Below are 223,596 nucleotides of genomic sequence, written 5' to 3'. Positions count from 1 at the left end.
TGGAAGGGTGAGTTCATACCTATCCATCTGAATGGGGTTTTAATTCAACCTATAATGAGGTTTCACCTAGCTCATAACAATACCTTTGTGGATATGTCTACATTGTGATGCAGGCTCACACGCATGCTCACAAGGCTATAAAATGGAAGTATCCAGGCTCAGCTGGAACCTGGACTCTGAGACCCTGTTCCCTCGCACAGTCTCAGAGCCCAGGCTCCAGACCAAGCCTGAACATCTACACTGCAATTTTTAGCCTTGCAGACTGAGCTCCATGAGCCCAGATCAGCTGAGCCCTCTCTGAGACTTGGTGCCATGGGATTTTCATCACACTGTGGGCAGCATGTTTATTTCTATGTGAACAAAGAGATCATTAACAGATTTAACAGATTCATTCATCTGATGCTGTAGATTAACAAACACATTTCAAGATTTAACTAACACATCTGTGTGCTTTTGCAAATTGCTACATATATTAATGTTTCCACCATATAAAAAAGTTTCAAGGCCCTTTTCACAGCATTTGTGCTGGGCAACCATGTCTAGTTAGTTTATGCAGTTGCTGTTCTGGTTGCTAGTGGAAAAGACTCCACTCATTCTGAATAGAAATCTGTTGCTAGGAAAACATACTTGCAGGTAGGTTTTGATTTCTGGCACTGAGTGGTCCACTTAGATCTAGTCTCATGCTTTTGTAAGTGTTTGTATCCTGCTTTCTCATGAAATTTAGGGTAATCCCTGCTTCAGCTCTGGTCTTTAGCACAGAACTTCAGTGCTTCTGAGAGCACTCCTAGGTACAGGCATCTGTAATAAAAGATACTTGCTTTGTCTCCCCCAAGTCTCAAGTCACTTTAGAAAGGATGATAAGTATCACTAGCCCTATTTTACAAACAGGAAAACTGAGGCATGAAGGAGCTATGTGATTTTCCCAAGGCACACAGCAAGCAAGTGGCAGAGGCAGAAGGATCCATTTCCTTATGCCAAGGTTTCTGCCCTAGCTTCTGGCGCACTCACTCACCAGGAGCTGAAAACCATCTTTGTTTTGGTTTGGTTTTAAGGCACAGCACTTAGGTGCTATAAAATATACGTGCTGTCAGAACCACACATTTTAGGAACTCTGCCAGCATTTACTCAAATATAATTGTAACTCACTGGCTTGCGTGTGTTGTGTCCAGTCCACAGACAAGGCGAGTCTGTAGCCACTGCAGAGCCTGTCTGTTCAATTCAAGCTGCAGAGACAAGTGCCTGGTTTTTGATGACCCTTGGTTCCAGCCCCAGAGGTGGCAGTCATGTAATATTGAGAACAATTAATAGAAAGACACAAAACGCAAGTTATTTCTGGTGAAAAAAATATTCATTCTTTACAACCCCAGAAGTTAAAATGGATTATTTTCACAAACTGCTCTGCCCCGACTGTCTGGTGTCACTCCAGCCACACCAGCCTTTTGAGCAGATCAACATGGGAGTAGTAATCATCCCACAAAGGGTGTGGTGTATAAGAGTGGTGAATTCTGTGGTGAATTCCTCTTGCTCCAGGGAATTCAGTCAAAGAGACCCCAAACTGCCCCTTAATCTGGGATGTGTTGTGATCTAGCCTGCGTTGGTTTCTGTCCACATTTCTAATCTTTCTAGGATGCTTAGTGTCATCTGTGTCAGCAATCCCCTGTTGTCTTATATGTCTATGAACAGCACCTAGCGCAATGGGTCACCCATCTCCATTGCGGTCTCTAGCTGCCTCTTGAGTATATGTTATAACTGTGCTGTGGTAAAGTAATTTAAAAATCATCCCACCAGGTTTCAGTTACATGCTGTTGTTCACCATCATTTAATAATAGCTGTGATTTTTGATTGTCTCCCCTCTGCCTTGCATGTATGCATGCTCTATTCTCTCCCAACCCAATGGCTGATGTTGCTGACAAACCATATGGTGCAGGAATAAAAATGAACAAAGACACAGCCAGACACTGTCACAGGATGCTACTTCAGCTACTCTATGAGCAGCAGTGCCTCATCTGTTTTCATAGTTTCTTATTCACAAAACACACAGTCTGTTTCTGCTCACCATATGTACCTTTAATCCTCGCTTTCCAAACATGTCACGATGTCGGACAGGGAACACAGCAGTTGGAGCCTTTCACACAGCTTTTTCTCCTCCATCCTGTTCACCCTCCGTGCTCCTGCCTCGGTGTGTCTTTCATTCCGGGCCTTGACCATGGCTAGCTCCACCTGGGAGCAGTCTGAGCCTCTGCCCTCCCCCTCCACTAAGGGCTCTGATCTATCACTCCTGGATTCACCCACTCCCTTCTTGAGTGCTTCTCCCCTCCTCTTCCCTTCCCCTCTCCCCACCCCCCACCTCTGAAGTCCTCCAGTGTGTCAATTCTCTGAGCTTGCTATATCATTAAACAGTGCCTCTGAAGGGTTACCTGGAGGGTCTACCATCAGTATTTCTTGGCACAGACCCCACAGTTGAGGTCTCCCTCTCTGTCCTCCATTCCTTGTACATAAGGGAAACTTCGTCCAAGTCAGTTCCTATCATCACTGTACAGAGCAACAACTTTACCACACCTACGCTCTGACACAAATTTTCCTTACTTCCAATGGAACGACTGCTACGGGGTAAATATGCTTTTCCTTCATGTAGACAGTGGGCTAGCACTCTCTCCCCCTTCTATCATCACTCTAATCTAACCAAGGGAACACACAGCTGCTGAAACCACCACACCCCTTCTGGTTCTCCAGTCTACGTTGATGGGAATTGTTTTTATCCTAGATCTGCCTTTTACACTTGCCCACCCACAGAACTCTCCCAACCCATAGTCTTCACAGTATTGGAGCCACTTCAGCATCCTGGTCACTAAAGATGCACCCTATCACAGACACCAACCGCAGGAAAGAGTCACAGTCAAGGTATATGCTTCCTAAAGAGATCACTATTACTCTTAGTACCAAGTGTATAATGTTCCTTTAATAAAAAATGGGGGAGAGGGGAATAATCCCCTCTGTTAAAGACTCTACCAGCTCAAACTCTGTGAATGCAGATCTGGGGAGCCATACCCTTAAAAAGATATAAAAGAAAGAATTGGAGCTGCTATCCAGTCTTGAATCTCATTAAGTTGTATACTTTCTGGAGAGTCATAATAGAATGCTCATGACAGAATCAAGTCCTTAAGCTTTGTGTTTTTGTTACGTGGCAAAAACCATAGTGATTCACTCTATTGATATAATTAGATTAGAACAAAAAACAAACAAAACAAAACAAACAAACCTGAAATGCAGAAACAAAGTGACTAGTTTTGTACGAATTTCAAAAGTAAGAAGGTCAACAACTTTTCCCCTTACTAGACTAAACATAGGCCAAAATTCAGCAAATATGCATCAAAATTCAATTACAACAATGGATGTCAATACTAAACATCTATTTGCAGGGTGAGGAACCACATTTCATGATCTGGGTACAGTAAAAGGCTACCAGTTGCATTTACATAGATGAGAGAGTCAGTCACATTGTAGCCTAAAAACACTGAAAAGTTCTCTTTCATGTCAAAAAACTAGTTGAAGGCATTACAAAAAGCTTAGCTCCTGATCCTGCAAAACACTTACCAGCAACCACACACCACACAACAGATAGTTATGCATGTGTGTGAGTATTTGCTTCAGGTTGGGGGGCTGTCTGTAAGCAAGGACTGGCCTGTCTCCCAAGATGCGTGAGAGTGATGGGTCGTCCTTCAGGATAGGTTGTAGATCCTTGATGATGCGTTGAAGAGGTTTTAGTTGGGGGGTGAAGGTGATGGCTAGTGGTGTTCTGTTATTTTCTTTGTTGGGCCTGTCCTGTAGTCCCACCTGGTGAAGTGAAGAAACAGACTGACAGAGCCAGAAGAGTACCTGGAAGTTACCTACTACAGGACAGGCCCAACAAAGAAAATAACAGAACTCCACTAGCCATCACCTTCAACCCCTCTGCCATGTACATTGGCCAAACTGGACAGTCTCTACATAAAAGAATCTATGGACACAAATCAGACATCAAGAATTATAACATTCAAAAACCAGTCGGAGAACACTTCAAACTCTTTGGTCACTCGATTACAGACCTAAAAGTGGCAATTCTTCAACAAAAAAACTTCAAAAACAGACTCCAAGGAGAGACTGCTGAATTGGAATTAATTTGCAAACTGGATACAATTAACTTAGGCTTGAATAAAGCCTGGGAGTGGATGGGTCATTACACAAAGTAAAACTATTTCCCCATGTTTATTCCCCCTTCCCCCCCCCACCCCCTCCTGCTGTTCCTCAGACGTTCTTGTCAACTGCTGGAAATGGCCCACCTTGATTATCACTACAAAAGGTTTCCCCCCACCCCTGCTCTCCTGCTGGTAATAGCTCACCTTACCTGATCACTCTCCTTACAGTGTGTATGGTAATACCCATTGTTTCATGTTCTCTGTGTATATAGATCTCCCCATTGTATTTTCCACTGAATGCATCCGATGAAGTGAGCTGTAGCTCACAAAAGCTTATGCTCAAATAAATTTGTTAGTCTAAGGTGCCACAAGTCCTCCTTTTCTTTTTGCAGATACAGACTAACATGGCTGCTACTCTGAAACCTGTCAATAATGTGTTGCTGTCTTAGAACCCAGTCCTGCAAAGCAGTTAAGAACATGCATAAATGTGTCTACCATGAGACTCCTGCAAAGCACCACTCAACTCAAAGTTATGCATGTGCTTAAACACTTTGTGAGGTTGGAGACTAAGGGTTTGTCTACACTACCAAATTAAGTTGAGCTAAGTTAGGTCGACGTACAGTCACCACAGTAATTATTACTGAGGTTCATGTCCACACTATGCCCCCTCTGTCAGTGGTGTACGTCCTCAACAGGAGCACTTCCACCAACTTAACTGCGTGGAGCATTGTGGGGCACTGACAGCCAGAACTTCCCCCCTCCCCTCACCCTAGGACTCACAGCTGGATCACAGCTTCCCCAGGGCTGACAGCCCATGGCAAGGTGATATAAGTAACAGTGTCTACACAGACACTGCGTTGCCTTAACTACATCACCCTAAGCGCTATGCCTCTCGGGGAGGTGGAGTTATTAGGTCAGTGTAGTGGACGACTTACATCAGCGGGAGCAATGTTGTAGTGTAGACACTTACAGAGTTAAGTCAATGTAAGCTGCCTTATGTCAACCAAACTATAGTATAGGCCGAGCTTGAGAAAGCAAGACTGTATTGAGCACTTACAGGAGTTTATCCCATGTGTAACTACAGCCATAGTAGCCCTCAAAGCACAAGATAACAAAAGGCAATTCTCCTCAGCCAAAATATGGAAAATAAACAAAACTATCATATTTTACCATCTCTGGAGGTTGTGACACAGTGCCTTCATTGTGCTACATAACTCTCAAAAGAGTACCTTGACAAGGGTTACCTTCAGAAGGATTAGATCCTGACTCCAGATACATCACTGCATTTTCCACTCAGGTTACCATTCAAAAATCAAGGTCAGATCATTGTCTAGTAACCACTGACAGCACAACTTGTGTGGAGTCACAATGTATAGATGATTTTGCTGCCATGAGAAAAACAAAGAAAAAGATGAAGCAAGAATAAAGATTGAAATAAAAGAGAGCAAGAATAAAAGTTGCAAACTGCTTGATCGTAAAGAATAAAAATGTAAGCTAGTTTAAGCATAACCCTAGACTAAATGAAGGTGGATGATTCATCATCTGCAATAAGAGTCTTGGCAGTCAGATCAAAAGGCTTTTTTCTGTTCTCTTCCCTTTCTTGTAATAAAAACAATGTATCCCTGTTCTCTCTATATATTTGGTGAATTGCAGAAGCATACTGTACTTGTGCCATTTGACCTTTTCAGAATTTTATAACTTGCCTGGCTTTCCATTACATGTCTGCAGCGGTTTTTAGCCAGTGTAGAAGAAATAATTTGGAAGACCTATCAAAATAAAGTAGACTTAAAAGGTCAGGATAATAGGGCACACCTCTACAGTTCACAAAGTGTACTTGACATTAAAAAAAGAAACCAAAAATGGCAAAGCTTTAATCCATTTGTCCACTAGGAGGAATTGAGGAGCAGTGCAAAACAAACCTCTTCCCTCTTAATGAGATCTTGTCCTAACCCATCTGGGAGGTTGGATAGAACATTTTTCTTATTTCCTAGAGGAAACCATTTCCCAGTATTAAAAAGGATTACACTTTCAGAGTGGTGGCTGTGCACTGGAAAAGCACACAGAGCACAATTTCCTTCAGGCTCTACTGCATCTAAAACCTGTATCAAAACTTCACTCCTGCCCTAGGGTGATTCGTTAAGGGCCTGATAATTCCCATGGACTTAAACAGCCTTTGGATCGGGCACTAAAAGAGGAGTGCTTTATTAGCATTGATGAACCTACCATCAAAACATGGATTTCCCCATGGGGGCGGGGATAAGGCACAGAGATATTAAGTCACTCACAGTCACCCAGAAAGCCTGTGGCAAACTGAATTTAAAATATACACCTTGGAGTTCTGTGCATCATGTACAAGATCATCCTTTTCTGGAAGCACCTTCTGAAAAAGAAAAAACCCTGTAAGAATCCGTCTTGAATGCATGCTGAAAGAGAACTCATGGGAATTTGCCTGCCTTTGCCTTTATTTGAAAGTGAGCCTATCACAGATGTTTAAGGGCATGAACCTGAAAAGTTCCCACTCATAAGTGCGCTCAGCACATAACAGGCTTGTCCCTCTAAAGACAAAATGAATGGAATTAGCTTTAAGAAAACACACACACATACTTTTCAACTACAGATGAGCAAATGACAGATGTATTTGCTTTAAGTATTTTTAGAGATTTTTGCTAAATAATCTAACACCTGAGGTTCCTTTCTGGGCTTTTTTTTTTTTTTTTTTTTTTGGTCAGTGTTATGCAATAATTTATGCAATGAGGGAGCAAGAAGGCTTTTGAAAATCCCACTAGGTGCCTGTCGGCATCTTAGGTGCCTAAATGCCTTTAAAGTCAGATCCAAGCTGACTACCCAAGGATTCAAGGACACTCCACCAAAACTCCTCCACACACTAGATTTGACCCACTGAACCATGACCAAAGTTTCTCATCTAGAGGTGGAGCTGTGGTGCCACATTGAGTAGTTGGGGATGCTTGAGCACCTAGCTCATCCCACTGCTCTCAATTAGTCCCTATTTTCTGCCTCTGATTTTTCCATTTAATCAAATGTTCCTCTTGATTTCATATTTGCCCCATTGCAGGATCTTAAGATCCTATGCAGCAAGAGCTATTCTCCCTTCCCCAGGAGTGACGGGTTCTGCATGTGGGAAGACAAGGGATGGGGTGCAGCAGTTGGCAGCTTAGTAATCCCGCATTCCTCCCACCTAGGGATCAAAGAGATCTCTTCTCAGAGGCATAACTTTCATTGTGACCTTATGTGGGAGGCTTCAGCGAATGCTGTCATTCCTCAGACAAAACAAGAACTGGTCCATAGCGAGCAGGTTTCTTACTGCTTGAACCACCGCAGTCTATTGCTCTACATATTTTGTTTTCACCTCAATGTTTATGTAGCTCTGGGAGGTCATTATTCTGTGATCATTTTTTAACCAACAAAATAGAAGGCCCTAGCTACAGTGAAGCCACTCTGGTTCCAGTGTGCAAAGGGAAAAGACACCAGGGCTTTGTGTTGGGAACCTATAACCCCTCTGCATAATGGAATTGGGCTCCACAGTAACTTGCTGCATCCCACTGTGTAGGGTGGTTTAGGTTTTGTGGGTGAAGAGGACCAATGGGCCAGAGAAGGTAAATCTGCGACCATTCCCTCTATACCATTCATTGGGGTACTCAGGGTGTATGGCAAACTAATGACTACAGTATGGCAACAGTAGCAACTCTTAGTGGAGACACTCTATGCCCTGGTGTACACTATTGCTTTGCTGCCTGGGAGAGAGGATTCCTTACCCACCACCCACACAGACTCCTCAGATACTAGGACTTACCATTTGCCTCATTAACTCCTAAATAAATCAGTTCCTGGCTTGAAAAGATCTGATAAAGCCAATTTAATACATTTTGTGAATTTCATGCAAGAAAAATCCACTCATCACTCTAACTTCTTTGGAACTGAATTCTGGATTACCATTTAATGAGACCAACATAAATTACTCTGCATAAAAGAAAGATGTATTGATTACAGAAAAATAAATTTGCTTTTGATTGGAATAAATAAATCTCCCATTTTCTCCCCAGATATTCAGCAGGATCAAATCATCTTGTCCTGTAAAGTACTATACAGAAAGAACAGGGCTGTATAGAAATGAGAGCTGGAGAGAGAGAGATTGTGAAATTGGAGCAGCAGAACAAAATTAATAATTCTTAGAACCTTGAGAAGTAAGTGGAGTTGAGGGCTAAAATAACCGGGAGCAGTGGTCTCTCTCCTTCACTGAAAGCTGGGGGTGGGCGGGGGGGTGGAGAAGGGGAATGGATCGTGCTCTCCACCCGCTCTCCCTGTCTTAGAGAAACCCTGTTCCCCTTCCTTCTGCTTCTTCACTAGCTTGTGAAGTAATATTTCACCAGACAGGAAAATCTGAAGTAGAAGCAGTAGGAGGAGCTGGTTCTTAAATGGGCATCACTGCTTTGCTGCCAGTAGGTGGAGTAGCAGCAGCACCTGGTGGGAGAAAAAGAGACCTCCCATCTGGAAGTCCTCTATCCTCGTCCTCTCTTCTATATGAAGGAGATGTCCAGAGCACTAGCTTCCCCTGCTGGGGGGCAAGGGGAAAACAACACCATCCAGCCTCACAGAAAATATATTTGGCCCAAAGGATGCAATACAGACCTATTGGTTAAGCCTCACCAGCAGCTCACCAGCTTAGTAAAATAGTTGGATTAATATACTGGACTACAGCATGTAGTAATGATTTCCAGTGTAACTGATCTCACTCAGGCAAACTCAAACGACTGAGAAAGCAGTCCCTTGATGCCTCCTAACAAAGGTGAGGAGGCAATCAAGGAGCAGTTATTTCTCACTGATAACAATATAAGAGTATTACTAACAGACTGAAGTTTAAATCACATTTACACAATCTGAATGGAATGTTAGCAATGGTGGAATATTCCTTCCTCCTTTCTCCACTCTGCTCCCACCTTTATTTCAGAAACTTTATTTCAGAACAAATAAATAAATCATGCATACTGAATGCCAGTTCTTACACAGCTAATTAATGAATGTGTTCTGCTCATCCTCATACACCCTGGTCGCATGTATAAAGACAAGATCTGGATCTGTTAATAATCTGCCTGAAGTTTCAGTCTTTAAATGTAGTTTAAGTCTCTATCTGCAAAGATAGCTTCTGCTAATATGGTATTTTCATTGAGACTAGAAGGATTAACACTAGACCATCTGTTCAGTAAATTGGGCACCATGTGATTGATAAATATCATTGACCTAAATTGAACTCTCCCATTTAATGGGGCATGCAAAGCAGAACTGCGTCACTCCATGTCTAATTCCTTCTTTCTTCAAGAAATCAAACCCATTACTTGTACAATGCAGTTGTATTCAAGGTTTATGAAGAAGGCCTGCATCTCCTGTAAGGTACTCTGTATGCCCTTCTTCCTTTTGAATCCTGCCTCAACATACCAAGACATACATAATAGTAAATCTAATCTCTAAACTGCAAGGAGCCATGAGTTAATGCTCTGTGGATAAGGCACTGGATCTTAGAGAGCAGATTAGCATGTCTGTCTGCACAACTGTCAAAACTGCAGTAAAGACCCAGCAAACTGCAAGAGGTCCAGACATTTGCTCATGTATGTAAGGGAAAAGTTAACTCTTCTGATGCTGTTGCCATTCAGCCGAATGTTTGGGATTTGGTTTTGTTTCCTAGTTAAAGGATAGTGCTTTTCCAAGAGCGCTCATTGTGGAATCAGATCCAGGGACAGCTCTTTATACAATCAATGTGGAGGCAATATTTGCTCCCCTTTTGGGCACACAGCAATAATGCAGACAGTTACAAGGCAAAGGAAACCCTAAAGAATGAAAATGAGGAAGACTCCAAGGAAGCTTGGCAGCTTTTTAAGGTAAGAACAAGCCCAGAGTTATCCAAATGTCTTGGTGGAGTAGGAAAAGGGGGTGTCTGAAAAGAGTAAGAAAGCACTGGTATATTCACACCAATAATTGGACTTGTCACTTAGAATTCTCTAAAGTTCTATTTATTTAGCCTTTCCTTTTTACGAAATCTAGTCAGCTGCAATCTCATCTCCAGCATATGTTGTAATTGCAATGAAAATGGAACCGATCAGGTTTCCCCCAAATTTTCCTGGGTTGCTTTCAAACAAATTAAACAGAACGGTTTAATTCAGAAAAAGGGATTACGCTTGCATGAGCTAATTTATAGTAATCAATTGAGGGGAATAAGACAGTTGCATGGTGGTCTAGGAGAATATATAGTAAGATGAAGAGATCCAGATTTTTACTGACATTACCCCCAGATGTGTTCTGTTCATACGTGTCAGGAATATACCCTGGAGAGAATGTATGAAGATGGGTATGTGGGATGTGTTCAGATATAGGGCAATACAGAAATCACTCAAGGGTGCAACATTAACCACCCTTTTGTAAAACTGTGGAGCTAAAGTATTTTTCTTTCGTTAAAAACCAATTCCCAGAGGTGATAACTGTCTGCCGTAGGTTTGAAAGCTGACTGAGGGTGTGAAACAACATTATCTATGTGGAGCGTGGGTGTGAGTGCAGTTGCAAAGGAAAGAGGTCAAATCGTTCTAGAGCTCTGGACTTTTTAGAATTGGTGCAGCTCCACTGTGTTGTGGGGCAGACAACTTGATTCCTGAAACACATGCAGGGGATCCATACCTTCTCTGCACTGCAAAGCCCAGCTCCATTAGACTCACTAAGCACTAGTGAGGCAGGAGGGAGAGAGTTTGGAGACAAACTGTAACAGGGTACAGCCAATAGAGCAAGGATGAACCAGCTGTTTCCGGAACCAATGCATGTCATAGAATCATAGAAGTTAGGGTATGTCTACACTACGGAATAAGGTCGAATTTATAGAAGTCGGTTTTTTAGAAATCGGTTTTATATATTCGAGTGTGTGTGTCCCCACAGAAAATGCTCTAAGTGCATTAAGTGCATTAACTCGGCGGAGCGCTTCCACAGTACCGAGGCTAGAGTCGACTTCCGGAGCGTTGCACTGTGGGTAGCTATCCCACAGTTCCCGCAGTCTCCGCTGCTCATTGGAATTCTGGGTTGAGATCCCAATGCCTGATGGGGCTAAAACATTGTCGCGGGTGGTTCTGGGTACATATCGTCAGGCCCCCGTTCCCTCCCTCCCTCCGTGAAAGCAAGGGCAGACAATCATTTCGCGCCTTTTTTCCTGAGTTACCTGTGCAGACGCCATACCACGGCAAGCATGGAGCCCGCTCAGGTAACCGTCACCCTATGTCTCCTGGGTGCTGGCAGACGCGGTACGGCTTTGCTGCACAGTAGCAGCAACCCATTGCCTTCTGGCAGCAGACGGTGCAATACGACTGGTACTTGTCCTCGTCGTGTCCGAGGTGCTCCTGGCCACGTCAGCTGGGAGCACCTGGGCAGACATGGGCGCAGGGACTAAATTTGGAGTGACTTGACCAGGTCATTCTCTTTAGTCCTGCAGTCAGTCCTATTGAACCGTCTTATGGTGAGCGGGCAGGTGATACGGACTACTAGCAGTCGTACTGTACCATCTTCTGCCAGGCAGGCAAGAGATGAGGATGGCTAGCAGTCGTACTGTACCATCTTCTGCCAGGCAGGCAAGAGATGAGGATAGCTAGCAGTCGTATTGTACCATCTTCTGCCAGGCAGGCAAGAGATGAGGATGGCTAGCAGTCATACTGTACCATCTTCTGCCAAGCAGCCATGAAATGTGGATGGCATGCAGTCCTTCTGCACCGTCTGCTGCCAGCCAAAGATGTAAAAGATAGATGGAGTGGGTCAAAACAAGAAATAGACCAGATTTGTTTTGTACTCATTTGCCTCCTCCCCTGTCTAGGGGACTCATTCCTCTAGGTCACACTGCAGTCACTCACAGAGAAGGTGCAGCGAGGTAAATCTAGCCATGTATCAATCAGAGGCCAGGCTAACCTCCTTGTTCCAATAAGAACGATAACTTAGGTGCACCATTTCTTATTGGAACACTCCGTGAAGTCCTGCCTGAAATACTCCTTGATGTACAGGCACTCCCTTTGTTGATTTTAGCTCCCTGAAGCCAACCCTGTAAGCCATGTCGTCAGTCGCCCCTCCCTCCGTCAGAGCAACGGCAGGCAATCGTTCTGCGTCTTTTTTCTGTGCGGACGCCATACCAAGGTAAGCATGGAGGCCGCTCAGCTCACTTTGGCAATTAGGAGCACATTAAACACCACACGCATTATCCAGCAGTATATGCAGCACCAGAACCTGGCAAAGCGATACCGGGCGAGGAGGCGACGTCAGTGCGGTCACGTGAGTGATCAGGACATGGACACAGATTTCTCTGAAAGCATGGGCCCTCCCAATGCATGCATCATGGTGCTAATGGGGCAGGTTCATGCTGTGGAACGCCGATTCTGAGCTCGGGAAACAAGCACAGACTGGTGGGACCGCATAGTGTTGCAGGTCTGGGACGATTCCCAGTAGCTGTGAAACTTTCGCATGCGTAAGGGCACTTTCATGGAACTTTGTGACTTGCTTTCCCCTGCCCTGAGGCGCAAGAATACCAAGATGAGAGCAGCCCTCACAGTTGAGAAGCGAGTGGCAATAGCCCTGTGGAAGCTTGCAACGCCAGACAGCTACCGGTCAGTTGGGAATCAATTTGGAGTGGGCAAATCTACTGTGGGGGCTGCTGTGATGCAAGTAGCCCACGCAATCAAAGATCTGCTGATATCAAGGGTAGTGACCCTGGGAAATGTGCAGGTCATAGTGGATGGCTTTGCTGCAATGGGATTCCCTAACTGTGGTGGGGCTATAGACGGAACCCATATCCCTATCTTGGCACCGGAGCACCAAGCCGCCGAGTACATAAACCGCAAGGGGTACTTTTCGATAGTGCTGCAAGCTCTGGTGGATCACAAGGGACGTTTCACCAACATCAACCTGGGATGGCTAGGAAAGGTGCATGATGCTCGCATCTTCAGGAACTCTGGTCTGTTTCAAAAGCTGCAGGAAGGGACTTTATTCCCAGACCAGAAAATAACTGTTGGGGATGTTGAAATGCCTATATGTATCCTTGGGGACCCAGCCTACCCCTTAATGCCATGGCTCATGAAGCCGTACACAGGCAGCCTGGACAGTAGTCAGGAGCTGTTCAACTACAGGCTGAGCAAGTGCAGAATGGTGGTAGAATGTGCATTTGGACGTTTAAAGTCGCGCTGGCGCAGTTTACTGACTCACTTAGACCTCAGCGAAACCAATATTCCCACTGTTATTACTGCTTGCTGTGTGCTCCACAATATCTGTGAGAGTAAGGGGGAGACGTTTATGGCGTGGTGGTAGGTTGAGGCAAATCGCCTGGCTGCTGGTTACGCGCAGCCAGACACCAGGGCGGTTAGAAGAGCACAGGAGGGCGCGGTACGCATCAGAGAAGCTTTGAAAACCAGTTTCATGACTGGCCAGGCTACAGTGTGAAAGTTCTGTTTGTTTCTCCTTGATGAAACCCCCCGCCCCTTGGTTCACTCTACTTCCCTGTAAGCTAACCATCCGCCCCTCCTCCCTTCAATCACAATTGCTTGCAGAGGCAATAAAGTCATTGTTGCTTCACATTCATGCATTCTTTATTCATTCATCACACAAATAGGGGGATGACTACCAAGGTAGCCCAGGAGGGGTGGTGGAGGAGGGAAGGAAAATGCCACACAGCACTTTAAAAGTTTACAACTTTAAAATTTATTGAATGACAGCCTTCTTTTTTTTGGGCAATCCTCTGTGGTGGAGTGGCTGGTTGGCCGGAGGCCCCCCCACCGCGTTCTTGGGCGTCTGGGTGTGGAGGCTATGGAACTTGGGGAGGAGGATGGTTGGTTACAGAGGGGCTGCAGTGGCAGTCTGTGCTCCAGCTGCCTTTGCTGCAGCTCAACCATACACTGGAGCATACTGGTTTGGTCCTGCAGCAGCCTCAGCATTGAATCCTGCCTCCTCTCATCACGCTGCCGCCACATTTGAGCTTCAGCCCTGTCTTCAGCCCGCCACTTACTCTCTTCAGCCCGCCACTCACTCTCTTCAGCCCGCTACCTCTCCTCCCAGTCATTTTGTGCTTTCCTGCACTCTGACATTATTTGCCTCCACGCATTCGTCTGTGCTCTGTCAGTGTGGGAGGACAGCATGAGCTCGGAGAACATTTAATCGCGAGTGCATTTTTTTTTTTTCTTTCTAAGCTTCACTAGCCTCTGGGAAGGAGAAGATCCTGTGATCATTGAAACACATACAGCTGGTGGAGAAAAAAAAAAGGGACAGCGGTATTTAAAAAGACATTTTATAAAACAGTGGCTACACTCTTTCAGGGTAAACCTTGCTGTTAACATTACATACATAGCACATGTGCTTTCGTTACAAGGTCGCATTTTGCCTCCTCCCACCGCGTGACTACCCCCTCAACCTTCCCCCCTCCCTGTGGCTAACAGCGGGGAACATTTCTGTTTAGCCACAGGCAAACAGCCCAGCAGGAATGGACTCCTCTGAGTGTCCCCTGAAGAAAACCATTCTATTTCAACCAGGTGACCATGAATTAGATCTCACTTTCCTGAGGATAACACAGAGAGATAAAGAACGGATGTTGTTTGAATGCCAGCAAACATACACTGCAATGCTTTGTTCTACAATGATTCCCGAGTACGTGTTACTGGCCTGGAGTGGTAAAGTGTCCTACCATGAAGGACGCAATAAGGCTGCCCTCCCCAGAAACCTTTTGCAAAGGCTTTAGGACTACATCTAGGAGAACCGCAAATGCCAGGGCAAAGTAATCCTTTCACATGCTTGCTTTTAAACCATGTATAGTATTTTAAAAAGTACACTCACCAGAGGTCCCTTCTCCGCCTGCTGGGTCCAGGAGGCAGCCTTGGGTGGGTTCGGGGGGTACTGGCTCCAGGTCTAGGGTGAGAAACAGTTCCTGGCTGTCGGGAAAACCGGTTTCTCCACTTGCTTGCTGTGAGCTATCTACAACCTCCTCCTCATCATCATCTTCTTCGTCCCCAAAACCTGCTTCCATATTGCCTCCATCTCCATTGAAGGAGTCAAACAACACGGCTGGGGTAGTGGTGGCTGAACCCCCTAAAATGGCATGCAGCTCATCATAGAAGCGGCATGTTTGGGGCTCTGACCCGGAGCGGCTGTTCGCCTCTCTGGTTTTCTGGTAGGCTTGCCTCAGCTCCTTCAGTTTCACGCGGCACTGCTTCGGGTCCCTGTTATGGCCTCTGTCCTTCATGCCCTGGGAGATTTTGACAAAGGTTTTGGCATTTTGAAAACTGGAACGGAGTTCTGATAGCACGGATTCCTCTCCCCAAACAGCAATCAGATCCCGTACCTCCCGTTCGGTCCATGCTGGAGCTCTTTTGCGATTCTGGGACTCCATCATGGTCACCTGTGCTGATGAGCTCTGCATGGTCACCTGCATCTTGCCACGCTGGCCAAACAGGAAATGAGATTCAAAAGTTCGCGGGTCTTTTCCTGTCTACCTTGCCAGTGCATCTGAGTTGAGAGTGCTGTCCAGAGCGGTCATAATGGAGCACTCTGGGATAGCTCCCGGAGGCCAATACCATCGAATTGTGTCCACAGTACCCCAAATTCAAGCCGGCAACGTCGATTTAAGCGCTAATCCACTTGTCAGGGGTGGAGTAAGGAAATCGATTTTAAGAGCCCTTTAAGTCGAAATAAAGGGCTTCATTGTGTGGACGGGTGCAGGTTTACATCGATTTAATGCTGCTAAATTCGACCTAAAGTCCTAGTGTAGACCAGGGCTTAGAGATGGAAATGGCTATTAGATATCCATTCCATTTCCCTGGGGCCAGGGCAGGGTTGTTCCCTAGAGTACATTTTCCTGTGTGTTATCCAGACCATGGCCCAAGACCTACACGGCCTCAGTTCTGCTGCTGTATTTTCTTGTAAAATTGAGGCCCTCACTATTACTGGTTATGTAAGAAGATGACTTGTGCTATCCGCAGTTTCATTTACCTACAGTACAAACATATAGTAACTAAACATCCCAAATGGCAGCACTTCTACCACTTTTCTGAGGAGGCTACTCCACAGCCTATTAAATCAATGCGAGGAAGCTTTTCCTGGTACTCAGAATAAAACTTTCCTTTCATAATTTCATGTCGTTATTCCCAGTTATATGCCCACAAACCACAATCTATTGATTATTACTGTCATGCCCAGGAACCCCATCATGGACCAAGACTCCCTTGTTTATTCTGGTACCATGTCACATAAGGAAAATAAAGCATGCTTGTGAGCTACTGAAGCTTGGAGGCCACAGTAGCAATCAGAGCCATTCCAAGGCCTTTTATGCCCTGGAGAGAGGAGAATGCCTTCTCTGTAAGCCTACAGAGAACCCCCCTGTACTAAGCCAATGTACTCTAGTAGGGCACAGAGTTTTAGGTTTAAGTCTTCATATGCGATAACAGAAGTATTACCGTTAGTTAAAATATGTTTTTCATGTTAACCTGCCTCAGGTTAGCTAAGTGATGTGTCCAAGGTGACATACCAGATCAATAGCTATGCTAGAAATGGAACCCAAGTGTTTTGACCTCAGCTCTAACCACTTGGTTGCAATCCCCATACAGATAGTTTTCCAACACAGGGCTTGTCTCAGTGTGCTTTGTATCTCAACGTATTCCTGTCAAGTGAAACAGTTTAATTTTAGCTCCTTTAAGAGGGATGAGGAGCTTTGATCTTTCGCACTTCTGTCTGAATGCAAGAGCTGATGTTTAGCTTTGTACAGGGATGATTCTGCAGAAACAAAGAGAGAGCTCATCGCAGCTTCTTTTTTCAAAGCTATTCTGCAATTGCACGAACATAAAAAAAATTAAACAAAAGACGTTTTGATTCACAAAGGCTTTTACTTTAGCATCAAGAAGAACTGCTGAGATTTTATGACTATATGTACTGTTCAGTGTTGCCTGAGAGCCTGTAATAATTCTACAGGCTATAATTAAAGGGTAATCTCTGCATAAATAGAGTAATAATTTATGCACATTAATGGCAGACTACTTGCATATTAATTAAGTGTAAGCTATCCAGTCTTCAGGACCATTTTGTACAAATTTGCAGTCTTGCTATTTTCACAGTTGTGTGATTGATGTACTTTATCTTTGAAATAGCCCCCAAATTCTCTCCTCTTGCCATGTACCTTTGAAATGCAAATATGCTAAATCCTGGGTTAATTAGGGTAATACTGTCAAAGACTATAACCCTCTTTCACATTAATTCAGACTCCTGAACATGGTTCCATAAATTGTTCAGCAAACCAATCCTAGACTGCCCTGTATCAAAGGGGTTTATGTTTTAATGACTATAAGCAGGCCTATTTAAGTGAAACAAAATATCATGTCAGTTACTAAATTGCTCATTCAGCCTGAGTTCTGAACAGACTAACTATGCGGATATGGAAAATCTAAACACTCCTCTCCACTAACATAGAAAGAGGGAAGCAGGAGCCAGTAACACTGAATTGATGGTACAGGGGAGAAATCAGCAGCTCTGCTACTTCCTCCCATCTTCCCCCTGGAAGGAACTATTGAAGTCACTCCTACCTAAGTCTGCCTGGGTTGAGTCCAGGGCAAGCTGGGGGATAAGCCATACTGTGGGGCATGCTCCTCATGTCTGGGTGGATGACTACATTGAAGCAAGTGGCATTCAAGAAAAATATTGAATTAAAATGTAGTACCTTTATGTGTCCTCAGTCCTAGAGCCACAGCCAGAGCATCTTCAGAGCTGCTCTGACTTATGGTGCCAGCATGCTGTCAGGGCTCACCAGCACCCACTGTGCTCCGGTCATGCCCATTCCATCCCCAACACACCTCTTGGGACCAGGAGCAGGAGGCATAAGGCTGGTCATGTCAGCTGTACACCAACCAGGAATTTCTCAGTGCCAGGGAAATTCCAATCTGCCTTGGCAGGGTAGCTTTCCAGGCCCTTTGCACTGCCAATGCAGTGCCATAGTAGAGTAGAGACCAAAGATATGGGCCATCCTGCTCTACTTAATGAATCCTTTCAAGAGCCAAAGCAAAGATACATTACTTGTAAATGCCCTTTGCCTGATAAGTGCTTTCCATGAGCCTTATAAATACCCTGTAGTCATGGATTGCATTTTCATTGGCAGATTCTTTCCACAAGAACTAGGGGAATATAACTGTAGAGTTCAAGCATTATAAGCTCAATCGGAACAGCTCAGCACTGCTCACTCATTTAGTTTAATAATATGGTGGCTCTTCCATCCCATTTATTTACAGTAGCTTAAAAAAATGCATCTCCATTTGCTTACTCAAAAGAAAAGATGCAATGAGGGACAAGAAATTCTAATAACAAAAATCTTCATTTCAAAAGCTGTTAAACCTTGCTTAGTGTGGTTGGGCAGCTGCCCCACACAGGTAGATGAAGGGTTAAAGCAGACCTCAGGGAGGTGGTGCAAAACCCAACCAATGGGAGGAGGGCTTGTAGAGAGCCAATCAGGAGAAGGTTTGTTGGAGCAGCCAATCAGGGTCAGAGAGGGCTATATAAGAAGGGCTGCTCAACAGAGATGGGGCAGTCTCTTCCTGGAGTGCAAGAGAGAAGAACTGGCTGCCTTAGAGAAACACTTTGGATAGAGTAGTGCTGGATAAGGTCAGGGGAGTAATAGAGAACTCTACCCTGAAGACCGCCAGATGGAGGCTCCTGAGACAAAGGGCTAGGAAGGGACTAGGGCTCCAGGGAAGTGGTCTAGGAAAATAGCTGGTGGGAGCTGGAGGAGTGGCACTATGTGGCTGCCAACTATGGGGTCCCTGGGTTGGGGCCTGGAGTAGTGGGGGGGCTGGCCCCCTCATTTTCCCCCACTTGCCACAGTTTACCCCTTGAGGTGAGGGGCTAGACCGAATATTTGGCCTGCAGTTTACCCCTTGAGGTGAGGGGCTAGACCGAAGGCTGCAGCAAGCCACAGTGGCAAGTGGATGGACTAGAGATTGCCGGTTCCCCTAGAAGGGGGGAGAAAGTGGAGTGGGGCATAGCTGGATAGCCATGCCCAGAAGAGGGCAACACAGGTCTTAGAGGCGGAGCAGTGATGGCGGTGAGACACCACTATGGGAAGGTGCACTGACAACCAAGAGCTAGTTCTGAGCACTGCCAGCAGGAGGCACTGAGGTAGTGAGTCCTACCCCGAGGACCGGCTCTAGGCACCAACAAAGCAAGCATGTGCTTGGGGCAGCTCATTTCAAGGGGTGGCATTCTGGCTTTTTTTTTTCCTTGGGTAGTTACACTCTGAGCTTGGGGTGGCAAAAAACCTAGAGCTGGCCCTACCTGCCCCGTTACACTTAGTGACTGCTACGTATGTACCGATCACATCAAGTACAAGGTCAGAGCCCTGAAAAGTCAGGAAAAGAAGAGTTAAGGTCACCATAAATCCCACACTAAGTGAAAACGCATTTAGATCAAGTATATGGAAATACACCTGTCTTCACAATTGAAGAACCTTATCTCCTGAGTCAAACTGAATACTATCCTTTCATCAATAGTCACAGAAACACAGCACAGAACATTTCTGAACAAAGTAAAACTTAAAGAAACATGACAATTTAAACAATCAGCCTCAGCTGCAAGTATAGATACCTATCAAATTGCACTATTTTATATATATATAAAATATCCTAAAGAAAGAACCATTGTAAGTACAACTTTTCCACTGTCAGTTGAGATATATATTAACTGACTACAACAGACAAGCAATGCTTGCCTGACAACTCTACCCAGTTAAAAGGTGGTGATCTGGCTAGAAAATGTTACATTTGTTTTGCTCACTCAGTGTTGCAAGTGGTTCGTAAACCCATTCACATCTTAGGAAGGTGGGAGTGCCTCTCCAGAGGCTGAAGTTCTAGGGTGTGGGCTAACTAGTTCACATGGAGAAATGTTAGGACCAACCAAGTCTAAGGGGAAGGCTTGGGGTGGATTGTCTCATTTACTTTTCAGGTCCTTCTGTAAATAAAATAAATCCCCAAGTTTGGGCCTGCTGTAACCTGTGTGCATTGTGGTTTTGGAGCAATGGGTGGGGAAGTCACTTGCTCACAGTGATATGTTCTACCAAAATGTATTCTTTAAAGAAAAAATATTTAGATATCAAAATCAAGAACAAAAATCTATGGATCAGAGTTAGGTTGTTGTGTTGTGAGGAAATATAGCTTATTTTATATGTGAATAACTTGTAGGCATTTACTGTGATCCAGGTCATGTTTATAATATCCTTAACTATTCATTTACTTGTTTTCAGAGCTTGGTTTTTGTACATGATGTGATCGGTTCTTGTCTCTTATTAACCTTAACTGATCTTTTTTAAGCAAGACCCCAGATCATACTTCTGCTATGGGAGAACCCACAGGAAGGACCTCTGGGAAAGGGAATCTCTGTGGATTCTCTTATTGAGTTCCTCCATAAAGGTACAGATAAGAGGATGGTTTTTATACCTTTCAGACCTCCAAAGAAATAGGCTGTAAGACTCTGTGACAAGTAACTCTCACCATTAGAGCCACAGGGAGTTTCAAGTGGTCCCCCTCCCTGACATCTCCCCTTTCTGCTACTGTAGGATCAGTCCCTTCTATTGCAGCTCAGCCCTCTGTCTGGGTCCCACATTCCAATCCACTCCTTTTATCACATACAAAAGGGAATACAATAGTAGAAAAGCTTTTGGTGCCCACAAGGGCTTCCAGGGTTTCTCCTTAGCTTTGGGCACAGGGCCTTCGCCATCTGGATTCCCCGCTGAGGGGTAGACTTCTATTTTTACCCCACCTCTAGGGGTTGATACAGGGAGCCCAGGTCCACCCTCTATACCAGCTCCAATCCAGGGCCTGATGATGGACAGCCAAGTTCTGCACCTTCGAGTGCTAAATAGCTGCCTCCCTAGATCACTCCCTAGCCGAGTCCCTTTTTCACCCCACAGAGTAAATTAAAGAACTGAATAAAAATAAAGTTTCTAATCTTCCCTAACAGTCACCAGTCTCTCCTTTGCAAGCTTGGTCTCAAGCAACAGGCACTTCAGAGCAATGATTTCCTCAGGACAGAGTTCTGTTCCCTTCCACTGCTTCTTTTCTTTTGACCTGCTCCGCTCCCCCTTTTAAGCTCTACCTCCAGCTTATGCAGGCTCTGCAGGTGTGGCCAAGCAGGGTTACCTGGGCCCAGAGCTGCTCCTTAATCCCTCATTTTCCAGTGTGAGGTTTGTACGTCCCATCACAGACTCGCCTCCAGTCCTGGTGGATTTTTATTTCCAATGACATCAGTGATATAAACCAGGGAAAAGGCCAATATAGATTACTGTCATGCTCCTCTCTCTCCTTTTTATACCTGCCAACTCCTGTTGTGTTAAACAGTTGAAGTTAATTGCTTGAAAGGCCTCACCTCAATAAACTGAGTTTCTGTAGCATGTGACTTGGGCCCTAAACAAGAGGGCAAAAAGTGTATCTCAGTTTATATCCAGAATCTCTAAGCATGGATTAGGCTGGCTCATTCTCCAGTTGAAAAATTAATATGTGAGTCATGGCCCTGAATGCCAAGGATGTTTCTTCAAAGTGAAGTTTCCACCTGTTAGTTGGAATATTTGATTCTGCAAATTGGTTGTCAACTGATATAACTGACTACCCTTCCTGGAGGTCCTGATTAAATAAATCACATAAGCATGTGCTTAATATTAAGTCCATGAGTAGTGCATGCTTCAGTGCTTCACCTGATCAGCACCAGTGTGCTTATGTAGTACGCTGAGTCATCAAAATCTTACAACCTCAAATCACCACATTTGCTCAGTGTCTAGAGTCTCTCAATGTCTGGTTTAAATACAATACTTGGTTGTAAACAGCTACATTTAAACAAAAGCCAAACTCTACTGGGTTCTCTCCAGCCCTTTGGGAGAAGTAAGTATAAGCTACTGCAAATAGGTTCATTCTAGACTCACCCTGGCTCCTTTACGCTATTCTGACCGAATATTGGGGCTAAAATGAACCACAAGGGGCTGGGGAGAATTCAGTAGTTCAGGAAAGCATAGTGGCAATGTAAGTGACCCTCCCCATCTCACCCCCACACAGACACATGCACACACACAAGCCCTGGTATGAGTGAGGCAGAAACCATACTTAGTGCCCAGGGTTATGGAGATTTGGGGCTTCAGTGCAGCTCAGGAAAGGAGACCAGAATTTTGCTCATGTTGGACATATTTCAGCTCCTACTGTAGCCCAGAACCCAGATGAAGTAAAGCTACCTTTGCTCCCAATTCCCAATGGTCAGCCCTTCTGTCCTGTGTCTCTCAAGAGCCGCCCAGAATTTGGCCTAGAATATGTAGTGATGTACGTTGTTTGTTCCTTCATGGTTAGGGAAATATTTAAGGGTATTCTAGTGGCAGCCACGGAGACAGCAGCATGTTCTAGCCTGTTCAAAGATATGTGTCTCTGAGCAGCTGTGGGGAAGCAAGGGACCTCTTGATTCCAAAGGATCCCTTAAAATACACATGGATTTCAAAGGAGACATCAAAGACACTGCCCCTCATTGAAAACTAAGAGAAGATCCTCAACTGGCGAAACTTGTCATAGCTCTGTTGACATCAGTGGACCCCTGGCTATTTATAACAGCTGAGGATCTCCCCCAAAGTCAATGACAGGCATGAAACTAACCTGTGCTGCCTCCAATACAAAACACTCTTTTCTACTTCTGCATAATGCAAACATGGTTTAGATGCAATGAATTCCCAGCTTGAGTGTGCATAGGGAAGGGCGGGGGAGACATGCACTGCCAACCTATCTCTAACAAAAACTCAAGGAGCTTCCCCTCTCCTAGGCAGGAGTAATCCACAAAGAGGAGAACTTGGCCCATAATCCTCGGTGTTGTTAGGTACAGTCCTTCTCTTTCTACCCCAGGAGATTTATCGGCAGTGCTCACTTTTCCCGGTATTATTTTAGCTGCTCTTTATCATTATCCTGATCTTGATCTTTACTTCCTGCAGGAATCATTCAAACTTCTCTTAAACATGTTAAAGACACAATGCAAGGCAGAGTTCAGAATCAGCCTGCGCTTTGTGTGTTTGTTGTGCTCTGTGGGGCTGGAGGAAGAGTGGTATGGCTTGGCTTTGCTCTTCCTACCACATTTTACCAATTCTGAGTAAGTATTCCTGTTTGTTTGCCTTCTACTTTTTACTTTCTGGTACTGATTTTAACCTCAAATCTTTAAGCACTCCCTCATTGGCTACTGCTCATCCTATCAATCTTCTTTTTCAAGTAAACTAGTATATTTCACTGTAGTTATGGTCTTTTACTGCTCTCCAGCCACCTCCTACATGAGTAAATTATACTTCCTCCCATTGCACCCACCTTGCTAAACTGATTGATTTCAGAAATTTTGGGAAATGGGCCTGGTTTTGCTCTCACTTAAGTCATTGGCAAAACTGCCACTGGCTTCTGTGGAACAGCATCAGGCTGTAATACCCTTGTATTGCCAAGTTCTGCAATCGTGTCTTCAACTGATCCTCTCCTGTGCTAACTTCAAGAGCTCAAGAGCACTGGTTCCAAATTTCTCTATTATTTTCATTTTCTGAAAATGTTCCTCACGATCAGGAGTAGAGCTGGGCCAGCTTCTGCTTTGGTTGGAGTCTGTCCTTTCTGGATCCACAAGTTACCATCACATTAATTTAGGAAACTTATTTAATAATATGGTTGGCTGTATTTATTACTTACCAGCTTTCTGTGTAGTTAAAATAGTTTATTAAGGCCTAGAGAGCCCAGAGAATTGGTCTAGAAAATTTCTCCTCCCTCTCTTTCTCGCTTGGTGATCTTAAGCAGATACTCATCATTTCTTTTTGTTTTTCATTCCTTGTATGCTCTACCAATGAATTTCACCATCATGCTCTTTGTTCCCATTGTCACTATAAATAGTTTTGAAATGTAGCTCTTCTGAGTTTCTGCCTCTACTCTCTCATCTGTATAGATTATACCCATACAAATTGATGTTTGGTTGAGATTAATCATTGAAGGTATGCCCAGTAGAACACAATAGGATATATCCGATGTATCTACTTGTTCAGATTTGACTATATGAATATATTTTAATTTTTTTTCCAATTAACGATGAAAAGAGAGAGTGCTCTGTTCTCCCCTCACTTAGCAGATATAACACCCATGGTATGCAGAGGAAAAGAGGGCCCCTAGCAACACAAGGAGGAATAGTACCATGGCATGTAATGTCATTAATCCTCAACTGATTTTTCTTTAGAATTTAAATTGTAGACCAATAGTGACACCTGCTGGAATTTTGTAAAAAGGGTTATTTAAATTAATAACATAATATTCCACAATCCATTCTCTAACAGTCTTCTGTTAATTGTGGGATTTTAAAGTAAAATAAAAGGAGTACTTGTGGCACCTTAGAGACTAACCAATTTATTTGAGCATAAGCTTTCGTGAGCTACAGCTCACTTCATCGGATGCATCCGATGAAGTGAGCTGTAGCTCACGAAAGCTTATGCTCAAATAAATTGGTTAGTCTCTAAGGTGCCACAAGTACTTCTTTTATTTTTGCAAATACAGACTAATGCAGCTGTTACTCTGAAACCTAAAGTAAAATAGGCATTTTCTGACCATTTTTTGTCAAGTCTTTACTTAATATTTGATGCCATCAGGGCCTGCTAACAAAACTTTGCAATAATAGGAGAATGTGTTTTAAATAATTTTGACTTAATCTACAAGGTTTTTTAATGGTCCCCCCAAAAAATCCAAAAATAAAAATAAAAAGGATTTGGGCCACACATGAATATAATGATTTTTTAAATGTAACTGCATTACATATTTTAAAAATATGTATTTATTGAAATGAATATGCAAAAAATGTTGTATAGATTCTACTAAATCTAGCAGGGCTTCTATTTTACAAACATAGGAAATGCAGTGAAAGTAATGAGAAATTTTATGCCATTGTACCTAGTCAAAAATTCAATTTTGTAAAAAGTGTCTGGGTGCAATTTCTCTGTAGAAGATTGTCTCCTGAGTAATCTAAGCTACAGACCTCAGGGTTCTTCTGTCAGTCTGCCAGATGCCTGGATTCAACAATGTATTAAGCACATGAGCAGTCCCACTGACCTGAGTAGGACTAGTCACTGGCTTAAAATTATCTGCGTGCTTAATTGCTCTGGACTGGGGCCAGAACAAGTAGCACAACAATCATCATCATAGATCGAATTAACTCTTCTGTTCTAAAACCCTACATTCACTACGCATAACATTCTGAAACATTTGTCTTTTGAGGTGATGTTTCTAATAGTTGTTGCTCAGAGTTTTGTTTTGTAAGTTTCGTAATCCATTTGTGTTATGCAGAAGTGGCAAAGACACTGTTTTGTGACTGAAAATAGCAGAGGTTACTTGTCAAACTTCGCACTTGCCATAGGCTCTGGGCTGGGTCCCCAGCTAATATAAATTGTCAGAGATCCATTGAAGTCAATGGAGCTATGACAGTTTACACCAGCTGCAGATACGCACTTAGTTTTTAGTGAGGGCTCATGTTTTTGATGTATCTTAAGACATTTGTTTTACAGGTGACAGTTAAAGATGACTGAAGATGCACTATTATAATTACTGTGTTGAATGTATGATGTGTCCAGAGTTGCATCTTCCCATACCGATTTCTAGATTTCAGCAAAGGCAAAATACTATGTAAAAAGACATCTGGTAAGCATAACAGAGATCACTAACTTTGGAAGAATGTTCATTTAGTGATTGTCAACACTTGGAAAGTACCACATGCTAGAACACAACTTGGAGAAGTCATGACAACTAATCCTGTGTTAAACACTCAGGGTTAAATCTTGGCCCCATTGAAGCCAGTGGCAGAAAGCCCCTGTCTACATTGAGTGCTAAATCATGTTTAACGCCGTATTAGTTACCATGACTGCTCAAGGTCATGTGCTAACACAATGTAATTTCCCAGTGCAGACAAGCCCTTAGGGTGAAATTAACCCTGGACAAAGTCCTAACGCAAGGACGATGTATCACATTAGTCCCACTTAAGCCTTATTTTGAGAACCAATTGGCCTTGCACTGGACTTTGGCACAGGGGTGAATTTCACCCTTTGAAAACAAAAGGACTTTGTTTGAAATAAGTCCTTATTCCAGAAGTAATGCATTGGTTCTGGTTGTTTTTCTATGTCATTACAGTGCTTATGAAAATAAAGTACTAACAGGCAGTCCTCAGACATAGTGCAATGCAATCCCTTGATGTGCAGATGACCCCACATAGCTCTACTGTTAGATTGTATAGGCTGGATCATTCAGTCCATTTACAAGATTCCTGTTGATTTTAATGGGAACTTGGGAGTTCCACTCTACTACAATACAGATTTTATTATGATCCCTCACTCAGGGTTTTGTGCTGCCACCCATCAGTATTGTATCCAAGTGCCTTCCATGTAAAATCAGTTAGCAATAGGTTCATTAAGGAAAGACAGTACACTCTGAATGTTACTAGCTTTGATGTAATGCAAATGTTAAATATGCTCAAAGCGTTTCTTGTAATATCTCATGCAATTATGGTAACTTAAAATATACTCTTTAAAATGTACCCATTTTATGTATTTATGAGTTCACTCATGAACTAAATAACACATTTAAGAAAGAATTGCTGGCACTTAGACATTAAAATACCTTTGAAATAGATTTTAATTCTGAAAGCTCTCATTTCCCATTTGAAAGCTCATGTCAATCATTACAGTGATTTGTATTAAGGGCATTTTAATGTCTACATAAATGGACAAAATAATGGCTCCCTTAGTTTATGTCAAAATAGTTACATAAATTCACTATGAATCATCTTAATCATAGAATATCAGGGTTGGAAGGGACCTCAGGAGGTCATCTAGTCTAACCCCCTGCTCAATGCAGGACCAATCCCCCATTTTTGCCCCAGATCCTTAAATGGCCCCCTCAAGGATTGAGCTCACAACCCTGGGTTTAGCAGGCCAATGCTCAAACCACTGAGCTATCCCTCTCTAAATTAACTTATCTAACCAAATAAGAAATATTGAGAACTGGCTAATTCCTGCAAAGACCCATTCTTGCACTCTTCATTCAGGCACAGGCTAATAGGAATCTGTTTAGGCAAGGGAGAAGTCAAGTACTGTATGAGCCCCAGGTAGCTATACTAACACTATTAAAAATGGCTGCTATGCTGTGTCTTGAAGTGTGATGGACTGAACATTAAAATACGTCAGAAAGTAACACAGTAATTAGAATGATAGGTTCAACTTCTATATTAGCCTATTTATGATCCTTCTGATCTTAAGATTTTCAGCTACAAACACCCAAGGGATTGCATTTATACCTTGGAATAATAACTATTTTCTGCACTTCAACCCAGGAGGACCTAATGATGAAAATATATTGACAGTTCCACCCTTTGGAGACTGAGTCAACTAGGCCGAGTACCAGGAAAACATAAAACAACAATCTGATATACTGGTGTGGCTTTCAGTAACGTCCATTCCTAACTATTCCAAAATGGAAGAAAAGGGCTGTATCCTAAAATTAAATTAAATTCCAAGTTATTTTCTCTGTGTGTTATCACTAGCTTTGTATGGGTTTAGTTGCAAATATTCAGCAAAGTTTTACAGGGAGATTTTCTAATACTCTTATAGAGCTGTTCTTTATTATTCATTAATACTGATGTTGAAATTGAGTCCTGATCTAATATTTACCTTGAATGGTGCACAAGGAACTGTCAATATTGGATTTTGATGATGTTTCGTTTAAAATACAATCCATGTGTGATGACTCCATTCCTAAATCTTAACAATCTAATAATGCAAACGTTTGCAGTAGGTTACTAGATATTGCATTACATGTAGAGTGTCACCAAAGACCCACCATTGCTTCATTGAACAGCTCAAACTTGAAGACAGTAAGGGTCTGTCTACAATAGGAGAATGGGTAGCCTTTCAGGACATATTAACTAACATATTTTGATGTAGTAAATATAATGTTGATAAATATAGTCCTGTTTCAAAATGTGTTAACTGGTGATGGTCCACCCTAGGGGGAAGCCCAGGATGATGTGTGACGAGCAAACACATTTTAAAGGTGTTAAACCCTTTCTACACAAGTATAAGTAAAAGTAGGTTAGCTAACATTTAAAAACACAACCTAGTTTCTTAGTCTGGATGGGCTTTAAGTGAAATACTTCAGCTAAGTCCTAAATGTCACTGTCCATGATTGGTTCCCACAGCTGAGTCGGCTCTGATTCAGAGTCCAGTGATGATGTCAGTGGGAGTCTTTCCATTGATCTGAAGATTCACCACAGAATAATCTCTAGGGCATAATTGCTAAACCTTTCCCTATTTTTTCCCACCCTCTCGTCATAGAGACAGTGTCATTTAATCATAGACTTTAAGGCCAGAAGGGACTATCGTGATCATTCTAGTCTGACCTCCAGCACATTGCAGGCCACAGATCCTGACCCACCCACACCTGTAATAGACCTCATAACCTCATAAATTTAATCACAATTTAAAGACTTCAAATTACAGAGACTCTGCCATTTACTCTCGTTCAAACCAGCACATGATGTGTGCCCCCATGCTGCAGAGGAATGCAAAAAAACAAAACAAAACAAAAAAAATGGGTCCCTGACAATCTGACAGGGGAGAAAATCCCTTCCCCACCCCAAATATGCTGATCAGTTAGACCCTGAGCATGTTAATGAGATCCATCAGCCAGACACCTGGGAAAGAATTCACTATTGTAACTGAGAGCCCTCCACATCTAGCATCCCTCTCCAACTGTTGGGGATATTTGCTACTAGCCATCACAGATGGGCCACATGCCACTGTAGGCAATCTTATCATACTATAGCCACCATACACTTATCAAGTTCTGTTATCATTGTTGTCAAGCAAACCTCAGAGCCACTGAAAACTCTACATGTGGGGTCACCTAGGTGGCAAGTAGGATTTAATAACTATGCAGAGTGGCATAATTAACATCACAATGGTGAGCTGTGCTCCATATGAAATGGACACTTTGCAGGGGTTTTACAGCGGAGTTTCATACACAGCAGTGATTCTTTGGGTTCATGAAGGAGAAATATTAACATGGTAAAAATCAAGCTATATTATTTTCTCCTGGAAATATAGTCCAGCCCATTCTCCCAAACCCTTTGATAAAATATATTTTGGATTGTTCATGGTAATGCCCAACCAGAAAGGTATGGCCAATACATTGATGCAACCCTACCACCATTCTCTCACACAGAAAGAACTCAGATCTCCTTTAGTTTCTTCACAAGACATGCACAGCAGTACCTCTGGAGAAGCATTTGGGGCTTTGACACACAGATGAGTTCACCCACCAGCCCTCTTCTGTTCCTGCCTTTTCCTAACTACTCCAGCCTGACAAAAAGAGATTCACTACAATAATCAACAGGAGTTTGCAGATTTAGGGATATTAGAAGGTCTCTCCCTTCCACCAGCGCAGGAGTCCCTACGGAGAGTTCCTCTCCTTTGCTAACAGATTGGGTAGAAATCAATGGCTTAACTTGCTCCAGCCTTCTGCAGGCTGCTTCCTGTTCTCGGACACAGCGGGCGCCACTTAACCTGCCCATTTGGAGTTCTTCCACATAAGGCTAATTCGTGTTCGGCCTCATCTGGGCTCGTCAAGACGGAGCTTATTATGGCTGATTCACCAGCGTGTTTGGGTTTTCCCCCAAGCTTAGCCTTTCCTATGATCATACCTAGAAGAAAAGCTTTGCTGCTAAGCAACCACACGGTTCCTGTGAGTGTAAGGAATAGCAGCTTTCTCTACAGTTCTCAGATCTGACAAGTAGCTTAACCTTGTAATAACAACGCCGTAGCCGTGTTCTCCTGCCTCATTAATGCATGGCGAGGCTTTCGATGATGCCTGAGTTCTGAAAGAGTGTCACCCTCCGCACATATCGGGGTGTGTGGGGAGCTTAAAGTTCTGACTTCACACCCTGGGGAAGCAAGTGTCTGTCTGTCTCCTGGAGCGCTCTTGGGCTTTGCTTGGAGCTTGGACTGGGAAAACACAAGAACTCTGTTAGGAAATCTGGAGAAGCTCTGATGTCACCTCAAGAGGCAGCTGCACACACAAAAAAGCCATTATAGAAAAGCCCCATCCTCTGCCCTACAGCATGAGGCTCAGTTAGCTTGGTGGTCCAGTGCCATGTCAAGGCTCCCAACAGCCGGATATAACTGCTGTGTGTTTGTTCAAGTTGCAACCCTGAAGCAATAGCATAAATAGGAGTTTTCAGCAAAGGGCAAACGCAATTTGCCACGCGTAAGCTTCAGAACCCTGGATAGCAATTCTGCTATTGCGATCAGCATTCAGAGCTGGCTAGATTCCTTAACTCTGGCTGCTTCCCCCTCGGCTTTTTATTCGCCTTTCACTTGTTTCCTTTTCGCGGCGTTAGTCCCCATTTCTCTTTCCTTTTCACTGCTGCTTAGCATCGGCTGCATAGTGTCAGGGAAGGGATTGCACCAGTGTTGGCCGCCCATGAGGCATACGGGTGGGTGGGTGTCTTAGTCCACTCAATTCTAGAACAAGAATGAGGCTGACTTCTTCGGATGGTTTTGCAAAGTTTATTATTCTGCAAAGTTTATCGTTTCTTGATATCTTGAGCTGTCCTGAAGGGGAAAGGGGTGTCTTAAAAAACTTCAGCCAGGAAAATGCAGAATTAATTATATTGTAAGCTCTATGTGTTTGCCCGGTGCCTAGCACAGAGGACGGATGCTGAAGGCGGCCTGGAGCGCAAAGAAAACAATAGTGATTAATAGCTAGAATAAAACTTAAGAAAAAGGCGAGGCCATATTTCAAAGTGCCAGACATGTAAAGGGCATGAAACTCCTTAATTTAGCCCTAACATAGAATGGAAACCAAAAAAAGGAAAGCTCCTCTGCTTACGATTCCTCGGACTGTTCCTGGGGGGTTGGAGCAGCTTGGGGCACCAGGAGAACCACAGCTGTGTGTCCTGTCTCACCTAGAATTCGCCCCCAAAAGCCGGACACTTGGAGTCGGGGAAAAGGCAGCGGAGGCTGAGGACTGAGACGCCTGCAATTCTACAAAAGTGGGAGTTAATATGCGAACGACCCAGCCCTCTCCAGTGTCTCAGCGTTGGAAACGTGGGGTTGCACTGAAGTAACAAATCATAGAATATCAGGGTTGGAAGGGACCTCAGGAGGTCATCTAGTCCAACCCCCTGCTCAAAGCAGGACCAATCCCCAATTTTTGACCCAGATCCCTAAATGGCCCCTTCAAGGATTGAACTCACAACCCTGGGTTTAGCAGGCCAATGCTCAAACCACTGAGATATCCCTCCCCCCAAAAGTGGAGAGGCGGGGTGTTTGCCCCTTCAAATAAGTCAACTGCAGAGGTGGTGGGGGCAGAATTAACCCGAAATCGTCTGACTCCGAGCTTGTCTTTTCGGATGTGGCTGATTGATCCCCTTAGTAATGTTTATTTTGTGTCTCTCTCTCTCTTCCCCCTCCCACCCACCCACCCACCCCTCCCTGCTCTAGTCTCCAAAGGCTTCCAGGCTGTCCCTCTCACTGCTTCCAGGCTTTTCTCTCTTCCCTAACTCCTTCTTTCACCCTTGGCTTTCAGCTCCCAGGCTCTACCCTAACTTTGCCACCACCCTTCTTCCAGCTTTGCCAGCTGCCCCTCTGTCAAACATCAGCCCCTTCCCAATAGGGACTCTGGTCTCCTGGGGGCAGGCTGCAGCCCCCGGCCAGCTGTGTGCCTTACTAAAAGGCCGCTTGGCCTGCCCCGCGTTACACAGCTGCGTCTTCTGGGAACGCCTGCGGTGCCAAAAATGCGAAGGAGCCGCGTTCAGGAAACACGGGACTTTCCCAAATCCGTTCAGTGCTGTGAGTACCACTTCCTCAGACAGGCTCCCCTCCCTCTCTTCCTCCTCCTCCTCCTGGGGATGCCTTATTGCATGGTGAGACCTTTGTCTACATCGAGAGAAACCCCTGGCAGCTAATATTAACGAGATTTTAACACTACGATCCTGGCTGTAATTGGAAGATTGAGGTGTGTGGGTGTGTGGAGAGGGAATGGCATAAATATTCAAGGATAAGAGCAATGACAGCTTAAATCATTCAACTCCCCTTGCTCGCGAATGGCAGAAGCAGGGCTGTTGTGATCTGTGGTAGCAGCATTCCCCATAGTTCTGTGTTTGTGGGTACAGACATGAAGCTGTTTACGATGGTGCTTTTCGGTCACTATCTTGCCTCCTTGTGCCAATGAAAACGGAAAGAGAGCTGTCATAATTACCAGGGCTGTTTGTGATCTCTCTCTTTCTCTCTCTGTAACCAGGGAGCCCTGACTTCAGCTCCTGAGAAGTCGGAGGAAGTGACGTGAATGTTATTTATGTATCAGGTCAATTTCAGTTCCAGGGAAATATTGCGTCGTCCTCCCAACTCCTGTCCCGACAGAGTGGTCACAAAGTAGCAACACATTTGCAAGTCCTGAGCAGTCCGTTGCAGAAGGCGCTCCATGGCGAGCCTTTAAATCTGTGTCCTGTTGACAGGAGTGTGGTTTCCTTTGGAACGGTGTCTGAATGCAATACGTTATGTACCTATGTTTCCCGGAGACGAATACAGTATAGAGCAGGAAAGATCCATTGATTTCCACTTTGGTGCATGGTTTACCGGTTGCCATTTATGCACAAAACAGTTTTGCACATTCTGGCAAATAGATCCGATTTATTTCAAGCTTCCTGCTACGCGGTAATTTATTCGAATAGAGGCGTTTTGCCATACAACAAGGAACCAGATAAGGGGGAAACACGTCCCTGCAATTACCTAAAAGCGCCTATCCCTACCCATATAAAGACGATCGAGATTTAAGGGAGCCTATTAAAATGAAATCCAAATATCGAACACGCAGTCTTCGCCTCCCCGTGCAGCCCCTCCCTCCTGCCCCCAGCACACCCGCTTGTTTATCCCAGAAAATCTCCTCCCGCCCCGGGGAGGGAACAGAAGTTGGATCCATGGAACTCTCCACCCATTTCCCCTCCCCAGTCTGTTGACACAATGTGTTTGTTGCAGATGTGGCCCCAGGTGTAGCCTGCCTGAGATTCACACAAACACGCGTGTGTGTCACCATCTGGGAACTGATTGGGTTTAGGGGAAGGGGAAGGTCGCCTGCCAAGGCAAGGTGTTGTGCGGGGACTGAGCGAGGGAGAGAAGCTGTTTCCAGAGGCGTCTGCTGTTCAGCCTCTGGCATTCACGGTTCATTTCTCATTTACTCCGGTCTAGTCCCTTCCCCCCTTCACGTGCTGGGCTGTTGCTCTTCCCTACCCATAACAAGAGCACGGGAAGGCCGGGTGGACACACATTGCGGGCATTCTGGTGGTGGCTAAAAGGAGGAGGGGGAATCAAGCCAGAGGAATATACAGTAAAATAAGCATCCTATAAAAGCTCGGGACGCATGCGCATGGCTGGCGAGCCGCCGTCCCTGGGTGAGGAGCCCACTGCTAACGGATGTGATCAAGGCAAAGATTTCCACCTAGCTCCCGGGACTGATGGTGAAATTGTAAGTACTCTCCAGCGCTGAGCCTGGACTGCCCAGGGGCTCGGCACGTGGGGAAGCGCCCGGGGCTTTGCCTTTCCCTGGCTCGGTTTGTAAAGTGTATTTGGGAGCATGAGAATAACAATCGGCTGTTTCCTGGTCTGGGGCAGCGAGAGGAGCTTCTGGGTGGCACTTGCTGTCCCTAAACACGGGGGAGGGAGGGTGTCTCTTTGGATCGCTTCTCTCCTCCCCCCACCCCCATTGTAGTTTGCGGGGTTTCCACGCGTTTCTTCCATTGTGTGCCCAGGGAAGCCTCCTTCGGTTAAAGAGCAGGATCCCTCGCTGCGGCAGATCGTTGCATTGTCCCTGGCAGGGAGAGGGGGATCCGGGGGTGTTTACACGCAGAGCACAGGTGCGGCGCTGGCTTAGGTGTGATCTCACGCGGGCGGCGAGGGCCGGGGGCCAGCATGGAAGCAAGGGCTGCCCTGGTTCCTGGGGCTAGACCTGGCGGGCCAGGGGAGCTCGCTTCAGCCTCTGCAGGTGGCGGTGGGTGGCTGCACTGGCCAGGGTGTGAGGGCCAGGGGCCGTGTCCGCCGCGCGCAGGGCTGGCCTGTGGCGCGGAGCTCGTAGACCAGGGCGGCGGGCTGCAAGTTCGCTGCGGGGAGGCGGCGAGGCTCGGGCGGGCGGGCGAGGGCCACCCGGACGGTTTCCACAGGCGGGGGGCGCAAGGCGCCTTCCTTGGGCAGCCCTCCCTCGGCGGCTGGGGAGGGAGCCGCTGGGGAGCAGGCGCCCGCTGCACCCCGGAGCCCGCTTGCTGCGAGGGCAGCGGGACCTAGGGAGGCTCCCGCCTAGTGCAGGCGCTGCCCGTCCAGGGGCTGCCTCGGCGGCTCCCAGCGCCGGGAGTGCAGGGAAAGTCCCGCCTGGCGCAGCCCTGGAGCGGGGATGGTCCCTCCGGTGGGGGAGGCGGGGGTGAGAGCGCGGCGAAGGGGACTCCGAGAGCGCAGCCGCGGTGCCCATGAGGCGCCGGAGCGAGCCCCGCCGTGGGCCGGGGCCCACCCGCCCGGAGGGAGGGACCGTGCCCCCGGCGCGCGCTAGGAGGGAGGCGAGCCCCGCGGCGGGAGCGGTGCGCGCTCTGTCTGGCAGGCGGCGTCCCGCAGGGCGGCTTTGCCCGCCCGCCGTTCCGGCGCCGAGCTGGGTCTTCGCGCCTCACCCAGCTGGAAGCTGCCGGGCCGGGGCAGCCCCGCGCCGCCGCCGCAGCGTTTGCCTGCCCCCGCGCTCCTCCTGGTCCCGAGCGCCAGGCGGCGCCGTTTGGCCCCAGCAAAGCAGCCAGGGAAGGAGGCTCCCGGACGGTCCACTAACCCCCCCGTGTCTGTAGCTGAGGTAAGGGGGGGAGGAGGTCACCCCCCATGGTGCTGTTTTGCCTTGAGTTTTCCAGGGACGAGGGAACTGGTTGAATGACACCTCGAGAATCCTACAAAGCCCAGAGAGTCCTTAGCCTCCTCTCTCCAGCAGCAGTCCCATGGAGTTCAGTGACAGTCACTAGGGTCTCTGCCCCGGAAGGACAGCAAGGCCTGGCCCTTTACCTAAGTGCCCACCCACCGCCTGAGCCCCAGACTAACGCAGTTCGTACTAGGGATGTCACAAAACAATCAAGTGATAAAACAAAACAAAAACATTTGTTCCAGGGCGAACAAGTGTTCCCATGTTTCCACCGTCACAGACCCTTTAAATGAGGTTTACATTCTGCGGGCAAGAAAACAGACCTTTTTGCTGAAATCGGTCGTTTCTGTGTCATTAAATAGAGGGGAACGGGTAATGAAAATTAGACGACTGCAGAAGTTAAATATGATTATCTTTGCACATGCCAGTAGAAATTACAGTAATTTAATATAGAGGTAATTTCATCTATACAGTTACTCCATTATTTCATTTTTGTTGTTGCAAAAAAATGCAAGACAAAACTGTATGCTAGATGGTCATTTGTACAACTCAAAGACATTTAGGCTACTTGCATATCACTCACTTTTCTGTACCCAGTGTATCCACAACACACTTCCACTGGCTTCAGGAGTCAATAGGGCTAAATACTGCTAGTGTCAATACACTACATTACTACTATACAGTATGATGGAAGCCAGTACAACCCACCACCCAAATGTTACGATGCTTGTCAATTTAAAATGAGGAATGAGGGTGTGTTTCTAAACTCAGAATGAAATCCCAACTGAGAAGTATGTTCAAGCCTCCTGGATGGTTTGAGGAAAACCATATAGCTATACTACCCTCAAATATTATAACATGCTACAGAAATAAGATATGGGCAATCCTATTTATCCTTGATTCTACTTACCCATATCAATATCTCTATGCATATTACCACCTGCATTTGAAATCATTATGCATGGAAGCACTACTTTTTTCTAAGTCTGTAGTTTCACTTCAAAAATGTCATTTCACACACACATACTCTTGAAGCAAATGGTCTAATTTTCAGAAATAACTAGTGATTTTGGGTGTCTCAGTTTTTGGCTGCCCAACTTGAAACACCTTCAGTGGAGTTTAATTTTCAGAGCATGGAATGCTCAGCACATCTGAAAATCAAGCCTCCTTAAGATATCTCAAGATGGGCAGTCAAAAAAATGAAACAGCTGAAAAATCACTAGATGCTTCTGAAAATTCACACCAATCTTTCAGGCACTAAGGAAATTTTATCCTCTGGAAGCAGTGCTTCTGGGAATTATGGCTGAAATATGGTAGGACTAGTGGATAAGCAAAGTCACAGTTATCAAAATACTCTATCCAAGGATTGGTGGACCCTAAATTTCTGTTTAGGGGCTGGATTTTGAACTCTTTAGAGTGTTGCAAGCCATTTGTTTGTATGAAGTCCACAAGCTATTATCACTTGATTTATTTTCTTATGTTACACAAACAACAATTCTGGACCTGATTCTGATCACATATCAGGTTTACACTGGTAACTTAGTGGACTTCAGTGATGTTACTCCTGTGTTTCCCCGGTGCAAGCGAGATTAGACTCAGGCTTTCTGTGTCCAATGTAGCTACATATATGCAGGAATTTTATAGTGTGGTCAGATTCCATTATGGTACAATCTGAAGTGGATTGCAACGATCAGATCCAATAGGGAATGCTGTGTGAATCAATATTTAATGCACTACAAGATGAGTCACCCTGATGCAAACCAGCTTTCAGACCAGTACAGTGTCAGTCAGTTCCTAACACAGTTCAATATGAGTCAGATCCAAGCACCTAGTACAATATATGACTCACTGACTAAAACAGCACCCTGTGATTCCAATACCCAGTATGAGCTGTCAAAGCTTCTGTGTGAAATGAGTCAGTTCATAGTACAGTAGAATGGGATTTTTGGGAGGCCATTCATAATTATGCATGATGTGACTGAGCACTCAGTAGGATATGGTATGATGGGAGTCAGAAGAGTATATCAGGTTGAATAGTAATCTACAATGTGCAAGAGTTCCATCGTTTGTATAGTAAAGTGGCTTGTAAAATATCAAGCTGAATGAACATTTTTTAGCCAACTGTATTAAAAAAATTGAGGCAAATGTTTTCATTGGATATGAAAGCCAGAAGTAGGAGACTTGGCAAATTTCCTTGCTGTTTTACATGTCACGTGGTAGATCCTCAGCTACTGTAAATTGTCAGAGCTCCATTAAAGTCAACTCCAGTTGTCCCATGAAATAAGTCAATGGAGCTATGACAATGTATACCAGCTGAGGATCTGCCCTGTGGTGTATAAAAGGGGGCCGACTATGATTTACACTGCTCTGGTATTGTGAAGAGGCATTGAAGTGGGAGGAAATTATAAAATTACTCTAAAGCCCCTTTGCACTCCCAGAAGGGTCTAAAGTAGCCTGAGTGTTAAATGAGAATCAGGCCATAGATATTTATCACCTACCTTATCCACGGGTATATCTGTGTATGTTGTTTTTTCTATATGCACAATATATTTAAGATTCTATCTCCAAAGGCTAACATAATTTCTATTCATTCTAGCTGAACTGTCACATAGATATGTGTTATAATAACATACTTTCACTCACGTCTCATGCAACAGCTGAAGCCCAGAGAGAAGTTTTGAGTTTACACAAAACTGGTGCAGTATGTGTGGGGCATCCTCTCAAAACAGAAACACTGAGACATGGAGAAAACCTGGTCTACATAGGATAACATATTTCTTAGAAAGAATGGCAGGTTTTATGTAGAGGACAGTTTCAGTGAGAGGATTGTTATGAGAATATCAGGCTGATCGTGCAAGGTGCCTCTTGTAATGAAAGCATATCACACTCAGTCCCTTGCTAGGATCAGGCCCTAAACTGTAAGTGAAATGTGTACAGTTCCCTGTTACTGTGTGGGTGTGTTACATTTCTAAGTGTTCTCTTTGAAATGTAAAGCAACACTTTAATCTGTATAAATGAATAGAGCTCTTCATAAGGGGCTGCTACTCTGAAAAAATAAGCCACAGATGAAGGCACCCAACCTAGTTTCTCTCCATCTATAAATCACTTTATATAATACTTCTGAGTTTCCCCTGAATCCCATATAAAGGGAGACTATTTTCTTTTGTAATCACACTCACTGATCTCCTCTTGGTCACTGATCCAATTCTATTCCAAAACCCTCTTTAATGCAGCATCCTTGGTGGCTGCTAATATCACCTATACAGAAAGCTGATGTTGTTTTCTTCCATTCCCACCACCTCAAGCCACCTAATTATCACTGCTGTGCACCATAACTCCAGTTGTACAAAAACAGAAGTCCCAAGTTTTTTTCCATCTCTAGCTCATCAGAGTGACTCAAGGTGTGTGTTTATTAACATACATGATAACTACTCTTAATTTAAAACATTGCCCTTTTTGATGCAGAAAGCTTATTTGTCACATTAATCAATGGAGAGGAAGTGGAGTCAACATCAAGCTTTCTAAGGGCCCAGTCCTGCTCCCGTTATGATCAATTACAATCTTACACTGACTTCAGTGAGAATATGTTCCAGCCTTAAACACTCCCACATTGCAAGTATATAAAGCAAGGCTTTTGAAAGCAAGATTTACCTTGAACCTACACCCACTCATAACTTTCTTGTGACAAAGGTAAACAATCACAGAATCACTTTCTTCTAACTCATTGATGAGCACCATAGAAAAGCCTATGAATAAAAATAGTGAATGACAATATTCATAGTGGGCCTGATCCAAAGCCCATTGAAGTCAATGGGAGGTTTTCCACTGTCTTGATAGGCTTTGGATCAGGTCCAGTACAATTATTGAAAAGTTATTGTACTGTGATTATGGAAATCTATGCACTCTGATTGGCTGTCAGCCATTATTAGACACACAAAATGCAGAGAACTCACATACTGTATAATTATTATAAAACAATGCAAATCAGATCCCCAGAACCAATCAGAGTTCAAGGAATGGCATAATTAGGGAAGGAGCGGGGGAGGAATATTGTACTGAATGCTTCAGTAACTGTACAACATCTTTGCATTGTGGCTAGCTGAGAAAATTCCATTTTGTTGCAATATGAAACAAGGGAAGGATTATGTAATATAAAAGCCTCAATCATTTTTTTCAGTGCGATTTTGATTTTAAAAATCTGACCTCTGACTATTTATACTGCATTTATTCCTCCTTTGGGTGGTGTAGGGAGCTCACATTCCTGTTACAGAGATTAGTAAATACTATAAATGTAATAACTCTCTCAACCAAACATCATTTAAGCAGCTTTTAACCAAAGATACAACTTTCATTCCTGATCTTTGTACTCATTTACTCTATGTCCAAAAGGTTAAACATAGAAGTGCCCACATAATCTGAATGTCATAGAGGCATGCAATAGGGGTGGAGAGAGGATCATATCCAGTATCTCAGCATTAGTGCTAAGGGCTTACATTTTAGCTTTATTTTCAGATATGTATTTGGCTCATTTTAACCCTTGACTGATTTTTAGTAACAATGAGCAGCCAGCAGTTGATTATTGTTAGTTGCATTTATACATACTACCTATCTTGATAGGAAACATGGATATATCAGATGATTTTTCTTTATACAGTAGACGCTTGTTTGCAGAACACCTTGTAAAAGCAACTACCACTTATGAGCAACATTTCCCTTGGGAACACTTTCCCTACTGTGCATTGTCCACTCGATAACAGCAATATAACCATCGCATAAGAGCAACATATGTGGCATTGTGACATCACATCCAGGGGTGGAGATTGGGTGGGGGACTCCATTGTCATTGCTGGTTGTTTAACATCTGCCTCTGGACTTAGCTGCTCGCCCTGATTCCACTGTGTGGGACCAGAAGCACCAGCCAACCAAACAGGACTCTCTGGACAAGCTTACGGTGGTTCATGTGCCCCCCTGCTGAACTGCCCATCCCACAGCCTGTCCCTTTTTACCTGCCCCCAACTCCTGTTAACCACCTGCCACCGCCCCCGCTGGGGCATCGGCAATGGAGGGCACCGGGGTGACCTCTGCTGCTGCCATGCCCACCGCCTCCCCAGACTCTAGGGGAGCCCCCCCAGCCGGTGGGAAAGGCCAGGGCAAGAAGAAGGGGAAGGGCCCCGCTAAAACCACTAGGCCCTCCGTGGCAGGGGCCACCCCCACTGCTGCGGCCCCGCCACCGACCACGGCATCCTTCCCCTCTGCCCCCTCCACCGGCTCTGCGGGTGTCCCTCTCTCACCCCCCAGGATGTATGCCCGGGCAGTGGCAGCCCCCCCGCCTACCGCCTCATCATCTCTCCCACCCACCGCCTCCCCCACCATCAACAGTGGCTGGGGCCCCTTCCCCACCATGACAAGGAAGCACCGTGTCTGATGCCTCCTGTTGCCCGCCTCGCCCCACGTGGAGACCTATGTGCGGGTGTTGGCGAGGGTGGTGGGGCCCTCGGCCATTGTGGCGGCCTCCAAAATGTATGGGAAGGTCGTCTTCTTCTTAGCATCGGAGGCTGCCACCCAGGAGGCGGTGGAGAGGGGCCTGGAGGTGCGGGGGTGGGTCTTTGTCCCCCTAGAGCCGCTGGAGGACCTGGGCGTCTGCCTGGTCCTGATCTCTGTCCCTGCTTTTCTTCCCAATGCTTTCCACCCTGGGGAAACCTGTTTCTGTCATCAGCCCTCTCCCTTTGGGCTGCAAGGACCCCACCCTCTGTCACATCTTTTCCTTCCGCGGCAAGTACAGCTTCTACTGCCGTCGGCAGCGCGTGACGGAGAGGCGCTCGAGCAGTCCTTCCTAGTCCCCCACCAGGGGGCCCGTTACCGGGTGTATTTCTCCACGGGGGAAGCCCGGTGCTACCTCTGCTGGGCGTCAGGGCATGTCCGGAGGGACTGCCCCTTAGCCCGGCAAGGAGGGGCACCTGGGATCCCCAAGACCCGGCAGGACATCGGCCCCATCATTGCAGATGCCCCTGGCCGCTCGATACCTGAACCCACCCCCCCTCCTCTTCGGACCACCACTTCTCCCGCTCAGGCCCAAGGAGCACCTCCCCTACAACGCCCAGACGAGCGTGAGAGCCCCACCCTCGCTGCTGACAATCTGGCGGGGCCTATGGAGGAGGGTGTGGCAGAGATACCACCAAGCATGGGAGAGAGCCTGCCCCAGGGAGAATCCTCCCTCCCTTATGCCGCCCCATCCCCCCCCCCAAGTACCTGAGCCATTGCCTTTACCCCCTGATATGAACCCTGCTAACCAGCCCCCAGATGATGCTGTGGAGGGCTGGGCCCTAGTCCAGGGGAAGCGAGGCAAGCGGAAGGCTTGAGCTCCGCCTCATTTACCCGAGGCGGAGGCCCCCAGAAGACCAGGAAGGGGGGCACTGATGCCGAACCTTCCGGTTTGCCCATGAGTGCGTCCCATCTACCGGTGTTAGCTGGGAAAGACGTGGTAGCACCGGAAGGTAGTGTCTCCCCTCCACAGGAGACCCTCGCCTCTGAGACCCTCGAGGAAGCCCCTTCTGTCCTGACACTACCCGAAGCCCCCGTGACCCCCAGGTAACTGTCGTGGCGGGTGCCAGCGGGAAGAACCCCGGGGCGACGAAAAGTGTCCTCTCCTCCATGTTCAAGGAGATTGAGGCCCTAGATCTGACCCCGGTCGCCCAGGGGGAGGATGACCTTTTGCCAGCAAACCTCAATTTGGGCAACCTCACTCTACCCCTCTTTTCCCCATGCTCCCTCCCCCTAACTGCTGCTTCTGCTCCCACCTCCGAGGAGCCCCTGGACTCCTCCATCGACCCGGCCGCTGATGGCACCCTGCTGACGACCACCGAGCCTGCTCAGGTGACAGCTGGAGCCACGCGGCCAGGACACGAGCTGCCAGGGGCACCCCCCGTTGGTGCGGAGCAATTGATTTCCTTCCCGGGCGGCAGCCCAACAGAAGATAATCCATCTCCTGATGCTGTAGCCGCTAAATCCACCATAGAGCCCGTGCCCGGTATCACTGAGAGCTCCCTCCCCACCCCCTTAACCCTCAAACGTGATCGGGAGGTGCCACCATCCAGCTGCTTGCCTCCCGAAACCCAGAACCTCGCCTCTGCCCCTGCCCCAACCCCTACCCCTATCCAATCTACCTCCTGCGATGTTATCGCCGCCCCCGGGGCTGTCTCCTTCCCTTGTCCAACCGATGACCCCCAGGGAGCGGCCTTTGCGTTCTCTTGCCCCGACCCATTAGGGGCTGTTATTTTCCCTCCACCACCCCCTATCGCCCCAGGGCTTGAGGTGGGCCTAGAAGCTCCAGCCCATCAGGCACCCCGTTGGGGGTCCGCACCCTGCTTGCCTGTTTTAGTGGGCCACAGGGCTGCACCAAGGGCTCAGCCGGCGAACAACCACGCCCCCCATGAGCTGCGAGGAGAGCTGCGGAAGTTTTTAGAGGATGTCTGTGGCCCCCGCAACAAGGTACAGCTTGCTCTCCAGCGATGGGGGGATTTTTTTCAAATCCTCCGGGCCACAAGGGCCCTCATGGGGGAAGGTAAAGGGATAGGGAAGCAGGATGCCACAGCCTACTGGTGGGTCCGCGTCTTCCGTGACCAATTACTCACCTACAGGATGTGTCAAGGACTGTTGCGTGTCCCACTGGGGAATGCGAGCCTCCCTGCCAGTGAGGATCCCCCCCCGGCCCTCCCCATGACACCTCTCACCATCGCAATGTTGAACACCCAGGGCTGTAGGATGGCTCTCCGCAGGTCCCAGGTGCTCTCCTTCCTTCGGGAGGGAGGGTATTCTGTGATTTTCCTGCAGGAGACCCATACGGATCCGACTGCCGAAGATAGTTGGCGGCTGGAGTGGTGGGACAGGGTCTACTTTAGCCATTCCACGATTCGGCAGGCTGGAGTGGCAACCCTGTTCTCCCCCGACCTACGGCCCAAGGTGCTAGGGGTCACCGAGGCTGTGCAGGGTCGCTTGCTGCATCTCCGGGTCCGTATAGAGGGGCTCGTGGTTAACCTCATTAATGTCTATGCCCCGACATTGGGCCTGGAGTGGCTGCAATTCTATCAGCAGGCGTCTGCCTTCCTCAGCGCCTTAGATTCTCACGAGTGCCTGGTCCTGGGAGGGGATTTTAATACCACCCTTGAGGAGCAAGACCGCTCGGGGACCGAGCAGTGACCCGCTACCGCGGACACCCTCCGGGAGATAGTTGAACATCACTCCCTAGTGGACATCTGGCGTGACCACCACCCAGATGACACTTCCAAGTTCACCTTTGTCCGGGTGGAAACCCATCGGTCAAGCCATTCCTGGTTGGACCGCATTTATTTATCAGGCTTCCATCTCTCACGAGCCCACTCCTCCAGCATTCGGCTGGCCCCATTTTCTGACCATCACCTAGCCACCGTGACAGCCTCCCTCTGTGCGGAGAGGCTGGGGCCGGCCTATTGGCATTTTAACAACAGCCTGTTGGAGGATGAGGGCTTCATGACATCCTTCTGGGAATTCTGGCTGGCCTGGCGAGGGCAGCGGCATGCCTTTCCCTCGGCACGGCGATGGTGGGACCTGGGGAAGGTGCGCGCCCGGCTTTTCTGCTGCAACTACACCCGGGGCACCAGCCAACGGAGAAATGTGGCGATAGAGCAGTTGGAACGGGAGGTCTTAGAGCTGGAGAGGTGTCTGGCCGCCAGCCCCGAAGACCCACTCCTCTGCGGAGCGTGCTGGGAGAAGCGGGAGGAGCTTCGGGCCCTCGAGGACCATCGGGCCAGGGGCGCCTTTGTTCGATCCCACATCCACCTCCTTCGGGAGATGGATCGCGGCTCCCACTTCTTCTATGCCCTGGAGAAAACGAGGAGGGCCAAGAAACACGTCACCTGCCTCCTGGCAGAAGACGGCACCCCCCTCACGGAACTGGCGGAGATGTGTGGGAGGGCCCGAGCCTTCTACGCAAGTCTTTTCTCTCCGGATCCAACCGACCCTAGCGCTTGCAGAGTGCTTTGGGAGCAGCTCCCTATGGTCAGCACGAGCGACCAAGACCGGCTAGAGTTACCTCTCACTCTGGCCGAGTTCTCAGAAGCCCTCCGTTGTATGCCCACTAATAAGTCTCCAGGCATGGACGGGCTGACCGTGGAGTTCTACCGTGTGTTTTGGGATGTCCTCGGCCCAGACCTAGTCACCGTCTGGGCCGAGTCTCTGCAGAGCAGGGTCCTCCCTCTTCAATGCAGGCGAGCTGTGCTCGCCTTATTGCCGAAGAAAGGGGACCTCCGCGATTTACGAAATTGGCGTTCAGTCTCACTCCTCAGCACGGACTACAAAATCGTAGCAAAACCAATCTCGCTGCGGCTAGGGTCTGTGCTGGTGGACGTGATCCACCCAGACCAGACCTACACCGTCCCGGACCGCAGTATTTTTGATAACCTATTTATGGTTCGGGACCTTTTGGAACTCAGGCGTAGAGACCGTCTGTCGTTCGCCTTCCTGTCCCTAGATCTCCTACTACGTTCCATAGGGTGGACCACGGGTACCTCCTGAGCACTCTGCAGGCATTTGGCTTCAGACCCCAGTTTCTGGGTTTTCTCCGCGTGCTGTACACTTCTGCAGAGTGTCTGGTTAAGCTCAACTGGACCTTGACCGAACCGGTTAGCTTCAGGTGAGGAGTACAGCAGGGGTGCCTCCTCTCGGGCCAGCTGTACGCTCTGGCAATCGAGCCCTTCCTCTGTCTCCTACACAGGAGGTTGACAGGGTTGGTGCTGCGGGAGCCGGAGCTGCAGCTGGTCCTGTCGGCGTACGACGATGACATGCTCCTTATGATCCAGGACCCCGGCGACTTGGTGCGGGTGGAGGCTTGCCAGGCCATCTATTTGGCAGCCTCCTCCGCCCGGATCAACTGGGTCAAGAGCTCTGGCTTGGCGGTAGGAGACTGGTGGCAGGCAAGCTCCCTCCCATCCGCGCTTCAGACCATCCGGTGGAGCACGGGTCCGCTGCTCTACCTCGGCGTTTACCTTTCTGCCACGCATCCCTCTCCGCCGGAAAACTGGGAAAATTTAGAGGGCGGGGTGATAGAGTGGCTCTGGAAATGGACGGGACTACTCCGATGTCTCTCCCTCCGAGGGAGAGCGCTGGTGCTTAATCAACTAGTCCTGTGCATGCTCTGGTACCGGTTCAACACCCTGGTCCCGGCCCTGGGTTTTCTGACCAACCTCCAGACATCGATTCTGGGGTTCTTTTGGTCAGGAATACACTAGGCCCCTGTAGGTGTTCTTCGTCTACCCCTGAAGGAAGGAGGACAGGGCCTGAAGTGTCTACACACTCAGGTCCGTGTCTTCCGCCTCCAGGCCCTACAGAGGCTCCTCTATGGTGCAGGCAGTTCGGCGTGGAGCACACTGGTGCACGCCATCCTGCACTGCATCCGAGGGCTCCGATATGACTGGCAGCTCTTTTATCTCCATCCAGGAGGTCTTCCGCGAGACCTCTCTGGGCTGCCAGTCTTCTACCAGGACCTCCTCCGGACTTGGAAACTGTTTTTAACGACCAGATCCATAGCGGCCACCGAGGGGGTAGATCTCCTCGCGGAGCCCCTGCTACACAACCCCCATCTCTGTGTGCAGGTGGCGGAGTCCCACTCAGTGCACCAGAGCTTGATCCTGGCAGAAGTCACGAGAGTCGGAGACCTCCTGGACTACAACTAGGGAGACTGGCTGGATCCCCTGACACTCGCCCGGCGCATGGGGCTCTCCAGACCTCGCACACCCCGGCACGAACTTCAGGAGGCGAAGGCTGCTTTGCCGCCCACTGCTCGAGCTTACCTCAACCGGGTCCTGCTCTAAGGCACGCCCCGCCCACCCTCTACCCCAGGCCCGCCAGACCTTTTAATTGGACCCCTGCCCTGCAGACCCAATCGACCCTCTCACCCCTTCACTGCGAGCTGGCTGCATGAACTGCAGCCGGTACGCTTCCAAACCGTGCCAAGGAAACATCTATACACGCTCGTGCTCCACACCCTTCACGCCCTCACCCTAGTGTCCCGCCCCGACACAAAGTGGTGAGACCTTCTGCCACCTTTGGAGGGTGAGCAGCCCCGGTAGGCCAGCCTATATTCCACCTTGGTTCCGAGGCCCGTTGGGGACATCAGTTGGCGGCTCCTTCATGGAGCTGTAAGCACGTGCATGTACTTGGTGCGGTTCATCCCCATCCCAGATACTTGTCCCTTTTGTGGTGTGAGGGAAACCCTGGCGCACGTATATTTGGAGTGTGCCAGGCTGCAGCCCCTGTTCCACCTCCTCACAAATCTCCTATTACGTTTTTGGTTGCATTTTTCCCCTCACCTTTTTATTTATGTACTCCCCATCCGTGGCCTCACAAAGTCATGGGATCTCCTAGTTAACCTCCTCCTGGCCCTGGCTAAAACGTCCATCTATAAAACCAGAGAGAGGAGGTTGGCCGATGGAGTTTCCTGTGACTGTGGGGCCGTTTTCCGATCCTCGGTCCATTCATGTATCCAGGCGGAGTTCCTCTGGGCGGTGTCCACCGACTCCCTTGATGCTTTTGAGGAGCGGTGTGCGCTGTCCGGGGCTCTCTGCTTGGTGTCCCCGTCCGGGTCCCTTTGTTTTGACCCTTTGATTGGGGGAGAGAGTAAGGGACCCCAGCCCCAGCCATTGCTGCTGCGGACACCACCACCTTAGAGGGGTCCTTTCACATGTGGGTTCATGTGCCCCCCCCGGATTGTCCACCCCACAGCCTGCCCCTCTTGTTGGGCGCTTTCAGAGGAGGGAATTGTTGGTGATACTGGGCGTGGCACCAGGTAACTCGAGGGGGTGGCAGACCTTGAGAGTCGATGAAGCCCCCTCGTTCTGGGCCACCAGGTAACTCGGAAGGGTGGAAGACCATGCGAGTCGAGGAAGTCCCCCGCTCTGGCCCAGGCAAGCTTGAACACTTCCCTCCCCTGAAGCTAATGAGAAAACAATTGTGACTGGTTGCTGTGTTACACATTGCATATGCTGCTGTTTTTACTTTGTACGTGTGTTATGCAAATAAAAACATCTTTTGCTTCAAAAAAAAAAATTAGTCTCCGATAGCCATCTGGCCCGACCTTGTCACATATCCCCCCCTCTGCTCAATACTACGGGGTTAGGTAACTTGGATGTCAGGCAGTGTACTCATGACAAGCCATCTGCATTGCCATGGTGGCTTCCAGCCCGGTGTTGTATGGTGAATTGAAAAGGTTGTTGGGACAGGAACCATCTGGTCACCCTTGTGTTCTTCTCTTTATTTCGCTGCATCCACTGGAGGGGTGCATGGTCGGTCACAAGGGTAAACCGTTGTCCCAGAAGGTAATAACGTAGTGTTTCCATGGCCCATTTCACAGGTAGGCATTCTCTTTCAACCACGGCATACTTCTGTTCTCTCAGGAGGAGATTCCTGCTGAGGTAGAGGATTGGGTGTTCTTCATCTCCAACCATCTGCGATAGGACCGCCCCCAATCCTACTTCAGATGCATCTGTTTGTAAAATGAATTCTTTGTTGAAGTCTGGGGCTATAAGCACGGGGTTACTGCAGACGGCTGTCTGTAGATCCATGAATGCTTTCTCTGTGGCATCTGTCCACTTCACCATGTCTGGACCCCGGGCTTTTATCAGGTCTGTCAGGGGACTCGCTCTGGTAGCAAAATGGGGAATAAATCATCGGTAGTACCCCACCACACCCAGAAATGCCCGGACTTGCTTTTTCTGATTCGGCTGAGGCCAATTTTGGATAGCCTCTAGTTTCTTTAGTTGGGGCTTGACCATGCCCCTTCCTACAATGTAGCCAAGGTATTTAGCCTCAGCTAGCCCTATAGCACACTTGGCTGGGTTGGCTGTGAGGCCAGCCTGTCTTAGTGTGTCCAGAACTGCTTCCACCTTTCCTAAGTGAGTTTCCGAGTCGGGGGTGTGAATAATCACATCATCCAGGTATGCCACTGCATAACTAGTATGGGGCCGTAGGAGCTTGTCCATAAGAGCTGGAAGGTGGCAGGTGCCCGTGCAGTCCAAAAGGAAGAACAGTATATTGAAACAGACCCTCTGGTGTAGAAAATGCCGTCTTTTCTTTCGCATCTTTGGCAAGGGGAATCTGCCAGTATCCCTTTGTTAAATCAATGGTGGTCAAAAATCGAGCATTGCCCAGGTGGTCAACTAACTCATCGATATGGGGTATGCATCGAATTTGGATATCTCATTCAGCCAGCAAAAGTCATTACAAAACCTAGTGGTGCCATCGGGTTTGGGCACCAACACAATTGGGCTTGACCACTGACTGTGGGACTCTTCGATGACTCCCAGCTCCAACATCCTTTTTACCTCTGACTTGATTTCCTCCCTTTTTGCTGCTGGGACCCGATAGGGCCCTAACGTTACCTTTGCCCCAGGGTCTGTGATAATGTGGTGATATGCTTCGGTGGTCCGGCCTGGTTTGATTGAAAACACGTCCTGGTATCGGTTGATCATCTCAGTTACCTCCTTCTTCTGGTTTGGTGTCAGATCAGTGGATATCCTGATCTGCTCCTGCATATTATTTCCCTGGATTGGGGTCTCTTGGGCCACTACACACACCTCTCGTTGGTGCCAAGGCTTTAAGAGGTTAATGTGATAAATTTGTTCTTGTTTCCAGCGTCCTGGCTGCCGCACCTTGTAGGTTACTTCCCCCACGGGTTCAGCCACCTCAGAGGGCCCCTGCCATTGGGTCAAAAGCTTGCTTTCTGCCATGGGTACTAACACCATCACCCGATCTCCTGGTTGGAACTGCCGGATTTTTGCCTGGCGATTGTAATGGGTTTGCTGGGCCTCCTGCGCCTTTTCCAAATGTTCCCGTACAATAGGGGTGACCCAGGCTATATGTTCTCGCATCTGCAACACATGGTCAATTCACAAATCTTGGGAGACAGGCCAGTCCTTGCCTACAGACAGCCCCCCAACCTGAAGCAAATACTCACCAGCAACCACACACCACACCACAAAACCACTAACCCAGGAACCTATCCTTGCAACAAAGCCCGTTGCCAACTGTGTCCACATCTCTATTCAGGGAACACCATCATAGGGCCTAATCACATCAGCCACACTATCAGAGGCTCGTTCACCTGCATATCTACCAATGTGATTATATGCCATCATGTGCCAGCAATGCCCCTCTGCCATGTACATTGGTCAAACTGGACAGTCTCTACGTAGAAGAATAAATGGACACAAATCAGTTGTCAAGAATTATAACATTCATAAACCAGTCAGAGAACACTTCAATCTTTCTGGTCACTCGATCTCTGACCTAAAAGTCACAATATTACAACAAAAAGACTTCAAAAACAGACTCCAGTGAGAGACTGCTGAATTGGAATTAATTTGCAAACTGGATACAATTAACTCAGGCTTGAATAGAGACTGGGAGTGGATGAGTCATTACACAAAGTAAAACTGTTCCCCCCCGGCCCCCCCACTGTTCCTCAGACATTCTTGTTAACTGCTGGAAATGGCCCACCTTGATTATCACTACAAAAGGTTTTCTTTCTCTCTCCTCCCCCCGCCCCCCGCTCTCCTGCTGGTAATAGCTCATCTTAAGCGATCACTCTCCTTACAGTGTGTATGATAACACCCATTTTTTCGTGTTCTGTGTGCATATATATTTCCTCACTATATTTCCCACTGAATGCATCCGATGAAGTGAGCTGTAGCTCACGAAAGCTTATGCTCAAATAAATTGGTTAATCTCTAAGGTGCCACAAGTACTCCTTTTCTTTTTGCAAATACAGACTAACACGGCTGCTACTCTGAATGGTCAGTTATATTTCTCCTCCCATTGGGTTCCTCTTCCCAGATTTCTTTTGCAATATCTAGTATGCCACGGGGGTGGCGTCCGTATAATAATTCAAAGGGGGAAAACCCAGTTGAGGCCTGAGGTGTCTCCCAGATTGCAAACATAAGGTAGGGTAGTAGGGTGTCCCAATCCTTCCCGTCTCGACTTTACCATTTTCCTTATCATTGCCTTGAGGGTTCGGTTAAACCTTTCTACCAGCCCATCAGTCTGCGGATGACAGACTGAAGTTCTCAGGGTATGTATATGGAGCAGCGTACAGAGGTCCTTCATTAGCTTTGACATAAATGGGGTACCTTGGTCTGTTAATATCTCCTTTGGTAGCCCCACTCAGGCAAAGATCCCCACCAACTCTTTAGCTATCATTTTAGAGGCCGTGTTCCGCAGGGGGTGGCTTCTGGGTAGCGAGTAGGATAATCCAGAATGACAAGTATATATTGGTGGCCCCGGGCTGTCTTCTCCAGGGGTCCCACTAGATCCATGGCTGTTCGCTCGAAGGGGACCTCTATGATGGGAAGGGGTACTAAAGGTGCCCTCAAGTGGGGACGGGGACTGTGCAGTTGACACTCCAGGCAGGATGCACAGTACCTCCGCACTTCTTCATGTACTCCGAGCCAGAAGAATTGTTGCAGGACCTGAGCCAGGGTCTTCTCTACCCCCAAATGGCCCCCCAAAAAGATGACTATGGGCCAGACTTAATACAGCATTCTGGTGTTTTTGAGGTACTAGGATCTGCTGTACCTTCTGCCCCTGGACTGGTACAACGCGGTATAAGACATTTGTCTTCATTATGAAGTAGGGTCCTCGTCCCTGGGTTTTCCCATCCACGGGGACCCCATCTATTTCAGTCACCTCCTTCCTAATGTTGTTGCATCTTGGGTCTTCTGCCTGGTCCCATCCAAAATTTCGTCTCCCGGGGCTAATCTGCCCGAGATCTAGGGGGCCAGTCTCTGTTGCCTCTACTGGTTCAGAGGCATTTGGGTGTGGGTCTGACTCAGGTGCTTCTCCCTCCTGGGTGGCCTCCTTTTCAGCTGCTCTGGTCCGCCTACCTACAGGAGTGACCCTCTGGCTTTGGGCCAGTATTCAGATTCCCAAGGCCTTAGCTGCCCTTCTTTCCCTTTTCACCTTTCTACGCTGTCTGGGAGTGGAAAACAAATCTGGGGATATTTCAGAGAAGATTGGGGGTTGACAGTCTACTGTGGATGCCTCACTACTTTCAGGGCTTCCCCCTTTCTCCAATTCCCCTACTGGGAGTAAGTCTCCAAACCCTGGGAAGTCCCTCCCTATGAGCACTGGGTATGGGAGTTTAGGGACTACACCTGCTGCTACCTCAATAGTGTTCCCCTAAATCTCAATTTTAACTGGGATGGTGGGGTAATAACCAACTGTCCCATGGACGCATGTTATCCCCGTACGCTTAGCCCACAGCAGCTGACTACGCTTCACGAGCTTCCCTGAGACAAGCGTAATAGCACTCCCCGAATCAACCAATGCTGTGGTCTCTACCCCATTTAGCTTCACTGGTCTAATGTACATATATGGGGTTAGTGAGACCCCTGCAAGGTGGATTAGGGAGCATGGGTCTGCCCAGTTCTCCAGGTTACACTGCATAGGCTCCTCGGCATTGGGACACTGTGCAGCTGTGTGTCCCCACTCCCTGCAGGTGTAACATCTGTATGGAGCCGTAGGCATTCCCCGGTCTCTTGGTTTGGGTAGTCTAACATCACGATCCTCTTCCCCCTCAGTGCTCCGACTCTTTTTCCACCTGGGTTCTCCTGGTGGTCCAGTCACCCGAGCTCTAGGGCTTGGTGCTGCTAGTTTAACCCGGGATGCTTCTTCCTTAACTGGTTGAGTCAGCTCCCTCGCCGTCCTTCGCCTTTCTACCAGCGCAACAACCTCGTCGTAGGTGGAGGGTACGTTCTGGCTTACCCAGGCGTGAAGGTCTGGCGGTAGTCCTCTCATGTACCGGTCGATGACCAGAACCTCTAGTATCTCCTTCGGACTCCGGGACTTAGTTTGTAACCACTTTCGTGCAAGATGGATGAGGTCATATAATTGGGACTGCGGGGTTTTGTTTTCCTGGTACCTCCACTCATGATATCGCTGGGCCTGCACTGCGATCGTTACCCCAGATCTGGCGAGGATCTCTGCTTTCAGCTGGGGGTAGTCTGCCGCAGCCTCTTCAGGCAAATCATAATAGGCCTTCTGGGCCTCCCCACACAGGAATGGAGCGAGGATGCCAGACCACTGTTCTTGGGGGCAAGCCTCCCGCAGGGCTGTCCTCTCAAAGGCCAGGAGGTATGCCTCTACATCATCCTCCCGTGTCATTTTCTGCAGCCAGTTGCTGGCCTGCATGATCTGCGTTCTATCATGGCCATGGTTCAGCTCTGTAAGGGCCTTTACCTGGTTTACCAGTTCCTGCAACATAGCCCGGTCTTGAGTAGCCTGGTCCATCAGCAGGCAGTTAGTCTTTTGCTGCAGCCGCACTGCCTCCTGTTGGGCGCCTGCCTGGACATGAGTAGCCTCCTGCTGGGCAGCCATGGCTTATATCAGTGCCCACACTGCCTCCTCCACTGTGGTGAAAAAAATAATAGACCTTCTTCACCCCCTTTTTTTTGTCCTTCCAAACACCCTCCTTCTTTCGCCGCACTGTAGACACCAGATCCCACTTCCGACACCAGTTGTGACAAAGTTCCCGCTCTACCTTGGTGGATCTTGCGCTTATTGGTGGATTTGCTCACCTTGGAGCTTCACGGCAGCCCTCAGCTTGGCTGTTTTTCTGAACCCACAGTCCAGGTCAATGACTCCTGTGTCTGACCAGGAGTTGGGAGGATTTGGGGGGAACCTGGGCCTGCCCTCTACTCCAGGTTCCAGCCCAGGGCCCTGTGGAATGCAGGCGTCTAGAGTGCCTCCTGGAACAGCTGTGCATCAGCTACAACTCCCTGGGCTACTTCTCCATGGTCTCCTCCCAACACCTTCTTTATCCTCACCACAGAACCTTCCTCCTGGTGTCTGATAATGCTTGTACACCTCAGTCCTCCAACAGTCCACGTTCTCACTCTCAGCTCCTAGTGCCTCTTGCTCCCAGCTCCTCACATCCACAATCAGTGGCCTGATTTTTCAACAGTACTGAGCATCCAGAAAGGGAAGCATTTGGAATTCGTGCCATACACTTTAGCAAATCCAGCCATTTACTTACTAGCCTAAACATGGATTTTAGGAGCCTAGTGTTGGGCTCTTGCTTTTGAAAATCTCGATCCATGGCATTGGAAGCACAAGCTTCTCAATTCTGCCAGTCAATCTACCTCAGCCCCAACCTGAGTTCTGACCTCTCAGGCCTAAGACTGGCTAATTGGAGGTTGGGATTTGTGATGTGGACACCTCTCTACCAGAAGAATTTGGTGGCCCAGTTCAGTTTCCCATTGGCTATTGAACAGCTATCAGATAGTAAAAAAATTTTGGTCATGCCCAACCTATATTGGATTTGAACTAGAAAGCTAGAAGGTAAATGGATATTGAGCCCATTATCAGTTGCCTGAGTGATCCAATCCCTCCAAGCAAACATAACATGCTGGATTAAATGATAACTATTTTGATAGTTTATATTGGTAAAATTGAATATAGGTATTTGTTTTGTTATTAAGCTTAGAAATCAAGATGTTTAGAGTTTTTGCCTTGACATTTCAAAGCTGATTGTTTGGATGAAGAACAGCTGGCTGAAGCTGAACCCAAGAAAGACAAAGGTGATGCTGGTGGGCAAAGGAAAGCATTTTGAAGAGTTTGCAGCCATGATGCAGTCTCCTTTGCTGAAAGGTATATCTCCACGATTGGTCAGTTTGGTCCATTGTTTAGGAATACTATTGGATTTCTTGCTGATGCTAAGCTTTCACGTGGCATCATCAGTGAGTAGCGCTTTCTATCCTCTCCAGCGGTCCAGGAGACTTTGTCCCATCGTGGCAGATGATGACCTGGCCCCACACATGTGTCACTTCTCAGCTGGACTACAGCAATGTGATATATCTGGGCAGCAAGCCTTAAGCATTTAGGAAACTCCAACTAGTACAAAATACCACAGCACATCTTCTTAGCAGCACATGCTACCACAAGCCTGTCCTCCATTCTCTACATCGGTTTCCCAGAGAGTGTCAAATCAAGTTCAAGGTCTTGGTCCTTATCCTCAAGATATTCCATGAACTGGGCCCAGGATACCTCAAAGACTGCCAAAAACTTCAGGATGAAGACCGTGGTTGACATCTTACATTGCACCAGAGGAGTGAACTCTCTGCAGTAAGGGTAATGTTCATCTGTGTAGGAGAAAAGACTTTCTTGGGAGGTAGGGGGACATTTTGAGACTGTGGAATGAACTCCCCAAGGAACTAAGGACCATCCCAAACTTCACCACCTTCAGCTCCAAGTGCAAGGAACATTTCTTTGACCTTGCCTTCTCTACTATAAATACATAGCAACATGTATATTGGGGGAAAAAACACAAGTTCCAAAACAAGACACTCCACTGCACACACTTCTCCCCCTGGGGAGTGGATGAGAAAGCAAACAACATGTGACAGTTGTTAGTCATGTCTCTTAATGCACTGCTGGAAGGCACTCAGACATTATGGTGACAAGCATGGAATAAGAACCTATACAAAATAGACTCGTTTTCCCCTTTTCTTTTCAGATTTATTTTGTTGGGTTGTATCTATTTGATTGTTCAACATATAAACTTCCATTTAGTGAAGAGAAAACCTATTTTGTTCAACAGTAACCAATGCCCTCAGAGCACTGCTGGGTTTCCTTTTGCCCTTAAACTGCAGAGTGAGAAGATCTATTCTTTTCAGGTTACTTTACTTTCTTTCAAAGAAAGTCTTACAGGTCTTATTACCTTGAAACTCTTTTTGAGGAATATTCCACCCTGATTGTGTAGTAATCATCCTTTCATCCTCAAATGAAAAGTGTTAATATAGTGTTTGGTTGTTTTCCATATTTTTTAGAAGTGGCCCCAGGTTCACAGGCACTCTCTAGATGTTCTGCGTTGCTTTGTTGATGCAAAGCAACTAAAGCCAGCTTAATTGGCCAGTTAATATGGGTTTACAGCACTTTGGTGTTGCAAGAGTATCACAAAGCAGTCATGGTGTACCAGTAAATCTGGCCCATTATGTTCAGTGCCACTGTGAAGAGAGTGCTGCTGTTGTGTTGCATTTCATTCTGTAATTTACTGGCACAGAACTTCATTCTGTTATTTGCAGTATTCCCAAAAGGGATTATATGCAAGGGAAGATTTGGTGGATTCCAGGAATAGTTCTGTAGGGCTTGTTTACATTTTACCCTGTAGGTGTTGCACAATACTCCCATTGACTTTGTGACATCTTCCCTGTCATCCGTTCATCCTCACCAAATCTGTTCACTTTAAAAACATGAACAAACTCTGGGGTGAGGAATACTGCCCCACAGATCCAAGTGTAGTGTATGAATGGCCCCCTTTCCTATGGAAGGAAGTCTCATCCATCTTTGCTACACTATTCCCTCCTTCTTTCAGAATTTTCTGACAGCTCTCCACTCGTTTGGAGATCTGTGTGGAAGAATAGGACAGGGACTAGGCAGAATGGGGACATGGCAGTGAGGCAGTGTTGCCACGTTAACCCAGTGGAGATTAACTGAGGAAATTTGTAGAAATTGAGATTATATTACTTTTCCCACAGAACCTCCTTTGAGATTACTGTGTCCAGATAACAAGGAATATGTTCAGACAAAATAAGGGGATTTTATAAAACAGCTAACTGAATTTCAAAGAAAGGTGATCCACAGACTTGGACTAAGAGGCAATAAGACAAGAAAGAATCCATAATCCCTCAGTTTAACAATTTTTTATATTAAATCTGGCCTATGAGACAGATTCACTTTTATTTGCAGCGTTAACACAGGCACTGGGTCAGATCCTTAGGAGGTGTAAATCCCCATAGCCCCATAGTCACTGACTTTCAATGAAGCTACATTGCTTGCCACCATCTGAAGATTTGGCCCACAAGCAAGTGTAATCATTGTTAATATTTCATGTATGAAACATAGGATGGGTTTTTCTCTAATCACAAAAAGAAAAGGAGTACTTGGGGCATCTTAGAGACTAACAAATTTATTTGAGCATAAGCTTTCGTGAGCTACAGCTCACTTCATCGGATGCATTTAGTGGATTCTCCTTACAGTGTGTATGATAACACCCATTGTTTCATGTTCTCTGTGTATATAAATCTCCCCAGTGTATTTTCCACTGAATGCATCCGATGAAGTGAGCTGTAGCTAACGAAAGCTTATGCTCAAATAAATTTGTTGGTCTCTAAGATGCCACAAGTACTCCTTTTCTTTTTGCGAATACAGACTAAAACAGCTGCTACTCTGAAACATCTCTAATCACACAGGATACAAATATTCATGAAGGAAAAACACCTTTTTTGTTGATGGACACGTTCTACTTCCATCTGTCAGAAAAACAAAAAAAAAGACAACATTGCTATAAACCAGGACTACATCCATGTAAAAGCAGCTATTAATAATAAGTAGCATCAGGTGTAAGTCTTGTAGATGAACACCTCACCTTTTAGCTCTAACAAGTGTCTGAGTCTCAAATGAATGTTTATTCTTGGTGTGCTTATGTCACAGAAAGCTGTATTTACTTGCTGCTATTTTCAGAGCATGCACCTGGGAGTAAGTAGCCAGAATACTTTAGCTGAGGGAGCCACATTTGCACTGATATTTAAAGAAGCATGAATGTGGTTTATTCGTCTGCTAACTTCATTGTATGACTTTTGCTGGATTCTTGCTCATACAAATGTTGATTACTGATTCTTTCCAATTTCAATGGAAAACTGACTAAAAAATACATTCTTCTGTCAGGTTATGTGTGAGCCATCCTTTGACAGGACCAGGTGCATAAGGATATATGTAAATGTTATTTTCGCAGGAACGTGCCCTATGTATCCAAGCTGTAGCATTTAAGATGCCCTCCACCACCCTTACATTCTCTCTCTCATGTCCCAAAGCTCAAGGCCATTCCTGCTTAAAAATGAGCAAGTCTTAAAAGTTCCCAAATTGACTGTTCAGCAATACAACTCCATTACTCACCCCCTGCACTCTGAGCACTTGTCTGTAGCACCTCAATTCTGGATGGTTCAATTAATCAGAGATCATAACACAAACCTGGATCTGCAACAGAATGCAGAGTATAGCAACCAGGCTGGCTGGGCTGTGGGGGCCGAATTTAAGCCATCATTTGTGCAGATGTATGAAGAGAGGCAGCCAGGAACAGAGCAACATTTGTGACCCGCTCCCTCTCTCCCCCTTTTGCCATCTGTGGAATCTACACATTCTGAGCTGAGCTGGGCTGGAGGGGAGCAGTATTTGTGCATGTTAATGATCCTTGCCTTGTTGGGATTAGTCATGTCTGTGGTAGAAGTAATAGCCACAGGAGACTTACGCAAAGGTTGTGTGCCCACTTTTGAATACAGGCCCTGTCAGCACTAATGAACACTAGCTGCACGGATGTATCACTTAGGGGGTTGAACTTCATGACCTTTCATTTAGTTTTAGTTCAGGAGCTTAATAATACAATTGATTTCCATGCTTGTTGCTCAATGGAAGGCACTTTGATCATTCTGTTCAATGGAGGGCACTTAGACCATTTGTTTTACTGGTACTGTTCATACATTGTCTAACAGCAAAAACTTGACATGAAATTGTGAGGTATTTTTATTAGGATTTGTTTGGGATAGTCAGGGCTGGATTAAGGCAGGGGCGTTAGGGGCTGCAGCCCAGGGCCCCAGCTCAAGGGGGGGCCTGCAAAAATCAATCACAAGGCAGCGATCTCCAACTCCGGGCTGCTAAAAGTCCCGTGGCGCAGCGGGGCGCTCAGGCAGGCTCCTGGAAATAGCCGGCTGCTGGCACGTCTCTGCAGCCCCTGGCTGGGGGGAGGTAGCTCCGCACGCTGCCCCCTCCCCAAGCACTATCACCCCAGCTCCCATTGGCCAGTTCCCAGCCAATGGGAGCTACGGGGGCATTGCTTGCGGGCACGGGCAGCACACAGAGACATGCTGTCCTCCTCCCCTCAGGGGACGCCAGAGGTGTGCCAGCAGCAGGCCGCAGAGGCTTCTGGGAGCAGCTTGGGGCCACAGCATGCAGGCAACCTGCCTGAGTGCCCCAATGTGCTGCCGGCCAGGAGCCACCTGTGGTAAGTGCCTCCTGCCTGGAGCCTGCACCTCCCCCCGCCTCCTGCCCCAGATCAGAATCCTCCTCTTGCACCCAAAATAAAAACAGTTTATGCTCAGTTTCACTCTGTACCTAGTTTTGGTCATTCACCTGATCTGAATTTGAACAGGTGATCTTCAGGTGACAGACTCCAAAGCCTATTGCTAAGAGACCAAATTCTGAGAAGCCTTCTATAGCTGGTGATAGTTTGTGTGAGTTTCCAACACCTCCACTGCACACTGCAAAACAGAGCTCTGGCTTGGAGTGCTACAGTATGAAGGGAGTAACAAGCAATTTGGAGACATGGATAGGGACATATCCAGCGGGTCTGGGTAGAGTGCTGGTCCGTAAGTACCAGACCCTGTGAAGGGCGTGAAGGGGCACCACTACTCCGGATCGCCCACAATAGCAATTGTAGCCGAGATGAGCACAAGTTATTTCATTACTGGAAGTCAGGAGTCTGAATTCGGTCTCTCTGCTTTCCACTTCTTATGCACATGGTAATTTTCCTTGACATATAATCCATTCACTTGGTTTGTATGCTGATCGCCAGGGCTTAACTTTTTACACCTCTAGCAAACACGTGTGCTTTCCCTCTGAGAGCTATAAAGTTTTCAAAAGTCCATCAAGCATCACACATTTTTAACTGAATGCATCCAATGAAGTGAACTGTAGCTCACGAAAGCTTATGCTCAAATAAATTTGTTAGTCTCTAAGGTGCCACAAGTACTCCTTTTCTTTTTGCAAATACAGACTAACACAGCTGCTACTCTGAAACCATTTAACAATCTTGGTAATAGTGCTGAATTTTCATAGACTTTCATTTTAAAACATTTTTAGCTTTGCTGTAAACACTTTTACACAGAGAAAGTTGGCATTTCCACAGTGCTGCAGGGGCAAGAAAGACATCAGGCAGACTCTTGAAACTGTTATGGGTAGAGGTGATGTTTCCTGCTGCTTTCCCCGCTTAGGTGTTACAGTTGTGTATGAAATTCTGAGGGTAGAGTCACACACTGCTATATTGGAAACACTTTCTGAACAATGCAAAACACTGTGAATTCTCTATTCCACTGCATTCCCCTTTCATCTCTAGATCATATTGAAGTTGCATATTTTGCTACTTGTATGTAATGTCAGTTTTCTGTAAACTATTCAAAGACAAAAATTTCCACAAAATGCAATTTCTAATGGAAATTGTTCATTGTTCAGAAGATCTGAGGTTAGAAAATAAGTAGTAAGGCCCAATCCATCCAGCAGTCAGTGGCAAAGTTTCTCTTGACTTAAATAACAGCAGAATTGGGTCCATCGCCCAAACTATTTTTTCCCCCCAGAATACCCTTGTGGAAAAATAATCTTTACAGAATACCAGCCATTGATTCTGTGTACTGTAGCAACAGGATCACAAATGAATAATTCTTCCTGATTAACATCTATTGCTAGTCTCATCACTGATTAAAAGATCATATACAGTAGCTTATCTGCAGATAAATTTAAACCATTTCACACCAACTGCATAATCCAATCAACATTATCTCACCATACCCTAATTAGCAACTGCAGCATTACACATAAATATAACAAAACTGCATGATTTAACAGCAGGAAACACAAACTTTCCATATTGTCTAGACCATCTTTGTTTATGAAGTTAAAATATGAACTGTCTCAAAGTGGTAGATCTGTAACTTGTAATTGGAACATGGAATGAAAATATATCTGAACACAAAGAATATATACATTAATTCTAGACAGTGTTCAAAATCTTCTTCCAGCCAGGCATTCTATCATAGAAACTATGTTTTTATAGGCCTGGAACAAATCACCTATTCCCCTGGTGAAGCCAACAGAGCAGGGTTATGGGGAGGAAAACACTGAAATTCTCTGTGCTGAGCCACTCCCAGATTGTTTAATTGTTCCTGTGGGAGTAGCTGTGGGTCCCCAGAGCCTCTGGGTTCTGCATAGATCTTTAGGGATCTGATGCAGGCCATCCATGCTTTTGTACTGGCTTTGGAATGCCAGTATCCCCTCTCACCCCCACGCTACCAGGGACTCCCCAGCCTTCCAGAAACTTCCTTTAAAGGATTTTTCCCTACAGCAGATGTGGGGCCCTAGGAAAGGTAATACTGTCCCTGCATTGCATTGGCTGGATAAATGGTGACAATTTATTTTTTAAATTTAGTCACACTGTCACTGGGTAGTGATAGGTCTTCCAACAAACTGCCAGAGGAACGTCAAGGCCAAAGAAATCTGGACCAAGTAGTTAGGACCCCCATCTCCTGGTTGAAATTATTGTATATGTAAGCAGTGTCAGGATGAGCTCCACCCTGACATCTGGTGGTGAGGTGTGGCAAGTTGTGGAAAAGAACTTCAGGGGCCGATCTCATTTGCATAGGCACACCCACCATGCCTAGAATGAGACCATAGCTGCCCAAATGGTCACTTTGGCTGCTGTGGGATCCCCAGTGTCTCTGTTATTGGGGCAGGAAGAATAAATTGTTATTACCCTGATTATGGGAACTGTGCTTGGAACTGTATGTGGCCTTTTGTTATGATGGAGGGATTCACCATCATCTAAGTAGCACTTGCTAGGCAAGGGTCATGGGTTCCAAAACTGTGTGAATGGAGAGAGGCTGGGGACAAGTATTAATACTTGGTGGCATGGGCCCCTTGGTGAGGGCCTTACATGCTGATTGCACTTCCTCCTCTCTCCACTGTGGAATATCAGAGCTAATTTTGATTTCATTAGAAGTCTAGTTATAGGCTGCTGAGCTCACTTTGGGCTGACAGTGCACCAGCACTGGGGCTCCCCTACTATAAGCTGAATTCACCTAAGAGCTGAAATCACTGAGTGTTGTGTTAAGTAGTGGGGGAGCCTGAAGATATATTGTGGAGCAGTTTGCGGGATGGCTGGTGAAGCAGTTCGACGCGGAGCAGTGTGTGGATGGCAGGAGCTGCTTGTGGGCCGTGGAGCTGAGTGAAGGAGTTCGTGGGGCGGCTGGCAGAGCGGAGCGCAGCTGAGCGAAGGAGTTCGTGGGGCAGCTGGTGGAGCGGAGTGCAGCTGCGCGAAGGAGTTTTATGGGGCGGCTGGCGGAGCGGAGCGCCGCTATGGAGCTATGGGGCGGTCAGCTTCAGATCACGTAAGGTGCCTCTTACCCCCGTCCCATTTCCACCCAGGTTGGGAGGTAAAGCTCCGCCGATAAACTTTCGAACTCTGGGGCTGCCCTGACCAGGGACAGAGACTTTGGGGGCATTGGACTTTTGGGACTTTGGGTGATTTGGGGTTGCTGGACTCAAGAACCAAAGGGAAAAGGGCATGCCCCAATTTGCCTGGGGTGGGGTTGTTTTTGCTCATGGGTTGTGTTATGAATCCTGTTGGTGGTGTTTCCCCAACATAATGCCACATTGTTTCTCTCTGTTATTAAAAGACTTTTGCTACACTCAGACTATGTGCTTGCGAGAGGAGAAGTATTGCCTCTTGGAGGCGCCCAGCGGGGGTGGTATATATTTGTCCCAGGTCACTGGGTGGGGGCTCGAGCCGGTTTGCATTGTGTTATTGGAATGGAACCCCTAGATATTGAACCCGGCCCTTGTTGCTGCCAACTCTGACGGGCAGAAGGGTTACATATAATTATTGTGATCAGAACAGCACCATAGTGAATATAATATTGTTTGTCCCTAGGCAGCAGCTTTCGCAGGTCATCTTCAAGGAAGCTTCCCTCTTCTTGATCCTGTAGGTACATGGTAACTTTCTCTTGCACACACAAGACCTGTATTTTCAGTCTAGAAACCCTGAGTCAATTAAAGTCAGTAGGAATTTTGCCATTGAGTTCACTGTGACCAGGCTTTCACCCTACATAACAGTGATGAAAGCCTAATCAAGTGCCATTGTATATGAACTGCAGTGTGAAAAACTCTCCACTCTACCATCCCTGTAAAGTCCCTGTGGTAATTATCAGGCATCATGTCACATCTTTGAATGGTGAAAAGCTACCAGCCACATCCTTAGGTATGTGAATTAGAAGAACTGATCAACTTGGTCGCTTACCTGAAAAATTGGAGAAATTGAGGACAACTGTTACATCAGCAATGAAGGAAAATCTCTCAGAACAGTATTTGAACTGACATTCCTTTAAAAATTTTATTTCCTAATTTATGCTTTTGGAAAATATCAACCATAATATTGCATTTATTTAGTTGTTCCTTTCTTTAAACAAAACAGTGACTGAGCCCAGCTGAATTTATCTCAGCTGCTAAATTTGATAGAGGTACATTTACCCAGCAGTATAGCATATCACCATACCTAGTTACAAAATTAGAAAAGATTGTTCTGTGTATGCACACTTTGTGATTTTCAAACACTTGAGGCCAGCTCTCCATTCCGGATGAGTTCTGGTCAGTGCAGAAACTTGGACGATCAGCTGTGGCTTCAACAATGCTCTAGTTTAATTATAAGTTAGATGTAGGAATCATTGAGTGGAATTCTATGGGTTCCATTACACTAGAGGAGCATAACTGTCCCTTCTCACTTTAAAATCTATATCAAGGGCCATCCAGGGAGTGATTCTGTCCCCAGCATAGGCTTATCTAATTTAGACTGCTGCAACAGAAAATAGGTGGAATGCAGTGAACTCTTGCTACATACCCTCTCCCTGGCCATGCTGAGGGTGAGCGAGTGGAGACCGCAGTCTACCAGCTCTACACCAAATCACCAGGGACTATTTTAACCCATTTATGTTTTATCCTGCCAAAAAGCCAGGCTGGAACTGAGAATTGCCCCCTTATCTTATTTGTCAAAATAACTTCAAATATGTCAGAGACTCTTATGCTCAGTGATGACTAAGGCCATGGAAAGCATGATGTTGGCATTAAATAAGCATTTTTGAACACTAGGAGCACAAGAGAGTTACCCCACCCCTTAAATAAACTAAAAAAAGACCACAGAGAATTTTAAAACACCATTCCAGCTACCTCTGCACTTTTGGCATGAATTTCAACCCAAAGTGTAACTCTTTCGAAAAGCAATAACTGCTTGTAAATAAGGTCATTTACTAATGCTGCCCTCTCGGTAATGGATACCACATCTCTCAGTAATCACATCAGTGATCCTTTAGCATGAGTGAGTCAGATTCTTAACTGATGTAAGTCAGAACAGCTCCACCAGAGTCAGCTGAGGAGCTAACAGCATTTGTTTGATGTGAAATACGTATACATTTTATATGGCTGATCATTGAGCTTTGAAGATGGAGTGTAGTGGAGCACACATTTTCCCCCCTCCCTAAAGTGAGATACCTGCTCTTTTGAATCAGCAGAGCAGAAAAGTTTGAAGAAGAAATGAAGGACCTGACTCTCCTCTGCCTTGCACTTCATGTGGTCATTTACTCCAGTGCAAACTGGGTCTAAAATGCTACCAAATCAGATTAGAGATAGGCTTGAGCTTCTGCATTCAGATTCAAAGTTCTTCAAAATGTAAGGTGTCCATATGTAAAACTGGTTTCAGAGTAGCAGGCGTGTTAGTCTGTATCCGCAAAAAGAAAAGGAGTACTTGTGGCACCTTAGAGACTAAACCAATTTATTTGAGCATAAGCTTTCGTGAGCTACAACTCACTTCATCGGTGAATGCATCCGATGAAGTGAGCTGTAGCTCATGAAAGCTTATGCTCAAATAAATTTGTTAGTCTCTAAGGTGCCACAAGTACTCCTTTTCTTTATATGTAAATTTGTCTCTGGCCCATTGCTAATATTGACATTTACACATAGAATAGAAAGTTTGACTTTCTTTTGTAGATTCCTACATACAATACTTGGTGGAACAACTGATATATCTATCTTGGCCCTATCACCATGGTAGCTGAGAATCTATATAAAATCAACTTTTCTCTGAAAATAATACAGCAAATGGCCACAGACATGATCCAGACATTCTGAGGTTGATGTGGCTTGGAATCATAACTGTTGCTCTATCTCAAAAGGGTCAAATTGTCACTGTGACAGTAGTCAGAATCAGCATGGTCCAGTATATAGGGTGAAATCCTGGCTCCATTGAAATCAATCATAAAACTTCCATTGACAATGGAGCCAGGATTTCATCCCTGGAGTCTATTCCTAGCTCTCCCATTTACTTGCTGTGTGTCTTTGGACAAGTCACATCATCTCTCTGCCTCAGTTTCCCCTTCAGCCTCCCTCCCCCGACCATAGATTGTAAGCTCTTTGGGGGACAGGGACAGTCTTTTATTGTGTTTGTATAGCCCTGAGCACAATGGGGACTAATCTCAGTTTAAGTCTCTAAGCGCTACTGTAACACAGATTAATAATAATAAATGTTGTGATAATGGAGAGGTTGGCATTTTGTTTTACAGTGAGGATCTGGTCAGAAATGTGACTATGCAAACCAGCAGCTTTAATTTAAGAGATCTTCTCCCTGCGGGTATTTAGAATGCTTTAGTGACCAAAGTAAGTGTGAATGAAGTGATGTATAATAGCACCTGCTTTACTGCAGTTCAGTTCATTTCTAAAACCAAAGCAGTGTTAAAAATTAAGAGGCTCAATCATCTTGTCATTTGCATGCACACAACTGCTGTTGATTCACAAAAGAGCTGCAGGTGCACTAAGCATTGGGCTTTCCTTAAAACAAAGTAACTGCTTTGGACTAATCCTCTTTAAACCAATAGATACATTCTTGCAGGAACTTCTGCCTTTGGTCTCCACATATTTTTTTAACCCTTTTGTGCCATCTTAAAAAGAGGTGTTGTCGTTTAGAAATATTTACAAAAATCATCATTTAACTCCAAGCAAGAAAATTACTTCATATTTAAAGGGTAAGCTAATGTTTCAGTGTGTACATCTGCTAATGAAACGTAGAGTTTAAATGAGATGCCAAATTGTGCCTTTATTTTTTTTCTCCTCAACCCTTCATAATCTATAAACTGGGATATAAATCACATAGGATGAATATTGATTTTACATTCATAAAGCTCTATAGCTTCCAAATATTCTTTGTTAGAGTGAGCGCTTCACAAGCTACATTATAAACAAAACACTATTTCGGGGGGTGGGGAGGGAGGCGTTTGCTACAGAGATGGTTACGTGCTCCTCCCTCACATGAAGTATACCAGAGAATATCTTGCAAAAGAAATCAGTCTGAAAGGATAATAAATCTAAAATAGTAACAATCTACAATTATAATTTTATAAATATAATAATGGATCTAAATAAGGATTCTTTGAAATAGGAGATATTTGGGGTGGGTGAATGGGTACGCTGACTTATCCACCTCTTTCTCCTATGCCCTTCTTTCTCCTCCAAACAAACAAACAAACAAAAAACTAGCTCTCTGAATCAGATCATATCTCAATTCAGTTGTAAAGTGGGTTAGAGGTATTTATGTGCACAGAAGCCACATAAAACATCTACTGAAGGAAGCAGGATGAATTATATAAATAGCACTCATTTGATTCCAATTATATATTAAACTTTTCTAATTGATAATAAGAAAATGTTTACTCCTACCAGGAGCTGTGAATACGCCAGATATACTATTGTCTCCTGTAATGTTTTGTTTATAATTACTTTTTATTGTAAGCACAAACATGCTTTATTTTTCAAATATAGGTACCAGGAAGAAAGCAAAAAATATTCAGTACTTCCTTCTACTGTAATGAACTTGAAATCTAAGCAATAAAGAAATAAGAATGTACAGATGTATTTTCCTTTTCATATTTATTCTTTCATACTTTAAAATGATTAAGCTGGTATTTTGGGAAGTAATGTTCTTGCTTACATTTTAGATTTTGGTCATTTAGGGACTGGTTGTCAAAGGGAGCAAAGCCATAATGGGGCATCATTTTCTGTGTTTTCTCCCTATTATAGTATAGCTAAGCTGGTCTGATGTTTCCTGCAAAATAGGTGCCTCTTCTGCTGTGCATGACATACATATTTTCCTTTGGACGAGGGGATGATTCTAGCGAACACAAAACAAAAAGAATACTAACCGACCAGTAAGTAATACCATCAGTAAAAGGAAAATCAGAAAAAGCATTGAAAATGAATTAATGCTGCGTTGAGCTGGAATAACCTGCACTCTTTTACATACATGATTTTGTAGTTTTTGTAGCAATGCCTGCTGCATATGGATTGAGCATCTTTCTTGCCATCATACTCCTGCATAAATATAGCTGAACACATACAGAGATGATTTTAACATGATGCTCTCCAGCTCATCAGATAATGTCTCATACCTGTTATTGAATCACAATGAACAACTCCCCAGAATCTGCCGTTGTTAAGGGTATTTAAACTCCTCTGCACTTGTGATGGACTCAAGGAGGTTTAGCAACCTACAATGAACAATACCAAAAGTATCACTTTGCACAGGAAGAAGAATAGCTAAGTATCCAAAATTCATCTAAAATCACAGTGAAGTAAGGTGCAATTGTCCTTTAGGATTTGATATTTCATCAGTGTAATGAAGTCAACCTGTAGGGTACAGGTCAATAGGCAGCAAGTTATTCACAGGGAGCACACACCAAATTCGGTCAACCATAAATTCAGGCTCACTGAAAGGGCTCACAGAAAGTTACATACTTACATGAGAAATTGCAGTGACTCCAGCTGGACTAGTTACATGTTTAAAATTGCTCATGTACATACATGTTTGCAGGCTTAGGGAACCAAACAAACAATCTAGAGGCATCCCGGGCTGTCCCCACTATGAACTATGACATGTAGTCTATTGTTATGATGGGAATAGACTGCTTAAATCTTAATGTTGCCTGGCCCATGTCTGTATCTCCTCAGCAGAAAAGTAATTTTCTCCCCAAACCAGAAGACTCTGAATCTCGCTTGAAAGAAAATGTATGTTAAAGGAACATAGAGTCAGACCCATGATAGTCCATCAGATCCTAGGCTTTCCCCTTTACGGTGGCCTAAGGAACAGATTTTTTCAGCACCCACAATGGAGCCCAAATTCATCTCCCATTTACACACCTCTAAGCCAGTGCACAGACTCACCAACCTGGGAAAGAAAGGAGGAAGAACCAAAGTCCCAACTACAGGTCACTTCACCCTTTTTTCCTTAGAGGTGGCTTTATTTCCAAAAACAGAACTCAAAAGCACAACAAATTAGCAACACTACTGGAAAATAACCACTCGGAGCTTTCCAGCTACAGCGAGCTGAGAGAAGAGAGAACATAAACATCCCCATGATAACCTTCTTTGAACCCACTTCCACTTTCCACCCAAAACAGCCACGTTATAGGGAGGAATCTATTAACCCCTTACACGCTGGAGTGCCTTTACACCTTGTCACAGAACCTCAGTCAACTGGCGGATTTTCCCAGCAGCTTCCAAGAAGAATAGCGGGAGCCATCAGGTTCTGAGTTCTTTTGAAAATCTGGCCTTAATGAGAAAAGTGAGTCTTTTGTTCAGAGGTTAATTTTTTCCCCTTATTTTGGTTTTTGCAGCCCATGGGATCGGAGCGGATGGAGATGCGCAAAAGGCAGATGTCTGTGGCCCAGGAGACACCAAGTTCCACACAGGCACAGCATGGCATTGGGAATCGAGCTTCCAATGCCTGCTGCTTTTGTTGGTGCTGTTGTTGTAGCTGTTCATGGTATGTCTTTCGGTGTCTCAACTCAAACCTGCAGGGGTGAGTGATGGCCAGTAATCAGGACAACATAAACAGCACAGCACTTGGGGTAATAATACAAGTCTGGAACGATAGGAAAAAGGTGGCTATGTTGCAATTCTGGATGCAGTTTTCAGCTCCAGTTCTTGTGGGTTTTCCATTGAAATAATTAAGGATGTAAAAAGAGTTCTGTATACCAGCATCAGCTGGGTGTGTGTGGCAGGGGGGAAGGCGGGGGCTAAAATGGCGCTTTAAATAAAAAGGTATGTTATTCTTTTCTTAGCACTGCTCTAGGCTGCACGCACATCATGGTAACAATTTCCTTGTTACTAAAGAACTGCTCATGTGCTTGATGTTGTACAAGACAGAACAGTCCAGTCCCAGCACCAAAAAAAGCTTACATTCTAAGGCCTTGTCTACACTAATGGGAAAAGTTGGTCTAAACTATGCAATTTGAGTTACATGAATAGTGTAACTCAAATCAACGTACCTTAGATCTACTTACCGCAGGGTCCACACTACACAATATCGACGGGGGACGCTGTCCCGTCATCTCCCCTTACTCCTGATTTTGTGCTTTAACTTTGAGAAACAAAAAGGGAAATTGTTCATAAGGAATAGAGATAGATGTGAATTAGTGCAGGGTCTCTTTCTATGAGAATGATTATGGCCATGTTTAGTAGTATCGTAAAGAATGAGATTCTGGCAACTGCAGAAAGCTTTTTAAGCCACCAGATCTTCATATGCTTTGCCCATTAAAGGCATTACATATTAATGCTAAACAACAGTAATAACCAACTGCAGGTAGTTGTAACATTGAACTACTTTCACCCATGGCTTTCTGGGTTGCTAGAAATGGCCAAATTAAAATTATTCCTCTAGAATAGAGAAGACGGAAAGAGGTGCAATGAAAGAGTGTAAGGTAGGTTCAAAACTATCAGTCAATGAGGTTCTTATTTACTATGAGAAATCTCATTGGCTGTTAGAGTATCTACCTGACAGAATATCCAGATTTGCATTTAAGGTCCAGGCCCACTAAAATAGAATAACTATATAGAGAGGATCACTACAGAGCTTTGGGACATTTGGTTCCTGGAAGATGTCATAAGAACAGGTTAAAAATTAACTTGTATAGGGACAGTTCCTGCAAGATGGAGAACTCCCAGTGGGAGCTGAGCACCTAGCAGGCAGAAGACAGCACTACCTATATTTAGTTTTTCACTTACTACAGCCTTTTGCTTTCTTGACTAAACATGAGGCTGCCATCCCCTTATTCATTCCAGGAATTCATATTTTAGTAGTGTGTCAGTCAGTCTTATCACAAACTAAAATAGCCATCCCTTTTCTCCTTGATAAGTCATTTGTCACACTATAGTGGTATCTTACCATACCTTTAGTGATGATGATAGTTTTTCCTGAGTGAATCTGCAACACTGTACCAAATTGATGGAACTGCATGTGGCCATGATCCCACTCCACCCATTCACTTTTAAGATCCACTCTTTGTGGACAGAATAAATCTCTCTTGCTGTGCAGATTTGCAAGACTGAAGACTGCATCCTTGAAGCTTCTTTACCTCCACATTCAGATAAAAGTAGGCAAACTTCTGGGTCCAAAAATAAAGTGGCCAACCTGTATAGAAAATGGTTAGTTACTGTAACTGTGATTTTTTGATATGTGATGCAGACATGTATTCCACGTAAGTGTGTGCATGCCCAGAGAATTTTGCCTAGCAATACCCATAGAGGAGCAATGTTTGTGCCTCATGGCCATAGCCCCTCCCTTGGCTATATGAGGTGGTACCGCCCCGACCCCCCTCAGTTTCTTCGCATCAAATGCCCAGAGACTAGACTCTGATGCAGAGGGCATGGAGGGTGGGTCATGGAATACACATCTGCATCACATCTTGAAGAACCACAGTTACAGTAGGTAGCCATTTCTTCTTCTTTGAGTAGATGCAGCTGTGTATTTCACTTAGGTGACTCACAGACAGAACTCTGGGTGGCTGGGCTCAGTCTACCTAAACACGGTTTGCAAGACCTCCCTACCAAAACCTGCATCCACCCTGGAAGCTGTGGTGATGACATATTAGTTCATAAATGTATGTATGGACAACCATATGGCAGCCCTGCATATGTCCAATATTGAGATGTCACTCAGGAACTCTACTGACGTAGCTTGTGCTCTCTTAGAATGAGCTCATACCTATTGAGGAGGCATAGCTGAAGTTGTTTCATATGCAGTCTTGGTACAGGATCTTACCCATTTAGAGATAGTCTGTGAAGAGACTGCTTGCTTCTTCATAGGATCTGCATATGACACAAACAGGCAAGGCAAAACATGAAACACCTTAGTCCTGTCCAGATAGGCGGCTAGACATCGCTTGACATCTAATGAGATGAATGTGGAATAGGAAATAACAGAGGTAAATATACTGCCTGGTTCAAATGAAACTGAGAGACCACTTTAAACAAAAATTTGGGATGTGGTCATAAAGTCACTTTGTCTTCAGATAATTGTGTATAAGGAGGCTCTGCCATCAGAACCTGCAACTCTCACACTCACCTTGCAGATGTTATTACTCCACTTTCCACAACAGCGGAAAGGGACAAAATGCCAGAGGCTCAAATGGAGGTCCCATTAAATCTGCTAGGACTGTGTTAAAGTCTCACAGAGGAACTGGCTGTCAGACCGGAGGATGAAGAAACCATTTTAAGAATCTTGTTACCATGGCAATGGAGAAGACTGATCTTCCCTGAATGCTCCAGCATGTTGATATGCAGTGAGCACTCCTGCTCTGACCACAGACCTTCAACTTTCAGCAACCCCACATGTGCTCCCCAAGCCATCAGAGAAGCATCAGTGACAAGAGATCTGGTTGGTAACCACTGGACACCCTGGCAAACCTTCTCTGGATACATCCACCACTGCAAGGAGTCCAGGACCAGTTGAGAAAGATGGCGGCGAAGAGTCAGATGGTAAATAGTCCTGAGTCACATTTGGAGAGGCCGAAGGCACAGCCTTGCAAACTGGACCACCTGCATGCAAACTGACATGTGGCCCAAGAGCCTCAGGCACATTTGAACTGTCATGGAAAGCTGAGACCGGAGACTGAGGTAAAGATGGTGAATTACCTGAAAATGGCCAGTTGGCAGAAATGTTCTCAAACTCGTAGAATGTACTAGGGCCCTAGTGAACTCTATTTTCTGAGTGAGAACCATGCTTGACTTCCCAATGTTTAGGATGAGACCCAGACGGCTGAGGGAGTGCAGTATAATGTCAATGTGAGAAAGAACTTCCTCTCTGGACCTGTCACTCAGTAACCAGTCATCCAGGTATGGGAAGATATGGATTTCTTTCTTTCTGAGATATGCTGTCATGACAACCATGCATTTGGACAGAAGAGAATCCGAATGGAAGCACTGTATACTGAAAATGGTGCTCTGCTGTGACAAATCAAAGAAATTTTCTGTGGCCTGGCAAAATCGCCACATGAAAGTAGGCATCCTGAAGGTTCAGAGCAACAAACCAATTGTTCTGAGACAACGTGGGGATGATAGTCAATAGAGTGATCATTTGGAACCTCATGTATCTGATATTTTTGTTGACACCGTAAAGGTTGAGAATGGGTCTTAACCCTCCCCTGGGTTTGGGCACCAGAAAGTATCAGGAATAGCACCTATGATTCCAGTGTTCTGGTGGAACTCCTCCCCCACTCCCAAAGCCAGTAGACCACAAACCTGCTTGAGGAGCAATATCTTGTGAGAGGGGTCCCTGAAGAGGGGCAGGAAGGGATGGTGGGAAACTGGATTGCATAGCTTGATCTGACAGTGCTTAGGACCCAGCTGCCTGTGATCAAGCCCCAAGTATTGTAGAAATGGGCCAGCCTGTCCCCAAACGGAGGGAATGGGGAGAACAGAGCAATGACTGGAACACTGTTCTGAGCCAAGGAGTCAAAATGGGTACTTGCAGGACTCGTGTGGACCGACCAAACCCCAGACCTGACTTTCTCCTCCTATGGGAGCTATGCCCTTTTCTGGGATAGTCCCACCGTCTTGTGGGGAAGGAAAGGCTGCCCAAATGTGCACCGTGGACAGCTGCTGCTACTGTTGATCACCGTAGTGGTACCTCTGCACTGCTGATGTATACACCCCCAAGGACCAGAAGGTAGCCCTAGAGCCCTTGAAGTAGTTCAGAGTCTCATCCATCTTGGCTGAAAATAGTGCTTGGTCATCGAAGGGTAAATTCTCTATGGCCTGCTGCACATGGGGAGCAATGCCTGAATTCCGCAGCCAGGAAATCCTTCTCATGGTTATCACCGAGGCCATCACTCTGGCCAAAAGTATCTGCAATGTCCAGCATGGACTGCAACAGTGTCTTAGCCACCAAGCAGCCTCTAGTGACAAATGACTGACATTCCTCGCTCGCGGCTTCGGGCAGCTGATCTGCAAACTTAGACATAGCCACCCAGTTCACAAAGTTGTACTGGGACAGCAATGTCTGCTGGTTAGCAATCCACAAGGAAGAGGAGGTGTAAATATTCTTGCCCATCAGGTCCACTCATTCAGAGTCCTTATCCTCGGGATGGGTCTTAAAGCTGCCCTGCTGGGCTCTTATTCTCTACGGTTATGACCCCGGAATCTGGGCACAGATGTGAGTAAAAACGTTCACACCCCTGCACCAGAATGAAGTAGCAGGTTCTCCATGTGCTTTGCTGCAGGTGGTGCCAAAGCCAGTGTGCTCCAGAGGACCTCAGCAGGCTCAAGGACTACATTATTAATAGAGAGGGCTACTCTCCCAGGGACAGATGGCTGCAGAATATCCACTAACCTATGGGCGTTCTCCTGCAGGAACGCCACTTGAATTCCAGGGATGCAACCAAGTGCTGCAAAAGGTCTTGGTATGCCTGAAATCCTCCTGTACTAAAGGAGAGGAAGAGCCAGGCACTGTGGAATTGTCCAAGGATGAAGATGAAGCAGTTAACTGTGCCAGAGCTGGATCCTGTCCCAGGACTGATGAACCTACACGGGACAACTCTGGAGGCTCTTTCAGGGGAAAGATCACCAGTGCCTGGGCCTGTGACAGATCGACAGTCACCACCACAGACTTGCTCGGTGAGCTCACCTTCAAGCGAGATGAGGAGTGGGCCTCCACGACTGAGGATTGTCCTGTGGATTCCATGGAAGTCACTGGTACATATAAGGCATTGATGGCCTGTAGACACTAGGCCAGGGGCTGCCGTCCCAACAGTGAGATGAGTGCCAATCCTGGTACCCATAGCGCTCCATGAACAGCCCCCTATGAGGGTCAAGCAATGGAAAGTGAGAGGAGGAAGATCCCAACCTGGACGCTGAAGAGTTCCAGGCTACAGGCAATAAAGGTGGAGCCAGCCCTGAGGGTGCAAGCAACCGGTCCAACTTGTGTATAACCCAGACTAAAGAGGGAAAGCTTGGCTGACAGTGGAAACCGTATTGGCAGCATGGAGCCAGAAGCGGTGCCAGAAGCGGCACTGACCCCAAAGTTGGCAGTGGTACTGAGGTAACTGATGGTGCCGAAGTGGAGGGTGGTGAGTGCCACCACAGTAACATCAGCAGCACCAGTTGCAGCGGTGCCAAAGACAGTCCTGGTGTCAGGCAGGTCCCTGGTGCTGAGCCCAGCAACAGCCCCACTTCCACTGACTGTGAAAGGGAAACAGCAGGGTATGGTGCAGACAGACCCACAGGGTCAGCAGCCCGCCCATCCAATGGGGCTATAAAGGATGCAGCCTGGACCAAGGGTGACGTTGGGACAGAAAGTTAGAGGTCTGTTGCTGCCTGATATGCCGCTGACACAGAAACACCCAGTGCCGGCATTGCCCTCATTGATCCTGGTTTCAGTGGATGCCCCAGGGCTGGAACCAGAGTCAACAAGATGGTATCTTTGCCCTCCTTGCACAAGAGCAGTTGGGGAGCGGTTGATAGGACCTGCTCTGTCCCGTGCGCCAGCATTTGACCCATGCTGATCTGTGCTCCTTCTGGAGGAAGGAGACAAGTCCCCATGTGACCTGAAGCAGCTTCAGTCGGTCCTGTCAACCTTTTCCTCAAGGCACTCGACAGGGAATAACTCCTTTGGACAAGTTGCCAGCTCCAGGAAACAAAGTGGCAGCTCTCTCAGAACTCAAAGGTGACCTCCAATTTGACAAGGGCCTTGGTGCCAAAGCAGGCCACATGGCCTGTTAGAGCAAGTGCTGCTTCAGATGAAGATCCCTCACCACCCTCGTCCATTTGGTGAACAATCTGCAAATCAACCACTGCTCCTTGATGTGGGCTTCACCTGGACACAACAAGCACCAGCTGGGGGGATCATTATTGGCGATCGCTCCCCCACATGATGGAATGTTTGAACCCTGGCGAGGGCGTCACCAGGGAAATATTTAAACTACAGCTAACACTAAATCTAACTAACACTGCCCCAACTATATACAACTAGAAAAGTCACTAAAAATAGAGGGATGATGAGGTGAAAACCACACAGAACTCTGACTCCAGCCATGGGGCAGTAAGAAGGAACTGAGGGGGTCAGGGCAGAACCACCTCATATAGCCAGAGAAGGGGCTATGGCCACGAGGCGCAAGCATCGCCCTGCTACTGATACTACTAGGCAAAATGCTCTGGCTCGTGTGTTCTGGACACACACACACCTAAGCAGAATACATGGCTGCATCTAGTGAAGAAGTAATTCTCTGTTGCACCAATTTACTTCAACCTACAAAAGGACTTTGGTGCATGTATAAAGCATTAACTGAGCAACTCTAATTATTATAAATGGGAATTGTGCTGTTAATATTTTATGTCAAACTGAGAAAATAACCTATAAAAATCATTTTTTGTGTTTGCACAGCACCTGACTTCAGAACATAAGTATATTGGCTATCAAATCAATCCACCTGCAATCAGCGAAAAGGAGTCCAGAAATTATATCAAGTTATCAGAGGATATGGAAATATTTTAACACTTACTTTTTATACTTAATATTTTTTCAACTTTTACATCGTGGTAGTGCCTAGAGGCCAACCAGGTTGGGGATCCATTGGGCGAGGTCCTTTATAGCATAGTATAATAAATGACAGCAAAAGGAAGTTTCAATACAATCCCCCTGTTCAACTGGTCGCAGGGTGCTTTGGGAAGGATTTTCAATGCCTCATGGGGCAGGCACAGCATCACACGATGCAGGTTTCCCAATCCCAATTCCATGGGCATCCTACTACATTGCCATCTGCTTTTCAACTTAAGTGGGGGAGGTGCAGGTGAGGGCAGAGTGCGTGACAGGGTGTGTGTGAGGAGGGGGGAAAGAGTGTGTTTCGTGGGACAGAGAGTGTCAGCATACTGTCTTGTAACTTCAGACAGTGGCAGGAAGCAATCAGCCCTGAGGCATGGGGAGTGGGAAACCCCGCCACCAGCCCCAGCTCTCTGCACAGCAATCTCTCTGAAGGGGAAGGGTGCATGCCTTCAGGGCAGCCAGCTGAGTTCAAAACAATGAGCAGAGCGGACACTTGAGGGATTATGGGATACTTCCGGAGGCCAATTGATTGCTTTCTGCCCTGTAATGTGTTTACACTGCTAATACAGCACGGAGCCTCTGGGCTGTAAGGCTTACGACTCTTGTCTAGGTGGTTTTTTTGCAATGCTGCAACTGAGGAGTTTCAGAGCACAAAGTGGCTTGGCAGTGTGTATACCTCAGGAGTTACACCACAGAAAGCTGCTTTACTGTGCAGTAACTTGCCAGCGTAGACAATTTCACAAGGAAGACCCTTTTGAGAGACATTTGGATCTGGTCCTAAGAAAACTCTACCAACTGAATAATTTCCACAGCCCACTGACTAAATGAGCCTCCAACTTCCAGTGTATGACAGCTGTGAAACACTGGTAAGATCAAAGACTCAAGGATGGTTTTAACCCATAGATGAATACATAATAAGATACACCCATAACTATAGCTTGCCCAAGAAAAAGGAAATAAAAGCACTTCTTGAACACTGACTTAATGGATTAATATAAACTTCACTTCCCATTATTTCCTTTGAATTGTTGATAACTACTCCTCCTCCGCTCTTTTATCTGATACTCTGTCAGGCACCGGAAAAAGCAGCATAAGTGTTAAAATGCTACAAAGCAAGCTATTTACTCAATGGGGTGTTGAAATTACTCAATTTTGATGACACTTAAAATTCCTATTGGCATTTAAGAATAGCCTGGGAACTGGGTGCAGGCTACAAACAAAGCAGATTTTCTCTGCCTTAAAATCACTTATAATTTTCTGAGAACTGTTTTATAGTAACAAGGAAGGGGAAACAAACTGCAATTAAATGTTCTATTTATAATCCCTATTCACAAAATGTCTTTCCTCAAAATAGCTCAAGTGCTTTCCACTGAAAAATTATGAATAGAAACAAAAATAACAGTCCACATGAGTCATGTGGCTGAGAAGCAGAGACTTCACTATTCATGGCCCTTTGAATACTAGAATGAGAATGAACCATTATGGGACCAGGAAATGAGTCCCAATGCCTGGATGCCCAAAGTGTGTGATGCAGTTATAACTTAAGTCACAGACTTGTTATCCTTTTGGAGCCTGCGATAGATGGAGCTATGTAAATAGTTTGTTCTCTCTGCTTTGCACTTTTACATTTTTTGGGAGTCTTCTTATCTGCAGGCATAACTACCATTTTGTGAGGCGTAGTAAATATTGCATATTACGAAGGAGGCAGAATGTTAGCCTATGGAGACATTTATTCTTGTGTCTCCTTCCGTCTAAAATATGTCACGCTGAAGCATATTCTGTTTATGGAAAACATAACTTTAAAAAAAAAACAGGGTCAATGGTCACTATTAGGTCCTCTGTCCCCCCCCCCCCCCAGACTCCTCTTTAAATCATCTTGAGACAGGGGATAAGGTGATATTATAGTTCTTTTATAATTATGCTGCTCGCTTCCTTTATAGCTCAGTGATTTGAAGGCATTACACAAAATGAGCTGCAGTGAGTAGTGTGACCAACTGTACTTGACTTGATTCAAGCAAAGGTTCTCCACTTTTCACTGTGTGGACTACTTTGTAGGAGACAAAGCATCTCTCCTCCTTCCCAATCTTCACCTGCACTGCTTGGTCTTTAACATTTTTAAATTCTACAGACCTGCAGGGAGGTGTCCCCACACTATAGACAAATGCTTGAGGGAGGAAAAGGTTAGAACTAATTCAGGTAGCAAAGTTGGAGGTAAGATACGTCATAAGTTTAAAAGGAAGTGAGCAAATGAAATAGGTGAACCTAAGTGATAACCATACCTTTCTTTCATATAATGGAGCTAAAGATAAACCAAGAAAATTATTTCAATTTTTTCTCCAGAAATTCTATGAAGCTCCCTGGTTTGTCAGGTGTAGTAAGAGCCTGGAAATCCAGTTACACTATGGATAGTACCTTACAATTTATTTGGTGCTGTTTTCTCCTGACAAATCCAAAAGTGCTTTTTACAGACAAAGAGAGAATGAGATCAGTTTATTCCCCTCCCCTATAAGACAGAATAGGAAAATACACAAGCTTTGGAAGTTTTAGGTCTAGAAACAAGGATAGGTTCTCTAACTGAATGCACTGGGGAATTTAAGTGAGCTACTACACTGGAATTTGACCAGGAACAGGACTTGCCACCTGCTTCCACTGAAAGGTGCTGAGAGAGCTTTTAATGAGCCTAGGTGGGGAGACTTTGGCATGTATTTAAGCCTCATATTAATCCTGCAAATACTGAGTTTAATGCTTATTACCATGAACAGTCCCAGTTACAATGCTGGCCACACTATGTCAAGACTTTTAAGCATAGTCTTTATTACCATGAGTAGCCCCACTCAGAGAGCTGCTCCACAATGCTAGAGCTACTCAGTGTTTTCTGGATTGCACCTTACATTTTGAAGCATTATACCAAACTCCCTCTTTTGTGCTGAGAAACTACACTGGATAACCAAATTCTCCAGGCAACTGGAGTAGCTTTGTTAAGGTGGCTGGATTTACACCAATGTAAAACTAGTGCACTAGGGGAATCATGAAATAAAAGGGTACAGGTAATTTCTATCCATTTTAGGTAAGGTAAACCAAGTGTGTGTAAAATATTAAATATCAACAATTTGATGTTGTTTCAAGCTCTTCCTTGTATAAACTTGACTGAGTTATCTTTTTGCTACCTTGCAGTCTTACTGTTAGGAATCAAGATGAAGAGAGAACAAGGAGGACTTCCCATGAACTCAGAGCAGAGAGTATTCCAAACTGTGAGGAAAGGTATCCTTTCTTTGAGCATTTATATATGTAACAGCTAAATCTGCAAGACAAATGGTTTGAAATGCACAAATGACTCCCCTGCTGCCATCCATGCACCTTCTGTTTAAATTCAATTCTCAGCCATCTCTAGCTGAATGTTACTAACATTCTCACTCTAACCTTTCATTAATTCATGGCCTGATCCAAAGCCCATTCTTTAAAAAAATTCTATATCGGGATAGCTTACACTGTATGGTGGTACAATAGCAACAACATAGTAAAGACGGAATCTCCCATTCTCCTACAAGTCTAATTTTTTCCTCCCTTATTTCCATAACTTTTATGAAAAACTTAACCAACCCAATTGGTAGTTCCCAGCTTTAAATAAGGAGGAATAAACAAGGGAGAATATAGATCCTATCACTAGTCAGGCAACTAATTAACTTTTACTATCCTTTCCTGGGTGCTCAGATGCTATGATAAGGGCCTATACAAACCAGCACAGGAGAGTAGCTTTGATGGTAACAGCTATAAACGTATTAATGTCTTGGCCTTCACTGTATGCATATTTCTACCATAATGGTGACACTGACTAACCAAAAAGACAACTGTGCATTTGAAACCTAGAAAACATGTTCAGGGGTTGCATAAAGGTTTTTTGTTGTACGTTAACTTCACGCATTTCTTTAAAATAAAGCTAGTGTAAGTCATCAGAACATTTTCACATGTGATCATTTTCATTGATCACATTTTATCTTCCACAATCCTCTGATCCTTAAGTTTACTAGAGCTTCACAGCAGGGTGATAATATTGAGTATCAGTTAACAGTTCAACCTACCATGCATTAGACTCATGTAAAGCTCACTTTTTTCTTTCAGTGAGAGCAAATGCCTTGTCTAGTGACTGAATGTTGAGTAACTAGCATCAATATCTCCTTTTCCATTCTCTCATTCAAGTCCCACTCCTACTCTTGAAGAAGTAAATGCCTGGGCTCAGTCATTTGACAAGTTAATGATCACTCCAGCGGGCAGAAATGCTTTCCGGGAGTTCCTCCGAACAGAATTCAGTGAAGAGAACATGCTTTTCTGGATGGCCTGTGAGGAGTTAAAGCAGGAATCCAACAAGAGTGTCATAGAAGAAAAAGCAAGGTTAATCTATGAAGATTATATTTCTATCCTTTCTCCAAAAGAGGTGTGTGTCCCTCCACAGCTCATTCTTTAATTCTGCATTGCACAGTGGGTTGTAACATAAATAAAGACAAAGACAGCTAAACCAAGGGATACAGGTCTTATGACATTCATTGCTAATAATTAGGCTTGGCAGAATTTGATTTTTGTTTATAACTGAGATAATATCTATTTTAAACTTAATTTTTCTTTACATTTTCACATTTATGCAACATTATGGGTTTTAAGCATTTTTTCAATTTTTATCCATTTACAATTTCACAGTTGCAGGAAATTATGTCAGGGTCAGACAATTATTTAATGATGGCAGACCCTGGGGTTCAAAAAGCTAAAGCTTTAGAACTATTAAAATACACAATGTCAACATACACATCAAAATAGACAAAGTACATTTCCTTAAATGACAGATTTCAGAGTAGCAGCCGTGTTAGTCTGTATTCGCAAAAAGAAAAGGAGTACTTGTGGCACCTTAGAGACTAACCAATGTATTTGAGCATAAGCTTTCGTGAGCTACAGCTCACTTCATTCCCCACTGTATTTTCCCACTGAATGCATCCGATGAAGTGAGCTGTAGCTCACGAAAGCTTATGCTCAAATAATTTCCTTAAATACAGCTCTAAATTGTCAAGCAGCATTTTTCTTACTTTGCCTATCTGTAACTTTAGATCATCAGATGGAAATTTTGGTTTGTGTGAACAGTGAAATTGATGCTTATCTACATTTACTGATAAAAATCTAATCCTTCCAAGCCTACCTATAATGGAGACTTAGAAAGTGAAGGCATCAAGGTGCCATGGTTGAAACTATCCTCCATCTTTCCAGTTAACAGACAAAGAAGCAGATGTAGTATTATAAAGCACGGATGTTAGACACCTGTAATTCTTAGGCATAATAGGGCAAAGAGCATTGTCCTTGCTTAAATAACCAAACAAGCTAGGTTTTTAATCTTAGCATAAAAAAAGAAATGGGAGACCTTAAAATGTTTAAAACCTTTCGCTGTAATTTGCTATGAAATATAAAGGAATTGCTCAAATATAATCTGTTTTAAGAACTACTGCTATACAGCAAAAATTAACAAAGCTATCTACCAGTCTGATATTGGCAAATATTTCATACACTGAACATTACACTACAACAAGGTTGAGTTTGTTTAGTTGGTTTCTTGTTATAAAGGACTATAAACTCAAATATCAGTCAAAAGCTTATTAGCCACAGTGGTGGAAAAAGCACTACTTGTGTACAGACACAAGCACTACTGAAATCTAGTAGCTGTTAACACAATATCTTTGAGACTGCCACCTCACTGAAATTTAACTTTTCACAATATTGCTCACATATGGAACCATTATACAACTATTTGCAATTCATGTCTAATTCTGCCTGCTCTTTAGTAAAGGGATTTGCTTAAACAACATTTCTACAGGTTGCAGCTTCCTTCTGGTTAATTCTGCTGCTATGAATTCAGCCTCAGACAACACTTATTCCCAAGAAAACAAAAGCGAGTCACACAAAATTAAAAATTCACTGCACTATGAAGCAGAAAGAGCAAAAATTCCAGCTGTATCATCAGAATTTAGCACAAATATGATTTCAGACTGTATGGTTTAAAGTAAGGCTGTCTTTGAGAGAGGATTCCACTACTCAAGGAGATAATTGCATCCGAAGTTGGAAGTGATAATTCTCTCTGCCTGTGTATATCTGAGACCCTTTACACTTTGTCTGAGGGGTGAAGATTGAAATGAAAAACCAAAAAATCCACTTTTTTAAGTGGGTAGAGCTGGAAAAGTGTGCACGCTATTACCAATGTCAACGAATGCTTTTTTAATACACAGGTCAGCCTGGACTCCAGAGTAAGGGAAGTTATCAACCGAAATATGCTGGAACCATCACAACATACTTTTGATGATGCACAGCTCCAGATTTACACCTTAATGCATAGAGACTCCTACCCACGGTTTATGAACTCTGCTATTTATAAGGATTTGCTTCAGTCCTTATCTGAGAAATCCATCAAAGCATAGTATTTTTTATTAATGTATTTATTTTAAAAAAGCAGAAATGGAACTCTGGGCTACATCAACCAACAGGGAATTTAGAGTTAATAGGATATCTACCTGAAAATAACTCAGGCATATTTTAATATGGACTGTCAACGTTTTAACCTGCAGAGGGCTCTGACACCACAAGCTAACTGCAGCCTCTGATCAACTTAAGTGACACTTTGCAAAGGAGAATGTGGAGATAGTTAGATGTTAAAAAAGTCATATTTTTACAATAGCAGAATGTAGTTGGACATGAACTTATAGGAGAAGTTAAAGTTACCACTCTGGAAAGAAAGAACTCTCCAATTTATTTTTTTAAACAGTTAGTTATGACTGCTCTCACCCCTCCCTCCCCCGCCCCCCATTGTGCAGCCACAGTAGAAATAGTTGTGCTGTTGATACTTGGGCTACACTAGACTGAAGCCTCACATTTTCTAATAGTACAGCCTGGCCACTACGGACGAAGTAGAGATAGCGTTTGTCTTGGAGTGGCTACCTGATACATATAAGCAATGTGCTCATGGCAATGAAATAGAACCACCTCAAGTTTATGGAAGCTAGTGGGCTGGAATAATACTGCCTATAAAATTCTCTTATTGAGAAGTGTTATTGTACTATCAGAGTCTGCTGAAAACATTTTTAAGTTCATACTGTTCATGTTTATAAAAGCTGAAGAATTTAGGAGAGGGAAGCTTCTGGGCATTTATAATTGTAAATAAAGCACAAGAATTCTCATGTGGTGTTCTCTTCACTGCAAAGGCAGATGCAAATAATGGTAATTAGTATTTCAGTATTTAGTCCCTAGAGCTCTGCAGTAGCAGCCATTTGATGTGTTCACAGACATTGAAAATCCTAAATTACAGGCCAGATTGTTTGGGGGTTGCTTACTTCTGAGGTGATATTCATATACTTCATACAAAAGCAAGTTAAAACAAGCTTCCAGGGATATGGCATTAATTCAGGCTCAGAAAGTCTCAAAGCAAAGCAGTATTCTTCCACAAGCTTCCTACATGCATTTCTGGTATTCCTAATATATTGCACTTGTATGTGCAGACTAGTGCTTTTTGCCAAGCCTCATACCTATTACCATATGGCATTTCAGTACGCCCCCAAATTAGTTATCATAGCTAAAGCTAGGAAGAAGTTAAAACAAATTTCCTTTAAGTACCGATTTATAGATCCATTTTTACGGAGTTGCTTAATCTATAGTAATTAAGCCAAAATACACTGTAGTTTAATGTAATTCCACTACATACATTTTAGTTTACTGTAGAATTCCCTTCAGTGATAGTTTCCTATGTATTGATTTGAATGAATGCAGACAGATATGAAGCAGAAGGGTGGTGAGTGAAAAATCACCTCTTTAAAAGGGATTCATACAGGTAGTTTTGCATTGCTTTTTCTATGAAAGCTATTGTATTCTTTCTCCAGCCTATCAGCAGTTCTCCCATCTGGGCACTATGATACAAACACTAAACGCCTTCTCACTGGGGGAAAATTCAGGCATGTGCTAATTTCCTTGCTTGTTCAATGCACCATGCAGGAGATATGTTTTGCTCTTTCAGTGTTAATCCCATTAAAAATGAGTTTTGCTGCTACTCAGTAGCGAGGGAGAAGACCTGATATAAGGTAAGTTGTAAGCAACAGCTGTGGCTAAATAGTTTCCATCATCTATTTCTATAAAAAACACAACATTTAGCATGTCAGTTTGAAAAAAAAATGATTTAAGCAACATTTAACAAGTAACACTGCAAAACAGTGCTGCCAGCTGACTCAGTTAAAAAGAAAAGAGCTCTTCTAGGTCACTGGTTAAAATCTGGTCCAAGTCAAAATCTGGTGACTGCCAGTTGTTACTAAAATACATTTGGAAGCTGGTTATGTCAAATTAGAGATCTCAGTCCAGTTCATTGACATATCCAGAGCACAAGACAACAGTCACATTAATAGTTTCAGTTTACACTGCATATTAACTGGCATGCTGGCTAGTAGTCTCAGCGCTTGCCAAAGATCAAAATAGGCATGTTGGTGAGGTAGCACTAGGAGAACTTGGACTATCAGTGACTATGCTGTACTTATGTATTAATTTGGTTGTGTCAGGCCTTTGAGAAGCACCAAGCTGACAAAAGAAGTTAAACTAGATCACTTTCAGCTTGCTAGAGAGATCAGATATATTCATCAGAAAAAGTTCAAAACTGTGTATTTCACTTGGACAATTAAGCTAGACTGGTCAGTTTCCTGGGAAATTAAAAGTTAATGGAAACTTTCCATTCGTTTCAGGTGTGATTAAAACAAACCCTCCTGTCGCATTTCTTCATTTTAACTGAATTTTATATATGATTAGATAAGATTAATTAAATCACACATAAAAGACAGCTTATTCCCTGTATTTTGTTTCACTATTCATAACTATGCATAAACTCATCTCTAGTGAAATATACTAACCTTTTCCAAGGGCCAAGTTTTGGTCCCATTGAATTAGGACATACTAATTAGATTGTTATAGTAGGCAATAATTGTTTCAGAAATACCAGGACAAAGTATATCTATATCTACACAAGTTATATAGAACAAATGAAGTCAAAACCATTATCACAGGATCAATATATCCTGGCTTGAAAGTAAACATTGCTGGTTTGCATTGGCATTTATCTAGCAGCAGGACATCATTAAGCTGCACTAACCTTCTATTCCACTGGTACTAGCTTTTAAATGTCTGCACTTTATATACCAATAACTCCCACAAAACATTCATACTGTTCGAGTGTTCTTTTCATGAACCTGCTAAGCAATATTAAAATTGCATGGACCCCTTCAGCCAACACATCAATTGATGCTATCCACATTGTGCTTTAGACTGAACTTTAAATTCCAAATTCATTAGTACAATCTAATGAAGTACAATATAGCAAATGTCTGTAGGTTACACATTTTAAATCACATAAAAAATTGTTCCAGTAGCATGGTATATCTAAGTGTCCTTTCTAATAAGAGAGGGCACTTTGATACACAAAGAATGACCATTAATATGAAATTTAAAAACTAATAATTCACCCTGAGAAATTGTGTTTAACTTCTTCACCTAAAGACACAGCCAAGTTTGAAACTATTAGTGAGCATCAGTATCAAACTTGTTAAAGAGAACATTTTTTATACTAACACACACTACAATAACTTTATGGGGACTGGATGATTCAATTTAATTCAGAAACCTATCTCGGTCCTTAACTTGTCCCATTGTGGTCAATGGGAGTTTTGCCCAAGTAGCTGCAGGATCTAGTCCCAGAAACTGTTACTACCTACTGGCTGTGGCTTTAGATGAAGAATATCTCATTCCAGTTCTTACAAGAGTCTGAACTGTGATACTGGCTTTAGTGATTTGCAGATTTCCTGTGGGAAGTTTCACAAAACTGAGCATGCATAGAAAGTGAATTATTATTGTATCTTCTTATCAAGGGACGCTATCCTTTCATGTAAGGGTAGAGATAGGTTGAGTGTAGACAGAACATGAGGAACTTCGTACACACGATGCTGTGCCTGTTCTGTAACTAACTGAGATTTCCACTGCTGTCAAAGTCCAGCTGGCACCCAAGTCACAAGGACTACATTTGCTTAATACAATTTGTTAGACTTGTCCTTTCAGAAGTGCCCAAAAACAAAGGACAGACACACGGACACTAAAGATCTATAATTAAAGTCATTTTGTTGTTGTATAAGGCAACTTAAAAGATTTCAAGATATTTTCAAAGATACATAAATAAAACAGTCCTGCTAAGTTTTCATTGTAGATTATTCTGTTCACTTTTCAAGTCAGTTTAATTTTAAAAATATCTTTCTGAATTAGAGCAGAAATATCAAGCAAGCAGAATCCAAATTCTTTCCATAAAATTATGCAATAACCTTTGAAACATTTGAATAATTTCCTCCGTTTTTTTAAAAGCAGGTGTGTCTATAACAAACTAAATTCTTAGCCACGTTTATTTTCCCTTCCACAAGGATAGACTATTTTTCTTTTTCAACAGGAAAGAGCTTGATTTGTAATGTAAGATTAAAGTATTTAACAAACTCTTTTTTGGGTCTCACAGCTTAAGTGTTTTCAGAATTTAACGCTGCCTCATTTGAAACCATGTCTCCACCATTACAGAGCAAATTAGCAAAAGAAAAATTCTGCCTGCCCAGTCCAGTTAAGGAGTTTATTCTCCAGAAACTAAATGGATTTACATACTGCAACTACCCACAAATTCCACACGCACTGATTGGACAGACCTTCCCCACCCCAGAGCTTAAATAAATATAAATATAGAGGTTGTCAAAACATAAGAATCTTATGTCCTCTAACCATGCTGGCTCTTTGCTAAATAGCATTTGCAAAGTGTTTTAAAAGGTGCACTGTCAAAAACCAGATTCTAATAAAACAAATCTTTCTATCATCCTGGATGGTGAAAGACCATAACTTTAATGATTTATTCTGGTCTCTGGTTTGATCACTGGCATCAATGATTCTAAATATCAAAATAAAGTTCATTAGCAGTTCACAGGGAACTAATGCCATTTATATGAATTGATGTAAAGTAATATTACTTGCCCAACCAGTTTATCCTTTTATCAACTAGTTTACTGACTGCCATTTAAACAGCCTGCTACAAAATGTCTTTGCTCATTTACAAAGTCTAAAATAAACTCTGGTATCAAACACATAAGCAAAACAAACCAATTAGATCAAATTTAAACAAACTATTTAAGTCATTTCTCCAGAAATAAAATCTAGTGGTAGTAATATACAGGCTTTAGGGCAGTACAATAAATTGGACTGATCAATGCTGGTTACATAAGCAAATTTATCCAAGCATTGTAACAGAAGAGGTCAATAGATCCATTAACAAAGTTCCAAACTTCATGATCTGAATTTAAGCATTAATTCATAAATGGTATGTACAAACCAGACAGAGCCAACAAGTTGCAATTTAGATACCACAGCAGATTTGGTATAATTAAAATGAAGTTAGTTGTCCTTCCTCCCCACAAAATTAGTGGGGATATGCTGGTGAGAAACAAACACAAATTTCATTCACACATTTTTAACATAATTGAGAGGTAAAATATGTCTGGTGGGTATGGTTCAGACTGTAAAAAAATATACAGTACGTTGTTCACACAGTTAAGAAAACAATTCAGTTACCAAAAGTTTATTGATAAAAGTTTAATGTCAACTTACTTATAAAAATGAAAAAATATTTTAAACATACACCGTACAATTGAGCATCTGGGCCCTACTGACTATTAACTATAGGAAAGCATTTAAGGAAGTTGTGTCAAAAACCAAAGGTTAAACTCCAGGGATGTATTCTGCTTAAAAAAAAAAAAAAAAAAAAAAGTTTCTTGTTTGCAGGAACCTACATGCCTGGCCTAGTTCTTAAAGCTAATTACAAAATCCTCTTTCTGGTCCTGGTGTCTTGACAGTTGTTTCTTCTAACAGAACTGTCAAAAGAAAAGAAATATTTTATGAGGTATCTGCATACAGCTTATTTCTAGTTCTTTGCAAGAAAGAAGAGAAGTCGGCATTGCTCTAGAATGTGGTAATTTGCTTACAGTCACAGCATTTGCTTACATTCAAGAATCTCTACAGGGATTGAAAAATCTTTTTCTGTTCACTTGCCCACAGTGAGTGCAGAAAAAAGTGTATTTGGTCCTGAAGCCATTTGTATTGGTATGAAATAATTTCTAGATGTGGCAAGTTATTAAATACCTTTAAGTGTAGGTTTGACCTAACATTAAATAAAAGGGAAAAAATACATGTTAAGTTTATAAAACTTCAGAAAGGGGCACAAAACAAAGGAAGCTTTTCCCTGGCATTTTTCCCAATTTTCTTCTGCTGACATTTTTAGCAGGGAAACAATATACACTTCTGGGGTGGTACAACAGCCTAACAGGGTGAAGAAAATATAAGAATTAAGGGAAAAGCAGAAGTCTAATATTCACAATTCACTGTACAATGGCCCAATTAAGTAAAGAAAGATCTTTTTTCCTCCTAATTATAGTATTGTCTTCACTACACTGGGCCATTGTAGCTCACCAGAAACTTTTGAAATAAGCTTCCAAAATACAATAATTTGTGTAAGTCAATTCCAGGGCTCTCTCACAACCCTTCCCCCATTACCCACCAGCGATCTGGCAGTAGCAGGCCCTCTTGCCCTCTCCATTGAAAGGGAGAAGAAGCTGAAAGGTGATCAAGTCTCTTTACAGGAATGCAAATAAAGGGATCTCCTGGCTATGTCTCTCCTATTCCTCTTTCAGCAGCTCCATCTGCTGCTAGGAAGTTGGGGAGCTTTGCAACACTCCCCATTGGTGAGCACCAGCTCCTCCGACTGTTCCCCTTTCATATCCATCTGCTTAGCGTACTTTTACGGCCCTCGTGACTGTAGTATCTGGCTGCCTCACAATCTTTAATGAATTTATCTTCACAACACCTCTTGTGAGGTAGGGAAGTGCTGTTATCTCCATTTTGCAGAAGGGGAACTGAAGCACAGAGAGACTAAGTGACTTGCCAAAGATCACACAGGAAGTCTGTGGCAGAGGAAAGTATTGAACCTTGGTCTCCAGAGACCCAAGATAATGCCCTAAGCTCTGGACCATTTTTTTTTCTTGCATTACCTCGTGCAAGCCCTCATGTGGCCAGCCAAGGAAGAGGGGAAATCCTATGGGTATGGGGCTCCCACAAGCCATTTTAGAGGATACTAGGCAGAGGAAAAGGAGCTGTGCTCCCCAACACTCTCCACTCCTACAGATCAACTTTAGTTTTGCAATTTTGTAGTCAGTGTGGATCTCTAAGTGACCATGTGTCTCATGTACATAAGACTAGAGGTTTTTTGAATAGCAGTGTCCATCAGGGCCATGTATGCACTCTTGGCTTCCCTGGGCTCTTATGAGGGCTGTCAAGGTTCCTTCCCCACTCTGAACTCTAGGGTACAGATGTGGGGACCTGCATGAAAGACCCTCTAAGCTTATTCTTAGCAAATTAGGTTAAAAACTTCCCCAAGGTACAAACTTTGCCTTGTCCTTGAACCGTATGCCACCACCAAGCGTCTTACACAAAGACCAGGGAAAGAGCCCACTTAGAGACATCTTCCCCCAAAATATCCCCCCAAGCCCTACACCCCCTTTTCTGGGGAAGGCTTAATAAGAATCCTCACCAATTTGTACAGGTGAACACAGACCCAAACCCTTGGATCTTAAGAACAATGAAAAATCAATCAGGTTTTTAAAAGAAGAATTTTAATTAAAGAAATGGTAAAAGAATCACCTCTGTAAAATCAGGATGGTAAATACCTTACAGGGTAATTAGATTCAAAACATAGAGAATCCCTCTAGGCAAAACCTTAAGTTACAAAAAGACACAACAACAGGAATATACATTCCCTCCAGCACAGCTTATTTTACCAGCCATTAAACAAAAGGAAATCTAACGCATTTCTAGCTAGATTACTTACTGACAGTTGTAAAGCTGCATTCCTGATCTGTTCCCGGCAAAAGCATTACACAAACAGACCCACCATTTGTTCCCCCCCTCCAGCTTTGAAAGTATCTTGTCTCCTCATTGGTCATTTTGGTTAGGTGCCAGCGAGGTTATCCTAGCTTCTTAACCCTTTACACATGAAAGCGTTTTGCCTGTGGCCAGGAGGGATTTTATAGCACTGTATACAGAAAGGTGGTTACCTTCCCTTTATATTTATGACAAGGGCATAGAGAACAGGGAGGCCATGACCCTTCTTCATTCCCCTCACAATTCGAAGTTTGTGTAGCTGAGGACTCTGAAAAATTGGTGATAAAGGGTGGGATGTGGGATCCACATTGGCTACAGCAGAGGTGGCCAACCTGTGGCTCCGGAGCCACATGCAGCTCTTCAGAAGTTAATATGCAGCTCCTGGTATAGGCACCGACTCCAGGGCTGGAGCTACAGGTGCCAACTTTCCAATGTGCAAGGGGGTGCTCACTGCTCAACCCCTGGCTCTGCCACAGGCCCTGCCCCCCACTCCACTCCACCCATCCCCGCCCCCTCCCCTGAGCCTGCCATGCCCTCGCTCCTCCCCTCTCCCTCCCCAGAGCCTCCTGCATGCCATGAAACAGCTGATCGGGAGGTGCAGGGATGGAGAAGGTGCCAATCGGCAGGGCTGTTGGTGGGTGGCAGGTGCTGGGGGGTGGGGAGAGAGCTAATGAGGGGCTGCTGACACATTACTGTGGCTCTTTGGCAATGTACATTGGTAAATTCTGGCTCCTTCTCAGGCTCAGTTTGGCCACCCCTGGGCTACAACTTCTTAAAGAACTACACAGTTACTATAGGGTCAGTAAACCTGCTTTCTTCTTTGAGTATATTTCTTCTTTGAGTTGATCCCACTGTAGGTGACTGGGAGCAGTATCTTCTCCAGATTTTGCAAGTGAAGAATCTCGGCTGTATCAGTGAAACATGGATTGGAGTACTGCTGTTCTGAACTTGGAATCTGCCCTGGCAGCCATGTCAAGTGCATAGTGTTTCAAAAACGGTCAGCGGGCTTGCTCCACAAGGCTGTCTGACAGATCTCAGAGATCAGTATATTTCTGAAGCAGGCCAGAGACATTGGTTGGATCTTAATGGAGTATGCATTTATGTTCAGAGGGCAAGGCTTGCCAACCAACTGATTACAGACAAATAAATTGGGTAATCCACCTTGAGATTCTCATAGAAGAGATGGCTTGGCCTTTTGACATGCTGGATATGACCACAAAGATTCTGACAGCCTTGGTCCTGTTGATTTAATAAAGCAGAACCCTAGACACATCCAGAGTATAAAGGGCGTATAAGGCAGTTTAGTCATGACAGCCTGCATTTGGCGGACTCTAGACACTGATGTGATGGCTACAAGAAAGACCAAACTTCATGGCTAGATGGTACAACAATTCAAATGAGAAATGGTCTAAGAGCGATAAGTAGGGCCCTACCAAATTCATGGTCAATTTTCATCAATTTCACAGTCATAGGATTTTAAAGATCATAAATTTCATGATTTCAGCTATTTAAATCTGAAATTTCTCGGTGTTGTAATTGTAGGGGTCCTGACCCAAAAAGGATATATATGTGTGTGTGTGTGTGTGTGGTGGGGGAGGGGGGGGTTGCAAGGTTATAGTGGTACAGCTACCCTTACTTCTGCACTGCTGCTGGCAGCGGTGCTGCCTTCAGAGCTGGGCAGCTGGAGAGCAGCGGCGGCTGGCCGGGAGCCCAGCTCTGAAGGCAGAAGCAGCGCAGAAGTCAAGATGGCATAGTATGGTATGGCCACCCTTACTTCTGTGCTGTTGCCTGCAGAGCTGAGCCCTCAGGCAGCAACCGCCACTCTTCGGCTGCCCAGTTCTGAAGGCATCAGCGCAGAAGTAAGGGTGGAATGGTACAGCGTTGCCACCCTTACGTCTGCGCTGGTGCTGGTGGGGCAGTGCCTTCAGAACTGGGCACCCGGCCAGCAGCTGCTGCTCTCCAGTCACTCAGCTCTGAAGGCAGTGCAGAAGTATGGGTGGCAACATTGTGACCCCCCCTAAAATAACCCTGTGACCACCCTGAAACTTCCTTTTGGGTTAGGACCCCTAATTTGAAAAACACTGGTCTCCCCTACGAAATCTGTATAGTATAGGGTAAAAGCACACAAAACACCAGATTTCATGGGGGGAGTCCAGATTTCATGGTCCATGATGTGTTTTTCATGGCTGTGTATTTGGTAGGGCCCTAGCTATAAGAGAACCTCATTAAGCTTCCACATGGGAGCAGGGTCTCTAACTGGAGGGCAAGTATGGAGAAGGTTCTTGAGAGATCTCAATCCCAAAGGATGTGAAAACACCAAGTGTGCCTGCATCTGAGTGCAGCACACAAATATTGCTACAAGATGGACTTTGAAGGCACTACTGGCTAGTCCTGCTTTCTTCAGGAGGAGCACTTAGGCCAGAATCCTTGGTCTTAAGGCCTCAACTGCCTTAAGCTGCCCATAAGAAAAACCTTTTCCACATCAAGGAGTAAGTCTTCCTGTTGGAGAGTTTCTGACTCTGTAAAAGGAACTCTCGGGCCTGCAGGAAGCAGTCTGTCAGTCCTTTTTCAAACAGCCTACATCCAGACCATCAGATGCAGTGACTGTGGGTTTAAGTTTGACCCTGGTTCTGTGATAGCATGTCCAAACCCATGGGAAGATGTGTATGTTGCGTGGGGGAAGGGAAAAGGAGCGGGGGAGTGGCTGACTGGACATCTGCAGATCAGATGGCCAAAACTGCCTTGTCCAGTAGGTACATGAATGTAGCTTTATCTTGCAAATGAATGTAGCTTTATCTTGCCTAATCTGGACATGATCCTGGGGATTGGTGCAAAGACATGCAAAAGTCCTTGAGACCCACCAAGCAGAAAGGTGTCCAGATGGGACCCGGAGTCTGTACCTCTACTGGAGCAGACATCCTCACACTTAACACCGTCTGCTATGCCAAACAGATGAGAATACCACACTGGTGAAATATTGGGTCTAGGATGGATTTCCAATGACCACTTGTGATTGGTTACCATCTTCCTGCTTAAAAAAGTCTACCAGGTTGTTCCTGACCGCAAGGAGGCATTTAGCTATTGGAGTCACTTGGTGGTGATGGCACCATTCCCAGGTCTTAACCACCTCTAGGCAGAGTGGGGATGATCAAGCATCTCAATCTCCAAAGCGTCCATGACCTGCACCCAGCTCTCGAAAGGTCTTGAAGTTGTCCAGTGCCTGTATCAGCAGCAAAGCTACTGTCTTTCCCGGGACAAAGATAAGGCACCTTTAGATAGCGAAAGGGGTCATTTGGCCTCCTGCTGTCATGTCTCTCTGCATTCCAGTGACCAAGGTCTTGCTAGTGAAGCTGCAAGAGAAAGGCTCCTCCTCCTTCTTCTGCAAAGACAGTAACTGACTCCTTTAGGCCTAGAAGGTGAGCCCCAAAAGCCCCAGTAAGGCCACAGTAATATTCTGTATTCAGCACAGAGGGCTGGCTAGTTGTTGGCTGTACTAGTGCCAATCCCAGCGTGCCTGTTATTGGGGTCTGTAGAGATTCTCTGGTTTCTAAATGGTGATACTGCTCATAGATCTCAGCAACAAATTGTTTCTGCCAGATGTCAGAGAAAAGGCAAGGTCTGGGGATGTTGAGGAGTACACTTCCACAAACAGCACTGGTTCATAAAGCGGTTTCTGCTCTGAGGACTATGTCAGTGCAAATGTCTTTCTCAATGCTGTGTGTGGCTCGGGTGTGCTCTACGTCTGTATTACTGGTGCTAGAAAGAATATCGGGGGGTGGGGGGAGGGGAGGAGTGATGTCTGGTACCAGAGCCATACTGCACCACAGTCAGCTCCTTTCTCCGCATCTTTGATGCTAGGTGTGACTTGCCTTCTGACATCTTCCTGTGTTCCTCTTTATGAGAGAGCAGAGCTCCTTCCCCACCATTCAGGGTGGCATCTTTCAGCACTGTTTCAACCTCTGAGGTGTCATGTTTGATGTTGGGCCTGCTGACAGGCTTCAGTGCCAGACATGCTACTAGTGCTGATGTTGATGCCAGGCCTGGCTTTGGCACCACTTTCTCTGCTGAGGTCTTCAGCGTCACCTGCCTGTCAGTTAGATGTCGGCTTGACCATTAAAGGGATCTTCAAATTCAGCTTTTCTGAGTGTGATGGCACTTTCACACATTGCTCCGGAATATGAAGCTTCAGCCTTGCGTTCCTTGATTTGTGAGTTCTTTCAGAGAAGGAGAGGCAGACTGAGCACCTGCTTAGACTGCAAGACTCTCCCAAGTAGAACACACATCCGCTGGGCCAAACTTTCAGAGGAATTAGACCGTCACAGGATGGACCAGGCTTGAAGACTGTGGGGTTTGAGTCCACTTTGCCAAGTTACTGTCCAGTGGGAGTCAGGGAGTGTGCATTCACACGTGCAGGTGTGGGGAAAGGGGCTGCAAGCAGCTTTCTATTTGACGAGCACTGAAAACAGACTAGCATAAGAAAATAAAGAATGAAGATGGTTCTGAAGAATCTCAGAAGATCTAATGGAGTGTTCTGAGAAGTCTAGCAGGTTGAACACTGGCTAGGTTCCATCTTGTTGCCAGAGGTGGCAATAGGTAATTGAAGGAGGGTCGCAGACACCTCACCTTTTATGCCCTCATACGGTAACATGAGGAGCCACAGAGTGTATTGTGCAACCCTGAGGGACATGGATATTCAGAAAAATCCAGTCTAACGTGCAGAGATTCATGCACACCCAGAGCGGGATCCACACCGACACATACTTGAAAAATGAATGCTACACACTGTTGGAAAGCTTGGGACTTTTGCTTTCCAGTTATTTATTTCTAATTCTATTTGTTCATAATGTGTTTGACCTGAACAGTCACCAACTCCTAAGACCAGCAGTGCTTTTTTGGCACTGATCCAGGACATGATAGTATATTGCAGAGCTTGGTCCACTGTAATTTTTTTATATTAAATATTAAAAAATTAAAATAAATGAAGAACGGTATTCATTTCACAGCACAGCAACACTTTGCACTCCATCTGAACTTCTGGCTTAGAAGTGTTATTACTGAATCCTATTTAAGGATCTATCCTGAGTCACACAAGTGACTGTCTAAGTCAAATAGTTTCATCTTGCTTTCTTCCACATCTTTCTGGATTAAAATTCTAGCTGTTTTAAGTGTTTACAAATCCTGTACACTTTATTTTACACTACAGTAAGCCTTAACAGAACTTGAAAGACAAAACAAGACTACAGGGAAATATGAAAACTGAGTTAATGGACGTAGGTAACTGAATGGCTCGAAAATTGCAAACTATAAAAGTTTCTCTTCCAAATATATTTCTTGGTTAAAGGTATTTGGCAGTATTTACAATTTATCAAACTGGTTTGAGAAGAAAAATAAAAGATTAACAACTCAAACAGGTTTTCTGTAATCCAGAAAGTAAATTGGAAATTTGACCATCTGCTACACAATATACAGAAGAGAACAAAAGCTTTACCTTCCATCTGTTTCCACATTCATTACAGACAACAAATGTTGTCATAGGTTCATCAGCACTGCGGGTTTGAACCTACAGCAAAGGGAATGGGGAGGAAAGAGAAAGGAAAGAAAAGTGTTATCACCATGATCCTGGTCAACTATGTCACTTCGGTTCAATGTAAAGTTACTCAATGATAAAATAAAATCCGTATATCCTAAATAAAATTACCACAAGAGCTATCCAAATATGTGATTTTAAAAGTTACTATATTTGAAATCCATTGTATAAGAGTGCTTCAACATTCCATTTTAAGTGTCTTTATACAGATTAAAAATGCAGATTCTCAACCCCACAACCTACTCCAGCCCACAAAATGGTTACACCCTCACAGGTGAAATGAAACTAGATAAATTAAAATCTAAGCACCAAGTCAATTGTGAACACATGAGAGTACAAACTAGGCAAACAGCTAACAAATTGGAATTACCAGATTTTTTACAAAATAATCATGACTATTTCATTTCGTGTATACAGAAAGAAGGTAGTAAAACTTTTTTGTGCCAAACACATCCATAGGGAACCCCTTTTGTTTGGCTGATTTAAGTACTAAAAGTATCCATTTCAATAATGAAGATCAATGTAGAACTGTGCAAATATTTTTGAGTTTTGTTTTTTGTGGAAGTAACAAATGCACATTCTGCATAGATTTACATAAATATACTTATGATGAGGTGGCGTAAAAGCATAAAGACTCAGACAGATTTTTACTGCATTTGTTTACATCAAAACATTTTAGATACTAGAAGCATAAACTTAGCTTATTAAGTTCAAAGCTATGCACTGCAGCATTACTGAAATCAATATGGACTTGATTTTGGAAGCTTTTTGCACACAACTCCTAATTAAATTAGTGGGAGTTGCATTGACAGGAGGCTTGTAAATAGACCCTAGTATAATTAAGTCATAATTAATGTTAATATTCATATTAATATTCAGAGGTTTTCTACATATTACATTTGCCATTGTCACCCAAATACACAGATAGTTCAAAGACACTGAAACACTAGTTATATCAGTTAATCTCCCACACATCACAATTTTATAAATAGCGAAAAAAAGGAAGTCTAGCAAAGAATTGCTGAAATGGGGAAAAAAAATACTTGTCAGTGTTAAGAAATTTCGAACGCATCCTTGGAAAGAGTTTAATTAGTGTTGGGCTAAACTGCTGATTTCTAGGAAGAGTATTTCTAGTTACATCAAGTTGAAGGATAGAGGAAAGAGTAGCAAAGTAATAAGATGAGTATTTTCTCCAAAGAAGCAGATACAAATCTATGAAATACCAACAGAAATAAGAATATTTGGAAATACAAATTCACTGTTCATAATTGGTTGTAAAAAGAGGCTTTTTTGCACCAATGTTTAACTGCTATTTATCTAAGAGGAGAATATTAATTTGCTTTAGGCTAACTGGAACCAAGAAACATTTGAAAGCCACTCAAATACTGCTATATTATAAATGACAATTTTCTTCAGCTATCAAGTTACAAGATGCTGAAACAAAAATTCTTTAAAAAAAAGAGAAAATTTCCTTAAAATTGAGATTCAACCTTGATCAAACAAAAGAGAACAACAAGAATGATTATGTACCTGTGTGTAAGTGCAATTCTTCTTTTTACATTTGCCACATGTAAACAGGTCAGTCTGGGTGCCTCCTGTCTTAGCCATCTGGTGCTCTCTGATAGCTTCTTTGGTCAGATTTTTGCGCATCTCTTTCAGCTCATCACTTGCCATCTCCTGTTATGGATAAAGAGACTGTCTACCATAACATTCTCAATTTGCTGTTGGGTCATCTCTTCTTACAGTTTTGATACACTACTGCTAGTATGACTACTGTATATATCAGCCTAGCAAAGTTCATTTTTAAAATGTATACAATCGTATTGAAATAGGGTTTTGTTTTTAAATCCAGGAATATCTATCCTATCAAGCAACAAAATCATTCTATAACTCTTGGCCCTTTTATCTTTGCTAAATTCAAACTGAATAAGCTTCAACTTTAGTTATCACAAATTCCACTAAGTTGGCCAAATATGCTACCTAAAGTTAAAACATTTCTTTACTCCTTTATACTGTTGTTGAAATGGCAGAAGTTACATAACCACCAAACTTACAAAAATGTTTGCATTCAAAATATGTCTGACCAGTGACTATCAGAAAGGCTAAGTGAAGACACTAGTTAGTGTAGGGGTAAAGAAGAAAAGGCAGTAGAGAAAGGTCCCCAGGAATGAAACCTTGTGCAATTTTCTGGTTGTGCAAAATTTAAATTCACTGTTTTTGTTTTTGCATAACCAAAAGTTTATTTCCACCATGAAACACTCACAGTGCAAACAGTTTGCACAGCTGTCCTCTCTTAACAAGAAATGAATATCTGCATAATTCTAATTTAACCTTATAACATAGTATTGTTTGATAATGAGAACTGAAACCTACTGCCTCTAGTTCATGATTCAAATTTAGCTTAGTATTGTAATGATCAAAAATTATCTGATGCTTGTTCATTGGCCTAGGAGATGAGAATTTACACTAAATTTATCAACATTTAAAACTGCATCCAAAACTCATGCATTCTTGTTATAGATAGAATGGGTATGGAGAATGAGCTTCCCCATCGAAGGATTTCTCCCAGAGTGGCCACTCCAAATCAAGATTGAGGCCATTTTCTCCAATGCCTGTGCTGTAACTCTCCTGTGGATAAACACAAACTTCAGTCTTCATTGCTGACTATCCAGCATGCCTCATGTTAAAAAAAATCTGGAATTCTGAAGTGCTTTATCCAAGCTTCTCCATCATTCAAGGTGTAGTTACTAAGCTGAGAATAACATGTAAAGATTTTAGTCTAAAACCAAAAACATTTAAGTCAATAGCCAAGTGACTGGCCTCCATGGTAACTTGTTACACAAAACAGTGTAGAATTACAGTTAGTAGCTTTCATATCTAACTTCTGTTAATTTTTTTAAAGCCTTTTCAGGGTTCCAGACACCAGATAGGGTTTTTAAACTGTAACAGCCTAAGTGAGGTGGCTCTCTCTATGAAAGCTCTCTTCAGATATTGCACAACAGGGCTTCAAAATCAGTTTTAATTATGTATGTTCCTATTCTATACAAACTGCCCTTTATATAATGCATTTTGTAAAATAATAAGTCCAAAATTTCACACTTGTTAGTTCAAGCTTTAAAAGATGAGGTGTTAAAATTTTTAAGCGTGTAATTTATAGCCAGTTTCTTTAAAAATATTCAACTTTCGATACCTGTTAATTGTTTTCACTTCAGTTTACTTGGTCAGTTGGGTGCTCCATACTTAATGTTTTGTATGTAGGAATTAGCATTCCCAATTTTTCCCACTGTCTCAGTATCTGCATGAGATTTAGCAGTTCAACTAACACAGCTCCAGATTAAATACCTATCTCCTCTATGTCAGTTCTCTTTTAAGTGGCTAAATATCTGTACTCAAAATCTTTTTAGTCTGAAATGAATTTAAAATCCAAATAATGATTGACCCTGAAGCACAACTTTTATATAAATACAACAATCACAACAAAATACAACCCCACAGAATCAAAATGCCATTTGATTCTCCTTATACAAATGTAGTGGTCTGCCACCCACAGTTTACTTATCTATACGCGCAGACCATTTTTCTCTTGAAGAACAAAGCTCACCATTACTTATGACCTGTCTGAATAGCTTAGCTTCTGTTCTAGTTCTAATCTTTTTTTCTTTGCCTGTTTGAGCACAATAAGAATTTAAAAATGCCGACACAATTACAAAGCACATCTAAGCTCTTATTAATTCTGTTTCTGTTTTTATCGTAACCTCTAAATTTATGTAATCAAGTTAATTGTTGCGATCTCTGTAGAAACTACACAAAGGCACTGATCCTAGGAAATTTCATTTCACGTTCCTCAGGCACAAGTCCCATATTCTCCTCTCCAATTATTTTCATATTGATTTCCTAAAACCACTTTGGAGCACCAACATTTTTCCTAAAGCCCTGTGCTATATAACTCAAATATTTTAAGACAGCATAAATAGTTGCATCAACTTCGATGGTCATTTCCCTGAACCTTACTCAAAAAGACACAAAATATGGCGGCTAAGTAGGATTGTTTAAGCTACTGCACTTAGCAATTATTAGACTGGACAGGAGTACACTTTGCTTTGTGTGAGTTTTCAGTCAAATTTCCAATGCAAGTTTCCCATTTTAAGCCTTTCAGTATCAAAAGTTAACTTGGGAAGTTAGCTAGAGAGGTTCTGTCCTTCATATTAACAATTCTGCAGTAAATTCCACTTTTACCAAGTTTTAACTTTCTTCTTGGGTGGTAACCCATCCCAATTCCTTTTTCTAATAAGATTTTTAGTGTTTTGTCAAATACAAATACTAATTTAGTCAGTTTTAAAACTTTTCCCTATATATTGTGCCAGTGACATTTTAGTGATCTGTACGTCCTGCGTTCCTCTTTCTTTGTAGAGAAACACACATCATCTAGTCAAGTTTCTTACAAAGGCATTTTTAAAAAACAATGTTTAAAAACAATCAGTGCTTAATCCTTGTTTTAAATATCCATTGTTATAGTTTAAATTTAGTTTGCTTTTCTTTAATAGTAGGATCTCACTTTATTATCTTAATTAGTCCATTTACCTAGCTTACTCTTTCCCTATTAATTTGTCTTTTTGTTAAAAAAAATTAATATACTTGGGAACTACAAAGTGTTTGCAGTGAGATAAACTAACCACAAATTTTAAAATTAACAGAAATTTTAAACAGTACTAAAAATAGCTCCAAAGGGTCTCACGGCCACAAAGAAAGGAGACTGACCTGTAAAAATCAGGATGATATATCTACCTTAGAAGTAGTCAAAATGCTGAAGCTAGCACTTGCCAAATACAAAGGCGGTACTGTTTAATGATGATGATGATGACGACACAACGCACCCAAAAGGGGCACAAGTTGGTAGCCTGGGGTCACTGGCAGAACCCCAGTCCACCTCCCCTAATTTGAAGGTTGTTGCTGGTACAGGCTGCATTTTTTTTTTTTTTTTAAATGCAGTACATTCTATTTCTCAGCTTTCTCCCTGAAGCACCCTCAGGGACATTCTACCTGCTTCTTGCCTTATTCAGGCATCACAACTTTTGGAACTACCCCACTATCTCTACAAATCTTCAAGCCATTATACTGCTGATAATTGTGGTTTGTCTTAAGTGCCTATACTTATGAGAGTGTGAAGATAAAGTATAAGAATGTTGATGGTTTGTATAGTTAAGTCAAATAGAGTAACAAAAGTTAGAAGATCTAATATTTACTTACCTCTGCTGTCATTTTGGCAAACCTGTCTGGAGGTATGTTCCCACATAATACATTTTTTCTTAGATTAGGGTTCTTTGTGTCCTTTAGATTTGCTATTCTACTTCGTACCCTATTTTTGTATTTCATGTCCGTGTTTTTCAATTCTTGATATATAGGTGCTTAGGACTTAAGGAACACATCTTCAACAAGTAATACGCAGAACACAATATAGTACTTCATTGCTTTGCAAACGTTTACCCAGGTTTACACAGGATTAGATTTTTATCAGTAAGTGTCAGTAAACGTCAATTTTACCATATACAGACAGACAGACGAAAAATATTTCCATCAATATTAACAGAAATTTAAGATCAGCACAGTGATAAAAAATGCTGCTTGAGACTTTATTAGTTTTATTTAAAGATATTTACTTCGTATATTTTAATATGTGATGTTGATCATTTGTATTTTAATTGCTATAAAACTCAAGTTTGAATCTTTATGTCTACAGTCATTAAATAATTGTCTGACCTTCCCCAATTTCCCACAACTGTGAAAATTTAAGTAGGTATTTTTTACAAGCAAACATAAGTAGACATACTTAGACGTAAAAATACCTACAAGCAAACATCTGTACTATCTACCAAAATTTTTAAGAAATAGAAATAAAATTCTGCTAAACCTACTCTTTACATAGTTGATCAGTACCTTTCTTAGCAATGGCTGCCAGTGCTTGTATTACATGATTTTCTCAATTTTTTCTGCTCAACACGTGGCAATTAAGTAATGGAACTGCAGATCTCTCAAGATCTCTCTTTGACTTGTGGAAGCCTCCCACAAGAGCACAACAGGCATCTTTAATTCATTCTGCTGAGGAACGGATTAGTTTCCAAAATAACGCAGTGTTGATATCTGAGCATCAATAATACCTAAATCAAATTTCCAATGAAAAATGAAGCTTCCAAAGTTTTCAACATAGCTACCCGATGTCTTTACAGAAGACACTCTCACATTTTATGCTAAATGTACGCTGGCTGGGTAGCATCAGGAAGCTCGCATTGTTACTACCTATATAGCAATGGTCCCCAACCTTTCTTGTGGGAATAGCATATTGCTATTCCCAGAAGACTGTGGCGGGCGCCAGACACCCCACCACCGAAATGCAGTAGCGGGAAGAAGTGTCGCTGCTGAAATGCCGCCGAGAAACAGCAACACTTCTCAGCAGCATTTCGGCGGCGGGGCATCCTGCGGGCACACAAAAATGCCCCAGCGGGCGCCATGTCGCCTGTGGGCACAGCACTGGGGACCCCTGCTATATAGTATTTGGTCTATTGCTAAGTAATAGATGATGTCTGTTGCCAGTTTGGCTCCTTTGAAAACACTAAATTTACTTTAAAATGAAGTTGGGGTGGGTGGGTGGAGGAAAGAGTCCTGATTTGTGTAAGCATTAACCACATTAGACTTAAAAACAAAACAACAAAAACTACGCACTTAAAGAAAAAGAAGATTAAGCATTTTGAGAGTCACAATTTTTTTTGGCATTAAGATTCATCCAAGATTATAGGAACACAATCACAACACCTAGCTCTTATATAGCACTTGTCATCAGTAGATTTCAAAGCTAAGGCATAGAGAGAAGTAGCTTGCCCAAGGTCATCCAGCAAGTCAGAGGTGGGAGGACTAGAACCCAGTTCTGCCAAGAACCTGTCCAGAGCTTTATCTGCTAGGCCACACTTTCTCTAGAGTTTCACCACCGGTCACTTCAGTAAGATATCTATGATAGCTGCTGCTAGCAGCAGCAACCTTGGAACTATAACTTAAGTAAAAAGACTTCTGTATGTAATTTAATGGTCATAAATTGTGAGAATCGCTTCTCACACTAAAAACTTTCACATGGCTGCACTGAACAAAAGGAGTACTTTCCTACTGAATAAAAATCAATGTTCATTATATAGACCAAACCATTTTTTTTTAAACAAACAGCAATATAAATCCATCAGCAAATACTAATTCTAGAGCACTTAGATATATCACAAAGGATATCTTCTTCAATCTGAGATCCCAGCTCTTCCTCATCAGCACCAATAGCAATGTAGTCATCTGAGCAAAAGAGAAGTTTGATTATTAAAATTAAGTGGACATCAGATTTCCTTAGCAGCTCAAGTACCCATTGGGAATCCTGGAAAGCGTAAGTTATGCCACAACCATAGTATGCATTTTCAGAAAAAATAGTGCACTATATACTTTTATGGTAGCAAAACCCTGTTAGCTCATTATTTTGCAGAGAACACAAAAGGTAAAGAAGACAAGATTGGTAGAAAATCAATGGCCCAAAACAGGGGTCGGCAACCGATGGCACACGAGCCGATTTTTAATGGCACGCTGCTGCCTGCCAGGTCCCAGGCACTGGCCCCACTCAGCCCACTGCCGGTCTGGGGTTCTGGCTGCCGGCCCCTTGCCAGCCGGGATCCCGGCCGCAGGCCCCGCTCAGCCTGCTGCCGACCTAGGTGAAAGGAACCCCAGGCTGGCAGTGGGCTGAGCAGGCCGCTGGCACAAGATCAGCATTTTAATTTAATTTTAAATGAAGTTTCTTAAACATTTTGAAAACCTTGTTTACTTTACATATGACAATAGTTTAGTTATATAATATATAGACTTATAGAGAGAGATCTTCTAAAAAACGTTAAAATGTATTACTGGCACGGAAAACCTTAAATTAAAGTGAATAAATGAAGACTTGGCACACCATTTCTGAAAGGTTGCCGACCCTTGGCCTAAAATCTTATTTAATCAGGAGCTAAAACTGTAGATGTAGGTACTGTACAAAGAGCTTTTGTGTTATCAGTTAAGTCTTAAAGATTCTACTCAGTTTGACAACTGCCAATCTCTGCTCTGACAGAAAAGACTGAATATCACTTCAACATCTGTGATAAAATTCACTCTCAGGATAGCGTGGGTACATTCAGTTAGTGTTAGATGACAGCAGAATCAGTAATTAAGTTGTAGAAAGGAGCTTAATGGACATTACAAATATAAGGAAAGCAGACAAACTGAAGTGTAATAAAACAGGAAAGTTAAAGTGGTAAATAAAATAGGTAAAATACTTAAACTCTAAAGACAGCATGAAAAAGTTTGACCTGAAATGCTCAATCTTAGACATCTCTGAGTAGAGATTTTGGAGAGAAAAAGTAAAAAAAAACATTTACTTTCTAATTTAACATTTCCTTCCGAATTTGACAGAGGACAGGCTAGACAGTGCAAGCACACTATCAACATTTTTCACCTTCCTTCCCCTCACCTTCATTTGCATTTTAAAAAGCTCAATGAACACCATCAACTAGAAATTAAGTCAACTTCATAAAATAAGTAAAAAAATAGTTTCAGGTACCACATCTACCAAATGCCCATGTCAATTTTTTTTTCAATCACATATTTCTACTAAAAAAAAAAAATTCTCCCCTTTTGCTGTGTAAAAGGCCAACAAAAACAGCAGAACATGACTGATTACTGATGGGAAAAAACAGTGAAAATGCCTACAATCAAAATGCTCTCAAAATGCACAACGTAAGAAAACTGAAGAGAAGAAATAACTCACTAGTCTGTTAGTGTAGCAATAATTTTAGGTAAGTTTCCAAAGACAAGTGTGATTTAAATTGACATTGCATAAAATTTGCAAAGTTACCTAAGTGATTTAGGAGACTAAATTACATTTACCCAAGCATTTAAGTCAGTTAGGCATCTTAACTTTCATTAACTGCCAGCTGGACTTAGACAAGGAGTAATGTCTTTCATAAGTGTCTAACTGCTTCTGGCAGCTCTCTGCAAGTGAGTCTGTATAAAAAGTGGATGACTCAGTATTTAGAAAGTGAGCCCCACTATGGGAGAGATAGTGTTAACCTGAGGGCAGGACTTGGACCTACATATAACACTGCTTTTGGGCTCAAAGAAAAGGGGACCCAGGCTCCATTTTATGAAGGGAGAGAGAAAGTAGCAGGGAGGATCCACGCTGCCTGTATGTACATTGCTTTGAGCACCCTGATCTTTTTGTACATATTCTCAATATTATCCCATTTGCTATTTTCACTCACTTACACTTTGTAACAAACTTCATACAAAAACTGTGTCATGCTCAAAAGTCCCTAAAAAATTTTTTTTAAATTGCCCTTTTCACTACACAAGCCAGTTTGAACCAAAGAGAAGGTTAATAATGAACAGATTTGGTTCCCACTGATAAGGGACTATGTACATTTCTGGAATAAGTTTTGATTTAGTTTAAAACAGAGTTAAATATATATAATTTGGCCAAAGGATAGCTTTAGAAGGATGGGAGCATGAAACTGTACAGTAATTTGAAGGGTATAAACAAGAACAGTAATAGGAGAAGCTTTTTTGTACATGGAAATGTACAGATTAATGTGCACGAAATGTATAGGTTATCTCTGTATTTTGAAAATAAAAAATAAAAAGGAGCAATAGGATGAGGTTCAGGGTAAATGTAGGAACAGCAGGAAAACAAAAGCCTTGACAGAGAGATCTACTAGATTACAGAATAATCTCCCAAAGGAAATAGTGAAAATCTTATTTTTCAGTATAAAACACAAAGGTGTAAGAAAACTCCTGGCACTGAAAACAAGATGGAATAGATCATTTCATAGGTCTTGTCCACCTCCAAATATTATAACTCTCAAAAGACATAGAAGTTAACACCTGAAACTGGACGAGAATAGAATACGGCTGTCATAAATTGGATACTTAAAAGAATTTGACATATTTAAAATTATCAAAACACCAGTGCCAGATGTACTGTAACAAAATTAAGCTGCAACTGAAATGGAAACGGAGCTTCTGGCTACCAGAATTTGAAAGGTCACAGGACCCCAAGGGACAATGTGGTACCCCCCAAAAAAACAAACACTGAAACGATACCTTTCTTGGAAACAGATTAAATTGATGATACCAAGGAGGTAATGGCTAGCATGTACCATGAAGAGGATTCTCTGCTATTGGAAAGTAGTTGTCAGATGGGCTGGAGCATGAAATGCACCTCATCATGTTTCCAGGTTGCCAGGATTACTGGGTTATGCTAATCTGGATGAACCTATACCTGACTAGCTGGCCTGGTTGTACAGAATTCAGACTGGTCTGACAACCAGTGCTAGGATACATGGGAAGAAGAAACAGAACAAAATCCAATACCGTAAATAAGTTCTACAAAGCTCACCTCCTGTTTTGAGAGCAGCAGCCAACATTTCTCTACATTTCACTCGTACAGAGTCTGAAGTACTTGGAGCCCGAGGAAAAGAAGGGATGAAGGAATCTGACGAAGCATTAGCCTCCTCTTTCCTGATGCTGGAGTTGCTACTGGAACTACTGAAGTAGGTGAAAACAGAAAAGTGGTATGAAATGTCTTTTTTCCAACATGTTTCACCAAAGATCAAAACAAACTTTTTGTTTGATCTTTACATCTCATTAACAATATTCCCATAACAGAACAAAGATAACATTTATGCAATTATTTAGAGCTACAGTTATTGTTAATCTTCAGTAAAAAGGATCTTTGAAATACTTGCTTCTATGTGACATGGGGTACAACAAGAATTTTACTAAAGAGGGGGGCCCAGATCCAGTGATCCTCTGGGCTCCCTTGTGCTGTAGTAGCCACTCCAGCCCCTCCAGGTCCCACTTACGCCTCCAGCCCCCAAACATATACAGTTTACAAGGAATGACATGTGGGGGCAGAAACACAGATCAGTCCCGCACAATATTTGCATTGTAAGGGCACTAGCCCCCACCACGATGTTTTCCCCCGCCCCAAAGTGGTGGCCCCTCAGCATGTCCAAGTCCAGCAAAGCATAAGGAGTGGCCATAGTCTATAGGGTATGGAGTCTCCCCCAGGGCCCCAAGCCCAGCTACAGCCCAACTTGGGGTGCCAAGGGAGACCTTTGGTGAGGTGGTATGTCAATGCAATGGTGCCCCTCCTGGCCAAGCAGAGTGTGGCTATCACTGGCTCACTCAGCTCAGCGGGACTGTCAGTCTATTCCTGGTACTCCAGAATCTGGAAAATCCTCTCTGATCTCAGGTCCGTCAAGTGATTGGTAGGGGAACCCTGGCCCACCCACTTAACTGGGTTCCAGCTCAGGGCCCTCAAGATAGACAAGCAAGATCAAAGTTCGCCAACTCTGTCAGTGCCCTGAGCTGCTTCCTACCTTTTCCTGGGCCTCTGCAGGCTCTTCAGTCTGTTGGTCCGTTCATCCCTTTTTGGGGTGTTGTCCTTGGGCAGCTCTTTAGCACTTTACTGACAGGAGTTCCTTTCTCCGGCCTGTTCACTCTCCGGGTAGCTGCCACTCCCCTCTACTTCTCAGCCCTTTTTTCCTCCCAGCTGCTGTGAGGATGCCGATCAGCAGCAGCCAGCAATGCCTGTATTACCCCTTTTGCTGCTGGGCCAAGGTGGGGTACATACACCCCACGACACCCTGCTCCACACTAACAGCAAAGAGTCTGCTGAATCTGTTAGCACATTCTGGTTTTGTGGGAGGTAGACTCCCAACAGGGTAATCTGATGGCTGATGCCATCAGTTCCACAAACTGACTGCTTCTGCACACAAGGGGAAGGATCTCGCTCCTCCCTGTCTATTGATGCAAAAGACAGTTTTGATGTTGTCCAACATTACGAGGGCATAGTGACTTTGAATGAATGGGAGAAAGGCTTCGCAAGCCCTTCAAACTGCTTACGGCTCTAGAAAATTAATGTGCATCCTGGATTCTTGTTATATCCAGGTGCCTTGTACTGTATGGTTGTCCACATGGGCTCCTCAACCCAACAGGGATGCGTTGGTAACAATCACCCTGTCCGGTACATAGGCAAGGAAGGGAATGCTCACACATACCTGGCAGGGATTCTTCCACCATAACAGGGACAATATCACTTTGGTGGGAACAGTCACTATGATGCTTAAGGACTGTAAATATGGAGAGTTTACGATTTGAAGCCATGCTTATAGGCAACAAAGGTGGAGCCTTGCAAATGACATGACATAAGTACATGAGGCCACATGGCCTCCGAGAGAGACAGAGGTCTTGACAGGCACTTGGGGGTTGCTTATGACCTGTTCTATGATATTGTTCATAGCTTGAAACCTGTCCCTCTGCAGGGAAGCCCTTGCCATGACTGAATTTAACAATGCCTCCAGTGAAGTCTAAAGTCTGCATAAGGGTGAGGATGGATTTTTCAGCATTTATACTGATTCCCAAAGAGGAGAGAAGTTGCAGCATTGTCAAAGTTGACACATGGTCCTCTTAGTGTAACCTGGTGACAAGGAGCCAAACGCTGACATAGGGGAAGACTGTGAAACCACAACATTGCACAATTATATGACCTGATACTACAGAGCACACCTTGGTAAAAACACTGGAGATGGTAAGAGCAATACCAAAAGTGAACATTCTTTATTGAAAATAGTCAGAGCCCAGGAATCTGAGAAAGCGTCTGTGAGCGGGGTGGATGCCCAAGTGAAAGCAGGTGTCCATGTTGAGAGCTGTAAACCACATACCCTTTTTCAGGGATGGAATTATAGTTACCAACATGGCCATGTGAAACTTGAGTTTGCGAATAAAAAAGTTCAGATGGCAGAAGTCGAGAATGGGTCTCCAACAGCCCTTTTTAGGTACTAGGAAGTATGTCAAGTAAAAACTTCTCCCTTGGTACTGAAGAGGAACCTGTTCTGTTGCTCCCCACTGTAAGAGGGATTTCACTTCTTCTTTGAAAATGTTCTCATGAGAGTGGCCCCTAAGAGGGTGCTGGGGAAGCAAGTAAGGATGCAAACTCTGTTGAATAGCTAGAATGGATGACATTCTGAACCCATTTGTCCATTGTTTTTGCACTCCAGGTGTTGAAAAACGGTGCTAGATGACCCTCAAAGGGTGCATGGGGTTCGGGAGGCATTAGACTTAAGATATGTCGACACTGCAATGAAAAACCCACATCTGGCCTGTGCCAGCTGACCCAGGCTCACAGGGCTCAGGATGCAGGGCTGTTTCAGTGCAGTGTAGACTTCTAGGCTTGAAGTCTACACTGCAATGAAACAACCCCGCAGCCCAAGCTGACTGACATGGGCCAGCTGCGAGCATCCAGTTGCTACGTAGACATACCCTTAGTGGTTTGTAGCTCTCAAGTTCCTGTCATCAGGTGATGAAGTGGAGGTTGGTGCCAAGCTGGTCAAAGGTTCTCCGACCAGAAAGGTGTGTTGTGGAAGAGGGAACAACAGTTCATTGCACAGCTCAGAATGTACCGATGGGAAGAAAGCCACATCTGGTTTCAACAGCAGTACCAACTATGCTATTCGAAGTCAAAGCCCAAAGATGGAATGGGGGAGACACTTCTCCCAAAGGCCAGTTCCCCTAGCCGAGTTATATATTCTCTCAAGGAAGGACTTGATGGAGACTGAGACTGGAAAGCAAAGATATCCGCAGGAGGAGCACAGATCTCAACTCTTTCCCAAGCAAGAGGGGTCTTGTCCACCCAAACCAAAAGAGTCGCAGTAAAGAATCTGCGCCACAGCAGTTGAAGGCAAAGACAGTACAGAAGGTAACCAGTGCTCTCAGTGACCAGTTTTTGTCGGTCAGGTGCACCACAGGATTGTGTTTGGGACTACCAGAGGCCCCAGTGCCAGCAGATCACAATCTGGTGCTGATGGAGCCCTCGACTTGTCACATGCCCCTGAGACTTAAGATGTTTTAAGTTCTCTTGAGTTGAAGCTTATAGACTTGCCTGGTTTAGGCAGGGCTATATCAGATGTCTTCAAAGTGGATTTAGAGGACGACAACCTCATGCTTATGAGAATGCTCCTTGCTCTCCTGACAAGGCCCACTGACGTATCTGTAGGGCAGGAAACTTCTTCACTCTTGAATCGGGCCTTGTGGCAGGAGGCGCACTGCTTGCTGAGTAAGGCTGATCTATGGAGCAGAGGTTCCCTGGGCCCAGGTCCAATTGCGGTTTCATAGCTCTTCCATTAGGTGCTTCCTAAGTTCCCACCCTTCCCAGGTATGGTGGGGGAACAAAGGGCAGGTATTGCGCTGTCATAAATATAAAGGGAAGGGTAAACACCTTTAAAATCCCTCCTGGCCAGAGGAAGAATCCTTTCACCTGTAAAGGGTTAAGAAGCTAGGATAACCTCGCTGGAACCTGACCAAAATGACCAATGAGGAGACAAGATAATTTCAAAAGCTGGGGGGGAGAGAGAAACAAAGCATCTCTGTCTGTCTGTGTGATGCTTTTGCCAGGGACAGAACAGGAATGGAGTCTTAGAACTTAGTAAGTAATCTAGCTAGATATGCGTTAGATTTTGATTTCTTTAAATGGCTGAGGAAATAAGCTGTGCTGAATGGGATGGATATTCCTGTCTTTGTGTCTTTTTGTAACTTAAGGTTTTGCCTAGAGGGATCCTCTATGTTTTGAATCTAATTACCCTGTAAGGTATTTACCATCCTGATTTTACAGAGGTGATTCTTTTTTACCTTTTCTTCTATTAAAATTCTTCTTGTAAGAAACTGAATGCTTCTTTTCATTGTTCTTAAGATCCAAGGGTTTGGGTCTCTGGTCACCTATGCAAATTGGTGAGTATTTTTATCAAAGCTTCTCCAGGAAGGGGGGTGCAAGGTTTTGGTGAGGATTTTGGGGGGAAAGACGTTTCCAAACGGCTCTTTCCCAATAATAAACCCGGTTAGACTTTTGGTGGTGGCAGCGGAAGTCCAAGGGCAAAAGGTAAAATAGTTTGTACCTTGGGGAAGTTTTAACCTAAGCTGGTAAAAGTAAGCTTAGGAGGTTTTCATGCAGGTCCCCACAACTGTACCCTAGAGTTCAGAGTGGGGAAGGAACTTTGACATGCACCTTGCTACAATGTGGGCTTTCCCCGAGATAGTATAAACAGCATAGGTGGTTATCACTGACCAAGAAGGAATGCAGGCAAGAACCACAAACTTTGAAGCCCGGAGTCCAGGGCATAGTCCAATACCCAAACAGGGTGTGCACTTTCACAATAAAGAGACTGCACTACAGTACTTGTATGACATGAATTGAAAAATACTATTTCTTTTTATCATTTTTACAGTGCAAATATTTGTAATAAAAAAAAATATAAAGTGAGCACTGTTCACTTTGTATTCTGTGTTGGAACAGAAATCAATATATTTGAAAATGTAGAAAACATCCAAAAATATTTAAATAAATGGTATTCTATTATTGTTGAAACAGTGCGATTAACAGCACGATTAATTGTGCAATTAATTTTTTTAATAGCTTATCAGCCCTAGTTTCTACCTAAAATGTAAGATACTGATTAAAAAAGGCTGGTTATTGTTAAGACTCCTAGTATTGTAGAGTAAGAATGTTAAATAGATGACATCAGCAGGCAGGATGGATATTTTGACTACCTGACCCATATTGTGGCTAATCACCTGCCATTTTTTCATATTATTAACAGCAGAATTGACTTACCTTCATCCCCACCACAAAAGACCTGGATGACTATTCTGATCTACACTGATTGTCCAACCTTGATGACAGTGCAGGCATCACCACTTTTTAGACATTGATTACGTGTTTGATATAAGAACATGGCAGACCTCCTTAGTCCCAGAGATACTTGTACAAAAATTAAATATTTAGGAAAGCATCTATGAAGAAACTGATTCTTCACATTAATAATTCATCTGTTGTGCTAGTTCATTTTATATTACACACACACACAGACAGGTTCAAATACCTTTCTTCTCTTGCTTCAGGACTATTTTGTGATGAAGATGCAGGTTCCTTTTTCTTGTCTTCAGAGTCTTTATCAGTTGACGGTCCATCTGGAAATGTACAAACCATGAAATAAACATTACCTCTTATAGGACAGAAATAGCAGCCAAGTATAAGTTAAATGCAATGTAGTTTATTTCCATAAGATGGAATTTGAGTGTGCTCAATACCTGTGAAAATCAAGCCACTTATTGAGGCATCTAAGTTTGAAAACTCTGTCCTGATGATTAGAATGAAACTACCACATATTCAGTGCTTTTTTTTTTTAAAAGCACCATACAGTTCTATAGTTAAGTCCACACAGACAAGACCAAACAAAAAACTAGGGGATCAAAGGTTTAAGAGACTATCAAATAAAAAAATGAATTAACTTAGTTAAAACTCATCACCGTGAATGAAGACAAAACAGAAATGAAAACATAAAATTATCCAAATACAATAGATGCTGCATTAAAATAGAAGAAGTGGTATTTTAAAAGTCCTGAAGATTAAAATAAAAGAAAACCCACAATATATATTTATCAAGAAAACTAAAACCATAAAAAGTTGAAAACTAGTCATTATTCAAGCACACTGTTAAAACACAACATTTGCATTTCTCATATAGAAGGAAAACTGACCCTTCCCCTTTTTTATGTATGAAGAGATAAGTAATCACCATAGCAACTAAAGAACACTTATCTGATGTATAAACAGGAAATATTCTATATATTCAGACAACCTCACCCATTCTTACATTCTCTACCATCAACTGCATGAATATTTTCACCAGGAATTTTAGAGTTGTATTAGCACTTTGTCATCTTTTTCCACCAACTGGCCTACAATTTCACTGGATGAATCTCATGTTATATTGATATGGAATAAACTGCCTAGGGAAGTTGTGGAAGCTCCTTCACTGCCAGTTTTCAAGAAGAGGTTGGACAGCCATCTGTCATGGATGGTTTAGACACAACAAATCCTGCTCGTTGGCCAGAGACTAGACTAGACGACCCTTACGGTTCCTTCTAATGCTTTGGTTCTATAATATCACAGGGCATGGCTACACTTGCAGATGTAGGGCACTTTGAGTTAAACCAGCCCTCGGAGAGCGCAGTAGGAAAAGCGCTGCAGTGTGTTCACACTGTCAGCTGCAAATGCAGTGGCGTAGCCACATTTGTGGCACTTGCAGCGGCATTGGGAGTGGTGCATTATGGGCAGCTATCCCACAGAGCACCTCTTCCCATTCTGGCGCTGTGGCTTGTGGGAAGGGGGTGGGAGGGTGCAGGGCATTCTGGGTCCTGTCCCAACGCCCCATGATGCATCGGTTCGCATCCCAGCAATTCCTCTGCTTCTGTGCATATTTGGCACCATCTTTCAACATTTTTTGTGCTGCGCGCTCTGCCTTCCCTTTCAGTCTGCAGGAATGGAGCCCGAACTGCTGAGGAATATGCTGACGAGTCTCACCAGAACATCATGTTTGGAAGTTGAGTTACTCCTTAAGATCCAAACTGACAGTGAGGACTCCGACGATATCGACTCAAGTAAGGCATACGACACAAGATTGCTTGTCGCGTTCATGGACATACTCATCACCGTGGAACACTGCTTTTGGACTCTGGAAACAAGCACTGAGTGGTGGGATAGCATCGTCATGCAAGTCTGGGATGACAAGCAGTGGCTCCAGAATTTTCGGATGAGAAAAGCCACTTTCATGGGACTGTGTGATGAGCTCATCCCCACCCTGCAGCGCAAAAAAACGAGATTGAGAGCTGCCCTGACAGTGGAGAAGTGGGTGGCTACTGAAATCTGGAAGTTGGCAACTCCAGACAGCTACCGATCAGTCGCTAACCAGTTTGGAGTAGGGATGTTGACCGCTGGAATTGTGTTGATGCAAGTTTGCAGGGCCATTAATCGCATTCTGCTCAGAAAAACTGTGACTCTGGGTAACGTGCATGACATTGTGGCTGGCTTTCCACAAAAGGGTTTCCCTAACTGCAGAGGGGCGATAGATGGGATGCATATTCCAATTCTGGCAGCAGCCCACCTAGCCTCCGAGTACATTAATCTGAAGGGGTATTTCTCTATGGTTCTCTAAGCGCTTGTGGATCACCGGGGGTGTTTCACGGACATTAACGCAGGCTGGCCCGGAAAGGTGCATGATGCACGCATCTTTTGGAACACTGGCCTGTACAGGAAGCTGCAAGCCGGGACTTTTTTCCCAGAAGTCAAAATGTCCATTGTGATCCTTGGAGACCCTGCTTACCCTTTAACGCCTTGGCTCATGAAACCCTACATAGGGAGCCTTGACAGCAGCAAGGAACAGTTCAACAGCAGGCTGAGCCGGTGCAGAATGACCGTGGAGTGTGCTTTTGGCCGTTTAAAGGACCGCTGGCGTTCTCTGTATGGGAAGCTGGACCTGGCAGATTGCAGCATCCCCACAGTTATATCCGCTTGCTGTATCCTCCATAACACTTGTGAAGGGAAGGGTGAACGATTCACTCAGGCATGGACCTCGTCGGTTCAACACCTGGAGGTTGAATTTGAACAGCTAGAGAGCAGGGCTATTAGAGGGGCCCAGCACAGGGCTGCAAGGATTAGGGATGCCTTGAGGGAGCAATTTGAGGCTGAAAGCCACCAATAAGGTTTGGTGCCTTGCACAGGAGTGAAGTGCAGTGGTTCCAATGTTAGTAGGAATCCGTGTTTGCTACGCTTACTTGCAGTGCCTGTTGCTTTCCTAGGCTAAGGTAGCTTTTACTTTATGCAATAATAAAGAATGTTTTCAAAGCCAAAAAATCCATTTATTGAAAAGAAACACAACTGCTTTGCAAACAGAGAGGGCAAGGGGGTGGGGTGAAGAACAGTACAATTACAGATTTGTGTATGTCCTGTTATTATACTCAGCCTTCCTGTCTGGAGTGCTGTGCAATGAGTGCTGCACTTCAGGATGGCTATACTGCATGGTGATGGGGGTTGAGTGCAGTGGGTAAGGGTCGTAGTTTTCAGGGCTGGGTGGTGAAGCTACAGGTGTTGGAGACAGCTGGTGGCGATAAGAACCCGGCTGTTGGGGAAAGTGGGTTGGAAGTGACATGGGGGCACAGGGGAAAGAGTCTTGGGACACGGGCTGCAGGGGTGGGGCAGGCATGGTAGTGCTCTGCCTGCATGGCTATGAGCACCTGGATCGAGTCCACCTGGAGCTCCAGGATGCTTATCAGCCGATCCGTGCTTTGCTGCCGGAGCTCCGTGCTTTTGTGCCAGCAATCCGCATTCTGCTGGTGGATCCTCCTTTCACTCTCCCTCCACTCCTGCGCTTTTAGATTCTCATTGACTGCTGCATTACTTCATGCAGCATGTCTTCTTTCCTTCTATGTAGCCTCTTCCTGAGTCTTTGCAGCCTCTCGGCCGGTGATAACACGGACGGCTGAGATCTCAAGGTTGCATCCGTAAAGGCAAAATGCAACACTTAACAGAGGCAGCATTGTTCACACCAGACAGACCAATGATTCCCCCATACTTAAGGACGAACACAGTGTACACAATAGCAGAATTTGCCCGTCCCAAAGCGAGCACACACAACCCACGGGAGCCCCAAAATGGTGAGTAAGGACAGGGTCCAGGGGGAATGATTCTTTCATGGCTGTACTGTCCTCTGGGTTTCTGTGCCTTGGGGAGAGCCAACAGTTGCAGGGGGCCCCTATACTGAACGCTGTCCCCACATTTTCCACAGGAGTTTGTCCTGGAAGATATCTCGCTGCTGAGGGCGATCTGGGAAGCAAGGGAGGGTCTTCTACTACAATATGGCTTCTGCCCCAGGCCCATATGCAATGCCCTGTGTGCAGCAATGGTCCCCCAGCCCCTCATAGCACAGCGGCGCAGACATGTTAGCCTGACTGGGACAAGGACCACAGTGGTTCTCCCAAGAAACCGGAGCAAGCGCATTGCCCAAGTTCTGGCTGAGACCTTTGAAGAGATCACTGAGGCCAATTACCATGATGTGAGACAGCACATCAACGCCCTATTCCGCATCTAGGCATGCATGCAGCCCTAACCCTCCTCGCCCCAAGAGCCTGAACTGAACAATTTCCTTCCCAAAATAAAAGCCACTTACCAGGCACCACCTCTGGTGTTTGTCCTTCCCCAAGCACCAGCCGCTGCGACTGGCTACCTTCCTCCTGGCTTGATAACAGCTCCTGGCTACATGCTTCTAGGGATTCCGGGGTAGCTTCCTCCGCCTCAGCACCCTTGCTCCCGCTTTGCTCCTCCAGCCTTGTTGAACTGGGCTCTGAAGTGTCCACAGTGGTACTGAGTGCAGGTGGGGTCGCCTCCAAGTATCGCGTCCAGCTCTTTGTGGAAACGGCAGGTCACAGGGGCAGCACCGGAGTGGCTGTTTGCCTCGCGGGCTTTGCGGTAGGCATTCCGCAGCTCCTTCACTTTAACCCTGCATGGCAGTGCGTCCCGGTCATGGCCCCTTTCCATCATGTCCCTTGATATCTGCCCGAAGACATCGTAATTCCTAGGCTGGAGCGCAGCTGGGACTGGACAGCTTCCTCCCCGCAAACACTGATGAGGTCCAGCACCTCGCCATTGCTCCATACTGGGGATCGGCAGGTGTGTGGAGGCATGGTGACCTGGAAAGATGCGCTGAGAGCACTCCACGCCTGGCTGAGCAAACAGGAAGGGGATTTTCAAAATTCCCAGAGAATTTAAAGGGCAGGTCTGATGGTTGGTCACCTGATGGCAGGGCAGTAGAGTTCAAACTGATGACCAGAGTGGCTAGAACAGGCATTGTGGGACACTTCTGGAGGCCAATCAGAGAGCATTAACAGACCAGGGTGTCCACACTGGCGCTGCAACGCTCCAGTGGGGGCGCATCAAACGTTATTCCACTCGCCGAGGTGGAGTACCAGGAGCACTCTACCGCGGAGTCAGAGCGCTCTACGTGCCTTGCCAGTGTGGACAGGTCATGAGTTAGAGCACACTGGGCTTCTTTAATGCGCTCTAACTCACAAGGATAGCCATGCCCACAGGTTAGTGATTCACACATAATTCTCTGATACATCAGCAGCAGACTGGGAAACTTTCTTAACTGTCACTTTACATAAGGAAGGTGGGTGGAGGTGAGAGTGGTGGCTGACAATTTAAAAAATGCCCTCCATATTTTAATATTCCCGCAAGCACTAATGAAATAATCTTGAAACAGACAATATACAAGTAATTTCATTTGTCAGCAATTTACATCCAAGGAGAAAAGATATTGTAGTGGCACTTTGAGAAATAAGAAGCTATGAGAGAAGAACATCATAGAAAAGCAGGAATAGAGCAAGAAATTCCAGATGATGAAGTATGAGAGTCAGGAAAGTCTGTCTGGTATGGTTTATAAGATTTCCTTATAAAAAGACAAAACCAGGAGAGATGTTTTGACACAAGAGTAGAAGGACTGGTTTTCATCGTACATATTACCTCCCTTTTTCTGTGGTGCAGATATCAGTAGCTACATTGGGTATGTCTACACAGCAAAGAAAACATCTGCCATGTGGAAAGGTCCCAGAGCTCAGGCTCCAGTCTGAGGCCAGAAGTCTACACAGCAATATAACAACCCTGCCGCCCCAGTCCCGTGAGCCTGAATTGGCTGGCATGGGCCAGCTGCAGGTTTTTCTTTGCTGTGTAGACATACCCATTGTCTGCAGGAATATAAACTATGCTTCCTCACTGGAAATCCAGGCTGTATTATTGAATGATTCTTTTTGTAATTACACATTTTAATTTACACAGGGTAGTTTGCAGATGTAATATGCGGTGTGAAAAAGGACTCAAGAATGCTGGGGAGAAAAAACAAATTAACTATTTGTCATGTATGCAGCGTTGTTGTAGCCATGCTGGTCCAAGGATATTAGAGAGACAAGGTGAGTGAGGTAATACCTTTTATAGGACCAACTTCTGTTGGAGAGAGAGAGAAAAAAAACTTTCAAGATTACACAGAGCTCTTCTTCAGGACTGGGAAATTAAGGCCAGGTCTACACTACAGGACAAGGTGAAAAATCCACACACCGGAGCAACACATTTATACTGACCAAACCCTCACTGCAGACAGTGCTATGTCAACAGGAGAGCTTCTCCCATTGACACAGCTACCGCCTCTCAGGGAGGTTAAGTACGCCGACGGGAGAAGCTCTCCCATCGGTGTAGGAGCATCTTCTCTTAAGCACGACAGCAGCACAGCTGCACTGATGCAGCATTTTAAGCGTAGACCTGCCCTGTCACTGCTAAATACAAGGTTTGAACAGATTGTTTAGTATAAGTAGTTAACACATATTTCAAGGGACCATTCAAGCTGAAGTGGCTCATTAACAACTCTCCAGTAAGAGGGAGGAAAGGGAGGGAGGGAAGAGCTGCAGGGGCGGTTAGTAGGTTATAGATTGTTGTAATAAGCCATAAATCCAGTGTCTTTATTAACACCATGATTTTTAGTGTCTAGCAAAATTATGAATTTAAGCTCCAAGGCTCGTCTTTTGAAAGTGTTGTGCAGGTTTCCTTTGAAGATGAGGACAGAGGTTTGAGAGTGATCACTCTATGAAAAGCGTTTACTCACAACTGATAGGGTGTTTTTGTCTTTTATCATTTTCCCGTGTAAATTCATTCAAGAGTATAGTGGTTGTTTGGTTTCACTCACATAGTTGCTATTGTTGTGATAGGCATGTATAGGAGGTCGGGGGTTGTTTTAAGGCCAGAAGAGGGGATTAGGGAAAGATTTCTTTCAGGATGGGATCTCCATTGAGTATGAGCTGTAGTTTGATGATACCTCATATGGGCTCCAGTTTCGGTGGTAGGTGACAACTGCAGGTGTGCAGTCAGAGGGGGTTTTATTTCTGATTTTGAAGCAGGTTCTCTTGGGGTATTTGGGAAGCCCACTCCATGATGCAATCTACTTCTCTTGTGGAGTGTCTTTGTTTGGTGAAGATGGTTGTGTGTGTATTAAGGTATATATACACCTACAACTTTCTCCCCTTCTGGCCTTCAAACAACCCTCCAACCTCTCCAAGCTCCCTGCAGATCAGGACAACTCAAAGCAGCATCAAACCCTGCCAGAACAGATACAAAACTTGCAGACATATCTCCACTGCTACAATGATCAACACCTCCCTCCCAAACATTCAAGATCCAGGAGTCCTGCACATGCCTATCACAATGTGTGGTGTACCTCATCCAGTGCAATAAAAGCCTCAATAGTAACTATGTGGGTGAAATCAGACAACCACTACACTCTTGAATGAACTTATACAGGGAAACGATAGACGACAAAAACACCCTATCACCTGTCAGTAAACGTTTTTCACAAAATGAACACTCTGTATCTGACCTCTCAGACCTCTTCATCAAAGGAAACCTCTACAATCCTTTTAAAAGACGAGCCTGGGAGCTTAAATTCATAACTTCACTAGACACTAAAAATCATGAATTGAATAGAGAGACTGAATTTATGACTTATTACAACAATCTCTAATCCACTAACAACCCCAACCCCGCAGCAGTTCCCCCCTCTTCTTTTCCTTTTTATGAGTGGAGGGGTGTTAGCCGGCCACTTCAACTTGAATGGTCACTTGAAATGTCTGTTAACTACTTATGCTAAACAATCTGTTCAAACATTAGCTTGTGACACTCTGATTAAGTTTCCCAGACCCGAAGAACTCTCTGAAAGCTCAAAAGCTTGTCTTTCTCACCCACAGAAATTGGTCCAAGAAAAGATATTACCTCACCTACCTTGTCTATTTGTTATGTAATTATTCACTTGAGCAATAGTCACAACAGGCCCTTCCCTCCAAAGGTCAAACTTTCTATGGGAATTCAGAAGCTTTTCAGAAGTTTTTATTCTATTTGATGTCTATATATACACACACACACACACACTAGTATTGCCGATAGTAAAAAAGTTACAAACACAAGGATATATAATTGGCATTTGGTTTTGTTCAAAATAAAGTTACTGGAGAAAATTGGTAAGTGTCGTCCTTTACATAATCTAGTCCGATTCATTACATAAGGAAAGGATCTTATATACAGAATGCTTTGGAATCACTCAACTTACGTGTGATTTGGCTAGTACTACAATTATTCTTCTGTTTGCACTCCTGAAGAAAAACTCAGAAGAAACAAAACTGCTAGTTCATAAACATTTAAACTTTTATTCTGCATTCATTTCAAAAAACTTTTTCTCCCCCCATTCTTAGTTTCATTAAGGGCAATAAAATGTATCTTACAATTATCCAATAATGTGCACCTCCAGCCCAGTAAATAATTAAACAGAGCCCCTATAAATGTATTCTAAAAGTTCCTGCATTTTTTTTCCAGATAGGTACCTTCAGGATTCAATAAAAATAACTCTGGAATTTCAAGCTGCATTGTAGAATATTTAGATTTTACACATTCTTAAAAGAAATTGTCTGGATCAAAGAAAGTAAAACACATCCTGAAATCTAACCTGACATTTGCAGGTTAGGATACTTCATGGTATTTGCTATAAAATAATATCAATTAAGTGTCATTACTTGCAAAGAATTTTTTCCTCTCATCACATGGCTGAAAGATTTTTATGACCTCCAGTAATACAGTTTGCATGTTCATCTGAACTGTATCCACTTGGCCTGTGTAGCTTCTAAGGTCTTCCAACCATTATCTGCACTTTGTAAAGACTGATCTTGTCCTGATCTTGCATCAAGTCTCCTTTCAGAAGATGCTCGGAAGCCACCACCTGAGAGTCTACTAACCAAGCTTCAAAAATATTGTAACCATTCTTTCTTTTCACACTTCATGTGGTTCTCATCAAGAGAAATTTTGATTATTCTTTGAGGTTCAGAACCTCACCTGATTTCTTTTAGGTTCTCTCTTCATTCCAAAAGAAGTTCTAAAAGTTCCAAAAAAATGTTTAATTTACAAAGTATACACACCCTGTCAAGTAAAAAGATGTTTATAACAGAATTTTTGAACTTAACAACTCTCAAAAGATTTCAGCGCTCAGAACAGTTAACAGCTGTCCACCTGTGTTGCCATCTTTGACGATACCCTATTTTACAAGCACTACAAACAGCATAATTGAAATAATTTGTACAACAGCCTGACATACAGTATTCTGAATTCTTCTGTGAAAATCAAAACCAATGCCAACACAAAATGAAGTCCCTAACTTTTCCACCCTCTTGGCCAAGTAACACAACTCTACAGTGCACAACAATGTAATTAATTTTAAATTCCAATATTGAGTTGGAGTTTATAGCAGTGAACCAACATTTGCCCTGGTATGCCTGAGAAACAAGATTTTCACACTATGATCAAGGAAATCGGTGATCAAGTCAGTTCTGTGCATGATCAATGCTATGTTTTCACATACAGAAGTGATTTTAATAGACCCGACAGGATACATGGGTGCAATTACACACATTACTCTTGAAATAATAATAATTGGGGTTCTGGATACAGTGTGGTCACATCTCTCCATCTCAGAAAAAAAAATTCAGTTTTAATTACCACCAGTACAAACTCTTGCTATCAGTTTTCAAATTCTTCAAAACTTTAGTGTCATTTGATATCAGTACAGTTACATGCCAGAATTGTAGCCAGCTAGCATTTTTAATGGTAGTAAAAATGATCTTTTATTGAACTTACAGTAGAACCTCAGAGTTATGAACACCTTGGGAGTGGAGGTTGTTCATAACTCTGAAAAAAATGTTATGGCTGTTCTTTCAAAAGTTTACAACTGAACACTGACTTAATACAGCTTTGAAACTTTACTATGCAGAAGAAAAATGCTGCTTTTAACCATCTTAATTTAAATGACACAAGCACAGAAACAGTTTCCTCACCTTGTCAAATCTTTTTTTTTTTTTTTAAACTTTCCCTTTTTTAGTAGTTTACATTTAACACAGTACTGGTACTGCATTTGCATTTGGGGGGGGGGGAAGAGGGGGGTCTCTGCTGCTGCCTGATTGCGTTCTTCCAGTTCCAAATGAGGGGTGTGGTTAACTGGTCAGTTTGTAACTCTGGTATTCGTAACTCTGAGATTCTACTGTATTCAAAGTGCACATAGAAATAGGTTAATTCTTCCTCTAAAGAGAAACACTTTCATATGTCTCAATATATTCTAATGTTTAAAAATCAGTCACTGTCAAGGTAAGGATTGGTAAAGACAAGCAGAACAAATACACTGAATCCAAAGGAACATTTGTTATGTTCTAGAAATTATTTCTGCTTTGATTTAATCAAGAAGCTCTTTGCCAAACTTTAAAGCCTGGCATGTCGTTACTCTGAAATCTACACTACTCAGTCTTTCTGTGGGTCAGATTTAGGCAAAAGTAGCTAGTCTCACAGCTACAAAGTAGATGCCAAAAGTTGCAATGTTTGCTTACTATGGAGAGTCTGAAATTACCAGTGCTCCAGTCAGCTGACTTTTTCTTATCCTTATTGCTACTATTTTTGAATATTTTCTTCAATTTATGAGAATTTTTAATCTTCCATTTATGTCTTTTGTCACATCAAGAAATGACAACATAGATGTCCTCTGAACTATTTATCTATATTAGGGGTACTCTTAAATATATGGGACAAAAATGTAAGGTATATTACATTCAGACAAGGCCGGGGGAATTAGAAGTTTGGTGCAAAATTTGAAATTCAAATACATTTTATCGTCACTTTCTGCATTGTAATTTGAAATCTCATCCTATTTACTGTTAAAATCTTTGCTTCACTGTCAGAATTGCAATGTATTAGTTTATTTTTAAAGCTATATTCATCAGACTATGAACTGGTGATTAATCAGCATTTTTATTATCTATCTAAGATCTTCCCCCAATTTCTAAAGTATGTCCAAGACCTTCCCATTTCTTCAAAAAACCTCATTAACAAAAGAGATCTACTACACCTACTTGTTAGTGGACATTAGACAATATACTCCTGGAGTAGTCAATCTGATCTCTAGTAATTAAAAATCTCAACATAATTTAAAATTTAGGAGAAATAAGAACAACTCTAGCTTATCTATGGTTTGTTTTTAAAAATATTTCTCCAGCTTTGTGATCCTGAGGAAAATCCCAGTGGAAGCTATCAGTTCTTTCAGAATATTTTCCAATTAATTATTTGTATTAGATGGGGGAAAACATCTTCACAATAATTGAAAAATATTTCTCTCCTCAAAAAAGTTTGGTTTTCCAGGATATTTTGAGATTGTTGAAAAAGGAGGAACATGTCACTGGAAAAGTAGATTAAAGTTAAGATGGTTGAAATGAAAAAAATATTAGCACATTCTGTAGGTTTGCACTGAAAATGATAAAGAAAATATAATTTGTTGCCTAGTGATTGGGATAATTTACTAATAATTTGTAACAAATTTTGGAAGGAAGAGTATATTTTTAATTTATGTATATCAGAACAGCAGGAATTTACATTTTGAATAAGAAACAAAACCATTTTGTATTGTTCTCTTAGTATTTACCAGCATTTTGCTCAGTTGTTTTTTTTACGGAATCAAATTCCAGTTTTACATAACAAGTAGACAAAATACATGGAAGACTTCACTAAGTTTCATATTGACATAAAGGCATACAAAAATATATGCATTTGAGTTTATTAGGTTACATTTACCAGTGACATCAGATCAAATTATTGGTAAAGTACATCTCTTGGTAATAACAAAACAGGACATGATTTTAGAAGCTTGTTCACCAGAACACTTGCTGTACTTCTGCCTTCACAAAATGCCTGCTCAACCAGATATTAGAGTCCTATATATTGTTTCATGTTTTAATTCAGCATATATAAGCCTTTACTTTAGAACCACCCCCATTAAGAAGACTCCCATAATTTGTCATTTTTTATTGAAACACTTTTCTAAAACGGATGCCAAACCATTCCTGCAAGCATTTAGAAAAAAGCGAAGGTGATGAGATTAGATTTCCTTGAAATGTATAGCTAGCTAACTTGGATGACAGCTGGCATAGCACACTTGTTTAAACTGAAAAGACTTCTATTAATCCAGCAGCTCTTGTAATTTCTGTAAAACAAAAGCAGACCTCACATTTTAAATATTAAGCTACCAGAAGAAACTCCCTAAACTTAAGTTTATGTGAATGTGAGATGAAGCCACGAATAAGTTATATGTATTATCAGCAATGTTCCAAATAAACACGGTTCATGAGTTTCAGGTGTTTAAAACTGCACTAAGATGACAGTGATGTGATTTGTCCTGGCATAAAAAATGTTGCAAGAATAATTTCCTTAGACGTGTTAATAATTAGTACACAATATTTAAAGGAATACTATTTAAGTTCCATTCACTTTATTCAAGTGCCTTTAATGAATATTGAGGTTTCAGAGAGTGAGCACAAGGCACACAGAACTAGTTAGACTTCAGTTTTCTTATGATAAGATTGGAGCTATGTACTAGTCATAATACTAATAGCATTAAGTCAACTTTTGATTTTTGTCTTTTCCTTTCCTATAGTTTATGACCCACAGACAGTTAAGATTAAAACCCTTTAACACCTTGATGTACAAGTACTGTAAAGACTTTGGAAGGCAGAGAATAGTTGATCCAGACAAACAAAAGGTCAGTAGGTTTTAATGCTGCAATAAGGCCACTCTGGCATTTAGTTCAGTAGCAAGCAGTGAGACTGTCCAATAGATATTAGTCATGTCACAGAGCCATGCTTCATGCTGCTCTGTTCTTAGTTACTCATTATCCCAATGAAGCTACACTGACTATGGCCCTTAAGGGGACCCATGAGTAATGCAGTGATAGAGGGCACAGGGAAAATGAAAATGATACAGAAAAAACTTCAGTACTGAATGTGAGAACTGGTGAGCCAAGAATCAAAATGGTGGCAATAGTTTATAATGCCCACAATACAAATGATTAAATGCCTGAGGGAGAAGGAAGATTGTTAAAAAGCTTTTTGCAGTCATACCTAACAGCTTCTTCCAAGACTTGATGAGAGATTTTGCTAAAGATGTAACCTCTTCATCTGTGCTTTGCTTGCGTATTGCATTCACTGACATTCCAATTCTTGTGGACTGCAACAGAAAAGGATATACATCACAATTTGTGAAAGACATTTAACAGATACAAAAAGCTAAGCTGCATTTTGACAATGCATGGTAAAAATCTAAGCATCAAGTCAGTTGTATCCCTATGAAGTTGACTGAAATTACTTTATTAAGTTGCAAATCCTTACTGAATTGATTTTCACAAGACATCCTGCACATTGATACTGATAAAACACATTAATAAACTTTTCTTGATAGGAGCATGCAATCAAGAAAAAAAAGCTCACTTGGAACAAAACGTATGTTTTATGGTTTAAGTGGTGGGGGGGATCATTCAATATATTAGATAGAGGTCCATTCTAAAACAGGAAAATAGAAATTGCGTCACTTGACGTTATCCTATAGAATGACTTTTTTTTTTTTTTTTTTAACTGCTATGTTGCCCGATACACTTAAAGCTCCTTTGAGGCAATGTTAGTGTATTAGAAATCTGCTCTCACAGCACAGGATCCTATAATATTTCAGTACCCTTATTATTCACAAGAGTGATAAAGGCAGAGTACAAGAGATGGGACAACATGCATAGACATATCTATGAACATAAAGAAATCCACCTTTTCTATGAGGCTGTATGATGACTGATGTTCTCATTTTAGGGAGCCAAGAAACTTCTCAGGAACAAGTAATTTAAGAAACGTACATTTAAAATGTCAATAGTGTCCCCAAGTTTCAATATTTATACTTGTTAGTAATCAATGGCATATTGTAGCTGCCAACAGATAATTCCCACTGTTTTCCATTTTGACTGGAAAACTGTTTTTAAAAGGCCATGTTTATTGTCTGTTTCCTTGCCCTCAAAGACAGCTTAAGAACTATTGCTCAAATTTCCCGGAACAATTCATCTTCAGACAGACTACTGAGTATTTCAGCCTGAAAAGAGGAAAGTTAAAAAATTCTATAAGAGAGGTGTTTACAATGAAAGCTATTATGCAACCGAAATTACAGAAATGGCTTGTCAAAAATTAAAAATATTAAAATGATTTATAGATGTTTGAATAGTGTTAGAAATTATGAATTTCATAAATTTGATCAATTTAGTTCAGTAGATCTTGGGTGGGATTTTCACAAGCAATTAAGTAACTTCAAAGCACAAATCCCATTTACTTCCCATGAGATGTGCTCCTAAGTCACTTAGACTCCTTAGAACAGTTGCTTTCAACCTGTGGTCCGTGGACCACTGCGGGTCTGCAGGCTACGTCTAAGGGGTCCATGAAAGGTGACTAATGAAAATAAAGTTTCATGTCCCAGAAAAGGCATTCCATTTTTCTGATCAACCAAAAGCATGTTAATACCCCCACCTACAGGTCAAAGCCCAGAAGTGTTGTCATTATCACAGATGCCCAGTTTAGTGCCCTTTCTCAGGCTGCATCAAATGCCGTGCCAAGAACCTGCAACATTTGAATTCTGCTCAGTCACTTTTCAATCTAAGACTACTATGGTAGGGGTCTGCAGACCACACGTTGACTTTCCAAAGGGGTCCGCACCTCTATTTGACATTTTTTAGGGTCTGCAAATGAAAAACGGTTGAAAACCACTGCCTTACAAAATCCCACCCTTCGGCAAATAGCTTGGAGAAAAGCTAAAATATTGATGGAGAGGATCCTAAAATATGACAACAAAGAATTTTACAAACATTCTGTCCTTTGTGACTTATATATTGTATACACAATAAACTAGTTTACTAAAACTCCAAGGGCAACTGCCACCTACAGTGTTAGGAAGAGATTCTTCTACAATCCATTCCTTTTATAACTTAGTGGGTGGGGTATAATCTCAATTTAGCACAATAATTTGGTATTTCTTACTTTAATATACTCCCAAGTTATTCAGGGATCTATCGATGTAGAGGGATATTTTTCCAATTTCCCCTCTTCCTCCTGCTCCAAAACTGAAACATCTGCCAAAAAAAATTTAATACAGTTTTCTAATTTGATCTCAGATTACTTTCTGCTAAAAAAAAAAAAAATACCAACCTTGCTTATATAATGCTATCCTGTCTTTATTGCCAAATTTTCAGTTACTCTTACTTCGAGTCATTTAAGCCATTAATGCAATGTATATTTCTCATACTGCTTTTAATAGGCTTACTTTTTTTTGCATTCCTTTTTGTATTCTTGTCAAAGAAAAGAGACCTTCAAATATCTTAGGATCTAGCTGCTATGACTGTTTATTCTATTTAACCTTGTAATGGCCTGGTATTACTATTTTTCTTCTTTAAAGAGAAAATTAAGAGGTTTTTTTTTTATTTATATTGGAAGTGTTATATATTTGTTCCTCTACCCCAGGCCTTCCACCCAATCAAAATCCCAGTACCACATTTTTGTAAGCAACAAGGAATAGGACAACTGCTCAAGTTCCTAAGCAGGTGGTTCCTGCAAGGTTTTAGTAAAGGCAAGTCATCAAATAACCTCAGGCCTCAGAACTGGGAAATCTCTGACTTAAAAAAAAAAAGTAATTATTAAATTTTAGACTAAAGGAAATGAGAGGCATATTTGGCAGAGAAATGCGTTGGTCAAAATGTAGCATGATATGGCTTATACACAGCAGTGATCAAAATCTTAACCTATCTGGCTTGTTTCCTCAAAGTCTTAACAAATTAAGCACTTTATTACTTAACCAATGAAGTAAACTATCCACCGTGATTTTTTCCAAAGATATTCCAATCTTTATACTTCTTTGGAGGGAGTGGGGGGGGGAGAGAAATGTGGTGAGGAGGAGTTTCTTTCTTTTATAGATCCCATAAATGTCTCAGAAGGAGTCTACACTGCTACAAGCATCAGGCAAGATAGGAGAGGCAGAATCCATTGGACAGTGATAGTGCCATCCTTCCCTAAGAGGGAGCTACCTATCAGCTCAGAGAGCAAAGAACACTATATTATTTTGTTTGGCGGGTTTTTCCAGTATCTTAACCTTATATGTAAACCATAAGAAAAATCCATGATTAAGTAAAATCTGAAATGTTAGCTTAATATAAAGTTACAAGCAACAAGAAACTGAGAATTATAAATTATGTTTTGGCACAACAGATTGGCATTTTTGGCCTTAAAGTATGGCATTTCCTTCTTTGATAATTTAAGCCAATTTACCGCAATAGAGAGGTAAAGGAGATAGGTTAGCAATGTCCGTATCAGGTATGAAATCGATATTTCTTTGGAACTATGAATTGGAATCCCAGTCATCAATTTGTTTCATCAATTTTGATGCAGTTAAAAACAAAGACCATGCTTAATCCACATGGACCCTGAAGGTCTCTTGCACTAAGCGACGAATTTGTCCTGCTGGTTTTGGTCAAAGTTTCTCCATCCTACCTCAGGCTTTCAATCATGGCACTGTGCACCAGTTTATCTATATGGCCACCATCTTCCCACCTCATAGATGGGTGGACTCTGGCAGTAGAGGAATTTATACATAGTTTGTAAAGCACTTTTGGATCCTTCATACACTTCCATAGCTAATAAAATTCTTTGCATTTAGTATGTTAAGTGGCAAATATAAAACTTTTTAAAAATGGATGGTATTTTTCTGCAATGTTAACTCATCCACATTGGACGCATGTGGACATTTCAAATCCCTTTTCTGTAAAGAGTAACAATATAATTGATAAGTGTAGTCCACAAAATATACAGGATGTACAACGTGACAAGGCTAGAGCTGCCACTGAAACCTTAAAATTAATCAGGAAATGCAATTATCATCTGTGCAACCATAATGATAAAGTGTCATTTGGAGAGACTGCATTTTACGTACAACGCCTCTAACTCAAATTGTCACAGCGGCAGTGTGCACTGCAATGTCACAAAGGAGACAGGCCTTCATTAGACTCTGGTAAAAATCTTAGCTGCCTATTGAGTTTTTCACAATTATTATACATCCAACTATTTTAGCCCAAGAGCTTATTCACTGCTGAGTAACATGCAAGTTTCATAGTCCATCTGCTTTTAATCATACAAATAACGTGTGGAAATTCTTCTCTTAACAGAATAGGGAAAAAAAATTCAGCTTCATAACTCAGACACAGCTAGTAGGGTTTACTTTAAACTTACAACCAAGAAAAATTCATTTTTTGGCTGAAACTAGATTATCGAAAGCATTCTATTAAAGTTATAAGCAAGTAAAACTGAGTTGTACTTGAAACAATCCTCCAACCTTAATTATAGCACTTGTTACCAAGAGCTACAATTATTAAGTACAATGCCATTACTTTAAAAGTGTTGCTTCCTCATGGGACAATGCCAAGAGCTTTGCAGATTCTGGAAAATTTCATCATCAAAGATTTTTTTCCCCTCTCGATGAAAGATTACTTGTGGCCCAATTAAAGCCTAGTTTTCAATTAAAGGCATACCGGAAAATAGGTAAACCTCAAAAAGAGAGCTAGATTGTACACCACTCTCACCTCACCCAGATGCAAGGGGGAGCAAGGGAATATTAGGCTCCCTCACACTTTCCTGCATAGCTGTATAAGACTTACCCTATTCACAGACTTAGATACAGGGAAAGCAGGAAGGGGCTGCGTACCCGACATATTCCCCCTGTGAACAAATGCAGGGCAGGGCAAAACCGTGGCTCCACTCACTTATGATCTGATCGGTGGAGCTGACTAGATCCAAGAGGGAGAGAGCATGCTACACCTATAAAGGGTTGTAATAGGTTTCTCTCCTTCTTTAGTGCAAGAGCACAGCAGATTTGTGCCTCCAATATACATCTCTGAGACACCCTACTAACAGGCCGACATAGTTGATAAGCTGCCTTTTGCTTGGGCTGTGCCTCAATGCACAATCTTTCTAGCCCATATAACTGAAACAGAAAAGTTTTAAAAGCATCTGCAAGGGCTTGCTTCTGGACAAGAGCTAATCTAAAAGAGTTGCCATAAGTTCGTGTGGAGGAAAAGACCACATAGTAACTGTGCTTCCTTGAGATGGTTTGTCTGTGTGTATTCCAGTTATGGTGGTGCATGCAAACTGACAGAGTCAGTCTAGGTAAATGGGCAATATATTGTTTTATTATTTGCAAAGCAGCACAGGTGTACAGTACTTGACAGGCAAAGAGGCAGTTCCCTACCCCCAAGGTCTTGTAATCTAAATGAAACCTTTTCAACTGTACACTGATGCAAGGAACAGAGAATATTCTGGTGGACCTCAGATCTGAATCTAAGAATCTCTTAGGTTTTATTTTTGCCATTTAAAAGCTCATATTTAAAATATAACAGCAATGTAAAAGGTTTACCTGTAACAACTCAAGGGTCATAGGTATATTCTTAAGCTCCTTTAGCAAATCCAGTGCCCCAGCCTGTAAAACATGCATAAAAGTATTATTCAAAATATATTTTATTTCCTACACAGTTAACTTCTAAAATGTTTAGCAGAACACAAGTGATCTCTCTTTAAACTCCCACAGTATAAGTTTTAGTTTTGTGAAAGGTTCCAGATTGATAACTCTGAAGACTTAAATCCTATTTATCCACAGAACAAGCTTAGCACAAGAAGTGACACTGCAAGTTTCTCCGGACTCTTAACATCAATGTGCCTCGACCCCAATTCGGAGATGCTATCTTGGGGGTGAGAGCAGTTTAGTCCCACACCATTTAGTTTTTGGTCTCTCTATTAAGATTACCATGTACCACCATTTATGGGAGTGGTTAAAGTCACATCAATACTTATACCTTGGGAAGTGGATTTACAGCAGACTCATTTCACTCAAGTTCCCCAGACAGACATCACACAGCAGCACGTTTCAGTCTGTAATGAACTGGGCTAGATTAGAATAAGCAACCTGAAGATGAAGGCTCTATACATCCCATTACCAATCCTTAGGTAACCAGTTCCTCTACTAGAAATATTTCTAACTGGAATTATGTTGGCATGGGTAGACTATATTTCTTTAAAGGTATCAAACACGGGTAACCAGATTACAGTATTTTACTACACACAAGTGTAGTTTTCCCCTTGGGATAGTGTTTATTTTTCTAAATCACTCAAAAATTCTGCAAGTGAAAAAAGTTGAATAAGGGCTTTCTTTCAAGCTATAGCTATCTGCAACCACTCTTATCACTACATTCATCTCCAATCTAATACCCAGAATCCCATGCATGTACTGCAAGTGGATCTTTCAGACAAAACCTTAAAATGAGGTTCTGCTCCTAAAAGTTATAAATTGCAGAGCATGGATCCATACTTGTCTTAATCCCACTAAATCAAATCTCATCAGTTTACATGTGAAAACTCTCTCTCTCTCCAATGGACAACACTGCAAACTCAACCTGGAATCTGAGTTCTTTCTGGTTCATGTATCACTAATGTAGATTCATCACCTAGTTCATTTTGTAGTTGATGCATGCTCCAGAACAGAATCTAATTCACTCAGCTATGCTGCACTGAGGTTAGACCTACTAACAGTTTAAAAAAAAATACCCCTAAACTTTAGTCAATACTGTAAGCAGCTATTATTCTGAATACACTGAGGAAGCAAGACTGACTGAATAAACTGTCACTTTTAGTCACACTCCAGGGGAGGGGGAAAAAAAAAGTTCTCTCTGAGATGCATGGACATTAAGGATCCCATTGCAGTTTTATCAAGGTTGGGTGTTTGCCCGCACATCTTGGACAAAATCTTCCCCTCTCACCTTAATGCAGTGTACTGTGCTGGTGGCTCCCATCCCAGAATGGCTACATTTGACTTGTATTCTATATACAGGCAAACTTCAGCTAACAAAATTGTGGTTAACTAAAGTCATTTATATTACCCAGTGATACTATATGCTTATGAGCTCTTAATTGGTGCTACAAAGGAACAGCATGCAAGGTGGATCCTGAGCAAATATCTCTGCCTAGTCTCCCCTGGTTCCTAACAAAGGAGAACTCCAGTCCTGTGAAGTTTAGAAGCTCTGTATTGTTGAAAAGAAGGTTTACAGAAATAGATCTCCCAATATATAACCTGCCAAATATCTGAATGCTTCCATAAAGTCTAGTGTTTTCCTAAGGATGAAAAAGGCTAAATACTTGTAAAGTATGATAATCAGCTGCCAACATTCATTAACAAATCCTCTAACAAACTTCTCGTGATACAGATTTTATATTATACTAAATTCCATGTGTTTCATTTTTTGAGGGGGAAGGGAAAGGGAGCACAAGGAAAGGAAAGAAGGGGAGGGAAGGCCCAACTGTATCTCACCTCTATATTCACGATTCAGAAGCTTTAAAGAAGCAGCCTTCTGATTCTGTACACCTATACACTTAACCACCATCTCCAAGCAATGCACTGTTTTAAAATGAACTCTTTGCTGCTAAGAAATGTCAGACTGCCTGGCTTGGAGGCCAAAAGACTTTTTCTGCGGATATAATACAGCAGAGGTAGCGACAGTGCAGTCTGTCTCCCACACCTTCTCATTGTACCTCCTTCTTGAACCTGAAGTATCTCCAGGAATTTAAGAGTACTTGAGTTTTCCTGTATAGTTCAGGGTCTATTCAGTTTTGTTTTCTGCTAACAAACAGCCAAATAGTGCAATCTGTAGTTTGTGATACAGACACCTGTCCACTAGGTACTAGACAAATCAATTAATTTCAAAGACTGAACAGTTATCAGATTCTAAAAATTGTCACTAATAACCTGGATGTACAGCTACCCAGTCCCTATAACAATTCAACTTTTTACATTATACTCTCGTTATTTCTCATCCTCTTTGGATTATGGGCCATTTTATTTTAACCACTGATCCTATATATTTCTGCAAGTCTCCTCCTTTCTAGACACCACAAAAATAAATAAAGAAACAAACGTAGGGCTTGTCTACCTGTACAGTGCTGTAGCGAAGACACCACTATATCCATGGAAGAGCTTCTCCTGTCAGTGTAGTTGTAATGTCTACACCCGGAGTTAGATCGGTATAATGTCGCTCAGGGAGTGTGGATTTTTCACACCCCTGAGCACCATAGTTGTACTGATGTAAGTTTGTAGCATAAGCCTTAGACTGTTTAGATCTCCTCCCTGTATTTAAGCAAACCTCTATCAAGCATAGCTTACTCTGCTCCTGTGTGGTGTGGTTAGACAGTGGCTGTTCTACAAGGCCAAGTACATCACCTTCCCATTGCTCCCAGACCATAGCCGTCCAGAGCTGTATCCCACAGCATTCTCTCCTCCTAGCTCATTAGCACAATCCCACTCTCTCAGCCTCACTCTCCCTTTCCCACTTTGATTTTGTTTATATTTATTACACAATGATGCCTGCAAAAAAATAATACTGACATGTTTAATTGAACATTTAACTTTTTACACCTCATCTCTTAGCTGACAAAAGTAAAAGTTTACTTCTTAGTGCAGCACAACCGATGTAACTATAGAAGAGTAAGTTGGGTTTTATTTTGCATCTACCTATTATCAACAAAATGGTCAGCTAAGTTCTGACTGCAGATTCATTTAGTGGTGATGATTAAGACTTTGTGTTTGTCACAGATTCTGTGACTTTCTGTAACTTCTGCAGCAGCCGGTGCACCTGGCCTGGGGGCTGCCTGAGCAGCTCGGGCAGCCCCTTGGCTAGGTGCACCAGCCGCTGCTGGGGCAGTCTCAGCCCCCCATCCCGCAGTAGCAGGAGTTGGGGGGAGGACCTCAGGGCTGTGGTGCAGTGTTTACCAGAGGGGGGCTCCCCAGAAGAGCCACAGCAACTCCAGTCCCTCAACTCCTAGCTCCATGTGCTGCCTCCCCCTGCAGGCACCGCCCCCGCAGCTCCCATTGGCCACGTTTCCCAGCCAATGGGAGCTGCAGAAACAGGGCTTGGGGTGGAGTGGAAGCAGCACGTAGAGCTAGAATCCCCGCTTCCCAGGAGCCAGGTAGGGAGCCTATCTCCAGCCCCACCAACCCCCCCTCCCCAGCACCCACAGCACCCCCTGGGCTGCAACCCCTCCACTCCAAACACCCACAGCACCCCCTACAGGGCATGGCCCCCCTCCCGAGCACCCACAGTGCCCCCATCCCAGACCACACCCCCGAGCCACACCTCCAAGTTTTAGTCAGGCGTATATAGTAAAAGTAATGGACAGATCACCGGCCGTAAATTTTTGTTTACTGCCCGTGACCTGTCCATGACTTTTACTAAAAATACCATGACTAAAACGTAGTCTTAGTGATGATGCAATAGGCAAAAATAATTCAGGTAGTCTTTCAGCTACCAAGTTTAATCTAAAGCCCTTACAGAAAAATATTTTGACATGTAAATGCAGAAGTAAAACACAGTACTCCATGAAGTAACTGGCATGGTCGCTTTTCTGACTATAACCATGAGAGAGCAGTATTGAAAGAGGCACCCAATCCAGTGAATACTGTGTAGAGAAAGTGTTTGCCTAAGATGGCTTGATGCAGTTTACCAATTTCCTACTCATCCCATCTACATCCTGAAGCACTTACATGAGAGGAAAGTGATCAGGAACAGTCAGCATGGATTCACCAAGGGAAGGTCATGCTTGACTAATCTAATCGCCTTCTATGATGAGATTACTGGTTCTGTGGATTAAGGGAAAGCAGTGGATGTATTGTTTCTTGACTTTAGCAAAGCTTTTGACACGGTCTCCCACAGTATTCTTGTCAGCAAGTTAAAGAAGTATGGGCTAGATGAATGCACTATAAGGTGGGTAGAAAGTTGGCTAGATTGTCGGGCTCAACGGGTAGTGATCAATGGCTCCATGTCTAGTTGGCAGCCGGTGTCAAGTGGAGTGCCCCAGGGGTTGGTCCTGGGGCCGGTTTTGTTCAATATCTTCATAAATGATCTGGAGGATGGTGTGGATTGCACTCTCAGCAAATTTGCGGAGGATACTAAACTGGGAGGAATGGTTGATACGCTGGAGGGCAGGGATAGGATACAGAGGGACCTAGACAAATTGGAGGATTGGGCCAAAAGAAATCTGATGAGGTTCAATAAGGATAAGTGCAGGGTCCTGCACTTAGGACGGAAGAACCCAATGCACAGCTACAGACTAGGGACCAAATGGCTAGGCAGCAGTTCTACAGAAAAGGACCTAGGGGTGACAGTGGACGAGAAGCTGGATATGAGTCAGCAGTGTGCCCTTGATGCCAAGAAGGCCAATGGCATTTTGGGATGTATAAGTAGGGGCAGAGCGAGCAGATCGAGGGACGTGATCATTCCCCTCTATTCGACATTGGTGAGGCCTCATCTGGAGTACTGTGTCCAGTTTTGGGCCCCGCACTAGAAGAAGGATGTGGATAAATTGGAGAGAGTCCAGCAAAGGGCAACAAAAATGATTAGGGGTCTGGAACACATGACTTATGAGGAGAGGCTGAGGGAACTGGGATTGTTTAGTCTGCAGAAGAGAAGAATGAGAGGAGATTTGATAGCTGCTTTCAACTACCTGAGAGGTGGTTCCAGAGAGGATGGTTCTAGACTATTCTCAGTGGTAGAAGAGGACAGGACAAGGAGTAATGGTCTCAAGTTGCAGTGGGGGAGGTTTAGGTTGGATATTAGGAAAAACTTCTTCACTAGGAGGATGGTGAAACACTGGAATGCATTACCTAGGGAAGTGGTAGAATCTCCTTCCTTAGAAGTTTTTAAGGTCAGGCTTGACAAAACCATGGCTGGGATGATTTAATTGGGGATTGGTCCTGCTTTGAGCAGGGGGTTGGACTAGATGACCTCCTGAGGTCCCTTCCAACCCTGATATTCTATGATTCTATGATTGATTCTACTTTGTGATGTTATCGAAATACTATTGGTAACTATGTTGTTTATACCTGTTATGATTCATCCCCTCCCATATGTGTCTATCTCTGAATCTTTACTAAATTATCCAAAAAATTAACTGATTTAAATACTGGTACCTAGTACTCTGCATTTCCATAATGCCTTCCACTCTGTGGTCTCAAACTGTTTTACCAACATTAATGAATTAAGAAGTCTACAACCCCCAGAGGTAAGGAAATATTATTCCCATTTTACAGATGTGGAAACAAGCAGAAACTTCCTAAAGTGTCACAAGACATATGTGTCTTGACTCTACCCTACCATCCTCTGCTTTAATCAGAAAGCCTTCTTCCCCTCTATTAATTTTCTAATATTAGTTAATTGCAATGAAGCTACATTCTACTTGCCACAAAAGGCAAACCTGTTCTGAGCTTCAGTCATTTAGAAGCCAGCACACCAAACAGGTATAGTTTAGTTTAATTATAGAAAAGGGAGCAGCAAAGAATAGACAATGTAAAGAGAATTCCATAATAAATACTAAAGTTATATAAAACATAGAAGAAAAGAGTAGTACTGCATGTAAAATTATTAACAAATTGTTTGGAAACTGAAACTTCTTGGAAAATGCACTTTCCTGAAATACTGTAGGTATGGGGAAAAGTTCCACTAGCCATTCTTAAATAGTGGGGTCTAGAATGATTTCTAAACAAACACTAAAATAAGTGTGACAATATTTAATATTAAAAGTCCTGTCGAAAGACATAACTTGGACAATTATTAAATATTTGCTAAAGACTGTATTTTTGAGACTGAATGTATCCATACCTTAAAGCATTATTTGCATAAAATGTTGACCACAGACTATCCAAAGAGGCCTGTTAAAAAGAGCCTATTTCCCAATTAAACAGGGTTTCATCAAAAAATTCCACAAAACATTTCAGCTTCAAAGAACTTTTGTTGAACCAAAGGTCGGACTTCAATGGAACCCTGCCTGCCAGACAGTTTCCACTAGAAACTTGCAGGACAGGCTACTGCGAACCTGGGGTTTCCAAAGTCCATTGCTCTGGGATAGTCCCTCTATACCGGCTGCCCCAGAGCCTCCAATTTCCCACCTCCTATGGAGCCAGAAGCCCAGAAGTTTTTGCTCCACAGTAGGGAGCCTGGAAGCCCTGGGACAGGCTTCCAGGTCCATAGCTCTCAGGCAGCTCCACCATATGGACTCCCTCAGAGTTGGGGACCCTGGAAGCCTTGGCAACTGCTACTGAAACTGACATAGGACCCCTGACAGTTTCACCACTGTTAAGCAGTGGTGGGCAGTAGTGAACCTGATAACCATGTCAATTTCAGTTAGCAGCAGCTGAATTCCCAGGAGGCACACTTCCTTTCAGAAACCCCATATGCTGGTTTTTCTAAAACTCATTATATATATAAAATTCCCAGTTGCAGGAAAGTCAAAATCTCCCATGAAACTGAATTACCAAATTTTGGCTAGCTCTGTTGATAAATATACAACACATTTCAGGAGCTTCTAATAAAGTGGCTGATGCACTCTCCCTTGAAAGTTTCCCAGAATCAACTGGTTAAAATTGTCCTTAAGATGTGGAAAATATTGTTAGTCTTTATACAGTTAGTAGTATATTTTAGAGGTGCATGTGTCTTATTAACTCTGTTTTCTCCTAGAGCTCCAGGAAGAAATCACAGCCAATGTTTCACCCTATCTGTGATTTGGGGGGCATGTCATAAATATAAAGGAAAGGGTAACTACCTTTCTGTATACAGTGCTATAAAATCCCTCCTGGCCAAAGGCAAAACCCTTTCACCTGTAAAGGGTTAAGAAGCTAAGGTAACCTCGCCGACACCTGACCCAAAATGACCAATGAGGGGACAAGATACTTTCAAATCTAGAGGGGGGCGGGGAACAAAGGGTTCTGTCTGTCTCTGTAATGCTTTTGCTGGGAACAGATCAGAAATGCAAGCCTTCCAACTCCTGTTAAGTTAGTAAGTAATCTAGCTAGAAAATGCGTTAGATTTTCTTTTGTTTAATGGCTGGTAAAATAAGCTGTGCTGGAGGGATTGTATATTCCTGTTTTGTATCTTTTTGTAACTTAAGGTTTTGCCTAGAGGGATTGTCTATGTTTTGAATCTGATTACCCTGTAAGGTATTTACCATTCTGATTTTACAGAGGTGATTCTTTTACCTTTTCTTTAATTAAAATTCTTCTTTTAAGAACCTGATTGATTTTTCATTGTTCTTAAGATCCAAGGGTTTGGTTCTATGTTCACCTGTACCAATTGGTGAGGATTATTATCAAGCCTTCCCAAGGAAAGGGGGTGTAGGGCTTGGGGGAATATTTTGGGGGAAGACATCTCCAAGTGGTCTCTTTCCCTGTTCTTTGTTTAAAACGCTTGGTGGTGGCAGCATACTGTTCAAGAACAAGGCAAAGTTTCTACCTTGGGGAAGTTTTTAACCTAAGCTGGTAAGAATAAGCTCAGGGAGTCTTTCATGCAGGTCCCCACATCTGTACCCTAGAGTTCAGAGTGGGGAAAGAACCTTGACATGCCCAATGGCCTGTGATGGGATGCTAGATAGGGTGGGATCTGAGTTACTACAGAGAATTCTTTCCTGGGTGTCTAGCTGGTGAGTCTTGCCCACATGCTCAGCGTTTAGCTGATGGCCATATTTGGGGTCGGGAAGGAATTTCCTCCAGGGCAGATTGGCAGAGGCCCTGGGGGTGTTTTGCCTTCCTCTGCAGCGTGGGGCACGGGTCACTTCCTGGAGGATTCTCTGCTCCTTGAAGTCTTTAAGCCACAGTTTGAGGTCTTCAATAGCTCAGGCATAGGTCAGGGGTTTGTTACAGGAGTGGGTGGGTGAGATTCTGTGGCCTGCGTTGTGCAGGAGGTCAGACTAGATGATCATAATGGTCCCTTCTGACCTTAAAGTCTATGATTCTATGATTCAGTAAGAGACCACAACACTAAGGAATGTTTGTAATTGTACTGCATGCAAAGACTTTTCATTAGGTAAGTCTGATCCTTGATTTCCTAAATTTTGGTACGTCAAATATCTATTTGTCATGGGTTCACGCTACACAAAAGATAGGGACTTGCTAGTTGTGAGTGGTGATCTGTTTATTTTAGATCTATATATCAAAGACAAAAGCAGAACCCATGAGGATAGGAATACTCTCAGATCCTCTTTGTACAAATACTGATTGTGGATACCAGTGGAATACAACTAACAATGTGCTAGGGAATGTGCACACAAACTAAAGAATTTGCAATTAACATTTCTACCAAATCCAATTTTCAGTTTTAAAAATAGTTTTCCTGTTTTTTTGGCTGAAGGTCTCAGTTGAAGGGACTACAAATATCAATTGAGAACTTTCTCAGACTCTTGCTTGAAAGGGCAGGGATGGTGAATCTTTAATTGAGAAAGCTTCTCTCTCCCCCACCCTCGCCCCTTTTATTAGAATTAAGTGTTAACAAAAGAAAACAAAAATCGAAGTCTTTTGAGAATTGAATAAAAAATTGTCAGGTTTCGCTGCCTTGGTATCTCTTCAGTAACAGAGCTGGCTGCTCAGCCACCCATAGGACTGGTCTTCCAAGAAATACAGGGTAAAGTATAAATCCTTGAACTTTTAATTTTTTTATTTTTATTTTTTGTAATCTTTACAGGCCTTCTTTTCTCTGATTTGAAGTACAATGGAGGGTCACAACTCAACTCTGCCCCTCCTGCCCAAAAGTATGGCACCTGGGAAACCTCTGGCCAACTTTAGACATTTTCCATACGCTGGGGATGAGCAAAACAGGAGGTTAAGTTCTACACTGAACTGTTGGTATTTCAGATATCATTGAAAGGTCTAGCTTCAGACATGTTTTCGTAATCTGCTGAATTATGCTTGAGGTGAAAGTCTAAGTAAGAGTCATCAGCATCTTCTCCTGGTGTTAAGATGTATGTTAGTGCTGTGCTGTTAGAGTTATTCATTAAGTCATTACGACCCTTCCTTTCTTTATGGCTAGACTGGAGGTGGGGGAAAAAGAGGGGATTGTAACACTGTACCTCAAAGTAGCACTGTGGAACCCCCATATTCAGCACTATCATATAATTATGATTGTTTTGAACAAAGTATACTTTGTGAGGTAACATTTTAAGTCTTGATCAGTTGACCATTAATATCCTGTTGACTTGTAGATACTACCATTGTATGTGAAGTTATGAAGTATTGCTATACATGCTGCTGAAATATGTTGTGAGGTTGGGAGATACCCACAGCAAACCTTTCAGTTGCAACAAAGGAGGGCCAGACAGGGGTTGGTGGCCCATGAAAAAGAATCCACTATCCCAGAGGTTTCTCAGAGAAGGCACATACGCAAGGCCGCATTAACACAGGGGCTTTAGGGACTGCAGCCCAGGGCCCCGAGCTGAGGAGGGCCCCAGCACAGCAGGGTTCAGGCAGACTGCCTGCATGCCGTGTCCCCATGCAGCTCCCGGAAATGGCCGGCTGCTGGCATGTCTCTGTGGCCCCTGGTGGTGGGGGAGGCATCTCCACGCATTATCCCCACCCCCAGCACCATCCCCGCAGCCCCCATTGGCCAGGATCTGGCCAACGGAAGCTGCAGGGGCAGCGCTTGCTGGTAGCACACATAGACACGCTGTCCCCCTCCCCTGAGGGGTGCACAGAGACGTGCCAGCAGTCGGCCACTTCCGGGAGTGGCAGGGGCCACGGCATGCAGCCTACCTGCACCCTGCTGCGCCACCGGCTGGGAGCTGCCTGTGGTAAGCACCTCCCGGCCAGAGCCAATATCTCGTACCCCCTCCTGCACCCCAACCCCGTGCCCCCGGTCAGAATTCCCTCCTGCACCAAACTCCCTCCCAGAGCTTGTATCCCTCATCCTCTCCTACACCCCAACACTCTGCCCCAGCCTGGAGCCCCCTCCTGCACCCAAACTCCCTCCCAGAAAGAAACTAACTTGACAGCTGTTCTAAGGTAAGAAGTAGGTTATTTTGAATTAACTATATTCTACAGGTTTTAAGACTGAAATGTAACCACAGAACGTCTTTATGTTAATTAAAAGGCAAATTTAGTACAGCATTAATAGCCTTGATGCCATAATTGTGATCGTTTTGTTTTAAATTTGAAAAAAGACTTGCATACAGGGACCCAACAAAATCTAATAGCCCCAAGCCCACAGGAGAGTTAATCCGGTCCCGCACATATGCCATGGGGGTGGATTAACCCATGTCACAGCAAGGATCTTTCTAGCAGCTAGAAGAAAGTATAAAAGAGCGACAGTGACATAATCACTTGGCCTCTCTTCTCCTTGCTCCCATCTCAACCCCTGGAAGGTCGCCTGGAAGGAAGTCTAGTCTGTGTATTGAGGAACTATAAAGTGCCTGTAACATCTGTTAGGATTCAAATCTTACTTAGTCTGTTAAAAGTCAGAATTTAGATTGCATTTTTATTTCTTAGGTAACCAACTTTGATCTCCATGCCTGCTACTTATAAACACTTCAAATCTGTTTTGTATTTTACCTAAAACAGTGCGTTTTTGGTTGAAGTGTTTGAGGAAGCTTAGTTCAAATTACAATGGCTGGTGCAGGTCCACTTTCCTATGAAAAACTGGTGAACTAAGTAATGAGCAGGCTTCTGAGCAGTTCAAGACAGCACAGTTCTGGGGTGTAGGGCTGGAGCTGGGTGGAAATTAGCTGAAGCCTCTCTACTGATGGTTCATGAGTGGCTGGGAGATCATTCATATAACTCAGTTGGATGCGTCCCTGCTGTGGATGGCTGTGTAAGTGGAGTACCCGACAGAGGGTTGGAGCTTATCACAGCATCACAGTGTGATAGGGACACCGCATGTTGTTGGATTTGGAGGGCTGAGGTGCCACAGTCCAGGTTACACCCCGGGGACTCTGTGACAGGAATAACCCAACACTATTTCTGTTTTAACATAGAGCTAATGTATGAAAGAGGTCAAAAACCGCTGTGTCACAGCAACTATTTCGTGAAGTAGCGACACAATTTTCTGCACAAAAAAACCAGGAGTTCAAAATTTCAGTTGAATCTGCTAACTGGTGAAAGGACCTATGCTTACAGTCTCATCTTGGTCATGCACAGCCATCCACCTGAAAAGGCAATTAAACTTTTAAAGTAACTTTATTCCCATGTAAAATCCTTAAAAACCATACTCCCTTTTCACAATTGATTTGTTGACACCCTCAATAACTGAGGAACAAGTCTCAATATGAAGCTAGTACAGTTTACAAACAAAACAAAAAAATATCCCCACACAACTCACCCAGATTAATCAAATGACAATCAGAGGAAAAATGTCTGCATCGACTGGTTTAAAACCTATAACTTTTTAAAATTAAAGTAACTTTTTTAAAGAATACCTTTGTCAAGTTAGTTACACAGTAATGGTTGGTTCTATTAAAGGGAGCTGCCATTTAAATCTAGTAAGAATACTTCCTCTTATCTTTTCTTCTCTAAACTTACTGAACTGTCCTTGAATTTTGAAAATTCGTATGTGCAACATTACCTCTGCCCACCTGCTCTTATGCATTTCAATAAGTTCATTCATTACACTTATATAAAAATAAATGGTACACATTTTTAACTAAGGCTACAGGTAAGGTGCAACCGAATAATGAATAGCACACATTTCAATTACAATCTTATTGGAGGAATAATATAACGTATCTGAGATGTGTGTCAAGTGTTGCATGTTATAAAGTGTAGTATATCAATACAATCTTGTATGATTGCCAGTTGAAAAAACTACATATTACTACTGTTGATTAAGCTGAGCCCTGGTCTACACTACGAGTTTAGGTCGAATTTAGCAGCGTTAGATCAATTTAACCCTGCACCCCTCCACACGACGAAGCCATATTTTTTGACTTAAAGGGCTCTTAAAAATCGATTTCTGTACTCCTCCCCCGATGAGGGGATTAGCACTGAAATCAACCTTGCCGGGTCGAATTTGGGGTAGTGTGGTGGCAATTCGACGGTATTGGCCTCCAAGAGCTATCCCAGACTGCGCCATTGTGACCACTCTGGACAGCGCTCTCAACTCAGATGCATTGGCCAGGTAGACAGGAAAAGGCCCCTGAACTTCTGAATCTCATTTCCTGTTTGGCCAGCGTGGCAAGCTGCAGGTGAGTGCAGATCTCATCAGCAGAGGTGACCATGATGGAGTCCCAGAATTGCAAAAGAGCTCCTGCATGGACTGAACGGGAGGTACGGGATCTGATCGCTGTATGGGGAGACGAATCCGTGCTATCAGAACTCCGTTCCAAAAGACGAAATGCCCAAACATTTTAAAACCATCTCCAAGGGCATGAAGGACAGAGGCTATAACAGGGACCCGCAGCAGTGCCATGTGAAACTTAAGGAGCTCAGGCAAGGCTACCAAAAACCAGAGAGGCAAATGGCTGCTCGGGGTCAGAGCCCCAGACATGCTGCTTCTATGATGACCTGCATGCCATTCTAGGGGGTGCAGCCACCACTACACCACCCCTCTACTTTGACTACATCAATGGATTATCACGCAACAGGGATGAGCATTTTGGAGACGAGGAAGATGAGGAGGAAGCTGAAGATAGCACACTGCAAGCAAGTGGAGAAACCATTTTCCCCAAGAGCCAGGAACTGTTTCTCACCCTGGGCCTGGAGCCAGTACCCCCCGAACCCACCCAAGGTGGGCTCCCGGACCCGTCAGGCAGAGAAGGGACCTCTGGTGAGTGTACCTTTGTAAATATAATACATGGTTTGAAAGCAAGCATGTTTAATGATTAATTTGCCCTGAAGACTTGGGATGCATTCGCAGCCAGTACAGCTACTGGAAAAGTCTGTTAATGTGTCTGGGGATGGAGCGGAAATCCTCCAGGGACATCTCCATAAAGCTCTCCTGGATGGTCACTCCTCATGGTCACCTGGTTGAAATAGGGTAATTTTATTAAGGGGACATTCAGAGGTGGTCGTTCCTGCTGAGCTGCATGCCTGTAGCTGAACAGAAATCTTCTCCGCTATTAGCCACGCGGTGTGGGGAGGGGTGAAGCCATCATCCCATGGAATTGGGTGTATGGGGGCGGGGGGTTAGTTGGGTTTGTGCTGCACGTTAGCCCGAAAACCACAGCCCCTCCTTTTAAATTGCCAACCCATTTTAAATGGCCAGCCTAATGGCTGCTTGGTGTGGGAAATGAGGGCACTGCTGTTTGAAACCATTCCCACATGTTATGAAGGGGAAAGAAGCCAAAAGACTGTGGCTTACCATGGCTGCCTGCAAGCCAAATTCTGTTGCCCAGCCCTGCGTGTGTGATCTCTCACACCAAACCGGCAGACCCTCAATATAAGAGGCAAAATATGATCTTGTACCGAAAGCACATATGCTATGTAACGTTAACAACAAGGTTCACCATGAAAGAGAGTCTACCCATTGTTCTCTAAAATGAGTCTTTTTAAACTACTACTCTCCCTTTTTTCCCCCCTCCCGCAGCTGCAAATGTTTCAACACTCACACTGTCATCTCTGTCCCAGAGGCTAGCGAAAATTAGAAGGCGAAAAAAACACACTCGCAATGAAATGTTCTGAGTTCATGCAGTCCTCCCACACTGAAAGATCCCAGCAGAATGTGTGGAGGCAAGCAATGTCAGAGTTCAGGAAAGCACAATATGAACGCAAGGACAGGTGGTGGGCTGAAGATGATAGGTGGTGTCAGCTTGCTGACAGAGGACAGGAGGCAATGCTGAGGCTGCTGGAGGATCAAACTGATGTGCTCCAGCATATGGTTGAGCTGCAGGAAAGGCAAGAGCACAGACCGCCACTACAGCCCCTGTGTAACCAACTGCCCTCCTCCCCAACTTCCATAGCCTCCTCACCCAGACACCCAAGAATGCGATGAGGGGGCCTCCGGGCACCCAACCACTCCACCCCAGAGTACTGCACAAGCAACAGAAAGCTGGCATTCAATAAGTTTTAAAGTGCAGTATGGCCTTGTCCTTCCCTCCTCCCCCACCCCACCCGGTGCTTCCCTCCTCCCCGACCCATCCCGGGCTACCTTGGCAGTGATGAATAAATAAAGAATGTATTAATTTGAAACAATAATGACTTTATTGCCTCTGCAAGCGGTGATTGAAGGAGGGAGGGGAGAGCGGTTGGCTTACAGGGAAAGAGAGTGAACCAAGGGGGTGGGTTTTCATCAAGGAGAAACAAACAACTTTTACACCGTAGCCTGGCCATTCCTGAAACTGGCTTTCAAAGCTTCTCTGATGCATACCACGCCCTCCTGTACTCTTCTAACTGCCCTGGTGTCTGGCTGTGCGTAATCAGCGGCCAGGCAATTTGCCTCAACCTCCCACCCCACCATAAACATCTCCCCCTTAATTCTCACAGATATTGTGGAGCGCACAGCAAGCAGTAATAACAATGGGAATATTCGTTTCGCTGAGGTCTAAGCGAGTCAGTAAACTGTGCCAGCAGGCTTTTAAACGTCCAAATGCACATTCTACCACCATTCTGCACTTGCTCAACCTATAGTTGAACAGCTCCTGACTACTGTCCAGGCTGCTTGTGTATGGCTTCATAAGCCATGGGAGCAAGGGGTAGGCTAGGTCCCCAAGGATAACTATAGGCATTTCAACATCCCCATTGGTTATTTTCTGGTCTGGGAAGAAAGTCCCTTGCTGCAGCTGTTGAAACAGACCAGAATTCCTGAAGATGCGAGCGTCATGTACCTTTCCCGGCCATCCCACGTTGATGTTGGTGAAACGTCCTTTGTGATCCACCAGTGCTTGCAGTACCATTGAAAAGTACCCCTTTTGGTTTGTGTACTTGCTGCCTTGGTGGTCCAGTGCCAAGATAGGGATATGGGTTCCGTCTATGACCCCACCACAGTTAGGGAATCCCATTGCAGCAAAGCCATCCACTATGACCTGCACATTTCCCAGAGTTACTACTCTTGATAGCAGCAGCTCAGTGATTGCGTTGGCTACTTGGATCACAGCAGCCCCCATAGTAGATTTGCCCACTCCAAATTGATGCCCGACTGACCTGTAGCTGTATGGAGTTGCAAGCTTCCACAGGGCTATCGCCACTCGCTTGTAAACTGTGAGGGCTGCTCTCATCTTGGTATTCTTGCATTTCAGGGCAGGGGAAAGCAAGTCACAAAGTTCTATGGAAGTGCCCTTACGCAAGCGAAAGTTTCGCAGCCACTGGGAATCGTCCCAGACCTGCAGCACTATGTGGTCCCACCAGTCTGTGCTTGTTTTCCGGGCCCAGAATCGGCATTCCACGGCATGAACCTGCCCCATTACCACCATGATGTCCAAATTGCCAGGGCCTGTACTTTGAGAGAAGTCTGTGTCCATGTCCTCATGACTCTCGTCACTGCGCTGCCGTTGCCTCCTTTTGCAGGTTCTGCATATACTGCTGAATAACGTGCGTGGTCTTTACAACGCTCATGACTGGCATGGTGATCTGAGCGGGCTCCATGCTTGCTGTGGTATGGCATCTGCAGGAGAGCAGAGTGGCAGCAGCGGGTGATGACAATGCTGACAGCAATATGGCACCCACACAGAAAAAGGCGCAAAATTATTGTCGGCCGTTGCTTTCAGAGGGAGGGAGAGGAGAGCAAGGGGTAGGCTGGCAGCAGATGGTGCAGTACGACTGCTAGCCATCGTCATCTCCTGGGTGCTCACCAGCAGACGGTGCAGTACGACTGTAGCCATCATCGTTTCCAGGCAGACTGAATCTCCATGAGACCAAACTTAAGAAGAGAATGACCTGGAATCACTCCCATTTATGTCCAGGCGCCCCTGACAGACCTCACCAAAGTCTGCCAGGAGCACCCATGTCTGCCCAGGCGCCCCCAACCAACCTCACCGAGGTCGGCCAAGAGCACCGAGCATCTAGCAGGAGCATCAAGGTCGGCCAAGAGCACCAGCATCTAGCAGGAGATGATGACGATGGTCACCAGTCACAGAATCATAGAATATCAGGATTGGAAGGGACCTCAGGAGGTCATCTAGTCCAACCCCCTGCTCAGAGCAGGACCAATCCCCAACTAAATCACCATACTGCAGCGTCTGCTGCCACAAGGCAATGAGCTGCTGCTGTGTAGCAATGCAATACCACGTCTGCCAGCACCCAGGACACATACGGTGACAGTGAACTGAGGGGGCTCCATGCTTGCCATGGTATGGCGTCTGCACAGGTAACCCGTTGCTTTCACGCGGGGGGGAGCCTGACAACATGTACCCAGAACCACCTGCGACAATGTTTTTGCTCCATCAGGCATTGGGATCTCAACCCAGAATTCCAATGGGCGGCGGAGACTGCAAGAACTGTGGGATAGCTACCCACAGTGCAACACTCCAGAAGTCGATGGTAGCCTCAGTACTGTGGATACACTCTGCTGACTTAATGCTCTTAAGTGGGAACACACACAATCAACTGTATAAAATCAATTTCTAAAAAAACTGACTTCTATAAATTCAACCTAATTTCGTAGTGTAGACATACCGTGAATATATTAGTTCAGCACTGCAGCAATTTAACAAGCCAATTTATTGTTAACAGAGTACCAATAGTCTACCCATGAAAAGTGGATGTCCATGTTGATGTTATACTTCTCAATTCATCACAAGTTACATTCCAGACAACTGGGATACTACAGCTCAATGTTCTGTATAAGCCATAGAGAAAGATTTTCAATGATAGGTTAAATAAAATCATCCCTTCCTGACAGTGTAGACTAGGAAAGGATAGTTACAATAATACCCTCAATTACAGGAAGAGCACCTGGATTCAATTAAATGGGTTTTTCTTTTCTATGTTTTCTGTAATTTTTTTTGCAAATTGTAAGGTCTCTCTAGCAGGTTTTACTGTACCTTACAATTTGCAAAAAAAAAATTACAGAAAACATAGAAAAGAAAAACCCATTGAATTGAATCCAGGTGCTCTTCCTGTAATTGAGGGTATTATTGTAACTATCTGTGCTTATTGCCCTTGACACCCACATGTGCATGTGGAATGAAATAAGCAGGGAGCAGAAAAAAAGAAATCATCAAATGAATAAACCAAGGGGAAGAGAGAGAGAGAAAAACTGAGAATATTCATCCTGTTAGAAAAATGTCAGTCAAACCCAAGAACCTTGTGTAGACTAGGAAAGCTACCTGTTGCCACCAATGGGTGTCAGCAACAAGTCTAGCTACACTGGTGCTGAACCTGGTTTAACTGATAGGGTTGATTAAGATACATCAAGGTTACTGAAACAGTACTGAACATAGTTTGTCCTGGTCTACAGTCACAATTAGACTGGATTCAGCACCAGTCAAACCGTAATACGTTCCCTGCAACAAGTAATATTTCTAACACAGATAAGTCTAGGAAGAGCAACCGTGGAAAGGATACACCTTAGACAGAAAACAAAATTTTCCACACTGCATCTAGTTAAGAAAAATTCTTTAGAGAGGATGCCCAGTCAGCTCATTGCTGAAGACTCAATGAGATTTAGGATTTAACAACCTCGTTAAACACAAAAATCTAACTTTAAATACTGTTGTCTGAATTACTAGTCCATACAGAAAATACCAGTAAATGATACAGTAAGGATGGTATTATTTCTCAAAGCTTGATAATTCACCTGAACTGTCCCTGGACTCTTGCAGTGACATGGGATAAGCATTCCGTGTTAACTGCCCAAGTTACGCGTTGCTTCACATCAACAAACTGAGGTCTTTAACCCTAGAGAACCTCGCTTTCTATTTGAGCTAACCACTGGGATCCAAGCGTTCTGTGAAACTCCACCTCCATTCATCCGGCACCAGCTGCTACTTGTGTTTATTAACACAGTAAATACGTCTAGCTTTAGCATTTGCATAGAGTAAAAAAATATGAACTGGCTCAGCTGCCAGCCTATGCTGTGCTGGGGGCCGTGTCAGAGGGTTGGTACAGCTAATCCCCAGCGTCACAGCTACTCTCTCCGTTGTTCAGTTCGGGTTTTAACGCCTCACGTGACATGCTCGTGATGGAAGGCAACGTGTGCCATCCGACCTGTCTGCCAGCCGGGGCTGCGAGGCCTCACCGGGGCTCCCCGGCGAACCCGCCACTTGCTGAGCGCCCCCTCCCCAAGCCCATCGAGCCTGCTGCTTCGCTCCCGGGCCGGTCACGGCGGCGGCGGGCAGAGAGCGGCTCTGGCTGGCTCACTGGGGAGCTAGCGGGGGGCTGGTATTCCCTGAGCCCAGCCGCGCCCGGTGACCCGGCCCGGACACAGCCCACGCGGGGCAGGGGGGTTTCTCTGGGAGAGGAGAAGAGTCCCCGGCCCGCACACACTGGAACAAGCCCCTCAGCAGCACAGGAGGCGCGCGGGGCTGGCCAGAGGAGACCCGGTGCCGGAGCGCTGCAGCGCCCGGCTCAGCGGCGGGGCTTACGGACCCATCCGGCTCTCAACTCTCCGAACGGGCACCGGGAGCAGACCGAGTTCGCCCAGACGGGAGACTGGGGGGGGGGGGGGGGTGGGGAGGGGGGAAGAGCGCGAGGCACCTTCGGGGGACGGCTGGGGGCGTGCGCGAGCGCGGGGCCTCACAATTGGGCGCGAGGCACCGTGCGAGGGGGGGAGGAGACAGAGAGTGGCGCGCGCCGAGCGCCGGGGCCCCGAGCTCTGGCCAGGAACAGGGCGGAGGCCGCGCGCGGGAGGAGAGCGGGGGGCTGTTCCCCCCTCCCGGCCGCTCACCGCGTTCTTCTTCTGCACCATCTTGTCCATCTTCTTGGCGATGCGGATGATCTCGTCTTCGGTATTCATGGCTGCGGAGGCCCGAGCGGGGCCCGGCCGTCGCGGCGAGGGCTGGGCCTGCTGCGGGACGCACCCGAGAGACGAGAGGGGACCCGGCCACGGACGCAGCCGCTCAGGGCCGTCAGTGCAGAAATGGAGCCGGGCCGCCGGATAACAAATGAACCCAGCAGCCCGAGCGGCGGCGCCGGCGCCAGGCAGCGCTCATCAAGCACCAGCCAGGGGAGGCAGACCTCACTGAGGCAACCCGAGAGCATCCACCCGCGCGGGCGGAGGGGGGGGGGAAGCTGGGGAAAGGCGGGGTTAGCGGCGCGGGCCCTGCCCCCACAGCGGCGACCGAGGGCTGCCGCCGCCGCCGCCCAGACTCCGGCTCGCTCGGTGCGTCCGCCGGGCGGCGCCGCGCGCAGAGGTGGCTCAGGCACCGTGGCCCGCGCTACCCAGCGGCAGCTCCGCACCCGACTCCTCAGAGCCGTGGGGAGCCAGTTCCCCCGCCGCCTGCGGTGCGCTGATTGCTGGGCCCGGGCAGGTGCGGGAGCTGCAGTCTCCAGCCCCGGGTGCCCGGACGGCTGGTCACAACGATCGCTTGTAAGGACAAACGGCAGCTCCGCCTTTCTGCCCTGAAGCGCTGTTACTGCCCGGAAGAGAAGGAGGCTCCCCACAGGCCCCACACCGCCTTGCTTGTTGATTGGTCGGGAGCAGGATTCCCAGCAAGCCACTGTCAGCTCCCCTTGTTGGTTTTACTTCACCAAGGGCGTCTCGACGCTACAAACTGAAGTCCACCTACAGCCACTGTAGTAAATGCGGTCCTGTCCGCACTACCCTCCTTCTGTCCGTCCTTGCCAGGAGTGCTTTCACAGACTTTAAAAGGGTAGTGTGGAGGCAACAGCCTGGCTTGGAGTGGGGAGCCAGGAGCAGCAACGCTCTAGCTGGAGGCCCCAGTCACCTCAGGGTGACACCAGAGCTGTGAGCCTGTTTGGTTTTTTTGGTCAATTTCATGGCTCCCTGCTGGAGTCATGAAATTCACAAGAATGACAGCGAACAGCTGAGGTAAGTAACCCTTAGCGTATACATGGACACTGGCTTGTCCTAATTACACTAACGTAAGCCCTATGCCTCTTGTGGAGGTGGAGTTATTTTGTCATTTTGTTAGTGGAGTAGGGCACTTACATCAGGGGGAGCACAACCTAACTAGTATAGACCAAACCTGAGATTGGAGCTTGTGTCCACACTAGTCTGGAAATTGCCAACCTTAGCTCTTGTGTAGACTGGCCACACTGTGTTTTAACTCTCCTCTTGTCAGCTACACAGAGGCCTGTTCTACACTACAAAGTTAGGTCGATTCAAGGCAGCTTACGTCAATCTAGTTGCACATGTACACTTAAATTGGTCTCCCAACCACATAAGTGCCCCCTTACTCCGACATAGTAACACCATCTCCCCAAGCAGCTTAAAGCCACAATCAATGTACTCAGGTGAATGTAATGCAAGCATAGAACCTGTGTTACTTATTTTGACCTTAACTGTCCTCTAGCAGCTGTCCTACAGTGCCTCACATGGACTGCTCTGGTCATCAATGTGAATTCCATTGCTCAGGGGTCATGGAGACCAGAATTCCCCCTGCCTCTTTAAGGCCCCACAAATTTTTGAAACTCCTTTTTCCTGATTGCCCAACTTGGCAAACACACCTATCAGCTCTCCATTGTTGAGTGCAACTACCCAGCTGATTATGCTGGCTCCATGCTCTAGCACACTCATGTCTGGAGTAGACAGGTGATACTGGATTTTCTGGTCATATGGGGAGAGGAGGCTATGAAGGCACAGCTCCAAACCAGCCTAGAAATATCAACATCTATGAGTGGATTGTTCAGCAGATGCAGGAGAAGGAGTACAACAAGGACTAGCAGCAGTGTCGCCAAGGAGCTGCAGCAGGCATACCAGAAGGCCAGGGAGGACAACGAATGGATGTGATACTAAGCTGCAGACCTGCAACTTTTACTACGTGTGTCATGCTGCATGCTATACTCAACAGAGACACCGCCCCCAATCCCCACAGCAGCATGGATACCTGCAAGGAGCCTGAGTCACAGACGCCTGCTGTGAACACGGAGGAGGAGGAGGAGGTGGTAGTGGTTGAGGAGGAGGATAATGGGCGACAGGTGCCCAGGGGATCCAGGTACACAGCAAGCCAGGACCTGTTTTTGACCCCACTGCAGTCTAGTCAGTTCACCAGTCGAGCCCAATGTAAGGGAAGGGTAAGTAGATAGATAGATTTTCAATTACAGAGGTGGCATTCCTAAAGTAGCAGGATACATGTTTTGACTTTTCATTAATTAACTCATGCTAGAAAAGGTAGTGGTACAACCAAGGGAGGTAGAGTTGCTATCTGCTTCTCATTCCCTTATAGGTTTAGGCAGGGGGTGGCCACGTGGAGCAGTTTGTTTACGTACGCTGGGCACATGATGCCCTTGAATCCTCCTGAGAGGTCACAATGAAACTTTCATAGAGGTACTCTGAAATCCTCTGCCAACAGTTTGTAGGGAGGGCTGTCTTATTTCTTCCTCTGTGGTAAGATGCTTTCCCAAACCGTTCAGCAATAAGTTCAGCAGGCACCGCTGCAGTACACAGACTAACAGCATACAGGTCTGTACTCTCTCTGCCTTTGTTACCCTCAGATGTGAAATAAATCATCACCACCTGTGGAAAATAGTGCCAACTTTCAGTGTCAGTGCCCTTTTCTACTAGAATGTAACTGAACAATTCCCCTGTCATTTCCCCAACTCCAGGCAGGCCACAGTCACTGGCTGCTGCTGTGACTGGCACAGTGCACAAACAATCCCAAGAAGAAGTGAGAATGTAGTGCTTAAAACTTCAGGGGAGCAAGAGAAGTGAGATCAGCATCTTAAGTTTTGCTTTCTTTAATGTATACACTGACAATGGTACCTCTGTGTGTTTTATCTTCAACAGCTGCCATTGCCTAGCCTTTAGGGTTCCCCCTTCACACCCACAGAACACCCGAGTCAGATAAGGAGGAGAAAGAAGAGGACTTGGGATGACAAGTTCAGTGAGATCTGAAAGCCAGTGCAGCGTTGGACCATGAGCACATCAAGGGATGAACATTGCAGAATGAACATTGTAGGCAGCTTGGAGAAGGAAAAAGTGGAGAGGAGAAAGGCTCAAGAGTCCCAGCAAGAAAAGGAGGGAGATGCACCGAGACATAGTGAGGCTTCTCAGGCAGCAAACACGGATGCTATAGATCCTGGGCTTGCTTCCCTCTGCAGCCCATTGAGAACTCAATATCAGGACCTCCCAAAATCCCCCCCCCCCCCACACACACACATATTTTGTGGGGCATCAGGGATTGTTGCACTACCCCTAACCGTCCACCCCAGGGGAAATTAAAGACAAACAGAGCTTCAGGTACACTAAATGTGGCTTTCACAGGTTAGTGTATGTGTAGCTGAAATAGAGATGAATGTTTTCCCCTTCATAATTTCTGTTTTCTTAATAAAATTTACTAAATTACATTTTTTATATCTGTTTTCAAATTGCACTGATTTTGTTGCAGAATAAAGTTCTATTATTTGGAACATAATTCATTTTTATTAGGTCACAACATACACCATGGGATACCTATCCCTGGTGTACAACACTATGCTGATACAAGCACTCCTGGTGAGTGCACGCACCACTGATGCAAGGAGCCAAGTATTCACACACACAAGCAATGTACTGAGGCGGGTGTATCTGACGTAACTTGCATTGACATAAGTTTGTAGTGTAGACATGGCTAAGACAGGTGAAATGATACATTGGTTCAAATGACAGCAGCTAGGCTAGAGTGGGGCTAGTGCCTGTGCGGTTACAGGGGCAGGAAATAGTTTTGAGGCTGTGCCTATAGCTGACTTTGTTTTTCCACCAGTGGTAGCAAAGGTGGGAATTTTTAAGAAAAACAGTCAAGTGGCCTGTCTGAGAAAAGGGCCAGATTTTGAAAAGTTTTTGGGGAGGGAGGGATAGCTCAGTGGTTTGAGCATTGGCCTGCTAAACCCGGGGTTACAAGTTCAATCCTTGAGGGGGCCATTTAGGGATCTGGGGCAAAAATTGGGGATTGGCCCTGCTTTGAGCAGGGGGTTGGACTAGATGACCTCCTGAGGTCCCTTCCAACCCTGATATTCTCTGATTCTAAGTAAGCAAGCCTGGCTGAGGCTTACACCATGTTTGATGAAACCCTTTAAAACATTGTTTTGGACTGATTCAGGCTTAACTCAGCTTTGAATGTGGATGGGGCCAAACCTTTTGGGAAACTATGCCCTAGTCTAGGTAGCAACCACTTCCTGTCTTAATGAGCTGTGTCTATTCTAGACTTATTACTTAAAATTTCTCTCTCCCCCCCTCCCCCTGCAGTTCCACCAGCAGCAGCTCTAGTGTAGACAGGCTGCTGGCAGCTGCCATTTTCCCAACCAGCATTAGATGAGCCAGTTAAAATGTTGGCAGCCAGTCTATGCCGGGGCAATAGACAAGCTACATGAATGGCAGCACTAGTGCGAAACAAAAAATAAAACTAGTGTAAACATAGCCATTGTGTTTAATCAGAGTTAGCCTGAACAAGTTTAAAAAGTGAATAGAATGAAATGAAAGTCTTCAGGCCTAGTGAACCATTTTCAAATAGCTTTTGCTTATTGGAAATGTCTTCTCCCCCCCCCCAAAAAAAAAACCCACCCTGCATGCCTCAGCAGCTGCAAATGCAACCTTACTAATGTCCATCCTGTAATAGGTAAGGAAATGATAGCAAGGTAACTTAAATGCTACCCAGTGCCAATGACAAGCCAGCTGCTTTGGAGTATTACATGCATACACCTTACAACCAGACTGGTGGACTGAAGAAAATTCCAGAAAATAATTCAAAAGACAATGGGAAGAGTGACTAGTGACCAGAATGCTGATGGCTGTAGCAATGCTTCTGCTCATACACCTTCCTTTTCAGAAGATGAAAACAAATAATAATCTAGACAAGCTCAGCATAGTCACAGCTCCCATTACTTGTGCAATCTGCTGCAAAGATTTCTGGATGATTTTCATGTATCTGTACAATTGCTAAATCAATGTTTGTTGTGAATTGGCTATTATCTGCTTTGTATTTAGCCAGTAACTTTGTATTGCTGACAAACACGTGTCCAACACTAATTTTTTTAGTCTGTTTCAGCTGCTGTTGGAACAGGCTGTTGTTTTGCACCAGCATCCGCATCCTAAGGTAGAACAAGCTGCCAAGGAACACAGCTGAAGTGACAACACGTTTTGCATACAGCAAGCACATTTTTCACATTTTTTTGTTTTTTCTAGGAGGACACTAGATGCTACCTTAAGATAACGTATCAACAGGGTGAGAGAAGAAAATAAAGACAAGAGGCTGGGGCGTTACTAAGGCTATGGCTACACTACGAGGTTTTTAGCGACACAGCTGTGCCGCTAAAAGGCATGCAGTGTAGCTGCTGTTTGTCAGCAGGAGAGAGCTGTCGTGCCAACAAAAAACTTCCATTCCCATGAGCGGCAGTGGCTTTGTCAGCAGGAGAGTGCTGTTCACACTGGTGCGTTTTGTCGGTTAAACTTTTGTCGTTCAGGTGTGTGTTTTTTTTAACACCCCCGAACTACAAAAGTTTTGCTGATGAAATGCAGCGTAGACAAACTCCCCTACTTAGCAGATCCAAATCCTGCTGATAGGAGACGACTTACTAAGGATCAAGTAGGATAGAATTCCCTACTCGGGCTGGGCTTGGTACAGCATGGCTGCGTGTCATTTAATAGCCTGTAGGAGGTTATCTAATGCATATCTGGCTAGATTACTTACTAAGTTCTAAGACTCCATTCCTCTTCTGTTCCCGGCAAAAGCAACACAGACAGAGAGAACCTTTGTTTCTCCCCCCCTCCAGCTTTGAAAGTGTCTTGTCTCCTCATTGGTCATTTTGGTCAGGTTCCAGCGAGGTTATCCTAGCTTCTTAACCCTTTGCATGTGAAAGGGTTTTTCCCTCTGGCCAGGAGGGATTTTAAAGGTGTTTACCCTTCCCTTTATATTTATGACAACCCCAAAGTAGGATGCAACCCCATTTTAATGGAATAACCAGGGACGACACCCAAACCCTACCGCCCGAGGCTGAAGCAGAAGCCCTTGGGTGGCAGGGCTCTAAACTAGTGTACCTTTGAGTGAAGTGTCTATGGGAAAATCTCAGCTCCATGAGCAAAGGCTGTTGCATATTCCTCTCCACATCAAAAGCAGGTGAACTGAATAATAAATTCATACTGGTTGGGGTTTTGACCAGGTGGGATGGTACAACTCTGGGGTCTTACACTAGGGAACTGGGGGTTATTTTGGCTGTAGCCTCTCTATTGCTGGTTCATGCGGTGGCTGGCCAGAGCCTGCATGCAAGTGCAGCTGGGTGTGTAAAACTGGGAGCGGGCTGCAACTTGTCACAGCAACACCGTGTGAGAGGAAACCCAGGCTGATGAGTTGGAGGGCTGAGTGGTACCCCAGTTTCAGGTGAAACCCTGGTTGGAACCCGTCACACATGTAAAAAGGCACTTTCCAAGATCGTAAATCTTAATCTTGTCCAAGAAAAAGAGAAAAAGTTTGCATGGTGATATATTCCATGATCTGGGAACATATAGCTAGTTACAAGCAGACAACCCTCTCTCGTTCACCTACAGAGGGTGCAGGATAGAGACCTTCTTTAAATCTCAGAAACAGCAGCAATTTAGGTTCATCAAACCAAAGACTAACAGTCTACCTTGAATCAACTCTGGGACTTGCCCCAGGAGCCACAGTCCTCCCATGGGGGAAGGTGGGGTGAGAAGGTAGCTTGCTAATTTTTTACCTGCTGCACTTTCTCAGTAATTTCTGAAGTAGTATGCTGTTTGTTAGTGGCCATATCTATTATACCTCAGGAGAGGCATGTCTAGTTTTATGTAAATCAAACACACCATACAAGAGAGGGTTCTGCTGAGCATGTGTCCCTTTCAATCTGTTTATACTTCATTAGCTAGTTCATTCAACAAAATTTAGGTTCTGTTTGTACAATACCACTTTATAATCTGTAAGAGTGCTGCTAATAAATATATTTTCATTTGAAATCTCCAGTAGTAGCTGTAACTAATTTGGAAATGTATTTTTAATAGAAAAATATATAAATAGCTCTGGAGGGGTAACAATAATCATTACTTGTCACTCCATGATCATGTGTCCCACCCTTCCCTACTGCAGCAGCTAGTGTCATGGATTCTCTATTGCAATAAATCCCCTGTGGGTGATGCAGCTGCTTTAGCATTTGAAAGCTAGTTTAAATTTAAACAGGGAATGTGTGTATAATCTTCTTGGCAAGTATATAAAATAAATCAATAAATGAAGTCTTACTATTTGCTTTGATATGCTTGTAAATGACACAGCAGATTCACTTGTAAAGCTGAAGTACTGAGCAAGTTACCTGGTCATGTAGCTAACGTTATTAAGCTTTGTTCCAGAGTATCTTTCCCTGCTCTTTATTTTGAAATATTGGCTTCATATGCAGTTACTATATTATTTATTTTAAACATTATTTTGTACCCTTCTAAAACGGTTAAGAACGGAGCACAATAAATGAGCAAGAATGGTGGAAATAGAATGTGTTTTATGAAAGATTATTTAAGAAAACAGCTGCAAATAGTTATATTATTTTAGATTTGATAAAAGGCCAATGTTAAAGTTTAATGAAAACCTGCATTGAAATATCAGACGGTGTAGTCAAAAATTACAGTATACTCTTGTTAGTACCTGTTAGTAAATATTAATACTTTTAGTTCTTTGTTTTTATCTATCTATCTATATATATAATCTCACAATCAAACTATTCTTTAGAATCTTTAACCTCAACAAAGAGTATGTCTGAATTCTAGGGCCCAGAATACTGGTCCTTGACCGATAACTAACCCTATTCAGGAATTTATCTATATTTTAACAATCTCCGATGCCTTCATGTCTATACAAATCCAGATATTCTTGGAAATCATCTCCTTAACTTATATATATACATACACACACATATAATGCTGACGTAAGTATGTATAGACTAATAAGGGATGATTGTTATAGCAGATGTTTCCTGTTGGGGAATTACTATGGAAGAATGATGGTGGGGTAAGAAGGACCCACGGCAAGATATCTTGAATTGTTTGTTCTCCCAGCTGTAAATACTCATACCTTCACACATAAATCAGATAAACGGAGAATGTATAGAAATGACATAATATGTTTCTGGGTGAATATTCTTGGCAACAAGGTTTTCTTTGTCTGAAACTCTATATAATGATACTGATATGGGAACTTAGCCGAGGAAATAAAAACTGCACAGCCCTTCCAGATGCAGGAGAGATACCTATCCAGGTCTTAGTCTGACAACAAAGGGTGGTATGTATCTCTTACTTTCTGTATAGTGTTGTACTAATCTGATTGATAATCTTAGATTAAATAATTCCAATTGAGCCTGTTATTTCAACAATCTTGAGTCATTAACTCAGATGCACAACACTTAATATATCACTAAACTTTAAGTATCAAATACAACAGAAACAAACAGGAAGCCAGCACCGTGGCAATTTTAAGACAGCTGACCACTTGGGTCCATGAGATTTTCAAAGCTTTTTTAAAAACTGACTAAATTTTTGCTAATTTATCCGCAATTTCATACCTATCTATATTTTTAGTTGAAAGTTCAATATCCGATACCATCCGTGTATAATCTTTACTCTATAACTAACCTGGATCTTTCTTCTTAGTAACTGATGCACATTTCTGATACAATACATTAGCATTTCCCCTACACAGACTCCACTGAGAATGTCAGGGTTTAGAATCCTATTCAACTGACGAGTGATGCTTCTGTACTGCTTTTTTATAACAGCACAAAACTAAGTGTTTGATCAATCTCAAGCTGCACTTTTTTTTTTTTGCCATTACTAGAAATATAGTATACCTACTCACATTTTTACAGAAATGGCATGATCAGCCACTTCTGAAGTATCTTATATAAACTTACTTACTTATGTAAACTGGCCAGTAGAAGTCACATCTTTTCTCAAAGAAGGAATGGGCATATTTTCCAAGGAATTTTCCAAAAGCATACATTTTTTGGCTCTAGGAGACCCAACAAGTCAATTTAAAGTAGAACCAATAGTTTTATCCCTGTCCCCTCTTTACTTTTTCTTTTGTAACTGAATGATGTATCTAAACCATTTTTGGGATAATGAAGTACTCTAAAATTAGCTCCGAGAGCTAACATTTGAAGGCTTTTTTTTAAAAAAAGACTTCAATGTCAGAGATCATCTTCAGTGATTAGCCTTGCCTTTGAGAGTTACCCAAGGCAGTATTGCCTTTAGGGATGGAGAAGATTTTGAGTCTCATTCAATACCTTTTTTACATTTATCCTTAAATAGGAAGCTGAGAGACTTTGTTTTAAGCAGCAATTTAGTACTGAATGCTGGAAAGGGGTGTAATATCCATTACATACCCAAGTAGTGCTTTAAACACAGTATTTGCATTCAAGACAATAGAGATCAGCACTTAAATATAAGTGTTGTAATTTGAGTATAATTGCTTAAACATACATTTTTTTTAAAGTTAAAAAAATTTTAAACACACATACTACTGTATTGTCACTGTTAGCTTCTACTTGGTATCTGAGTACAAAAAAGCAGATTTGTCACATCCTAATGCTGAATGCTCCAAACAAAACAAAAGAAGTCCATACATTTTGAACTTTATCTTTTCTTTTTTTTTCCCTCTTTCCCTTTTTTCAGTTTGTCTCATCACAGCCTCCCTCCCTATGATTACCCGACCTTCCTTCATATGACTCATGATATAGTAACCATATGGTACGTACATCACTGAACAATCAAAGAATGGAACCAGCTGCTAGGATCACATACAGCCTCTTACTTTGCAGTTTCCTGTTTGATTTTTTAAATGAAAATACTAATTGTAACTGTTAAGGATGTTGAAAACTGTATTACTGAAAAAATGCCTGCCTTAAGGCAGAGAAGTGCCTGGAGAAAGCTATGCCAATACAGCAGGTTAAGGAAGACTGAAGTTCTTGTTTGTTAGTCAAAAACCAGGCAGATAAGCAACATAATTCTCAGGGCATTTTAAAAAATTACTTTGTTTCATTTTCTTTCAGTTTCCTTTCTGGGAGTGTGAAGATGAAAAAGTTAGATTATACCTCAGAACTAAGGTGACAGAAATATATAAATTGTTGCCGACTGACAGTTTTTCCTTCCAAGTAGAGGGAAACAGCAATTTCTTTGTCTGATGGAGAGTGCAAATTATACTTAAAAAAACGCCCAAAAAATAAAATAAAATACCCCACATCCTTGAAGTGACTGCTATTACACACTGTTAATGAAAGCTGGCTTTCTAAAGACTATTACCACACAACTGTTATCTGAAAGTACTTTTTCCAAACACTGATTGTTTGAAGTTTATTTCACAATTATAGAAACAAAGATTTTTACACTTTCCTACTATAGAAATCATTTCAACAAAGCTCAAGGTTTCTTACCATAAATAAATGAGTAAACTAAGTAACAACATCTTGATTTTTTACGTTAAATAACATCTGCTTATATTCTTCAACGTAAAGGAAATTGAAGCATTAAAATGATTGTTTATAAAATTTAAGATACCCGGGCCTTAAACATATGGCTTCATTATCAACATCCTATACAGTACATTCTTAAAATTATATCCATTATGTGTCAAGTAACGCCTATATATAAAAGATGCATTTTAACAGTTTTATGAAGTGCAATACACTTCATAGAGAGAATACATTTAACAACTCTAATATACTGTAACTAGTATATAGTATTTGTCAGCAACCCACTGTGTGCAATTATATAATACTTACAAGGTAAGAGGTAAAGACCAAATCTTCCAGCCCTCACTATGGCAATGTTCCCAGTGACATCAATAGTTTTGCCTCAGTAATGGATGCAGGATTTGTCCAAAAATTCACAACCCAATTTGTGTTTATAAACAAACTGAATATTCAAATAGCAGGTCCAAAGCTTCCGACTGAACAAAACATTTAATTTGGTTTGAACAAAAAATTAGGCATGTGTTTGAAATTAATTAGTGTTCGGAATCTACATAACTAATGGGTTTCAGAGTAACAGCCGTGTTAGTCTGTATTCGCAAAAAGAAAAGGAGTACTTGTGGCACCTTAGAGACTAACCAATTTATTTGAGCATAAGCTTTCATGAGCTACAGCTCACTTCATTGTTGTAGCTCACGAAAGCTTATGCTCAAATAAATTGGTTAGTCTCTAAGATGCCACAAGTACTCCTTTTCTTTTTACATAACTAATGTCACAGCAAAAATGTAGGTCTCTATTTCTTGGGGGTAAAATGCAGACAAGAAAAAGCAAATTTTGTTTTCAGTAGCTTAACAGTGTTTGTAGATGTCTTTCCTCTGTCTGGGTGAGAAGAATAAAATCTAAGTAAACAAAATGAATTCTAGGAACGTGCAGTACTGATTTCAAATGTGCAATCTTGGTATTTACTATCCCATAGGTCTAACTTCTATCCCCTAGTAAAATAATGGAACAAATATTGAGAAAAAAGATCACTTGTCTGGGCTCATTCAACCTAGCACATATGCTAATCCTGGCAGGAATTCTCAGTAGCCATGTCTGCCAGTGAAGAGGCTCCTGCTGCAAAAGAATCCACACAACCTCCCTTCAATCTGAAAGGGTACAAAGGTCCAGCACAGCCCAAGAAGCATGTTGCACTAACTAGGGAGATGTGTTGATTCAAAGGTATCCTTGAAGTAATTTCGAGCATCAAACTCCTACTGATCCCCACTGCTACACAGCAGTCCTCCTTGGTGGAAAAAACTGAAGGATCTCTTCCTGGAGCACAGTGGGCCAGACTGATGCAAAGTGTAGTAGTTTACATTTATTTGCACCAGATTTGGTGAATCTAGTCCCTAAAGCAGTGGTCTCCAACCTTTTTATACTCAAGATCACTTTTTGAATTCAAGTGCAATCCAGGATCTACCCTGCCCCTTCCCCCCGCTCCCTCCATCACTCGCTCTCCCACACCCTCACTCGTTTTCATTGGGTTGAAGCAGAGGGTTGGGGTTCAGGAGGGGGCATAGCTCTGGGCTGGGCCTTAGGGGTTCAGAATGCAGGAGGGGGCTCTAGGCTGAGCCTGGGCCGGGGTGCAAGAGGGGGTGAGGAATGCAGGAGAGGGTATGGGGTGCTGGCTTTGGGAGGGGGCTCAGGTCTGTGGCAAAAGCTTGGGGTGCAGGAGGGGGTTCAGGGTGGAGGAGGGAGTATGGGGTGCCGACTCCGGGAGGGCACTTAGGGCTGGGGTGCGGCACTTACCTCGGGCGGCTTCCAGTCGGTGGCGCAGCAGGGCTAAGGGAGCGTGGGGCTGGGGGGCACATGGCTCCAAGCACTGCCCTCTCTGCAGGCACCACCTCTGCAGTTCCCATTGGCCGCAGTTCCCCGATCCCAGACAACAGGAGCTGCGGGGGCAGTGCTTGCAGGCAAGAGCAGCGCATGGAGACCCCTGTCCTCTCCCCAGCCACAGGGGCGTGCTGGCTGCTTCCGGGAGCGGCGTGGAGCCAGGGCAGGCAGAAAACCTGCCTTAGCAGCAGCCCTGCTGCACCACCAGACTTTTAGTGGCCGGAGATCACCATCGACTGGGAGAGTCTCCAGGATCGACCATTTAATAGTGATCTACGGGTTGGTGACTACTGCCCTAAAGGGTAACAAGCAGCAGCATAGCATTACTGTTTAAAGATAAATCTTGTTAGATATGACTGGATATTTGGACAAAATTAGCACACAATGCAGTAGATCCAGTATTAGTATTCATTTTTAGTAGCGCATTTGATAGTGACAATGTGTTTTAATGTAAAATTAATTCAAGCTGACTTGTACAGGAACCCTTGAGGACAACAAACTGGCTACACATTGTAAACAAAAGTTAACAGTGGACTGTAATGTATAAAGTTGGGGAAAACACTGTGGGATACAACAGGTAACAGAGCTAAAACTAGTCTAATTTTAATATCTTTGTTAATGAAGTTAACCAATACTAAACTGAAGGCACTGCAAGCAGTACAGGAAATAACAGAAAAGGACTTGGAAATTAGAAATGTGCACAGATAAGTTTGGAAGAGAAGTTTATACTGAGAAGAAATCATTCAACACACATGACAGAGTAAGAGCCAGAAGCAGTAATAATGGAAGAATTAGGGATTATAGTGGTAAGCAAACTAAATATGAGTTTGCAACATGAAATGATTGTAAAAGGATCCAATGCAGTTTTGGGATCATGTTTCTGAGCTAGGAAGTATAATACTTCTCAGTACAATTTTGGGGTGACCAAGACAGGAATATTGTACTCTTCTGGGCATCACACTACCAGAAAGATGAATTGTAGGATGTCTAGAGAACAGTAGTCAGAGGCAGGGTGTGTGAGAATTATAAGCAAGCATTAAAGTTAAAATATGTATATATTGGCTAAGAAGGGAGCATGAGAGTCTCCAAATAGCTGAAGTGTGCAAACATCAAATGGAGAAATATTCTATTTAGTTTGATAAGCTGAGATGTATGTAGTTATTGGGGTAATGGGATGAAATTAAAACGAAAAATTCAGGCTATCTGGAAATAATTTCCCAAAATAAGATGTATTAGGTTCAACATCAGACACTTAAAACTTGACTGAACAAAATACTATAAAGTAAGCTAGGAAGGAATCCTATATTGATCATCTATTTCATCTTTCTGCTAAAATGATCTTTCATCTCTAGTTTTCTATTAGCAGGACACTATTTCAACACAGTTAATCTATTGCTGAATTTGTATCATCAGTTTCTATTATACCACAAATTCCCAAAATTGTAACTTCCATGAGATATAGAATTCCTTCTGTTTCAAAGGTTTGACAGGACCCATTTTCATATTCCTAGAATATTCTAGGGCACTGGATGAACATGGAGCACACCTACGTGTGGAAAGTCATACATGTCATTTCCTTTTTAGACAAAAGCTAACGTCCCATGATGAACTTGCAATCAAAGTAAAGAAATAACAGTTGGCAGTTTCTCACTATAATGACTAAGTTATTACAATTCCATATTACATTCATACTGCAGCACTTAGGAAATAAAAAGTAGTTAAATACCAATGTTGTAGAGGAGTCTGTTCAACAATACCCATAATTTGTGTGCAACATCTGCATTGCTTTCCCAGTTGATTATTCTGGAGCAAAGCAGAAAAATAAAACAAGACACTTGAATTGCTCATGTAAAATACATTGTCAATACTTCTAAAAAAATTCAGTAAGCTACACAAGACAAAACCCATGAGGGTTCCAGTGTGGGAAAAACATGCAATATGAAAACAAGAATCTTAAAATGGAAAGGTTTCATGTATTTCTTTTAAACCTCAGTTTCATGAGTCAGCATCAAAGATCAATTTACACTAATAAATGTGAGCTATCACCAAATTGTGATAAGTGGTAAACACAGGACTAGTGATAAACACCTAAGTCCCCTTAGTTTCTGTGATGTCAACCCATTTTGGGGGGTAGAGGGTGTATGAGATAGCAAGTGTTTTCTTTTCTGACATCAGACGCTATTTGTAAGGTTAAAAACTAGACTGGAATAAATGCTATAACTAGAGTCATTGGTATGTATTCATTTGTAGGTAAGAGAACAACCCTCTTCACGTGCAGTAGCAATGTTTAAACCATTAAAATTTAAAGCTTTATCCTCACTAATATTCATTCTACCATCACATGCCTCTTATGTTTTACATGTTGCACATTTTATGTACAAGATATATATCAGGGTATCTTAATATACTTTCAACAAGTATTAGGAATACATCATATCCCAAGCATACAAGCTGGTCATGTTTAAACAGCTCATTTAACCAAAATGAGTTTAATTAGCCACATGACTGCTTTAAAAATGGTGCAATCAAAAAATCAGAAACATCTTAAAATTGTATTCTCAGATACATTCTGACACACTATCTAGCTGTCTCATTCCCTATAATCCCACCAGTGTATGATTTACTTGAAAGAATACCATTACTTGTGAAATATACTACTTAGTCCGTGTTCTTGGTATACATTTGCAACACAGAAGGTGTAGAAATAATGCTTTTGAACTGGGCATGTGAAAAGATTAACACATTCTACCAAAGCTGATGCTGGTGTTTTTATACAAAAGGCAACTCAAATCTTGTCAATCAACTGGTGGCAGGTGTTTGTCAACGAACTTCTTTACATCCATCATCTCCTGTTCAAGAACAAAATTATGCATTAGACAAGTGTTCAACTAAGATATTTTTCAGCAGTTAGCCGTCTCATTAAATTAGTATTTCAATACTGCAGTTACTACAAGCAACTGAGCTACAAATTGAGCATATAATTAGATTTCTTATGCCTCAGTGTAATACTTATCCCTCTGAAGAATTCAACTAACAGACAGATTAGTTCATCAAGAGCAGAATACTCTTTGAATTACTTTACTCAGGAGGCAGCAAATGAAGAGTCAAGGACGAAAGAAAGCTCCTCTCTCTATAAAGTGCTGAGAGAATCTAGCTATCCCAGTGGTTCTCTCTTCTGCTTTTTTCATTTTTGTTTTGTAGTTCACATCCTTTGATTTATTACTCTTAATTCCTTCTATCCCTCCTACTTCCAACTTCCTGAATGGAGGCCAGCAAGGTTCTTTCTCCCAGAATAATTAATACATAGTGTTTACATTGTGAGAATTCAAACCCCTCTTCCAGTTCACTTGAAACAATGTAAACAAATATTCTGCAATCATTCTGGGAAGAAAAATCCTGCTCACCTGCAGGAAAGAAGAGGGAGGAAGAAGAAAAAAAGGCCCATGAGGTTTTTAAAAAAAAAAAAAAAAAAAACTGATGGTAGGGAATTTAACAACTCATTTTGTTTCCCATAGTTTTCATTTTTTCCATTAAATGAAAAACAAGAGTATTTTAAAAATTCATTATAACAACTGGCTAGTGTGAACAATATTTTTGAAAGAAATTTATGTTAGCTAATAAACAATCCTGGGCTCACGGTTTATTCAGCCCAGAGTAATTATTAATTGAAGCAGCATCCTCAAATTATTAGTCACTCAAAAACATTTGTTTTCCTTGAAAATGAGCATTGAGGTTCACCTTTTTTCCTGCTTTTAGAGAACATTAAAAGGAAGAATTCTACGAAAACAATTCCTGTTTTCATTTAGAAGATTACCTCAATACATGAGCTATGCATCATGCCCGAATAAGTCTTGAAGGTTATATCGACTGGATTTATCAGACTCTTTAGCTTCTCAAAAGTGAGGGAACCAAACATCAGAGGAACCAAAGGGTCACAGTCCCCATGGCACTGAAGAATAGGAATATCTTTGTTTACACCACTGATAGCACCCTGTCAAATAAAAAAAAGGGGGGGGGGGCATGAAATTGCATAAGATTAGTGCGTTCACGGTAAAATGAGGCTACACAACAAACAATATAATGAGAGTGAGCAGAGTTTGGACAGAAAAAGAAACACTGAATGGTCTGCAAGTTCATGTTATTCTACATTTTGTATCTAATTATCTACTACATAATAAAATAGAATAATTACAAATATGTTAGTACTATTTTTAAACAATCAATCATTTAATTGATTATAGAATTAGAATTCTTTTAAAGCACAATTTCTGGGGAAGTAAAACATCTTCTAGAACTCAAAGGCAGAAATTGTGTACAGATTAAGGTAGTGGACTGCAGGAAGAGAACAGGTGATAAGGCAGTTCATTTCCTAGAAGAACTTGGTTCTATCCTACAGGCTCGTTTTATGACACTGGGAAAGTAATTTAAAATCAGAATTTTTTGTAGGTGGCACTAACTGTGCATTCCTTATTTCACCAAATGCCCACCTAGAGACAACCGAGGACCAATTTTTGAATATTGAAATCGACAGCCACTGAGGATGCTCAGCAACTCGAGCAGCAACATAGTATTGTCTGGAGGAATTAACACTAGTTGGGAGCTAGGAGGTCCTGAGTTGTGATTCTGAATCTGTCGATTAGTCACTTATGCAAGACCACACACAGTGAGTATCTTTCGGTCTCAGTTTCCCATCTGTAAAATGGAGATAATACTGTATCTCACAAAGGAATTATGAAGATATACACCTCTACCACGATATAACACGGGTTTGCATACAATGCAGTAAAGCTCCGACACACTGCTCTGAGCAGCGTGTTAAGGGTGCCGGGCCAGGGCCGAGGGGTTGGATAAGGGGCAGAGGATCTCAGAGGCGGTCAGGGGCTCCCCCCTGCAGAATCTGGGAGGCAGGCACTTTTGGGGGCCCCGCAGTCCCAGGGTGGCCCGGGGGATTACCGGGGGGGCCGGGAGCAGCCCACTCCACCTCCCTTGCCCCCAGACGTGTCGCTCGGGGAAGGGAGCTTGAGGAAAGGGATCCCCCGCACTCACCAGCAGAAGCTGAGCAGCCTGGCCCCATCCTGCTCCACTCGGCCAGCTTACAGCCGTGGTGCTCCGCTTCCCGCCTCAGGTGAGTGAGGGAACTTTCCCCAACACTCCCCCCCCCTCCCCAGCGACATGGCTGGGACCGGGGCAAGGAAAGCGGAACGGGCTGGGGCCGCGTCGCTCTGCTTCCTGCCGCAGGTGAGTACGGAGGGGGCGTCCCTTCCCCAACCTCCCCACACTCACCGGCAGCGGGAAGCAGAGCGTCGCAGCTGGGAGGTGACGGAGTGGAGCAGGCTGGGGCCACGTTGCTCCACTTCCCACCATTGCATGCCTGGTCAGGGGGCGGGGGATGTGGATAGGGGTCGGAGCAGTCAGGGGACAGGGAGCAGGGGGGTTGGGTGTCTCTGGAGGGGGCGGTAGGGAACAAGGAACGGGGGACCAAAGCAAGTTCGATATAATGCGGTCTCACCTATAAAGCAGTGAGATTTTTTGTCTCCCAAGGACCGCGTTATATCGGGGTAGAGGTGTATTTGTGAGGCACTCCGATACTACAGGGAGATAATGGAAACTACTGAGTGCTCCGCTTCCCTCCCCGCCTTCAGTAAGTTGTTTGAGATAGGTATTGTATGTACTCACACTGATAACACTATTATAAACACTAAACTTCCCAGTATATCCTTGAATTAATGTAATTACAACAGGGATAATGTATTCCTTTTACACACTGCTTCCTCCATGTCCCCAAAATATTCTGTACTAGAAGGAATTCAGCCAAAATACATAACACTTGCAAAAATGTTTGTACAAAACTATTTTAGGCCATAAATACTGTTATTTTAAAGGTAAATTAAATAATGAATTAAGTAACAACTTTAAAAAATATTTAGCAAAAATGTTTAACATAAGCAAAACTAAATTGTTGTCAAATGCTGACATAACGTAAGCATCTTATGGATTGATACCAATAGATCTGAAGTGTTATTATTCATTACCAATGCAATTCTGGCTCTTGAAGCTTAAACTAGTAGCCCCTCATCTGGTAAAGGTTATTTAAACATAAATATGCCATTCAATTTTTATAGACTAGAAACATACTAAAGAGAATCTCTCTTCTCCTGCCTGCTCCCATTCCTCTATTCCAAGACAGCAAGTAAGGTGACAGGAGGTGGTAGTGGTATTTTGAATCCCAGAAAGTTGTAAGAGTTAGGGGAGGTGACCAGATAAGTCAGCGGCAAACACACAAAAATTTAAGGAAAGGAGTAAAGGAAAGGGCTGCTGCTAAACAAAAGAACCACTGAGGAAGCATGTAAAATTTAAGCCTCTGCTGGAATGGATGTTGGGTTAGCATGTCTGCTCTACCAACAACTTCAGGAGAGTGGAATCTCCCATATATCCGCTCCACAGCTACCTGGAGGACTGGAGCAGACAAGCACTTATTTGTTAGCTCCAATAACAGAGCACAGGCACCAACACCTAACAATAGCTTTGACAAAGGACTAGACTTCACATGATGCCTCAGTTGTCTGACAGCACTACTTTCTTTAGCTATGTCTATACTATAGACCTTACAGTGGCACAGCTGTACTGTCGCAGCTATGCCGCTGGGAGAGCTCTCCCGCAGACATAAAAGTGCCAGTGTGCTATCTTTAAAACTTACATCAGTCAGGGCTGTGTTTTTTCACAGCCCTGAGAGACAAAAGTTTTGCCGACAAAAGTGCTGGTGTAGACAAAGCCTTAATCTATGGACATATTTAAAGAATTGTTTATCTAACTACCATACGCAATTTCTGTCTAGTGGGGGATGGGGGGGAAGGTGTTAGCCTGTGGATACAGTGTAATGAAAGTGAAAAAATATGTTCAAATGCTCAACTTCAATGAGCTCACTGAAGACTGAGTTATGTTTAAGAAAGTAGTACAATACCTGTGAAAAAGAGGTCCGTAGTGGAAGCCAACAACTGAGTGCTATGACTCCTGCTAATTTCTGATGTGTTGTAAGAGCTGTATATAATGACAAAGCACCTCCCTAATCAAGAAATTTAAAAACTATTACAATGATGAAGTTAAACATTTAAATTAAACAGTTATCACCATTATTTCAGGATTTGTGGCCCCTTATATTTACAAACAATATTTTCCAATTTCAACTGATTGATGTGAAAAGTACTTCTAAAAATATCAGGTGACTCCATCCTTATTGTGTTTCAATTATTCTAGATCAAATTTGTTCAGTTTACAAGTAAAATGACAGTACTGTCCTAACTGATAATTGCAAACTAAATCTGAAATTCTGTATTCTTCCTGACTCATGGCAACATCATTTTTGTTGTTGTTTTAAAAGGAGACTACAGAATAAATTTATTTAATTCCCTTGATGATATGCGAGCCAAAAGAAAATTTCACTTCCCATAATGACAGTTCTCTTTCCTGGTCATTTGTCTGACCGCAGTCACTTTAAAACCATATAATGCAATAAGGTGCATGAGAGTAGTTAACATTTTCATTCCTCTAACTGTTAGCATCTGAAGGCCAATGAAAAGGAAAAGCAGATAGAAGCTTTGTTCACATTAGTTTTTGTATATTCTTATTAGCCAGGTTATCACTGGACAACAAAAAGTCTACCGCAGACCTTTGACAACTCATTCAAGAAATAATAATTACTTCCTTCTGAAGTTCAGATTTGCTATCAACTATATAAAATTCAGACTCAGATTAAATTTATTTCTGTATTTTGGAATACAAAAAGCAGATGCCTTACCGAATCAAAATGACATAGAAATTTTAGAACTAACCCCTGAAGTTACTATTCTTCTTAAACTTAAATTATTTTAATATTACTTTATAGCAGTTTTGTAGTATGTAAACTCATTTTGCACTAAGTTGATTTTTAGAGTAGGAAAATAATTACTTTTGTGGCCTTTTAGAAGTAAGTAGAAACTAAAGGCCTTGTTTTCAGAAACGACTAGCATCATCTGCTCGTTAACAGGATTTCCCAGTTCCAAGGAGACAACTTCAACTTCCCTCAAATAGGAACTGAAACTCCCTTCCTGGCAAGTACCTTACCTGAGAAAAGCCTCCCAAAATTATTCTGTTAGAAGGAATTCCATTCTTCACTTCCTGATCTATCAGTACTTTAACTGCAAGTCAAATGAAGTCCAGTAGTTAATATGTAGCAGTTCCAAGGGGAGTTCAGAAGAAGAGGTGGTATAGGTGGTAAAAGGCAGTATTAATCTCCCCTGTGTCAAGGGAAAGCTGGCAGATGGGAAATTGATGGAGTACTGCCCAAGCAAAATACTCTGGACCAAAAGTTCCGAGACTAGGGTCAAGAATTCTGGTGCTATGGACACCAGCAGTTCATGCAAGGCCAGAAGTGCTGGTATCAAAATAGAAACTGTTGGGTCAGGGTCACACAAAAGTCTCAGTGCAGAATGGGTGGTGACTATTGAGCATTTGGTGTCATAAGCATGCTTGTATGGCTTCAGTGGGCTGTACTTTCTAGAAGGTTCCTAATTTAGTGGGTGATAGGTATACATCTGATGTGGGGGAATACACAGACTGATCAATGAGCCACTAAATTCACCCACACAATTTAAGAAACTTAAAATCATTTAGTTAAACTGACAATATACTATCAGCGACTTCACCATTTTAAATCATCATTTTATTAGCTAAGGTAGAAACTGACATTGAGAAAACAGCTAAAAATGAAGAAGCTGTTTCATATACATACACACACACATATATATATACATATATATATATATATATATATATTATATATAATGTATAAAATATGTATATCATCTGGAAAACACCCATTTAAAAAAATTGGAAGATGCATTAAAAATACCCATAAATGTACCATGCTCTGCCGCCTGCTTGATCCCAGCTTCATCTTCCTGTGCATCCGGGGAGAGTCCAATAATATCAAACCTTAAAAGAAAAAGAACACAATTATATAAAGTTTATTCACTCGGGAACTAACACATCTTTGTACACTGACATAACCATACAAACAGTAATGAGAAGATTTACTAATGATCATTTTTTCCACACTGATGTGTTATTATCCTACAGATCATTATTAAGAATAGGCTCAATCAGTTTACACCTTGTAAACAGTAGTTATGCAAAAACTCACATATCAGACCCCGGAAATGACTGATCTTAAGAGTTTAAGCATATTTAATTTTATTTATTTATTTTATTTAATATTATGGTTTATGGCACAAGGAATTAGAAGCTCAACTATATAAGTTTTATTTTAGTTTCTGCACTATATAGTAGAGCTGCACCTGTAATTTATACTAAACACATTGAGAAATCTTTTAGTGGGAATTAAAAAAAAACTTCAACTTTTCAACCAACTATAATCTCTTGAGAATTTTGCCCTCTTCTACCTTGTCAAAATAAACAGCTCAGTATTTTGATATTTAAGAGGCAGAGTTAAATTAATATTTTTTGTCATCTTTTTGTCCAAATATTAGCAGGCATATGCTTAGAATTAAACAATTCTTTCAGCTAATATAAAAAAGCTAAAAAAAAAATTGAAGAAAAAAATCAAGAGAAGGAAGATTTACATAACATTTCACATCCTCACTTTAAAGCAAAAAAAATATATATATGGATTTCAACATGATTTTCTATTGGAGCTTCCATTCTGAAAGAAATCAGAGACTGCTTTTTTGTAAAGTTTAAACAGTTAATTGTCCACAAAACAATACCACCCATTACTAGTAGCAAATAATTCCAGGAATTTTTGTTCCTGTTTTCACAACAAATAATTAAAGGAAAATTACTTACTTTTAGTAACTGGAGTATAAGCTGTGGTATTTATATGTGTTCCACTTCTGATGTGTATGCACTCCATGTGCTGGAGATTGGAACATTTTAATCAGCAAGGTCCACTGATGACCTCAAGCCCTGCCCCCTCCCCCCCAGTACAGAAAAGGGACAGAGCAAACAACCAAACCTCACTTCCCATACCCCTCACAAGCCCAGGCTATTAGACTCGGCAGTAGTGGGGAAAAGAGGGTGGCTTGTGGAACACATGTAAACACACCTCAAAGAACTCCTGTTACTAAAGGTAACTAACTTTCCTTTCTAGTTTGACTGCTTGTTTGTATAGGTTCTACTTCTGGTGACTCCCAAACAGTATGTAATAAATAAATTCTAGTACTCTCCTCTAATTAAATAAAGACTGCAACATAGCCCTCTCCAATGGGGCATCTGAACAAGGTGCCTGAATGAAAAAGCAATCACTAGGGAAAGTATGTATAATACTCCAAATAGAAGCTCTACATATATCAGCTATGGGTATTCTCCCTAAAAGAGGCTCCAGAAGAGGTCTGTGGTAGAATATGAGCTAACATGACCTGAGTTCTAAACTGACCACCTAATAAAGTAACTGTATGCAGTGTCACATTCTATTAGAGATTCTCTGAGTTGAGACTGCCTGACCGCCCTGGAGCCCTTGACAATAGACAGACAGACTATGTGAGTGCCTGAATGGTCTTGTTGGAGTTAAATAAAAGGAGAAAGGATAGAGAACATTCAAAATCTGAAACACAGCCTTGCCCTTGGATGAATGAGGCGGGGGGGGGGGGAACACACTTAAATTAATGTATTTATTTAAATGAAAATTAAGGGATTACTCTGTGTAGAGATGTAGGGTGAGACTAATGTGTAACTTTATCCTTATGAAGAGTCACATACTGCAGTCCTGGCATGACAGCTTGCAATTCAGATCCTGAGTGTCAATGTGATTGCAAACAGGAATTCAGTCTTCAAACAAATGGAATAATGAGCACAAGACTAATGGTTCAAATGGATGTCCCCATCAGGCTGGTAAATAACACATTACATTTCCAACATGGAGGGAATTGTTTTGATAAAAAGAAATCCCCTTAAACCTTTCACAAAAACTTTTAAACTGAAGAAGGATAGAATATCAGGGTTGGAAGGGACCTCAGGAGGTCATCTAGTCCAACCCCCTGCTCAAAGCAGGACCAATCCCCAGTTTTTGCCCCAGATCCCTAAATGGCCCCCTCAAGGATTGAGCTCACAACCCTGGGTTTAGCAGGCCAATGCTCAAACCACTGAGCTATCACTCCTACCCTAAACAAGCTGAATGGGTCCTGATGGATGGATGCTGTGCTGAGACAGCAGCCAAATGAACACGGAATGAGCTTAACAACTAACCAGAGTTTAAGTATAACAGATACTCAAAGAGACGAGGGATTGATGTCTCTTGGAGAAAGATTATATTGGTCAACCCAGAATGAAAAATGCTTCCATTTTGCAGTACAAGTTGTCCTCAGACGGCTTTCTGCTCTGAATCAATATGCTCTCTACATCAGCAGAACACTTATTCAACTCTATTACCTGACAGTTTCCTTTTTATGAAGTGTAGTGACAACACATCTGGATGAATAGTTATCCCGTTGTTCTGGGTAATTAAGTCTGGTAGAAGAGACAGAGGTACTGAAGGTGTTACCAAGAGATTTCTTATTTCCGTGAACCAGTATTGCCTGGGCAAATCCAGTGCTACTAGAATGAATGTAGCCTTGTTCTGTCTGACCTTCTTTAAACACAGGATCAGAGGATTTGGGGGATAAACATACAACAGGCACTAAATCCAAGGGATTAGGAAATTGTCTCCTGGAGATCCCCGACTCTGTCCTCCCTTGGAAAAAAACACTTTGCATTTCTTGTTCTGTTCAGTTGCGAACAGATCCATAAGGGGAGCACCCCACTGATGACAGAATCCTTTATGAACCAAAAGTGATTCTGAGAAAAATACCTATTTAGATGTCTGTTGGCGTGTTGTGTAGGACTGGAAGATAAAGGTGCAGATAGCTATATATTTTGACTTCAGATTCCATAGAAGGATTGCTTTTCTGCATGAGAGCATTGATCTGGTTCCTCCTTGTTTATGTAAGAACTGACAATAACACCATGTTTTATCTGTAAACTCTGAACTTTGTTATGAAATAGAAAGGACATGCAGACAAGCTATGTTAGTCTGAGCTCTAGGACACTGATATGAAGCCAACCCTCTCTGAGACCACCGACCCTGTACTGTCAAGTTGTCAAGATGGGTTCCCCAACCGAACAACAAAGCACTGGTCACCATTGACTTTGTGGGAAGTGCTGGGGAGAACAGAATTCCCTTGCAGGCCTGATCTGGATCTTTCAATAAGGGAGTTCAAAACTTCTGAAGGGATGCATCACCCCCATATCTATTTTGTGAAAAGCCAGGCAAAAACCCATCAATAACCACCCCTGAAGACAATAAGGATGCAGTCTGCTGAATGGAGTCAGAATACATGAAGCTGTGTGACCTAAAAGCCGAAGACATGTACTTGCTGTGGTACATGGATTCTTTCCCATTTGATTTATCCTCTCTAGTATGGTGTCAAACTTGGTCTGCAGCAGGTATGCGTAAACTGTCATGGAATTGATTAGTGCCCCAATAAAGTCTACCTTTTGTGTTGGATTAAATGAGACTTTCACGTTCACACTCAACTCCACTGTGCACAACAGACATATGACATACTGAACACTGTTTATAACCTGTCTGAAAACAATCCTCTTACCAAACAATCAATAAGATATGGGTAAAAATATATTTCTCTTTCTGCAATGTGCTACTACCATGGCCAGACAATTTCGTGAAAGTTCTCGGTGCCATAAACAAACCAAAAGGCAGCATTTTGTACTGGTAATGTGTGTTGCCCACTACAAAGCACAGGTATTTCCTATATGCTGGATGGATAGATCAAAAGCTGCAAACCAAATCTAGAAGCTCTGGGGAAGGAAATGTGAAGGACAGGATTTCCATTAGGAATGTGAACTGGCAAACAAAGAAATGCAGATCTCAGATCCAATGTTGGACACCAATCTGGGGAGACTAGAAAATATCACAAATAGAACCCTTTTCCCCCAGCTGTGGAGGGAATCTCCTTTATATCACAAAGAGCCAAAAGAAACTGACCCTGTTGTTGAAGGAGAGTCTCATGAGTGGAGTCCCTAAAAAGAGATGAGGAAGATGAGTTGGGGGTGGAAGTGTCTTGGAATTGAATAGAGCAGTGGTTCCCAAACTTGTTCCGCCGCTTGTGCGGGGAAAGCCCCTGCTGGGCCGGGCCGGTTTGTTCACCTGCCGCATCCGCAGGTTCGGCCGATCGCAACTCCCAGTGGCCGCGGTTCACTGCTCCAGGCCAATGGGAGCTGCTGGAAGCGGCGTGGGCCAAGGGATGTACTGGCCGCCACTTCCAGCAGCTCCCATTGGCCTGGAGCAGAAAACCGCGGCCACTGGGAGCCGCGATCGGCCAAACCTGTGGACGCGGCAGGTAACAAACCGGCCCGGCCCGGCAGGGGCTTTCCCCGCACAAGTGGCGGAACAAGTTTGGGAACCACTGGAATAGAGTAATCTTTGGAATTATTTTCAGTACTCCACCTGTTGCTGATGATACTGTTCCATGTTCCCTAAAATAATGCAAATGGTCCCCAAAGAGGGTAGGGAAGGGATAAAGATCCCGACTGGTTAGCAGCTCTCGATATACACATCAAAATGACTATAGAGCCAGCCTTTGCAGCATTTGAAGTCTATGAAGATCTCCTCATATATATATATATATATATATATTTTGTTTCTTCTTAGATAAATCTGATGTTCTCTGATAAAGATGATAGAGTAGTGACAGTCTGTTTTGCTTGAGTATGATATCAAGACTGCTTCTTGTACTGGGAAGCGTGGCTGCCTAATGCGTGACATGGTACGAGACAGTTTTTCAATGTAACAACTTGTCAGTTTTAGAACGGAACAGATGATTCCCTTCAAAGGAAGGTCTTCCAATGTAATTTGAACCTTGTTTGGACACCCAGAAAACTGGAGCCATGACATGCTGCCTAATTTCTGCTGCCATGGTCTTTGATGCTGCATCAGTAGCATGACTGGAGGCTTGTAAAGAAGGTTTTAACTATTAATGGACCTTCCATAGACAGAGATTTAAATTTCTCTCATCTGACAAAGGTTTATCAAGCTCTTCAGCAACTTTGCTCTACATTAGTGTAATCATAACGTGATAGAAGGAACTGATAATTCGCTATGAGAAGTTGAAGACTAGCTAACAAATAATTCTTCTTTACTAAGAGGTCCACTCTTTTCCTCTGTTCTCCTTTGGAGTAGTTCTAAAAGACTGATGTTTCAACTTCTCTTGAGCTGTGCCAAGGACCCCGAACAAGATGCATTTAGAAATATTCAAACCCTATCAAAGGGACTTAACACCATTTTTCAGCCATTTTACAGGATGGTGAGAGATGCTAATCTGCCACAATAGCTAGGTTGGTTCTAACAAGCCTTCATTTAAAGGTAAGGCAAGTGTATCCAGTAGAGATATATGCAAAATGTCCACTATATGTCCATTTCGTTGAACAGTCTGAGCAGGGATCGCCAAAGTTTCTATCATTCTGTGGACCAATTCCTGAAATGACTCATCTAATGACAATGCCTCAAGAGGAGCCATATGTTCACACTGTGAAGAAGTGGATGGAATATGCTCTAGGATAGTTTCAGAAACTTGTTGGTGAAGTCTATGTTCATTTAGAGTTTGACATGCAGAAGAGTCTGGTTCAACAACATGTCCAAGATCACCGTGATTGCTTTTGCATGACAGGTGGATCCTGGGGTAAAAGAGATCTAATCCTGGAAATTGAAACTGAGGAAAGTTTTGATTTAGGATATTGCACCAGTGAAGCGTGGCAGTTGGTCCACATGGATGAAGTGAATGTGGCCAGGGCAGGGGGTACTACCTAGGGGCTTTTGAACTAACATACCTGTATATTTACCCTACGTATGATCTGACTGTCAAACATATGAGTCATTAAAAGCTAGTCCCAAAAGGGTGAAACATCCCCAGTATCAGAAAAGGAATACCCATCCTCCTCTTCTAAGGGGATGGGGTGCTGCTGATGAGGGATTTGGAGAATTACCCACTGATGGGGCTTACCACAATAATCCCTAGGAGACTTAGAAAGCATCCCCTGATTGACAAAAACATTTATTAAGGTGCAGACAGGCTACACTTTGTGCCATGTACTTCTGCACTGAATGCTGCTGCTCCATAGGATGATCTGGCAGTAATAAAGCCTGCACCAAGATACAAATGCTGGCATCAGTAGCTGTGCTGCTGCAGGAGTCAGAACTGATGTTAGATGCAACAGGCTCCGAATGAACAGGCACAGACAGCTGTTTCTCTCAGGCCACCTGAGGAAGTCAGCACTGCAAGGGGCTGTAACTGAACCAGCACCAGAGCAGCATGCTCAGGACGAGCCCTTGCTGCAGACAGCCAAGAGAGTTGTCCTGGCACTGGAGAAACATGCTCAGAATGGACTAGTGCTGCAGATAGATGAAAGCTGACCCAGTGCCCAGAGCACAGGTGCTAGCAGCAGGCAGCCGGCAGAGAGCTCTGCTCCAGTGATAACACAAACACCAGTGAGGCTTTCTGGGCTGCCTCCTGCTGAACTGATGTATGAGGAGCTGCTTTCAGAGATCTCTTCATCCCAGAGACAGCAGGGCGTGAACCAACCCTCTCTCTTTGTGCACTCCTGAGAAGAGGAATACCTGTTACTGCCAGCACAGAAGCAGCCAGACCCCTGGAGGTTAAGGCAGTTACCAGGACATTTTTCACTAAGGATTGTCCCAGACTGGGGGATTCTATATTCCACCTGATCAGAAACTGGCCTCATATTTTTCTCAAAAAGGAAAAACTTCATCCTGTTGTCCTAGACGTAGCTGCCCTCTCGGCAAAGATATTACAATCCTTACGTTTTTCCTTTACATATCCAGAACCTAAAAAGTAATGACAACTTAAATGTGTCCTGCATGGGCATACCAGCCCCATAGGACTCAAAATGTAAAACCCGTGGTTTCTGTCCTGACATAATATCAGACCCTCCCTTAAAAGGCAGAAAATAAATCTCAACAAAGCCAAAACTACTAAAAACACTACACTAAATACCTACTCTAAATAACTATTTACATAATCCTAATAAAATAGGTGATTGAAAAAAGGAGTGGGGACACTGCTATTTGGGTCCACCTCATAGCCAGGAGCAGTTGAAAGGAAAGGAATGTCAGTTGTTTGTTCCACCCCCTTTCTACCCTCGGAGAGCGGGGCCCAAGGTCATCAAAGGAACAGGAACCAAAAGATATAGCTGACTAAAGCATTCTCATCTACAGCACATGAAGCACATGAACACCAGAAGTGGAACAGAAGTAAACAAGCATACAAAGAATACAAACTTTCAAGCAGATTGAAGACTATGATGTATATTATACATTTGATGTTTTCAATTTTAAAAGTTGCCTTTTCCCTGTCTGATTATTTTCTTTCTTATCAGAGCTAGTGTTTCCTTTTTGCTTCTGTTGAGACAGTTTGACACTATTAATGAGAAACCTTTGTTAGAACAATACTAAACATAAAAGCCTTCTGCATTTACAGTTGATTAAAGCTAGCAATTCAAGCTCATCCTTGAGTTAAGTCCAATCAATATAAACACTTGGGACTTTACACTATATATGATCATTCCTAATTCAGAAAGTACTTACCAAGATGGCATTGCCATATTCATGTTCAGAGAAACTGGCATAACTGGCCTAGAAATTGAGAAATAATATTGCAATAATTTAATACAAAAGGTTTGTTAACATAAGAACACACACCAGATAACTATTTCTGCATTGCTACAAGATTTCAGGTTAGTTGTAAAGCTAGATGTTTCCTATATTTTTATCCCATTTTTAAAGCATGACCAGTGTCCACTCTCTCATTTTTAAAAATGAAGGTAAACATGAGTGAGACCAATTTTGGTCTTTCAGAAGAACTACAATAGGTTTTGAGGCAGCAGATGAAAATAATTAGTAGCACAGCGACTTCCTTAAGAACAGAATGAAAACCCTGAGAGACTATGAAAAGCACAGACAATAGAAGCATACGAATGGTACATAGAAGACAAATTGGCTGCTTTTACTGTATTTACATGCCTTCATGGAAAGAATGGGCGAGTAGATATTCAGAGGCAACAATGTCAAAGAACCACAGTTATTAGCACAAGTAACTATTCTTCAATTGGCCTCTGCTCATTCAGACTTATGGGAGTCTAGCAAACAGCAGTGTTGGATCATATTAAAGAAGTTCTGTATTAAAATCACAAATGAGTTTGATTCCCCATAGTTTAAATTCCAGGGTATTACTAATTAAGAGGTCTCTTGGTTTTTGGTACTGTTTCTCTCCCTCTATGTGTGAAACTTGCAAGCTGCTAATTGTGTTAGTACATTCTAAGACAGAGTCTGTTCTCAAAGCAATTCTTCGTAACAACAACTACTCACACAGAGAGAGACTCAAAGCAATACTCTGTAACAACAGAAACAGCACCCAGAGACTCCCCGCCCTTTTGTTGTATTCATCTCGCTTTATTAAGAATTGTGATTAAAATAGAGATAGAGGATGTATGTGGATGGATGCGTGGTGTGGATAATAACTGAATGATCAGGGAGGTGCCAGCCTAAGAATCCAGTGTCCACCGGCTGAAGAAGGCGTCAAGTGGAAATAACCAGAGGACCCCCGGAGGACAGACTGGAATCCACCCAACAACCTCAAGGATGGGAGAACCAAAGAACAAGATAACATCTGGCAGCACAGAGCCGTCAGGAATGTGCCATCTGCTAATTGATTCAGCAACAGCATGATGAAGCAATTCCCATAGACTGGCATAGGAAGAAATTCCTATAAAAATGGACTCTAGAAAGTGAGAACTTTGGGGTCTGATTCTGCAAACCAACTTCCAGGAGCATCAGATGAGCATCTGACAAGGCCCTGCTCCCTCCTCATGTCCAGGCCACCTGGCCAGTGGCTTGGCATGAGCAACTCTAAGGCTGGTAACTAGGATAACAACCTTGCAGAACCTCTGTGTGTGTGTGTATGAATGAATGTGTGAATAAATATGAAATTGAATGGAATGTTATAGCTATAACTAACTGCTTACTATGATTCTTTCTGTATTCACAATAAATGTGGCATTTTGCCTTTTCCCCTTTAATAAGATCCTGCTGGTTTTTATTTTATTGGTATAAAAGCAGAACCCCCCGAAAAGTGATTTAAGAGTTCTAATTAAACATATTCATAGAGCCCAGCAAATGAGGATATCCGCAGATCATTTTTGTGGATTGTGGATCGGCTGCAGATACAAATTTTGTATCCGTGCAGGGCTCTACAGATTCCGTCTCCCAAAGCAAACATCAGATCTAGATACCAATTTGAGAGCAGTGATGTATAAATGGATGTACAGAAATCCACATAGTAACCCAGCTAGTAGTTTATGATGGAAACATTACGGAGGCACATCACTGATACTTTTGTCTTAAGAGATTGAGTCGTAAGACCCTGAGGCACTCTCACCCTAGCTGAGTCATAACAGGTCTCACCGTACAACCTGTTCCACTTTGCAACTCCTAAAGTGGAAATGGCATTTTCTTTATGCTACAAGTCTTGCTGACTTCCTAAAGTCTTCAGTTCTAGTATATACATTAAAAAAAACCACACACACACAAAACTGCAAAACCCTTTTTACATGGGGGTATGGAGCCTTGTTTCCTCCAGAAAATAAGGAAGTTTTGGAAAGAACTATGAGATTGTCTCATTCACACACAAATCTTCATTTTTTCTATATATTTGAAATTAATTTGTAAGAAGACTGTCTCTGAAGAATATGGTGAAAATAAGATCAATTAGTAAAACTTTTGCAACTGTCTCCTCACAGAGGTAGTCATGCTCTCTTTAGTAAAAAGAAGAGTCCCGTTTTAAGGGCTCAAACATGAGTCCATCAGCCTTGTCAATAACAAATTAAGATTCCATCATGGAACTCGTTCTCTAACGCACAAGAAGAAGTTAGGATACCTGAAAGGTCTGGGCTGCAATGGTGTGACACCTGAGAGACAAGCTGAAATGGCAGGTAGATTCACTTACTTGAACACAAACTGATGGCCCTCCTCCAAGTGAAAACTTCAGCTATAGCAAGGGAGCAGCTACGATAGTCTGTTCCAAGACTACAAACCTCTTTGGTGCCAAGAAATTCTCCAGACTCAATAGGTCAATAGATGCTTGATTAGTAGCAGGTTTTTTAGACACCTAGCAATCTCCAGTCATTGAACAAAGACATAAACCAAAGTGTTCCTTAGAAGCCAAAATCAGCATAGGTATTAATGAAAATCTAGCACCAAAAAGTTCAATTCTTGGACTCAATGAAATCTTGCTGCTTGGCAAGCCACCAACAGAATTCTCCAGTGCTGGGGTTGCATCTGACTTGCCTGGCAGCACACTCTCTTCCAGTGCAAGGGCAGACAGCCAATCATAGGTCAGATCCAAGGACTGGATACTCAGGACTCATCAGCTAAGGCCCAGGGCCTCTGCTGCCAATTGGTGCAGGCATTATGTGTGACGGTCCTACTTACCAAACAGTAATATGAGGAGTGGGCTTTCCCAGCCTAAAAGAGAGCTGGTGTGTATATCCACCACTGTTTACATGGAGAAGCACAATGCACAAAGTTTAAACCCCACTCTTAGCCAAACAGGCTTCCAGGGGTTTGATAAACAGCAAAGTGCCCAGAATAAAAATGAACTATAACACAACACTAACACTAGAAATAAAGAGAGTCTTGGATCTGAAATCCAAAAGTCACTCTAGGCATGGAAAATAATATCCTTACATCCATAACTGTCTAAAGAAAGCAAGAAATTAGGGACATATGCTTTTACAAGCTTGGCTCCAAAAGTTCAATTTCACATGAAGTCCTTATGATGTCCTGGTTTCCATAAAGTTTCTAAAGTTTGGAACCACAATAGGAGCATCCCATAGGCAATATGTAGAAGCCACCTCAAAAATGACCAGGGACACTGATGAAATTGAAAGGCATCAAATTTAAAACGGATGAGGATGATACTGGTCAGATTTTTTTTTTTTTTTTTAAACCACACACTGCATAATTTAACAGTGGATTTACTGTCACAATGTGTCACGGCCAAGTGCTGAATTAGGCATTTATATGCATGAGAAAATAGTTTGACAGGTTATACAAGTGTTTGCAAAGGACATAGACACCTATGTTTCAGGAAATAAGCCAGCTGCTAACAATTTAAGAAAATACTTCCAGTGTGAAGATTACATCTTAATTGTCCATAATGTGGTTTCTTCCACATTCCTCTGAATAATGTGGTAGTGGCAACTGTCAGACAGAGGAGGCTATTACAGATAGCACAATGATCTGATAATATCATAAAACTGCCATATGTTTTTATTATAATGTTTGGTAAATTGAATCCCCCTCATCCAACTCTGCTCGTGTGCCGCGCTGCACCTCACCGCACCACCTGCTAAAATTCTGAGAGCATGGGAAGATAAAGAGATAAGAACCTCCCATTCTTTCCCCTCCTCTGGAGGAAAAAAAAAAAAGCTAGCCACTAAAGAATGAGAAAGGCAAAGAAGCAGGGCTGAGATCACCATGTGGTCTATGACAGTGGTAAAAACACTTAGGTCTTGCCTATTCTACAGCCTCCACTATTTCCAACACCACTGATAGTGAAACCATAATCAACTATGGGTTCTAAGTTCGCCACTGTAGGTGCAGATGTATCTTTAGGTGCCCCCCTGCCTCTGATCACTTCCATGTCATACTCCGCTTTGCCAGGTGAGAAACTGAGACACCTTTACTTCAATCCACAGGTTTCTCTCTCCACCGCACTGAAGGCGGGAGATGAATTGTTTGTAAGAGGTGCTGAATGTGGGCCAGGAAACACAGCTATCACATTTTAAAATAAAAAGGCAAAGGGCCAGCAGGGAAGTGAGTACTGAGAGTGCTGGGCTATCATTCAGATGGCTCTGCAGATTAGTTCAAGGGGTTGCCTTTACTATATACAAACCAGATGCTGAACTCCACAACAGCATTCAGCCTTTCCCCACAACACTGCTACAGATCTCTCAAGACTGCTGCTGCTTAATGCAACATGGGATGCCTCTCCACTACTTTTGCCCTATGAGGCAAGATGCTCTTCTTCCCAGAAAGAAGAGTTAAGTCATAGGATGGACACAGACAATCTGAGTTTCTCTTAAAATAGACCAAGATTGGTCTTTTGCTCACCCTGATTTTCAGTGTTAAAGAGATGCAGGCTACAGTTTAATGCCTTGTTTACTGGGTAGAGTCCTGTTACTCCTGACCAAATTCTGCACAGAATTCATATGGCCTGCATTTTTTTTCTGTGTCCCCCCGCAGAAAAATGCAAAAAAAAAAAAATCTCCCAGGTGACATGTGCCTGTTCCCTAGCAGCCCAGGCAGAGCATCTGGAGCAGTCTCAGAGATGGGGGAGAGGGGCTGGGAGTGCATGCATGGTTGATCACCATTGGGTAGGGAGGTGGGGCTGGGCGTACATGCGTGCCAACAAGTGACAGAGAGAGAGAGAGAGACTGTCCCTCCCTTGCCACTGCAGCTTGCTGGCATGGAAGGGTAGAGCTTTTTATTATGCACGAGGCAGACTAGAGGCAGAAATGTAGCAGCCTGCCTGTTAGTTAATTGATCTCATTCTCTGAGGCACAAATGTACCAGCCTGACTGTGTAGTAACGTTGTTAATGTTCCTATTGTTAGTTAGCTGTTCCCATTCTCAATCAGTTCCCCCAGGATCATAAAACTTGTGAGAGTTTTAAGGCTCCTACATTGCCAGGGTGATGTAAAAGAGTCTTATAAATGACAGTGAGGGAATCCTCAGATAGGAAGATGTATGTGCTCTCTCACTTTTTCCTGTGACACAGTGGCAAAATGGGGTTAGATTACAGCTCAGGATTTATTTCACTTACCCATAAAAAAAAAAAAAATTAAAGCAAATAAAACATTTACCAAGCAGTCAATAAAACATCTGGACAATCAGAACCAAGCACTTCCTGAAGTACCCAGCCAGGTCCAGGAAAATGATTAGCACAGGGGTGGGCAAACTTTCTGATCTGAGGGTCACATCTGGGTATGGAAATAGTATGGCATGAATGCTCATGAAATTGGGGTTTGGGTGCGGGAGGATGTAAAGGCTCTGGCTGGGGGTGCAGGCTCTGGGGTGGGGCCAGAAATGAGGAGTTCAGGGTGCAGGAGGGGGCTCCGGGCTGGGACAGTCTGTGTGGGGGGTGAGGGCTCCTGCTGGGGGTGTGGGCTCTGGGGTGGGGCTGGGGATGAGGGGTTTGGGGCGCAGGAGGGTGCTCCAGGCTAGGACCGAGGGGTTTGGAGGGTGAGAGGGGGATCAGGGCTGGGGCAGGGGGTTGAGGCATGGGGGACTGGCTCAGGGGTGCAGGCTCTGGGTGGCGCTTACCTCAAGCAGGTAGGGGCAGCGTGCGGAGCCCCCGGCTGCCCCTATGCGTAGGAGCCGGAGAGGGGACATGCCACTGCTTCTGGTAGCCGCATGGAGGAGCGCCCAACCCTGCTTCCCAGCTGGAGCAGAGCAAGCCCCAGACCCTACTCCCCAGCAGGAGCTCGAGGGCCGGATTAAAACAGCTAGCGGTCCTGTAGTTTGCCAACCCCAGATTCTCAAAATTGTATGACTTTCTTTTCTTTTCCTTTTTTTTTTTTGGGGGGGGAGGGGGAGTGGCTGTTTGGTGTTCTGTAATGTAATTTAAATGAAAATCTAGGATTAGAACTGGAATGCAGGATATTAGTTACCAAGTGTTTGTAACTTAACTTTCATGTGTTTAGGAAATGCTGAATAGTTATTGTGACTTTTTTCTGTACTGTAGTTTAAATAAATTACCAAAACAATTGAAACTGGTTTGATTATATTGAATTATTTTGACAAATAAAATATGCAGAATTTTGCAGAATTTTTTGGTGCAGAATTCCCCAAGGAGTATCTGATGCTTGCTATCAAGAATTTTAGTTGTCTTTTAATGCAACGTAGCTGAGAGAAATAAGCAGAAGGGTCAGCTTTGTATGACTGCCATCTCTCCAGACTCCCCCAAAAAGGGCTTTGCAGAACACAGCAGAAGTCCACAGACCAAAGTTTGAGAACCTTTATACTAACTACATGAATAACCAACAGTGTGCATTTTCTATGACAAAAGAGTGCATACAATTCAAAAATAAGTAAATATCAATTCTTAAAATTAGCTTCTCACAAATATTCATGCTGAGTAAAACCTGGCCATTCGAAAGCTTGCAAAAAGCAGAGACTTACACGAATAGTCAAATTGAAGTTAGCTGATGAATTTGAGCAATTTTCCAATATTTTTCTATTTATTCATTCAGTTTAAGTTATTTGCAATGAAGCAATACACAAATCAAAACTTGGTGTGCTTAAGTAATTCACATCAATACTTCTTAAACTTTTTTTTAAATAAGCATATATCTGCACTTTTTCAGTAAACAGATAGCCAGTAGTCAACCGAAGTGATGAGTACCCATAAATCCCACTGATTTCATCTTTCCACATTTGTCTAATGGCCTTACAAAATATAATCTACATCAGGGATTGGCAACCTTTCAGAAGTGGTGTGCCAAATCTTCATTTATTCACTCTAATTTAAGGTTTTGCATGCCAGTAATACATTTTCACGTTTTGAGAAGGTCTCTTTCTATAAGTCTATAATATATAACTAAACTATTGTTTAAGGTTTTTAAAATGTTAAGAAGCTTCATTTAAAATTAAATTAAAATGCAGAGCCCTCCCCCCCAGAGCAGTGTCCAGGACCCGGACACTGCGAATGCCACTGAAAATCAGCTCGCGTGCTGCCATAGGTTGCCTACCCCGATCTACATAGTAGCCTTGCATTTGAAAACAGTGAAAAACCAGAAACAACATAGGTATTTTCAGGAAGCTCACTCAATAATATGGTAACACCCTCTTGAACAGGAATATCTGATTAATGTATATTATTCCTGTATAATGTCTTGAAACAAAAGCTAACTGTTGTAAAGATTGTTTTGTTTCTCATATTTACATGGCAAGGATTTGTAAGCCTGTTAAAGCTTCCTAAATAAATAGAAAAAAAGGAGTGAAAAGACGACAAAAGAAGTTATATACTTACGCATGTGGGCAAATATATTTTACATGTGGACTTCTGATACCTGCAAATGCTTCTGCCCAGCCATGTCTGTTGGAGAAAAGTATGTTAAATGGCATTTTCATGTGCTAGTTTAAATGTTAACTTTAATAGTTAAGCATTGTTGCCATAATGCTAAAATAAGAGGGAGTGTCAGGTCATTACAGGTGACATTTCTAAAAGAACCTAAAACAAAATGCATTACCTATGTTAAAAGAGAAGTCCTTCCTTTATAACAAGTAGCAAACGCATCTAAAGAAAACTAGTTTCTTGTCCAATAGTAGTTGCTCACGCTCTCCCGCTCTCTCTCTAAGAAAGCATCTGCTATAAGCCTGTCATTGATACATTTACGTGTCAGTCTATTCAAAGACATATAGACAAGGCCACAAATTCAATTGTTTTCAAACTTTTTTGAATATTGCTATAAAAAATGTCTATGCCGCATAAAAACAACACTAAAAAACACTTATAATAATTGTGGTTCTTCAGGATGTTTTGTGCATGTAGCTCTCATGCATGGTGTGGCTGAACCTCTTGCAAAAGAATTCCAAAGTTTCAAAAACAGCAATAAAGCAGGAGTCACGTACGTGCCCTTCATGTCCTCTCACCCCCTCTTCCAAGAACATAAAGGGCACCATGACTCCGGTCACCCCCTCAAGTCTTTCTCATCACCCAGAGTCTCACAAGGTGTCTGAGCTGCAGGAATGGAGGATGGATTGAGGGATTCACATGCACAGAACATCTAGAAGAACCACAGTTACTATTAGTTGAGTAACAGTTCTTTCTTCGAGTTCCTATGCATGTGGCTTCCACTCATGATTATTAACAAGCAATTCAGTGATCAAGAGGGTGGGAGCTAGGAGCTCATCTGAATAGACTGTAGGACACATCTTCCCCTTGTGTATCCGCTCTGGAAGCGGATACCAAGAAGTAATGACTAGCATACACATGCAAGTTGTTGCTCTGCAATTTTCCACAACTGGTATCCTACTAAAGCACATTTCTGAGGCAGGTTGTATGGAATGAAGACAGTTTGGACATGTCATACTTTCTCATTCCCCAGCACTCTGCATTATAAAGTAGTGTTGAAAGTATGCAGCTCTGGTAAATCAATATCAGTGATGATGGTAGCAGATGTGAATACAAATATTCAAACTCTTTAGGGGAAACTTGATACTTTTGTTCAGCTCTTTGAGGTTGCTGAGATATAGACTACTCCACAATCTAATTCCTTTGCAGGTTTAAGAATTCCCACATTAATAGGAAGGGCTATCCTGTCCTGAGTGGCAGGTTGCAAAATATCAAACAGTTTATCTGCCTTGTCTTGAACCATTTCCAATGGAACGTTATTCCTCAGGGAATTCTACGCCAAAAAATTGAAAATTCTGCGCACGTTTTAAAATTCTGTAAATTTTATGTGCCAATAAATAAATGTGGCTCCAGCATGGCAGTGGGGAGCACAGGTCACTGGCTGCATTGAGATAGGAGATCACTCTGAAGCCCTCACCACCTCCAGTACAGGGATTCAGCAGTGAGGCTGCACCTGACCCTGACACAGTGCAAGGGCTGGGCCTGACCCAGAAACACCTCAAGGCCCTGCCCCGCTGTGCCAGGCGCACCAAATGTGGCTGATCAAGCTCAACCCAGCAGGATCCAAGTGTGGAGGGGCTTAATGTGGGGTGGTCCAGATGTGGGGTGAGAAGTTTCTGTGTGGGGCAATCTGGGTGCAGGAAGCTCAGTGGGAGATCTGGATACACAGGGGCTTATTGGGGCATTCCAGGTACAGGGGCAATGGGACTCTGCAGGGGATCCAAGTGATGGTGGTTGGGCTCAGTGGGGGGGTCTGGGTGTGCTGGCTCAGTGACGGGGTCCAGGTGCTGGGGCTTGATGGGGTGGGGGTCCAGGTGCAGCTGGTTGGGGCTCAGTGGGGTGGGGGTCTGGACGCAGGGGTCCAGGTGTAGGGGGGATGGGCATGTCAGGGTGAGGGTTCGATAGGCCTGCTTAACGGGGGAGCCCCAGCTGCTGCCAAGGGGATGCCGCATGTTGGGCTCCCACTTTCCCCTGCGATTCCTCTATCTCCTTTTCTTCTTCATCATCTTCCCCTCACTCCCACATTCCCCTCCCCCTACCCTACTCCACCCCCCTTTTTTCTCCCACTGCCTCTTCCCCCACTTCCCCTCACCCCCCTTCCCTCATTTCCTCCATCCCCCTTGCCCAGCCTCACCGCAGGCACTCACTGTTACAGAGAAAATAGGAAGGCTCCCAAACACACAAAAGGGGAACACAACTGGAACTAGGACCCAGGAGGCTGCAATCAGCTGCAGAGTCAGCAGAGCCCGAGACCTCTGAGCTGGGCAGCTCTGTGTTTGCAGAAATGGGGGGGAAGGGGCGCAGTGGCACGTAACCCCGTGTGCCCCCCCCCATGCCTCACCTCTGTTTGGGGGGCAATCCCTCCCAAAAACTGCACACACAGTCCAACCCTCCCTGTGAGGCTTTCCTGCCGTTTTCTGCAGGGAAAAGCAGGAAATCTGCAGGGGGGCTTTTTTCTGCAGGCACACAGTCCCGCAGAATCCCCTCCAGGAGTAGAATATGTAGAAAGTTTGCCATTCTTTTCAAAAATTCCTGATATGTTTTAAAAATCATCCCTCATTAAGGGTGTGGAAGTTTCTTCTGGGGAAGGAGGAGAGAAAGCATTGGCTGAAAGTTCATCTTGCACCTCTTCATCCTCTCCCCCAGAGACACTGTGTTGAGGTTCTGATATCAGGATGACTTTGTTACACCCTGACACTTCATCTGAAGAGTCCAAATGGAATCTCTGATGAAAGCAGTTCTGAATGGTCAGTTCTGAATGCTGAAATCACAGGGGCCAATACATCCAAGCCTGAAATCCAGGCAGATCCTTTTGGTACCATGCTCTTCCTGTGAGAGGATTTTCTCCCTACCACATTCAGCAACTCCTTTGATGCCTGGAATTCTGCCCTCCTCTTTTGTTGTACCAGGGACGATACAGCTTCCTTGTGGGAGATCTTAGAGTGGTCTTTAACTCCATGGGCAGCAGGGATTACTCACTGCTCCAACAGACAAGCCCGAGAGCACTTAAAAGAGCAGTGCCTACTAGGGGGGTATGGAGATCAGTTACCTCCCTAGTTGGGGGGGGGAGCGCTTACAGGCTGGGTCCCAGATAGTATACCCAAGGATCCCTGAAGCAGCCGCCGTTCAGAATCAGACTGAGGTCTTATTGATTTCTCCAGGAGGAACAGCCTCAGTCTATATTCCCTAGATTTAGGGGTATGTTTTTAAAAGTCCTATAAATAGCGCACTTTGATGGAACATGAGCCTCTCCTAAGTAAAATAGGCAGAGGTCATGTATGTCTGTGAGAAGAACTACTCTCTGACCCAATGTGCATGACTTAAGTCCTGGTAAATGGGGATCTGGCATAAGTCTGTACTGGAACCCTATCTAAAATGTTTTTTTTAAAAAACTAGCTAACAAATGAAACTGACTATCCTCAGGAGGCTGACAGATTAAATTGACTATCAGGAACAGACTAACAAATGAAATTGACTGACTAATATAATTAGCTAAATGAAGTAACAAACAAGGAAACTAAATTACCTTACACTAAGAAACACAGTAACTAGCTAAAGCAGATGCTACTCTATTCTGACTTTCTGCCAAAAGGCAGTTAGAAGGAGCTGAGGGGGAGTAGGGATATGCTGCCCTTTATAAAAGGTGCATGCACAACCCCTGCTGGATATTGCTATTAAAGTTCCTAAACTCCTGTGCAAAGAACACAACCACACCATATATGGAAGCCACTTGAAGATGAAGTTTGATTTATTAAATCCAAAAAGCTAGGAGATTTGAAACTGCAGACAGGACTCTATCCCAATTCCTACTGTTGTCCCTATAGATGTATATGTTTACATACAGTGGATGATTCTATACACCTAAGGTTGCAGTAACTCAAAACAAAACCAAGTAGATTAAAGATTAATTTCCTTGCTTTCAAGTAATCCAAATATCTTTCGCCTCAACACCTCCACACAATGGGGGTCAGTGAAAAATTAGAGTAATTCTGCATTTAAAATTGGCATATAAAATACATAATTCAGTTTTTGATGAGCTGCATGTTCTTCAACATGCTGAACACAGCACTGAGTTTCAGAGCTTTCTTATTCCCCCAGCTATCACAAACCCAGAGGATGGCATGGATGTGTGGGCTCATTTAGTAAGCCCAGAGCTCATTACCACAAGTCCTGCAATGTTAAATTTAATAAAACTAACCCCAGCGGAGGTGAAAATATAATCAGACAGAAGCTCGATACCCATGAAAGTAAAAATAATTTAACAATGGAAAGGTATTGATAAGGGAAGAAAGTAAAGTAGTAGTCTTAGTGAAGTCAGAACAACATGTCTCAGTATGGCTTTGCATGACTGGACTCTTGGTGGCGAAGGAGGCAAAAAGTAGTATTATTTACCTAAAAAGAAAAGGAGTACTTGTGGCACCTTAGAGACTAACCAATTTATTTGAGCATGAGCTTTCGTGAGCTACAGCTCACTTCATCGGATGCATACCGTGGAAACTGCAGCAGACTTTATATATACACAGAGAATATGTTTCCACGGTATGCATCCGATGAAGTGACCTGTAGCTCACGAAAGCTCATGCTCAAATAAATTGGTTAGTCTCTAAGGTGCCACAAGTACTCTTTTTCTTTTTGCGAATACAGACTAACACGGCTATTACTCTGAAACCTATTATTTACCTGTAACTAGTTCTTTGAGGTGTACATACCATCTCAGCACTTAAGTCTTAACCCTCGCAAAAGCCCTAATCCATTAGGGTTGTGCACGTGTTCCCTTGAGGAACTGAATATTTGGTGGAAGATCACATAAATAAAAGCCTCAAGTCTCCTCTATGCCTTCCACCTAATCAGACTCCATACTAGACGCGCCAAAGTCTAAGTCTACTTAAACTTGCGTTAACATTTAGTTACTACTTTCTCCTTACTGTATTGAACCACTTATTTTGGAAACTAGTAGTACTAACAAGTCAAAAAGAAACTGTCTGAGGAGAACTAATTAAGCAAGGATTTTGAGATTCTTTCCAACTGGGCATCAGAACTGCCAAGTTGAAAAAGATACATTGCATAAATATACAGGTGTGTACTGAAATCTTTATAGCAGCCATATATATTTCTTTTACTCCAATGATCTCAAATAGGAACCTGACTACTCTGACTGCCTGTGACAAATATATAACAAAAATAAAAGAGCTGCAAGTCCCCAGAAAAACTCCAGCAAAACTCTAGTCTGAAACCTATGAGACATTTTGGAAACAAGCGAGGATGTATTGAACGTAGTCTAATGTAGCTTCAATACAGTCTGGATATCATCAAAATACAACACCAAATTTAAGATTTATCAGAGCTGCATACTTTCAACACTACTTTATCGCACATAATGCTGGGTAGAGCCCTGTGTAGATACAAATTTATATCTGCGAATGTGGATATCCACAAATATAAATCGGTAACCATGGAACCACAAGGCTCTCCCAGGAACCGCAGTGGCAAAAGGAGCAGAACGTGGGGCCACCGTTCCCAGGAGCCAGCGCCCCGTGTGGGCAGCTCCTCCGGCATGGCTGTACTGCCCACAGACCCACCCCCGTCCCTTCCACGCAGCTGTCTGCTTCCCCTGTCTGGGGGCATGCATGCTGCTTGGACACAAGAGTGTGACCAGAGACAGCTGCTGGTGAGCCAGGTGCCTGCCCCAGTAGGCAGGGCTGGGGGTGGTACAGCCACGCCGGAGGAGCTGCCAGCGTGGGGTGTTAGCTCCAGGGAGCAGCAGCCCCATGTTCTGCTCCTTTCGCCTCTGCGGTTCCCTGGAGAGTCCTACGGTTCCACGGATACCAGCTTGCATCCGCGAGTATACATTTGTATCCACACAGAGCTCTGATGCTGGGGAATGACGAAGTACAGCGTGTGCCAAACCGTCTTCATTCCATACAACCTGCCTCAGAAAAATCCTCTGTATCTTTTGGCCCAGAACAATCTCAAACCAAGACCTATTCATACAATGCAGCCAAGAAAATATGAGTACCATCATTATCAGGTCTTGGAGATGGATTGGCCCTGTGCTTTGGATGGACACTGATTCCATCACCAGAATAGCACTAAGGTGGACACCTGAAGGCAAGTGAAAATGAGGCCCCCCGAAAACAACATGGTGAAGAGCTGTGGAAGCTGAGCTGAAAAACCTGGGGCACAGCTGGGGAACCATTGAAAGATTTGCCAGAAACAGACAGGAGTGGAGGAGCTTCGTCGCTGCCCTAAATGCCAGAGGTGTAATGGGTACTAACTAACTAAATGTTTCTTAACCTGACAACTAAAAGGTAATAACAGGTTTGTTTGAAAATTATGTGGTCTTTAGAAGGGTAACTTGATCTTTTTCTTCTCCAGGACCATAAAACCACCCAGTTTCTTTCAATGATCCACTTCAAATCCTACAATCCTTCCTAAAATATTTGGTGTCAAGAAAAGGAGTGGAAGAACCAGAAAATTAACAGGTAACACTAACTATAACAAGTAGGGTTTCTTCAGGTATGTTGGCAACAAGAAGAAAGCCAAGGAAAGTGTGGGCCCCTTACTGAATGAGGCAGGCAACCTAGCGACAGAGGATGTGGAAAAAGCTAACGTACTCAATGCTTTTTTTGCCTCTGTCTTCACTAACAAGGTCAGCTCCCAGACTGCTGCACTGGGCATCACAGCATGGGGAGTAGATGGCCAGCCCTCTGTGGAGAAAGAGGTGGTTAGGGACTATTTAGAAAAGCTGGACCATTGGGCCGGACGCGTTGCATCCGAAAGTGCTAAAGGAATTGGCGGCTGTGATTGCAGAGCCATTGGCCGTTATCTTTGAAAACTCGTGGCGAACGGAGGAAGTCCCGGATGACTGGAAAAAGGCTAATGTAGCGCCAATCTTTAAAAAAGGGAAGAAAGAGGATCCTGGGAACTACAGGCCAGTCAGCCTCACCTCAGTCCCCAGAAAAATCATGGAGCAGGTCCTCAAGGAATCAATCCTGAAGCACTTACATGAGAGGAAAGTGATCAGGAACAGTCAGCATGGATTCACCAAGGGAAGGTCATGCCTGACTAATCTAATCGCCTTCTATGATGAGATTACTAGTTCCGTGGATGAAGGGAAAGCAGTGGATGTATTGTTTCTTGACTTTAGCAAAGCTTTTGACACGGTCTCCCACAGTATTCTTGTCAGCAAGTTAAAGAAGTATGGGCTGGATGAATGCATTATAAGGTGGGTAGAAAGTTGGCTAGATTGTTGGGCTCAACGGGTAATGATCAATGGCTCCATGTCTAGTTGGCAGCCGGTGTCAAGTGGAGTGCCCCAGGGGTCGGTCCTGGGGCCGGTTTTGTTCAATATCTTCATAAATGATCTGGAAGATGGTGTGGATTGCACTCTCAGCAAATTTGCGGATGATACTAAACTCGGAGGAGTGGTAGATAAGCTAGAGGGCAGGGATAGGATACAGAGGGACCTAGACAAATTGGAGGATTGGGCCAAAAGAAATCTGATGAGGTTCAATAAGGATAAGTGCAGGGTCCTGCACTTAGGACGGAAGAACCCAATGCACAGCTACAGACTAGGGACCGAATGGCTAGGCAGCAGTTCTGCGGAAAAGGACCTAGGGGTGACAGTGGACGAGAAGCTGGATATGAGTCAGCAGTGTGCCCTTGTTGCCAAGAAGGCCAATGGCATTTTGGCATGTATAAGTAGGGGCATAGCCAGCAGATTGAGGGACGTGATCGTCCCCCTCTATTCGACATTGGTGAGGCCTCATCTGGAGTACTGTGTCCAGTTTTGGGCCCCACACTATAAGAAGGATGTGGATAAATTGGAGAGAGTCCAGCGAAGGGCAACAAAAATGATTAGGGGTCTGGAACACATGAGGAGAGGCTGAGGGAACTGGGATTGTTTAGTCTGCGGAAGAGAAGAATGAGGGGGGATTTGATAGCTGCTTTCAACTACCTGAGAGGTGGTTCCAGAGAGGATGGTTCTAGACTATTCTCAGTGGTAGAAGAGGACAGGACAAGGAGTAATGGTCTCAAGTTGTAGTGGGGGAGGTTTAGGTTGGATATTAGGAAAAACTTTTTCACTAGGAGGGTGGTGAAACACTGGAATGCGTTACCTAGGGTGGTGGTAGAATCTCCTTCCTTAGAAGTTTTTAAGGTCAGGCTTGACAAAGCCCTGGCTGGGATGATTTAATTGGGGATTGGTCCTGCTTTGAACAGAGGGTTGGACTAGATGACCTCCTGAGGTCCCTTCCAACCCTGATATTCTATGATTCTATGATAACATATACCATAAAACATTAACCATATGACCATACTCACTATAAATAGGGGTCTACTTAAATCACAGATAAATCACATAAATTTTTTCAGGTTGGTCACAACATATATAGAAAATTTTGCAGATGTGTATTGTTACCCCTACTTCTGTGCTGCTGCTGCTGCTGGCACTGCCTTTAGAGCTGGGTGACCCGCCAGCAGCCGCCACTCTCAACTATGCCTTCAGAGCCTCAGACTCAGATATGTTTATATTTTTGCATGAATGAGGCTTATGAGTGAATATCAAGTTGAATTTAGAATCATTACAAAGGGGCATTCCTGCTTTCCCCACACAAACTTTTAGGGAAGAACGGAGACAAGACAGGTCGTTCAACTCAGTGATTACTCCCAAATGTAGGTAATATTTTTAATAGGCTTTAACTGATTTAGTTTTTGTGAGAGTTTTTAAAAACTAGCATGGCCACCTCTTCAGCATTTGGCATAAACTCTGCAACCAGTGCCAGTGTAACTAATTTGTGAGAAACAGCAACTGAGTTGCAACTACTCATGTCTTACAACCCAGAAATCTCAAACTGTAAGATAAGTTAGATATACATCAGTAAACCATTATACCTACCCAGTATCTCCCAATCCATGAAGAAATATGACCTAAAATTAAAAAAAAAAAATACAAGAGTTAAAAATTAATTTTTCATGCTTAATTCCCTGGTTTGTTTTTTCTTTAAGGACAAAAATAGCTGTGACAAATTAATAGATTCTAACGCCAGAAGAGACCATTATGAGTCTAATCGCCTGTACAGCACAGCCTTAGAACTTCCCAAAAATAACTCCTAAGGTATATTTGTTTAGAAAAATATCCAATCTTGATTTTTAAATGGGCAGTGCCACCATGACCGTTGGTAAATTATTACAAAACTACATACTATAAAAATTGTGCAATACCAAGTGCAAGCATTATTTTGGGTACAAGTTTCTCCAAGCCCTAATAAAATCCCTCACTACATTTTTATCCCATATTTCCCCTTCCCTAACAGCACTTCCCCACAACTTAGTTTATTAGGTTACTGCCATAATAACCAAGTTAGACCAAGTAAGTCATTTTGCTTCTGCTCGTCATCGCTGTCTCATTGTGGAAGTAGGGTTTGTAACAGATCTTGATTGCTTGCTCCTTCTCACTAAAGAGGGTAACTCCAGACATTGTCTAGCAATTCGTTATATTTGCTTTCTTGAGAAACGTGCAATTTATTAAAAGAGAAGACAACTAGGGACACTTGCCAGTCAAATGACATCAACGACCTTCATCTCATCCAACATCACAAGTTAATTCCACTAAATGAAACATTTAAAAAAAACAAACCAAAAACACCAAGTGTTCAACACAGCCCAGCTCGCAAGGTAGGACGGAAGGCGGCAGGAAGAGCCCCTCATATCACTGCACGGGGGTAGACCGTCCCCGCACCCCGCCGCGAAAGACAAGCAGGACGAGGCAGCGGCAGCAGGGCCACCGCACCAAGCGCGCCTGCCAGCGGCCGCGGCCAGGACGGCGCAGTTTGCCAGCTTGAACTCCCCGTGCGTGGAGGGGCCGATCTCCGCCGCTCTCCCGGGGCAGAGGCCCGGCTGGCGTGTGCGGGAGCCGCTCACGACAACACCCCCCGCCGGCGCGAGTCCGGGGCAGAGGCCCGGCTTCCCGAGGCGGGCCTGGACAGGGAACCGGAGCACGAGGGGCGCGCCCACGGGGCCCGGGCGGTTACAGCGGGGCACGGCCCGTAGGCCGGCGCGTACCCCGCGCGCGCCTCGCCCCCGGGACGGAGCCGCTCAACCCCTGCTCCCCTTGGTCGCCAGGCCCGGACTCACCGCGGCAGTGGCCTTCCTGGCGGCCGGGACGATGGCGGGGAGCGGCGCAGACATGTTATTGCCGCACATACACTGGGCTCCGGGGCGGCCAGCGGGACACACTGGCCGGGAGGAGGGCAGGCACCGGGCCAAGGGGAGGGGAAAGGCGGGAGGGGCGGCAGCAGGGAGCAAACGCGGCGACTAACAGTAAGACTCGGAGAGCGGGGGAGGGGCGGGGGGGTCGGGCTTGTGTCACCAACCCCTTCCCCCTTAGCCCCCATGCGCAGGCACGCGCATGCAGGGGCTCAAGGGCGGCCGTTAGACTAGGCGCGGGGCAGCCGCCAGCATCCCCTTCAAAACACGCCCCTCACTGCTCGTCTCCCTTATTGGCTCTCCGGCGCAGACGATCCGCCGTCTCCGATTGGACTCTTCTCTTGTCATTTAGTTCCCTGAGGACTGGGGGGCGCGGGAAGAGGGTCACGCCAGAACGCGTGCGCAACGGAATTGTTCTGGCGACTGGTGGGAAGTGTCTGTCTCAAGCCCTGGCCACGGTCTAGTACTCCCCCGGGGTGGGGGGAGATTGTGCGCCAAAAAATTAAGAATTCTGCAAATTTTATTTGTCAAAAAATGCAGTATAATTACATTCCTTTCAGGTGTTTTGGTAAGTTATTTAAACTACAATACAGAAAAAAGGAGGACTTGTGGCACCTTAGAGACTAACCAATTTATTTGAGCGTAAGCTTTCGTGAGCTACAGCTCACTTCATCGGATGCACTCAGTAGAAAATACACTGGGGAGATTTATATACACAGAGAACAGGAAACAATGGGTGTTACCATACACACTGTAAGGAGAGTTTTCAGAGTAACAGCCCTGTTAGTCTGTATTCGCAAAAAGAAAAGGAGGACTTGTGGCACCTTAGAGACTAACCAATTTATTAGAGCATGAGCTTTCCTGAGCTACAGCTCACTTCCTCAGATGCAAGGATGTAAGGAGAGTGATCACTTAAGGTGAGCTATTACCAGCTATTACTCTCCTGCTGGTAATAGCTCACCTTAAGTGATCACTCTGGTTACAGTGTGTATGGTAACACCCATTGTTTCATGTTCTCTGTGTATATAAATCTCCCCACTGTATTTTCTACTGAGTGCATCCGATGAAGTGAGCTGTAGCTCACGAAAGCTTACGCTCAAATAAATTGGTTAGTCTCTAAGGTGCCACAAGTACTCCTTTTTGCGAATACAGACTAACACGGCTGCTACTCTGAATACAGAAAAAAGACACAACAACTATTCAGCATTTCCTAAACACATGAAAGTTAAGTTACAAACACTTGGTAACTAACACCCTGCATTCCAGTCCTAATCCTGGATTTTCGTTTAAATTACGTTACAGAACACCAAACAGCAAAAAAAAAAAAAAAGTAGAATGTCATTTTAAATTGTTCAGACTTTTACACATGAAAGCACAGGCAGCAGGTGAACTGTTGGCTGGGGGATGCTAGCCCCCAACCCCGCTCCTTGCACCTGAGGCCCCACCCCTTCCACACATACCCCGCTGGAGCCAAGCCATTGGCCTTGTTCCACAGCTAAAATCCCCCAACCCCAAATGCAGCCCCAGCCCCGGAGCACAGGAAGGTGCGTGGCCCCCAGTTTCCCCAGCTCAGGGGGGCAGGTGGCTGCTGGCTGCAGCCTGCCCAGCTCCGGAGTGCAGGAAGGTGGGTGGCACACAGCCCCAGCCACAGCGGAGAATTGGGGGACTGGATCCAGAGGACTGGAGCCGCACACAGGGAGTGGGTGGGGTCACACCTGGCTGTCTGGTGAGGCAAAGCCTCCCCCAGCCTATGCGACCCACTGCCCATGCATGAAAGTCATACAGTTTTGCTAATCATTGTCCTGGACCTGGCTGGGTACTTTGGGAAGTGCTTAGTTCTGATTGTCCTCATATTTTATTGACTGCTCTGTAAAAGTTTTATTTTCCCTCAGTCTTTTTTTTTAAAATGGGTAAGTAAAAATCTAACTCCATTGTGCCACTTTGGCACAGGAAAAAAGTGAGAAAGCGCATGCATACATCTTCCTAGCTGATTCCCTGTCATTTATAAGGTTTTACATCACTTTGTCAATGTAGGGGCTTTAAAACTTTTACAGATTTTATGTTTCTGGGGAAATTGACTAAGAATGAGAATAGTTAACTACAACAGGATCATTAACAATGTTACTATGCAGATAGGCTGCTACATTTCTGCCTCAGAGAATGAGATAAATTAACCATCAACAGCAACATTAACAAAATGTGGTGTGGTTTTTTTACAAAATCTATTTTCTTTAATTTAAAAACAAACATTTTTCATTCACACGATACTAATATTTAATTGTTTCTTCAATTTTCAAGAAGTTATGGACATTTTTTTTATAATTATATTAGATTGTGACTTTTTCATTGATACCTTACCTAACATACTTCGTATAAGATTTGTTGCAAATGTCTAACAGTGGCAATATTCATTATATAAATAGTCATGTTTCAATCTTAGTGTCACAGCATCCAAAAGTACCACACACCTTACTAGGCAGGCAGACTGCTACATTTCTGCCTCAGGGACAGAGCCTTCCTCCTGCATAACAAAAAGACCTACCCTCCTCCATGCCCCTCAAGCCACAGTATCAAGCAAGAGGGACAGCGTCTCTCTTGCTTGTTGGCCAGCTCAGCTCCCTGATGGTGATCAACATCTCCCCCACAGGCATGCATGCCCAGCCCTCCCCCTCGCAGTAATCTGCATCTCTGAGGCTGCTTCAGGCACACTGGAACAGACATGCTGCCTGGGCTGCTGGGGAAATCTCCGGCAGATTTCTTTTGCTTTTTTCTGTGAGGGGGACACAGAAATATGTGGGCCATATGAATTCTGCGCCCTTGGTCAGGAGTAGTCTAGTCCAAGGCAGCAGAGTGAAAGGCCTCGGGCTGACAGTAGGGTTGCCAACTTTCTAATCACACAAAACAAAACAACCATGCCTTGACCCTTCTCTGAGGCCCCACCTCCCACTCACTCCATCCCCCCTCCCTCAATGGATCACTCTCCCCCACTCTCACTCACTTTTCCTGGACTGGGATAGGTGGTTGGGGTGCAGGATGGGGTGAGGGCTCCAGCTGGTGGTGCAGGCTCTGGGGTGGGGCCCGGGGTGAGGGGTTTGGGGTGCAGGAGGGGGCTCAGGGCTGGGGGAGAGAGAGGGGTGTGGAATCCAGGAGGGAGTTTGGGTGCGGGAGGGGACTCAGGGGTTGGGAGTGTGGGAGGTGAAGGCTCCGGCTGGGGGTGCAGACTCTGGGTTTGGGTCGGGGATGAGGGATTTGGGGTGCAGGAGGTGGCTCTGGGCTGGGGCTGAGGAATTGTGAGTGTGGGAGGGGGCTCAGGCCTGGGGCAGGGGGTTGGGGTGTGGGCTCCAGCTGGGGGTGTGGGCTCTGGGCTGGTGATTAGGTGTTTGAGGTGCAGGAGGGGGCTCAGGGCAGGGGGTGTAGGCTCTGGGAGGGAGTTTGGGTGCAGGAAGGGGATCAGGACTGGGACAGGGGGTTGGGGTGCGGGTTCTGGTACAGGGGGTGGGGTGTGAGAGGGCGTTCAGGGTGTGGGCTCCAGCCAGGTGGCACTTATCTCTGGCAGCTCCCGGAAGCATCTGGCATGTCTGGCTCCTAGGCAGAGGGGTCAGGGGGCTCTGCATGCTGCCCACACCCGCAGGTGCCACCCCCGCAGCTCCTATTGGCCATGGTTCCCCCATGACTGCCCCTGCGCCTAGGAGCCGGACATGCCGTCTGCTTCTGGGAGCCACACACAGCCAGGGAGCCTGCCTTAGCCCCGCTGCACCACCAACTGGACTTTTAGCAGCCCGGTCAGCAGTGCTGACCAGAGCTACCAGGGTCCTTTTTCAACTGGGTATTCCAGTTGAAAACCGGACACCTGGCAACCCTAGCTGAGCGACATGTTGCCATCTCCTGTATTGGATACTACAAGTATATGGCTCATGCCTGGGGCTCCACCCTGGCACCTGAGTGACACCTAGACACTTGTGAGCACCCTTAATCCCAAGTCCCCAGTGAGGATGGTGGGTCTGAGCCTCATGGTGAGCACTGCCAGGTACAGCAGAAATAGTCAGGTCTGTCATGTGAAAAGTGCAGCTTGGTACTTTTACAGCTATGGCCAGAAATTACACTGTTTCTGGCTGGCCAAAGGCTATTTGAAGCTTTCGCCATTGTTTCCAGAGCCTCCCTTCTACTTAAGATGCATCTGCACTATTAAAAAAAGATGTGTTCTTTCCACCTGTTCAATAACAAACAGTAACTAGCAGGATGTAAAATCCTAGTGAAGACAAGGCAGTATGTAATTTTCACACATTAGCAGGTTGAGATAAAAGGAGCATAAGGTTTACTTGGACCTGCAACATGAAAACTACAAACTGCCTTGGTTTTCGCTAGAATTTTACCTGGTGTTAGTTACCACATGCTAGCTAACGTGGTATGAACATACCTTTTATCCTAATGAAAACAGGTTGGGAATTAGTGTATTAAGGAATAGAAACAGATACACACTCCCTATATATCTTCAGTGCTGCTGTATTTTTCTGTTTAATGCACATGCTGCAGAATTGTTAAGTCAATAGGTTTCCTGTGACTTGGGGTGGCTCCACACACCTTGACCTTTAAAAATGGAAAAAGTGTAGCAACTGCATTCCAAATAGGGAGCAAAGAACTGAAGAGCATATCAGTTCTATTTGATATCTCACACTCTTATTCTAAAACCTAGACATGTTTGTGTTTTGAATGTTTTTATAAAAACTCCCAATAAACTTATTTTATTAGAATTATTTACAGCTTGTTTTAAATGATAAAAGATAACCATAGAATTTCTAAATGGGGAGATACTAAACGGTAAACAGCATGGGAAATGGAGAACTTAACAAAAACATCTATAAAAGCCGCAATCTTATTAAGATATTATTCAATCTTTTTGTTCTCTGTTAATGATATTCAGATGTCCCTTCTAGCCTTCTTGGCTGAATTAAAGAAATCCTTTGGCACAGACTCAAAAAATTAATGCTTCCTGTTCATCTTGATATCTGTCATGCCATTCAGGCTCTTTATTTTAAAATTACTAGAGCAGGGGTTCTCAAACTTCACTGCACCGTGACCCCCTTCTGACAACAAGAATTACTTCATAACCCCAGGAGCGGGGACCAAAGCCTGAGCCCACCCGAGCTCTGCTGCTCTGGGTGGGAGGGCCAAAGCCCGAGCCTGACTGCTCTGAGCAGAGGGGCCACAGCTGAAGCTCAAGAGCTTCATCCCCAGGCAGGGGGCCTGCAACCTGAGCTCTGCCACCCAGGGCTGAAGCCCTTATGTTGCAGCAAGTCTAAGCCAGCCCTGGTGACCTCATTCAAAGGGGATTGCGACCCACTCTGGGGTCCCAACCCACAGTTTTAAGAACTGCTGTCCTAGAGCATTCCAGACCATTCTGAACATTTGTACTAGCTCTGTATAAATATGGCAAACACATTACTATCAATGTGAAACAATTTGTTCTTTTTTCTTCTGATCAATAAATTTGGAAAAAATAGTACTGTGTGTGACCATGTAATTAAAGACTGTATCATAATGCAGATGCACAGGGCTGGGGGCAAATTAATGTTACACAAGCAGCCTTAATTCTGGCATTTTCTAACTTTGGAGTGCTTGATTCTCCAACCATAATGTTCTTTTAGCAAAGTTTGGTGTGTGTGTAATTTTCTAGATTTTTAAAAAGGAAACTGATCTTCCTTCCCTCCCCATCCCCCCTGAAATTGCATCATGTGGTATCATATTGACACCCATATGGGTCATCAGCAGTTGGGTTGAAACCTTTAGATCCACCACATAGACTTATGCCACTTGGGGTCTGTCTACTCTAGAAATGCAATGGAGGCTGCTGTAGCTCTTCAGCGTAGACACTTGCTACAGTAACAGGAGGCGTTCTTCTGTCAGTGTAGTTAATCCATCTCCTCCAGAGGCAGTAGGTAGGCCAGAGGCTCCGAGTTTCTAATCTGCCAGGGGGTGCTCCTCCCCAGCTCCACCCCCACTCCACTCCTTCCCAAGACCCCACCCCCACCCTGCTTCTTCCCACCCCCATGCTGCCCCTGCTCCCCCTGTTCCCTGCCTCATCCCGCCCCTGTTCTACCCCTTCCTAACCCAGTTCCACCGCCTCCCCCGAACAGACTGCACCTTCGCTGCCCCTCTCCCCCCAGCATCTCCAGATGCCATGAAACAGCTGATCCACAGCAGGCAGGAGGTGCTGGGGGAAAGGGGAGGTTCTGGTAGGGGGGCTGCTGGTGGGTGCTCAGCAACCACCATTTTTTTCCCATGGGTGCTCCAGCCCTGGGGTTAGGTTGGTCTACACTGGGGGTTAGGTTGTGTTAGCTATGTCAGCCATGTGGATTTTTCACACCCCTGAGTGATGTAGCTGGGTCAACTTAACTTCTGAGTATAGACCAGGCCTTGAGCTAACTGAGTAGCTGATGCCAGTCTGTTTTCCCCTATGTGAACCAGCATTAGAAGGGGATGGGACACTTTTGCCAGTAGGTTTCACAGATATTTGCTGACAGCAGAGGAATGGTTAGACTCAGGAATCTTGGGATCCCTTTTAGGTTCTGGAGGGGAATGTGCTGTAGTGGGCACAGACCTTTCTGTGCATTTCTCCCCAAGCTTGACCTCTCCCTTTTGCCCCATCCTCTCCAATTTGTTCCTGTTCTAATCCTCACTCTGTTCCACCCTGGTTCCTCATCTCAGTTCCATTCTCCTCACCTAGCCAGTTCCATTCTTCACTCCTGAAGCTTCTCATTCTAGACTGTTTCCTTGCCCAGAAAGTCCTAGTATCATCCTTCCAGCCTCTGGGTTCCAGTTACACTCTCCTCCACTAGTCTCTTTTCCCAGCCAGTTCAACTCTCTACCCAGCTCCCAGAGCGAGTCTCTTTGCCTAGCCATTCCCATTTCCAGCTACTTGTTCCCAATCTCTGTGTCCAACCAGTCCCAGCCTTCTTGCCCAGCCAAAGCCAGTCTCTTTGCACCCCAACTCTCAGTTTCCTTCTCCCTCTCCCCTGGTTGGGAGCAGCCTACAGCTGCAATTGCAGTGAAAGCCATGCACAGATCCAGGATGCAATATGCCCAGTGTGGTCAGAATATTTAGGGAAGTTAGCTGCTACAATCTAAGTCTCTACTGAGAAAGTAGCAATTGTTATTTTTTCAAGGTAACTGTGCCAAATTTGGGCAGATTTTCACAGGGACAGCAAAAGGTGCATCCCTGACACAAAGGCCATCTCCCTGCCAAATTTCAAGCCCCTGCTTCAAACATGGGGATGCTAGAACTTTTCAAAGATAAGGTGGCCAGAATTTTTAACAGGGGCAAAACAAACATATTTCCCCCTAGATTAGTTCTCAGAAAAAGATGAGCCATTTTGGCTAAAACACCTCTCCCCCCCGCCGCTCCCCCCCCCCCCAAAAAAAGTCAGCATGAGGCAGACATCCAGCATGGAAAATTTCAGCCCAAATATTTAAATTTTGCAAAGTTCTAAGCAACTGAAAACAGGGTCTTTTAATGGGAAGTTTGGGGCAACCTTGGCAATAGGTAGATCTATTAGCCCAGTACATAATTTCTCAGTGGTGTTCTCTGTAACAACCCCCTTATCTTCCCTCAATTAATTCTACACAGTGCTTCTGTTCTGGAAGAAAATAATTTCCAGTTGACCCATCATACTGACTGTAATTCTATTTTCTGGTTATAGAGTAGGCACAATTTCATTAGGTAAAGTAAGTTACATGATCAAGGAACACAACAGCATAAGGAAACTATTGTAATAATAATGCACAACATTTCCATAAGAATAGCAGAACAAGGGGAAAAGGTATTCTTCTTCAAACTTCTCATTTTGGTTTCCTGATTGCCACTGCATTTGTATTGCATCAACATCCTAAACATCACCAATCTTTTTAAGATACAGCCCTATGTTTTTAAGTCCTGGCTGCAACATGCCCAGAGAAGATCAAATACAGATAATATGAAAGCAGATAACAGCAAAGGAAAAGTAATTTTAGACATAAACAAAAACAAAGTCTGAGAAGCAGTTTGCAGACCATTCCATTTTATATCATATAGCCAACTGACTTAGACATTCCATCCCAACCTGGTAGATGATATTCTGTCCTCAATTATACATACATTCATCACTTCCCATCTGAACTATAACAATGCAGTATACCTGGGCATGTAGCTTTCAGTGCATAGGAAATTCCAGTTACCACAAAATGCCGCAGTGCATCTCCTCAGCAACACAGGCTATTACAAGCACATCTCTCTACTCTCTACACTGGCATCCCAAAGAATACTGAATTAAGTTCAAGATCTTGGTCTTTATCTTTAAGCTGCTCAGTGGCCTGGACTACAAGATTGTCTGAAGTTCCAAGTTAAGAACTGTGGTAGACAACATTGCTCCTCAAGGCACAATGGAATTTTTTATCATAAGGGTAAAGGGTTTTGCCAGTACAGGAGACAAAGCTTTCTAGGGGGCTCATCCAAGACTGTGGAATAAATTCCCACAAGAACTAAGGACCATCACAGCCTATCCCCTTATGCTCTAAGTGAAACGCTCATTTTGTTTACCTTGTTTTCTCTCAGCCATGGGGGTGGGAGAAGGGAACTGAGAGTTGGGGGCAACCCTCAATCTATCAGTTCCACACATAATTCTCTCCCACAGGAGACACTATGAGAAAGAACAAGCCACAAGTGACAGATGTTAATCACATGGCTTGATGCAGTACTGGAAAATACTCATATGCTACAGTGATGATGGTGGTATAAGAACCTATATAGAGTAGATCAGAATTATATATGCAGCACGGTACACAGATGTGGGGAAAGGGGAATTTGGGCTCTCTTAATCTTCTCAGTGAAGTTTATTTAAATATATTGTCCTTACATATGTATTTAAAAGTGCTGTATCCTTTATTTCACATTCCTTTCATACTTCGTATATCCTGGGGCTTTGCATCCCTGAAGTGTTCCACTGACAGAGACATCATGCAGCATCCTTTTCTTGTTTTCTTGTTTGTTTACTCTTCAGTTTGTTCTGTTTAACCTTATACCACTTGTCTTTGTTCTGTACCCTATTGCTCTGTATTGCACCAGTCCCTTCAGACTGTAAGTTATTTAGGGCAAGGACTTGTTTGCATATACTTCAACTATTGTTCAGAGTTGGGATCAGCAGAGACAATATCTGAATAATACACATACATGAAAAACATGTAATATTTATAATTATAATGGAGGGAAGTAGTGATAACCATTTTTTTTTAGTGTGTGTATAACACTCACTTTTTTGTGTAATTGTGATTCATGGGCTGTCTTCCATGGAAAGTTTTACCAGTTATACCAGTACAATCAGTGCTTAATTGATAATGAAAGAGGTGCTGGAGCTCAAGCTGGCTGGCCAGAAAGTAGTGGCTGCTGGCCAGGCACCAAGCTCTGAAGTCAGCGAAGTCACCAGCAGAAACACAGAAAAAAAGATGGCATCAGAGTAAGATATTGCCACCCTTACTTCTGCGCTGCTGCTGGTGGCTGCGCTGCCTTCAGAGCTGGATAGCCAGAGAATGGTGGCTGCTGGCTGGGAGCTACAGACTGCCAAGCCTAGAGGTGCAAAGGCTAAGCCCTGGCACAAATTAAGCACTGGTATAGTTAAATAAACTTCGTTATGCACAGATAACTCCCTGTTTGGACAATCTTATTCTGGAATGAAAATGGCTTTTTTTGGTTTAACTTTAACCCCTTCCAAAGTGACATAAACTAAACCAAAACAAGGAACTCTTATAATAAGCTCACCCACATGGGGAGAGTTATACCAGCACAACTATATCCCATTTAGATGGACACCTTAGTTTATGCTGGTATAAACAAGCCCATCCTGTATACAGCATACTTTTATGGTGCAGAGGTGAGTTTATGTTCACATCTTTTGTATACTGAAGCAAATTATCATTATTATTACTTATTATTTGTATCACGGTGGTGCTTAGGAGCCCCAGTCATGGACCAGCAACCCATTCTGTTAGGTTTAGAGTAGCAGCCGTGTTAGTCTGGATTCGCAAAAAGAAAAGGAGGACTTGTGGCACCTTAGAGACTAGCCAATTTATTTGAGCATAAGCATCGGATGAAGTGAGCTGTAGCTCACGAAAGCTTATGCTCAAATAAATTGGTTAGTCTCTAAAGTGCCACAAGTCCTCCTTTCCATTCTGTTAGGTGCTGCACAAATACACATCAAGAAGACAGCCCCTGCCCCCCAAGAGCTTACAATCCAAGTATAAGACAAGAGGTGGGTACAGACAGATGGGGCAGCACAAGGAAACAATATCTGCCCGCATGCCTGGCAGTGGGTAAACTCGGTTGTGTCCCAGGAAACGGGCGCAGTCACAATCCACATAATCCACGGACACGCGCTATACCGCGTGGGGTGCAAACCAGCCACCTAGGGTGACCAGATAGCAAGTGTGAAAAATCAGGACAGGGGGTCGGGGGTAACAGGCGCCTATATAAGAAAAAAAGCCCCAAATACCAGGACTGTCTCTATAAAATCGGGACATCTGGTCACCCTCCAGCACTCCCTTTCCCCTGTCTCACCAACCAACCCCGCTTCCGCTCCGCATTGCTTCCGCTCCTTACCTGCCCTCCCCCCACACAGCCGCGTCGCGACAGTTGGGAGGGGGAGGGGGTTCCGGCTGCCGTAAAGCGAGGCGCACGGCCCAGCGTCGCAGGCTGCGGGTGGGCGGCTGCCGCTTGTGCCCTTGCAGGTCCGGGGCGTGCGCGGCCGCGAGCGGCCATGGCAGCCGCGTCGCGGGGCGGTGGCCCCAAGGCGATGGAGCTACTCCGGGCCCTGCCCAGGGTCAGCCTGGTCAACCTGAGGCCCAACCCCGGCGCCAAGAAATCGGTGAGTGCCGGGCGTAGGAGGCCCGGGGCGGGCTCGGCCCCGGCCTTGGCTCTCCGAGAACGAGGCACGGCCCGCCGGGCCCGCTCCCCCGCCCCGCCCGCTCCCCCGCCCCGCCCCAGGTACCTGGGCGGCCTCAGCTGCTCAGCGCTGAGCCCCGCGTGTTGCAGGATCCGCGCCAGCCTGGGCCGGCCCCTGAGCCCCGGGACCGACCGTCTCTTGCGTGCGCAGGCTGGCCCCGAAGAGCTTTCGGTGGTGCGGGGCCTTGGCGTTCAACAGCCACGAAGCTGGCTTAAAAAATCATGACGTGCTTTGGCCTTCAGGGTTCGTGCTTTTTTTGGGTCCTCTGCCCAGCGATGAGACTGTGTATTCGCCCCAGTGAAAGGTGAAATTCTCCTGTATTGTCTTGACTACAGGACGTGGAATGCTAACAGATAAATGTTAAAGGTGCTAAAGACTTCTGCTGGTACAGCTGCACGCGCCTGACCAATATAGGTATGCCAGCAGACGTCTGTCATGTAGATGTAGCCGTCAGTTTCAGTTTGAGGAAAATTTGCATGCTTGAAACTGCATCATCAGTGCAAAACCTTAATGTAGATGTTTTCCTCGAGTGCGGTATGCCCACATCAGAGGGTTTGGATTGATTGAACTACCTTAATGCATTGGTGCAAACTTTTGAAACCTTTCCTAATGAGGATGAACACAAAAGCCTCAATCCTGAAATCGGATCTGTGTGGGTGAGCCCCGGTTGACTTTTATGGGGTTGTGCTCAGGGATTCATTAGCAGGATTTGAGTCAAATCCTTTACAATAAAATTTGAAAGAGAGCTGCACTATTAACTTGACTGTTTCCTCTTGTCTCCCCACCTCTTCTATTGTGCCCCTTAATTGTGTGTGTGTAGGGGGGGGTGACTTACAAGAAGCTAACATAAGAAGTGTAAATTGTTGGTAATTCATGTATTTGAAAATGTCAGATTCACAGTTCTCAGATGGTTAGAGATCAAGGCATCTGAAACCAATCTAAAGCCCCAACCCTGCAGACTGTTCTGTGTAAGAGTCCAACTATGCAGAGTAGCTGATTTTTATAATACCTAATGTTATGCTATCTAAACTTATTGAGTAAAATTAATGTGAAAAATACCAATTGCATTATTTAATGGTAGCTTATTTAAATTCTACTATCCTTTCTACTATCCTGACTACTATCCACATTATTTAATACATTAAAATAGCCTGAATTAACTAACAGACACCAAATAAAAATAAAATGGGTTTTACTTGGTTCCCTGTGTAACAGATGCAAACTGAGAACGCAATGAAAGGTAGTAAGAAAATGTGAAATGAATGACCAATACCTTTGCATTAAGGTAGTTCTATCAATCCAAACCTTCTGATGTGGGCATACCACACTAGAGGAAAACATCTACATTAAGGTTCTGCACTGGTGATGCTGTTTCAAGCGTGCAAATTTTCCTCAAACTGAAACTGACGGCTACATTTACATGACAGATGTTTACCTATGGTAAATGAGCTTCTATTTTATAAATAGTATTTCTGGTGTAAATAACTCAATATTAATAAACAGTGAACAGCAAGTCAGTGACACAAGGGAAAATAAGGTTTAAATGATTCACCTGGGCTCCGTGCTGCACCCTCAGGGTCCTGGCTCCCCACTCTCCTCCAGGAGAACAGTAGCCAACCAGACTCTGGGTGCAGATCTCCCTCCTGGAGGCAAGAAGTCCTGGGTTGCTGTCCCCTCCCCTTCCAGTGGGGAGCTGTGCAAAGCTGAGAGCCCCAGCTCTCAGACCCCCCATGCTGTACCTCTTCAGTTGGTGGAAATGGTCTTGGTGAGGACACGCACCACTGACAGAAGGAGGTTAGTACGGACATCAGCCATTGCAGTAATTACTGCGGTGGCTTCAAGTTGACCTAACATAGGTCAATTTGAGATTATAGTGTAGACATGCCCTCAGATGGGGGTGGGGAATCTCAGTAGTTTATCGTTCAAGAGAAAGTATCTAACTCTCAGACCTACAATAATACCTAATCTCTCTTATATAGCACTTTTCATTTGTTGATTTCAAAATGCTTCGCAATCTTTTGAATAGGAGTACTTGTGGCACCTTAGAGACTAACAAATTTATTAGAGCATAAGCTTTCGTGGGCTACAGCCCACTTCGTTGGATGCATAGAATGAAACATATAGTAAGAAGATTATATATACACATACAGAGAAGGTGGAAGTTGCCATACAAACTGCAAGAGGCTAATTAAGATGAGCTATTATCAGCATAGAGTCAATAGATGTAATTTCCCTATGTTAAGTATCCTCACACCTTCTTGTCGACTGTCTAAATGGGTTATCTTCATTATCACTACAAAAGTTTTTTTTTCTCCTGCTGATAATAGCTCATCTTAATTAATTAGCCTCTTACAATTTGTATGGCAATTTCCACCTTCTCTGTATGTAAATAAAAATCTTCTTACTATCATTCAATGCATCCGATGAAGTGGGCTGTAGCCCACGAAAGCTTATGCTCTAATACATTTGTTTAGGCTCTAAGGTGCCACAAGTACTCCTGTTCTTTTTGCAGATACAGACTAACATGGCTGCTACTCTGAAACCAATCTTTTGAATGTATTTATTCAATACCTCACAATACCTCCAAGAGGTAGGGAAGTACTGTTATCCTCATTTTACAGAGAGGGAAACTGAGACACAGAAAGGCTAAGTGATTTTCCTACCATCACACAGGAAGTCTGTGGTGGAGCAAGGAATTGAAGTTGGGTCTCCCAGTCCTGGACTAGTGCTGTAACTATTGAACCATCCTTGCTTGCTAACAAAATGTTAGAGGTGAGAGGAAAATATAGTACCATATGGCGATGCTACAGAAGTTACAGCGCTGCTAGTGCAGATTCTCTAAGCTGACAGATAAGAGGTCTCCTATCAACTTAATTACTTCAGCTCTCCCACCTACATAGCGCTGTCCACACTGGCACTTAGGCTGGTGTAACGTACGTCGCTCAGGGTGTGTGTGGCTTATTTACACCCCTGAGCGACATAACTTAAACCAAAATAAGCTGTCGTGTGTACATACTCTTACTCTAGCTTTGCACATATCCATGTAGACTTTCAAACCATTTGAATGGGTAACTATCTAAAATCACATTTTGTTTAATATTCCCTCCTGTAATTAAGTTTAGCATTTCCACTTCTTTCTTACCAGTCTTGCCCAGTTCATTGGAGAACAGTCTTCTATTTCCTCAGAATGTACATTGCCAGAGCTTATGTATCCATAGTGTAATTAACTGAATTTATGAATTATTGCTTTCAAGGAAAAAAGACGTGGCCGTGGAAGACATGGAGGTAAGAAAAGTGGTCGAGGTCATAAAGGACAAAGACAAAGAGGAAATCGCCCCCGATTGGGCTTTGAGGGTGGCCAGACTCCATTTTACTTGATTATTCCAAAATATGGGTATAATGAAGGACACAGGTAAGTTTGCTTTCTAGATTTATTTTAAGTGGAATGTCATTCACTTTTATCTTTCTTCTGAAGTGTCAGTCGAAATCTAATTTTGTGAATGCAGCCTGAACATATGAGACAGTCTCTCCTTTCAGTTAGTCATCTGTTTTTCCCCCAAGTACCCTCCTCTTCCCCTTGTCACTTTCTGTAATTTTGAATCCATTAGTCTTTCTCATTTCTCTGCCATCTTCTGAACCACCCTTCCCTTCATTATCTGCCCTCCGTATTGATGACTCCCTGGTTACAGCCTTCTGCCCTCTTTTCCATACTTGACTGCTCTGTCTGTTTCTCTTTCATCTGTATCTTCCCTATCACTCCTCGTGCTCAGCTCTTGCTCTCTCTCCACCTTTATCTCCACTTGTGCACTCACTCGCCTTAATCTGAAGCCTATTGAAAGACTCCCAGGGACCCTAGTGGGCTTTGGATCAACCCCATGGCGTTCAACATCTCTACAAGATCACCTGCTCTTCATTCAGCTCTTGGCCAACCAATCCTACTTATTCACTTCCACACCTCTAATCAGGGTAACTTTTTCCCATTTTTGATGATAAACTCAAAAGAGTATAAAGAAAAGGAGTACTTGTGGCACCTTTAGAGACTAACAGATTTATTTGAGTATAAGCTTTCGTGAGCTACAGCTCACTTCATCGGATGCATTCAGTGGAAAATACAGTGGGGAGATAGAGAACATGAAACAATGGGTTTCATACATACTGTAAAGAGAGTGATCAGGTAAGGTGAGCTATTACCAACAGGAGAGTGGGGTGGGGGGGAACCTTTTGTAGTGATAATCAAGGTGGGCCATTTCCAGCAGTTGACAAGAACGTCTGAGGAACAGTGGGGGGGGGGGCGGGAGAAGGGGGAATAAACATGGGGAAATACATTTACTTTGTGTAATGACCCATCCACTCCCAGTCTTTATTCAAGCCTAAATTAATTGTATCCAGCTTGCAAATTAATTCCAATTCAGCAGTCTCTCTGAGTCTTTTTTTGAAGTGTTTTTTTTGTTGTTGTTGAAGAATTGCCACTTTTAGGTCTGTAATTGAGTGACCAAAGAGATTGAAAAGGAGTACTAGTGGCACCTTAGAGACTAACCAATTTATTTGAGCATAATGCATCCGATGAAGTGAGCTGTAGCTCACGAAAGCTTATGCTCAAATAAATTGGTTAGTCTCTAAGGTGCCACTAGTGCTCCTTTTCTTTTTGCGAATACAGACTAACACAGCTGCTACTCTGTCAAAGAGAAACCTGTCAAAGAGATTGAAGTGTTCCCTGACTGGTTTTTGAATGTTATAATTCTTGATGTCTGATTTGTGTCCATTGATTCTTTTATGTAGAGACTGTCCAGTTTGGCCAATGTGCATGATGGCATATATCACATTGGTAGATGTGCAGGTGAATGAGCCTCTGGTAGTGTAGCTGATGTGATTAGGCCCTATGATGGTGTCCCCTGAACAGATATGTGGACACAGTTGGCAACAGGTTTTGTTTAAGGATAGGTTCTGTTGTGTGGTTGCTGGTGAGTATTTGCTTCAGGTTGGGGGGCTGTCTGTAAGCAAGGACTGGCCTTTCTCCCAAGAGTGTGGCATCAAAATCTAGCTACAGTACTGCAGGTGAGGCCTCACAAGAGCCAGGTAGAACGGAACAGTTACCTCACATGTCTTGCATAGTACGGTCCTATTAATACACCACAGAGTGATATTAAGCTTTTTTGCAACTGCATCACATTGTTGGCTCATATTCAACTTGTGATTCATAATAGCCCCCAGAGCCTTTTCAGCAGTACTTCCACCTAGCTAGTTATTCCCCATTTTGCAGTTAATGCATTTGTTTTTTAGTTCTGAAGTATAGAACTTTGGACTTGTCTTTATTGAATTTCATTTTGTTGCTTTCAGACCAATTCTCCAACTTAATAGGGTCCTTTTGAATTCTAGTCCTCTCCTCCAAAGGGCTTGCAACCCCTCTCAGGTTTGTGTCATCTGAAGATTTTTATAAACATACTCTCCACTCCATTATCCAAGTCATTAATTAAAATATCGAACAGTACTGGACCCAGGACAGACCCTGTGGGACCCACTAGATACACACCCCACCCCCTACATTCCCCCAGTTTGACAGTGAAGTGTTGATAACTACTCTTTGAGTACAGTCTTTCAACCAGTTGTGCACCCACCTTATTGTAACTTAATCCACATTTCCTTATAAGAATGTCATATGAGACTGTCAAAAGCTTTACTGAAATCTAGATAAATCACATCTATAGCTTCCTCCATATCTAGTAGGCCAGTAACTCTCTCAAAGAAGGAAATTTGGTTGGTTTGGCATGGTTTGTTCTTAAAAGATCCATGACTGCTATTATTTATAACCCTGTTATCCTATAGGTACCTACAAATTGTTTAATAATTTATTCCAGTATCTTCCCAGGTATCAAAGTTAGGCTGACTGATCTATAACTACCCAGCTCCTAGTTATTTATTCCTCTCCCTTTTTTTAAAAGATATGTACTATGTTTGCCCTTTTTCAACCCTCGGGGACCTCATGAGTTCTCAAAGATAATTGGTAATGGTTCTGAGGTTACTTCAGTTAGTTCCTTAAGTACCCTAGAATGGATTTCATCAGGCCCTGCTGACTTGAATACATCTAATTTACCTAAATATTCTTTAACCTGTTCTTTATCTACTTTAGCGTGTCCTCCTTTCCCCTTGTTGTTAATATTAATTGTGTTGAGTATCTGATCACCATTGACCTTTTCAGAGAAGACTGAAGCAAAATAGGCATTAAACTCCTCAGTCGTCTTGATGTCCTCTGTTGTTAGCTCTCCTTGTCTGTTAAGTAGTGGACCTACATGTTCCTGTCTGTTTGTCTTTCTCCTCATGAATTTATAAAACTTTGTATTGCCTTTTGTGTCCTTAGCTAGGTTTAACTCATTTTGTGTCTTGGACTATGTCTACACTAGCACTTTTGTCAGTAAAACTTCTGTTGGTCAGTAGTGTGAAAAAAAACACGCACCCCTGACCAGCATAAGTTTCATTGACAAAAGCACTAGTGTGGACAGTGCTATGTCAGCGAGAGACGCTACCAGTGCTCGTTGGGGGTGGTTTAAGTAAGCTGACTGGAAAGTTCTCTCCTGTTGATATAGAGTGGCTTCATGGGAAACCTTACAGTGATACAGCTGTGCCACTATAATGTCTGTAGTGTAGACATAGCCTTAGCCTTTCTGATTTTGTCCATTCACACTTGCATTATTCTTTTTTCCCATCTTTAGCAATGTTCAAAACCATTGTCCCTGTCAACTTCTGCACCCTTCTCTCTGCCCATAGTTTTGCTAACTTCCTTAACAGCAAAATTCACTGGATCCAGCTGAAATGTCCTACTCCATACTTTTTTCATTTCATCTTACACCCTGTGCTTTGCCTATGCATCCTGCTTTTCCTACTCCTCCCATTGGCATTTGTGTGCCTTTTCCATGACTTGTCCTTGCTTTTGGAACACCCTTCCTCTTCCAGTGGGGCAATTGTCCTCAAACGCTACAGATACTTTCTCACAATCCACTTCTGTCAGTCATTGATCTACACTTCACTGCTATCTGTTTTTATTTTTTGCCTTATTCTGTTGCTCCAATTAAAAATAAATCAGAACTTACAGGTTTCATGCACAACATGAAACCCATGTTTCTCCTTGTCTGTCTTCATTTCTTGTGTAATTTGGTGTTTGCGCTGTTTGGGTCCATGACTTTCTTGTAATTCTGTAAAGGGTAATACAAATATTAGTGCCATACATTTGCAATAGTGGCAAACATATGCCACAGTTTTAGCCAATATGGGCCATGTGATATATTGCATGTGTTTAACTCCTTCACCCCGGAGCTGTCTCTAATCTGTGCTGTGTATAAAGTCTTACTAAATATGTAGTTTGATTTTTATGGTATTGATACTGACTTCGGTGAATATTCATGTGTATGTTTCTATTCTGTGGAATGACGTGTAGGTAGCAGACTTGTTTTCATTACTGAAGGTTTTCTGTGTATATGCCTATTAAGTGAATTTAATATGTGGTTAGTGTTGACATTTGATTAGCATTATGAAAACTTGTTTTAAGCAAGTTGCTTTCTTGATGCTATTTGGAAATAAAGATTATCTTCCTCCCCCTAATTTACCTTACCATGAAAGTGGATGAGCAGCACTTTCCACAGGTGGTTAGATAGTGACTTCCTGAATCAGCAGTCCAAAACAGGGAATGCTGAAGAACAGTTAAAACTAGGAATTTCTCATTAATGTTAAATTTATCTTGTAAACTGCCTTTTTAATGAAAAATGATCCAGTCTTCTAAGTGACAGAAGATTCACAATAACTTGTGTTGTACAGTAAAATAATAGCAAAGTAAATTAGCAATGTGGTAAAAGAGCCTGTTCTTGTAACTCTACAGCTGTTCCAAGAAACATATCCTGTATTTAGAAATATAATTTTTGCCAAAATACAAGTAAATGGCCTCTTTGTAACTTGTGGTTAAAATACATTTACCTCATCTCTGAATATCCTCTCACAAAAAGGTACTTTGTAATCTTGTGTAAATGTTGATATTTGCCTAAATCCAAGCCCAAACTATTGGAAAATGTGTTTCCAGTTTATTCTTACATGATAATAAAGGCCAAACACCGTTAAGTGTTTACTGGTGATATACTTATTGTGCATATGTAATCAAACAAAATTTCCTTCCCATATTTACAGTATTCTTCCTGTTCTTAATCTCTGTCTCAGTCCCCATGTATAAAAAGGAGTGAAAATACTTCCAGGGCTTGAAAAATGTATGCTGGGTATCGGAAGTCACAGCCTACCAGCCATAGTGAAAAATATATATGCCACTATACTGCCTGTAGGTTACAGGAATAAAAGAGTTGTATATTTTAAATATTCTGCTCCATTTAATTGTAATACTCAGCTTTCTGTTTCATTTGGTTGTTAGAAATATAACTTAGCCAAAATCTTGAATATATTATTTAATGAATTTCACAGGTATTTAAATATATCCATTCAAGTATCTGACTAATTATACAACTCACTGAATAACAGAGACAAGTATTTGAACACAGGTGAAAATCAAGTTATTCAGCCAGCCTGCTCTACTTTCTTTCCCTTTTAGCCCCATTCCTTTTTTTAAGTTGATGGCTCTTGGCTGCAATCTTCCTGCTTCCCTTGAGTGTGTGGTGGAATAGACTTGGCAAGCTGGTCAGCTGATTAGTCGTATAATGTCAGTTGTCTGATTAACTGACTACCTATTATTTGACTTATCAAATATTCCAGCAAGAATGCCCTGATGTAATGGCTGGCCTACTTTTTTGATTACGTCATAGTGCTATTCTTTAGCTTTTTTTTCCTATTGTGCTTCACATTTTTCTGAGTAAAAATAACTTGAGTTGAGTAGCTTGGGTTTTTTTGTCATTAGGCATAAGTATTTAGCTAAGGCTAAGCTTATTGGAGACCATAAAGTCTTACTCCTTTGTTACTGTTATAGTAAATTAGTGCTTTAAAATATTTGACCATTTTTTATATTATTTGACCAATCAAATGCCCAACCAAATGGGGAATGGATGTTTACTCAATATTTCCTTATGTTGTAAGGTGATAAGAGGGATAAATCATTAATATTTGTGAGGTGTTTGCTTACAATAAGCACAGTAGAAAAGCAATGAAATAAAATTGTCAGATGGACATAAACCCAGAAAGAGCTCACATTGGAGTAGAATACTAAAGATTCTTTGCATATGCTTGAATGTCATTGAGTCAGATTCTCATGTGTCAATAAGGCTGATGAGTCAGACTCATAGGAGAAGGTGGTTGTCTAAAATCTTCTTGACTTGCCAAGGATCATTCAAACTTTCTGATTTCTTCTTCAGAATAACACTTAGCCTCTTCCTCTAGAACCCAGACAGTCTGTGCAACTTAAGCTGACTAGCTGCTGGGGATGTTACTTTGATGTGAATTGAACCCAGTGATAGCCAGTTGTAGTGTTTGGTTTCCTATTTTATAAAAGGGGAATAAAATGTACTTATGGATGGGTCTATTCTTAAACCACATTACTTGGAACATTTAGGAAAGGATGGAAAACGGAAAAAAGTATTGTCGTTCATTTGTCTCTTAACCAACTAAACCTGGAAGCTTGTTTCACTCTGCAAACTATGCTGAATTTCAGCTTCATATTTTGAAATCCTAATCTTCTTTGCCTTTTCTCCAGCTACAGGCGCCAGTATCACCCCCTCAGTCTTCAAAAGCTGCAATACCTTATTGACTTGGGTAGAGTGGACCCCACTCAACCGATCGATTTAACCCAGCTCACCAATGCCAGAGGTGTGACAATACAGCCACTCAAAAGGGATTATGGTGTCCAACTAGTGGAGATGGTATGTCTGAAATACACTACCAGGAGAATAATTAATAATAATGTAGAGCCTCAGTTTTTTGTTTGGTTCCCCTCTCTCCTGGAAGCGTGACTACTTTTCTAAGCCAGTTTTATGTTTCCAAATGGAAGACTAATTAAATTCGTAATACTAAATCCACTAGAGGGCACTATGTATTCATGAAAAGCTGGACAGTGTGTTATGATTTGCAAGATGTTATTTTTTTCAATTGGAAGAGGAGTTAAAATTGTTAAATCATGTAATGGGATATTGTAGAATTGTGACCCAACTTAGTTTTTGTATTTCATATTTGATACTCTGTAGGGATGGATAAATATAGCTACCAAAATATTCAATTTATGTTTAATCTAAGCACGTGCTGTAACTTGCAGGGTGTGGATATCTTTTCAGCAAAAGTAAATATTGAAGTACAGATGGCATCTGAGTTAGCCATTGCTGCAATTGAAAAAAATGGTGGTGTTGTTACGACAGGCTTCTATGATCCACGGAGTTTGGGTAAGAATTCCCCCTCATCTCCCTGCTTCTTTTCTTTGGTGGAATGGTGGTGGTGGTTTAAAATCTAAATCCTAAATGTAGACCGCTTTGGAAAGAGTCAGTCATTCGTTCTTTTTGAAGGTCCAGTAGGAGCTGCATAAATCAATGCAGTCTAATAGAGCCCTGCTAGAAAATTATCCTCCCTCAAAAGCAGTACTTGCTCAGTTTTCCATTATTTACTATTTGCCTATCAGCCCTACCCAGTCATTGATGCTATATAAATTATTCAGTGCAGGGAAAAAACTACATATAAGGAGTTTGCAGATTTGGGGTGTAAGGTTGCTTTGAGGGGGTTGGGAGGAACCTGTTAAACTAGCTGAATTCTGCAGGTTTGTTTTTGTTTTGTTCTTTGTTTGTTTTTGTTTTTACAATTGTATCTAACATTATGTCCATATTAGATGTGTGGAAAATATTGACAATGAAAGTTGAAGCGCTTGACCACTCTGTTTAAAAATAAATAAATAAATTAAAAATTCTAACAAAAGTGGGTTTATATTCCTGGCACTCCTCTTTTAGGAAAACAATACATTGGGGGAGGAGGGGAAGAAGAAGAGCCAATTCAAAGGAAATTATGAATTTGAAATGTATGTTTAGATTGTGGAAGTGATTTTTTTTGTTTGAAATAGCCATTTTATTATGAAAACAAAATTTGAGGAGCATGGAATCACCTCATACAAAATAACTATTGCTTTTTTACAAAGTTTCAGTGAAGAGTGTGGTTTCTGCTTGGCTTGAGTCTGTATCTTGCCCAACATTTACATGTACAATCTATCGTATTAATGGCGGTTGCATGCATGAACTGGAGGCTAGATGTGATCCTTATTGAGTGAATTGTATTATCTTGGCCTTGTCCATTTTTTCTAAACCAACCAAAAAAACCCAGAACATTTCAGTTAATAATAAATAAATTCTGGACTGTTCTCATCCTTGGGGATGTTCCCAATAAATTGTTTGGCATTTGTAAAGAGAAATTCTTATTAGGGCAATACATTTGAGAGCGTTCTCCATAAGCTGAAAATAAACAGCCCTGATATATGCAGTGTTGCAGTTGTGTTGGTCCCAGGATATTAGAAAGACAAGGTGGGGAGGTAATGTCTTTTATTGGACCAACTTCTGTTGATCATCCACCTTGTCTCTCTAGCCCTGATATAACAGTCCTAACCTACAAGCAAGACCTTTAAATACATGGTAGTATTACTGTACCATATCTTTCTTTCCAAAGCAGGCATGCTATACATATTTAAAACATTTTTTTCTTAAAACAGTGGTTCATGCAGATGGTTATAAATCGGGAATATAAATCAGTTTTTCCTTTTAAACAATATTTTTGACTGATTCATTTGGTTTATTGCATTTGTACAACTTCATTGATGTCTGGTATCCCAGAACAAGAAAATATGGAGAGAGTTGTCTCTAGTTTTCCTCCTTTCCCCTGCATGAATTTGTGGCAGTTAAATAATCTAGCAAGAGACTTCAGGCATATGTTGTACTTGTCTTTTGAGGAAAGGAGGCATCATCTAATGCTTTTGAACCTTGATTATGACGTACTATCCCTAATTCTTTCTCTCCTTTGCTTGCCTGTAGAGATTTTGTGCAAGCCAATACCATTTTTTCTGCGTGGCCAGCCTATTCCAAAGCGAATGCTTCCACCTGAAGATCTCGTCCGTTACTACACAGATGCCAGGAATCGTGGGTATCTAGCAGATCCATCAAAGATTCCAGAAGCCAGGCTTGAACTCGCCAAGAAATATGGTTATGTTTTGCCAGACATAAGTAAAGATGAACTTTTCCAAATGCTAAGCACACGCAAGGACCCTAGACAGATTTTCTTTGGTCTTGCTCCAGGTTGGGTGGTAAACATGAGTGAAAAGAAAATCCTAAAACCAACAGACGAGAGGTTGCTAAGATACTATAGCTCATGAATTCTGAGACAACTGCAGATGTACAGGAAACATCTGGATATGAAATAATGGATTAGAAGTGAGGTTTGTTTTTTAAAACACATTCTTATTGTACTAGTCAAAACATTAATATACATTTGTGATTGGGTAATGCTACAGGTACATCTCTTTTCTATATTGAGTCATAATACCATGTAGTGAAGAGAATACTCTTTCAAGAATAAAATACACATTCTAACACATTTTTCTCTTGCTGTCATTTGCCACTTGTTTCTTTGATAAAAAATATTCTGATGCTGATCTTATTCTAGAGAATGCTAGTCGAAGGAATAGGTTGTACCAATAATTTTAGCTTTCACTTATTCCTCTATCCCAATTTTTTACCTTGACTTTCAACTAACATTTTACGACTTCTTAAAAAAAAAAAGTAGCAAAACGTATCTTAGTGTTTTAATCAATGTGTTATATAAAACTGAATCCTTAACACCTTTGTGAGAAAGATCAGTATTATTCCCATTTTACAGCTAGTGTTTCTGAAGCACCAAGAGATTAAATAACTTTTCCACAGCCAAAGTGGTGACTTAATTTGACCAATGTGTGTCTAATCAGGATTTTCTGAATTAAACTAAAATGCTATCAATAGAAAATCCAGGCACAAGTAAAAATGTATACAAAAACCAGTATCGGCAGATGTAGCTATTATAGCCACTGGCTGTAGAGCAGATGTATGTGTATTAAAATCAGGAGTTTAAGGCTAGGAAGGCTGATATAGCGGATGGGACACTGAAGTAGGACTACATTTCTAGCTCAGCAACAAAAATAATGTACAACTCTGGGCAAACCAGTTAATCTGCCCTGTGCCTCAATTCACCATATCTAAAATGGGAATAATTCTTCCCTATTTCTCAGGGGTAGTGTTAGACTAAACATCAGTAATGATTGTGAGACACATGGATACCAGGGTGATGAGGGCCATAAGGACCTAAAATAGAAGAGCGAGAAATGATATCGGAAGTTGCAGAAATTCAAGTGTGGAACAGATAGCATGAGAGATTTGTTCTGAAGTTTCAGGATTTCACTAAGTGATTTTACATCCTCCCAGCGGGGAGTAGCTGAAAATTATAATTAAAACTGAAGCTAGCTAACTAGCTAGTTAAGAAATTTAATTTTCATCCGGTGGGAAACCCATATTTTATCACTCTCCCTTGTCCTGAATTGGCTCACTTCTCCTGAGCTAAGGGCAGGGAGTTTCTGCCTTTTGTCCCAAGTAGTACAATGAACCTTGGGACTTAAGTTCATCAATAAAGGCTTGATCCAACTTCCACTAAGTTGATGGAAAGATTCTCATCTATTGTAATGGAAGTTAGATAAGGCCTAAATAAGGAGAAGCTGTTGGATATCTCTGCAGAGAAGAAAAGGAAACATGCCTGAAAGAAAGTCTGGAAGACCAAGAGACGGCGTGCTGGAACAATTTGTATAGTGGGGGTGCTGAGAGCCATTGAACCAAACTAAACCCTGTATATGATGGAAACCACTTCAGGCTAGGGGATCTGGTAGCACCCCTAGTTCCAATACCTATGCCAAGAGATATATGAACAACATCCCTCTTTCCCAATCTAATTTTCAGGTGCCTGTGGGAATTCTCAGTATAGCTTCCTTCAGCTGTCAAACCATCCCAAATCCTAGGACAAGCTTCTGATTGTCAAAACCCTCCTGTGCACCCCCAGTGTTACTCTGTAGGTTCCAAGCCCCTGCTGTATGCTTTAAGAAAAGCTTTTCTCACCTTCTTTCCCCCCCCCCCCCCCCGAATGAAGAGCTGGATGAAACTTGGTGTTTATCAACCCAGCTTCTTGGGGTACTCAATTAATAGGACCAGGTCAAGTGACAAACTAAACGAGGAAAAACCTTCCACACTTTCCCCACACTCCCGGTGACATCTCACTGACTTTGATAAAATCTCTGGTGGAATCACGTTTCAGAGTAGCAGCCGTGTTAGTCTGTATTCGCAAAAAGAAAAGGAGTACTTGTGGCACCTTAGAGACTAACCAATTTATTTGAGCATAAGCTTTCGTGAGATACAGCTCACTTCATCGGGTGCATAAAAGTGGAAAATGCAGTGAGGATATTTTTATACACACAGACCATGAAAAAATGGGTGTTTATCACTTCAAAAGGTTTGCTCTCCTGCTGGTAATAGTTTATCTAAAGTGATCACTCTCCTTACAATGTGTATGATGATCAAGTTGGGCCATTTCCAGCATAAATCCAGGGTTTAACAAGAACGTCGGTGGGGGGGGGGTAGGAAAAAACAAGGGGAAATAGAACAGGAGTACTTGTGGCACCTTAGAGACTAACCGATTTGGGTTTCAGAGTAACAGCAAGGTTACCTTGCATAATGACTTAGCCACTCCCAGTCTCTATTCAAGCCTAAGTTAATCGTATCCAGTTTGCAAATGAATTCCAATTCAACAGTTTCTCGCTGGAGTCTGGTTTTGAAGTTTTTCTGTTGTAATATCGCAACTTCCATGTTTGTAATCGCGTGACCAGAGAGATTGAAGTGTTCTCCGACTGGTTTATGAATGTTATAATTCTTGATGTCTGATTTGTGTCCATTTATTCTTTTAGGTAGAGACTGTCCAGTTTGACCAATGTACACGGCAGAGGGGCATTGCTTGCACGTGATGGCGTATATCACATTGGTAGATGTGCAGGTGAACGAGCCTCTGATAGTGTGGCTGATGTTATTAGGCCCTGTGATGGTGTCCCCGAATAGATATGTGGGCACAGTTGGCAACTTACTTTGACATTACCAAACTAACCTGCCGGTTTCCATTGTCCCTGCTTAATGTGCACTAGATGCTAAGAAATAACTAATTGCCCCTCTCTTTCCCCCCGCCAGTTTGTAGTTTGTTAAAAGAAGCTGGAATATTCCAAAACACTGATATAAAACTGGAACATGAATAGCAGGAATTGGGTCTCAATGGTGTTGAAGTGAGCATTTTTATAAGGTGCACAACTTTTTTGGCATGTTCTTAAAAGTAATCCCTTGTTCCAAAAAACATAGCTTCTGGTGTTAACTTGAATGTGGAGTAAATAACTTTCTCATTTTAGAGGTATCCTGTTCTGCATCCTGATGATTGTTGGTTTGGAAACTTAAATGACAAGTGACACCTTTTTTATTGTTACTACAATACTAGTTGCTCCATTTTTGGGGAGGGAAGGCACAGCGGGGAGAGAATATTTATTGCCTTCCCTTATTTGTGCCATGTTTCTGTTTTTATGAATCAATTCACAATTGTACTTTGTGGAGGTGGTGGTACTCAACAGGAAAGCTACTTAACTGGAAGCAAAGAAGGAAGTTAGTCATTTTAGTGAAGACCAAAGTGTTTATGTATCATTGTGTTTTTTAAAAGTGACTTTGTTTCAACTTTAGCTTTTTGTAATAAGATGAACAAGTTGCTCCTGGTAAGTGATTTTTTTTTTTTTTAAACTCTCTGATACAGAGATACACACTTCAGTTGTAGCAGATTTCTAAATGGCCCTCAGGTGAAGGGGTAACTCGGATAAAATGATAACAGGGAAAGAATGAAAACAGGAAACAGATGTCTGGTGACGTATAGTGATTGGATAGCAATTATTCAGTGAACATCGTCTTAGTCACAAGGCAGCTGTATCCTGGTCTTGATATTATAATGCTGCAAATACCTTGGAGCCAAAACAGCCACGTTCCACAAAATCCGGTCATTCTAACTTATAAAGGTGATCTTCTATTGACTTACACTTGGAGGGGGCAGAGAGGGTTGTAAGTTGCCTTATTTAAAATATGCTCTGCTTGTCTCTTTCTGTTTACAGTAACTAGTATTTAATAGCAGTGGTTCCTGTTTTATTTACTAACCAAAGAGTGACAAGGCTATAAAGGAATTCCCGTTCATAATTTTATCTCATCAGAAGCACAAGTCTCCTGGCAACATAGTATAGACTTATCAAAAACACAAGTGAGTTATCAACAATGTCTCTAATAAATCTGTAACAAACTGCTCCCCAATGGAATATCTTTTATATGCTGATCAAGTTCTCTTGCACATGGAGAAAACCAGCATTGGCCTGTATGGCAATTATATTTCCTTATGTTAAGAATGTGCACATGTTTTTACATTCATAAGATAAATGATTGCGTTGGGTTTCCTGTTTTGTTAGGTTTTTTCATATGCAACAATGTGTTGCACAACAAGTGTATTGACTCTGCCGTAACAGGAAAGGCATTTATCAGGTAGCCCCAGGATAAAACAATTTAATTCGTGCCTTGAAGTGTTGAGGGTAACATTTTATTCCTGTATACTTCTGACAAAATACTGAAATCAAAATGACTTCTGAACAAATATGTACTCACTTTCCACTTCTGAAGCATCTGGCTCTTGTGAGATAAGATGGAATTCACTTTAACATTAGTCAATTAGTACTATACCTACTGTGGACTTTAAGTGAAGCTGTAACTCAAATGTGCCTCTTCCTCTTTTGCATATTTGTACAATTTAAGATAATTGCTTCAGCGGCAGAGGGGTGTTTACGAGGCTTTATTGGTTTGATTGTGCAATCCTTATGTTTTGTGACAAAAAATTCGATTGGTATGCAGTGTTTTTAAGAAGTGGGTATAGATGTGTAAATGAATAGACTAATCCTGAATCTTCACTGGCCATATGCCAATATCGTTTTGACATACAAGCTCAATTGATATTAGAGCTACAGGAAGTTATACAAAAGTGATCAGTTAAGACCATAGTTTCCCATTGCTTCTTAATTTTCTTTGCCATAGTTAAAACTTAAATATGCAAAATTATAGATCAAACAAAGTGCTAATGCACAGAGAAGTCTGAACTATCAAGTGCTCAAAAGTTGGGATATCCCACAAACTAAGGTTGTCCCCACAATATTAAGTTGGAGATGTTATGCATCCTGTATGTATCGGGCATTTAACAGCATTAGTATATTTACATTTTAAGAAAAAACCAAAATGCTGTTTGTGAAATGGCTAACCTTTGTGTTCCAGACCCAGCTTTAGCATTTGTCCCAAGGTTGAAATATCACTTAATGTTGCATTAATATGAATCTATCATTTTAATTTACCCTGTTGTGTTTTATACAGAGCTATATCCTTTACACAATTCCTTGATCCTTGCCCAGTGTTAAAGGTTTCTTGCCCTAGTTGCTGTCTTCTGTGGAGATTCTAAACTTTCTAAACTCAATTAGCTCCTGGTGCTAGTGCCTAAGTAGGGGCTTCATAGCTGACCCTTGTGCAGTAATA

The 223,596-nt window shown here is 43.4% G+C and overlaps 4 protein-coding genes and 1 long non-coding RNA gene across 22 annotated transcripts; 3 read left to right on the top strand and 2 right to left on the bottom strand.

The window, feature by feature from the left end:
• The first annotated feature begins 9,920 nt into the window (after positions 1–9,920).
• RGS20 (regulator of G protein signaling 20) lies at positions 9,921–82,637 on the top strand. Of its 10 annotated transcripts, XM_073331163.1 has the most exons (6): positions 33,675–33,754; positions 66,131–66,258; positions 67,723–67,907; positions 78,099–78,185; positions 79,122–79,356; positions 81,185–82,636. In XM_073331163.1, exons 3-6 carry the CDS (start codon positions 67,726–67,728, stop codon positions 81,371–81,373), a joined length of 693 nt encoding a protein of 230 aa, XP_073187264.1. In that variant the 5' UTR covers positions 33,675–33,754; positions 66,131–66,258; positions 67,723–67,725; the 3' UTR covers positions 81,374–82,636. The 10 variants fall into 10 exon arrangements, with proteins under 10 accessions (XP_073187262.1, XP_073187260.1, XP_073187267.1 ...); XM_073331161.1 differs by lacking the exons at positions 33,675–33,754; positions 66,131–66,258 and adding an exon at positions 9,921–10,066 and having other exon boundaries at positions 67,723–67,871; positions 81,185–82,637; XM_073331159.1 differs by lacking the exons at positions 33,675–33,754; positions 66,131–66,258 and adding an exon at positions 9,921–10,066 and having other exon boundaries at positions 81,185–82,637.
• A 3,924-nt stretch (positions 82,638–86,561) lies between these two features.
• TCEA1 (transcription elongation factor A1) lies at positions 86,562–148,716 on the bottom strand. Of its 3 annotated transcripts, none has more exons than XM_073331154.1 (10): positions 148,032–148,716; positions 128,837–128,899; positions 123,475–123,580; positions 110,505–110,592; positions 104,966–105,114; positions 101,788–101,844; positions 99,766–99,920; positions 96,049–96,195; positions 94,420–94,491; positions 86,562–86,869 (listed from the first exon to the last, which is right to left on the bottom strand). In XM_073331154.1, exons 1-10 carry the CDS (start codon positions 148,098–148,100, stop codon positions 86,861–86,863), a joined length of 915 nt encoding a protein of 304 aa, XP_073187255.1. In that variant the 5' UTR covers positions 148,101–148,716; the 3' UTR covers positions 86,562–86,860. The 3 variants fall into 3 exon arrangements, with proteins under 3 accessions (XP_073187255.1, XP_073187256.1, XP_073187257.1); XM_073331155.1 differs by lacking the exon at positions 148,032–148,716 and adding an exon at positions 146,943–147,776; XM_073331156.1 differs by lacking the exon at positions 148,032–148,716 and adding an exon at positions 125,419–125,510.
• Positions 148,717–149,142: 426 nt separating this feature from the next.
• On the top strand, positions 149,143–158,680 carry LOC140906711 (uncharacterized). The gene is made up of 3 exons (XR_012157214.1): positions 149,143–150,340; positions 151,053–153,336; positions 153,426–158,680. It is a non-coding gene; the product is annotated as an uncharacterized lncRNA (long non-coding RNA).
• A 4,033-nt stretch (positions 158,681–162,713) lies between these two features.
• Positions 162,714–206,158, bottom strand: LYPLA1 (lysophospholipase 1). Of its 7 annotated transcripts, none has more exons than XM_073331175.1 (9): positions 206,048–206,158; positions 193,726–193,757; positions 184,725–184,790; positions 177,222–177,269; positions 169,473–169,543; positions 168,674–168,747; positions 167,535–167,636; positions 164,388–164,564; positions 162,714–163,422 (listed from the first exon to the last, which is right to left on the bottom strand). In XM_073331175.1, the coding sequence occupies exons 4-9, from the start codon at positions 177,260–177,262 to the stop codon at positions 163,369–163,371; spliced, it is 519 nt and encodes a 172-aa protein (XP_073187276.1). In that variant the 5' UTR covers positions 177,263–177,269; positions 184,725–184,790; positions 193,726–193,757; positions 206,048–206,158; the 3' UTR covers positions 162,714–163,368. The 7 variants fall into 7 exon arrangements, with proteins under 7 accessions (XP_073187276.1, XP_073187271.1, XP_073187272.1 ...); XM_073331170.1 differs by lacking the exon at positions 206,048–206,158 and adding an exon at positions 205,660–205,982; XM_073331171.1 differs by lacking the exon at positions 206,048–206,158 and adding an exon at positions 194,964–195,294.
• Positions 205,685–218,536, top strand: MRPL15 (mitochondrial ribosomal protein L15). The gene is made up of 5 exons (XM_073331157.1): positions 205,685–205,924; positions 209,257–209,414; positions 215,676–215,841; positions 216,231–216,354; positions 217,978–218,536. Exons 1-5 carry the CDS (start codon positions 205,817–205,819, stop codon positions 218,313–218,315), a joined length of 894 nt encoding a protein of 297 aa, XP_073187258.1. The 5' UTR covers positions 205,685–205,816; the 3' UTR covers positions 218,316–218,536.
• The last annotated feature ends 5,060 nt before the right edge of the window (positions 218,537–223,596 follow it).

Source organism: Lepidochelys kempii, chromosome 2, assembly GCF_965140265.1.
Source record: "Lepidochelys kempii isolate rLepKem1 chromosome 2, rLepKem1.hap2, whole genome shotgun sequence".
In the NCBI taxonomy this organism is placed as follows: Eukaryota; Metazoa; Chordata; order Testudines; family Cheloniidae; genus Lepidochelys; species Lepidochelys kempii.
The sequence above is the reverse complement of the archived record's forward strand: the minus strand, read 5'-3'. Positions and strand labels throughout refer to the sequence as shown.

Coding starts and splice junctions, on each gene's coding strand:
- RGS20 (XM_073331159.1), top strand. CDS start 9,944: ATGTGGAGGCAATATTTGCTCCCCTTTTGGGCACACAGCAATAATGCA. Junction 78,186..79,121: donor ATTCCAAACTGTGAGGAAAG/GTATCCTTTCTT, acceptor CTCTCATTCAAG/TCCCACTCCTACTCTTGAAG. Junction 79,357..81,184: donor CTATCCTTTCTCCAAAAGAG/GTGTGTGTCCCT, acceptor TTTAATACACAG/GTCAGCCTGGACTCCAGAGT.
- TCEA1 (XM_073331154.1), bottom strand. CDS start 148,100: ATGAATACCGAAGACGAGATCATCCGCATCGCCAAGAAGATGGACAAG. Junction 101,845..104,965: donor TGCTGCTCTCAAAACAGGAG/GTGAGCTTTGTA, acceptor TCTTTTGCTCAG/ATGACTACATTGCTATTGGT. Junction 94,492..96,048: donor AGAATTGCACTTACACACAG/GTACATAATCAT, acceptor CCTTTGCTGTAG/GTTCAAACCCGCAGTGCTGA.
- MRPL15 (XM_073331157.1), top strand. CDS start 205,817: ATGGCAGCCGCGTCGCGGGGCGGTGGCCCCAAGGCGATGGAGCTACTC. Junction 215,842..216,230: donor GTGTCCAACTAGTGGAGATG/GTATGTCTGAAA, acceptor TGTAACTTGCAG/GGTGTGGATATCTTTTCAGC. Junction 216,355..217,977: donor CTATGATCCACGGAGTTTGG/GTAAGAATTCCC, acceptor GCTTGCCTGTAG/AGATTTTGTGCAAGCCAATA.
- LYPLA1 (XM_073331170.1), bottom strand. CDS start 205,818: ATGGCCGCTCGCGGCCGCGCACGCCCCGGACCTGCAAGGGCACAAGCG. Junction 193,758..205,659: donor GCTGTGTGGGGGGAGGGCAG/GTAAGGAGCGGA, acceptor TTTTAATTTTAG/GTCATATTTCTTCATGGATT. Junction 177,270..184,724: donor AAATATATTTGCCCACATGC/GTAAGTATATAA, acceptor CTCAATTTCTAG/GCCAGTTATGCCAGTTTCTC.